The 238293-nt window shown below is 44.9% G+C and overlaps 4 pseudogenes; all 4 read left to right on the forward strand.

Annotated features, from left to right (window-relative positions):
- Window positions 1–43015: 43015 nt before the first annotated feature.
- On the forward strand, window positions 43016–45301 carry LOC133053504 (testis-specific Y-encoded protein 1-like; annotated as a pseudogene).
- Window positions 45302–62362: 17061 nt separating this feature from the next.
- Window positions 62363–115714, forward strand: LOC133053556 (histone-lysine N-methyltransferase PRDM7-like; annotated as a pseudogene).
- Window positions 115715–117644: 1930 nt separating this feature from the next.
- On the forward strand, window positions 117645–131050 carry LOC133053557 (histone-lysine N-methyltransferase PRDM9-like; annotated as a pseudogene).
- A 3687-nt stretch (window positions 131051–134737) lies between these two features.
- Window positions 134738–191874, forward strand: LOC133053591 (histone-lysine N-methyltransferase PRDM9-like; annotated as a pseudogene).
- The last annotated feature ends 46419 nt before the right edge of the window (window positions 191875–238293 follow it).

Raw genomic sequence — 238293 nt, forward strand, 5'->3', positions numbered from 1 at the left:
TAACAGAGGGTAAGCTAAGTCATTGCAAAATTCCAGATGTGCAATGCGGGCTTAGTAGTTTCAGCATGGAGGACATGGGGCATGGTAGTGGTGGATCTCATGGTCTACCAGAAGAGTGAATGAGGGCAGAACAAATGTACCAGGCTTCAAAATGAGTAGTTTCAGCATGGATGCTTTGGGTCATGGACTCAGGAGTGGCAGGATACAAGCTTCAGGATGAAAGTTCAGGAATTGACACACACATGCCTTAGACTGTGGACTCCCTAACAGTGTCATGCCTGCCTAGTATAAAAATTGAGAAGTGATGAGAAGTGTCCTGTAGCACACAGATTCCTGGAGGTGGGATGCATGATCTGCAGTGAAATTCAGTAGTTCACACATGCTAGCTTTAGGAGGATAGGCTCAATAGTGTCAGTACATCTACCCTAGAATGCAAACTCAGACGTGGTGAAGGATGCTTCTGAATAAAATCTCAGTAATGCAAATCCCATGCTCCCCATATGTGCACTCTGCAGTGGTAAGAGCTGTGCTCTCCACTGCAAGTTCAGTTATTGTGATTTGAGACCACAAAAGCATGGAATAACTAAAGACTGGGTACACACCTTTGTACTTGTGCATAGCAGAGGTGACACAGGTGCTCTAGTGTTCAAACTCACTCCCTTCTACATGAATGCATGTTCCTTTGTGGGAAAAGTTAAGTTTCAAAGTCCAAGTTCTATAGTTCTTTCAGCACATGTGATCTAGAGTGCAGGGTCATTAGGGGACTGACGTTAAGACAGCAAGCAAATTACTTGTGGCATACCTTCCTTTTTGGCACAGGTTTTGCAGATTATTCACACTTGCTCTGGAATCAATATAGTAGTGTAAGGATGCAGGATCCCAAGCAATATTGTGAGTTGCATCAGACATGTTTTAGGGTACAGGCTCAGTATTAGTAGGTCATATGCTCAAGAACACAAGTTCAGGAGGGGTGGGAGGTATGGCCCTCTGTGCAATCTCAGTATTTGTAACACACATACCCTGAAGGACATGTTCAATCAAAGTAGAAATGGTGCTATAGAATGGAAGTTCAGTACTTGCAGTACACATACACTTGATGGTGATCACTATAGTAACAAGATTTGTATTCCAGAATACATCCTCAGTAATTGTAGCACACATGTTCTGAAACAAGGGCTTGGTAACAATGAAATTTGTGGGTAATTCATGCTCTGTAGTTTTGGTAAGCCAGCTGACGGGAGGCACAGTCAGTTGTGACACAGATGCCCTCGATTTAGAGCTGACTAGAGTTGCAATGTATGCTTCAGAGTGCAAGTTAATTACTTGCGCTACATGTGCCCTAATTTCGTGTTCAGTAGAAGCAGGATGCATGTTCCAATTTCCTAACTCAGTATTGCAGCATGCATAATCTAGAATGTGGTCTTAGTTGTTGCACGTGAGTTTGGAGAATCACCTCAGAAGAAGAAGGAGAATCACATCAGACACCTGGGGGCTACAGAATGCCAGCTAATTAGTATTGGGGTAAATTCTCCAGAGTGCAAGATCAGCAGTTGTGCAATGTCTACTCAAGAGCATGCACATAGAAGAGCAGGATTTGTGCTTTGAAATACAAGCCTGAAGACATGGGAAGATGCTCCAGACTGGAAACTATGTCATTGTAGCATGATGCTCAGGGCCACAGGCAAAGCCTAAGCAAACCACGTATTCCAGAGTGAAGCTCAGTAGTTGTGGCATCCCTGCTCCAGAGCATAGACTCTGTATGGGCCAGTTACAGGCCCTTCAGCCTGCACTCAGTAGTTGTTGTGAGGCTGTCACGGCTAAGGCTATAGCAGGCAGCCTAGATTAGGAGTAGGCATGGTATCCCGGGGTAACATAATTTTCAGGCCTCCTGGAGCTAGCCAATCAACATATGCCTAGCAAGAAAAGAGGGAACCTATCAGGGGAAAGCTGAAAGCCCCACGTTGGGCCAAAAAAAATTACCTTGCAACTGTGTAACCAACCCGCTTGTGCCAACTACCTGATGCTTTTTTTGACCTAATAAATACCTGAGAGAACTGGGGCTCGGGGCCTTTCCTCCTCACACACTTGGTGAGGGCGGGAGGCCCTGGCTCGAGTCAGTAATAAATTCCCCTATTGCAAGTTGCATTGTTTCGAGGAGTCTTCTTTCCCAACCGGGGACTCGGACTACGGGCAGAACATTTGGGGGCTCATCCGGGATCCCTTGACTGGGGACGAACACTCTTTGGAACAGAGGGGAAAAAGGACAGGTAATAGCACCAGTGCTCAGGCAGGTCTGAAAAAACCCAGAGTAAGTCTGAGGCCCTGCTGTGAAGCAGGAAGGTATCTGGTGCAGAAAGCCCAAAGTAAATCCGAGGCCGTGCTAAAAGGCAGGAAGGTGTCTGGCGTGAATGAAAGCTTTCCATGAGGGAACGGATTGGCCGTTCTGGCTGGCGTGAGGCCGAGGCCAGCGAGCACACTGGAAGGCAGCCAGCTCTGCGGGAAGGAGACCTGCTCTCCTAAGCCTGAATCTGGGGAAGAGTGAACGCCATTCGGTAATGTGACCCTTGTTCCAGAGGATCTGTGTTGTCAGCCGATGTGTGTCTGTCTATGTGTTTTTCTGTATAACTGCCGGGATTGTCTCCTGTCTCGTTGTTCTCTGGTGTGTCAGTGTCTACTTCTTCCTATAAAGCCTTGGAGCCTCATTTCTGTTTCTGGGAGTTTCAGTGAACAGGCAAACAGTTGTTGGGGCAACTGACGAGTCCCAGCCAGGGCTACTGCCTGGCGGATTCTGAAGGCCTCCCAACAAGTCAGCCCCAGTAACGGGAGGCCGAGAGGGTGAAACTCTTTTCTTTTTTCTCGTATTCTAAACCGAGAATCTGGCCAAATAAAAACCCATCTCTGTGGGCACGGGACAGGCACTTAAGAGCTAATAGGGCGCCTGCCACTGGAAGACTCCCGTGAAAGGATAAGGGGGTCAAGGAACGGTCTAGAAACCCTTAGGGTGCCCGCCCCCAGCAAGAAAACTTCCGTGCAATGACTAAGGCACTCAAATAGTTCCACGAAACATACCACAAGCCCAACCTCCTGGCCGCCACCACTCCCAATAGGATTTATTGGTGGTAATTCTCAGTGACTTTCTTCTGACTCTCGCTATGGGGCAAAAAAAATCCACCCCACTCTCTCTCATGACTGATCATTTCTCGGATGTCAGGGCTAAAGCGTATGATCTGTCACTACTGGTTACAAAGAGTAAATTAATAATCTTTTGCTCTGCAGAGTGGCCCGCCTTCCAAGTTGGATGGCCTCCAGAAGGAATTTTAAACCTTCTATTATTCAGGCGGTGAAAAAAAAAAGTTATGGTTCCTGATCCCTGGGGCCACCCGAGCCAAGTCCCATATGTTATGGTCTGGCAAGATCTAGTAAAAGATCCGCCCAAATGGTTAAAACCTTTTGTTCACAAACTCCCTGATTCTCCTAATGTACAGGCCCTGGTTATGGAAACTCCCACTCCCCCAGAGGAAGCCAAGAAGAATAAGGGCCCAAAACCGGTCCTGCAAGAATCCTCATACTGGAACCAGATTGACTTGGAGACGGAAATTAGGCCCTCGCCATATGCCCCTCCTCCGTTGCAGGTTTCCCCCGGGGAGAAGAGCCGCCCCCCCCCCCCCCCCGCCCCCGATGAATCAGAAGGGGTAAGGAAACCCCGACCCTGGAGAAAAAATAGAAAAAATAGGGGTGAGCAGGATCATGGGGACCCAGAGTTACCTTCATCTACTGTACAGGCACTCCCCGTCTGAGTGGGACCAGCTAACATGGACAGAAAGCGAACCTATCAGTACTGGTCCTTTTCCACGAGTGATCTGTATAATTGGAAAACCCAAAATCCTCCTTTTTTGGAGAAATCCCAAGGCCTCATTAACCTCTTAGATTCCATTTTGTTCACTCATTACCCCACCTGAGATGACTGTCAGCAGCTGTTGAAGGTGCTCTTCACCACGGAGGAACGGGAGCGAATCCTGGCAGAGGCGCAGAAACGGGTCCCGGGGGTCAACGGGAGACGAACCGCCCAGCCTCATCTCGTGGACGAGGGGTTTCCTCTGTTGCAGCCTAACTGGGATTTTGAGCGAGTGGAAGGTAGGGAGCGTCTCTGAGTGTACCACCAGACTCTTAATAGCTGGCCTGCGGGCCACAGCTAAGAAGCCGACAAATTTGGCAAAGGTAATTTTAGTAAGGCAAGAGCCCACTGAGAGCCTGTCAGCCTTCCTAGAGAGGCTAATAGAAGCCTTTAGGCAATATACATCTATGGACCCCCAGGCTGAGAAAGCACGCGCTGCAGTTCTACTAGCGTTTGTGAATCAGGCAGACCCAGATATTAGGAAGAAGTTACAAAAGATAGAGGGGTTAGGAAAACAGACAATACAAGACTTACTAAAAGCAGCTGAAAAGGTATTTAATAATAGAGAGACCCCAGAAGAAAGGGAGGAACGACTTCGTCTAGAGAAAAGGGAACTAGCTGAGAAGATCAGGAAAGAAGATAGAGAACATAGGGTGAAAGAAAACCAGAAGAACCAGAGAGAGCTAGCCAAGATTCTTTTTGTGGGGATGAAGGCCGGAACAAAATTGAGAGAGCCTCAAGGCCCCTAGACGGGAAAAAAAGAGAGACCAAAAAGGCAGGCCCTAAAGGAAGATCAGTATGCTTACTGCAAAGAATGGGGGCACTGGAAAAACGAGTGCCCTAAGAGGGACCCGAAGAGAGGAACAACCCAGAGAGAGAGAATTTCCCCTAGAACTCGAGTTCTATATGCGGGGAAAGACAGTGACTAGGGGAGTCAAGACTCGGCACCCCTCCCTGAGTCCTGGGCAACCATATATGTGGAGGGGAAACCCGTTGGCTTCATGGTGGACACTGGCGCCCAACACTGTCTTTTAAATCAAAAACTGGGACCAATGTCTCAAAAAAACCAGCTTGGTGCAGGGAGCCACAGGGGGAAAAAAAAATATTGTTAGACCATGGAACGAAAAGTAAATCTGGGGACCCATCAGGTGTCCCATTCGCTTTTGGTGATACCAGAATGCCCAGCCCCTCTCCTTAGTCTGGACTTGTTGACTAAAGTTAATGCTCAGATCCATTTTGACCCTGGGGGAATGTCAGTCACAGATGGACTTGGACAGCCGATACATGTCTTGCTCTAGCTTTAAGAGATGAATACAGACTTTTTGCGCCTAAGCCCTTAGAGGTTATGGCACCAGATATACAACCGTGGGTCCACAAATACCCGTTGACATGGGCAGAAACAACAGCAATGGGACTGGCTAAACAGAGACATCCAGTCGTCATCAAACTAAAAGCCAAGGCAACTCCTGTGAGGGTGAGACAATACCCTATGAGCCAAGAGGCTCGGCGGGGGATCACTCCCCACATTTGACGGCTCATGGATGCCGGAATTCTCAAGCAGTGCCAATCCCCTTAGAACATCCCCTTACTACCGGTGAAGAAGCCAGGGAGTACAGATTACAGACCTGACCAGGACCTACGAGAAGTCAACAAGTGGGTGAGTGACATACACCCTACTGTCCCCAACCCGTATACCCTTCTGAGCAGTCTGCTGCCTGGGTACACTTGATACACTGTGTTGGACTTGAAAGATGCTTTTTTCAGCCTACCCCTGGTGGCCCAGAGCCAGGAAATATTTGCCTTTGAATGGACTGAGGGAGAAGGCCAACCGGTAGTACAACTAACTTGGACCCGCCTCCCACAAGGGTTCAAAAACTCCCCTAACTTGTTTAATGAGGCTTTGAGTGAGGACCTCTATGAAAATTGGACTCAGCCACCCAGAGGTCATTCTGCTGCAATATGTAGATGACCTTATGTTGGCTGGAACCACAGAGGAGACATGCAGCTGTGCTACCGGTGACCTCTTAAGACTCTAGGCACCTTGGGACATCGTGCAAGTACAAAGAAGGGACAAATATCCTGGCAAGAGGTCACCTATTTGGGGTATAAGATCAGGCAGGGACAAAGGTGTCTAACTCAGGCCATAAAAGAAACAATATTGCAGATACCAGAGCCCAAGACGCCCCGCCAGGTGAGAGGGTTTTTGGGGGCTGTTAGATATTGCAGACTGTGGATCATGGGGTTTGCTGAGAAGGCCCGGCCCTTGTATGAGAAAAGTAAAGAGACCCCAAACTAGACTTGGACTGAGCCAATAAAACAGGCTTTCCAGACACTCAGACGGGCCCTACTAGAAGCGGCCAGCCGGGACTACGCCACCCCCATATTAGCCATGGGACTTCCACCTCCTGGTATGGAGACTCTGCCGCCAGTCCCCGACTATTCCCTCCCTGACCTCGTTTGGATCAACGAGGATACCACCCTCCAGAAGGATGACAAAGATAGATGGTACCGACATCAAAACAACAACCTGATATTGCCTGCAATCCTGGGTTGTCACCTATGTGAACACCTGCACACAACTACACACTTGGGGGGAAAAAAAGACCTTGACACTTCTCCAGACGGCCTGCCTGAGGTTCCCTCGCCAGCTGATGAGGACAGGGAAAAGGCAGCACACTGAAATGAGGTACCGAGGGGAAGAGCCAGGGCAACACTGGGAGACAGATTTCACTGAGATAAGGCCAGGCAAGTGTGGGTATCGCTATCTGTTGGTTCTGGCAGTTACCTTCTCGGGGTGGGTAGAAGCCTTCCCCACTAAGAGAGAGACAGCAACAGTAGTTACTAAAAAGATCTTAGAAGAGATAGTGCCTAGGTACAGGCTGCCAGTGACTATGGGCTCTGATAACAGACCTGCCTTTGTGAGCCAGATTGTACAAGGGCTGGCCCAAGCTCTGGGGACAAAATGGAAGTTACACTGTAAATATAATCCCCAGAGCTCAAGACAGGTTGAGAGAATAAATCGGACCCTAAAAAAAACTTTGACAAAGTTGGCAATAGAGACTGGTGGGGACTGGGTGACCCTCCTTCCCTTCATGCTCTTTCCAGCATGTAACACCCCTTATAAGCTGAAACTTACCCCTTTTGAGATTCTGTATGAAAGATCCCCTCCTATGTGTCCTATATTCGAGAAAAAATGCCTACCACCCCCTACCTTGGGACAATTCCAGCAAACACTGATGGCATTAAGTAAGGTGCATAGCCATGTTTGGACATTAATTCGAGAGTTAGATGAGGGTCCAAGCAAGGGGACCATCCCCTCACGTAATATTGGCCTGGGTGATTGGGTTTGGGTAAAATGACACCAATCTAAAGCATTAGAACCTAGATAAAAAGTCCCTTATGTTGTTCTCCTTACCACTCCTACTGCTGTTAAGGTCGATGAGATCGGGCCCTGGGTTCACTGCAATCACGTGCGACAAGCCACCCCGGAAGGACAAAAAAAGGCACAAGCAAAATGAGAGGCAAGACCTCACCCGTCAAATCCTTTAAAACTGAAACTCGTACGATGGGAGCCCTCTTAACTCTCCTGCTGATAACAGTTTTCATCGGCCCAGGAACAACCAGCCACAACCCCCATCAGCCAGCTAACCTGACTTGGGTAATCTACAATCCTGAGATTGGAGAAGTGCTTAATTCGACCTCCAACGTGGCCCCCAAAGAGACATGGTGGCCAGTACTGACCTTTGATTTGTGTGTGCTGGTGGCTGACGGTAATGTGTTTGGTCCCCACCAACTGACCAAGTTCTTTGCCCATGGCCCTTTTGGTCTGTTCACCCGTAACTGTGAGTGAAAAGGCCCACAGTACTACGAACAGGTGCCTGTCTATGTCTGCCCGGGGGAAAAAATGAGATCGGAATCAAATTGAAAAATATGGGAGAGTTGACTCTTTTTATTGAGCTGCTTGGGGTTGCGAAACCACAGGAACAGTCCATTTCGCACCTCCAAGAATCCTTGAGCTCCTTGGCTAAAGTAGTGTTACAAAATAAGAGAGGTATAGATTTGTTGTTTGTGCAACAAAGAAGATTATGTGCAGCACTAGGAAAAAAATGCTGTTTGTATATCTACTATTCAGGGATGGTACAAAAATCTCTCCAGAAAGTAAGAGAGAGACTAGCCCAGCAGAAGAAAAAACAGAAGCCCAACAAGGCTGGTTTAATTCTTGGTTTCAGCGCTCCCCCTGGTTGACCACTTTGATTTCCACCCTCCTGGGTCCACTCATAATATTAATATTGTTACTGACCTTTGGTCCATCATGCATTTTAAACCATCTGGTCTCATTTATTAAAAAGCGCCTAAATACCATCCAAATTATAGTATTGAGACAACAATATCAGTCAATTTCACAGGGTGAAGAAAAAGATTCCTCTACAAAAGTACAAAGACAGGGGGGAAATGTGAGGCTGTCATGGCTAACGCCATGGCAGGCAGCCTAGATTAGGTGTAGGCCTGGTTTCCCGGGGTAACATAATTTTCAGGCCTCCTGGAGCTAGCCAATCAACATATGCCTAGCAAGAAAAGAGGGAACCTATCAGGGGAAAGCTGAAAGCCCCACGTTGGGCCAAAAAAAAATTACCTTGCAACTGTGTAACCAATCCACTTGCGCCAACTGCCTGCTGCTTTTTTTGACCTAATAAATACCCGAGAGAACTGGGGCTCGGGGCCTTTCCTCCTCACACACTTGGTGAGGGCGGGAGGCCCTGGCTCAAGTCAGTAATAAATTCCCCTATTGCAAGTTGCATTGTTTCGAGGAGTCTTCTTTCCTGACCGGGGACTCGGACTATGGACAAAACAGTTGTGGTTCATGTATCCCACAGTGACAGCTCATTAGTTGCAGCAGAAGTTGGGGGGTGGAGGGAGGATTGCAATACAGTAGAGGAAAAGAAACATTCTTCAGAGTGAAAGGTTGTCACTGAGTTGTGAAAGATTCTGGGGTTCTTGGTCTCCAAAGGAGAGGAATTCAATCTGGGGCCAGTGATGAGACTTGATCACTCAGCATTTTTGTGAAAAAAAGTTTTATTAAAGTATAAAAGAGATAGAGAAAGCTTCTGCCATAGACATCAGAAGGGTGCATAGTGCCTTCCCACCTTGTCTTTAGCTGGATGTTATATAGCTACCAGTAGGCTCCTAATTAGAGAAAGAGAATGTCTCAAAACTCAGTGTGGCACCAGGCCACTCACCCACAACACGCATTTTGTGATAATGTTGACACAAGGTGAGTAATCCCAGGCCATAAAATGATTGACATGAATCATGAAGAAAGGCAGGTTTCCAAACACATATATATTCTCATTTACAGAGATTAGGAGAACAATTGTATGAGTAAAACATATTGATTTGTTGAGCCGTTATCAGTTCAGAGTCTTAAGTGGAACTGACTTGAAGAAAAAGTCTAAGGTGAATACATAGTTTATTAACATAGCTTAAGGAAAGCATTTCCATAAGAAAGATAAATTGGTTAGCTCAAGGTTTGAGAAAGGTTAAGTTCAGGTGGAGACAGGTGTCATCATAGCAACAGAGAAACCGCCTTTTAATTTTTCACAGAGAAGGGAAAAAAAAAGAAAATCTGACACTTGTAGTTTGTTTTCCCCTGCCACTTAAAAGAGAGATAGAAAAAGAAGTCTGACACTTGTAGTCTATTTCGTCTGTTTGGAGACTCCTAGACTTCCTGCCTGTTACCCTCTCAAGAGTGTAAACTCAGTAGATGTGGGACACGTGCTACAGAGAGAAGGTGAGCTCAGTAGTTTCCATGTATGCATGTTTACACTGGGAGCTCAGTAATACTCAGAGGTGCTATAGACAGCAGACATAATATTGACAGGATGCCTGCTTTAGAGAACAACTCAGTAGTACCAGTATGAGAGCCTCAGATGCAAGCTCAGTACTTACAAAATGCCAATTCTTGAGTGCAAATTGAGTATGCGGAACACATGCTCCGAGATTCAGTTCAGTAGTTGCAGCATGGGTTTTCTGGAGATCAGTCTCAGTAGTCATAAAATCCATATCCTTGAGTGAAAGAACAACACTTGCAGATGCTTACTCTGGACATAGGCTCACAAGTGGCAACACATGTGTTTAGAGTGCAGCTTCAGTAGTGATGTGGTAGGTTCTACAGAGTGCAAGGTCAGTAACTTTGTCAGTAGCTTTACACTGCTAGTTCATTGGTAGTGGAAAGTGTGTTCCAAGGTGGAAGCTCAGTAGTTGAAAGACCAGTATCCCAGAGCACAGTTTCATTAGTGGAGGAATGTATGCTTCTGAGTTTAAGAATAGAGGTTGTGAATGCATAATCTGGCAAGTGTGCTGATTAGTTAGATCTGTGCTCAGATTTGGTGTGATTTGTGCTGCATTGTGGCGCTCTCCAGTAGCAACATGCAGACTTAAGAACCAGGGATCAGTAGTGGTGAGACACATTCTCCAGGGTGAAACTCAGTACTTATAGCACTCATAGTTTAGAGTGCAGGCTCACTAATTGTGTCACAATAGTTTTAGAGCACAGAATCCATAGTGGCATCAGGTGTCACGTCAAAGGTCATCGAAAACATCCCAAGGGCAAACTCAGTGACCACAGCACAGCCATCCAAAACATAGGAATCATGCTGGCAAGACACATGCTCCAGAAGGAAAGGAAAGTTCTTGAGTTTATTCAGCTTTAGAGCACATGTTCCATAGTTGTGGAACATTTGCCTTGAAATGCAAGTTCAGTAGTGGAAAGATGCATTCTCCAGAAAGCAACTGAGAAGTTTTAGTCCTCCTGCTGTAGAGCAATGGCACAGTAGGGATGGGAGTGTGTTCTAGAATGCTGTCTCAGTAGTTGGCTGGCTGTAACTTCCCATGTACCAGCTAGTAGTATTAGACAGTCTTCTCTAAATTGCAAGTGCATTAATGGCTGAACACATGCTCCAGAATGTAAACTCAGTAGTTTCAGGCCCCCTACAGTAGAACTCAAATTCGGTAGTTTTGGGACACAGACTCCAAAGCGCCATTGAACTAGTTGTGGTGCGTCTGTGGTAGAGTGGTGTCAGTAGAGTAGTGTCAGTAGTGGTGGGATACATGCTGTAGCATGCAAGCTGTAGAGATGTGCACACGTTCTCTAAAGCACAGAAGAGAGTTGAAACATGCCTTCTCTAGATCATGGGGCTGTGGTAGCAGGCATGTGTTGTAAGGTGTAAGTTCCTTGATGGTGAGGTGCATGCTCTAGAGTGAAAGTGCTGTAGTTTCAGCATGAATCCTCTAAAAATGGGGTGTATTGGCTGACACATTCTGTACAGTGTCATCTCAGTAGCTATGAGGCACTCGCTCAAGAGTGCAGACGCAGTTGTTGGAGCACATGTCCAATTGAATGCTGGATCACTATGTTGGGATGCAGACTTCAGAGAGCAAGCTCAGTAGGTGCAGTATGCCTGGTTTAGAGCATGATCTCTGTAGAGGCAAGACAGGTGGTCAAGAGTAGAAGCTTAAGGGTTGTGGCATGCATGCACTGGATCACAGGATGCAGGATCAGTTGAGGCAGGAAACATGATGCTTTGTACCAGACATGAAGATGTGGCATATCAGCTAGAGATCCCAGGTATACTATTTGCAGCTTGCATGATCTAGAGTATAGAGCATTGGTTGACTAGCAGCCTAATGGGTGCTCTAGAGGGCCACATAATTAGTTGTAGCACACATCCTCTAGAGCACTGGAACACTTAAAGTGAGAGTCCTCCTTCAGTTTCCAGGCACAGTGGTGGCCCCACCCTTCCCTTGATCTAAAGTAATGGCTTACTTGTGGGCAGAATATATGCCAGGGTACACATGACTGTACTACGTTGCAAAGTCAATAGTTGCAGCATGGGTATTTTGGGGCATGGGCTTAGGAGTAGAAGAACACATGCTTCAGTGTGCAAGATCAGTAATTGCAATGCAAGTGTTGTAGAACACAAGGTCACTAACTCTGTTATACCTGCCTAAATATGAGGATTCAGAAGTGGCAAGAAGCATGCTGAGTGCACAGCTTCAAATTGTGGGATGCATGATCTGGAGTGCAATTCCATAGTTTAATTGTGGCAAGAGGTATTCAGAGTGCAAGTCCATCAGTTGCTTTGGTACACCTGATCTAGACTGCAGAATGAGAAGGGGCTGGAATTACATGTAAGACAACAAACTAATACTTGTAGCATGCCTACTTACAGTGAAAGGTCAGGAAGTGAGGCACACTTTATCTAAAATGTACTTTCAATATTGTAGGGATGCCGGATCCAGAGTGTAGTATTGGTAGTTGCAGTAGGCAAGTTTTATGATGCAGGTTTAGTAGTGGCAGGTCATATACTCAACAGAACGAGTTCAATAGTAGTGGACTACCACAGTAGTGGACAATATACTGCATTGTCTTTGCAGCACATGCCTCTAAAGCACAGGCACAATAGTGGCAACAAGGTGCTCCAGAATCTAAGCTCAGTATTGTGGTACTCCTGCTGTGGATGGTGGCCTCAACAGTGAGGAGACACATATTTTGGAGTGCAATCTCAGTATTCGTGTGCTACATGGTTTGAAATGAGGGCTTAGGAGTGGTGAAAGCATGTTGGATAGTGCATGCTCAGTAGTGGTGGCATGCCAGTTCCAAAGCATAGGCAACATCGGTTGTGATACATATGCTTAGGTGTGTGGGCTAACCAGAGTTGTAATATATGCTCTAGAGTGCAAGCTAATTACCTGTGTGTGGTACACATGCTCTAATATCATGCTTATTAGAAGCAGGACATATGCTCCAGGTCCAAGTTCAGTCATTGCCGTAGTCATAATTTAGATTGTGGTCTTTGTAGATATAGCACAGGGGACCATTGATCAGAAGTCATGTACATGTGATAAAAAAAAAAAAATCTGAGTTCATTAATATTGAGGCACACATTTCATAGGGCAAGCTCAGCAGTTTTGACACGTCTACTCAAAAGTTTGGGTTTCCTAACAGGATTTGTGCTTTGGAATCCAAGCCCGATGGAAACTGGAGGAATGCACCAGTCGACATGCTATGTCGTTGTAGCATGATGCTAAATGTCATAGGAAGAGTAGTTGTAAAATATAAGTTCCAGAGTGCAAGCTCAGTAACTGGGACTTGCCTGCTCTGGAACACAGGCTCTGGATTGACTGGATGCATGTACTTCAGCATGTGTTCAGTAGTGGTGGATACTGTGCTCCAGGGTGCCAGCTCACTAGTTGCAGCAAGAGTGAAGTAAAGTGTGGTACAGTAGCAGCAAGAAACGTAGTTCAGATGCAAACTGAGATGTTGTGGGACACATGTTACACGGGGTGATCCAGTAGTTTTGGGACATGCTTGGTGTACACTGTTGGTTCAGTGGTACTCAAAGACATTATAGCAGGCAGGCTCAATATTAGCAGGATGCCTGCCTTGGAGTACATGCTAGTAGTGGCAGAATATGAACCTCATATTTCAAGCTAAGTAGTTACAACATGCCAACTCTAGAGTGCAAGTTGAGTAGTTGTGGGACATGTTCTCCACAGTCCAAGTTCAGGAGATGCTTCATGTGATTTCTAGAACTCAGTCTCAGTAGTGGTGGAATGCATGCCCCACAGTGCAAGAAGAGTAACTGCTAATAGTTACCATACACACAGGGTCACAAGTGGCAGCACATATGCTTAGAGTGCATACTCAGAAATGATGTGGTAAGTTCTCCAGAGTGCAAAGTCAGTAACTTTGGCACACTTACTATAGACTACTATTTCACAATGGTGGGATTTGTGCTCCACAGTGGAAGCTCAGTAGTTGAAGCACCTGTGTTCTGGAGCACAGTCTCACTAGCGATAGAATGTGTGCTCCTGATTGCCTTAAATTTGGTCATCAGTGCATAGTGTGTGGGTTGATTAGTTACAGCACACCTAATTAGGGTGAAGCTCAGTTGTGATGAGTGCTAGAGTGAAGTTCAGTAATTGTAGCATGTGTACTTAAGAGCCAGGCTTCAGCAGAAGTGAGAATCATGCTCCAAGGTGAAAAACAGTACTTGTCACACACATAATCTAGAGTGCAGGCTCATTTGTGGCAGTGCACAGAATCTGTTGTGGCAGTAGGTGTGCTATAGAACATGGCCCCAGACATGCTCCTGAGAACAAACTCAGTAATGGCAGTACAGCTGATCTAAAGTTGGGCTGAGTGATAGTGAGACCCATGCTCTAGAAGTCAAGGACAGCATTTGGCATATGCTAGTTTTAAAGCACAGGCCCAGCAGTTGTGGAATATTTGCTGTAGACTGCAAGTTCAGTAGGAGAAAGACACATGTTCAGAAGGCAATTGAACAGTTTTAGCCATCCTGCTGTAAAGCACATGCTGTGTAGTGATGGCAAGTGTGCTCTAGAATGCAGGTCCAGTAGTGACTGGATTCATCTTTCCACATATCAAGTTAAGTAGTTTCAGACAGACTACTCTAAAATGCAAGCACACTAGTGCCAGGTTATCTGCTCCAGATCACAAGCTCAGTACTCTAGAACTCAGACTCTATAGTGGTGGGATGAAGGCTCTAGAGCGTCACCCCACGCATTGTGTCACATATACCCTGGAGCACTGGCACAGGATTGCTCAAAAGTGTTCTCTAGACTGTAAGCTTAGGAGATGCAGCACATGTTCTCTATAGCATAATTTAGCTCAGTACTTCAAGTATATCTGATCTAGATCATGAATCTATTGTTAATGGCGTATGTACTAAACTGCTGGTTTTGTTACGGTGAGACACATGCTGAAGGGTACTGTAGCGGACACATGTCACAATACACGAACTTGCAATCAGGCAAAAGTGTGTTGGCTAGAGGTTCCAAAACAGAGAAAATAGACGACAAGTGTCATGTTTTTTTTGTTTTTTTGTTTTTTTTTTTCCTTCTCTATTCAAACATTAAAAGGAGCTTTCTTTAAAAATTCTGTGTTGCCATGATGACATCTGGTTCCACCTGAAACTAACTTTTCTCAGATGTGTTTTTCTTATGGAAATGTTTTTCTTAAGCTATGTTGATGAACTGTGTGTTTACTTTAGAATCTGGTTTCTTCAAGTCAGTTCTGCCTAAGACTCAGAACAGATAATGGCTCAGCAAATCAGTATTTTCTACTCATTGATATATTCTCTTAAGCTATGTTAATGAACTCACTATTTGCTTGGAAATCTGTCTTTATTCAAAATTCATGTCAGTTGTGTTATGGTCCAGGATGTCTAACCTTCTGCCAATGCTATCTTAAAATGCATGCTCTGGGTGAGGTGCCTGCTGCCACTCCCTCAGTTTTGAGGCGTTTCCTTTCTCTAATTCAGTTCAGCTCAGTTCAGTCACTCAGTCGTGTCTGACTCTTTGTGACCCCGTGAATCGCAGCACACCAGGCCTCCTTGTCCATCACCAACTCCTGGAGTTTACTCAAACTCAAGTCCATCAAGCCAGTGATGCCATCCAGCCATCACATCTTCTGTTGTCCCCTTCTCCTCCAGCTTGCTAATAGGTATATAATTCCTTGCTAAAAACTAGCAAGGGGACACTCTTTCTGATCCCTTCTGGTGTCTATGTCAGAAACTTTCTATATCTCTTTTATTATTTAATAAAAGCTTATTACACAAAAGTTCTGAGTGATCAAGACTCCTTACTGGGTCAAGATTAAATTCCTTTCTTTCAGAGGCCAAGAACCCAAGCATCATTCCTGGCTCATAGCAACAACCTTTCACTTACACCTCAGAATTCGAGTTGCTAAGTTGTGGGGAAAACATTCCAGAGTGAAAGTTCAGCTGATTTTTCATGTCTACCAAGAGCACAAGTTTAGGAGAGGCAGGACTTGTCCTTTGGAATACAAGCAAATAGACACTGGAGGAATGCTCCAGACAATAATGTTGTAGCACAATGCTTAAGGTCACAGGCATACTAATTGCAGAGCACAGGCTCCAGATTGCAAGTTCAGTAGCAGCAGCATTCCTATTGCACAGGCTTTTTAGGGGCCAGGTGCATGCACATGAGCATGCACTTAGTAGTGGTTGTTCATGTGCTCCAGAATGCCAACTCATTAGTTGCAGTAAAAGTACCATAATGTGAGATACAGTGGCTGTAAGAAACATGATTCAGAGTGCAACTGCATAATTGTGTGGCACATGCTACAGAGGGTGAAATCAGTAGTTTTGATGAATGCATGCTGTACACTTGGGCTCCGTAGTACTCAGAGATGCTATAGAAATCAAACTCAGTATTGGTGTGATGACTGCTAGAGAACCTGTTCAGTAGTGGAAAATGTGAGCCTCATATGCAAGCTCAGGAGTACAAGTTGAGTAGTGGTGGGACATGTGCTCCATACTTCAAGTTCAGAAGTTAGAGAATGTGTTTTGTAGAGCTCAGTCTCAGTAATGGTGGAACACATGCTTCAGAGTGCAAACAGAGTAATTGCAGATGCTTTCCTAGACTCATGGTCCAAAGTGGCAGCACATGTGTTTAGCATTCAGATTTAGTAATGATGTGATAGGTTCTCCAGAGTACAAGGTTAGTAGCTTGGACATATCTGTTCTAGACTGCTATTTCATTAGTGGTGAAATGTGTTGTTCATAGAGGAAGCTAGTAGTTGCAGCATCTGTGCTCCAGAGCACAGTCTCAGTAGTTGTGGAGCATGTGCTCCTGAGTGTACCAATAGTGGTTGTGAATGCATACTCTAGTGCATGGGTTGAGTAGTTGCAGTACACTTGCTTACTGTGAAACTCACTCATGGTGTGACATGTGCTCCAGTGTGTATCTCAGTAACTACAGCCTGTATATTTTAGTGCCAGGATTCAGCACTGGTGAGATGCAGGATCCAGAGTGAAACTCAATACTTGTAGCATATGTAGACTGCAGTCTGGGCTTACTTCCTGTGTCCTCATAGCTTTTAGAGTGCATAAACCATTGTGGCAGTAGGTGTGGTATTTAATGTGGGTTTAGGCATGCTCTGTCAAGCTCAGTGATTGCAGCACAGCTCATCTAAAGCTGTGTTTTAGCATTTACAAGACACACGCTCCAGAAGTCAAGGAAAGTATTTGGGGTATGCCAGTTTTAGTGCACAGACTCCGTACTTGTGGAACATTTGTTGTAGGATGCAAGTTCAATAGTAGAAAGTCCCATGTTCCAGAAGGAAACTGAGGAGTTTTAGCCATTCTGCTGTAGTGCATGGGCTACATACATAGTGGTGGGACTGTGCTCTAGAATGCAGGCTCAGTAGTCGCTGGATATATCTTTCCATGAACCAGTTGGATGTTTTCAGACAACCTGCTCTAAAGTGCAAGCACAATAGTGGCAGGAAGGGTGCGGTGCTACATCTGCAAATTGAGTAGTTTCAGCACTTATACTTGAATTCAGACTCGGGAGTTGTCAGACACAGGTCCAGAGTGCCATCCCACTAGCTTTCCATGTCTGCTCTAGACCACAGGCTTGTTAGTGATGGGAGCTATACTGTAGAATGCAAGCTCAGGAGTTGTGGCACGTGTTCTTAAAAAGCACCAGCTCAGCACTTGAAGCATGTCTGAAGTGGTCTCAAGATTATAGACAAAGAGCACAGGAAGACCAAAAATGCATTAAAAGATCATCTGGATGTGGAACAGCTTCCACAAAACAACTTCTGAATGCTCACTGAGGTCCCTAGATACACAGAAAGGCACACTAATATCTTTCTAATAAAGTAGGATGACAGATAAACACAAAAAGAGACAAAGGATTTACGGATGGAGACTCAGCCTGCAGAGGGAATCATGAAGGAAGAGTAGTCTCCACACCATAGGAAACGCTCTCACAGGTGGGTAAGTGGGGAACTTTGGATTGTCCGAGGGCAGGATAACTGAAGCGGGGGAAAGTCGCCACAGAATTTGCACCAAAGTGCAATTATCAGTGAAGAAACTGCTCACAACTCTTATTTCCCAGCACCAAGTGTGAGATGGATGCAGAAATGTGAGCAGCAGCATCAGTCCTTAAAGTAAGGACCAGGATTAAAAGTCCTGAGTACACTCTGAGGGGACTAATGTGACATAGCAACCCAAACTGTGGGAGCACCAGAGAGACAAAGGAAAACAAAGGACCTTTTTTGAAGGAAAGCTTTAAAGCCACACTGTGACCCCTGGGACAGTGTGAATCAAAGACTTGAATCCTAGTGAATGCCAAAGGAGAGCAAGCCAGGTACTCTTAGGCCCACTGCAGAGGCAGAGAGGCAGATGTGTGGCAGCCAGAGGCAGAAAGTGAGTACCTGTAGTAATCTACACCCCAGAGACTGCATCTACTTCTAAGTGTGAGCTGGCTGCCAGCCACAAATCACTTCTTCCAGAGATCCTGGAGTGTTCATATCTGCCAGGAGTGTCACAGCTTCCAACCAGATCTCCTGAGATGCACGGCCCACCTGGGTCTGTTCCACTCTGGGGAACACCCAGGAACCTAAGTGGCTTTACCTGGGAGGTTGAGGAGACATATGGTCAATCTGGAACTGTGTGCTCCCAGCATCCCTGTGAGACTGAATGACTTGGACCTCGAAAGTGAAGGAGATACTCATATCTGTTAAAACACACTTTAAAATAAAGGCCATTATAAGATACAAAGAAAGAACCTCCATAATGACCAATGGGTCAATCAAGAAAGAAGATGTAACAATTACAAATATATATGGACCCAACATAGAAGCACCTCAGTACATAAGGAAAATGTTAACAAATCATAAAGGGAAAATTGACAGTAACATAATAATAGTGACAGACTTTAATACCCCACTCCCACCTATGGATAGATCATCCATACAAAAAATCAAACAGAACACCTAACTTTACATCCAAAGCAAATAGAAAAAGAATCAACACACACACACACACACACACACACACACACACACACACACACACCAGTGTTGGTAGAAAGAAATGAAGGAGATTACAGAAAAATCAATAAAACTATTTATTTGAGTAGATAAACAAAATAGACAAATCCTGAGCCAGACCCTTCAATAAAAAAAGGGAGAAGAGTCAACTCAATAAAATTAGAAGTGGAAATGGAGAATTCATAACAAACCAACACAGAAATACAATCATAAGAGAACATTATAGGGGTGGTCCTAAGATGGCAGAGGAATAGTATGGAGAGGCTACTTTCTCCCCAAAAATTCACCAAAAGATCTTTTGAATGCTGAGGAACCTCCACATAACAACTTCTAAACACTGGCATAGGACATCAACACCAAGACAGGCAGCCCAATCTCTTCAGGATTAGGTAGGGCAAAATATAAAAGACAAAAAGAGAGACAAATGATTTGTGGTTGGAGACTTTTTCTGGAGAGGGAATCATGAAGGAGAAGTTTTCACACAGTAGGAAACCCTCTCACATGCATGTCTGTGAGAGTTTTGGAATCTCAGAGGTCAATATAACAAGGAGTGGGGTGAAGCTCACAGAATATGCGCTTAACGGTAATGACCAGCAGCGAAGTGGCCAGAATGCTTGTGTCTGCTACCAGTGAGTGGCGGCTGGGCAAGGAGCCATGGGCTGCATTATTGGCCCTTAAGATAAGGACTGGGTTGAATGTCAATCATTTTATTGTTTATTGATTTTATTGTTGAGGACACTCTGAGGGAACTGATGTGAGATAGCAATCCGAACCTTGGGATTGCCAGAGAGACCAAAAAAAAAAAAAAAAGAAGAGGAAGAAGAAAAGAAGAAGAAGACTTTTCCCATTAAAGGCTCTAATCCCTGGCACATTCACAGAACAAAAGGTTGAGGAGATACCAAAGGAGAGCAAGTCAGTGCTGCCTGACATATAGGAACCTCCCTCACCAAAGACAGAGAGGCAGGAGAGTGACAGCAAAAGCTGGAAGGCAAGGGGCTGCTGCACTCTTGACCCCAAAGACTGCATCTTCCACCAAATTGTGAACAGGCTCCCAATTGCTAACCCGTTTTCCCGGGATCCTGGATTGTTTGACATCAGCCAGGAGTATCACAGCCTGAGATCAGCTCCCCAGATGAGACACATGGCACACTTGGGACTGTGCTCTCTCAGTGCACGGGGCCAAGTGAGCAGCTGGACCAGGCATGTGAGTAAGATGCATGACCCACAATGGACAGTGTGCTCAAAGAGCACCCTGTCACCTGAGCGGCTCAAACCTGGGAAGGGCACAAAGTACACAGCCCATCTGGGTCTGTACCCCTGCAGAGCACCTGAGAACCTGATCAAAATAATCCTGGGAACTGCATGAAATGCAGGGCCCACCTGGGATGGTGATCATGCAAAGCACCCTGGAGACTGAGCAGTGCAGATCCAGGAAGCACATTCCACTTGGGTTGTGGCAAACCCAGTGTGGGTTATCCACTGTGAGCACTCCCCACAAATGCAAGTAGTATTTGCTGTGTCCCTTCCTCCCCAAAACACAACTGAACAAGTGAGCCTAAGTTAGTGGCCACCTTTACTGTAAGGTAAGGGAGTTAGAGAAGGTGAGGTTCAGAAAAAGAGAGAGACTGATAGTTTAGAGGAACAGATCACCTTTAATGAGGTGAGAAGGGGCAGCAGTCAGATTAGCAAGCTGCTGCACTTACCCAAGAAAAGAGTAAGTATATATAGGCATGTATGTGAAAAGTTACTGTCTTAAGGAGGCCTGTTCTTCTCCAAGGTTGTTCAGAGTAGTTATCTCTTAAAGGGTCGGGGAAAGGAAGTTTGGAGATCAGTCAGAGGCTGGACCGGCTGGGAGCTGGGCATAATCAACCTTAATGTCCATTTTTTCTTTGGGTGAGAGAGTTCTTTGTTTTGCATAGAACAGTGGGGAGGGCCTGGAGAGGAGTTTTAACTCCAGGCTATTTTGAACCATGTAACTGAGGAGACTTATGAACAGAGGCAGCCAAAACAAGAAATGGAGGAGGAACCGCTCTGGAAGTGACAAGTGCAAGAGATTAAAAGCCTGCATTTAATACGGGAAACTGTGTCTTTTAGAGACACCTATGGAACTTGAGAACAAGCCCAAACCAGAACAAGGAACTATCTGATACTGGACTGACTCCACACTGCCCACTACAGTTACAGAGAAATTACCAGATATATTTTTACTATAATCACTTTTTAGTTTACTAAAAAAGTTAGTTCTTTATTATTCCTTTTTGTAAAATTTATTTTAATTGGAGGCTACTTACTTCACAATATTGTGGTGGCTTTTGCCATATATCTACATGAATTGCCAAGCATGTACACGTCTCCCACCATCCTGAAATAAATAAACTTTGTTTAATGCAAAGTTTGTAGAAGGAAGGAAACCATAAAAGTCCTCGCAGAAATCAATGAAAAAGAAAAGGAGACTATTGCAAAAATCACAAAGACTTAATGTTGGTTTTCTGAGACGATGAATAAAATAGACAAACATTAGCCAGACTCATCAAGAAAGAAATGGGAAAATAGTCAAATCAATAAATCAGAAATGAAAATGGAGAAATCACATCAGACAACACAGAAATACAAAAGATCATAAGAGACCACTGTGAGCAATTATATCCCAATAAAATGGTCAAGTTGAAAACATGGAGACATTCTTGGAAAAGTATAATTTTCCAAAACTGAACCAGGAAGAAATAGAAAATCTTAACAGACCCATCACAGGCATAGAAACAAAGCTGTAAGAAGAAATCTTCCAATTAACAAAAGCCCAAGACCAAATGGCTTCACAGATGAATTCTATCAAAAATCTAAAGAGCTAACTCTTATCCTGTGTATACTCTTCCAGAAAATGGCAGAGAAAGGTTAACTCTCAAACTAATTTTACAATGCCACCATCACTGTAATACCAAAACCAAAGATGCCACAGAAATAGAAAACTACAGGCCAATGTCACTGATGAACATAAATGCTAAAATCATTAATAAAATTCCAGCAAACAGAATCCAACAACATATTTAAATGATCAGACACCATGGCCAAGTGGGATGCAAGGATTCTTCAACGTCACAAATCTATCAATGTGATACACCATATTAACAAATTGAAAGATTAGAAACCATATGATTATCTCAATAGAGGCAGGCAATACTTTGACAAAATCCAACATCCACCTATGATATAAAAATCCTCCAGGAAGCAGGGAGAGAAGGAACATATTCAAACATAATAAAAGCCAAATACAACAAACGCACAGCAAATATTTTCCTCACTGGTGAAAAATTGAAAGTTTTTCCTCTAAAATCAGTAAAAAGACAAGGGTGTCCACTCTCGTCACTGCTATTTATCAGAGTTTTGGAAGTCCTAGTCACAGCCAGCAGAGAAGAAAAATAAATAAAGGAATAAAATGATTCCAGATTGGAAAAGAAGAAATTAAAGTCTCACAATTTACTGCAGACGTGATCCATCACATAGAAAACCCTAAAGACACCACCAGAAAATAACTAAAGCTAGTGATTAATAACTCAATGTTTCAGGATATGAAATTAATCCACAGAAAACCCTTGCATTCATATACACAATCAATGAGAAAACAGAAAAGATTTTTTTTAATTTAATTTATTTATTTTAATTGGAGGCTAATTTAAAATATGTAGTGGTTTTTTTCCATACATTCACATGAATCAACCATGGGTGTACGTGTGTTCCCCATCTTGAGCCCCCCTCCCACTGTCCTCCCCATCCCATCCCTCTGGGTCATCCCAGTGCACCAGTCCTGAGCACCCTGTCTCATGCATCGGACCTGGACTGGTGATTTGTTTCACATATTATAATATACATGTTTCAGTGCTATTCTCTCAAATCATCCCACTCTCTGCTTCTGCTGCAGAGTCCGGAAGACTGTTCTGTACGTCTGTGTCTCTTTTGCTGTCTGACATATAGGGTTATCTTACCATCTTTTGGAATTCCATATGCATCTATTAGTATACTGTATTGGTGTTTTTCTTTCTGGTTTACTTCACTCTGTATAATAGGCTCCAGTTTCATCCATCTCATTAGAACGGATTCAAATGTATTCATTTTAATGGCTGAGTAATATTCCATTATGTCTATGTACCACGGTTTTCTTATCCATTTGTCTGCTGATGGACATCTAGGTTGCTTCCATGTCCTGGCTATTATAAACAGTGCTGCGATGAACATTGGGGCACACCTGTTTGTTTGGGTTCTGGTTTCCTCAATGTATATTCCCAGGAGTGGGATTGCTGGGTCATATGGCAGTTCTATTTCCAGGTATTTTAAGGAATCTCCACACTCTTCCCCATAGTGGCTGTACCAGTTTGCATTCCCACCAACAGTGTAAGAGTGTTCCCTTTTCTCCACACCCTCTCTGACATTTATTGTTTGTAGACTTTTGGATAGCAGCCATTCTGACTGGCGTGAGATGGTATGTCATTGTGGTTTTGACTTGCCTTTCTCTGATAATGTGTAATGTTGAGCACCTTTTCATGTTTGTTAGCCTTTTGTTTGTCTTCTTTGGAGAAATGTGTGTTTATTTCTTTGGCCCATTTTTTGATCGGGTTGCTCATTTTTCTGGAATTGAGCTGCAGAAGTCGCTTGTATCATTTTGAGATTAACTCTTTGTCAATTGCTTCACTTACTATTATTTTCTCCCATTCTGAAGATTGTCTTTTCACCTTGTTTATAGTTTCTTTCGTTGTGCCAAAGCTTTTAAGTTTAATAGGTCTGATTTGATAAATTTTGCTTTTATTTCCATCATTCTGAAGGTGAGCCATAGAGGATCCTCTTGTAATTTATTTCGGTGAGTGTTTTTCCTATGTTCTCCTCTAGGAATTTTATAGTTTCTGGTCTTCAGTGAAAAAAAAAAAAAACAAGAAAATAAATTAAGGAAACAACCCCATTCACCATTGCAATGAAAATAATAAAATACTTAGAAATAAATTTACCTAAAGGGACAAAATATCTATACACAGAAAGCTATAATACACTGATAAAAGAAATCAAAGATAACACAAATAGATGGAGAAATAAACCATGTTCATGGATTGGAAGAATCAATATAGTGAACATGAGTATACTAGTCAAAACAATCTGCAGATGGAACACAACCCCTATCAACGGTATTTTTCACAAAACTAGACTAAATCACTTCACAATTTGAACGGAAACATAGAAAACCTCAAACAGCCAAAGAAATCTTTTTTTTTTTTTTTTTTTTTCCCAAAGAAATCTTAAAGAAGACTAATGGAACTGGAGTACAAACCTTCTTGACTTCACCTTATCTTTAACAAAGAAGGTAAAAGTATACAATGGAGAAAAGACAAACTCTTTAACAAGTGGTGCTTAGAAAACTGGTCAACCACCTGTAAAAAAGTAAAGCTAGAACAGTTTTTAACACAATAAAAAATAAATCCAAATGGATTAAATCAGTTCAGTTCAGTTCAGTCGCTCAGTCATGTCAGAATCTTTGTAACACCATGAATCACAGCACACCAGGCCTCCCTGTCCATCACCAATTCTCGGAGTTTACTCAAACTCATGGGCATCAAGCCTGTGATGCATCCGGCCATCTCATCCTCTCTTGTCCCCTTCACCTCTTGCCCACAATCCCTCTCAGCATCAGGGTATTTTCCAATGAGTCAACACTTCGCATGAGGTGGCCAAAGTATTGGAGTTTCAGCTTCAGTATCAGTCCTTCCAGTGAAAACCCAGGACTGATCTCCTTTAGGATGGACTGGGTGGATCTCCTTGCAGTCCAAGGGACTCTCAAGAGTCTTCTCCAACACCACAGTCCAAAAGCATCCATTTCTCGGTGCCCAGTTTTCCTCACAGTCCAACTCTCACACACATACACAACCACTGGAAAAACAATAACCCTGACTAGATGGACGTTTGTTGGCAAAGTAATGTCGCTGCTTTTTAATATGGTCTCTAGGTTGGTCAAAAATTTCTTTCCAAAGAATAAGAGTCTTTTAATTTCATGCCTGCAATCACCATCTGCAGTCATTTTGGAGCCCCCCAAAATAAAGTCTGACACTGCTTCCACTGTTTCCCCATCTACTTGTCATGAAATGATGGGACCAGATGCCATGTTCTTAGTTTATTGAGTGTTGAGCTTTAAGCCAACTGTTTCACTCTCCTTTTTCACTTTCATCAAGAGACTTTTTAGTTTCTCTTCACTTTCTGCCATAAGGGTGGTGTCATCTACATATTTGAGGTTATTCATATTTCTCTCGGCAATCTTGATTCCAGCTTGTGCTTCTTCCAGCACAGTGTTTCTCGTGATGTACTCTGCATAGAAGTTAAAGAAGCAGGGTGACAATATGCATCGTTGATGTACTCCTTTTCCTATTTGGAACCAGTTTGTGGTTCCATGTCCAGATCTAACTCTTGCTTCCTGACCTGAATGTGGGTTTCTCAAGAGGCAGTTCAGGTGGTCTGGTATTCCCATCTCTTTCAGAATTTTCCACAGTTTATTGTGATCCACACATTCAAAGCCTTTGGCATAGGAAATAAAGCAGAAATATATGTTTTTCTGGAACTCTCTTGCTTTTTCAATCATCCAGCAGATGTTGAAAATCTGATCTCTGGTTCATCTGCCTGATCTAAAACCAACTTGAACATCTGGAAGTCCATGGTTCACGTATTGCTGAAGCCTGGCTTGGAGAATTTTGAGAATTACTTTACTAGTGTGTGAGTTGAGTGCAACTCTGCAGTAGTTGGAGCATTCTTTGGGGTTGCTTTGCTTAGGGATTGGAATGAAAACTGATCTTTTCCACTCCTGTGGCGACTGCTGAGTTTTCCAAATTTGCTGGCATATTGAGTGCAGCACTTTCAAAGCATCATCTTTCAATATTTGAAATAGTTCAACTGGAATTCCATCACCTCCACTAGCTTTGTTCGTAGTGATGCTTACAAGGCCTACCTGATTTCACATTCCAATGCCTGGCTCTAGATGAGTGATCACACCATCGTGATCATCTGTGTCATGAAGATCTTTTTGTACAGTTCTTCTGTGTATTCTTGCCACCTCTTCATAATATCTTCTGCTTCTGTTAGGTCCATACAATTTCTGTCCTTTATCAAACCCATATTTCCATGAGATGTTTCCTTGGTATCTCTAATTTTCTTGCAGAGATCTCTAGTCTTTCCCATTCTGTTGTTTTCCTCTATTTCTTTCACTGATTGTTGTGGAAGCCTGTCTTATCTCTCCTGGCTATTCTTTAGAACTCTGCATTCAAATCAAAATATCTTTCCTTTTCTCCGTTGCTTTTCACTTCTCTACTTTTCACAGCTATTTGTAAGGCCTCCTCAGTCAACCATTTTGCCTTTTTGCATTTCTTCTCCATGGGCATGGTCTTTTTCCCTGTCTCCTGTACAATGTCATGAACCTCCGTCCATAGTTCATCAGCCACTCTATCAGATCTAGTTCCTTAAAGCTATTTCTCACTTCCAGTATATAGTCATAAGGGATTTGATTTAGGCCATACCTGAAAGGTCTAGTGGTTTTCCCAACTTTCTTCAGTTTCAGTCTGAATTTGGCAAATAAAGTTCATGATCTGAGCCACAGTCAGCTCCTCGTCTTGTTTTAGCTGACTGTATAGAGCTTCTCCATCTTTGGCTGCAAAGAATACAATCCATCTGATTTCGGTGTTGACCATCTGGTGATGTCCGTGTGTAGTCTTCTCTTGTGTTGTTGGAAGAGGGTGTTTGCTATGACCAGTGGATTCCCTTGGCAGAACTCTATTAGCCTTTGCCCTGCTTCATTCCATACTCCAAGGCCAAACTTGCCTGTTACTCCAGGTGTTTCTTGACTTCCTACTTTTGCATTCCAGTCCCCTATTATGAAAAGGACTTCTTTTGGGGGTATTAGTTCTAAAACGTCTTATGGATCAGCAGCAGCAGAGAACCGTTCAGCTTCAGCTTCTTCAGCGTGACTGGGGCATAGGATTGATTGTTTTGGAAATGGACTGAGAACATTCTGTCATTTTTGAGATTGCATCCAAGTACTGCCTTTTGGACTCTTTTGTTTACCATGACGGCTACTCCATTTCTTTTAAGGGATTCCTGCCCAAAGTAGTAGATATAACCATCATCTGAGTTAAATTCACACATTCCAGTCCATTTTAGTTCTCTGAATCCTAGAATGTCGACATTTATTCTTGTCATCTCCTGTTTGACCACTTCCAGTTTGCCTTGATTCATGGACCTAACATTCCAGGTTCCTATGCAATATTGCTCTTTACAGCATCAGACTTTGCTTCTATCACCAGTCATATCCACACCTGGGTAATATTTTTGCTTTGGCTCCATCCCTTCATTCTTTCTGGAGTTATTTCTCCACTGATCTCCAGTAGCATTTTGGGCCCCTACCGACCTGGGGAATTCCTCTTTCAGTATCCTATCATTTTGTATTTTCATGCTGTTCTTGGGGTTATCATGGCAAGAATACTGAAGTGGTTTGCCATTCCCTTCTCCAGTGGACCATATTCTGTCAGACCTCTCCACCATGAGCTGTCTGTCTTGGGTGGCCCCACACGGCATGGCTTAGTTTCATTGAGTTAGACAAGACTGTGGTCCATGTGATCAGATTGGCTAGTTTCCTGTGATTATGGTTTCAGTGTGCCTGCCCTTTGATGCCCTCTTGCAACACCTACTGTCTTACTTGGCATTCTCTTACGTTTGACACGGGGTATCTCTTCATGGCTGCTCCTTACCTTGGCCGCCTAAATGTAAATGTAAAACCAGAAACTATAAAACTATTAGAGGAAAATATAGGCAGAACAATGTAACATAAGTCATTGAAAGATCCTCTATGATCCACCTCCCAGAGTCATGGAAATAAAAATAAAATTAAACAAATGGAAATGATTAAATTTAAACTTTCTACACAATGCAGGAAACTATAAGCAGTGTTATAAAGCAGCCTTCCAAATGTGAGGGGGGGAAAAAAACACAGAAACAAAAAGAAAAACAAATGAAGAAACTGACAAAGAATTAATCTCCAATATATACAAGCAGCTCATGCAACTCAATACCAGAACATTAAATGACCCAATTCAAAACAAACTGGGCTAAAGAACTGAGCAGAATTTTCTCCAAAGAAGATATACAGATATCTAACAACCATATAAAGGGATGATCAACATCTCTCTTTATCGAACAACCGCAATCACATTCCATCTTATACTGGTTAGAATGGCTTCCATCAAAAAGTTTACAATCAATAAATGCTTTAGATGGTGTGCAGAAAAGGGAAACCTTTAAACTGTTGTTAAGAATGCAAACTTGTAAAGCCACTGTGGAGAACAGTGTGGAGATCCCTTTGAAAACTGGAAATAGAACTGCCATGTGACCCTGCTGGACTTACACACCTTGGAAATCAGAATTGAAAGAGACACACGTACACTGAAGTTCAGTGCAGCACTGTTTACAATAACTAGGACATGGAAGCATCTTCTATGTTCATCAGCAGATGAATGTATAAAGTTATTGGTACATATGCACAATGGAATACTCAGAAGTCAGAATTCATTTCAGTTGCTCAGTTGTGCCCGACTCTTTGTGACCCCACGGATTGCAATAATATAGGCTTCCTTCTCCATCACCAACTCCCCGAGTTTGCCCAAACTCATGTCCTTTGAGTCAGTGATGCCATCCAACCATCTCATCCTCTGCCATCCACTTCACTTCCTGCCTTCAATCTTTCCCAGCATCAGGGTCTTTTCTAATGAGTCAGTTCTTCCCATCAGGTGGCCAAAATATTGGAGTTTCAGCTTTAGCATCAGTCCTTTCAAAGAATACTTGGGACGGATTTCTTTTAAGATAGACTGATTTTATCACTTTTCAGTCCAAGGGACTCTCAAGGGTTTCTTCAAACACCACAGCTCAAAAACAAATTATTTGGTGCTCAGCTTTCTTTATAGTCCAACCCTCACATCCATAAATGACTACTGGAAAAACCATAGTGTTGATTAGGTGGACCTTTGTTGGAAAAGTAATGACTTTGCTTTTTAATATCCTGTATAGTTTGGTGGTAGCTTGTCTTCCAAAGAGCAAAGTGTCTTTTAATTTTATGGCTGTAGTCACCACCTACAGTGATTTGGAAGCCCAATAAAGTATCTTCCTCTTTCTATCATCCCCCCATCTATTTGCCATGCAGTGATGGGACTGGAGGCCATGGTCTCTGTTTATTGAATGTTGAGATTTAAGCCAGCTTTTTCCACTGTCCTTAACCTTGATCAAGAGGATCTTCAGTTCTTCCTTGCTTTCTGCCATAAGGCTGGTGTCATTTCTATGTCTGATGTTATTGATATTTCTCCTGGCAATCTTGATGCCAGCTTGTACTTCATCCTGCCCAGCATTTTGCATGATGTACTCTGCATATAAGTAAATAAGCAGCTTGACAGTATACAGCCTTGACATACTCCTTTCACAGTCTGGAACCAGTTGTTCCAAGTCTGGTTCTAACCGTTGCTTCTTGACCTGCATACGAATTTCTCAGGAAGCAGGTAATGTGATCTGGTATCCAATCTCATTCAGAATTTCTCACATTTTGTTGTGATCCCACAGTCAAAAGTTTTGGTGTAGTCACTAAAACAGAGGTAGTCAGTAAAACAAAGTTTTTGGGAACCCTCCTGCATTTTCTATGATCCAACTGGTGTTGGCAATTTAATCCCTGATTCCTTTGTATTTTCTAAATCTAGCTTGAACACCTGAGAGTTCCTGGTTCTTGTACTGTTGGAGCCTAGACTGGAGAATTTCGAGCATAACTTTACTGGTGTGTGAGATGAGTATAATTGTCTGGTAGTTTAAATATTTATTGGCATTGTCTTTTCGGGGATATTTGAAAAATACAACCTCCTAAAAGTGCAATAGGAGGAAATAAAGAAATTACGTGATGAATCATGACTGTGGGAATCAAAACTTTGATATAAAGTCTTCCAACAGTAAAAGCCCAGCACCAGAATGCTTAAGAAGTAAATTCTAACAACAACACCAACAGAAAAATATTGGAGAAGAGATAGCATTCATTCTATTCAATCTCTTCCACAAATTTGCAGAAAAAGGAAAACTCTGACACCCATTCTAAGTCACTACCACCACCCTAATAACAAAAGTAGAAGAAGATGCCATAAAAAAAGAAAAAATGAGAAAAATAGGTCAATATCACTTATGAACATATATGTAAAAATCTGCAACAAAATTCTGGCGAATAGAATGCAATAACATATCAGAAACATCTTACATCATGATCAAGTAGGCTTTATCTCAGAGATGCAAGGATTCTTCAATAAATCAATAAATGCGATGCCTCATATCAGTGCTTTTAATTATAAAATCATATGATCATTGACAAAATTCAGCACTGATTTATGGTAAAAACTCTCCAGAAATTATACACAGAAGAAAATTACCTCAACAAAATAAGACCACATATGACAAACCGACAGGAAGCATTATCCTCAAGGCAAAAAAATTGAAAGTGTTTCCTCTAAAATCTGGAAGAAGGAAAGAGCTCTAACTCTCACCACTACTATTCAGCTTAACTTTGGAAGTCCTAGCTGCAGGAATCAGAGTAGAAAAAGAAATAAAAGAAATCCAGAATGAAAAAGAATAATTAAAACTCATACTGTTTGCAGATAACATGAAACTCTACATAGAAAATCCTAAAGACACCATCAGAAAATGACTAGGGCAAATCCATGAATATAGTAAGGTTTCAGGATATAAAACTGTTTCACAGAAATCCCTTGCATTCCTATACACTAACCATGAAAAATCAAGAAGAGAAATTGAGGGAAAGATCCGTCACTGTTGCAATGAAAAGAATAAAATACTAGGAATAAATTTACTTGAAGAGACAAAAGACTTATATAAAGAAAAATATAAAATGATGAAAGAACTCAAAGATGGCATAAACGGTTGGAGAAATATGCTATGTTCTTCGGTTGGAAATGTCAATATAGTGAAAAGGAGTATACTTTCCAAAGCAATCTATAGAGTCATTGTAACCTTTATCAAACTGCCAAAGGTGTTTTTCACAGAAGTAGAACTGGTATTTCCACAATTTGTATAGAAATGCAAAATACCCTGAATAACCAAAGTAATCTCCAGAAAGAAGAATGCAACTGAAGGAATCAACCTTTCTGACTTCAGACTATGCTCCGAAGTTACAGTGATCAAGACAATATAGTCCTGGCACAACAGAAATATCGATTGATGAAGCAAAATAGAAAGCCCAGGGATAAATCCACCTATCCATGGATACCTTATTTTTGACAAAATAGGTGAAAATATACAATAGTGAAAAGACAGTCTCTTCAGGAAGTGGTGCTCAGGAAACTGTTCAACTATTTGTAAATGGATGAAACGAGAATGCTTTCTAATACCATAAACAAAAATAAATTCAAATGGTTTAAAGACATAAATGTAAGACTAGAAACTGTTAAAACTCTTAGAGCAAAGCATAGACAGAACACTCTCCACATAAACCACAGCAAGATCCTCTATTACCCACTCTCCAGAGTAATGGAAACTACAACAATGAGACCTGATTAAACTTTAAAGCTTTTGGAGAATTAAGGAAACTATAAGTAAGGTGAAAAGTCAGCCACCAATATGGGATAAAATTAATAGCAAATGAAACATCTGACAAAGAGTTAATCTCTAAAATATACAAACAGCTGATTCAACTCAATATCAGAAAAGTGAATAGTCTAATTTAAAAGGGGACAAAAGCCCTAAACAGACATTTCTTTAAAGAAGACATACAGCTGGCTTACAAACACATGAAATATGCTTAACATCATTCATTATTAGAGAAATGGAAATCAAAATTGCAATGAGTTGTCATCTCACACTGGTCAGAATAGCCATCATCAGAAATTCTACAAGCAAGAAATCCTGGAGAGGGTGCAGAGAAAAGGTAACCCTATTACACTGTTGGTGGTAACACAAACTGGTACGATCAGTGTGCAGAACAGTTTGGAGATTCCTTGAGAAACTTGGAATAGAACTGTCATATGACCCAGCAACCCCACTTTTTGCCGTATACCCAGAGGGAATTAGAATTAGAAGAGACACAGGTACCCCAATGTTTCTTGCAATACTCTTTACAATAGCTAGGACATGGAAGTAATCTAGATGTACATCAGCAGATGAATAAATAAGGAAGTTGTGATATATACACAAATGGAATCTTGTGTCACTTTTTATGAGGCAGTTCAACCTTCAGCCTATGATTCCGAGTGAAAAAAAGTCAGAAAGGGAAAGGCAAATATTGTTTATTAATGAATATATATAGGATTTAGGAAGACTAGCAATGATTCTACATGGAGGCTAGTAAAGGAGATGCACATATAAAGAATAGACTCTTAGATGCAATGGGACAATTCAAGGATGGGATGATTTGAGAAAATGGCACTGAAACAGGTACATTTCCATATATAAAAGAGATGACCAGTTCAAATTTAAAGCCTGAAAGATGCACTCAACTCTGGTGCTGTGGAAGAACCCAGAAGGAGGGTTAACAAGTAAGGTTTGAGCTGAGTTCAGGATAGAGGGACATATGTATCCATGTGGCTGATTCATGTTGATGTATATGTCAAAAACCACCACAGTAATACATAGTAATAATATTCCAATTAAAATAAATAATTTTTAAAAGGAATATGAAGAAATGAGAGGAAAAAAAAAAAAAAGTGAGTTCAATAATAGCAGGGACATGCTCCAGAATAAAACCTCAACAGTTGTTTCATACCTATTCAAGAAAGGGGGATTAGGAGGGCCAGAATATGTTTGCTGGTATAGAAGCTGAAAGTCAAAGAAGATAAGCTTGAGAATGCAACTATGTAGTAGTAGCATGACCTCAGTATCATAGTCTAAGTAGTGGACAATGAATGTGACAGAATGCAAGCTTAGTAGATCTGCATGGCTACTCTGGAGCATAGGCTCAATAGGAGTTAAATGCACGCACTTGAGCATCCTCTCAGGAGTGACGGTACACATGTTTCAGAGTGACGGTAAATAGGTGCAGCAAAAGTGCTCTAAAATGTTGGCCAAATGCTTGTAAGAAGGAAGGTTCAGAGTGGAAGCTCAGTGTTTGTGGGACTAATGCTATAGACTTAGACTCAAACTTAAGAAAGTAGGGAAAGCCGCTAGATGATTCAGGTATGACCTAAATCAAATCCCTTATGATTATACAGTGGAAGTGACAAAAGATTTAAGGGATTAGATTTGATAGAGTGCCTGAAGAACTATGGATGGAGGTTCATGAAATTGTACAGGAGACGGTGATCAAGACCATCCCTAAGAAAAATTCGGCAAAAAAGTTGTCTGTGGAGGTCTTAAAATAGTTAAGAAAAGATGAGAAGCCAAAGGCAAAGGAGAAAAAGGAAGCTATACCCGTATGAATGTAGAGTACCAAAGAAAAGCAAGGAGAGATAAGAAAGCCTTCCTTGATGATCAATGCAAAGAAATAGAGGAAAACAGTAGAATGGGAAAGACTAGAGATTGCTTCAAGCAAATTAGAGACACCAAGGCAACATTTCATGCAAAGAAGGACACAATAAAGGACAGAAATGGTACAGACCTAATAGAAGCAAAAGAAATTAAGAAGAGGTAGCCAGTATCTATACAGAAAAGATGAAAGAACAATACAGAAAAGATCTTCATGATCCAGATAATTACGATGATGTGATCAGTCACCTAGAGCCAGACATCCTGGAATGTGAAGTCAGTTGGGCCTTAGGAAGCATCAATACAAACAAAACTAGTGGAGATATAGAATTCCAGTTGAGCTATTTCAAATTGTAAAACATAGTGCTGTGAAAGTGCTGAACTCAATATGCCAGCAAATTTGGAAAACTCAGCAGCAGCAACAACACTGGAAAAGGTCAGTTGTTGCAGCACATGTATTTTAGAGCTTGTTCCCTGCAGTGTTGAAATGTGCCCCACAAAGAATTAGACACAACTGAAGCAATCTTGTGCAAATATTTGCAAGATTTTTTTTTTTTTCAGCGCTTGGCAGATTTTCCCCAGTGAGAGTTAACTGTGAAGGTGGAGCAGCTGCTTGGCTTTCAGGGACCCTGGTGGTGCCAAGTGTGCAGGGACACAGACTGACTACACCACAGGAGTTATGGCCCTATCAGAGTCTTTTTCTCGAGCTTGTTGTAGCTGGCAATCAGAAGGCCTCTTTGGCCAGTCTTCCTTTCCCCTTAGTTCCACCCATTCAGGCACGTAGAAGGCTTCCTTGCCTGGGATCCTTCTCTGTTGTTTGATGTGTCAGCACATAGAGAGATGTCCCTGGATGGGGACCTACTCTGTAGATCAGTGCGTCAGGCACCGAAAGGAGCATGCTGAGTGGGATTCTACTCTAGTTTGGTGCATCAGTCACTTAAAGGAGCACCCTGGGTGGTGTCCTACTCTGGATTTCAGTGTGTCAGTCATTTCATGGGCCAGCATCTCTATTGTAGTAACTACGGTTGCTAGCATGTGGGGGGAGAGAGGCCATGGTGATTGCTCCACTCCCTACACGTGACTCAGCGGCATCGCCTTGCTTCCGTGACTGCCTTGCTTACCTCCACAGGCATATCCTAGTGCAGTCTCCTCCCTCACACCCCCTCTCTCCATCTCTCCACAGTCAACAGCAACCCTTGCCCTGGAATTGCTCCAGAATCCATAAATTCCAGCTCCTAGCCACTGTACCTTTCAGGGGACCCATCCATGTTCCTGTCTGGGGTATGTACAGCTGTGGCAAGGACTGTCTGATTCACATTCCATCTAGGTTTCCACAGATCAGCTGCTTCACTCTCAGCTTTAAACATGTATTCTATGATTCAGACAATTGCCCCAATATGGGGATCTGACCCCTGCTTCAGTTTCTTCACCCACCAAGGGCAGTTCCAGTCCTACTAACACTCCTGTTTTCCCCCCTAGTTCTTTCATCCTGCTGAGTGTTGTGGTTCTATCTATTCATTTCCACTGGTCAGGTATTCCTGTCTGCTCTCTCTCAGCTGATGTTCTGATTACTCTTCCGTGTCTGAAGGTGTATGCCTGATGTATCCATGGAAAGATGTACTCCATGTCCACCTACTCCTCCACCATCTTGTTCTCATCTCACAATAGGTTTAAAGCATGGAATCCACAGTGGCAATAGGTGTGCTATAAAATGTGAGTTCAGATATACTCGTGAGGGCAAGCTCAGTGATTGCAGCACAGCTGATCTAAAACATGGATTTAGTGTTGGCCAGACACATGCTTCAGATGCTAAGAAAATTATGGTGTGCTAATTGTAGAGCACAAGATCAGTCGTTGTGTAACATTTGCTGTAGAATGCAAGTTCAGTTGTGGAAAGAGGTATGCTCCACAATGTAACTGAGCAGTTTTAGACATCTTGTGGTAGAGTGCATGCTCAATAGTGGTGGCAACTATGTTCTAGTCTGCATTCAGTAGTGGCAGGATGCATATTCCCATTGCCAATGGAATAGCTTCAGACAACCTATTCTAAAGTGCAAGCACACTAGTGGCAGAATATGTCCTCCAGATTGCAAGCTCAGCAGTTTCAGTACGCCTGTGCTAGAACTCAGACAGAGTAGTGATGCATGCAGGCTCCAAAGTGCCATCCTACTATTTGTGTCACATCTGCTCCAGAGGACAGTCTCAATAGTGGTGGGGAGAATCCTCAAAAGCACAATCTCAGGAGATGAAGCGCGTGTTCTCTAAAGCAAAGGCTCAGAATTTGAAGCACGCCTGTGCCAGATCATGGGTCTGTATTGACAGGGGTATGTCTAAAGTGTGTTTCACTATTGAGATGTATGCTGAAGAGTTAATCTCAGAAAATGCAGCATACCTGCTCTAAGTGTGCTTCAGAGCGTTGTCTCAGGAGTGGCAGTGCACTTGCCCAAGAGGGCAGACTCAGTAATTGAGGGACATGTTGTCTTGAATGCTGGGTTTTTATTTTTGGGTGCATACCCAGAGATCAAATTCAGAAAGTGTGATATGCCCGCTCTGCCACACAAGCTCAGTAGTGGGAAGACAAGTCCTCAGCAAGTTGTGGCATATGTGTGTTGTGGCATATGTGTGTTGTGACACATGACAAATTGAGGCAGGAAATATGAAGTATACACCAGGTCCATACTTGTGGCACATCACCCATAGAACAGCCTGCACAGTCTAGAGTGCTGGATGACTAGCAGCATAACGGCTGGTATAAAATGCCACTGGAGTAGTTGTTGTGCACACCTTCTAGGGCAATACCTCAAGGAAGTGACTTTAATGCTTCAGAACTCAAGATCACTAGTGGGCACACAGTTGATCTAGAATGAGGGTTCACTTGTGGGTAGGATATGTGCTTTACAATGCCGCCTCCATTGCCCTGGAGTAGGTCCTCCAGAGTGGAATCTCAGTAGTTGAAACACCTGCTCTAGAATACAGGAAAAATAGTGGGGGAAAACAAGCAACAGAGGGCAAGCCAAATCATTGATAAATTCCAGCTGCAGAGTGTGAGCTCCCACAGAGTGTGGCCTGTGTTTAAGCACACAGGCCATGGAGCAAGATTAGTAGTAGTTGAACTCATGCTCTACAAGGCAGGTTTAGGAGTGATAAAACAGCATACCAGGGTGCAAAATCAGTAGCTGAAGCATGAGTGTTTTGGGGCCTGGGCTTACAAGTGGCAAGACACATGCTTCTGAGTGCAAGAGTAGTAATGGCCACACATGTGCTCTAGACCACAGCTCACTAGCTGTGCCATGCCTGTTTAGTGTGAGGACTCAGAAGTGACACATGTGCTGTAGTACCAGGATTTATACTCCTGGGATGCATGATTCAGTGTGCAGTTGTGTAGTTCAGGCATTCTTACTCTACAGCATAGTCTCAGTACTGTCAGAACATTGGCTCTAGGAGGCACACACAGCCATGGTGGGAGGTATGCTTCTGAGTAAACCTCAGTAGTGCAAAACCCATGCTAAAATGTGTGCACTCTGTAGTAATGAGATCTGTACTCCCAATTGCAAGTTCGGTTACTGTGGCATGTGTGCAACTAGAGCCTGTTCTCAGCAGAGCCCAGATGTCTGCACTTGAGCTCATGCCCAGTGGAGGTGTACCACGTCCTTCAGTGTTCAAACTCACTGTGTCTACAGGAGTGCTGGCTCAGTTGTGTCCAGAAGTAAACTTCAGAGTGCAAGTTCAGTAATTGTTTAGGCACACCTGAACTACAGTGCAGGTTAAGTGGTGGCCTGATTTACCTATAAGGCAACAAGCTAATTATTGTGATATTTATACTTTAGAGTGCAAGTTCAGTAGCTGAGACACTCTTGTTGTGGAAGGCAATTTCAGTAGTGCAGGGATGCAGGATCCAGAGTGTAATATATCAAAAGTGCAAAGGTACTTACAACAAGCATGTTTTAGGGTACAGGCTCAGTAGTGGCATGCCGTATTCTCTAGATCCCGGGTTCAGGAGTGATGGGGTGTATGCTCTACTGTGCAGTCTCAGTGACAGCAACCCACTTGTTCTAAATCTTGTTCATAATCTCCATAGTGGCAGAAAGGGTGATCCAGATTGGAAACTAAGTAGTTCCAGCGAGTGAGCTCCAGATGGCAGCCTCAGTACTGACAAGCACATATTCTGGAGTGCAAACGCAGTATTCAGAACATTTGTGGTTTGAAATCAGAGAAGGAAATGGCAACCCACTCCACTATTCCTGCCTGGAGAATCCTGTGGACAGGGGAGCCTGGTAGGCTGCTTCTGCAGGTTCGCACAGAGTCAGACAAGACTGAAGCAAGTTAGCATGCCTGCCTGCATTGGAGAAGGAAGTGGCAACCCACTCCAGTATTCTTGCCTGGAGAATCCCAGGAATAGGGGAGTCTGGTGGGCTGCTGTCTATGGGGTCACACAGAGGTGGACACGACTGAAGTGACTTAGCAGCAGCAACACTGTTTGAAATCAGGGGTCAGTAGTTGTGAAAAGCTTCTTCAATAGTCCACTTTCAGTCGTTATGGCATGCCAGGTCCAGAGCACAAGCACACTTGGTTGTGACACTCATGCTCTAGAGTGTGGGCTGATAAAGTTGTATTGTATGCCCCAGAGTGCAAGCTAATTAGTACACCTGTTCTAATTCAGTGCTCAGTAAAAGCAGAATGCAAATTCATGATTCCAACCTTAGTAGCTGCTGCATGCATAATCAGGAGTAGTGGTTCATGCACTCATGAGTGCCAGATCATGAGTTGCAGCATAAGTGCCACAGAGTGGAGGACAACAGTGGTAAGAAGCATACTTCAGAGTGCAAACTAAGTAGTTGCTGGATGCATACTACAGAGGGTGAGCTCAGTAGCTTCACTGCCTGCATGATTTACACTGTGAGCCCAATAGTATTTGACAGTGGCATATTGACAGTATGCCTACTTTAGAGCACTTGCTTAGTAGTGGCAGAATGCATACCTCAGAATATAAACTCAGTAGATTGGTCCTAACATGGCAGTGGAATAAGACAAGGAGTTCAATTTTTCCCCAGTAAATATCTCAAAAGATTGTCAGCATGTGGAGTAACTTCCACAAAACAAGTTCTATATGCTGGCAGAGGACACCAGATACCAAGAAAGGCCAGTCAATTTACTCATAATGAGATATGAGACGAGATAAACCAGAAAAGAGAGGCCAAAGATTTAGGGATAGAGACAGGTTATAGAACCAGACATGAAACAATGGACTGGTTCTGAATTGTAACCCTACTTATTTAAATTAGATGCAGAATACACCATGTGAAATGCCAGACTGGATGAAGCACAAGCTGGAATCAAGATTTCTGGGAGAAATATCAAAAACCTCAGATATACAGATGACAAAACCCAAGTGGCAGAAAGTGAAGAGGAACTAAAGACCATCTTGATGAAAGTGAAACAGGAGAGTGGAAAAGCTGGCTTAAAGTTCAACATTCAAAAATGAAGATCAGGTCATCTGGTCCCATCATTTCATGGAAAGCAGATGGGGAAACAATGGAAACAGTGAGAGATTTTATTTTCTTGGCTCCAAAATCACTGTAGATGGTGGCTACAACACAAAATTAAAAGACACTTGCTTCTTGGAAGAAAAGTTATAATCAACCTAGACAGCATATTTAAAAACAGAGACCTTACTTTGCCAACAAAAGTCTGTCTAGTCCAAGCTATTATTTTTCCAGTAGTCATGTATGGATGTGAGAGTTGGACTATACAGAAAGCTGAGGCCTGTAAAATTGATGCTTTTGAACTGTGGTGTTGAAGAAGACTCTGGAGAGTCCCTTGGACAGCAAGGAGATAAAATCAGTCATTCCTAAAGAAATTCAGTCCTGAATATTTAAAGGGAGGACTGATGCTAGAGCTGAAGCTATGATACTTTGGCTATGTGATGCAAAGAACTGACTCTTGCAAAGGACCCCAATGCTGGGAAAGATTGAAGGCAGGAGGAGAAGTAGACGACAGAGCATGAGATGGTTAGTTAGCATCACCAGCTCAATGCAGATGAGTTTGAGTAAGCTATGGAAATTGGTGATGGACAGGGGAGCCTGGTGTGCTGCAGTCCTTGGGGTTACAAAGAGTTGGACACGACTGAGCAACTGAACTGAACTTGTGTTGGGAAAGAGAGAGTCAATACCTAGGCAGATTGATAAGAATTCTAGGCTCCCCACAGAGGAGAAAGGTGTCTGGGTTCTTGAGGAAGAGATAGGGTTCTGGAATTCTCAAGGAGGAGAAAAGGGCAAACCCTTTTTTAATTTTTATTTGTTTGCTTGTTTGTTTGTTTTTCTGTATTCCTGAGTTTTAATTACATCTTTTTTTTTTTCTTTAAGCCTGGAACTGATGATTACACCACAAACAACTCAGTTTAACTCTGGAATTGGGATTATGTACCAACAATGTATTGTGCTTGAGGACAGTTTCTCCTTCCTGAAAGCCTTATGACCAATCCTAATATTTTAGAAGGTATATTATGGGAGAGGTTCTGGTAGGATCTTTCTATTGTTATTTTTTAATCCTGTTACCCTAAAATGTAAATTGTGGGAGTAGGCCTGGTAAAATTTTTACAACCTTGAGACATTTTTTTTTTTATTTATTGCAATAGCTAGTTTAAAAAGTATGTAACTCCCTTGCTAACACCAGCAAAGGGGTGCATGCTCCATCACCCTTCTGATGTCTGTGTCAGAAGCTTTGTCTGTCCTTTTTCACTTTAATAAAACGCTGCTACACAAAAGCTCTTGAGTTATCAAGCCTGGCCCCTGTTCCCAAGTTAATTCTTATTCTTTGGACATGATTCATCTTAAGCAATTAGGGAAGGAGGAGTTTCCATACCACAGGAAACCCTCTCAGAGGTTGATTCAGTGGACCACTTTGGAATCTCAGCGGGTAGTATAACCAAACCCCCCCCAAAAACCATCTCAGATTTCAAGCCAAAAAGGCAATTACCAGTGGAGAATTGCCTCACACTCTCATGTCCACCAACAATGAGTGGGGACTATGTACAGAGGGGCCCTCTGCATCTTCAGCCCTTAGAATAAAAGATGAGGTTTGAATGCTCTGAGGACACTCTGAGAGGACTAATATGATGTAGCAGCCTGAACCACCAGAATGCCAGACAGACAAGCATAAAAAAAGAAAAGGAATTTTCCCATGGGAAGGCTCTAAGACCACACTGCCACCACTGAGCTGCTCACAGAACAGACTGTGCCCTAGTATTTACCAAAGGAGAGCAAGCCAGCTTCCATTGTGGTGCTCTCAGGGGACAAAGATTCAGGATGTTGACAACGAAAGGCAGAAGGCCATGACCTTTTAGGCCCAGGAGTTTACATCTGTTGCCAAGCTGTGAACAGACGAAACATGAGCAGCTGCTAACCATGTCTTCCTGGGACCTGGGAAAATTTATAGCTGCCAAGAGTGTCAAAACATGAAAGAAACTCCTCTGAGGAGATGCACAGGTCACAATGGACTGGATCCTTCTGGAATACCTGAGAAACGACCAGATTGAATCTGAGCAGTGCATAAAAAGGATGGCCCACCAGTGAATGTGATGGGTGGGTATGACACTTGACAGGGAGTTGGGGGATCATGTTATCCATGGACCTGTGCTGTGAGAATTTGGAGAGGTGTGGTGGAGGCGATAATACTCTCCTGGGAGGCAAGCTGAGGCCCCTCGAAGCTTGCAACTTTTCCCTTCTCCCTGTGCTGGCATGTGCAGGTGCAGAACCATACATGGTCCTGCTGCAAGCTGATCTCCTACTTTTGGGACAACCCCTACTTCTGGAATACAGTGATCATTAAGGAATATTACCTTGGCATCATTGGGAAAGGTGGGTCCCGGGGTGGTGGGTGTGGGTGTGCAAGGCAGACAGGGCGGGGGGGCGGGGGGGGGAATGCTTCAGATGGGGCATCTGCCCCTGTCTCCCCTGACTTTCTTCAGGATATAAGACACGTTATTCCACTCCAGTGGAATGTTTGCCAGCAGAAGCAGTGAAGCCAGGGAATCATGCCCTATGATCTCACTGAGTTAGCAAGTTCTACCTGGAAATAGACGCCTGCAGCCTGGACTCCTGGAAGAAAGGAGAGGCAGGAGGAAACCACCTGGGCGTGATCATTGAGTGCACAGGGGCAGAGACACAGGATGGGCTGCAGTCCCAGGCACAGGAGCTGTGGTGGGTGAGCCAACAGCCCTTTGGACAAACAGCTATGAGGGCCTTGGCATCTTTCTTAAGTGCTGGGCATTCTTTCCATGTCCTGGCCGGGAGCATGAGCACCCCTTGCCTTTTGTGTAAGGTTTCAGAGATACAGCGGCACTGTAGCATAAGCACCTGCTATCTACAGAATCATCGAGTGTGAGACATCTCTCTTTGTACCCTTTGCAGAACACAGATACTGCCTATGAGGACTATAGGAAGGATGGCTTAGGTTGATCGTCTTGCTGGAACCAGCCCTACAGGCTTGGGCCACTTGGTAGGCTGGGATGTGTTCTCACCTGGAGAACAGAACCTCTTTGAAAGGGCCTGGATAGGGTAAACGGGCCATCGTGCAGGCCTCCGGCACTGATGTGTCATGGAACTCAACGCACTGGTGTCCTTAGCCTCTCACTGGTAGGCATTCCAGCAAGGTTCAGGTAGTTCCGTCATGCCAGCAGACCGTGACCCGTTTCTCCCTCTGCGCAAGGTGTGGCCGTATCGCCAGAGTCCTGTGCAGCGTTCATGTCTGCCCAGCGAGGGAGGGAGGGTCGCCCGTCCCCTTCTGCGCTTCAGCAGTGACCACCCACCGTGGGCTTTCCAGTTTGAGAGAGCACTCTCCGAACCTGTGGCCCAGAACAGTCTCATCTGCCATGGGTGCGACTCATTGAGGAGGAGAAGCGCTTGACTTCACTCCATGTTTAAGCATCTCTTCTGAGCACTGGTGTCCGGAGAATGGCAGAGGACCACAGCACCACTTAGAGAGTCGGAGACACACAGGCAGCATTCCCTGGTGCACACACAGCAGGATCGCCAGAATCAATGATAGGCGAGAAGCAGAGACAAAGAGAGAGATCTCTGCCCTATGGCTCTGGTGCCCCTGAAGAGTGGAGGTCAACTGTTGCAAACGTTGGGGTTTGTACACACTCCCCTAGCATCCAGACAGCAGCAGGCTCCTGTTCCAGGAAGGGAAGTATCCAGCCACTTTGCGCCCCTGCCTATCCTTTAGATACTCAGGGAGAGCTCCCAGGGATGGGCGGTCCCATGGGACACAGCAGTGTGCTCTTTGGATTGCAGAGCGAGAACACATGGCTTGAAATTCCAGAGGCCAATTCAATGCCAGCGCCTGCAGGAACGCCAGATGCAATAGCCCTGCCCTCCCTGAAGCCGAGTGTGGCCAGGTGGGGGCGCTGGAGCCCAGGAAGCGGGGAAGCCGCCCTCTGCTCTAGGGGCGTTTCCCTCAGGGTGCCGCCCACTACCCTCTCTGCCATTGGTCTCGATTTGACCCAGCAGCCTGAGCCTGTCTCACAGCCTAGGGGTCCCGCGTGTTGGGCTGATCTCCGAGCACCCTCTCCTGGCCTCTCCGGAACGCCTTTCTTCAGCCTCAGGCCACCCGCCACACAGCAGGCCCCACCTCCTGACCATTCCGCTCTCACCCCGCCCTAAAGAGCTAGCCAGCCACACCCGGTTACCTCAGCCGGGCCGCCATTGCGCACCACTTGCTGTGCTATTATGTCCGGTCCCTTCGCATCTGCCCCAGCTCGGGGTCACAGCCATGTCCCAGAGGAGCGTGAGAGGCGGCCAGAGGAAGGTGGGAGCGTCCCGGGACTCCGGACCTTCTTAGCTGGGAGCCCGGGTGCTCAGGGGGCAGTGGCCAGGGGCCTGCCATCGCGATGCCGTGCACGGCTGGGGCTTTGCAGCCACCAGGTGGCACAGCAGGCGAAGAGGTCACCCTCTACATGGTGGAGGCGGTGGGGCACGGGGGGGGGGGGGGGGCCCTGGTGGACGGAGACGAGGCGGGGATCAGGTGAGTGTGCCAGCTGCTGGTGGAAGGAGTTATGGAGGAGGTGGAGTTTGTGGTGGATGAGGAGCGGGATCGGGGTCCTCCCAGGAGCTGAAGGAGAAGACGCTGGGGGAGCCGGGCCTGGAAAGACCTGGAGGCCCGAGTGAGCGGCCAGCGCCAAATGTGCTACAGGCACTGACCGCCCTGCAGCTGGAAGTGAGCTCCCTGCATGAGGAAAACCGCCGGGCCTCCGTTCGCTTCATGCGCATGAACCATCTGAGGAGGAAGCGTCACTTGGCTCGGAGAAGCGCCATCCTCCAGGGCATCCATGGCTTCTGGGCCAAAGCTGTATCCTTCCTGCTCCTCCTAGGTGTTTGCCTGTCGGGAAGAGGAGGAGGAGGTGGAGCAGAAACAGGAGCATGTGCAGGGGAGGGTGCGGGTGTGTGGCGAGGGCAGAGGTAGGGTGCTGCAGGCCGCTGACAGAAGTGTGGTCCTGGGCATTGGCAGGTTCCAAAGGCACAGCCGAGTAGTATGTGGTCAGAGCCACACCTGTAAGTGTCACAGCCATGACTCGGAGTTTCCCCTTCAGGCCTGCGTCTGAGGAGGATCAGTACCCAGGGCCTCTAGGTCAGGATGACCAGAGATAGTACACTAGAGCAGCAACTGCAGACGTTTATTGTTGTAAATGTGGATGACCCCTGGAAATAGCTGAGACATGGGAGTCTCTCTCTCTCACACACACACACACACACACACACACACTCACACACACACACACACAGAGACCGTAGAGAAATACACACATTCAGACACATATAGAAACACACACACACCCCAGTTTCTTTCAGATAAGGTAGTCACAAGGACTGCAAATCCTAACCATGTTACCAGTGACATGCTACCCAGCAAACACGGCCCAGGAGGCAGGCAGGAGAGTTGAGAAATACCCCTGCTTTTGGGTTACAGACCACCTGAGCTGCAGAACAGCACAGGGAACCCAGAGCCACGAGCAGGTCTGATGGTATGGCAGGGCCTGAAGATGTGAGTCGTGGTCGGCCAAGCATGAGTGCCCAGCATCCTTGCAGATGCCTGTTCCAGTGTCCTTCTCCAGGCCAGACTAGGGCTGTTGCCCCTGGCTCTTCTTGGCCCGGCATATGGCCTGAATGTCTCCTTGACCTAAAGCAGATTATGAACCACCCTCAAGTGTCAATCATAATCATCGCCCAGGATGAAGACTTTCTTGGGTACATGATCGACTTCAAGGTCAGTGAGGGAGGCTGAGGATGGGTGGGTATGGCACTTGACAGGGAGGTGGGGGATGGTGTTATCCATGGGCCTGTACTGTGAGACTTTGCAGAGGCATCACGGAGGCTGTTAAGGCCCGCCTGGGAGGCAAGCAGAGGCCCCTCGATGCTTGCACCTTTTCCCTCCTCCCCGTGCTGGCAGGTGCACGTGCGGAGCCATCCCCGGTCCCACTGCAAGCTGATCTTCTCCTTTCGGGACAACCCGTACTTCTGGAACAAGGTGATTGTTAAGGAATATTACCTTGACATCACTGGTAAACGTGGCTCCCAGGGTGGTGAGTGTGGGTACGCAAGGCAATACCTCTCTGGTGGGGGTGTGGGTGGATGCTTCAGCTGCCGCATCCGCCCCTGTCTCCCCTGTCTTTCTACAGGGTATAAGGCACATCATTCCACACCAGTCCACTGGTTCTGGGACTTTGAACGGGGAGCACCCAGCCGCAGGCTGGACACCAGGAGCCTGAACTTTCTCAATCGGCTGTCAGGCCACAACTGCCCAGAATCGAACAGGATTGCTGAGGTGGGTTTGGTTTGGGCCTGTGCACAGTTGGTGATTGATGTTGGAGCTCTTGGCTTCTCACAGGAGGGTTAGGGGCCTGGTCAGCCCCGGGGAGACCTTGCTTTTATTGCCATCAGATCATTGGCCAGAACGTGTGGGGCGATCCCCTGAAGTACTACCCCAGGGAGGAAATTTGTGCCATGAGGGGCAGCTGACAGAAACACAGGTGGTGAGGGGGTCTGCAGCAGGGCCCTGAGGGGACATCCGTGTAGAGGCTGGGGCACTGTCCTTTCCCAGATGGGGATCCTCAGGCTCATGCAAGCTGGCTGCGGAGCCTGGGTTTGGGTCATGCACGTAGCAGGTGACGTGCTGAGACTGGAGTCTTGGGGACTCGGTGTGGCCGTGAGTGAAGGAAGTCTCCCTCCAAGCAGCTGTGGGTGCAATGCCAGAATCCTCGGTGATTCTGCTCGAGGCAGGGTGAATGCCGTCTGTTTGTCAGAATCATCCTTCGGTCAATCGCGCTATCCCCGGCCTTCTGCTGCTCAGAAAGTTTGAGATTGTCTGGGTCCTTGCTTCCCGCCACTGCTCCTGGGATAGCCTATGACTGGAAGGGCATCCTCTCTGGGATCCCAGTGCACTTAGGTGCTGACTTTGGGGTCATTTGTGAATTTCCACATCCACCACTCGCCGTCTCACTGCCACCACGCAGGCCGCGCTGGGACCGGCTTCAGGCCAGCTTGGGAAAATACGGAAGAGCTGCGGGACGAGGTGGACAGGGGGCCCCAAGGGAAGGACATGGTGCCTACTGACGCCATTTCCCACATTGCTGGGCACGGGCGTCTTCAGCTACTGAGAGAGCTGTGTTCCCTGTTTGCGTTTGTGTCCCCATGCCCAGCATGTGTGTGTATATACACACGTGGTCTTGTGTCACCTGTGTTAATATGGATCTGTGTGTGTGTGTGTGTGTTTCTCGCCCAAGGCAGACACACAGATGAAGGTGTCAGGAGAGGAACTGCCAAGAGACGAGAAGAGGAGGCAGGAGGCCTCCCCAGACTGAGGGTCATTGGTCGACGTATCTCTGCAGTGACCCTGTCCAGGATGGGAAAGAGGAAAGGATCAGTCAGTTCAGTCAGTCAATTCATTTGCTCAGTCGTGTTTGACTCTTTGCCACCCCATGAATCACAGCATGCCAGGCCTCCCTTTCTATTACAAACTCCCGGAGTTTGAGAAAGGATGGCCAGTGATAATTCAGACTGTGGCTCACAAGTCTGCAATTAGACCAAAGACAAAAAACACCACCATTTCTATCATGTTATTTTGTGTGTTTTTAGTAGGTGGAGGATTGGATGGTCGGAGGATTCAACCAGGGCAAATCAGATGGGGTCGGGCTTTGAAACCACTCCTTGTGGACCGCTCAGTCAGTGGCAGTGTGGACCAGTCAATGGATATGTTGGACGTGGCTACGGCAGGGCCTGGGGTTCTGAGGAGACTAAGGTCCTGTGGAGAAGGGCAGAGACCCGAAGGAATAGGAGGCACAGAGTGCCTGCAGCCCTGGAAACTTGTTCCACACACCTGAGAAGGATACACGGGAGAAGTCCTGGACCAGTGCTGCCCAGGTTCAGCCCATCAGGCAGCACGCTCCCTACCGAAGGAGCACACACTGGCACGATATGACACAGAATGTCAGCTGTGCTGAGGTAGGCTGTCCGTGCAAAACTACAGGCATCCTAGCAGAGACAGGGTGTGCGCATGGCATGCCACCGGGCACTTGCAACCTCCCTGGCAGTGCAGAAAGGCAAGGAGAGTTCAGGTGTGTGGTGTACGTGTGTGTCCCTCTGCCGGCGTGTGCCTGAGAAGAGGCAGGGAAGTGTGAGGATGCAAGGATGGTAGGCTGGCTGCTTGTCCCAAGGGATCTTCGGACAGTGGGAGACAGGGAGGTCCCAGGGGTATGTTCAGAGCCTGCTGGTTTTCAGGGTCCCGGGGCTCGACATTAGTGGTTCTGACAAGATATGCCATGGCTCGTGCTGAAAGTCCTGATGTGAATTCCTTCCCTCCTCTGCAGTCTTGTCCCTGGCTGTAAGGCCAGAGTGGCGAAGGTGATGGTCTGACCTTGAGGGTGGATTCTGGCAGTCTTGCTGGTGCAGAATCTCTGATTTTGTCTTAGGGGATCTGAACCAAGCGACACTCCGAGGGACCCTGCATTCCAGGTGACCGTTTTCGATGACCCTGGGCCCAAGCAGGGACTGCCTTCCTTGGCGCGTGTGTTGGGTAGGCAAGCAGGGGTGCCTGGCTTTAGGGAGTCTTGCAGACAGGATTGAAAGGTCAAAGTATTCATCATTCAGACATGTCTGACTGTGACCACATGGACTGTAGCCATCTAGCCTCCTCTATCCATGGGATTCTGCAGGCAAGAATACTGGACTAGGTTACCATTCCCTTCTCCAGGGGATCTTCCCGATCCAGAGATGAACCCAGTTCTCCTGCACTGCATGCAGATTCTTTACCATCTAAGCCACCAGGGAAAATCCCAGACAAGACAGAGAGGTCTAAATCTACAATGCAGACAGAAGTTGGTCAGGTTTAAACTAGCTTAAAGTTGCTCTCCCTGGAAGCACAGGTCATACACAAGCAGGGTCTCTCATCCCTGGACAGGGGCCTCACCCTCATGTGGGAACTAGAAAGTAACTTTCTTAAAGAAAAAATCACCACTGGGTCCCACATGTCACCCACATCAGGAAACCGAAAGAATCTTTGACATTAAACATTTTAACAGGCAAAACCAAACTGTTACCAGTATCTTTTGTCATGTGGTGGTCAGGATCCAGGGAAGATCCAGGGATTTCTTAAAGTTGAGTCCATTGTCTTGTAAAGACAGATAGAAAGTTCCCTGATTCCTTCTTCCATGCTTCTAGCAGGAGGCAGCCACACTAGAGGCCTTCTAGAAAAGGATATTCTTGATCAGAATAAGAATTGTTGAAATGGAAAGCATACTAGTTAGTATTTGCCAACCTAAACTACTCTTAAAAGCTTTGCCCCCAGATCTTTGCAGTCCCCACTGGTTCCTTTGTGTTTAGATTGTCAGGGTAGAAACAATCCATTGTTTCAAATTGGTTTCTTTTAATTCTGTTATTTGCTATTATATGAATGAAAGGTCACACTTGGAAAAATACATAAGAAAATTCTTGCAAAAAAAATTGAGTCAAGGAGCCCATAAGCTGTATGAATTCTGCCTTCTAACAATTTAAATTTCAAAGACTGAGGGACGAAATGCTTGGATAGCACCACCAACACAATAAACATGAGTCTGAGCAAACTCTGGCAGATGGTGAAGGACAGGGAAGCCCAGCATGCTGCAGTCTATGGGCTTGCAGAGAGTTGGACACGACTGAGCAACTGAACCACATCAAGCTTCAATTTTCTGCCTGGAGAAACCTGATAAAATAGGCACCTTGATTTTGTCACTTCTCTGTTTAAACTCTGCTAAAATGAAATTGATATTCATATAACATATAAGAGTTTCTGAGTTTTGAGATGTCACACCAAGGTAACAGGTGCTGGTGAGAATAGAACGCTGCTGGTGGGCAAAATGTTCTTCAAATATAGCTCTGTTTCAAACTGGATTGAAATACAACACTACATGGGTACATGAAGTATGAATCAAGAGCCTAAATATAGCAGACAATATGTAAAAGCAAATTTGGTATCCCATATGTGAGAGTAAAAACTACTGGTTTTTGCAGTAGTCATGTATGGATGTGAGAGTAGGACCACAAAGAAGGCAGAGCACTGAAGAACTAATGCTTTTGACCTGTGGTGCTAGAGAAGACTCTTGAGAGTCCCTGGGTCTGCGAGGAGATCAAACCAGTGAATGCTAAAGGAAATCAGTCCTGAACATTCATAGGAACGACTGACGCTGAAACCAAAGCTCCAATCCTTTGGCCCCATGATGTGAAGAGCTGACCCACTAGAAAACACCCTGATGCTGGGAAAGACTGAAGGCAAATGGAGAAGGGGATGACAGAGGATGAGATGGTTGGATGGCATCACTGATTCAACGAACAGCAGTTTGAACAATCTCCAGGAGTTGGTGATGAGCAGGGATTCCTAGTGTGCTGCAGTCCATGGGGTCACAAAGAGTCAGACACAACTTAGCCACTGAGCAGCAACTACAACAACATGAGAGTGAATGTTTCTTGTCAGACCTGCAGCTGGTACACACACATTGGTTCGGAACACTCCCCAACACAGATTGTCTCTAAGCTGATGAAGTGTGTCACAAGTGCATGAACCAAAAGGTAATGGATTCAGTCCAGGATGGAAAAGAATGTAACTTTGAACAGTCTGTGAAACTTACAGAGCCTGTAATCCACTCAAGATTTCAAATAATAAAACATTCACCTGAAATTTAAAGCCTCTTGGAAAGTTGCATCCTATCTATGAAAACATTCTATAGATTTCTTTTCATAATCATTTTTCACAGTGATAACACTTTAACTCTTCAGTTGCTGATATTATTACCAAGATGAACTTGTCCTCATGGGTGTGGGAGATGAAGTGGATCCATTGTGATTGATCTCTTGTCAAGTGACTCTCGCAATTTCTAATTATGTTCTATATCCACAATGTTTCTTTTTACATCAATCAAAGTCTACTTCTCAGATCTTTATGTACACCAAACAATAGATACCTGGTGAGTTCAGATTATATTAAACACTCTTTCCATAACTTTTCCAATGTCCATTGAATCAGAACAAGGTGAAGCAGGGAGAAGTGTTGAAATTTTAAATGATCTCTAAGGACCCTAAAAAAAACAACAAAAAAACTTTAGACAGAAATCCTAACCATTACTAGTCTATACAAAAGAATCCCAATGTGTCTTTTTCATGAAACTCCAACAATTGACTAACTAGAGTTACAACAATTTGGAGTTATGCTTGATTTGAGTTGAAACAGTTTGGATGTGGGCATATGAGGATATATAGGTGATACATACTTAAGGAGGTAACAAGTATGAATCCAAAAATGTATAAGGTATACTTTGTAAACAAAGGTAAAACATTTAACTAGTTTTCACTATCTCACCCTTCGAGACTTTGCCATCATCTACTGATCCCCTGTGGACTTGTTGGTTTAGTGCCATCAGATTAAAACTAGTCACATGCATCTTGTTTAGCTCTGTTCTCTTTGTTTGAAATGGTTTATGTTTCTCTCTCCTAGTATACTCTTATAAATGCCACTATCTGTATCACTTATTTTGTCTATAACGTAGTCTCCTTCATTGTCTACTGTGTAACTTCTCCGTGTATACAGATATTTACATGTCTATGTATATAAATACCTATGTCTATATGTATCTATAATAGATATTTATATCTCTATATAAATAGTTATGTCTATATGTACATAGTTATTTATATGCCTAGGTATATAGAAATGAGTGTCTCTATGAACATAGGTATTTGTACATCTATGTACCTAGAATGTACATTTCTATGCATATAGACATTTGTATATCTACGTACCTAGGCATTTATATATCTCTCTGTATATTTACATATCTATGTACCTAGATATTTACATTTATGTACACTTATGTATATACAAATAGATGTCTTAACAGTATAAAAGGGCCTGTAGAAAAGGGAACGCTCCTACAAAAAGACCTGACTTCGCAGTTGAACAACAACAAAATAGAAAATACTCTCGGTTCACCAGCCACCAACATCACATGGTATATCAATGTTACTACAATATGAAATAAAGGTTACTTTAAAAAAATAATGCTTCGGGGGACTTCCCTGCAGTCAAGTGATTAAGATTCTGTGCTTCAAATGCAGGGGGCAAGGGTTCGACACTTGGTTGGGGAACTAAAAATCCAACATGCACATGGACCTGCCAGTAAGTTTTTAAAATTATTAAAATAAATAAATAAGAATGTTCAGAAAGAACACACAAGCTTTTCGGTGATTCTTCAGGTACATTCCGTATTAAATTGCAATCTTGAGTTAAAACTTGGAAGTTTTCACTTTCAAGGTAGTCACAACTGGGCATGAAAATTCCTGATGCATTTAGGCCATTGCCTGCAATAGCAACCTTAAAACATGCTTATGAGAAAATTTCATGCAAAGATGGGCTCAGTAAAGGACATCAACGTTATGTACCTAACAGAAGCAGAATATATTAAGAAGGGGTGCCAAGAAAACACAGAAGAACTGTGCAAAAAAGATCTTCATGAACCAGATAATCACGATGGTGTGATCACTCATCTAGAGCCAGACATACTGGAATGTGAAGTCAAGTGGGCCTTAGGAGATATCCCTACAAACAAAGCTAGCAGAGGTGATGGAATTCCAGTTGAGCTATTTCAGATCCTAAATGACGATGCTATGAAAGTGCTGCACTCAATGTGTCAGCAAATTTGGAAAACTCAGCAGTGGCCACAGGACTGGAAAAGGTCAGGTTTCATTCCAATCCCAATGAAAGGCAATGCCAAAGAATGCTCAAACTACTGCACAATTGCACTCATCTCATACACTAGCAAAATAATGCTCAAAATTCTCTAAGCCAGGCTTGACCAATACATGAACTGTGAACTTCCAGATCTTAAAGCTGGTTTTAGAAAAGGCAGAGAAACCAGAGATCAAATTGCCAACATCCACTGGATCATCAAAAAAGCAAGAGAGTTCCAGAAAAAAATATTTATTTCTGCTTTATAGACTATGCCAAAGCCTTTGACTGTGTGGGTCACAATAAACTGTGGAAAATTCCCAAAACATGGGAATACCAGACCACCTGACCTGCCTCTTGAGAAATCTGTATGCAGGTCAAGAAGCAACAGTCAGAACCAGACATGGAACAACAGACTGGTTCCAAATCGGGAAAGGAGAATATCAAGGCTATATATTGTCACCCTGCTTATTTAACTTCTATGCGGAGTACATTATGAGAAATACCGCGCTGGATGAAGCACAAGCTAGATTCAAGATTGCCGGGAGAAATATCAGCAATGCAGATGGCACAACCCTTATTGCAGAAAGTGAAGAAGAACTAACGAGCCTCCTGATGAAAGTGAAAGAGGAGAGTGAAAATGTTGGCTTAAAGCTCAACATTCAGAAAACTAAGATTATGGCATCTGGTCAGATCACTTCATGGCAAATAGACGGGGAAACAGTGGTTGACTTTATTTTGGGGGCTCCAAAATCACTGAAGATGGTGACTGCAGCCATGAAGTTAAAAGACACTTACTCCTTGGAAGATAAGTTATTACCAACCTACACAGTATATTAAAAAGCAGCGACTTACATTGCTAACAATGGTCTGTTTAGTCAAGGCTATGGTTTTCCAGTGGTCAGGTATGGATGGGAGAGTTGGACTGTGAAGATAGCTGAGTGCTGAAGAATAGAAGCTTTTCAACTGCGGTGTTGGAGGAGACTCGAGAGTCCCTTGGACTGCAAGGTGATCCAACCAGTCCATTCTAAATGAGATCAGACCTGAGTGTTCATTGGAAAGACTGATGTTGAAACTGAAACTCCAATGCTTTGGCCACATGATGTGAAGAGCTGACTCATTTGAAAAGACCCTGATGCTGAGAAAGATTAAGGGCACTAGGAGAAGGGGATGACAGAGGATGAGAAGGTTGGATGGCATCACTGACTCAGTGGACACGAGTTTGGGTAAATTCCGGGAGTTACTGATAGATAGGGAGGCCTGGCATGCTACAGTCCATGGGGATGCAAAGAGTGAGACACGACTGAGTACTGAATTGAACTGATAAGGGGAAAGAATATGAAGAGGAATCGATATCTATATCTATATCAGGAATAGATATCTATATGTATACCAGACCAGCTGGAATGTAAGGGATGCTGATGGTGACTGGTTCTGACTCTCAAGTCTTCAACCAACTGAAGCTTGGAGTCTCCCACAGCCCAAGACCCTTAATGAACATACCTGTAAAGTTAAAGTGTTAGTCACTCACTCATGTCTGACTCTTTGCAACCCCATGGACCACCAGCCTCCTCTGTCCATGGGATTCTCCAGGCAAGAATCCTGGAGTGGGCTGCCCCGCCCTCCTCTTGGGATCTTCCTCACTTAGGGGTTGAACCCGGGTCTTCTGCTATGCAGAGACTGTTGACCATCTGAGTCACCACAGAAGCCAGAACATGCCTGTACTCATAGATTAAATCTTACCCAACTTTGTGGTTTACAGAGACACTGCTCTGGAAAGCGCCATGGTGTTCTCCATAGTTCTGCAAGTAATACACTTTTCCTTCCCATGAGCTTTGGCTGGGTTGTACCTTCTGGCTCTACACCCACCAAGAGGTAAACTCACTTTTCTGGTAACATTTCTCCATCCAGTCTCACAACTACCACTTCATACTAATTTTACAGTCAGTCGCTTTGCTTCCAATACATGGAAATCACATTAATTTTCTGTGAGCAAAGCTACCTAAGGGCCAGAAATAGTGTCCCCATTTTATCTTGTGAAGCCAGTAGGTGGCAGGCAAACTCAGCTCAGTGGATCCACAGTCCTCCAGATTGATGCCTCGGCTTACAGAAATCACTTGCAAGGCTTTGAGGTTCTACTTATACCTCATTTCTGAAGGCTTTTCATACCTACATTAAGTATACAGATGGCTCATCAGTGCCACTTCCACTTTCAGGCTAAAAATCCTCCAAGTGTTTTCTAACATCCTTATTCCATGCATTGTGTTTAAATCTTTGACCATATGGTGTTTATCTTGTGTCTCATCCGAATGTAGTTAATTACACCGTTTCCCTTGAATAATGCAGTACTAACCACATAAGAGTTCTTGCCAAAACTGGATTTGATAAGGTAGGGCACAGGTCGGCCTCGGATAAACTCCGGGAGCACGGTTACAGTCTGGTGAAGCCGATATACCAATTGAGGGCACTGGAAAGAAATATTCAGCCTGAGGACAACCCGCCCACTTGAGGATCTAGGCCTAAGAGGCCAGGCCTGAAAACAAAGAAACTAGCCAAGAGGCGCCTGCGCACTGGAGGCTTGACAGACACGCCCACAGAGCAGCCAGTCCCCGAGTGGTGGGGCGGGGCCTCCATCGTGCTCCCACCCTCCGGGCACCTATTGGCCAGACTGCCTCAGTCACAACACCGTTTGATCGCTTGTGCCTGACAGGGTACAGGCAGGCTGGTGGCCCTTCACTTCACCTCAGAGCCGAAGGACTGGACGTCGCAGAACCTCTAGCGCTCCTGGGGACAGGGTGGGCAGCGCGGCAGGACAGCAGGGAGGCTAACAGGAACGCGTCCTGTGCAGTCCTCTTAAACCCTTAGCCTGATGGCTGCAGAGGCCCAAAATCCTGTCAACTTTGAGTAACCTGAGTCCTCATCTGAAGGGGGCTTGCGTCTCGTCAGCTTCAGGGATTAAAAATCCCTTCACCCGCAGAAACACCGAATCCCCTAGTGCTTCGACCCTCAAATACCTAGATTAACCCCAGTTCCCCTCAACCTGAGGCACCCTAAAAATAGAACCCACAGAGAGACCAAATTTCCTCATCCTTGCAGACCCTGAATCCCTCCGCCTGGGAGCTCTTAAAACTTCCTCCTCAAGACCCTAACTGTCCTGCCTGTCGGAGACCTAAAGTCCCTTAATAAGAAACCGCCGATTTCCTCAGCCTCACAGATGCCAAGTTTTCTCACCCTGTGCATTCTACATGAGCCAAAGGATCCCCAGTTCCCTCTGTCTGAGGACCCGAGTTACTTCAGCCCTTGGGACCCAGATCTCCTCCAGCCGAGTGACTTCTCCCTTAGACGTAGAACCTACGTTATGCCCAGATTTTTCTGAGTGTCCAGGAGGAGATCCTCAAAACCCTTCTTGGAGAAACATTCCCTCTGCTGCACTGGAAAAGAGCCCTGATTTCAGCCTGACCCCAGTCCAGCAATTAGGGGTTTCCGGGTCTCATCAAAAATCCCTCCGTCTCCTACAGACACTTCCTTCCCAGTGCCTTCCCTCAGAGGGGCTGAATTGTAGGGGAACCAAAGAAATCAAATCTAGTTCACATTAGGCTGATCTGTCATATCTAGTCAGGATCTGTCCATCCCACCAGTACCCTCACCCCGACTTTCCCCTCACCTTCCTGCCCTGGACACTCCACCCAAGGCAGACAGACCAGGCTCTGGACACTGGTCTGGGCTCTCTCAGCACCTTCTTCTTCCACAGGCACCTTCGCCTTGAGCACTCCAATGGCCATGAGGACCAACAGGTCTCCAGAGGAGAGCACTGAGGGAGATGCCAGGAGAACAGAGTGGAAGCCCACAGTGAGAGGTGGAGGTGCAAAGCTGGGCTCTAAGCCAGCTCTATAGGAAGGACACGGTGCTGGTCCCTGAAGCACCACAGACTGCTTGCCTGGGCAGCTGAGTGAACTTTCCTGTGACTATACATAGGATGGGAATGCCTGGTCCTGTCTGAGATGGTGGGGTGGAGTGGGACAAAACAGGACACTAGCTTCGTCAACTGCTCTGTGTCCAGGGAGAGTTAGGAAAATGTTCAGCGTTTGTTCAGTTAAGCTGGACACAGTCGGGAAGGAAAGTCTTCATCCCTGTCTCACACAGACCATCCAGTAGCTTCAGGCTACTCCCTGCACAAAAGGTGGAGGAGAAGCCTCAGCGCTAAGGTCAGACTTAGATTAGTAAATCACTGATGAAATCTATTATGTTCCTTAGGACAAAGGTGCTTTCAAAGACATCTCCGTATACTTCTCCAAGGAAGAATGGGAAGAGATGGGAAAATGGGAAATAATCCGATATAGGAATGTGAAAAGAAACTACGAAGCACTGATTGCTATAGGTAACAGGAAGTGCTGGGTGCCTGTGAGCCTGGGAAACATGAAGCAGGTCTTCACCCTCAGTGTTCACTTGGCCCGCTCTTAGGTGGCTCCATCTGCTCACAGTTCCCTTTGGTGTGGAGACTAACCTGGAGGAAATGTTTACAGTTTTGCACCAAAGGGAGGTTGACCCTGCAGTGCAGAGCTCACCTCTTGCCTTGTTCTAGACTCCCCCAGCCCATCCCACTGATTCCCTGACGTTGTGACACTTCCCATGGCTTCTGTGCTTTGTTTCTCCTTCTTAGGACAAATGTTTTGCTTCTTTCCAGGGTTCAGAGCCACTCGACCGGATTTCATGCCTCACCGCAGGCAGGTCATCAAGCCCCAGGTAGATGACACTGAGGATTCTGATGAAGAATGGACACCAAGGCAGCAAGGTGAGAGGCCGGGAGGATTTGGAGGTGTCTTCCTGAAACCAGCCTGGGCTTAGGTCTCAACTACATCTCAGCCATTAGCAAGGAAAACATAATTTTCAGCGTTCTGAAGTGGTTGTGGCCAAATATTTACATAAGCCTGAATGAAGATGCATGTATAGGTTTTCCAGTGTAATTCTCAAAAGTTTTATGGTTAAAATTTATCATTCTTTTTAAAAAGAATTATTTTTGCTAAACCTTCTTAGTGAAAGGCAGTTAAAGAAACCTTAGAAATAAATTCACCAAACAGGTTTAATACTAATCTCATTGGTTATTGGATCAAATCTCTTAGAAGAGGAAATGATTAACATATTATGTCAAGATATATTATTTCTGTATGTATATAAAACAAAACCCATGATCTTCTTACCCTAAGGTTAAACTAATTCTTTATTTTGATTCTGGGAAAGGGTTGGAGAGAACTATTTATTCTCCATGATCTTTCCCACATTTCACTGACCAGAGATGGCATCAGGTAAATAAAATGAAGTACACTTATTATAAAATAGAAGTGAGCACTCACTTCCTCTTCACTTGTTCAAAGAGTTAAAAGAGTTAATCTGCCTAGACTGGAGAAAACAATTTAGACAGTTCCATGATTCTCTATCTGTGGATTTCTGTTCTCCCAGATTTTTAAAAAATATTTATTAATATTGACTGCACTTGGTCTTCATTGCTGTCCATGGGCTTTCTCTGATTGCTGTGAGTGTTTTCTTGTTGCAGAGCACGTGCAGGCTCTATAGTTTGTGACACACAAGCTTAGCTGCCCCACAGAAAGTGGAATCTTCCTGGACCAGCCATCAAACCTGTGTCCTCTGCATTGGCAGGCAGATTCTCATCCACTGTGCACCAGGGAAGTCCCTTTCTTCCCTGAGGTTATTAAAAGTAGTGAAATGGACATGAAAAGCAAACATTTGGTTGTCTGCAAAGGTTTTGACATAAGGAGAGATTCATCATAGGGAATACATACGCCTCGGTTCACCATACGCCTGCACGTCTTTATTTACCTTTTTAACAATTTCTGAATGTATCGCATACCATTGCTAACTATGTGCACGTTAGTTTTAGTGGCCATAGTGCTGATCGCTCAGTCATGTCTGACTCTGCGTACCCATAGACTGTAGACCACCAGGCTCCTCTGTCCGTGGGATTCTCTAGGCAGGAATCCTGGTGTGAGTTGCCATCTCCTGCTCCAGGTGATCTTCCCAACCCAGGGACTGAGCCTGCATCTGTTGCATCTCCTGCATTGCAGGTGGATTTTTCACCACTGAGCCACCGGCGATATATATACACATTGTTGTACAATAAATCTGTAGAATGTTACCTCTTGTGTAACTGAAGTCCTAACCCACTGAGTAACAATTCTCCAACCGCTCCTCCTCACAGCCCTTGGCAACCACGATTATATTTTCTGTTTCTATGGATTTGATTAATTTAGATACCTCATCGAAGTGAAATCAGGCAGTATTTGTCTTTTTTGATTGGTTCATTTCACTTACTATACCATCAAGGCCCATACATGATGTAGCATATGACAGAATTCGTTTTTAAGGCTTCAAAACATTCCATTGTGTGCATGTGGATATAAGAGCTATAAGATATATCTTATATATAATCTTTATCTTTTATCCACCAATGAACATTTAGATTGCTTACACATTTTGCTCATTGGGAATAATGCAGCAATGACCATACATGTGCCCACTATTTATTCAATAGCTTGCTTTCAGTTTTTTATGGAAATACACTTTTGAGTGGGATTGCTAGATCATACAGCAGTTCTAATTTTCTGTGGAAACTCCATACTGTTTTCTAGAAAGCTTGCAACATTTTACATTGCCAACAATAGTGTATAAGTGTTCCAATTTCTCCACATCCTTACCAAGCTTGCTATTGTCTTCTTATACATATTGCCCATCACAGAAGGTTTCAGTTTGTATTTCCCTATTGATTAGTAATATTGAGCATCTTTTCATATGTTTGTTGGCCATTTGTGTATTTTCTCTGGAGAAATGTCTATTCAATTCCTTCTCTCACTGTTAGTCAGCTCAAACTGGCATAACAAAACAGACTGCATTCCTTAAACCACAGAAATTTGTTTTCTTACAATGTTGGAGCATGGAAATTTGATATCAAGGTGCCATCATGGTGAATCAGGTTCTCTTCCGGGAATATAGGTAGCCTTCATACTGGTGTATGCTTATTAACTCCTTATCAGAGGCATATTTTACAAATATTTTCTACCATCCTGTAGGTGGCCTTTTCTACTCCGTTCAGTGTCCTTTGCTGCACAGAGGTTTTAAGATTAATCTCTTTTGTCTATTTGTACTTTGTTACTAATACTTGTGCACTTGGTACCATATCTAAGAAATCATTGCTGTTTCAATGTCGTGAAGCTTCACCCTTGTTTTCTTCTAAGAGTCTTATCAAGTCTTGCATTTAGGTCTTTAATCCATTCTGAATTGATTTTTCTTCAAGATGTATGATGTTCATTATTTTGCATATGGTTATTTTGTTTCCCCAGCACCATTCATTACAGGGATTAAACTTTTCCCATTATCTTGACACCCTAGATGAAGATCATTAGACCATGTATCCAAGAGTTTATTTCTGGTTGTCTATTCTGTGCCATTGGTTGTCATATCTGTCTTTATGCCAGCCAGCTTCCTCAGTGGCTCAACAGGTGAAGAATCTGCCTTCAGTGCAGGAGACACAGGATATGTGGGTTCAATCCATGGGTTAAGAAGATCCCCTGAAGAAGGAAATGGCAACCCTGTCCAATGTTCTTGCCTGAGAAATCCCCTGGACAGAGGAGCCTGGTGGGCTACAGTCTAAAAGGTCACAAAAAGTCTCAAGAAGACTGAGCGATTAAGCACACATTTTTTGCCAAATCTACACTCTTTTGGTTCCTGTACCTTTGTAGTATGTTCTGAAATCAGAGGCCTCCAGCTTTGCTGTTCTTTCTAAGATTACTTTGCCTATTTGGTGTGCTCTGAAATTCCGTGTTAACTGTTGGATGGATTTTCTATATCTGAAAAAATTCCATTGGGGTTTCAATAGGAATTGCATTGAATCTTTAAATTGCTTTTGGTAGTATGAACAGCTTAATAATATTAAGCCTCCAAATCCATAAACATGGGATGCCTATCTGTTTATTTATGTCAGATTCCTTTCAGCAATATTTCATAGTTTTCAACATGTAAGTCTTTCATCTCCTTAAGTTTATTCCTAATTACTTCATTCTTTTCAATGCTATTATAAATAAGATTATTTGTCCAGTGGCCAAGACTCCACACATCCAGTGAAGAGAAGTTGGGTTCAGTCCCTAGTCAGGGAACTAGATCACACATGCCACAACAAAGACCTGGTACAAACAAATAAATAAAGATAAATATATATATATATATATATTTTTAATTTAGCTGTTCAGTATAGCTTTAAAAAAATAAATAGGATTGTTTTCTTATTTTCCTTTGTGGAATGGTCATTCTTCATGCATGGAAATATATCAGAATGTTGATTTTGTACCATGAAACTTTCTGTGCAGGATTTTTGTGTGTGTGAATTTAAAGATTTTTCTGCACATTAAACCATGGCTCTTTGAAGAGACATAATTTTACTTCTTTCTTTCCAAATGGAAGCCTTTTGTTTCCATTTCTAACCTAAAGCCCTGGCTAGGAGTTCTAATACTTTGGTGAACAGAAATGTTGATAACGGGCATCCTTGCCTTTTTTTCTTAATTGTTGAAGTTTTCAGCTTTTCACTGATGACTAGGATGTTAGAGGTAGACTTTCAATGTATGACCTTTATTATATTGCAGTAACTTCCTCGTATCTCTACATTGATGAGTACTTTTGTCATGAAAGCTACTAAATTGATTAGATACTTTATGAACATCAGATGAGGCACAGATGACGTTTCTTTTTTTTTTTTTTTTTTTTAATTTTAAGAAAATTATGTAAAGCTCCCAGTGGAAACACAGAAGTTGATGATACAGAAATAATCTTCCATTCCTCCTTTGGTAATCATTGTCCTTGTCACTCTCTGGCTCAGGATTATGCGTCCTTAATTAGAATACTCAGAGTTTGGAAACATTTCCCAACCAAAACACTGATCCTCATCATTTTTTAGGTAAACCTTCTCGATGGCCTTCAGAGTGGAGCACAGTAAACACCAGAAGGTGAGTATTTCCCAAATCCTGTTGCCAAAATATCCGCCTCATGGATCCAGTCACAGGTGAGAATAGGAGAAAACACAGAGATCCTGGAGACGGCTGCCTTCCTGCCCTGAATCTTTAGCACACTGCCTGATGTCATCACCATCTTTACAGTTAGTAAGAACAACAACCATAGTATCCTGTTCTATTGTTACATTATTTTCATAATATTTCAGACTTCAAGCATTTTATGTGAATGAACTTACTTAAACCTTCAATCAGTCCTACAGTACCTATAAGTAGGTATATAGCTATCACCATTATAGATCCAAAAATTAGGTAAAAAACATTTGATTATATGTCTGAGATCACAGTATCACAGGTAGTGCATTCTAAACCAGTGCACATTCTCTAAACCCCTTACACACTGATTAAAACTTCCATAGTTCTATGAAGCTGATTCATACATCTTTATATCATTCATCTGAGTGATGTATTCAACCTCAGCTCTTTTATGCTGTGCTAGGGAGGGATATGCTAAGACATCTGACTAAAGGAAGCTTAAGGACATGTTGGACAGTTTGTATAGTGGACAGTCCAAGATGAAGAAGCTTAAAGACATGCTGGGCAGTTTGTAGAGTGGACAGTCCAAGATGAAGAAGGAGACAGGATCCCGACCTCAGAGCCTCCCACTCCAATAAGATGAAGCAACTCGCCACCCTGAGAAGCCTCAGGTTTATGACTGAAAAGCAACAAATAAGAAAATAACAGAAGGACGTCACATAGATTACCCACTTTTGAGTAGAAACTCATCATCTGGGCATCATTTCAAATGCTCATTCCTGTAGGAGGGAGTAACAGCTCCTCCTCTGAGCTCTAATAGGCAACTCTCCTGTTTGGAATCATTTGTTTAGCCTGCCCCTGGGTTGTGAGCTTTGAGATCCTAGCCCACACCCATTCATTCTCAGAAGTCCAGGCCCACCTCAAAGCCCCTGAGGGCCGCCTGAATGTTTTGTGAATGAGTGACTCCACACTTAAGCATTCATCTAGGAGTAGAAAGGTCAAAGGATGCTGAAGATAACATCTGTGAGCTACACTTGAAATATACTGGCAGTTTAGGGAATAAATTGATACCAGGGATGTACGATCATGTTCTTACTGTATTAAAAAGCTCACAAAACAATTTGTTGAAGGTTATTACATTTCATGTCCCTATAATATTACTAATTAGCCTGTATACCAATGAATGGATCAGGAAACTGAGCAAAACCAGCTAGTCATACAGCCTTGTTCAAGGAGAACTGATGAGACCAGCTACTTTAATTCCAACCATTGTCTCTAGGACATGGCAACCTGCAACTTTCATCTCTTTTTCTTTATTGTCTAAATGTGTTTCTGCCGATCATCTTTTCTCCTCTTAATCTCACTGCTTTGTCACTTTATTTTCCACATGTGGTTTTTCCCCTCTGTAATTTTCCATACTTCCTCGTCCACCAAAGGGCCACAAATTAACAGAAACACCCCGGATCTCTCTACGAGCACTTACCCTCTTCTTTCCCTAACCTCCAGCTATTCTCCCTGCCTTGCTCTCAATTTTATGCAGAAAGTTGAAGGGGAAGAACCTTAAGATATGAATTCTAGTTTTGATTCACTATCCAACTAGGTCCTTTTGTTACACTCCAGTGTTCAGACAACCCCGCCCCCCCCCCCCCAAAAAAAAAAAAAAAAAATCAGGTATTTCCAAGAATTGTCAAAGTATTAACTAAAGTCGTGCATGTCAAAACACTTCATAAAATCCTAAAGAACTAAAGAAATGCATGTTGTCTTTTACTCACATGGAAGAGAATGTCCACGGCACCATTAAGTAAGGAATCTAGTTTGAAGGAATTGCCGGGAGCAGCAAAATCACTGAAGACAAGTGGCTCCAAGCAGGCTCAGAAACCAGTGCCCCATCACAGAAAAGCAAGGACCCCTGGACAGCACCCCAGACAAAAAGTCGGTAAGACAAAATTTGGAGAGTTCCTCTAATTAATTCCTCTAATCCCTGTAGAAAAACTAATAAGTATGACCTAGGTGTGTGGCATGGACTTTGGGTAGGTGGGGGTTTAAGGTGGACTGATCTGAGAGCTGAAGTTAGTACTGGGGCCTTGGGAAAATCTTATACATTTTCTGAGGTCCTGATTGCTATCGGTAAAGTGAAGATAAGGATACATACTCATACAGTGCTTGAAAGCCTTACATTAAATGCAAAAGTCTGACACCTACAAGTAGATTGATAAACCCAGCTGTGATGATGGGGACCATGCTTTGTTAGTGTTTATGCCCAGACCTCTGCTCAGTGCCTTACATGTCATGTGCCCTTATCATATATTTTCTGAGTAGATGTGTCGGTGAACTATTTCCTAAGTAGGAAGGTTGGAAAATTAAACCTACTAATGGGAAGTGCAGTACACTATCACTGAACTGGACACCTGTGGTCATTGGAGCCTCAGTCTCCTGAACCAGTAGTTAAAGGGAGAAGAAACAAAGTATAGAGGAGGGACTTCCTGGGGGTTAAGTGGTTAAGACTCCACGCTTCCACTGCAGGAGCTGTGGGTTCCATTCCTGGTCAGGGAACTAAGATCCCACAAGCCATGCAGCGTGGCCAAGAAATAAATAATGTAACATTAAAACATAATATTACAAAAGTAAAAGTTTGAAAAATACATGTAAGAACGTTTTCACAAAGTGTATAGATGGACAGGTAGGAGATCTCATACTTTGTGATAAAACAGTGACTAACTCCCCAGACCCCGCCAGCCTTGCTGAGTTTCTGTTATCCATCTTAGAACTCAGAAGAAAGGAGATTGGAGTGAGGAGGTACAGTCTACGGGAAAGAAAGGGCCACGTGTACCAAGAGGTCAGCGAGCCCCAGGATGACGACTACCTCTGTGAGTGACCCTGCTGGCCCACTCATGGAGAAGCGGCTAGGAGTCCTTGGCCCACTAACCTCACCCCACCATTTGGCCCCCGGCCATCCCATTCCTCTATGACTTGGGGTGCAGGATCAAGGCCAAATGCCATGAATGCCTCAGTTCTTTCTGAAGGTCGTTACGACCAGCAACATCGCTATACCTCCTCTCATTCCCTGTTCTCACCTCCAGATTGTGAGGAGTGTCAGAACTTCTTCACCGACAGCTTTGCTGCCCATGGGCCCCCAACCTTTGTAAAGGACTGTGCAGTGGAAAAGGGGCATGCCAACCACTCAGCCCTCACTCTGCCCCCTAGGTTAAACATCAGATTGTCGGGCATCCCTGATGCTGGGCTTGGAGTGTGGAAGGAGGCATCAGATCTGCCGTTGGGCCTGCACTTTGGCCCCATGAGGGCAAGATCACAGACAATGAAGAGGTCGCCAACAGTGGATACGCCTGGCTGGTGAGAAGCACCTGTTTCCCTCCCCTCTGGCTTCTAATAACTTGTATGTGGTGGGGGCTACTTCATGTCTACATGCGAGGATGCAGATGGTGATAACACAGTCGGAAATGAAACAGTCAGCCCTGTGTACTGTGTGCCCTGGGCGTGAACACAGGACTTCCATCTAAGGGTCAGAGGAGAGGTAGGAACATAGTCTACAGAAACTCAGGACCTCTATCTAAAGATCAGAGGAGAGGTGGGACCACAGTGTAGAGACACTCAGGACCTCTATCTAACGATCAGGGGAGAGGCGGGACCACAGTGTAGAGACACTCAGGACCTCTATCTAAAGATGAGGGGAGAGGCGGGAACACAGCGTAGAGACACTCAGGATCTCTACCTAAAGGTCAGAGGAGAGGTGGGAACACAGTGTACAGACACTCAGGACCTCTATCTGAAGACCAGAGGAGAGGTGGGACCACAGTGTAGAGACACTCAGGATCTCTATCTAAAGATCAGGGGAAAGGTGGGAACACGGTGTAAAGACACTCAGGACCTCTATCTAAAGGTCCGAGGAGATGTGGGACCACAGTGTACAGGCACTCAGGACCTCTATCTAAAAGTCACAGGAGATGTGGGACCACAATGTACACACACACAGGACCTCTATCTAAAGGTCAGAGGAGAGGTGGGAACACAGTAGTACAGAAACACAGAAGTTACTCCTCCCTTGTGGAGCCCTTGCCTTCAATGAACCAAGAGACTCAGACTTGGAATGATGAGTAAGGGGCTTACCGTGTGGTCCGACTGGCAGGTGAATCCATGCAGGCTGAAAAGCACCAATGACTACAGAGGGAAATAGCTCTTCTATATCTTCCTACCAAGAAAAAATAAAAGAAAGAGGAAAGCTTGTAACTCATTCTCTGACACTCAGATCACCAAAGGGAGAAACCGCTACGAGTATGTGGATGGAAACGACACGTCTTGGGCCAACTGGATGAGGTGAGTGCAGTGAGTCTGCAGTATGTAGATACTGAGACTCCCTCTATCCCACACCCCTTTCCTTCTCAACCCGGCTCCGTCAATAGCATTCACATCTTCTTTCCTCTTTTCCCTCCATATCATGCTCTTTCATTTCAAAAGACACTAGAAAGAAGGAAATAAAAGTATGGCATGTGCCGTCAAGATACAAGTCTATATGCTGAACAAAACTGGTGGACTTGAAAGCAACTTCAGGAGTCTAGATTCACCAGGGACACTTTAACTCATTTAATGGACACTTACCATGCACTTTATGTTTCAGTTTAGACAATGAACTTCGTTACTGAAGCAGATCACACAACCCATGTCCTTTTGGAGAACATACTGCAGACAGACATTAGCCGACTGATTTTAGGAAAAGTAACCTTAGTTTTTCTATCTTTCAGTAACTGCACAGTGCCAGGATAAACTAACACAGGAGACCTTGACACTATGTTGGCAACAACCTCCTCAGGCGTGGTTCCAGTGAGAAGTGGGCCCTGAGGCCTTGGAAGGAATGGGAGGCAGGATGGCCCTGAGTGGGGCCATTGTCTGAGGTCCTCTCCTTTCATCAGGGTAGGCAGACAGTGAACAAACAATTCCTGTTCCGTGTTTCAAGCTATATCAGAGCTGTCTCCAAGTTTCTGTGGGAGGGGGTATGCAAGCGAATAGGACCCTGGATACACGTGGGGAGATGGGAGAAATCCTCAGGAGAGAAGGCAGGCTGGGTTGAGTGCTGAGGGTTGTGTGTTAGACAAGGAGCACCAAGTCCTATGGATGAAATAACTTAATTCAGAGTTTAGAGGAGCTGGATGTCACCAGCCTCAAGGACAGTCCAGGTGGAGATGAGTCTGGAACTGGGCTCTGGAAAAATGGCTAATTAGGAAAGGAGAGAAAAGCATGAGAATTCACATGGCCTGCCCGAAGGTTTGGACAGAAGGTCCACATGAGGGGCGGCCTCAGAGGCGGAAGGCAAGGAGCTGGGCATGGTCGGAGAGTGGAGGGCACTCATCACCTGAGGTTTCTTTCCCTTTCCCATCCTCTACCCCAGGTATGTGAACTGTGCCCGGGACAATGAGGAGCAGAACCTGGTGGCCTTCCAGTATCACGGGCAGATCTTCTACCGAACCTGCCAGGTGGTCAGGTCGGGCTGTGAGCTGCTGGTCTGTTACGGGGACGAGTATGATCAGGACCTTGGCATCAAGAGTAACAGCCAAGGAAAGAGTGAGCTTGTGACCGGGAGAGGTGAGTGTCAGCCCTCTTTCAGCACCGACCCCATCCTGGGAGCCTCCGTGGTCCAATTTTGAAGCAGAGTCCGATCCAGTGTAAAGTCAGTTGAGTTGCCATTAAAATGCCTCAGAATTTGATTCTTTTCATATGATTGTTAGGAGAAATTATTATATTAAAAATGTTATTTCTAATTTTTAATATTTCATGCAAAAAAAAATGTGTAACATCGCCTTCTGCTGAAAGGCTTAGAAGCAAAAAGCAACATTTCTAGCATCTACCAGCTCTTTGCCCCTATCTTTTCTTCCTCATTTCCTCCCATTTCTAAGCGACACATGCACAGTGATGTGCATTCAGTTACTGTTCCAGTTTGTTGTCATGTGAGTTCATGCTCTGTGCTAGACGGGGCTCCACGCACCGAAACAGACAGAACCACTGCTCAGGGGCAGCAGGGGCTTCACATCAGACAGGGGCTGGTACTCTGAGGAAAACCAGCGCAGGGAACGTGCCTCGGATCAGCATGAGCAGAGGGTGGGGTGTGGTGCAGAACGGTGTGGCGGGGTCTGTGCAGAGATAACACCCATGGGGAAGGATTCTGGGCAGGGAAGCTGCCAGTGCAACAGCCCCATGGCTGGGAAGAGAGGCCATGCCAGGGGTCGTAGGAGGAAGCACACACAGAGACAAGGAGGCTGGACGGGACACGGAAGCCTCAGGGCCTGTGTCCACGTGCAGAACCCAGGGGTCCTCCTGGGTGACACAGAACAACCGCGAGGCTTTCAGCTGCAAGCATCATGTTCTCTGTTCTAAGATGAAGCTTTGGGTCATTTTCGGGACGAGACATCAGAGGGGAGTCCCCTCAGAGGTGAGTTCATTGCCAGACATGAGGGGAGAGTGGGCTGGCTAAAGATGCCTGGGAATGTGGATGTGAAGAGTCTGACTGGAGATGTATTTTTAAGTAGGGCTTCCTAGTGCATGTTAAATGGACTAAGACTGAATGAAATAAATGAGGTATTAGTACTGGTGAGGCTGGAGAAAGGATATGCATTTATTTTATGATTTATTGGAAATGGAGAGAGGAGCAATTTGTGAACCTGTTTGGGACACAGGGGCCAGAGACCTGTAGTCAGTGGGATCTGGGCCTCTTGGTCTCATCCAGTCTCAAACCCACTTCCTGCAGCAATCGGCACAAAGGCTGCTATTTGAACAAGGAGCCACAAAGTCAGATTTACCCACACCCGCTGTAACCACCCCCTGTGCTGCCTCCCACATGCAGAGAGCTCCAGGACAGGCGTCCCTAACTTAATAGACCCTTTCCCCTCACAGGGAGCCACGCAGGAGATTCCACCTAAGTCATCAAGTATTATCCCTCAGTAGGGTAAATACCTGTGGCCACTGTGACATGACATTTCAGACACTTAGACGCAGGGAACGTCCCTGCAGATCCGCCTCTATCAGGAGAGGTGCTGCCTCTGATGCTGCTGGAAGGTCCCTAGCTGGGTGATATGTAGAAAAGGCCCCTGACACCAACTTCCTGAATTTCTGTAGATGTAGAGAATAAGAGTGGAGTGGAAATGTGGACAATAAAGAGACATCCAATGGGAGACAAATCATACACTGTCAACACTTAGATAATTAGTGAGGCAGGCCTGACCATGTCAAACCAGCTACCTGACCAAAAGCTTCCTCTTTCAGCAGAACCGAAGCCCAAGATCCACCCATATGCCTCCTGCTCTCTGGCCTTCTCCTGTCAGAAATTCCTCAGCCAACACACCCAATGCAGGCACCCCTCTCAGACTCTCCTTAGACCATCTGAAAGAAAACTCCTCCAACCAGAGGATCCCTGCCCAGGCAATCAAAATCAGCGATTTTCAGATCCACACAGCCCGTGTGACAAACCTGAGGGTCAGGAGGCCAAGAACAGGGCCCAACAATTGCTGAAAAGCATAAGGCTGAAGAGGATTTCAAGGGCCTCTACCTACTCACCCGGAGGACAAATGGGGGGTTCTTGGGTGCATGAGAGAATGAAAGACGAGCCCAGCACAAGCCAGAAACTGAATCCAGAGGAAACAGGCACATTGCTAACGGGGGCAGGGGTCTCGAGGATTATGAGGTTCACGTACGGAGAGTGTGGACAAGTCTCCAAGGACAGGTCAAGTCTCAGCACACACGAGAGGACACACACACAGGGGAGAAGTCCTATGTTTGTGGGGAGTGTGGGCGAAGCTTCAGCGATAAGTCAGTCCTTATCACACATGAGAGGATACACACAGGGGAGAAGCCCTATGTTTGTGGGGATTGTGGGCGAAGCTTCAGTCAGAAGACCCATCTCATTTCACACAAGAGGCCACACACAGGGGAGAAGCCCTACATTTGCGGGGAGTGTGGGCGAAACTTCAGTCAGAAGTCAGCCCTCATCAGACACCAGAAGACACACACAGGGGAGTAGCCCTATGTTTGTAGGGAGTGTGAGTGAGTCATGACCAACAAACCACACCTTAGCCACAGGAGGATTACTGCAGACACCCCATGCCTCAGCTCTAAGGGGGCCTCAGAGGAGGGCTGTAACCCGTTACTGTCACCAAGAGTATGAGGAGAGACTTCCCAGTTAGTCCAGGGGTCAAGACCCCAATGCAGAGACCCACGTTCAATACCTGATTGGGGAACTAGCTCCCACAGGCTGCAACTAAGACACAGCACAGCTGAATAAATAAATATATAATAAATATTTTAAAGAAAGAGTGTGATAAACACAGAATTACTTCTTAAATAGACCTTCCACTTTCGTGACAGGAGAGGAGGTAGATAAACAGCAGAGGGTTTCTTAAGTGTTCTGGAGATGTTCATGCCAATTGCCTTGGTGATTGTTTGTATTCCTAATAAATTTCGTCTCCAAACAAATCTGAAGTCCAGACTATGTACTCATTCCCCCCTTATCACTGACAGGAGTGGAGTCCAGTCATAGCTGAACCCCTGGGAAGGCATCATTCTGGAGCCAACTCAGTTAGGTCACTGGACAGTCAATCCTGGGTCCAGGGAGAGGAATCTCTGTGTCCAGGTTTGAGACAGACTCACCAGGGAAGGGATTCCGCGGCCTCCTGGGAAGTGTGGCTTCTCCTCCTTATAGTCCCTGACTCTCCTTTGGTCTCTCCTGGTGGCCTTCTGGTTCCCTCTGACTTCTGTAGCCGCAAAGGTGAAGGCCACGTGCACATGTGTGTGTGTGAGTGCGTGTCTGGCTCAGCATGGGCCATCTGGTCTCTGCCACTCCCTCAGGGTCATCACAGCATCTGGACTCCAGAGTCGACCACAGGGGTCCAGTTCTCAGCGCTGCCCTCAGCAGCTATGTGAGCTGGGCAAGATGCTCAACCTCTCTGTGTCTCTATTCTCTCTCTATTAATCTGTGATACGAGGTGGGAGCACCAGCCTTTTGGTCTGATGCAGAAGCACAGGCGGAATCTGGCAGAGGCTGGCTGAGAATGCAAGCCAACACCTTTGCTGTCCTTTGTGTTTTTTTCTTAATTTTTTAATTTTTTAATAGACGGATAATTTCTTTACAGAATTTCTTTCCTGCACGTCCTCCAGCCCCCACACCTTCCAGGTCTACAGAGCTAAACGAGGAAGGGGCTGTTTAGGCAGTGGGGTGCCCTGATAGGGGCTGTGAGGTCAGGGGTGCTAAGGGAGGGCGACCTCCCTTCCCAGCCCTGCCGTTCCTGCTGAGCTGGGCAGCTCCAGGGCCCCTCCACAGACAGGCAGTGCCCACAGTCGTCCCCCCTGCCGAGAACAGAGCCTGGAGCCACGTTTGCAGGAAATCCCTGTCCGCCCCCATCCCCCCGCCACACAGAGGGTCCTTGAATCCCACACCGCGGTTTCTCTATGCGTTGGCCTCGTACCTGTGCCCGTACGCTCTGGGCAAGGCTGTCGCGCCTTGATTTTGTTAACCATGGAATAGTTCGTCCTTACACTTCCCTTTCATGAGTGAAGTCTGATGGGCCCTGGGGTGAGCTGTGAGCAGAGCAGATGCACACACAGCACGGGTCCTGGGGTGACCGGGCTGCACGAGGGGACAAGTTGGACACAAAGCCCCCCACCCTGGGTGAGTGAGGGTGGGGACAGCTACAGAAAGCCACGCTTGCTCAGACCCGGAAGTGAGCTCCAACACAGAGTGGGGGCAATGGGGATCTTAAGTTCGACCACACCCTCTCCTCTGTGAATGACCTCTGCCCTGGCCTGATCCTTCCAGAAGGGGTTCAGGAGGCTGAAGTCCGCCTGGCCACCAGAAGACACCAAGGGGAGAGTGGGCCACGGGGCGGGGGACGGAGGGTGCGAAGTCCAGGACTCGGGGCAACAGCCCTCAGTTCCCTCCATGTTCCAGGCTTGTGAAGCGTCTCTACATGAACCGCGTCAGTGATAACCACCCACTATTATTTTCCGGCTTCTATGCTTTCTTAAAGGAACGCGTTTGTCTGTGGCTTGGTTTCCCTACAGTAAGGGAAGCCACATAAACTCCCCATCTTCTGTGGCTTCAGGCCGGGGCCATGGGAGGGAGAGTTAGGGGTGGTGTAGGCAGAGGGGCTTCAACTGAAAAACGGTGGGAATCCAGAAACCTGCAGGGGCGTCTCAACTGCACCTCCCACCAGAGCTGGGCCTGGAATCCCCTGGAACCCTGAGCAGGTCAAACCTTCTCCCTCCCCTCCTCTCCACTCCCCTCCCCCCAAAAAGCTGACTCCGGGGGCCAGCCAACAACACCCCCAAATCCCCCATCACCCACAGCCCCACACAGGCCCTCCCTCACAGAAGTGGGATGTCCTGGATGGTGGCACAGATGATGTGTGACCCCAGAGCTGGGGATCTCAGGTGACCTTGAGAAAGGAGGCTGGTGCTTTACACAGCCTCCCAGCCCAGGGAGCTGCCAGCAGCCACAAGCCATGATCTGAAGCGGAGCTGGGAGATGGGGAGTGGGGTTGCGAGCTATCTGACGTCCCATCCTATCCCCAGGACAGCGGCCAGGCCCCACCTGACACCATGACTGCCCTCCATGGGCACACAGGACGCCAGCAGTCACAGAACGGACAGCCAGCTGCCTCTGCTGCATGCTCCACCCTGACCACGGCGGCCCCATGGCTGTACCAGCCACGCCTGCACGCGGCTCTGCTTGGCTGCCAGGGCTCGGGGACCCTGGGTGAGTCGGTGAGGGCAGAGCTCCAGAGGCCAAGCCTGTCTTCAGACACCAGACCTGCCCTGCTTACTGGACTCATGAGCCCAGCCAGTATCTGAAGCCAAGATGGCTTTGGGAGAATGACACCCAGACGCTGACCTCAGAGCTCAGACTCCTGAAAACTTACTAAACAGATTATTTATAGCCTTTTTTTAAAATGGGATGTTGGCAGGAAGCAGGGAGGGGAATCACTCCCTTGGTGGTGCTGTGGTTAAGAATCCACCTGCCAATGCAGGAGACACGGGTTCAATCTCTGATCTTGGAAGACCCCACGTGCCGTGGAGCAACTAAGTCCGTTCACAACTACTGCAGCCCAGGAGCCTAGAGTCTCTGCTTCCAAAACAGAGCAGCCGCCACAGGGAGAAGTTCAGCACAGAAACGAGAGAGCAGCCCCCACGCCCGACAGCAGGAGACAAGCCCGCACAGAAGCGAAGACCCCGCAAGCTGAAAATAAATAAATAACCTTGCTTTAAGTAGGAGACTGCAGCATTCTCTGCTTATCCAGAGCCTAGGATTATGAGCTCCCAACAAAAGGGGCCACGTTCAATCCCTGGTCAGGGCACTATTTCCCACATGCTGCAACTGAAGGCCCTGCATGCCACAGCTAAGACCTAGCGCAGCCAATTAAATGAATACTTAAAGTAAGAGGCAGTTCATCTGTCACCATAAAAAACTGCAACATTTTAGGAAAAGGAAAATAAAATAAGATCTTATTTTGCAAGTACTCATGGATGATTGCAAAAATTTTCTCATAGTATGCAGCTGTTTAAAAAAAAAAAAAAAAAAGAAAGAAATTTTGAAAATACAGAAACTAAAACCCATCCATAAATGTGTGGGGAACATCAATTACTGCAGCATATGGCCACCACACACGGGAAGACACGTCCATGTTTTTCCTCTACAAAGAAGTTTTCATCCTCCACCAGCCATCTCACCGGCCTCTGCTCTGCTCACCAAGAAGACTGTGCTTTGGCCTCGTGACTGGGGGTTTCTGTTGAACTCAGGGAGGTGGAGGAGTCGGGCTGTGTGGTTGGGGGCACCGTCTGGCCTGCAGCAAGGAGAGAAGCAAGAGTGCTCCGCCTCTGGGCCCAGTAACTCCAGGGGACTCAGGCGATCCGCCTGGGAAGAAGCCTCTCAAACACCTTCCCTGCAGTCTCCACAGTTACAGCACATCCCACGTCTCAGGGTTCAGCTGTGGGTTAACAAGACCTCTCTTGTTGGACAGAAAAGTGTTTCCACAGAGAATCTGCCTGGATCTTGGCCTCGGTTGGTACAGACGTAACAGGCAGTACGTTCAGGGCTCAGGGGAGTTAGTTCTGAAGCTCTCTGGGTTTAGGGATACAGCACCCCCTCACCTCCACCCCTTCCACGGTCATGGAGCCTTCTCTTCCAGAGGAAGGTGTTTGGCAACATCAGCCGCAAAGACACATACTGAAGAGGAGATAACCCACGGCAGGCGGAGTTGGTGTTCCTGGGGGAGCAGAGGGGCCTTGGACACTCCATGCTGGACCCCTGCCCCAACAGGTTCTCCTCCTTCTCGCTGGGCATGCAGCTTTCACCTGCTGGGTGCCCGCCAGTAAGGGGCCCCCAAGACACCAAGCTGGGATTGGCGATGGGTGAGCTGGATGCCAGGGAACCCAAGACCCTGCAGCAGGTCAGTGCACTGTGGACGAGGGCCGGCCTCACTGAACGGTTAGGCCCTGTGCATTCAGGATACCCTCTCTGGACCCCAGGTGGAGGGCTGATGCCCCCAGTGCCCACCTGGGTCTCAGGAGGTGGAAGAGAGACCCTGTTGACCTTCCCACCTCCTGCCCAGAGAATGGCAAAGGCCAGTTCCCAAAAGTCAGAGCAGGGTGTGCAGAGTGAATCTTGGGTCTCACAGGGTCCTGGTGAAGAGGGGTTCACTGCTCCCTGGATCCTTCTTGGCTGGTTCTCCTTTTGTGTTGTCTTCATACCAAATCTCACAAGGATGAGGCAGTCCAGGTGCCCACAGCATCACTTGCCCACTTGCTTACAACCCTCCTTATTTATTACGGGCATGGAGACAGGGTGGCTGATGTGATGCTCCCCTGGACCACAGAGGAGACCCCATAGGTTGTGTTTCTTCTACTCCTGAGACCCAGGAGGGCATTGGGGGCAGAGCACCTCCAGATGGGTTCTGGAGAGGGTGCACTGAATGGACAAGGCCTAACTGTCCAGTGTGGCTTCATGTGGTATGGGCAAGAGGGGTTCTAACTGCTTTCTAAATATTTCAGACAACCACTGAGTTCCTTCTGGTTTTTGGTTTCAGATCTTTTTATATGGTCCATTTTCAGTGTCTTTATTGAATTTGTTACAATATTGCTTCCATTTTATGTTTTGATTTTTTGACTGCAATGCATGTGGGATTGTTACCAAGTCCAAGCTCGCTCTGCTCAGCTCACAAGAGGGTGACAAACCAGAGGTGAGGTGATGAGGAAAGGAATATGCCTTTACTTGGAAAGCTGGCAGACTGAGAAGATAACCAACTAATATCTCCAAGAAACCATCTTGTCAGCGTCTGGATGCCAGTGTCTTTCATAGAACACAGAGCTGGGAGGTGAGGAAATAAAGTAAAAAGTCCACTAATCTGGCAAATATCTGGAATGGCCAGCCTATGAGGGAGATGTGTTACTTTCTCCCTGCTGTAGCCATCCACAGGGGGACAGGTCCTGGACAGAGGCAGAGGGGCGGGGTTTCCTGAGGCAGGCCTTTATGTATGGACAGTATCCCTGTAGCAAACAGGCCAACAGGAAGCTAAGGTTAAAGGAAAACATTCAATATGGAGTCAGATGTTGTTCTTCCCCGTAACAATTCACCAGTGTCAGCGTCCATTCTACAATCTTATGGGAAAAGGGGTGATGAGGTTTCTAATTGCCCCACTAGTTGCATCTTTTGGGGAGTGCCCACCACTGGTGCCAGTGTGCTGAATGTTGAGATTTGTCTTTGATGTCCTTTGGAAAGTCTCTACTTCATATGGATAGACATAGTAATATTATAATACAGGTGTTGAGAGTTGTTTTATACAGTACAAATCTTTTAGGACTTCAAAACCAGGTGGCAGCATCTAAAGTTATGGAACATAGCACTTTTCTATGTGTGGGAAGATGCAGCAGCCATCTCACTGAAATCATCCCCTTTGATACACACCTTACCACCTGGGACCAGTATCCTGACTTCTCCTTCCTGAATTTCCTCGGGGATCATAGTGGGGAGTGGCTGAGTCTGATGGATGCTGGAAAGCAGGTATTCTTTCCTTTCCTGAGGTTCCTCAGAGCTCACCATGAGAAGTGGCTTCAGTTTGATGGCTTCTAGACAGTAGGAGGGGGAACCTGGGTCCCCATTGAGATCATCTCAGCAGAGAGAGCAAGCACATCCTGTGACTCCAGACAACCTTGCAACGTTCAGGGCTCAGCGTTCAGCCTGCAGGATCCACATTCGTCAGCTCAGCCAACATGTTCTGCACTTAGTTGCTATTTAGCCCTGAAACCTACACTGCAGGAGGCCCTCTAAATGTGGAGTCCTGTCTAGCAAACTCTCAGTCACACCCTCCAAGCCTGCCCCAGGTCCAGCTTTGCTGAGAGGGTCTCACTGGGACCCAGGTTCCCCCTCCTGCTCTCCCACATTCTGTACCTGAGTGGGGAGAAGGCAGGGGCTGGGGGCACAGTGCCTCCAAGCAGGTATGACAGACATTCTCCCATCGCCCCTACTGGTCCATCCCTGGGAACACAGTCTAATGTCACTTTTAGCAGTAGAGGACATGTGTCCCCAGATCTGGCCCACTCTCTATGGGGTGTGAGCTGTGAGCATTAACACAGGAAACCCCGAGTGACCTGCTTAGGCTGGAAGGCTAGTTCCTGGGCTGTGAGCTGAAGTCTGAAAGTAGCTTCTTTGGGATTAGCCTTCTCCAGACGTAGCTTGGGGACAGCAAGAGTGCAATAAGTGGCCCGCAGCCGGGGCAGCCACACAGTGCCTCTCGACAGCCCTGTGGAAACTGTGCACCAGAGTGACCAGGAGCCCACATTCACCCAGCAGATGACTTCTGAGAGGTCCGTGACATACTGAAGCAACCACCGGCCTGTACTCACATCAGACAGACTCTAACAGGTCTGTGACAGACCAGAGTGACCACAATCGTACATTCATCCAGCAGATGGTCTCTGATAGATCTGTGACAGGCCAGAGTGACCAGGAGCCCACATTCACCCAGCAGATGGCTTATGAGAGGTCCTTGACAGACTAAAGCAACCACGAGCCTGTACTCACAGCAGACAGCCTCTGAGAGGCCTGTGACAGACAAGAGTGACCACAAGCATTCATTCAGCCAGCGGACAGACTCTGACAGGTCTGTCACAGACCAGAGTGATCACAAGCCTGCACTCACCCAGTGGATGGCCTCTGACAGGTCTGTGTTAGACCAGAGTGACCACAAGCCTGCACTCACCCAGCGGATGGCCTCTGAGAGGTCTGTGACGGGCCATAGTGATTACAAGCCTGAACTCACCCAGCAGATGGCCTCTGGGAGGTCTGTGACACAGTAGAGTGCCCACGAGCCTGCATTTACCCAGCAGATGGCCTCTGATAGGTCTGTGACTGACCAGAGTGACCAGGAGCCCACATTCACGCAGCAGATGTCTTCTGAGAGGTCTGTGACAGACTAAAGCAACCCTGAGCCTGTACTCACAGCATACAGCCTCTGAGAGGTCAGTGACCGACTAGAGTGACCAGGAGCCCACATTCACCCAGCAGATGTCTTCTGAGAGGTCTGTGACAGACTAAAGCAACCATGAGCCTGTGCTCACAGCAGACAGCCTCTGAGAGGTCAGTGACAGACCAGAGTGACCACAAGCATGCATTCACACAGTGGATGGCCTCTGAGAGGTCTGTGACAAACCAGAGTGATGACAAGCATGCATTCACCCAGCGGATGGCCTCTGAGAGGTCTGTGAGAGACCAGAGTGACCACGAGCCTGCACTTACCCAGTGGATGGTTCTGAGAGGTCTGTGACAGGCCATAGTGACCAGAAGCATGCACTCTCCCAGTGGTGAATTCTTGCCTGGAGAATCCCATGGACAGAAGAGCCTAGTGGGCTACACTCCATGGGGTCACAAAGAGTCAGACAAAACTGAACAACTGAGCGCACACTCATGAAACAGAAATAGACTCAGGGACAGAGGGAACAGACTGGTTCTCTCCAAGGAGGAGGGGGCGGTGCAGGGATAGACTGGGAGGCTGGGGTCAGCAGATATAGCTTTTTTAAGTAGAATGGTTAAAGAAGGCCCTGCTGCATAGCAGAGAACCATACTCAGTATCCAATGATAAACTATAAAAAATATTTTTAAAAAGAATGTATATGTGTGTATAAGTGTATCACTGAGCTATGCAGCAGAAATTGACACATGTAAACCAGCTATACTTCCAAAAAAAAAAAAAAAAATACTGATTAAAAAAAAAAAAAAAACAGACCCTAGCCAATTACAATAGACACTCAACCCAGGAGCACCAAGTGCCGAGCAGTCTGAACATGGACCAACCATTCAGAAGAGGGACCAACAGGAGACGGGGTCCCACAGTGGCCCACAGGCTGACTGGGAGCCCTGGGCGCCGTAAGCCACAACTGTCGCTGGAGGAAATGCGAACTATACCCACACGACTCCCCCTCCACCTCAAAACAAAGCAGCTCTGCTTCCCCTGACCCCTTAACTGAAGGGGCCCCGGGACGCCCTGGCTTGGTGCTGGGACCAGGAATGTACTGGTCAGATTCCAATGCAGGGGAGGTCTGTGAGGGCAGCTCTGGAGCGGGTGGGCCAGGATGAGCACAAAAGCTCTGCCCATTCCTCGAAGGTCGGACAAAACAGAGCCCAGGAGGCCAGAAAGTGCCCTAATGGAGGGCAGGCCCCACGTCGGTGCCTCCGCTCTCTGGCTGAGGCCCAGCACTGACCCCCTGTGCCGGTCTGCAGCGCGTTCTGCACACGCCCTGATGGCTCAGCCGCTGAGCCCCAAGGAGAAGGCTTGTGATGGCAGCCATGTCCACAGGCACCAGTAGCACTGACCATCTGGCTCCCGGCCCAACAGCAAGGTCCAGCTGAGACCAGTGGACATGTTGTCAGAGGTGCTCCAGGGTGGGCCATGTGTCACCAGTAAATGACAGTGTCACGATGCAGGCCAGCAGGACTCAGCCTGGCAGATTGCTAGAATCAGTGGGGACACACTGATCCATGAACACTCCCAGCCCTGGATCAGGCAGACACCCGAACAGGCAGACAACTGTGGAGAGCAGAGTCTACGGCACAGACAAGATGTACCCGTCCCCAGGCAGGGAAGGGGCCCCTTCTCAGGGGGCGCCCTTGGGATCCCCCAGCTTAAGCATAAAGAGGCTTCAGGCACAGGTGGTAGGAACAGACTTGGAGCTGCTTTTAAGTCATGCAGGGCAGGACACGCAGGTGAGTGAAGGCCAGAGGGAATGTACCATAAAAAAACAGAGTGTCTTGGGAACAGACGGGCTTGGGTGGAGCTGAGCCCAAGGGGGCTGGGAGTCCAGACTCAGAAACCCTGTATGTCTCTCTCCCATCTCGGCCTCCTAATCTACTTAACCCCCACTCTGCAGCCTGATGCGCCTGTCCTATGCATCTCCACACTCGGACCGTCCACTCATTCACAGATATTTGCTTAGCACCTGCCTCTGTCCATGTCGTGTTCCAGGCACGGGACAGCCGTGAGGAGACAGACAATAACCCCAGTCCTTGGGGGTCAGAAACTCTACCAGAGGCCAGATGCACCGCTTCTGGGGCTGAGCCCCGGCCTTGTCCTCCTCACCCACCGGCCGGCCCGATGGAGCTCCGGGCCCAGATGCAGTTCTGTCTGAGCATCCCCCCTCCTCCAAGAAGGCGCCTCTCTGGACTCGCCGCCCGTCAGCCCCTGCCTCCCCGAGTCCTGTGTCCTTCTCAGCACAGACCACGATCTGAAACATCCTCCCCGCCACCTGTGTGACCTCAGTGTACCTGGCGATGTCATGTCCTCGGTGAAGGAAGGTCCTGGCTGGCCTCCCGGCTTTCTGCTGAGTTCCCACTACAGATTCCTGTCACAGTAGCCTGGAAGGACTCTCCACATGGGTTTGGGGCAGGGGCTCGGTGGGGCCTGAGAGAGTGGGCCCTCTGGGCCGCTCCAGGGGTCAGGGTAGACAGGGCCCTCCCAGCAGTGGCTCGGACTGGCCAGCAGGCCAATCAGCTTCCTTCTCCCTGGGACCACAAAGGGGCGAGGCTCTCATCGCTGCTCAGGGTCGTGGCTGCCAAGGGAGGGCTGTCAGTTCCACAGTCCTGAGCACCCTGTGAGCTGTTACACGTTTTACCTGTGTGATCTCAACTCCTTCAGGCAGAATGCTCTGGGCTACACACTTGGAAGAATCTACTGGAGTGGTTTCAGTTCAGTCCAGTCGCTCAGTCGAGTCCAACTCTTCACGACCCCAAGGACTGCAGCACACCAGGGCTCCCTGTGCATCACCAACTCCCGGAGTTTACTCAAATCCGTGTCCATTGAGTCGGTGAGGCCATCCAACCATCTCATCCTCTGTCATCCCCTTCTCCTCCCGCCTTCAGTCTTTCCTATCATCAGTCAGACATGAATGAGCAACTGAACTGAACTGATGCGACTGTGAATAAATGCAAGAGGAAGAATTCAAAGTCCTATCCCCTTTGTTTATCATACTGCCTCCTGACTGTGAACCCTTCCTTCTATGAGCCCCTAGACTCCTCAAGGGGCCAGGCACAGGTCTTGAGGCATGAGCCTGCTGGGTTCCCCTCCCTGCCGGCTGAGAATTGGAGCCAGCTTTCTATTTCCTCCAGACTCAGTCTCCATGTTCTTTTATTCAGCTTCAGCAGGCACAGAAGGCCAAGATTTTGATCAGCAACAATACCACTGACCTGATCACCAGGTTAATCTGAATTAACACTACCACACAAAACCTACTAATTAGACTTACAAGCCTACTACTCCTTAATCAATGATAACAGCCTCATTTTCTCAATAGTTTTCTCCCACTCCCTATGGACACCACCACTGATTTTAATTACATGGTTATGACCCCTTATGCTAATAGTCAACACCACGTATTAAAAGAATCTCTATCAGAAAAAAAAAAAAAATATTATCACTGCTAGTCATATTATATTTACTTTAATTATAACATTTACTACCATAAAATTAATTCTTTTATATATTCTATTTGGAGCAACACTAGTTTCAACACTCATCATCATTACCCAAAGAGGAAATCAAGCAGAACATGTTAACGCAGGTCTCTATTTATTTTATACCCTAGTTAGTTCTCTCCCCCTCTTAGGAATACTTGTCAACATTCAAAATGCAGTAGGATCTTTAAATATTCTAATGCTGAGCCCAATCACTATCCAACTCTTGATCCAATGGTTTCATATGGCTAGTATGCATAGTTGCCTTAATAGTAAAAATACCATTTTATGGCCTCCACCTTTGACTACCTAAAGCACATGAAGAGGCCCCTATTGCAGGCTTCATAGTTCTGGCTATGCTGCCAGCACTACTAAACTTTGGATGCTATGGTATACTACGAATTACAAATTACAATAATTTGAAACCCACTAACAGACTTCATAGGGTATCCACACATTCTATTGTCCTTATGAGGCATAATTATAACCAGCTCAATTTGCTTATGCCAGACAGACCTAAAATCACTCACTGCATACTCTTCTGTCAGCCACATAGCATTTTGCTATCCTTACCCGAACACCTTGAACTTGTATAGGAGCCACAGCCCTAATAATTGCCCATAGTCTTACGTCCTCTGTATCATTCTGCCTGGCAAATTCAAATTACCAGGTCCATCACCAAACAATAATCCTAGCCTAAAGCCTACAAATGTTCCTCCTACTAATAGCAACCTGATGATTACCAGCAAGTTAAACAAACCTAGCCCTAACTCCAACTATTAACTTGATTGGAGAGCTATTTGTAGTAATATGCTTCTCGTGATCAAATATTGCAATTATTTTAATAGGAATTCAAATAGTAATTGCTGCCCTATACTCTTTATATATACTCATTACAACACAGTGAGGCAAATACACACACCACATAAACTGTATCTCTCCATCTTTTACATGAGAAAATGCTCTCATATCATTACCCTTCCTACCTCTTCTACTCTTATGCTTAAACCCAAAAATCATTCTAGGCCCCCTATACTGTATATCTAGTTTAGAAATGAAACACTTGATTGTGAATCTAGTAAGAGAAGACAATACCTTCTTATTTACCACAGAAGTATATAAGAATTGCTGATTCCACACTCCCATGACGAACAGCATGGCTTTTTCAAACTCTTCATTGGTGTTAGGAACCAAATAATTGGTGCAACTCCAAATAAAAGTAATAAATTAAATTAACCTCTTTCACTCTAGCCTCACTATTTATATCATCGATCATAATAACAAGCACTAACATTTATAAAACCACCACATACCCTCTATATGTAAGATTATCTCATATGCCTTCACCATTAGCTTAGCTCCAACAATAATGGTCATGTATACAGACCAAGAGATAATTATCTCAAACTGGCACTGAATCACACTACAAACCCTTAAGCTATCATTCAGTTCTAAAATAGATTATTTCTCAATAATCTGTACTGGTGGCCCTATTTGTCATATTATCAATTATAGACTTCTCAATATGATTCATTCACTCAGACCCCAACATTAACTGATTCTTCAAACACTCCTTTTCCTTGTTACAATACTAATTCTTGTTACCACTAATAATCTCTTCCAGTTACTTACTGGCTGAGAAGGATTGGGACTATATCCTTCCTGCTCATTGGATGATGGTGTGGACGGTAAATGCAAACACGGCAGCACTACAGGCAATTTTGTTTAACTCCTCAGTCGCTCAGCTGTGTCCGACTCTTTGCGACCCCATGGACTGTAGCCCACCAGGCCCCTCAGTCCATGGGATGTTCCAGGCAAGAATCCTGGAGTGGGTTGCCATTTCCTTCTCCAATGCGTGAAAGTGTAAAGTGAAAGTGAAGTCACTCCGTCGTGTCTGATTCTTCACGACCCCATGGAACACAGCCTACCAGGCTCCTCCATTCATGGGATTTTCCAGGCAAGAGTCCTAGAGTGGGGTGCCATTGCCTTCTCCACACCCTATGTTTATACAGGTTTTATTAAAACAACAGCATGATTCTTACTTAACTTAAATGCATGACACTTACAACAAATTTTTATCCTCAGCTCAGTTCAGTTGCTCAGTCGTCTCCAACTTTTTGTGACCCCATGAACCTCAGCACGCCAGGACTCCTCATCCATCACCAATTCCCGGAGTTTACCCAAACTCATGTCCATTCAGTCGGTGATGCCATCCAACCATCTCATCCTTTGCATCCCCTTCTCCTTCTGCCCCCAATCCCTCCCAGCATCAGGGTCTTTTCCAATGAGTCAGCTCTTCGCAGCAGGTGGCCAAAGTATTGGAGTTTCAGCTTCAACATCAGTCCTTCCAACGAACATCCAGGACTGATCTCCTTTAAGATGGACTGGTTGGATCTCCTTGCAGTCCAAGGGAGTCTTCAAGAGTCTTCTCCAAAACCACAGGTCAAAAGGATCAATTCTCCGGCACTTAGCTTTCTTTACAGTCCAACTCTCACATCCACATGACTACTGAGAAAACCATAGCCTTGACTAGACGGAGCTTTGTTGGCAAAGTGATGTCACTGCTTTTTAATATGCTGTCTTCGTTGCGCATAACTTTCCTTCCAAGGGGCAAGCGTCTTTTAATGTCATGGCTGCAATCACCATCTGCTGTAATTTTGGAGCCCTGTTTCCACTGTTTCCCCAACTATTTGCCATGAAGTCATAGGACCAGATGCCATGATCTTAGTCTCCTGAATGTTGAGTTTCAAGCCAACTTTTTCACTCTCCTCTTTCAATTTCATCAAGAGGCTCTTTAGTTCTACTCACTTTCTGCCATAAGGGTGGTGTCATCTGCATATCTGAGGTTATTGATATGTCTCCTGGTAATCTTGATTTCAGTTTGTATTTCCTCGAGCCCAGCATTTCTCATGATGTACTCTGCATATAAGTTAAATAAGCAGGCTGAAAATATACAGCCTTGACATACTTCTTTTCCTATTTGGAACCAGTGTGTTGCTCCATATCCAGTTCGAACAGTTGATTCCTGACCTGCATACAGGTTTCTAAAGAGGCAGGTCAGGTGGTCTGGTATTCCCATGTCTTTCAGAATTTTTCACAGTTTATTGTGATCCACACAGTCAAAGGCTTTGGTATAGTCAATAAAGCAGGAATAGATGTTATTCTGGAACTCTCTTGCTCAACTTAATTCAAATTTACCTATATTAGATTTAGTGTTAGCTGCAACGGGAAAATTTGCCAATTTGGGGTACACCCATAATTATCCTCAGCAATAGAGGGCCCACATCAGTCTCAGCCCTACTCCACTCAAGCACAATAGTAGGAGAAGATATGTTCCTACTCATCCACTTCTAGCCTCTGACAGAAAGCTATAAATATACCCTATCAGTTACATTATGCCTAGGGGTTATCACAACCTTTATAGCAATATGTGCCATTATCCAGAACAATATAAAAAAAAAAAAAAAATCATTGCTTTCTTCACCTCCAACCAATTAGGCCTCATGATAGTAATAATTGGCATCAACCAACTCTACCCAGCATTCCTCTTTCTCTGAAAAAATGCTCTTGCTTTTTTCAAAGCCATTCTATTTATGTAATCCAGATGCTTCACAACCTAAATGATGAACAAGATATTCAAAAAAGAGGAGGTCTGTTTAAAGCTATGCCTTTTACTACAACCGCCCTTGTCATTGGCAGCTTAGCATTGACAGGAATGACTTTCCTTACTGGATTCTACTCTAAAGACCTAAATATTGAAACTGTGAATATGCCTTATACCAATGCCTGATCCCCTCCACAAACTGCCACCTCACTCACAGCCGTCTACCGCATCCTCACTATCTTCTTCATGCTACTAGGACGGCCTCAATTTTCTACTCTAATTATCATTAACAAGAACAACACCCTCCTAATCAATTAAATGCCGATTAGATGGAAGTATTTTGCTGGCTTTATTATCTCCAACCATATTCCCCAACAGCAGTTCCACAAATAATCATACCTTACTACCTCCAAATAACTGCCCTGGCCCTGAATATCCTAGGCTTCTTCTTGGCACTCAAAACTAGCAGTAACACAAAACCTGAAGTACAGCTATTCAAACGTATTCAAGGATACTTTTCCACTATCGTACACCGCCTGACCCCTTATTTAAACTTAACCAGCCAAATGTCAGCATCCCCCTTCTAGACTGATTCTGGCGAGAGGATATTTTGCCGAAAACAACCTCCCTTATTCAAATAAAAAGTCTATATTGGTATCAGATCAAAAGGGGCTAATCACACTGTATTTCCTCTTTCCTTATCACCTTACTCATCAGGATAATGTAAATTTCCACAAGTAACTTCTGTAATAACCATAAATTATGACCAGCTGGTAACATGGTTGGTCCCCCTTCTCTACAAGCTCATTTATTGCAGCACTTACCATAGTCTACTACTATCTCTCCATGAAACAGAATCAAATAACTCAGTAGGAATTTCATCTGATATAGACAAGATCCCATTTCAGCTATATTATACATTGAAAGACATCTTGGGTGCCTTGCTACTAGTTCTGGGGTTAAAAATACTAGTCCTATTTTCACCTGACCTACTAGGAGACCCAGACACCCCGGCAAACCTCTCAGCACACCTTCACACATCAAGCCAGAATGATACTTCTTATTCACATATGCAGTCCTACGATCAAGCCCTGACAAACTAGGCATAATTTTAGCCCAAATCTTTTCTATACTAATCTTAGTATTAATGCCATTGCTTCATACATGCAAACAACAAAGCATGACATTCTGACCATTCAGCCAGTGCCTATTCTGAATTCTAGTAGTGAACCTCTTAACACTGGCATGAATTGGAAGGCAACCAGTAAAACATCCCTTTATCATCACTGGACAACTAGTATCTATTATATGTTTTTCCTTATCCTACTATCAATGCCAGTAACTAGCATTACCTAAAATAATCTAAAATGAAGTGAAGGCTTCATAGTATATCCATGCTTCTGGTCTTATAAACCTGAGAAGGAAAACAATAAAACTCCCTAAGACTCCTTGCATAAGTTTGTGTCAGCAAATAGTATTACTCCTTGATGGTGAACAGTAAATAAAAATAATCTACTATTAGATTAATAATTGCAGTGTTAACCCATTTTCTTCTCCATTCGATGAAAGTGAAAAGTGAAAGTGAAGTCGCTCAGTCATGTCCGGCTCTTCGCGACCCCATGGACTGCAGCCTACCAGGATACTCAATGCATGGGATTTTCCAGGCAAGAATGCTGGAGTGCGGTGCCATTGCCTTCTCCTCTAAATATTGAGCTTTAAGCAAACTTTTTCACTCTCCTCTTTCAGTTTCAACAAGGGGCTCTTTAGTTCTACTTCACTTTCTGCCATAAGGGTGGTGTCATCCGCATCTCTGAGGTTATTGATAATGCTCCCAGCAATCTCTATCCCAGCTTGTGCTTCCTCCAGCCCAGAGTTTCTCATGATGTATTCTGCATATAAATTAAATAAGCAGGCTGACAATATACAGCTTTGACATACTCCTTTTGAATTTGGAACCAGTCTGTTATTCTATGTCCAGTTCTAACAGTTGTATCCTGACCTGCATACAGGTTTCTCAAGAGGCAGATCAGGTGGTCTGGCATTCCCATCTCTTTCAGTAATTTCCACAATTTATTGTGATCCACAGTCAAAGGCTTTGGCATAGTCTATACAGCAGAAATAGGTATTTTTCTGGAACTCTCTTGCTTTTTCAATGATCGAGTGAATGTTGCAAATCTGATCTCTGGTTCCTCTGCCTTTTCTAAAACCAGCTTGAATATCTCAGTGTTCACAGTTGACATATTATTGAAACCATTATATCTACTACTGTGGGCAAGAATCCCTCAGAAGAAATGGAGTAGCCATCATAGTCAACAAGAGAGTCTGAAATGCAGTACTTGGATACAGTCTCAACAATGACAGAAGGATTTCTGTTCATTTCCAGGGCAAACCATTCAATATCACAGTAATCAAAGGCTATGCCCTGACCAGTATTGCTGAAGAAGCTGAAGTTGAACAGTTCTATGAAGACCTGCAAGACTGGAATGCAAAAGAAGGAAGTCAAGAAACACCTGGAGTACCAGGCAAATTTGGCCTTGGAGTACAGAATGAAGCAAGGCAAAGGCTAATAGAGTTCTGGCAAGTGAATGCACTGGTAGAAGCAAACACCCTCTTTGGAAAAAAGTGTACTTAAAACTCAACAATCAGAAAACTAAGGTTGTGGCATCTAGTCCCACCATTTCATTGCAAATAGATGGGAAAACAATGGAAACAGTGACAGAATTTTTTTGGAGGGGAGGGGGTCCACCAGGCTTCAGCAATACATAAACTGTGAACTTCCAGATGGTCAAGCTGGATTTAGAAAAGACAGAGGAACCAGAGATCCAATTGCCAAAATCCGCTGGATCATCAAAAAAGAAAGAGAGTTTCAGAAAAACATCTATTTTTGTTTTATTAACTATGCCAAAGCCTTTGACAGTGTGGATCACAATAAACTATGGAAAATTCTGAAAGAGATGGGAATACCAGGCCACCTGATCTGCCTCCTGAGAAACCTGTATGCAGGTCAGGAGGCAACAGTTAAAACTGGACATAGAACAACAGCCTGGTTCCAAACACGAAATGGAGTATGTAAAGGCTGTATATTATCACCCTGCTTATTTAACTTACATGCAGAGTACATCATGAGAAACGCTGGGCTGGAGGAAGCACAAGCTGGAATCGAGATTGCCAGGAGCAATATCAATAACCTCAGATATGCAGATGACACCACCCTTATGGCAGAAAGTGAAGTAGAACTAAAGAGCCTCTTGATGAAAGTGAAAGAGGAGAGTGAAAAAGTTGACTTGAAACTCAACATTCAGAAAACTAAGATCATGGCATCTGGTCCCATCACTTCATGGCAAATAGATGGGGAAACAATGGAAACAGTGACAGACTATTTTTGGGGGGCTCCAAAATCACTACAGATGGTGACTGCAGCCATGAAATTAAAAGATGCTTACTATTTTGAAAAAAAAAAAAAAAAAAACCTATGACACATCTAGACAGCATATTAAAAAGCAGTGACATTACATTGCTAACAAAGGTCTGTCTAGACAAAGCTATGGTTTTTCCAGTAGTCATGTATGGATGTGAGAGTTGGATTATAAAGAACGCTGAGTACCAAAGAATGGATGATTTTGAAGTGTGGTGTTGGAGAAGACTCTTGAGAGTCCCTTGGACTGCAAGGGGATCCAACCAGTCCATCCTAAAGGAGATCAGCCCTGAATGTTCATTGGAAGGACTGATGATGAAGCTGTAACTCCAATACTTTGGCCACCTGATGTGAAGAGCTGACTCATTGGAAAAGACCCTGATGCTGGGAAAGACTGAGGGCAGGAGGAAAAGCGGATGACAGATTATGAGATGGTTGGATGGCATCACCAACTCGATGGACATGGGTTTGGGTAAACTCCGGGAGTTGGTGGCAGACAGGGAGGCCTGGTGTGCTGCGGTTCATGAGGTTGCAAAGAGTCAGACAGGACTGAGCAACTGAACTGAACTGAACTGAAAATCACTGCAGATGGGGGCTGCTGTCATGATATTAAAATAGGCTTGCTCCTTGGAAGAAAAGTTATGACTAACCTAGACAGCATATTAAAAAGCATTCATTACTTTGTTGACAAAGATCTGTCACGTTAAAGCTATGATTTTTCCAGGAGTCACGTATAGATGTGAAAGTTGGACTATAAAGAAAACTGAGCCCCAAAGAATGGATGCTTTTGAACTGCGGTGTTGGAGAAGACTCTTGAGAGTCCCTTGGACTTCAAGGAGATCCAACCAGTCCATCCTAAAGGAGTTCAGCCCTGGATGTTCATTGGAAGGACTGATGCTAAAGCTGAAACTCCAATAATTTGGCCACCTGATTCGAAGAGCTGACTTATTTGAAAAGACCCTGATGCTGGGACAGATTGAAGGCGGGAGGAGAAGGGGATGACAGAGGATGAGATGGTGAGATGGCATCACCGACTCAATGGACATGGTTGTGGGTCGACTCCAGGAGTTGGTGATGGACAGGGAGGCCTGGAATGCTGCAGTCCATGGGGTCACAAAGAGTCGGACAGGACTGAGCAACTGAACTGAACCAAGTCACTGGTATTAACAATCTCCTTCCTATCAATTTGAGCATTAGACCCCTGATTACAATATGACCAATGAATACATTTACTCTCCAATATTTTCTATCCCTAACACTAAGCCCTATGTATATGACACATATCCTTATCCATTCTTATCAAGTACTCTTCCACAGGCATAAGAAATGTGTCTGACGAGACTTACTTTGAGAGAGTAAATAATAGAGATTTAAATCCTCTTATATCTAGAATTATAGGAATTGAACACACCCCTAAGAATCCAAAGTTCTTTGTGCTACCAAATTACACCACATTCTATAAGTAAGGTCAGCTAATTAAACTATTGGGCCTGTACCCCAAAAATGTTCATTGATACCCTTTCTGTACTAATAAGTCCCATCATCTTTGTCATTATCCTATCAACTATTTTCTCAGGATTTATTGTCACTATAATTATCTCCATTGATTACTTATCTGATTTGGCTTTTAAATAAATATATCAGGCATGATCCCCATCATAATAAATAAATTCAACCCAGGAGCAACAGAAGCATCAACTAAATACTTGACACAATCCACCACATCAATATGACTCATGATAACTGTCATTATCTATTATTCTCAGGCCAATGGACTGTCACAAAACTATTTAATCCAACAGTATCCATATTACTAACAATAGCCTTATGAATAAAACTGGAAATACCTGCAACTCACATTGGAGTACCAGAAGGTATACAAGACATTTTACTAACATCTGGCTTCATCCTATGACCATGACAAAAACTTGCACCCATGTCTGTGCTATACCAAACTTCACCATCAATTAATTTAATAGTGTACTGTGTGCTGGGCTTAGTCGCTTAGTCATGTCTGACTCTTTTTGACTCCAGGGACTGTATCCCACCAGGCTCTTCTGCTGTGGGCATTCTCCAGGCAGGAATACTGGAGTTGGTTGCCATGCTCTCCTCCAGGGGGTCTTCCCCAGCCAGGGATCAAACCCAGGTCTTCCACATTTCAGGCAGATTCTCTATCATCTGAAACACCATGGAAGCCCAAGTTGATACAAGCTATATCCACATTATCCACTATAATTGGAGGCTGAGGATGGTGAAATCAGATGCAGTATGAAAGATCACAGCCTAGTCATCAACGGCCCAAATAGGATGTATAAACGCCATCCTATTATGTAATCCCACTCTGACAGCACTAAACCTGGTTGCTGCTGCTGCTGCTAAGTCGCTTCAGTCGTGTCCGACTCTGCAGTCCCATACACGGAAGCCCACCAAGCTCTGCCGACTCTGGGATTCTCCAGGCAAGAACACTGGAGTGGGTTGTCATTTCTTCTCCAATGAATGAAAGTGAAAAGTGAAAGTGAAGTCGCTTAGTCATATCCGACTCTTAGCAACCCCATGGACTGCAGCCTACCAGGCTCCTCCGTCCATGGGATTTTCCAGGCAAGAGTACTGGAGTGGGTTGCCATTGCCTTCTCCATTAAACCTGGTTATATTATCTTAACTTCCACCATATTCAGAATGTTCATAAGCAACTCCACCACCACCACATTATCACTATCACATGCAACAAAATACCAATCATGACAACCCTTATCCTCATCATTCTATTATCAATAGGGGCCTTCCACCACTATTAGGATTCAGACCCAAGTGAATAATTATTGAAAAAATAACTACAACCAAAAAGAACATCGTTTTACCAACAGTAATAGCAATCATGGCACTACTGTACTTCAACATATGACTCACACACTCCACGGCATTAAATTTATTCCTCTCCACAAATAACAGAGAAAACATGACGATTCTACTCTATGAAACAAATAACACTCCTATCCACAATAACTGCAATAGCCACAACATTTCCACCCATAACACCAATTCTCTCAGTGCTGGCATAGGAATTTAGGTTAAATAGACCAAGAGCCTTATGAAACAAATAACACTCCTATCCACAATAACTGCAATAGCCACAACATTTCTACCCATAACACCAATTCCCTCAGTACTGGAATAAGAATTTAGGTTAACTACACCAAGAGCCTTCAATGCCCTGTGTGCTGTGGGCTTAGTCACTCAGTCATGTCGACTGAGTATGTTGACTCTTTGCGATCCCATAGACTGTAGCCCACCAGGCTCCTCTGCCCATGGGATTCTCCAGGCAAGAATCCTGGAATGGATTGCCATTCCCTTCTCCAGAGGATCTTCCCTATCCACGGATGGAAGCCAGGTCTCCTGCATTGTAAGCAGATTCTTCATTGTATGAACTACAGGAAAATTCATTTAGTACAGGGATGTTCCTTATACTTCAAAGCCCTAAACAAGTATAATTTACTTAATTCCTGTTCATAAGGTTTGCAAGATTATATCTTACATCAATTGAATGTAAACTAGCCACTTCAAGCTAAACCCTCTCTAGATTGGTGGGCTGATAACACCATGAACATTTAGTTAACAGCTAAATATCCTGGTCAACTGATTTCAACCTCCTTCTATTGCAAAAGGAAAAAAGAAAAAAAAAAAAAAAGCCGTGTAAGTCCCAGCAAATTGAACCAGCTTCTTTGAATTTGCAATTCAATGTGAAATGTTCATACAGGACTTAGTAAAAAGAAAAAGTGGATTAAACCCCTCTCTTTAGATTTATGGTCGAAACCTTACTCAGCCATTCTGCCTATATTCATTAACTGTCTATAATTTTCAACTAACCGTAAAGATATCGGTACTATATACTTACGATTTGGTGCTTGAGCCGGGAAGGCAGTGTTGCAGTGAAAAGGAAAAAAGGAGGAATGAGTTTTCATGCTTTCTTTTCTGACAACAAAGAAGATAAAGAGAAGAGTGAGCAGGCCTGAACATTCCTAACTTTTCTTTTTATTGTAACTGCTCCTCACGCTGAATGTCTGTGACTTAGTTTGCTTTTCTGTCCCTAAACTCTCCAGAAGTTACACTTGTCACCTATTTTCCTTTGACTCTGTGCTAAATATATACCCTATCTGGTGTTTACCCTCAGAACACTCTTCCCATTGTAGTTACGTATCAGAAAGAAGGCCACAGGGTCACCGAATGCCAGACTCAATTACTGGGTTATTGCCGTCAGTCTCCTTCTGTCTTTGAAACAATGCAAAAGGAAGAAATCAAGATCCTATCCCCTTTGCTCCTCATCACTGATTCCTGACTGTGAGCTCTTGTCTTCTATAAGCCCCTAGATTCCTCATGATGGGGCAGGGCACATCTCACGAGGCATAAGCCTACTGCGTTTCTCCTCTCTGCCAGCTAAGAATAAAAGCCACCTGTCTATTTCCTCAAAGCCCGGTCTCCATACTTTCCGTTCAGCGTCAGTGGGCAAAGAAGGCCAAGATTTTGGCTGGCAACAGTAGGCACAGCCCCAAGGTTCTTAATCTGTGCTGGGTTGGGCCAACCTGGAACTCGACTTGGAGATGACCAAATTTAAAATGTAATTGTAACAGCTCATGCATTTGTAATAATTTTCATTATAGTACTCCTTATGATGATTGGAGGCTTTGGTAACTGATTAGTTTCCCTGATAGCTGGAGCTAATGACATAGTTTTCCCTGAATAAATAAGCTTCTGACTTCTCCCTCCCTCTTTCCTCTTACTGTTTGCATCACCAATAGCTGAAGCAGGCACTGGCACAGGCTGAGCTATCTACACCTTTAGCCAGAAATCTAGCTCATGCTGGAGCTTCCGTAGACTTTACTATTTTTTCTCTACACCTAACAGGAGTTTCTTCTGTCTTAGGTGTTACCAATTTTATTACTACAACTATTAATATAAACCCCTGACATATCTCAATATCAAACACTGTTATTCATGTGGTTAGTCCTAATCACAGCCATATTACTATCACTACCTCTATTGGCAGCTGGTATTTTTACTATGCTATTAACAGACTGAAATGTAAATACAGCTTTCTTTGATCCTGAAGGAGGAGGGGACCCAATACTGTATCAAAATTGATCTGATTTTTCAGGCACTCTGAGGTATATCTTTTGATTTTGCCAGGATTTAGGATGATTTCACATATTGTCACCCATTATTTAGGGGAAAAGAAACTTTCAGGTACATGGGAATGGTCTGAGCTATAGTGTCAACTGGATTCTTAGTGTTTATTGTATGAGAACATCAGATATTCAAAGTAAGGATGTATGTTGACACACAAGCCTATTTCACATCAGCCACTATAATTATCACCAGGCCAACAAGAGTAAAAATGTTCAGTTGATTAGCAATGCCTCATGACAGTAACATTAAATGACCCCCAGCTATAATGTGAATTCTAGCTCTTGTATTTCTTTTCACAGTCAGAGGGTTAACAGGAGTTTTCCTGGCTAATTTATCTTCAGATATTTTATTCATGATATATACTATGTAGTTACATAGTTGCATTATGTACTTTCAGTGGGAGATTTGCTATTATAGGGGCTTTCTGCCCTGAATCTCATTATTTTCAGGCTATACTCAACTTGACATGAGCAAAACTTCACTTCATAAATGTATTTGTAGATGTTAACATAACATTGCTCAAAACCACTTTCTAGGCCTGTTTGGAATACCACAACAATATTCTGACTACCCAGATGCATACAAAGTGTGAAATACTATTTCATCTATAGGCCCATTCACTTCTTTAACCACAGTAATACCAATAATTCCTATTACCTAAGAAGCATTTGCATTAAGACGAGGTCTTAACAGTAGACCAACCATATCAAACACTCAAAGAACCTATGCACATCATTTGAAAATAAACCAGGAAGGAATCGAACCCCCAACGACTGATTTCAATCCAAAATCATAACCATGATTTCTTTCTCTATTTAGGAGATATTAGTAAAATATTATATCACTTTGTTGAAGTTAAGTTATAGGTGAAAAATCTGTATATATCAATGGCATATCCTTTACAACTAGACTTTCATGATGCAACACCAGCCATCATCGAAGAATTCTTACACTTGATGATAACACATTAGTAATTGTTTTCTTAATCAGCTCACTAGTAGTTTACATTATCTCACTTATTCAGACAACAAAACTCACACACACTAGCACTATAGACCCACAAGAAGCAGACTATCCAAACAATCTTAGCAGCTATTATTTTCATCTTAATTGGTTTTCTATCCCTATAAATTTTATACATAAAAGACAAAATTAACACTCCATGCCTTATGGTATAAACTATCAAGTCACCTAATATATGGAAGCTATTAATATACAGATTATGAAGACTTGAATTTTGACTCCTATATAATTCCAACATCAGAGTTAAAGCCAGGGTATTTGGAAGTAGATGATTGGGTTGTTTTACCTATAGTGATAGTTAAACAAATGTTAATTTCCACAGAAGATGTGCTACAGTCATGAGCTGTGCCTTCTATAAGACTAAAATCAGATGCGATCCCAGGGCACCTATATCAAACAAATTTTCTAACACTAATTAAGTTCAGTTCAGTCACTCAGTCATGTCTGACTCTGCGACCCTGTGAACCACAGCACACCACGCCTCCCAGTCCAACACCAACTCCCGGAGTCCACCCAAACCCATGTCCATCAAGTCAGTGATGCCATCCAACCATGTCATCCTCTGTCCTCCCCTTACCTTCCTGCCCTCAATCACTCCCAGCATCAGGGTCTTTTCAAATAAGTCAGCTCTTTGCATCAGGTGGCCAAAGCATTGGAGTTTCAGCTTCAACATCAGTCGTTCCAATGAACATCCAGGACTCATCTCCATTAGGATGGACTGGTTGGATCTCCTTGTGGTCCAAGGGACTCTCAAGCATCTTCTCCAACACCACAGTTCGAAAGCATCAATTCTTCTATGCTCAGTTTGCTTTATAGTCCAATACTCACATCCATACATGACCATTGGAAAAAGAATACACTTGACTAGACAGACCTTTGTTGGCAAAGTAATGTCTCTACTTTTGAATATGCTGTCTAGATTGCTCATAACGTTCCTTCGAAGGAGCAAGTGTCTTTTAATTTCGTGGCTGCAATCACCATTTGCAGTGATTTTGGAGCCAAGAAAAATAAAGTCAACCACTGTTTTCACTCTTTCCCCATCTATTTAACATGAAGTGATGGGCCTGGATGCCATGATCTTAGTTTTCTGAATGTTAAGCTTTAAGCCAATATTTTCACTCTCCTCTTTCACTTTCATCAAGAGGCTCTTTAGTGCTTCTTCTTATTCTGCCATAAGAGTGGTGTCATCTGCATATCTGAGGTTATTGATATTGCTCCCAGCAATCTTGATTCCAGCTTGTGCTTCCTCCAACCCAGCGTTTCTTATGATGTACTCTGCATATAAGTTAAATAAGCAGGGTGATAATATACAGCCTTGACGTACTACTTTTTCTATTTGGAACATGTCTGTTCTATGTCCACTTCTAACTCTTGCTTTCAGACCTGCATACAGATTTCTCAAGGGACAGGTCAGGTGGCCTGGTACTCCCATCTCTTTCAGAATTTTCCTCAGTTTATTGTGATCCACACAGGCAAAGGCTTTGGCATAGTCAATAAAACAGAAATAGATCTTTCTCTGGAACTCTTTTGCTTTTTTGATGATCTAGCGGATGTTGGCAATTGGATCTCTGGTGCCTCTGCCTTTGCTAAATCAGCTTGAAGATCTGGAAGTTCACAGTTCACGTCTTGCTGAAGCCTGGCTTGGAGAATTTTAAGCATCACTTTACTAGCGTGTGAGATGAGTGCAATTGTGGGGTAGTTTGAGCATTCTTTGGCATTGCCTTTCTTTGGGGTTGGAATGAAAACTGACCTTTCCAGTCCTGTGGCCACTGCTGAGTTTTCCAAATTTGCTGGCATACTGAGTTCAACACTTTCACAGCATCATCCTTTAGGATTTGAAATAGATCAACTGGAATTCCATCACCTCCACAGTCTTTGCTCATAGTGATGTTTCCTAAGGCCCACTTGGTTTCATATTCCAGAATGTTTGGCTCTAGGTGAGTGATCGCACTATCATGATTATCTGGGTCATGAAGATCTTTTTTGTACAGTTCTTCTGTGTATTCTTGCCACCTCTTCTTAATATCTTCTGCTTCTGTTAGGTCCCTACTATTTTTGTCCTTTATTGAGCCCAGCTTTGCATAAAGTGTTCCCTTGGTATCTCTGATTTTCTTGAAGAGATCTCTAGTCTTTCCCAATCTATTGTTTTCCTCCATTTCTTTGCACTGATCACTGAGGAAGGCATTCTTCTCTATCCTTGCTCTTCTTTGGAACTCTGCATTCAAATGGGTATATCTTTCGTTTTCTCCTTTGCTTTCCAGTTCCCTCTTTTCACAGCTCTTTGTAAGGCCTCCTCAGACAGCCATTTTGATTTTTTGTATTTCTTTTATTTTTCTGTATTTTGGGGGATGGTCTTGATTTCTGTCTCCTTTACAATGCCATGAACCTCCATGCATAGTTCATCAGGCACTCTGTCTATCAGATCTAGTCCCTTAAATCTATTTCTCTCTTCCACTGTGTAATCATAAGGGACTTGATTTAGGTCATACCTGAATGATCTAGTGGTGTTCCCTATTTTCTTGCATTTCACTCTGAATTTGACAATAAGGAGTTCATGATCTGAGCCACAGTTGGTTCCTGGTCTTGTTTTTGCTGACTGTATAGAGCTTCTGCATTTTTGGCTGCAAAGAATATAATCAACCTGATTTCGGGGTCGTCCATCTGTTGATGTCCATGTGTAGAGTCTTCTCTTGTCTTGTTGGAAGATGGTGTTTGCTATGACGAGTGCATTTTCCTGGCAGTACTCTATTAGTCTTTGTCCTTCTTCATTCTGTATTCCAAGGTCAAATTTGCCTATTACTTCAGGTGTTCCTTGATTTCCTACTTTTGCATTCCAGTCCCCTTTAATGAAAAGGACATCTTTTTGGGGGTGTTAGTTCTAGAAGGTCTTATAGGGCTTCATAGAACTGTTCAACCTCAGCTTCTTCAGCATTACTGGTTAGGCCATAGGCTTGGATTACTGTGACATTGAATGGTTTGCCTTGGAAACTAACAGAGATCATTCTGTTTTTGAGATTGTACCCAATTACTGCATTTCAGACTCGTTTGTTGACTATGGTGGCTACTCCACTTCTTCTAAGGGACCCCTGCCCACAGCAGTAGATATAGTGGTCATCTGTGTTAAATTCACCCATTCCAGGCCACCTTTGTTTGCTGATTCCTAGCATGTCGATGTTCACTCTTGTCATCTCCTGTTTGACCAATTCCAATTTGCCTTGATTCATGGACTTAACATTCCAGGTTCTTATGCAATATTGCTCTTGATAGCATCAAACCTTGCTTCTATCACCAGTCCCATCCACCACTGGGTGTTGTTTTTGCTTTGGCTCCATCCCTTCATTCTTTCTGGAGTTATTTCTCCACTGATCTCCAGTAACATATTGGGCACCTACCCACCTGGGGAGTTCATCTTTCAGTGTCTTATCTTTTAGCCTTTGCATACTGTTTATGGGGTTCTAAAGGCAAGAATGCTGAAGTGGTTTGCCGTTCCCTTCTCCAGTGGACCACATTGTAACCCTAACCCACACATCTTAGTTCACTTATTCCACAAATGTCAATGTTCACTCTTGCTATCTTCTTCTTGACCACTTCTAAATTACCTGGATTCATAGACCTAACTTTCCACGTTCCTATGCAATATGGCTCTTTACAGCATCATACTTTACTTATACCACCATACACACCCACAACTGTTTCCATTTTGACTTAGCCTTTTCATTCCTTCTGGATTTATTTCTTCACTCTTCTCCGGTAGCATATGGGGCACCTACCGAACAGGGGAATTCATCTTTCAGTGTTATATATTTTTGTCTTTTCATACTGTACAACTGAATATTAAATGCCAGCTGAATTGCTAGGCAGTTAATATTCAGGAGGATTCAGGTTTTTGTAGTTATTCAGTTGGTAAGTCTTGTCTGACTCTTTGTGACCCCATGGACTGCAGCACGCCAGGCCTCTCTGTCCCTCATTATCTCTGGAAGTTTGGTCAAACTCATGTCTGTTGAGTGGATAAAGCCATCCAAACATCTCATCCTCTGCTGCCCACTTCTCCTCCTGTCGTCAATCTTTCCCAGCATAAGGGTCTTTTCCAATGAATCAACTCTTTGCATCAGGTGGCAAAAATTTGGAGCTTCAGTCCTTCCAATGAATATTCAGGGTTGATTTCACAAGAAATTTCTCTTCAACACATACAAATTATTAGTACAACTCAATTAAAAAAAAAAAAAAAAAAAAAAAACTCAACACCAACAACGTCAGCCAAAGGACTAAATGCATGTTTCTCTAAAGAGGTCATAGAGATGGTGATCACGAAAAGATGCTCAGCATCACTAATTCTTTGAGAAAGGCAAATCAAATGTATCATGAGGTATCACCTCACATTGGTCAGAATGGCCACATCAGAAACCTACAACAATAAATTCTGCAGAAGTTGTGGAAAGAAAGAAAGCCTCCTACACTGTTTGTGGGAATGTAAATTGGTACACCCATTTGGTAGAACATTATGGAGGGTCTTTTAAAAACTAAACACAGAAATACCTGGTGACCCAGAAATCCAATACCTAGCAGTAGATCCAGAATAAAAAGCAAAATTTTAAAAGGCACCGACACTCCAAAAATCATGGCAGCACTAGGTACAATAACCAAGACAGGGGAGCAACTTAAGTGTACAACAACAGACAAATGGATACAGAAAATGAGGTACATATACACAATGAAATATTGCTCAGACATAAAGAAGGATGAAATAATGCCATTTCCAGTTACAGGGAAGAAACTAGAGGTGATCAAACTAAGTGAAATAACTGAGAAAGGGAAAGACAGATGATAGAGAGTATCACTTCTGTAGAATCTAAAAATGGATAGAAATGAGCGTCATTACGAAATGCAAACAAATTCACAGACTCAGAAACTTACGCTTACCAAAATGGAAAGGTGGCAGGTGGTGGGGGGAGTAATTAGCTGTACAGATCAATATTTACATGTCAAAACTGGTGCGGTTTTTGTTGTTTAGTTGCTCAGTCATGCCTGACTCTTTACAGCTCCATGAACTGTAGCCTGCCAGGACAAAGGATGTCCATGGGATTCTCCAGGCAAGAATACTGGAATCGTTTGCCATTTCCTTCTTCAGGGAATCTTCCCAACCCAGGGATCGAGCCCAGGTCTCCTGAAAGTCTCCTGCATTGCAGGTGGATTCTTTTACCACTGAATGAGCAGAGAAGCCATAAAATAGGTGCTGAAGGACTCTAAATAGTCAAAAGTTTGACAGGGCTTTAAATGACATCTGCCCTCAAGAAATGTCCTGGGGTATTTCATCAGAAAATAATTTCAAACAGGGCCAAGTTTCAAGAGACCTGTTTCAAGAGATAAATTGTACTCACAGAGTATAAAATAATAAAGCACATGGATAGATAGTCCACACCGATAATTATTAAATCACTGCCAATCAAAACTGCAATAAGGTATCCCCTCATGCTGGTCACGGAGGCCATCATCAAAATGATCTGCAAAGAATAAAGATAAATAAATAAATAAAATGAAACATCTGCGAAGAATATACAGAAAATGAAATCCTCCTACAATCTTTTTGGGAATGTAAATGTTGAAGGCGCTATGGAAAACAGCATGGAGCTTCCAAGAAATACAAGACATAGAGGTATCATTTGACCCTGCAATCCCACTCATGGGCCTAAGTCCAGAGACTGTGAAGTGACAGTCACTCAGTCATGTTCAACACTTTGCAACACTATGGACTATTCGGTCCCTGGAATTCTCTAGGCCAGAACACTGGAGTGAGTAGACTTTCCCTTCTCCAAGGGATCTTCCCAACCCAGGGATCAAGCCTAGGTCTCCCACATTGCAGGCAGATTCTTTACCAGCTGAGCCACAAAGGAAGCCCAAGAATACTGGAGTGGGTAGCCCACCCCTTCTCCAGCGGATCTTCCTGTTCCAGGAATCGAACTGGGGTCTCCTGCATTGCAGGTGGATTCTTTACCAACTGAGCTATAAAGGGAAGCGTGGTCCACAGAAAATGACCATTCAAAATGACACCTGCACCTTGATTTTCAGGGCAGCACTCTTTCAATAGGCAAGACATGGAATCCACCAAAATGTCCAGTGGAAGAAAAGTGAAGACAAGGTGTACATCTACAACTGGAACACCACACAACCGTAAAAGAAACAAGGATGCTGTCAGCAGCATGGGTGTGCTAAGAAATAATCACCCCAGGTGAGGGAACTCAGAGACAGAAAGACAAATATCATGAGATATCACTTACGGGCACAATCTATAAATTCATACCAGTGACCTAATGTACAAAACGGATTTCACAGCCTGCGAAATTCAAATTATGAGTATCAAAAGAAAGAAAGAAGGGATAAAGAGTTTAGGATTTATATACACACTAAGATCTAACAAATTGATAAGCAAACAGGACCTACTGAAAAGAACAGGGAACTCTACTAAAGAGACTGTAATAATCTATATGAGGAAAAAAATGGAATAAAGACTAGATTCACTTCAATGTTAAATCAAATTAAGTTCCTGTAGAGCTAAAACTAACAAGACAATGGAAAGCCACCTGACTCCAATAGAAAATAAAAATTAGATTACAGAAAATCCATTTAGGGGACCCCAGACAGTGGTGACCCTACAGATTAGGTCTGTGATACACTATGAGATTAATATGACACCGCCAAAGGTTTTCACCCAGCAGAACACAGAGCAGCAACCCATTCAAAGGTGCCTGACCTCATGTGAATGTCACAAGATTAAAAGACGAAAGACCACAGGTTAATCAGGGCAACACCCTCAATTCAGATGTTGGGGATGTCCAAGGGGCAAGACACACAGAGGTGAAGAGCAGACACGGGGCCTCTGGGCACAGGACTTGGACCCGTGTGGACGGGGTGAGAGCCACACGGTCCCCAAACCCTGCCTCTGGGTCCGCATGACTCTTGGTTAGGACACCAGGTCCTGATGGCTGGGCCCAAGGTGGAAACGATTGGGTTCCTGGAACCCCCTGGGTTTGCGGAAGCTTCTCTCATCCCAGAGAAGTCCTCCTCTCCTGCCCTTTGGTTCTGCCTGATACTAACTGTTTTGACAGCTGTCACAATAATGTTGAACACACTGCCTTGGTACCAGCAGGCTCCGTTCTTTGTTTTCCCACTGAGGTGTTGAGAAAACACACCAGACGCGGGGCTAGAAGACGAGGGGCAGGTCTGGTGTCTGCCTAGCAGAGACGGCCGACGGGAAGGCGATCACATAGCAACCTCACCTGCTGCCCGTTGTTTTTTTGCCTGATCCTTGTACCCTGGAATCAATGAGCCAGGTGAACCTGCCTCCCTACTCAAACTGAATGCTCTGAAAAACTGGAATAATTACCAAGTAGCCCACCTGAGGAGTCTCCATGAGCCTCAGGCCAGGTGACCATGGCAGGAGGAAAGACCAAGAGCCCTACTGCAGCACTGACCCCTGGGAAGCATATGGAACCCCACTTAGAGGAGGTCACGTTACCCAGAGAAGCCCACCTCAGCTCCAGACCCCAGACCTCTGAGCACTGACATTCAGACACAGGCACGGAGTTTTCCAGGATGGAGGCCAGGCCCAGTCCGCACCCAGGTCTCCATATCCTCGTGCACACAGAACATGGTCGGTGTCAATATTCTCACTGCAGAAACCAAGCAGTCTTGTCTAAACATAGTCAGTGCAGACAGGATTGAAAGGTCAAAGTATTCATCATTCAGTCATGTCTGACTGTTTCTGACCACATGGATTGTAGCCCAGCAGCCTCCTCTGTCCATAGGATTCTGCAGGCAAGAATACTGGATTCAGTTGCCACTCCCTTCTCCAGGGGATCCTCCCGATCCAGAGATGAACCCAGTTCTCCTGTACTGCATGCACATTCTTTACCATCTAAGCACCAAGGAAGCCTGTAGACAAGACAGAGAGGTCTAAATCTACCATGTAGACAGAACTTGGCCAGGTTTAAGCTAGCATAAAGTTGCTCTCCTGTAGGCACAGGTCATACACGTGCAGGGTCTCTCATCCCTGGACAGGGGTCTCACCCTCATGTCGGAACTAGCAAGTAAGTTTCTTAAAGAAAAACTCATCACTGGCCCCCACATGTCACCCACATCGGGAAACCAAAGAATCTGTGAAATGTGAAACCCCCTTCTGAGGAGAGAAAACAAAACTTTAACACAAAGAAACCCAATGAGCCAATCAGGGGAGGACAGGAAGTCCCTCACCCCCTTACTCTAACAAGACATCCTTATTAAAGAATTAACAAATCCCCTTAAGCTTCCCGTTTTCCCCACTATATGGTATAAAAATAGATCGCCGCATCACTCTGGGCTCTCTCCGCATGGCCATTAGGTTGTGTGGAGGGAGTCCCTGTTCGAGCTTGTAATAACGTTCCTCACTGCTTTTGCATCAATCCGTGGCTCCTGTGGTGTTTGGTGGGATTCCGCAATCCGGATACAACATTTTGGGGGCTCGTCCGGGATCCCCCAAGCCCTTCTGGACCCGCACTTCGGAGGACGAATGGCCAGTAAGCAGTAGCAGCACCTGCAGCTGTATCTGTAGAGGGGCCCCAATCTGTATCTGTAGATGGAATTAAACCTAGGCGGACGCGCTCATAATGGTCTCCAGCAGGGATCTGGAAGAGACGTCTTCCAGCTCCCACTCTGTAGTCCCGTGTATATATATATATATACATATATATACACATATATATACCTGTGCAGGGACTACTCTGTACTTTTTTTCTCGGGATTGCGTGCTCTATTATTTTTCTTCTGTGTCGTCTTGTTTGTTCATTGTGTGACTGACTGACGAGGGGACAGGCCCAATCTGGATGCTCTCCGCTTACCTTAATAACTGGATTCAGAGTCCAGAGTACTCAGGGGCCAGCTTGCCTGCCAATGAACCAGACCCAGCAGCCGCAATGGGACCGTTTTGTCCCTTGTCTCCTCCTGATGCAGACAACTGGTCAGAGTGCCCCGACCGGTAAGAAACAAAAGACTTTATTGACCTCTCTCCTCTTCCCTCTCTCTTTCCTCTCCTTAGCCCTTCCTATCCTTCCCGTTTTTCTAGTCCCCTGGTCCTGGACACAGGAATCTGGTGGAAGGGCCTCAGCTTGAGCTGAGGATTGGAGACGGATCACCTCCTCTTGGCAGAAAACTCGAATTTTTTGGTCTGGTTTCTGGTAGGGCCAAGTTCCAGTCCTCCCTTTTCTGGAAGCCTAGGGAAAAGTCCCGTAATGCCTGGGTGTCTGCAGGTGGCAGGAGACGTCTGTAAGGCCACCCCTTTTGCCCCCCTTTCCCACCTCCTCCTCCTTCTTCTTTCAACCTGGCTTCCTCTCCTCCTTTTGAAAACTTTGACGACATCTGAAATTTTGTGTCTCTATAGAAGGTTTTCTGAGAGACTGTATTCTTGTCTTTAAGGGAGTGTCTGATGAGGACTGCCAGGTTTATATGTGTGTGTTTTAACTCTGTTCTGTGTTGTGATTTGTGATGGCCATTTTGCTTTGTCTGGCCACCATTTAGACCTGCCGCCATTTTGTTAGAACTTGATTTTCTTTCCCTGTGCCTTGAGACCAGGGATCTCAGGAACATTAATCTAGACCATCTCTAACTCCTGAGATTGAGATAAAAAGGAAAAAAGCCTTTAAAAATATTATTTATTTAAATTTTATATTGTAAAATCTAATTCATGACCTAACTTAGAAAATGAAGCTAGGTCTTGCACTGTGTCTGTCTAAATATGTTTTGGTATGTCTTTGTCTCTGGCCAAATATTTTTTTTTTTTTAGGTTAATTTGTAAATGAGCTCTATTTAATTGGCTTTTAAAAAGGGTAAGCACTTACAAATCAAATAATTCTAAATTAAACAATAAATTCCAGGTTTAGGTGAACTGGGAAATATTCAGTACTAAATACCTGATATTAATGTTTGTTTGTTGACCTATCTAATATAGACATGTCTTAGAGTAATTAACATCAAGTAAAATATTTTCATTGTACCTAGGTTTAATATAAGTTAAATATTATACCTGTTACAAGTTTGTCAACAAGGAAATTACCTCGCGTGAAAAAACTTCTAAAAAGTGTAAATGAGGTGTGAGTTTGTATATAAACTCTATTAAGAATAATTATTCTTTAAGAATATCTGTTTAAAATAGTCTCTCCAGATTGGTGTAACTTAAATTTCTAAGGGTTGTGCTAAACTAAGTATTGGAAGTCTATTAAATAATTAGGTCATTTCCAAATGAAATAAGATTTTGAAACATTTACTACTAAACACTGATTTCCTTTTACAGAAAAACTAAAGAGATTTGGGACTATAAATGAATAATGTTTGATGTCATCCTAAAATGGTTTAAGAAAGCAAGGGTTTTAGAAATTATCACTGGTATTTATGCTCACCAATCTATAAAATGCTAATATGAAAGTTAGCTCTTGGTTGCTAACGGAAAGCAGGAAGTGTGCTTTCAGTAAAAAAAAAAAAAAAAGAAAGAAAAAGAAAAAAATACTAAAAAGAGTTAAGCATGATCAGGATTTTCGAAAATTGGATTACAATTAGTTAGATAAATGGATTTTGTTAAGAATGACACAGTCATAAGAAAACTGGTTACAGCCACTTAAGTTCAAGATGGCGGAGCTGACATTCACTAGACCTTTAGCCTTGGTATTTATACCCATTGTGACATATCAACAAGCTAAATGATACACCCATCAACATTGACTAAATCTGACCAAATGTTCTAAAGCTTTTAATTGATCTTTTCAATAAAACTTCCTAAATCGAATTCTTTTGAAGTTCCTTTGACATCTAGCTAACTTTGGGGTGTTTCAGAGAGCCCCTGAAACATCCCAAAGAGAGATATTAAGCTGTGTTTATTTGGTTGGTTAAATTACATGAAAAAGATTATCAAATGAGTAATAAATCCACTCATGTTATAATGTATGGAAAATTATTAACATAGATATCCTAGAAATTATATGGAGTTCTTAACATTTTGCTATGTCTTGGTATTCTAATGAAAAACCTAATGACTTCACAAAAGTTAACAAAGGACTGAATGAACCAGCGAATATGCTTATAACTTTTATGGTTTCTATCTGAGAAATTACAGGTTTAAATATAGTGTTTTCCGGGAGTAAGGAAAACCTTCCTCTCAAGCTAATTATAAAGGTAATTTGGTAAAATTACATGTTATAAACCAAACAATTATATTTTCTCTCTATCTGACTCCTGAAGAAATTTGAAACTCTTAAGTTTCCAGTAAGTTTATCAAATGAGCTAAGGTTATCTCACTAACAGGTACAAAAATCTCAAGGAATTTTTGAGCCCTTAAAAAAAAAAAGAGGTCACCTAGATTTGTTATGCAAAATCTGTGATAAGCCTTTGGTGTGAGTTTCCCAGCCCTGTTTTATATTAAAAGTTCAGTCTGAGATCCTATAAGTGTTTCAGCAAAATAAAAAGTCTATGATCAATTATGGTTATATAAATCATCAGACCAAAATTAGTGAGAACAAACCTATTTTGCAACCAAACTAGCCTTAATTTGGTTGTATTTGATAAATATTAGGGTAATTTAGGGAGAAAAAGATATTTCAAAAAATGTTAAATCCCAGTTTGTTAATGGAGGTCTGCATGTAGTAAGACTCATTTCTCAGATAGTTCTTTGCTGTTATGTGATCTTAATGCAAAATTTAATTGAATTCTTAAAGAACACCCTAAGTTTGTTTCTGAAGCTTATCTCAGTAATCTATCTTTGGATGAAGATCAGATGCCTCATGACCTGCAAGCAGGACTGGAAAAAGACATAATTTAAGGGACTGTCTCCAACCTGGATGGGAGGACTTTTTATCAGGTACTCTTAACTATCTCATGCACAATGAAACTGAAGGGAAATTAACTCTTAGATTAATTCCCACTTCCAAAGGCCCCTACACTGGATTGGTCTATAGAGAAGACAGCTAACCTGATCTCACCTTAAAATGATGCTCAAACAAGAGAAACTACACTACACCAGGATGAGAAGACAACGACATCAGAGGTAGACAGCTTGCCCAAGATGCTGGACCTGATTCCTATGATCATTTATAATGTTCTCTTGACTTCTTAGACCTTTGTATATAAATCAAATGCTTTTCTATCATAGGCCTGATACTATGCTAGTTTTAGAAATCAATCCAATTGTTCGGTTTGTGGCCAATTATTTGTGTCTAACTCTGGGTTACCTTGGTAAATTTCTCTACTATAAGACTCTAACTGGTTGGTCCTGAGGAAATCTACTTGAAAAAATTATAGTCATATTCAGGTCACTGTGGTACTACCAGACGGGATCCCCTCACTGGGCCAATTAAGAATGCCTACTCTGACCCTTGCCATAAATTTGAGCCTTTTTCTATTCCTCAAGCTCAATCAGAGCAACAAGAAAAGTTTTAGCAAAGGAAAAAGAAATATCCCACAATTATGAGATGGATTTATATAGATAACACCAGGCTATGGTAATTTAGGTTTATCTCCTCTGTGTTGGAAACAATTAAATCATACTAAGGATAACCAGTCTAGTAACACTAGAAAACTGGGCTCTGTGCCTTATAGACGGTGGTGCCAATGTATAATTTCCCTGAAAGATAAAGATTTGTACAGACTAGACTAAGTCAGACGACCTGGGATATACTGGGCTACATCTAATGGAAGCTCTTAAGTCTTTCTTGTGACTTTACTAATACTGTTGGCTATGTTCTTTGCACCTCACCTGTTTTACAAAATTGCTATTTCTTACACTGCCAAATGCGTAACTGAGGCCTCTGATGGAATAACATAACAGTTCCCTATGAGATTGATGATGATAACATTGTAACTCTAGATATGAGAAAAAGCAACAAGAGGGAATGTTTTCCTGGACCAAGAGGCTAGTAAGATAGGTGGTCCAGAGAATTTGGGGTACTGTTTTATGGCCTAGTCCAGCAACAGCACATTTAGTGGCCAGTCAACAAAGTCTTTGCCAAACCTGAGAATGGACATTCTCAGCACCATGGGATAAAATGGTCATGAAATGCCCCCCTCAAAGTGGTGGACAAGTTTATGAGCAAAAAGGGGCTCTGCCAACTGAAGAGTGACACTTGCCATCTACATGTATAGATATTAAATCATGGCCTGTGCAACTGCTGACTTTCAACAGCCCTGAAAGGAGTTCAGGGTGAAGATCAGGAATGAGACACTCCGTGCTCTGGGAAAAACTGGCAGAACACACCTTCAGATAGTTAGATCTTTTCAGGAGATTTTATGAGTCCCAATTCTTGCATCTTCTCATACCTAGAGAAACATTGACATCATTAATGGTGACATCTGCTTTGGCTATTAAGGAAAAATTTTACAATTAAAAGTCAAAATAGAGTATTCAGCTATGGTTCAGACATCCTGGGAAATAACCAGGTGTTACCATGGATGTAATTTCAGATTAGACATTGTACTGCTAAACATTTGAGTTTTCTGAGTCGTGTCAGGCTTAGATGCCACCATTCTCAAAACAATATCTGCTGGAAGGTAGTAACTTCTACCTTACTTTTTATAAAACTAGGCAACTGGCCACCTGGCTACAAGTATCCCTAAAGTGCCAGGTCCAGACTGGTTTTCAGGCCTATTCTTCTAAAAGAAAGAGATTTATTTTGTCTATTAAAACTTCAGTTACCCCTCCTTCAGCTACTACTAACTGGGTATGTTACAACAAAATGGCAGACCAAGGGATTGAGATTTTAATCATACAAGGCTCAGATCTAGGACTTAGAACTCAGGAATACTTCCAATTCAGTGTCTCTTCTCCAAGCTGACGCAGTCCTATGCCCCATTTTGACAGGAAGTTATCACAGTCATAGTTGCCCTGTTCCCTAAGTTAAAACTGAGCAGGACTCTGTGGGTGGTGACTCTGGAGTACAGATCTGCTGTGTGTTCTCCATTTCTTATCTGTAGGATATAGGCTTCATTCAGCCTCCTTGACCTTCCCTGAGTTCCAAAGGGTGGATTCAAACAATTGCTCATCAGGGAAGGGAGGAAATACAGAAACAGAGGGGAAACAATCAAATGGTGGCACAGCCTTGAGGCAGGGTCCTAGTTCCTACTCAAAGAAATATGCATAACAATGTCTTTTGAGTTCTTCTACAGAACTGGAGCCCCCACCCAGGTGGAGGATGGTAACTTCAGACTAAACACAAGATTCCTGGAGCACAGCTCTGTTGATTCACCACCAGCCAATTAAAAAAAAAAAAAAAAAAAGTTACCAACCCTGCAGCCCTCACTCCAAATGTTGCCTCCTGTTTCTGGGGACCAGTGATGACCATCCTGTTAGGTCTCCTGTTTGCCCACTGTCTATTTTATCTCTGAGAGGTGCCAACAGTTTCAAACTAAGTTGCTGTTATTACAAGAGTAAAAGCTGGTTTCAGATGTAGAACACCTCATCTTAGGTCAGGTGTAGAGAGACTTCTGCTCTGCTCAGCAGGCCTACACCCAGGCACAGCAGGAAGAAGTTATAGAAGAAAGAGACCTCCGCCCCAATTCCCAGAAAGCATCTTGAGTATGAAGTCTCTCAGTGGGGAGTTGTTAGGGGAAGCACACTGATTGAAATCGCCCGCCCTGGCCAGGCACCATAGTAACCATTTGCATGAGTTGTTTTATGACAGGAGAGCCTGATGAGGAATACGGAACTAATAAGCCACCACCACCCAGAAGGGTTCGGGAAAGGTCGAGAAGAGACACTGCCTGTCCGTCCACCTAATGTTACTAAGATCTCAATATTTGACTGTCTCCACAGATGATATATTGACTCTGTAGAAGACACATGATTGGGCCTTCCATAGGAACTAGAAGAGGGGGAAATGTGAAATGTGAAACCCCCTCCCGAGGAGAGAAAACAAAACTTTAAGACAAAGAAACTCAACGAGCCAATCAGGGGAGGACAGGAATTCCCTCACCCCCTTACCCTAACACACCAATCAGTAGCTAACAAGACACCCTTAGTTAAAGAATTAACCAATCCCCTTAAGCTTCCCATTTTCCCCCTCTATACGGTGTAAAAATAGATCGCCGTATTACTCGGGGCTCTCTCCGCATGGCCATTATGTTGTGTGGAGGGAGTCCCTGCTCGAGCTTGTAATAAAGTTCCTCACTGCTTTTGCATCGGTCCATGGCTCCTGTGGTGTTTGGTGGGATTCCGCGATCCGGGTACAACAAATATTTGTCATTAAACACTTTAACAGGCAAAACAAAACTGTTACCAGTATCTTTGGCCAAGTGGTGGTCAGGATCCAGGGAAGATCCAGGGATTTCTTAGAGTTGAGTCCAGTGTCTTGTAAAGACAGACAGACAGTGCCCTGATTCCTTCCCCAATGCTTCCAGCAGGAGGCAGCCACACTGGAAGCCTTCTAGAAAAGGATATTCTGTATCAGAATAAATATTGGTGAAATGGAAAGCATACTAGTTAGTATTTGCCAACCTAAAATATTCTTAAAAACTTGGCCCCCAGATCTTTGTGGTTCCCACTGGTCCCTTTGGGTTCAGATTGTCAGGGAAGAAACAATCCATTGTTCCAAATTGGTTTCTTCTAATTATGTTATTTGCTGTTATATGAATGAAAGGTCACACTTGAAAAAATACATAAGAAAATTCTTCAAAAAAAAAAAAAAAAAATTGAGTCAAGGAGCCCATAAGTTGTATGAACTCTGCCTTTCTGCCTTCTAAGAATTTCAGTTTCAAAGACTGAGGGCAGGAGGATAAGGGGATGACATAGGATGAGATGGTTGGATAGCATCACCAACATAATGAACATGAGTTTAAGCAAACTCTGGTAGATGGTGAAGGACAGGGAAGCCCAGCATGCTGCAATCTATGGGGTTGCAAAGAGTTGGACACGACTGAGCAACTGAACCACATCAAGCTTCACATCAAGATTTTCTGCCTGGAGAAACCTGATAAAATAGGCACCCTGATTTTGTCACTTCTCTGTTTAAACTCTGCTAAAATGAAATTGATATTCATATCAACATGTAAGAGTTTCTGAGTTTTGAGATGTCACACCAAGGTAAGAGGTGCTGGTGAGAATAGAACGCTGCTGGTGGGCAAAACGTTCTTCAAACAAAGCTCTGTTTCAAACTGGATTGAAATACAACACTACATGGGTACATGAAGTATGAACCAAGAGCCTAAATATAGCAGGCAATATGTAAAAGCAAATTTGGTATCCCATATGTGAGAGTAAAAGCTACTGGTTTTTGCAGTAGTCATGTACGGATGTGAGAGTAGGACCACAAAGAAGTCAGAACACTGAAGAACTAATGCTTTTGACCTGTGGTGCTAGAGAAGACTCTTGAGAGTCCCTGGGTCTGCGAGGAGATCAAACCAGTGAATGCTAAAGGAAATCAGTCCTGAATATTCATAGGAAGGACTGACGATGAAACCAAAGCTCCAAACCTTTGGCCCTCTGATGTGAAGAGCCGACCCACTGGAAAACACCCTGATGCTGGGAAAGACTGAAGGCAAAAGGAGAAGGGGATGACAGAGGAAGAGATGGTTGGATGGCATCACTGATTCAATGGACAGCAGTTTGAACAATCTCCAGGAGTTGGTGATGGGCAGGGATTCCTGGCGTGCTGCAGTCCATGGGGTCACAAAGAGTCAGACACAACTTAGCAACTGAACAGCAACTACAACAACATGAGAGTGAATGTTTCTTTTCAGACCTGCAGCTGGTATGCACACATTGGTTTAGAACACTCTCCAACACAGATTGTCTCTAAGCTGATGAAGTGTGTCACAAGTGCATGAACCAAAAGGCAATGGATTCATTCCAGGATGGAATAGAATGTAACTTTGAACAGTCTGTAAAACTTACAGAGTCTGTAATCCACTCAAGATTTCAAATAATAAAACATTCACCTGAAATTTAAAGCCTCTTGGAAAGCTGCATCCTATCTATGAAAACATTCTATAGATTTCTTTTCATAATCATTTTTTGCAGTGATAACACTGAGAGGGTAACAGGCAGGAAGGCCAGGGGTCTCCAAATGGAGGAAAGAGGCTGCAAGTGCCAGACATTTTTATCTCTCTTAAGTGGCAGGAGGAAGAAAACCAGTGATATTTTCCTTCTCTATAGAAATTTAAAAGGAGGTTTCTCTTAAAATGCTGTGTTACCATGACACCTGGTTTCACCTGAGGCTAACTACTCTCAAACCTTGAGTTAACAAATACATTTCTTTTTCTTATGGAAATGTTCTTTTAAGCTATGTTAATGAACCCCAGACTCTATCTTCAAGTTGGTTCCTCCAAATGGCCCAACCTACTTACTCAGGTATTCTTCCCCTAATCTATGTAAATGAAACTATTTGTTGGTATTCTGCCCTTGTACAAGATTCAAGTCAATCGTTTATGGCCAGGGATGAATTATCTGGTGCCATTCTAAATTTTATGACACTCCTTTCTTTTCATTAACAGACTGTGAGTTACTATATAACATACAGCTAAAGAGAAGAAGGGGGGGTACTCTTTTGCCCCCTTCTGATGCCTATGTTAGAAGCTTTCTCTATCTTCTTTATACTTTAATAAAACTTTATTTCACAAAAGCTCTGAGCTATCCAGCCTAGTCTCTGGCCCTGGATTGAATTCGTCTCCTCTGGAGGCAAAGAATTCTGGCGTTTTATCCTTCAGCAACAACCTTTCAACATTTTAACTCTTCAGTTGCTGATATTATTACCAAGATGAACTTGTCCTCACGGGTGTGGGAAATGAAGTGCATCCATTGTGATTGCTCTCTGGTCAAATGATTCTCGCAATTTCTAATTATGTTCTATATCCACAATATTTATTTTTACATCCATCGAAGTCTACCTCTCAGATCTTTATGTACACCAAACAATAGATACCTAGTGTGTTCAGATTATATTAAACACTCTTTCCATAACTTTTCCAATGTCAATTAAATCAGAACAAGGTGAAGCAGGGAGAAGTGTTGAAATTTTAAATGATCTCTAAGGACCCTAAAAAAAAAAAAAAAAATTAGACAGAAATCCTAACCATTGCTGGCCTATACAAAAGAATCCCAATGTGTCTTTTTCATGAAATTGGAACAATTGACTAACTAGAGTTGCAACAAGTTGGAGTTATGCTTGCTTTGAGTTGAAACGACTTGGATGTGGGCATAGGAGAATATATAGGTGATACATACTTAAGGAGGTAACAAGTATGAATCCAAAAATGTATAAGGTATACTTTGTAAACAAAGGTGAAACATTTAACTTGTTTTCACTACCTCACCCTTCCAGACTTTGCCATCATCTACTTACCCACTGTGGACTTGTTGGTTTAGTGCCATCACATTAAAACTAGTCACATGCATCTTGCTTAGCTGTGTTCTCCTTGTTTGACATTGCTTATGTTTCTATCTCCTAGTATGCTCTTATAAATGCCACTATCTGTATCACTTATTTTGTCTATAACATGGTCTCCTTCATTTTCCACTGTGTAACCATCCGTGTATACAGATATTTACATGTCTATGTATATAGATATCTGTGTCTATATCTATCTATAATAGATGTTTATATCTGTATATACATAGATAGTTATGTCTATATGTACATATATATTTACATGTCTATGTGTATAGATATTAATGTCTCTATGAAGCTAGGTATTTATACATCTATGTACCTATAATGTATATTTCTTTCTTTTTTCCATTTAGTTTTATTAGTTGGGGGCTAATTACTTTACAATATTGTAGTGGTTTTTGTCATACCTTGACATGAATCAGCCATGGATTTACATGTGTTCCCCATCCCGATCCCCTCTCCCACCTCCCACTCTACCTGCTCCCTCTGGGTCTTCCCAGTGCACCAGGCCCGAGCACTTGTCTCATGTATCCAACCTGGTCTGGTGATCTGTTTCACCCTAGATAATATACATGTTTTGAAGCTGTTCTCTCGAAACATCCCACACTCGCCTTCTCCCATGGAGTCCAAAAGTCTGTTCTGTACATCTGTGTCTCTTTTTCTGTTTTGCATAGATAGCTATGTCTATATGTACATATATATTTATATGTTTATGTATATAGACATTTATGTCTCTATGAATGTAACTATTAATACATCTATATACCTAGAATGTATATTTCTATGCATATAGACATTTGTATATCCAAGTACCTAGACATTTATATCTCTATTTGAACATTTACATATCTATGTACCTAGATATTTACATTTATGTACACTTATGTAAATACAAATAGATGTCTTACCAGTATAACAGGGCCTGTAGAAAAGGGAACGGTCCTACAAAAAGACCTGACTTGGCAATTGAACAACAACAAAATAGAAAATATACTTGGTTCACCTGCCACAAACAACACATGGTATATCAATGTTACTACAATATGAAATAAAGGTTACTTAAAAAAAATAATGCTTAGGGGGACTTCCCTGCAGCCCAGTGGTGAAGATTCTGTGCTTCAAATGCAGGGGGTGAGGGTTCGACACTTGGTCACAGAACTAAAAAGTCCACATGCAACATGGCACTGCCAGTAAATTAAAAAAATAAATAAATAAATAAAATAAAATAAATAAATCAGAATGTTCAGAAAGAACAGAAAAGCTTTGGGTCTTTCTTCAGGTACATTCCATACTAAATTACAGTCTTGAGTTAAAACTTGAAAATTTTCACTTCCAAGGTAATCACAACTGGGCATGAAAAAGTCCTGACGCCTTGTGGCCATTCCCTGCAATAGCAACCTTAAAACTTATGATTATGAGAACATTTAATACTAAGATGGGGTCAGTAAAACACATAAATGGTATGGACCTAACAGAAGCAGAAGATATTAAGAAGGGGTGGCAAGAAAACACAGAAGAACTGTGCAAAAAAGATCTTCATGAACCAGATAATCACGATGGTGTGATCACTCATCTAGAGCCAGACATCCTGGAATGTGAAGTCAAGTGAGCCTTAGGAGACATCACTACAAACAAAGCCGGTAGAGGTGATGGAATTCCAGTTGAGCTATTTCAGATCCTAAAAGATGATGCTGTGAAAGTGTTGCACTCAATCTGTGAGCAAATGTGGAAAACTCAGCAGTGGCCACAGGACTGGAAAAGATCAGGTTTCATTCCAATCCCGAAGAAAGGCAATGCCAAAGAATGCACTAACTACTGCACAATTGCACTCATCTCATACACTAGCAAAATGATGCTCAAAATTCTCCAAGCCAGGCTTGAAAAATACGTGAACTGTGAACTTCCAGATCTTAAAGCTGGTTTTAGAAAAGGTAGAGAAACCAGAGATCAAATTGCCAACATCAACTGGATCATTGAAAAAGCAAGAGAGTTCCAGAAAAAATCTATTTCTGCTTTATAGGCTATGCCAAAGCCTTTGACTGTGTGGGTCACAATAAACTGTGGAAAATTCCCAAAACATGGGAATACCAGACCACCTGACCTGTCTCTTGAGAAATCTGTATGCAGGGCAAGAAGCAACAGTCAGAACCAGACATGGAATAACAGACTGGTTCCAAATCGGGAAAGGAGAATATCAAGGCTATATATTGTCACCCTGCTTATTTAACTTCTATGCAGAATACATCATGAGAAATACCGGGCTGGATGAAGAACAAGCTAAATTCAAGATTGCCGGGAGAAATATCAGCAATGCAGATGGCACAACCCTTATTGCAGAAAGTGAAGAAGAACTAAAGAGCCTCCTGATGAAAGTCAAAGAAGAAAATGAAAATGCTGACTTAAAGCTCAACATTCAGAAAACTAAGATCATGGCATCTGGTCCCATCACTTCATGGCTAATAGATGGGGAAACAGTGGCTGACTTTATTTCGGGGGGCTCCAAAATCACTGCAGATGGTGACTGCAGCCATGAAATTAAAAGACACTTACTGCTTGGAAGAAAAATTATTACCAACCTAGACAGTATATTAAAAAGCAGAGATGTTACTTTGCTAACAAAGGTCTGCCTAGTCAAGGCTATGGTTTTTCCAGTGGTCATGTATGGATGGGAGAGTTGGACTATAAAGAAAGCTGACTGCTGAAGAATGGATGCTTTTGAACTGTGGTGTTGGAGAAGACTTGAGAGTCCCTTGGACTGCAAGGGGATCCAACCAGTCCATTCTAAACGAGATCAGACTGGAGTGTTCATTGGAAAGACTGATGTTGAAGCTGAAACTCCAATGCTTTGGCCACATGATGTGAAGAGCTGACTCATTTCAAAGTATCCTGATGCTGACAAAGATTGAGGCCAAGAGGAGAAGGGGACGACAGAGGATGAGAGGGTTGCATGGCATCACCGACTCAATGGACATGAGTTTTGGTAAACTCTGGGAGTTACAATTAGACAGGTAGGCCTGGCATGCTACAGTCCATGGGGCTGCAAAGATTTGGACACGACTGAGTGACTGAATTGAACTCATAAGGGGAAAGAATATGAAGAAGAATAGATATATATATCTATATCAGGAATATATATACCAGACCAGCTGGAATATAAGGGATGCTGATGGTGACTGGTTCTGACTCTCAAGACTTCAATCGACTGAAGCTTGGAGTCTCCCACAGCCCAAGACCCTTAATGAACATGCCTGTAAAGTTAAAGTGTTAGTCACTCACTCATATCTGACTCTTTGCAACACCATGGACCACCAGCCTCCTCTGTCCATGGGATTCTCCAGGCAAGAATCCTGGAGTGGACTGCCCCGCCCTCCATTTGGGATCTTCCTCACTTAGGGGTTGAACCTGGGTCTTCTGCTATGCAGAGATTGTTGACCATCTGAGTCACCACAGAAGCCGGAATATGCCTGTACTCATAGATTAAAGCTTACCCAACTTTGTGGTTTACAGAGACACTGCTCTGGAAAGTGCCATGGTGTTCTCCATAGTTCTGCAAGTAATACACTTTTCCTTCCCATGAGCTTTGGCTGGGTTGTACCTTCTGGCTCTACACCCACCAAGATGTAAACTCACTTTTCTGGTAACATTTCTCCATCCAGACTCCCAACCACCACTTGACACTAATTCTACAGTCAGTCACTTTGCTTCCAATACATGGAAATCACATTAATTTTCTGTGAGCAAAGCTACCTAAGGGCCAGAAACAGTGTCCCTATTTTATCTTGTGAATCCAGTAAGTGTCAGGCAAGCTCAGCTCTGTGGATCGACAGTACTCCAGATCGATGTCTTGGCTTACAGAAAACACTTGCAAGGCTTTGAGGTTTTATTTATACCTCATTTCTGAAGGCTTTTCATACCCACATTACATATACAAATGGCTCATCAGTGACACTTCTACTTTCAGGTTAAAAATCCTCCAAGTGTTTTCTAACATCCTTTTTCCATGTGTTGTGTTTATATCTTTGACCACACGGTGTTTATCTTGTGTCTCATCAAAATGCAGTTAATTCCACCGTTTCCCTTGAACAATGCAGCAGTCAACACATAAGAGTTCTTGACAAAACTGGATTTGACAAGGTAGGGTACAGGTGGGCCTAGGATAAACTCCGGGAGCACGGTTACAGTCTGGTGGAGCCGATATACCAGTTGAGGGCAATGGAAAGAAATATTCAGCCTGAGGACGACCAGCGCACTTGAGGTTCCAGGCCTAAGAGGCCATGCATGAAAACAAAGAAACTAGGCAATCTGTGCCTGCGCACTGGAGGCTTGACAGACAAGCCCACAGAGCAGCCAATCCCCGAGCGGAGGGGCGGGGCCTCCATCGCGCTCCCCACCCTCCGGGCGCCTATTGGCGAGACTGGTTCAGTCACAATGCCGATTGGTCGCTTGTGCCTGACAGGGTACAGGCAGGATGCTCGCCCTTCACTTCACCTCAGCGCAGAAGGACTGGACGTCGCTGAACCTCTAGCGCTCCTGGGGACAGGGTGGGCAGCGCGGCAGGACAAGGGGGAGGCTGACGGGAACGCACTCTGTGCAGCCCTCATAAACCCTTAGCCTGATGGCTTCAAATTCCAGGGTGGGAAGCCCGAAATCCTGTCAACTTTGAGTAACCTGAGTCCTAATCTGAAGGGGGCTTGCGTCTCCTCAGCTTCAGGGATTACAAGTCCCTTCACCCACAGAAAAACCAAACCCCTTAGTGCTGCGACCCTCAAATACCTAGATTAACCCCAGTTCCCCTCAGCCTGAGGCACCCTAAAAATAGCACCCGCAGAGACACCAAATTTCCTCAGCCTCGGAGATCCAGAATCCCTCCATCTGTGAGCTCTTAAAACTCTTCCTCCTCAAGACCCTAACTGTCCTTCCTGCCTGTCGGAGACCTAAAGTCCCTTAATAAGAAACCCCCGATTTCCTCAGCCTCACAGATCCCAAATTTTCTCAACCTGCGCATTCTATTTCAGCCAAAAGATCCCCAGTCCTTTCTGTCTGAGGACCCCAGTTACTTCAGTCCTTGGGACCCAGATCTGCTCAAGCTGAGCGACTTGTCCCTTAGACGTAGAACCTACGTTATGCCCAGATTTTTCTGAGTGTCCAGGAAGAGATCCTCAAAACCCTTCTTGGAGAAACATTCCCTCTGCTGCACTGGAACAGAGTCCTGATTTCAGCCTGACCCCAGTCCAGCGATTAGGGGTTTCCAGGTCTCCTCAAGATTCCCTCCGTCACCCACAGACACTTCCCTCCCACTGCCTTCGCTCAGAGGGCCTGAATTGTAGGGGAACCAAAGAAACCAAACCTAGTTCACATTAGGCTGATATGTCATATCCAGTCAGGATCCGTCCATCCCACCAGTACCCTCACCCTGACTTTCCCCTCACCTTCTTGCCCTGGATACTCTACCCAAGGAAGACAGACCAGGCTCTGGACACTGGTCTGGGCTCTCTCAGCACCTTCTTCTTCCACAGGCACCTTGGCCTTGAGCACTCCAATGGCCATGAGGCCGAACAGGTCTACAGAGGAGAGCACTGAGGGAGATGCCGGGAGAACAGAGTGGAAGCCCACGGTGAGAGGTGGAGGCGGCAAACCTGAGCTCTAAGCCAGCTCTATAGGAAGGACATGGTGCTCGTACCTGAAGCACCACAGACTGCTTGCCTGGGCAGCTGAATGAAATTCCCTGTGACTATACACAGGATGGGAATGCCTGGTCCTGTCTGAGATGGTGGGGGTGGAGTTGGACAAAATAGGACACTAGCTTCGTCAACTGCTCTGTGTCCAGGGAGAGTTAGGAAAATGCTCAGTGTTTGTTCAGGTAAGCAGGACACAGTCGGGAAGGAAAGTCTCCATCCTTGTCTCACACAGACCATCCTGCAGCTTCATGCTACTCCCTGCACAAAAGGTGGAGGAGAAGCTTCAGCTCTAACGTCTGACTTAGATTAGTAAATCACTGAAATCTATTATGTTCCTTAGGCCAAAGATGCTTTCAAAGACATCTCCGTATACTTCTCCAAGGAAGAATGGGAAGAGATGGGAGAATGGGAAAAAATCCGATATAGGAATGTGAAATGATACTACGAAGCGCTGATTGCTATAGGTACCAGGAAGTGCTGGGTGCCTGAGCCTGGGAAACATGAAACAGGTCTTCACCCTCAGTGTTCACTTGGCCCGCTCTTAGGTGGCTTCATCTGCTCACAGGTCCCTTTTGTGTGGAGACTAAACTGGAGGAAATGTTTACAGTTCTGTACCAGTGGGAGGTTGACCCTCTTGCATTATTCTAGATTCCCCCAGCCCATCCTACTGATTTCCTTGACTTTCTGACACTTTCCATTGCTTCTGTGCTTTCTTTCTCCTTCTTAGGACAAATGTTTTGCTTCTTTCCAGGTTTCAGAGCCACTCGACCGGATTTCATGCATCACCACAGGCAGGTCATCGAGCCCCAGGTAGATGACACTGAAGATTCTGATGAAGAATGGACACCAAGGCAGGAAGGTGAGGGGCCAGGAGAATGTGGAAGTGTCTTCCTGAAACCAGTCTGGGCTTAGGTCTCAACTTCATCTCAGCCATTAGCAAGGAAAACATAATTTTCAGCATTCTGAAGTGGTTGTGGCCAAATATTTACATAAGCCTGAATGAAGATGAATGTATAGGTTTTCCAGTGTAATTCTCAAAAGTTTTATGGTTAAAATTTATCATTCTTTTTAAAAAAGAATTATTTTTGCTAAACATTCTTAGTGAAAGGCAGTTAAAGAAACATTAGAAATAAATTCACCCAACAGATTTAACACTAATCTCATTGGTTATTGGATCAAATCTCTTCGAAAAGGAAATAATTAACATATTATGTCAAGATACATTATTTATGTATGTATATAAAACAAAACCCATGGTCTTCTTACCCTAAGTTTAAACTAATTCTATATTTTTATTCTGGGAAAGGGTCGGAGAGAACTGTTTATTCTCCATGATCTTTCCCACATTTCAGTGACCAGAGATGGCATCAGGTAGATTAAATGAAGTACACTTATTATACAATAGAAGTGAGCAGCTCACTTCCTCTCTGCTGCTCAAACAGTTTAGAAGAGTTAATCTGCCTAGACTGGAGAAAACAATTTAGATAGTTCTATGATTCTCCATCTGTGGATTTCTGTTCTCCCAGATTTTTAAAAATTATTTATTTACTTTTGGCTGCACTGGGTCTTTGCTGCTGTCCATGGGTTTCTCTGATTGCAGTGAGTGTCTTATCATTGCAGAGCATGTGCAGGCTCTGTAGTTTGTGACACACAGGCTTAGCTGCCCCGAAGAAAGTGGAATCTTCCTGGACCAGCCATCAAACCTGTGTCCTCTGCATTGGCAGGCAGATTCTCATCCACTGTGCACCAGGGAAGTCCCTCTGTTCCCTGAGGTTATTAAAAGTAGTGAAACAGACATGAAAACCAAACATTTAGTTGTCTGCAAAGGTTTTGGCATAAGGAGAGATTCTTTACAGGGAGTACATACGCCTCGGTTCACCATACGCCTGCACGTCTTTATTTACCTTTTTAACAATTTCTGAGTGTATGACACACTGTTGCTAACTATGTGCACGTTAGTGTTTGTGGCCATAGTGCTAATCGCTCAGTCATATCTGACTCTGCGTACCCATAGACTGTAGCCTACCAGGCTCCTCTGTCCGTGGGAATCTCTAGGCAAGGATACTGGAGTGGGTTGCCATCTCCTGCTCCAGGTGATCTTCCCAACCCAGGAACTGGGCCTGCATCTGTGGCGTCTCCTGCATTGCAGGTGGATTTTTTACCACTGAGCCACCGGGGATATATATACACATTGATGTACAACAAATCTGTAGAAATGTTACACCTTGCGTGACTGAAGCCCTAACCCACTGAGTGACAATTCTCCAATCCTTCCTCCTCACAGACCTTGGCACCCACGATTTTATTCTCTGTTTCCATGGATTTGATTAATTTATATACCTCATAGAAGTGGAATCGAGCAATATTTCTCATTTTTGATTGGTTCATTTCACATAGTAAAATATCATCAAGACCCATCCATGATGTAGCATGTGACAGAATTCTTTTTTAAGGCCTCAAAACATTCAGTTGTGTGCATGTGGATATAAGAGCTATAACATATATCTTATATATAATCTTTATCTTTTATCCACCAATGAACATTTAGGTTGCTTACACATCTCGCCCATTGGGAAAAAATGCGGCAGTGACTATACATGTGCCCACTATTTATTGAATATCTTGCTTTCAATTTTTTTATGGAAACACACTCTTGAGTGGGGTTGCTAGATCATACAGCAGTTCTAATTTTCTGTGGAAACTCCATACTGTTTTCTAGAAAGCTTGCAACATTTTACATTGCCAACAATAGCGTATAAGGGTTCCAATTTATCCATATCCTTACCAAACTTGCTATTGTCTTCTTAGACATATTGCCCATGACAGAAGGTTTCAGTTTGTATCTCCCTATTGATTAGTAATATTGAGCATCTTTTCATATGTTTGTTGGCCATTTGTGTATTTTCTCTGGAGAAATGTCTATTCAATTCCTTCTCTCACTGTTAGTCAGCTCAGACTGCCATAACAAAACAGACTGCATTCCTCAAACCACAGAAATTTGTTCTCTTGCAATGCTGGAACATGGAAATTTGATATCAAGGTGCCATCATGGTGAATCAGGGTCTCTTCCGGGAATATAGGTAGCCTTCATACTGGTGTATGCTTATTAACCTCTTATCAGAGGCATATTTTACAAATATTTTCTACCACCTATAGGTGGCCTTTTCAACTCTGTTCAGTGTCCTTTGCTGCACAGAGATTTTAAGATTAATCTCATTTGTCTATTTTTACTTTGTTACTAATACTTGTGCACTTGGTACCATATCTAAGAAATCATTGCTGTTTCAGTGTCGTGAAGCTTCACACTTGGAAGAGTCTTAGCAAGTCTTGCATTTAGGTCTTTAATCCATTCTGAATTGATTTTTTTTTTTCAAGATATAAAATATTCACTATTTTGCATATGATTATTTTGTTTCCCCAGCACCATTCATTACAGTGATTAAACTTTCCCCACTATCTTGACACCCTAGATGAAGATCATTAGACCATGTATCCAAGAGTTTATTTCTGGTTGTCTATTCTGTTCCATTGATTGACATGTCTGTCTTTATGCCAGCCAGCTTCCTCAGTGGCTCAGCAGGTGCAGAATCTGCCTTCAGTGCAGGGGACACCGGAGATGCGGGTTCAATCCATGGGTTAAGACGACCCCCTGGAGAAGGATATTCCAACCCTGTCCAGTATTCTTGCCTGAGAAATCCCCTGGACAGAGGAGCCTGGTGGGCTACAGTCCAAAAGGTCACAAAAAGTCAGGAAGACTGAGTGACTAAGCACACATTTTTTGCCAAATCTACACTCGTTTGGTTCCTATACCTTTGTAGTATGTTGAGAAATCAGAGGCTTCCAGCTTTGCTGTTCTTTCTAAGATTTCTTTGCCTATTTGGGGTGCTCTGAGATTCCGTGTTAACTGTTGAATGGATTTTCTATATCTGAAAAAAAATTTCATTGGGATTTTGATAGGAAATGCATTGAATCTTTAAATTGCTTTGGGTAGTAAGAACAGCTTAATAATATTAAGCCTCCAGATCCATAAACATGAGACAGCTATCTATTTATTTATGTCAGATTCCTTTCAGCAATATTTTGTAGTTTTCAACATATAAGTCTTTCATCTACTTAAGTTTACTCCTAATTACTTCATTCTTCATCTACTTAAGTTTACTCCTAATTACTTCATTCTTTTCAATGCTATTATGAATAAGATTATTTGTCCAGTGGCTAAGAATCCACACTACCAGTGCAGAGAACTTGGGTTCAGTCCCTAGTCAGGGAACTAGATCACACATGCCACAACAAAGACCTGGCACAAAAAATAATAAATATATATATATATATATATATATATATATATATATATATATATATATATATATTAATTTAGCTCTTGACTATAGCTTTAAAAAAATAAAAAATAAACAGGATTGTTTTCTTACTTTCCTTTCTGGAATGGTCATTCTTCATGCACGGAAAGATATTTGAATGTTGATTTTGTACCGTGCAACTTTCTGTGCAGGATTTTTGTGTGTGTGGATTTAAAGATTTTTCTGCACATAAAACCATGGCCCTGTGAACAGACATAATTTTACTTCTTTATTTCCAAATGGAAGCCTTTTGTTGCCATTTCTAACATAAAGCCCTGGCTAGGAGTTCTAATATTATGGTGAACAGAAATGTTGATAACGGGCATCCTTGCCTTTTTTTGTTGATCGTAGAAGTTTTCAGCTTTTCACTGATGATTAGGATGTTAGAGGTAGACTTTCAATATATAACCTATATTATATTGCAGTAACTTCCTCATATTTCTACATTGATGAGTGCTTTGACATGAAAGGCTAATAATTGATTAGATACTTTATGAACATCAGATGAGGCACAGATGAAGTTTCTTTCTTTCTTTCTTTCTTTTAATTTTAAGAAAATTATGTAATGCTCCCAGTGGAACCATGGGAGTTGATGATACAGAAATCATCTTCCATTCCTCCTTTGGTAATCATTGTCTTTGTCACTCTCTGGCTTAGAATGATGTGTCCTTAATTAGAATACCCAGAGTTTGGAAACATTTCCGAACCAAAACACTGATTCTCATCACTTTTTAGGTAAACCTTCTTCGATGGCCTTCAGAGTGGAGCACAGTAAACACCAGAAGGTGAGTATTTCCCAAATCCTGTTGCCAAAATGTCCTCCTGATGGATCCAGGCACAGGTGAGAATAGGAGGAAACACAGAGATCCTGGAGACGGCTGCCTTCCTGCCCTGAATCTTTAGCACACTGCCTGATATCATCACCATCTTTACAGTTAGTAAGAAAAACAGCAGTAGTAGGCGGTTCTGTTGTTACATTATTTTCATTATTTTCATAATATTTCAGACTTCAAGCATTTTATGTGAATAAACTTACTTAAACCTTAAATCAATCCTACAGTACCTATAAGTAGGTATATAGCTATCACCATTATAGATCCCATAAATGAGGTAAAAAACATTTGATTATATGCCTGAGATCACAGTATCACTGGTAGTGCAATCTAAACCAATGCACTTTCTCTAAACTGCTTACAAACAGATTAAAACTTCCATAGTTCTATGAAGCTGATTCATACATCTTTATATCATTCATCTGAGTGATGTTTTCAACCTCAGTTCTTTTGTGCTGTGCTAGGGAGGGATATGCTAAGACATCTGACTAAGGGAAGCTTAAGGACATGCTGGACAGTTTGTAGAGTGGACAGTCCAAGATGAAGACGCTAAAGACATGATGGGCAGTTTGTAGAGTGGATGGTCGAAGGTGAAGAAGGAGACAGTATCCCTACCTGAGAGCCTCCCACTCCAATAAGAGGAAGCAACTCGCCACCCTGAGAAGCCTCAGGTTTATGACTGAAAAGCAACAAATAGAAAATAACAGAAGGACGTCACATAGATTACCCACTTTTGAGTAGAAACTCATCATCTGGGCATCATTTCAAATGCTCATTCCTGTAGGAGGGAGTAACAGCTCCTCCTCTGAGCTCTAATAGGCAACTCTCCTGTTTGGAATCATTTGTTTAGCCTGCCCCTGTGTTGTGAGCTTTGAGATCCTAGCCCACAACCATTCATTCTCAGAAGTCCAGGCCCAGCTCAAAGCCCCTGAGGGCCCCCTGAATGTTTTGTGAATGAGTGACTCCACATTTAAGCATTCATCTAGGAGTAGACAGGTCAAAGGATGCTGAAGATAACATCTGTCAGCTACACTTGAAATATACTGGCAGTTTAGGGAATAAATTGATACCAGGGATGTATGCTCACGTTCTTACTGTATTAAGTAGTTCACACAACAATTTGTTGTAAGTTATTAAATTTCATGTCCACTATAATATTAAGAATTAGCCTGTATACCAATGAATGGATCAGCAAACTGAGTAGAACTAGCTCGTGATACAGTCTTGTTCAAGGAGAACTGATGAGACCAGCTACTTTAATTCCAAACATTGTCTCTAGGACATGGCAACATGCAACTTTCATCTCATTTTCTTTATTGTCTAAATGTGTTTCTGCCGGTCGTCTTTTCTCTTCTTAATCTCACTGCTTTGTCACCTTATTTTCCAGATGTGTTTTGCCTCCTCTGTAATTTTCCATACTTCCTCATCCATCAAAGGGCCACTAATGAACAGAAACTCTCTGGATCTCTCTATGAGCCCTTACCCTCTTCTTTCCCTGATCTCCAGCTATTCGCCCTGCTTTGCTCTCACTTTTATGCAGAAAGTTGAAGGGGAAGAACCTTAAGATATGAATTCTAGTTTTGATTCACTATCGACCTAGGTTCTTTTATTACTCTCCAGTGTTCAGACCCTCCCCCCATATCAGGTATTTCCAAAAATTGTCAAAGTATCAACTAAAGTCATGCATGTGAAAACACTTCATAAAGTCCTAAGGAACTAAACAAATGCATGTTGTCTTTTACTCACATGGAAGAGAATGTCCAGGGCACCATTAAATAAGGAATCTAGTTTGAAGGAATTGCCAGGAGCAGCAAAACTACTGAAGACAAGTGGCTTCAAGCAGGCTCAGAAACCAGTGCCCCATCACAGGAAAGCAAGGACCCCTGGACAGCTCCCCAGACAAAAAGCCGGTAAGAGAAAATTTGGGAAGTTCCCCTAATTAGTTCCTCTAATCCCTGTAGAAAAACTAATAAGTATGGCCTAGGTGTGTGGCATGGACTGGGTAGGCTGGGGTTCAAGCTGGACTGATCTGAGACATGAAGTTAACACTGGGGCCTTGGGAAAATGTTATATATTTTCTTATATCATGATTACTATATATAAAGTGAGGATAAGGATACATAACTCATACAGTGCTTGAAAGGCTTACATTATATGCAAAAGTCTGACACCTACAAGTAGTTTAATAAATCCAGCTGTGATAATGGGAACCGTGCTTTGTTAGTGTTTATGCCCAGAACTCTGCTCATGTGCCCTTAACGTGTCATGTGCCCTTATCATATATTTCCTGAGTAGATGTGTCAGTGAACTATTTCCTAAGTAAGAAGGTTTAGGGTTAAAGCTACTAATGGGAACTGCAGGATGCTATCACTCAACTGGGCATCTGTGGTCAGTGAAGCCTCAGTCTCCTGAACCAGTAGTTAAAGGGAGCAGAAACAAAGTATAGAGGAGGGACTTCCTGGGGGTGAAGTGGTTAAGACTCCACGATTCCACTGCAGGAGCTGTGGGTTCCATTCCTGGTCAGGCAACTAAGATCCCACAAGCCATGCAGCGTGGCCAAGAAATAAATAATGTAACATGAAAACATAAAATTACAAAAGTAAAAGTTTGAAAAATACATGTAAGAAAGTTTTCACAAAGTGTATAGATGGACAGGTAGGAGATCTCACACTTTGTGGTAAAACAGGGACTAACTCCCCAGACCCCACCAGCCTTGCAGAGCTTCTGTTCTCCATCTTAGAACTCAGAAGAAAGGAGACTGGAGTGAAGAGGTACAGTCTACCAGAAAGAAAGGGCCACGTGTACCAAGAGGTCAGCAATCCCCAGGATGATGACTACCTCTGTGAGTGACCCTGGTGGCCCACTCATGGGGAAGGGGCTACGGCGACTTGGTCCACGAATCTAACCTCACCATTTGGTCCCCCGGCCATCCCCTTCCTCTATGACTTGGGGTGCAGGATCAAGGCCAAATGCCATGAGTGTCCCTATTCTTTCGGAAGGGCTTTACGACCAGCAACATCACTATACCTCCTCTCATCCCTGTTCTCACCTCCAGATTGTGAGGAGTGTCAGAACTTCTTCATCGACAGCTGTGCTGCCCATGGGCCCCCAACCTTTGTAAAGGACTGTGCAGTGGAAAAGGGGCATGCCAACCACTCAGCCCTCACGCTGCCCCCTGGGTTGAGCATCAGACTGTCGGGCATCCCTGACGCTGGGCTTGGAGTGTGGAACGAGGCGTCCGATCTGCCCTGGGCCTGCACTTTCGGCCCTATTAGGGCCAGATCACAGATGATGAAGAGGCCGCCAAGAGTGGATATGCCTGGCTGGTGAGAAGTGCTCGTTTCCCTGTCCTCTGGCCTCTAACCGCTTGTATGTGGTGGGGGATACTTCATGTCTACATGCGAGAACGCAGATGGTGATAACACAGTCAACAATGACACAGTCAGGCCTGTGTACTGTGTGCCCTGGGCGTGAACACAGGACTTCCATCTAAGGGTCAGAGGAGAAGTGGGACCACAGTATACAGACACTCAGGACCTCTATCCAAAGGTCAGAGGAGAGGTAGGATCACAGTGTACAGACACTCAGGATTTCTATCCAAAGGTCAAAGGGGAGGTGGGACCACTGTGTACAGACACTCAGGACCTCTATCTAAAAGTCAGAGGTGAAGTGGGACCACAGTGTACAGACACTTAGGACCTCTATCTAAAGAGCAGAAGAGAGGTGGGACCACAGTGTACAGACACTCAGGACCTCTATCGACAGGTCAGAGGAGAGTTGGGAACACCTTGGTACACCCTCACAGGACTTCTATCTAAAGATCAGAGGAGAGGTGGGAACACAGTGTAGAGACACTCAGGACCTCTATCTAAAGATCAGAGGAGAGATGGGAACACAGAGTACAGACACTCAGACCTCTATCTAAAGGTCAGAAGAGAGGTGGGAACACCTTGGTACACACTCACAGGATTTCTATCTAAAGGTCAGAGCAGAGGTGGGAACACAGTGTACAGACACACAGAGGTGACTCCTCCCTTGTGGAGCCTTTGCCTTCAATGAACCAAGAGACTCAGACTTGGAATAATGAGTAAGGGGCTTACCGTGTGGCCCAACTGGCAAGTGAATCCATGCAGGCTGAAAAGCACCAATGACTACAGAAGGAAATAGCTCTTCTATATCTTCCTACCAAGAAAAAATAAAAGAAAGAGGAAAGCTTGTAACTCTTTCTCTGACACTCAGATCACCAAAGGGAGGAACTGCTACGAGTATGTGGATGGAAAGGACACGTCTTGGGCCAACTGGATGAGGTGAGTGCAGTGAGTCTGCAGTGTGTAGACATTGAGACTCCCTCCATCCCACGCCCCTTTCCTTCTCAACCCGGCTCCCTCAACAGCTTTCACATCTTCCTCCTCTTTTCCCTCCATATCATGCTCTTTCATTTCAAAAGACATAAGAAAGAAGGAAATAAAAATATGGCATGTGCCATCAAGATACAAGTCTATATGCTGAACAAAACTGGTGGACTTGAAAACAACTTGAGGAGTCTAGATTCACCAGGGACCCTTTAACTCACTTAATGGACACTTTCCATGCACTTTATGTTTCAGTTTAGACAGTGCACTTCGTTACTGAAGCAGATCACACAACCAATGTCCTTTTGGAGATCATACTGCAGATAGACATAAGCCAATTGATTTTAGGAACAGTAACCTTATCTTTTCTATCTTTGAGTAACTGCACAGTGCCAGGATAACCTAACACAGGAGACCTTGACTCTATGTGGGCAACAACCTCCTCAGTCTTGGTTCCAGTGAGAAGTGGGCCCTGAGGCCTCAGAAGGAATGGGGGTCAGCATGGCCCTGAGCAGGGCCATTCTCTGAGGGCCTCTCCTTTCATCAGGGCAGGCAGACAGTGAACAAAGTATTACTGTTCTGTGTCTCAAGCTAAATCAGAGCTCTCTCCAAGTTTCCGTGGGAGGGGGTGGGCAAGCGAATAGAATTCTGGATACACGTGGGGAGATGGGAGAAAGACTCAGGAGAGAAGGCAGGCTGGGGTGAGTGCTGAGGGCTGTGTGTTAGCCAAGGAGCACCAAGTCCTGTGGATGGAAGAGAACTTAATTCAGAATTTAGAGGAGCTGGAGGTCACCAGCCTCACGGACAGTCCAGGTGGAGATGAGTCTTGAACTGGGATCCGGAAAATGGCTAATTAGGTAAGGAGAGAAAAGCATGGGAATTCACATGGCCTACCCGAAGGTGTGAACAGAAGGTCCACATGAGGGGCGGCCTCGGAGGCGGAAGGCAAGGAGCTGGGCATGGTTGCATAGTGGAGGGCACTCATTACCTGAGGTTTCTTTCTCTTTCCTGGCCTCGCCCCCAGGTATGTGAACTGTGCCCGGGACGACGAGGAGCAGAACCTGGTGGCCTTCCAGGATCACGGACAGATCTTCTACCGAACCTGCCAGGTGGTCAGGCTGGGCTGTGAGCTGCTGGTCTGTTACGGGGACGACTATGGTCAGGACCTTGGCAACAAGCAGAACAGCTGGGGGAAGCGTGAGCTTGCGGCCGGGAGAGGTGAGTGTCAGCCCTCTTCCAGCACCCCACCCCATCCTGGTAGCCTCCATGGTCTGATTTCGGAGCAGAGTACAATCCAGTCCAAAGTCAGTTGAGTTGCAGTTAAAATGCCTCAGAATTTGATTCTTTTAATATTATTGTTAGGAAAAATTTTTATAGTAAAAATGTTAGTTTTAATTTTTAATATTTCATGCAAAAAAATATGTAACATCACCTTCTGCTGAAAGGCTTAGAAGCAAAAAGCAAGTTTTCTAGCACCTACCAGCTCTCTGCCCTTTACCTCTTTCTTCCTTATTCCCTCCCATTTCTTTTTTTTTTTTCCCACTAAAATAAAGACATTTTATTTTAAAATATTTATAGGACAAAGATATTTAAAGAGTCACACCAGGAAATTTACGATTGACATCTGCCAATTTAAAGAAAGTAAATGGAATTCCTTAGTCAGCAGTATTTTTTACATTTATTTATTTATTTCATTTACTTATATTAGTTGGAGGCTAATTAGTTTACAAAATTGTAGTGGTTTTTATCATACATTGACATGAATAAGCCATGGATTTACATGTATTCCCCATCTCGATCCTCCCTCCCCCCTCACTCTCTACCCGTTCCCTCTGGGTCTTCCTAGTGCACCTGGCCCGAGAACTTGTCTCATGTATCCAACCTGGGCTGGTGATCTGTTTCACCCTAGATAATATACATGTTTCGATGGTGTTCTCTCAAAACATCGCACCCTCGCCTTCTCTCACAGAGTCCAAAATTCTGTTCTGTACATCTGTGTCTCTTTTTCTGCTTTGCATATAGGGTTATCATTACCATCTTTCTAAATTCCATATATAGGTGTTAGCATGCTCTAATGGTCTTTATATTTCTGGTTTACTTCATTCTGTATAATGGGTGCAGTTTCATCCATCTGATTAGAACTGATTCAAATGAATTCCTTTTAATGGCTGAGTAACATTCCATGGTATATATGTACCACAGCTTCCTTATCCATTCGTCTGCTGATGGGCATCTAGGTTGCTTCCATGTCCTGGCTATTATAAACAGTGCTGCAATGAACATTGGGGTGCACACATGTACAGTGATGTGCATTCAGTTACTGTTCCAGTTTGTTGTCATGTGAGTTCATACTCTGTGCCAGATGGGGCTCCACGCACCGAAACAGACAGAACCACTGCCCAGGGGCAGCAGGGGCTTCACATCAGACAGGGGCTGGTGCTCTGAGGAAAACCAGCGCAGGGAACATGTCTCGGGTCAGTGTGAGCAGAGGGTGGGGTGTGGTGCAGGACAGTGTGGCAGGGTCTGTGCAGAGATAACACCCGTGGGGAAGGATTCTGGGCAGGGAAGCAGCCAGTGCTACAGCCCCAGGGCCGGGAAGAGAGGCCATGCCAGGGTTCATGGGAGGAAGCACAGAGTGCGAGAAGGAGGCTTGATGGGACACAGAAGCCTCAGGGCCTGTGTCCACGTGCAGACCCCAGGGGTCCTCCTGGGCGACACAGAACAACCGTGTCGTTTGTGCTGCAAGCAGCATGTTCTCTGTGCCAAGATGATGCTTTGGTTCATTTTGGGGACAAGACATCAGCGGGGAGCCCCCTCAGAGGTCAGTTCATTGCCAGACATGAGGGAGAGTGGGCTGTCTGAAGATGCTTTCGAGTGAGGATGTGAAGAGTCTGGCTGGAGATGCATTTTTAAACAGGGCTTCCTAGTGCACGTTAAATGGACTAAGACTGAATGTAATAAATGAGGTATGAGTACTGGTGAGGCGTGAGAAAGGATATGCCTTTATTTTATGATTTATGGGAAACTGAGACAGGAGCAATTTGTAAAACTGTTTGGGCAGCAGGGGCCAGAGACCTGTAGTCACTGAGACCTGGGCCGCTTGGTCCTGTCCAGTCTCAAACCCATTTCCTGCATAGATCAGCACAAAGGCTGCTCTTTGAACAAGGAGCCACAAAGTCAGATTTACCCACACCTGCTGTCACCACCCCCTGTGCTGCCTCCCATATTCAGAGAGCTCCAGGACAGGCACGACTAACTTAACAGACCCTGTCCCCTCACAGGGAGCCTCTCAGGAGATTCCACCTGAGTCATCAAGTCTTATCTCTCAGTAGGGTAAATACCTGTGGCCACGGTGACATGACATTTCAGACACTTACCCGCAGGGAAAGTCCCTGCACATCCACCTCTATCAGGAGAGATGCTGCCTCTGATGCTGCTGGAATGTCCCTATCTGGGTGATATGTAGAAAAGGCCCGACACCAACTTCCTGGATTTCTGTAGATGTAGACAATAAGAGTGGTGTGGGAAAGTGAACTATAAAGACACACTCGATGGGAGACAAATCGTGCACTGTCAACACTTAGATGATTAGGAGGGAGGGCATGACCATGGCAAACCAGCTACCTGACCAAAAGCTTTCTCTTTCACCAGAACCAAAGCCCAAGATCCACCCATGTGCTTCCTTCTCTCTGGCCTTCTCCAGTCAGAAATTCCTCAGCCAACACACCCAACGCAGTCACCCCTCTCAGACCCTCCTGAGACCATCTGAAAGAGACCTCCTCCAACCCGAGGATCTCTGCCCAGGCAATCAAAATCAGCGATATTCAGATCCACACAGCCCGAGCGACAAACCTGAGGGTCAGGAGGCCAAGGAAGGCCTCAACAATTGCTGAAAAGCGTAAGGCTGAAGACGATTTCAAGGGCCTCTTCCTACTCACCTGGAGGACAAATGGGGAGTTCTGGGGTGCATGAGAGAATGAAAGACGAGCCCAGCACAAGCCAGAAACTGAATCCAGAGGACACAGGCACACTGCTCACGGGGGCAGGGGTCTCGGGGATTATGAGAGTCACGTACGGAGAGTGTGGACAAGGCTCCAAGGACAGGTCAAGTCTCAGCACACACGAGAGGACACACACAGGGGAGAAGCCCTATGTTTGCGGGGAGTGTGAGCGAAGCTTCAGTCAGAAGTCAGCCCTCATCAGACACCAGAGGACACACACAGGGGAGAAGCCCTATGTTGCGGGGAGTGTGGGCGAAGCTTCAGTCAGAAGTCAGACTTCATCAGACACCAGATGACACATACAGGTGAGAAGCCCTATGTTTGCGGGGAGTGTGAGCGAAGCTTCAGTCAGAAGTCATCCCTCATCAGACACGAGAGGACACACACAGGGAGAAGCCCTATGTTTGCACGGAGTGTGGGCGAAGCTTCAGTCACAAGTCCGTGCTCATCACCGAAAAGAGGACACACACAGGGGAGAAGCCCTATGTTTTCGGGGAGTGTGAGCATAGCTTCCATCACGGGTCAAATCTCATCTCACACAAGCGGACACACACAGGGGAGAAGCCCTATGTTTGTGGGGAGTGTGGGCGAAGCTTCAGTCACAAGTCCGTCCTCATCAGACACCAGAGGACACACACAGGGGAGAAGCCCTATGTTTGCGGGGAGTGTGGGTGAAGCTTCAGTCACAAGTCCGTCCTCATCACCCACAAGAGGACACACACACGGGAGAAGCCCTATGTTTGCGGGGAGTGTGGGCGAAGCTTCAGTCACAAGTCCGTCCTCATCAGATACCAGAGGACACACACGGGGGAGAAGCCCTACATTTGCAGGGAGTGTGGGCGAAACTTCAGTCAGAAGGCCGTCCTCATCAGACACCAGTGGACACACACAGGGGAGAAGCCCCATGTTTGCGTGGAGTGTTCCGCATCAGACACCAGAGGACACACACAGGGGAGTAGCCCTATGTTTGCAGGGAGTGTGAGTGAGTCATGACCAACAGACTACACCTTAGTCACAGGAGGATTACTGCAGCCACCCCATGCCTCAGCTCTAAGGAGGCCTCAGAGGAGTTCTGTGACCCGTTACTGTCCACGAGAGTAAGAGAAGAGACTTCCCATGTGGTCCAGTTGCCAAGACTCCAATGCAGAGTCCCACGTTCAATACCTGATTGGGGAACTAGCTCCCACAGGCTGCAACTAAGACAGAGCACAGCTGAATTAATAAATATATAATACATATTTTAAAGAAAGAGTGTGGTAAGCACAGAATTACTTGTTAAATAGACCTTCCAATTTTGTGACAGGAGAGGAGGTAGATAAACAGCAGAGGGTTTCTTAAGTGTTCTGGAGATGTTCATGTCAATTGCCTTCGTGGTATTGTAGGTCTCCTTTTCTAGTAAATTTTGTCTCCAAACAAATCTGAAGCCCAGACTAGGTACTCATTCCCCGCTTATCACTGACAGTAGTGGAGTCCAGTCATAGCTGAACCCCTGGGAAGGCATCATTCTGGAGCCAACTCAGTTAAGTCACGGGACAGTCAATCCTGGGTCCAGGGAGAGAAATCTAGGGGTTGAGACAGACTCACCAGGAAAGGGATTCCCCCGCCTCCTGGGAAGTGTGGCTTCTCCTCCTTATAGACCCCGACTCTCCTTTGGTCTCTCCTGGTGGCCCTCTGGTTCCCTCTGACTTCTGTAGCTGCAAAGGTGAAGGCCACGTGCACATGTGTGTGTGTGCGCGCCTGTCTCAGCATGGGCCATCTGGTCTCTGCCGCTCCCTCAGGGTCATCACAGCTTCTGGACTCCAGATGCGACCACAGGGGTCCAGTTCTCAGCCCTGCCCCCAGCAGCTCTGTGAGCTGGGGCAAGATGCTCAACCTCTCTGTGTCTCTATTCTCATCTGTGATGCGGGGTGGGAGCACCAGCCTTTTGGTCTGATGCGTAAGTGCAGGCGGAATCTGGCAGAGGCTGGCGAGAACGCAAGCCCCACCTTGCTGTCCTTTGTGCTCTTTCTTTAATCTTCTTTTTTAATTTTTAATAGAAGGATAATTGCTTTACAGAATTTTGTTTTCTGCATGTCCCTCAGCCCCCACAACTTCCAGGTCTTCAGAGCTAGATGAGGAAGGGGCTGTTTAGGTACTGGGCTGCCCTGATGAGGGGCTGTGAGGTCAGGGGTGCTAAGGGAGGCCGACCTCCCTTCCCATCCCTGACGTTCCTGCTGAGCTGGGCAGCCCCAGGGCCGCTCCACAGACAGGCAGTGCCCACAGTCGTCACCCTGCCGAGAACAGAGCGTGGAGCCGCATTTGCAGGAAATCCCTGTCCGGCCCCCATTCATCCGCAACATGGAGGGTCCTTGAAGCCCACACCGCGGCTTCCCTCTGCATGGGCCTCGTACCTGTGCCCGTGCGCTCTGGTCAATGCTGTCACGACCTTGAAATTCTTAACCATGGAAATGTTCATCCTCACACGTCCCTTTCATGAGTGAAGTCTGATGGGCCCCGGGGTGAGCTGTGAGCAGAGCAGATGCACACACAGCACAGGTCCTGGGATGACCAGGCTCCACCAGGGGACAAGTTGGACACAAAACCCCCCACCCTGGGTGAGTGAGGGTGGGGACAGCACCAGGAAGCCACGCTTGCTCAGACCCGGAACTGAGTTCCAACACAGAGTGGGGGCAATGGCGTTCTTAAGGTCGACCACACCCTCCCCTCTGTGAGTGACCTCTGCCCTGGCCTGAGCCTTCCAGAAGGGGCTCAAGGCTGAAGTCTGCCCGGCGACCAGAAGACACCAAGGGGAGAGTGTGACACGGGGAGCGGGGCGGAGGGTGCAAAGTTCAGGACAAAGGTGCCTGTGGGAGAATGACACCACAGACGCTGATCTCAGAGCTCAGACTCCTGAAAACTTACTAAGCTGATTATTTTTAGGCTTTTCTTTTTGCAGGGGGATGTTGCCAGGAAGCGGGTAGGGGAATGAATACCTTGGTGGTGCTGTGGTTAAGCATCCACCTGCCAATGCAGGAGACAAGGGTTCAGTCCCTGATCTGGGAAGACCCCACATGCCGTGGAACAACTAAGTCCGTTCACAACTCCCGCAGCCCAAGAGCCTAGAGTCTCTGCTTTCCCACCAGAGCAGCCGCCACAGGGAGAAGTTCCACGCAGAAACGAAAGAGCAGCCCCCACACCCGACAGCCAGAGAAAAGCCCGCACAGCAGCGAAGAGCCAGCAAGCCGAAAATAAATAAATAACCTTGCTTTAAGTAGGAGATCAGAGCATTCTCTGCTCATCCAGAGGCTGGGACCCAGCTCCCAACAAAGGGGGCCACGTTCAATCCCTGGTCAGGCACAATTTCCCACATGCTGCAACTGAAGGCCCTGCATGCCACAGCTAAGACCCAGCACAGCCAATTAAATGAATACTTAAAAGTAGGAGGCTGTTCATCTGTCACCATAGAAAACTGCAACATTTTAGAAAAAGGAAAAAAAATAAGAGCTTATTTTGCAAGTTCTCATGGTTGATTGCAAAAATTTTCTCATAATATGCAGCTGTTTAAAAAGCAAGAAATTTAGAAAATACAGAAACTGAAACCCATCCATAAATGTGTGGGGAACACCAATTACTGCACCATGCGGCCACCACACACGGGAACACACGTCCGTGTTTTCTTCTACAATGAAGCTTTCAGTCTCCACTCCCCTTCCCACCAGCCTCTGCTCTGCTCACCAAGAATACTGTGCTTTGGGCTCAAGACCGGGGGGTTTCTGTTGAACTCAGAGAGGCAGAGGAGCAGGGCTGTGTGGTTGGGGGCACCGTCTGGCCTGCAGTGAGGAGAGAAGCGCGAGTGCTCCACCTCTGGGTCCAGTAACTCCAGGGGCCTCAGGGGAGCCGCCCAGGAAGAAGCCTCTCAGACACCTTCCCTGCAGTCTCCACAGTTACAGCACGTCCCACGTCTCGGGGTTCAACTGTGGGTTAACAAATCCTCTCTTGTTGGACAGAAAAGTGTTTACACAGAGAATCTGCCCAGATCTTGGCCTCGGTTGGTTCTCTTAATGGACATGGAAAGTGTTTCCACAGAGAATCTGCCTGGATCTTGGCCTCGGTTGGTACAGATGTAACAGGCAGTAAGTTTAGGGCACAGGAAAGTTAGTTCTCAAGCTCTCTGTGTTTAGGGGTACAGCACCTCCTCACCTCCACCCCTTCCATGGTCATGGAGCCTTCTCTTCCAGGGGAAGGTGTTTGGCAACATCAGCCACAAAGACACAAACTGAAAAGGAGAAAGGCCACAGCAGGCGGGGCGGGGTGTTCCTGGGGGAGGAGAGGGGCCTGGGACACTGCATGCTGGACCCCTGCCCCACCGTCTTCTCCTTCTTCTCGCTGGGCATGCAGCTTTCACCTGCTGCGTGCCCGCCAGTGAGGGGCTCCCAAGACGCCAAGCTGGGGTTGTCAATGGGGGAGCTGGATGCCAGGGAACCCGAGACCCTGCAGGAGGTCAGTGCACTGTGGACGAGGGCCGGCCTCACTGACCGGTTAGGCCCTGTGAGTTCAGGGCACCCTCTCTGGACCCCAGGTGGAGGTGCTTGTGCCCCCACTGCCCACCTGGGTCTCAGGAGGTGGAAGAGAGACCAGGTTGTCCTTCCCATGTCCTGCCCAGAGAATGACAAAGGCCAGTTCCCCAAAGTCAGAACAGGGTGGGCAGAGTGAGTCTTGGGTCTCACAGGATCCCTGGGAAGAGGGGTTCACTGCTCCCTGGAACCTTCTTTGCTGGTTCTCCTTCTGTGTGGTCTTCATACCAAATCTCGCAAGGACAAGGCATTCCAGGTGCCGACAGCATCACTCACCCAGGTGCTGACAACCCTCCTCATTTATTATGGGCAGATAGACAGGGTGGCTGGTGTGATGCTCCCCTGGACCAGAAAGGAGACCCCATAGGTTGTGTTTCTTCTACTCCTGAGACCCAGGTGAGCACTGGGGGCAGAGCACCTCCAGCTGGGCTCTGGAGAGGGTGTCCTGAATGGACAGGGCCTAACTGTCTACTGTGATTTCAGGGGATATGGGCAAGAGGGGTACTAAATGCTTTCTAAATATTTCAGACAAACACTGAGTTCCTTTTGGTTTCAGATCTTTTTATATGGTCCATTTTCAGAGTCTTTATTGAATCTCTTACAATATTGCTTCCATTATATGTTTTGATTTTTTGACTGCAAGGTATGTGGGGTTGTTACCAAGTCCAAGCTCACTCTGCGTGTCTCACATCAGGGTGATAAATCAGAGGCGAGTTGCTGAGGCAAGGAATATGACTTTACTTGGAAAGCCAGAAGACTGAGAAGATAGCAGACTAATATCTCGAAGAAACCATCTTGTCAAGTTCTGGATGCCAGTGTCTTTTATAGAACACAGAGTTGGGAGGTGAGGAAATAAAGTAAAAAGGCCATTAATCTGGCAAACCTCTCCTGGAATGGCCAGTCTCGGGAGGTGATGTGTTACTTTCTCCCTCCGGTAGCCATCCACAGGGGGACAGGTCCTGGACAGAGGCAGAGGGGCGGGGTTTCCTGGGGCAGGCCATTATGTATGGACAGCATCCCTGTAGCAAACAGACCAACAGGAAGCTAAGGTTAAAGGAAGACATTCAACATGAAGTCAGATTTTGTTCTTCCCCGTAACAATTCCCCAGTGTCAGCGTCCATTCCACAATCTTATGGGAAAAGGGGTGATGAGTGTTCTAATTGCTCCACTAGTTGCACATTTTGGGGAGTGCCCACCACTGGTGCCAGTGTGCTGAATGTTGAGATTTGTCTTTGTTGTCCTTTGGAAAGTCTCTACTTCATATGGATAGACATAGTAATATTATAATACAGGTGTTGAGAGGTTTATTCAGTACAAATCTTCTCGGACTTCAAAACCAGGCGGCAACATCTAAAGTTAAGGAACTTAGCACTTTTCTATGTGTGGGACGATGCACCAGCCATCTCACTGAAATCATCCCCTTTGATACACACCTTACCACCTGGGACCAGCATCCTGTCTTCTCCTTCCTGAATTTCCAAGGTTTCACAGTGGGGAGTGGCTGAGTCTGATGGCTCCTGGAAAGCAGGTATTCTTTCCTTTCCTGAGGTTCCTCAGGGTTCACCATGAGGAGTGGCTTCAGTTTGATAGCCTCTAGAGAGTAGGAGGGGGAACCTGGGTCCCCATTGAGATCATCTCAGCAGAGAGAGCAAGCACATCCTGTGACTCCAGACAACCTTGCAACTTTCAGGGCTCAGCGTTCAGCCTGCAGGTTCCACATTCGTCAGCTCAGCCACCATGCTCTGCACTTAGCTACTATGTAGCCCTGAAACCTGCACTGTAGGAGGCCCTGTAAATGTGGTGCCCTGTCCAGCAAACACTCAGTCACACCCTCCAAGCCTGCCCTAGGCCCAGCTCTGCTGAGAGGGTCTCACTGGGGACCCAGGTTCCCCCTCCTGCTTTCCCACATTCTGTACCTGAGTGGGGAGAAGGCAGGGGGTGGGGGCACAGTGCCTCCCAGCAGGTAGGGCAGACGTTCTTCCATCACCCCTTGTGGTCCATCCCTGGGAACACAGTCTAATGTCACTTTCAGCAGCAGAGGACATGTGTCCCCAGATCCGGCCCACCCTCTCGGGGTATGAGCTGTGAGCACTAACACAAGAAACCCTGAGTGACCTGCTTAGGCTGGAAGACTCGTTCCTGGGATGTGAGCTGAAGTCTGAAAGTAGCTTCTCATTGGGATTAGCCTTCTCCAGACGTAGCTTAGGGGCAGCAAGACTGCAATAAGTGGCCCCCAGCTGGGGAAGCCACATGGTGCCTCTCGATAGCCCTGTGGAAACTGTGCACCAGAGTGACCCGGAGCCCACATTCACCCAGCAGATGGCTTCTGAGATGTCTGTGAAAGACTAAAGCAACCATGAGCCTGCACTCACAGCAGACAGACTCTGACAGGTCTGTGACAGACCAGAGTGACCACAAGCATGCATTCACCCAGCGGACAGACTCTGATAAGTCTGTGACAGACCAGAGTGACCACGAGCCTGCACTCACCCAGTGGATGGCCTCTGAGAGGTCTGTGACAGAGCAGAGTGACCACAAGCATGCATTCACCCAGCAGACAACCCCTGACAGGTCTGTGACAGGCCAGAGTGACCACAAGCATGTATTCACACAGCGGATCGAATCTGATAAGTCTGTGACAGACCAGAGTGACCACGAGCCTGCACTCACCCAGTGGATGGCCTCTGAGAGGTCTGTGACAGAGCAGAGTGACCACAAGCATGCATTCACCCAGCAGACAACCCCTGACAGGTCTGTGACAGGCCAGAGTGACCACAAGCATGCATTCACCCAGCGGATGGACTCTGAGAGGTCTGTGACAGACGAGAGTGACCACAAGCCTGCATTCACAGAGAGAACAGCCTCTGAGAGGTCAGAGACAGGTCAGAGTGACCAAGCCTGCACTCACCCAGCGGTGAATTCTTGCCTGGAGAATCCCATAGACAGAAGAGCCTGGTGGGCTACAGTCCATGGGCTCACAAAGAGTCAGACACAACTGAACACCTGAGCACACACACACATGAAGCAGAAATGGACTCAAGGACAGAGGGAACAGACTGGCGCTCTCCAAGGAGGAGGGGGTGGTGGAGGGCCAGAGTGGGAGGCTGGGTCAGCAGATGTAGCTTTTGTAAGTAGAATGGTTAAAGAAGGCCCTGCTGCATAGCAGAGAACAATATTCAGTATCCAATGATAAACTGTAAAAGAATATTTTTAAAAAGAATGTATATGTGTGTATAAGTGTATCTCTGAGCTATGAGCAGAAATTAACACATTGTAAACCAGATATACTTCAAAAAAAAAAAAAAAATACTGATTTAAAAAAAAAAAAAAAAAAAAAAAACAGACCCTAGCCAATTACAATAGACACTCAACCCAGGAGCACCAAGTGTCGAGCAGTCAGAACATGGACCAACCAGTCAGAAGAGGGGCCGACAGGAGACGGAGTCCCACGGCGGCCCACAGGCTGGCTGGGAGCCCTCGGCACCGTAAGCCTCAAGTGTCGCTGGAGGAAATGAGAACTTTACCCAAACGACTCCCCCTCCAGCTCAAAACAAAGTGGCTCTGCTTCCCCTGACCCCTTAACTGAAGGGGCCCCAGGACGCCCTGGCTGGGTGCTGGGACCAGGAATGTACTGGTGAGATCCCAATGCAGGGGAGGTCTGTGAGGGCAGCTCTGGAGCGGGCGGGCCAGGATGAGCACAGCAGCTCTGCCCATTCCTCAAAGGTCGGACAAAACAAAGCCCAGGAGGCCGGAAAGTGCCCTAATGGAGGGCAGGCCCCACGTCGGTGCCTCCGCTCTCTGGCTGAGGCCCAGCACTGACCGCCTGTGCCGGTCTGCAGATGTTCTGTACACGAACTGCCGGCTCAGCTGTTGAGCCCCAAGGAGAAGGCTTGTGATGGCAGCCATGCCCACAGGCACCAGTAGCACTGGCCATCTGGCTCCCGGCCCAGCAGCGAGGTCCAGCTGAGACCAGTGGGTACCTTGTCAGTGGTGCTCCAGGGTGGGCCCCGAGTCACCAGCAAGTGGCAGTGTCGCAATGCAGGCCAGCAGGACTCAGCCTGGTGGATTGCTAGAATCAGTGGGGATACACCGACCCATGAACAATCCTGGCCCTGTGTCAGGCAGAGACCCGAACAGGCAGACAACTGCAGAGAGCAGAGCCCACGGCACAGACAAGGAGCACCCGTCCCCGGTCAGGGAAGGGGCACCATCTCAGGAGGCGCACTTGGGATCCCCCAGCTTAAGCATAAAGAGGCTTCAGGCACAGGTGGGAGGAGCAGACTTGGAGCCGCTTTTAAGTCATGCAAGGCAGGACACGCAGGTGAGTGAAGGCCAGAGGGAATGTGCCGGAGAAAACAGTGTGTCTGGGGAGCAGACGGGCTTGGGTGGAGCTGAGCCCATGGGGGCTGGGAGTCCGGACTCAGAAACCCTGAAAGCCTCTCTCCTGGCTCAGCCTCCTACTCTACTTAACCCCCACTCTGCACTTGACGCCGCCTGTCCTGTGCATCTCCACACTCGGACCGTCCACTCATTCACAGATATTTGCGTAGCACCTACCTCTGGCCAGGTCGTGTTCCAGGCACGGGACAGCCGTGAGGAGACAGACAATAACCCCAGTCCTTGGGGGGCAGAAACTCTAACAGAGGCCAGATGCACCGCTCCTGGGGCTGAGCCCCGGCCTTGCCCTCCTCACCCGCCGGCCAGCCCTGCTGGAGCTCCGGGGCCTGATGCAGTTCTGTCTGAGCATGCCCCCTCCTCCAAGAAGGCGCCTCTCTGGACTCGCCGCCCGTCAGCCCCTGCCTCCCCGAGTCCTGTGTCCTTCTCAGCACAGACCACCATCGGAAACGGCATCCCCACCATGCGTGACCTCAGTGTACCTGGTGATGTCACGTCCTCGGTGAAGGAAGGTTTCAGCTGCCCTCACGCCCTTTCTGCTGAGTTCCCAGCACAGATTCCCGTCACGACGGCCTGGAAGGACACTCCAGATGGGTGTGGGGCAGGGGCTCGGTGGGGCCTGAGAGAGTGGCCCCTGGCCGCTCCAGTGGTCAGGGTAGGCAGGGACCTCCCAGTAGTGGCTCGGACCGGCCAGCAGGCCGATCAGCTTCCTTCTCCCTGGGACCACGAGGGGGCGAGCCTCTCATCACTGCTCAGGGTCGTGGCTGCCCAGGAAGGGCTGTCAGTTCCACTGTCCTGAGCAACCTGTGAGCTGTTACACGTTTTACCTGTGTGATCTCATCTCCCTCAGGCAGAACGCTCTGGGCTACACACTTGGAAGAATCTAGTGGAGTGGTTTCAGTTCAGTTCAGTCGCTCAGTCGTGTCCAACTCTTTGCGACCCCATGGACTGCAGCACACCAGGCCTCCCTGTCCATCACCAACTCGCGGAGTTTACTCAAACCCATGTCCATTGAGTCAGTGAGGCCATCCAACCATCTCATCCTCTGTCGTCGCCTTCTCCTCCCGCCTTCAGTCTTTCCCATTATCAGTCAGGCATGACTGAGCAACTGAACTGAACTGATGCGACTGTGAATAAATGCAAGAGGAAGAATTCAAAGTCCTATCCCCTTTGTTTATCACACTGCCTCCTGACTGTGAACCCTTCTTTCTATGAGACCCTAGACTCCTCCAAGGGTCCGGCACAGGTCTTGAGGCATGAGCCTGCTGGGTTCTCCTCTCTGTCAGCTAAGAATTGGAGCCAGCTTTCTATTTCCTCCAGAGTCTGTCTCCAAGTCCTTTTATTTAGCTTCAGCAGGCAGAGAAGGCCAAGATTATGGTCAGCAACAATACCACTAAACTGATCACCAGGTTAATCTGAATTAACACCACCATGCACAGCCTCCTAATTAGACTCACAAGCCTACTCCTCCTTAATAAATGATAACAGCCTCAATTTCTCACTAGGTTTCTCCCGCTCCCTATGGACGCCACCACTGATTTTAACTACATGATTATGACACCTTATACTAATAGTCAACACCACGTATTAAAAGAATCTCTACCAGAAAAAAAATATTATCACTGCTAGTCATACTATAATTACTTTAATTATATCATTTACTGCCATAAAATTCATTCTTTTATATATTCTATTTGGAGCAACACTAGTTTCAACACTCATTATCATTACCCAAAGAGGAAATCAAGCAGAACACGTTAAGGCAGGTCTCTAATCATTCTATACCCTAGTAAGGTCTCTCCCCCTCTTAGGAATACTTGTCTATATTCAAAATACAGTAGCACCTTTAAATATTCTATTGCTGAGCCCAATCAGTATCCAACTCTTGATCCAACGGTTTCATATGGTTAGTATGCATAGTTGCCTTTATAGTAAAAATACCATTTTATGGCCTCCACCTTTGACTACCTAAAGCACATGAAGAGCCCCTATTGCAGGTGCAGAGCTATTCATAGCTCTGGCTATGCTGCCAGCACTACTAAAATTTGGATGCTATGGTATACTACGAAATACGAATTACAATAGTTTGAAACACACCAACAGACTTCGTAGGGTATCCACTCATTCTATTGTCCTTATGAGGCATAATTATAACCAGCTCAATTTGCTTATGCCAGACAGACCTAAAATCACTCACTGCATACTCTTCTGTCAGCCACATAGCACTTTGCTATCCTTACCCAAACACCTTGAAGTTGTATAGGAGCCACAGCCCTAATAACTGCCCATAGTCTTACGTCCTCTGTATTGTTCTGCCTGGCAAATTCAAATTACCAGGTCCATTGCCAAACAATAATCCTAGCCTAAAGCCTACAAATGTTCCTCCTACTAATGGCAAACTGGTGATTACCAGCAAGTTAAACAAACCTAGCTCTACCCCCAACTATTAACTTGGTGGGAGAGTTATTTGTAGTAATATCCTTCTCGTGATCAAACATTGCAATTATTTTAATAGGAATTCATATAGTAATTGCTGCCCTATACTCTTTATATATATAGTCATTGCAACACAGTGAGGAAAATACACACACCACATAAACTGTATCTCTCCATCTTTTACAGGAGAAAATGCTCTCATATCATTACCCATCCTACCTCTTCTACTCCTATCCTTAAACCCAAAAATCATTCTAGGCCCCCTATACTGTATATATAGTTTAGAGAAAAACACTCGATTGTGAATCTAGTAAGAGAAGATAATACCTTCTTATTTACCACAGAAGTAGATAAGAATTACTGAATCTATGCTCCCATGACTAACAGCACGGCTTTTTCAAACTTTTATCCATTGGTGTTAGGAACCAAATAATTGGTGCAACTGCAAATAAAAGTGATAAATTAAATTTCCTCTTTCACTCTAGCCTCACTATGTATATCATCGATCATAATAACAAGCACTAACATTTATAAAACCACCACGTACCCTCTATATGTAAGATTATCTCATATGCCTTCACCATTAGCTTAGTTCCAACAATAATATTCATGTATACAGGTCAAGAGATAATTATCTCAGACTGGCACTGAATCACACTACAAACCCTTAAGCTATCATTCAGTTCTAAAATAGATTATTTCTCAATAACGTGTGCTGGTGGCCCTATTTGTCATATGATCAATTATAGACTTCTCTATATGATCCATTCCCTCAGACCGCCACATTAACTGATTCTTCAAACACTCCTTTTCCTTGTTACAATACTAATTCTTGTTACCACTAATAATGTCTTCCAATGACTTACTGGCTGAGACGGAGCAGGGATTATGTCCTTCCTGCTCATTGGATGATGGTGTGGACGGCAGATGCAAACACGGCAGCACTACAGGCAATTTTGAATAACACATCCGTTGCTCAGCTGTGTCCGACTCTTTGCGACCCCATGGACTGTAGCCCACCAGGCCCCTCAGTCCATGGGGTGTTCCAGGCAAGAATCCTGGAGTGGGTTGCCATTTCCTTCCCCAGGGCCAAAACACCTCAGTGAAGCCCAAAGACTGACTGGAAAGAGGAGGCAGAGTGCTGGCTTGTGCTGCGTGGATGTGGGGATGCAGGGCACGGGGGCGTGGATGTGAGAAAGCGGGGCCAGGGGCGTGTGGACCTGTTTTGTATAACCCCGTGCTGCTGCTGCTAAGTCGCTTCAGTCGTGTCCGACTCTGTGCAACCCCATAGACGGCAGCCCACCAGGCTCCTCCGTCCCTGGGATTCTTCAGGCAACAACACTGGAGTGGGTTGCCATTTCCTTCTCCAATGCATGAAAGTGAAAAGTGAAAGTGAAGTCACTCCGTCGTGTCTGATTCTTTGTGACCCCATGGACGACAGCCTTCCAGGCTCCTCCATTCATGGGATTTTCCAGGCAAGAGTACTAGAGTGGGATGCCATTGCCTTCTTCGAACCCAACGCTGATACCGGTTATAAAACAATAGCGTGATTCTTACTTAACTTCAACGCATGCCACTTAAAACAAATTTTTATCCTCAGTTCAGTTCAGTTGCTCACTCAGGTCCGACTCTGTGCAACCCCATAGACGGCAGCCCACCAGGCTCCTCCGTCCCCGGGATTCTTCGGGCAGCAACACTGGAGTGGGTTGCCTTTTCCTTCTCCAATGCATGAAAGTGAAAAGTTAAAGGGAAGTCACTCCGTCGTGTCTGACTCTTTGCGACCCCATGGACTGCAGCCTAGCAGGCTCCTCCGTCCATGGGATTTTCCAGGCAAGAGTACTGGAGTGGGGTGCCATTGCCTTCTCCGAACCCTATACTGATACCGGTTTTATTAAAACAATAGCATGATTCTTACTTAACTTCAACGCATGACACTTACAACAAATTTTTATCCTCAGTTCAGTTCAGTCGCTCAGTCATGGCCGACTTTTTGCAACCCCATGAACCGCAGCACGTCAGGCCTCCCTGTCCATCGCCAATTCCTGGAGTTTACCCAAACTCATTTCCATTGAGCTGGTGATGCTATCCAACCATCTTATCCTTTGCCTTCCCCTTCTTCTCCTGCCTTCAATCTTTCCCAGCATCAGGGTCTTTTCAAATGAGCCAGTTTTTCCCAACAGGTGGCCAAAGTATTGGAGTTTCAGCATTAACAGCAATCCTTCCAATGAACACCCAGGACTGATCTCTTTTAAGATGGACTGGTTGGATCTCCTTGCAGTCCAAGGGACTCTTCAAGAGTCTTCTCCAACACCACAGTTCAAAAGCATCAATTCTGTTGTGCTCAGCTTTTTTTATAGTCCAACTCTCACATCCATATATGGCTACTGAAAAAACCACAGCCTTGACTAGATAAACCTTTATTGGCAAAGTAATGTCTCTGCCTTTTAATATGCTGTCTAGGTAGCTCATAACTTTCCTTCCAAGGATCAAGTGTCTTTTAACTCCTTGGCTGGAATCACTGTCTGCGGTGATTTTGCAACCCAAAAAAATAAAGTCAGCCACTGTGTCCACTGTTTTTCCATCTATTTGCCATGAAGTGATGGGACCAGATGCCATGATCTTAGTTTTCTGAATGTTGAGTTTTAAGCCAACTTTTTCACTCTCCTCTTTCACTTTCTTCAAGAGGCTCTTCAGTTCTTCTTCACTTTCTACCATAAGGGTGATGTCATCTGCATATCTGAGGTTATTGATATTTCTCCTGGCAATCTTGATTCCAGTTTGTGCTTCATCCAGCCCAGGGTTTCTCATGATGTACCCTGCATATAAGTTAAATAAGCAGGGTGACAATATACAGCCTTGACGTACTCCTTATCCTATTTGGAACCAGTCTATTGTTCCATGTCCAGTTCTAACTGTTGCTTCCTAACCTGCATACATATTTCTCAGGAGGCAGGTCAGGTGGTCTGGTATTCCTATCTCTTGAAGAATTTTCCATACTTTGTTGTAATCCACACAGTCAAAAGTTTTGGCATAGTCAATAAAGCAGAAGTAAATGTTTTTCTGGAATTCTCTTGCTTTTTCAATGATCCAGTGGTTCTTGGCAATTTCATCTCTCGTTCCTCTGCCTTTTCTAAATCTAGCTTGAACATCTGGAAGTTCATGGTTCATGCTCTGTTGAAGCCTGGCTTGGGGAATTTTGAGCATTGCTTTGCAAGCATGTGAGATGAGTGCAATTGTGCAGTAGTTTGAGCATTCTTTGGAATTCTCTTTCTTTGGGACTGGAATGAAAACTGACCTTTTCTGGTCCTGTGGCCACTGGTAAGGTTTCCAAATTGGCTGGTATATTGAGTGAGCACTTTCAAAAAATCATCTTTTAGGATTTGGAATAGCTCAACTGGAATTTCATCACCTTCACTAGCATTGTTCATAGTGATGTTTCCTAAGGCCCACTTGATTTCACATTCCAGGATGTCTGGCTCTAGGTGAGTGATCACACCATCATGATTATCTGGGTCTGGAAGATCTTTTCTGTCCAGTTCTTCTGTGTATTCTTGCCACCTCTTCTTAATATCATCTGCTTCTCTTAGGTTCCTTCCATTTCTGTTCTTTATTGTGCCCATCTTTGCATGAACTGTTCCCTTGGTATCTCTAATTTTCTTAAAGAGAACTCTAGTCTTTCCCATTCTATTGTTTTCCTCTATTTGTTTGCACTAATCACTGAGAAAGGCTTTCTTATCTCTTCTTGCTCTTCTTTGGAACTCTGTATTCAAATGGGTATATCTTTCTTTTTCACCTTTGCCTTTTGCTTCTCTTCTTTTCAGAGCTATTTGTAAGACTTCCTCAGACAACCATTTTGCCTTTTTGCATTTCTTTTCCTGGGAGATGGTCTTGATCACTGCCTCCTGTACAATGTCATGAAGCTCCATCCATAGTTATTCAGGCACTCTGTCTAGCAGATATAACCCCTTGAATCTATTTGTCACTTCCACAATAGAGTCATAAGGGTTTTGATTTAGGTCATACCTGAACAGTCTAGTGGTTTTCCCTATTTTCTTCAATTTAAGTCTAGAAGGTCTTGTTGGTCTTCATAGAACCGTGCAATATCAGCTTCTTCAGCATTACTGGTCTGTGCATTGACTTGGATTACTGTGATATTGAATGGTGTGCCTTGAAAACAAACAGAGATCATTCTGTCATTTTTGAGATTACATCCAAGTACTGCATCAGACTTTTTTGTTGACAATCAGGGCTACTCCATTTCTTCTAAGGGATTCTTGCCCAAACGACAAAATGGTCATCTGAGTTAAATTCACCCATTCTAGTACATTTTATTTCACTAATTCTTGAAATGTCAATGTTCACTCTTGCCATCTCCTGTTTGACCACTTCTAATTCGCCTTGATTCACGGACTTAACATTCCAGGTTCCTATGCAATATTGCCCTTTACAGCATCAGACTTTACTTCCATCACCAGTCACATCCACAACTGGGTGTTGCTTTTGCTTTGGCTCTGTCTCTTCATTCTTTCTGGAGTTAGTTCTCCACTGATCTCCAGGAGCATATTGGGTACGTACCGACCTGGGGAGATTATGTTTCAGTGTCCTATCTTTTTGCTTTTCATACTGCTCATGGGGTTCTCAAAGCAAGAATACTGAAGTAGTTTGTCATTCCCTTCTCCAGTGGCCCATGTTTGTCAGAAATCTCCACCAGGACCCGTTCGTCTTGGCTGGCTCTACACAGCATGGTTCATAGTTTCATTGAATTAGACAAGGCTGTGGCCCATGTGATCAGATTGGTTAGTTTTCTGTGATTGTGGTTTTCAGTCTGTCTGCCCTCTGATGGAAAAACAATTTTCTGTTGAAGGCCGAGGTTGTGTTCCCTCTCTGTTTTTTGACCTGAGGCCAAACTATTGTGGAGGTGATGAAGATAATGGCGACCTCCTTCAAAAGATGCCATGCGGGCCCTGCTACAGTCAGTGTCCCCAACCCTGCAGCCGGCCGTCGCCAACCCACGCCTCCAGCAGAGACTCCTGGACACTCATGGGCACGTCTTGGTCAGTCTCCTGTGGGTCACTGCTCCTTTCCCCTGGGTCCTGGTGTGCACTAGGTTCTGTTGTGCCCTCCCAAGAGTCTGTTTCCCCAGTCCTGTGGACGTCCTGGCAGCTCTGTGGTGGGTTAATGGTGAACTTCTCCAAGAGGGCTTCTGCCATACCCAGGTCTATTGCACCCAGAGTCCCTGGCCCTGCGGCAGTCCACTGCTGACCCGTATCTCCACAGGACACACCCAGACACAGTTCTATCTCAGTCTCTGTGTGGCTGAGGTCCTGGTGTGCACAGGGTGCGTTTGAGCCCTCTGAGTGTCTCTGGCAGGTGTGGGGTTTGATTCTGAATGTGACTGTGCCACTCGTACCATCTTTCTGGGGCTTTGCCTTTGCCCCTGGACGTGGGGTATCTCCTCAGAGTCACTCGAGTGTGACACAATTGCTGCTCCAGCATATGATAGAAACATCAGTCAGTCAGTTCCGTTGCTCATTCGTGTCCGACTCTGTCAAACCCGTAGATGGATACCCACCAGGCTCCCCCAACCCTGGGACTCTCCAGGCAAGAACACTGGAGTGGGTTGCCATTTCCTTCTCCAATCAATGAATGTGAAAAGTGAAACTGAAGTTGCTCAGTCGTGTCCGAATCTTCGCGCCCCCACGGACTGCAGCCTACCAGGCTCCTCCAACCATGGGATTTTCCAGGCAAGAGTACTGGAGTGGGGTGCCATTGCCTTCGCCTCTAAATATTGAGCATTGAGCAAACTTTTTCATTCTCCTCTTTCAGTTTCATCAAGAGGCTCTTTAGTTCTTCTTCACTTTCTGCCATAAGGGTGGTGTCATCCGCATTTCTGAGGTTATTGACATTGCTCCCAGTAATCTCGATTCCAGCTTGTGCTTCCTCCAGCCCAGCGTTTCTCATGATGTATTCTGCATATAAGTTAAATAAGCAGGCTGACAATATACAGCCTTGGCATGCTTCTTTCAAATTTGGAACCAGTCTGCTGTTCCATGTCCAGTTCTAACAGTTGTATCCTGACCTGCATACAGGTTTCTCAAGTGGCAGGTCAGGTGGTCTGGCATTCCCATCTCTTTCAGAAATTTCCACAATTTATTGTGATCCACAGTCAAAGGCTTTGGCATAGTCAATACAGCAGAAATAAACATTTTTCTGGAACTTTCTTATTTTCAATGGTCCAGTGGATGTTGGAAATCTGGTCTCTGGTTCCTCTGCCTTTTCTAAAACCAGCTGGAACATCTTGATGTTCACAGTTCACGTATTATTGAAACTATTATATCTACTACTGTGGGCAAGAATCCCTTAGAAGAAATGGAGTAGCCATCATAGTCAACAAGAGAGTCTGAAATGCAGTACTTGGATGCAGTCTCAACAATGACAGAAGGATTTCTGTTCATTTCTAAGGCAAACCAGTCAATATTACAGTAATCCAAGGCTATGCCCTGAGCAGTATTGCTGAAGAAGCTGAAGTTGAACAGTTCTATGAAGACCTGCAAGACTAGAATGCAAAAGAAGCAAGTCAAGAAACTCCTGGAGTAACAGGCAAATTTGGCTTTGGAGTACAGAATGAAGCAAGGCAAAGGCTAATAGAGTTCTGGCAAGTGAATGCACTGGTAAAAGCAAACACCCTCTTTGGAAAAAAAGTGTACTAAAAACTCAACAATCAGAAAACTAAGGTCATGGCAAATAGTCCCATCACTTCATGGCAAATAGATGGGAAAACAACGGAAACAGTGACAGAATTTATTTGGGGCCGGGGGGTGGAGGGTGGCTCTGCCAGGCTTCAGCAATACATAAACTGTGAACTTCCAGATGGTCAAGCTGGTTTTAGAAAAGACAGAGGAACCAGAGATCCAATTGCCAACATCTGCTGGATCATCAAAAAAGCAAGAGAGTTCCAGAAAAACATCTATTTCTGTTTTATTGACTATGTCAAAGCCTTTGACTGTGTGGATCACAATAAACTATTGAAAATTTTGAAAGAGATGGGAATACCAGACCACTTGACCTGCCTCCTGAGAAACCTGTATGCAGGTCAGGAAGCAACAGTTAGAACTGGACATAGAACAACAGCCTGGTTCCAAACATGAAATGCAGTACGTCAAGGCTGTATATTATCACCCTGCTTATTTAATTTATATGCAGAGTACATCATGAGAAACCCTGGGCTGGAGGAAGCACAAGTTGGAATTGAGATTGCCAGGAGTAATAACTATAACCTCAGATATGCAGATGACATCACCCTTATGGCAGAAAGTGAAGTAGAACGAAAGAGCCTCTTGATGAAACTGAAAGAGGAGAGTGAAAAAGTTGGCTTAAATCTTAACATTCAGAAAACCAAGATCATGGCATCTGGTCCCATCACTTCTTGTCAAATAGATGGGGAAAGATTGGAAACAGTGACAGGCTATTTTGGGGGACTCCAAAATCACTACAGATGGTGACTGCAGCCATGAAATTAAAAGATGCTTACTATTTGGGGAAAAAAAAAAAAAAAAAACTATGACACATTTAGACAGCATATTAAAAAGCAGTGACATTACTTTGCCAACAAAGGTCCGTCTAGTCAAGACTGTGGTTTTTCCAGTGGTCATATATGGATGCGAGAGTTGGACTATAAAGAATGCTGAGGGCTGAAGAACAGATGCTTTTGAACTGTGGTGTTGGAGAAGACTCTTGAAGAGTTCTGTGGACTGCAAGGAGATCCAACCAGTCCATCCTAAAAGAGATCAGCCCTGCATGTTCATTGGAAGGACTGATGCTAAAGCTGAAACTCCAGTACTTTGGCCTCCTGATGTGTAGAGCTGACTTACTTGAAAAGACCCTGATGCTGGGTCAGATGAAGGTGGGAGGAGAGGGGGAAGACAGAGGATGAGATGGTGAGATGGCATCACTAACTCAATGGACCATGGGTTTGGATTGACTCCAGGAGTTGGTGATGGACAGGGAGGCCTGGTGTGCTGTAGTGTATCAGGTCACAAAGAGTCGGATGGGACTGAGCAACTGAACTGAACCAAATCACTGTTATTAACAGTCTCCTTCCTATCAATTTGAGCATTAGACCCCTGATTCCAATGTGACCAATGAATACATTTACTCTCAAATATTTTCAATCCCTAACAATAAGCCCTATGCATATGACACATATCCTATCCACCCTATTATCAAGTGCTCTTCCACAAGCATAAGAAATGCGTCTGACTAGAGTTACTTTGAGAGAGTAAATAATAGGGATTTAAATCCTCTTGTATCTAGAGTCATAGAAATTGAACAGACCCCAAAGAATCCAAAGTTCTTTGTGCTACCAAATTACACCACATTCTATAAGTAAGGTCAGCTAATTAAACTATTGGGCCTGTACCCCAAAAATGTTCATTTATACCCTTTCTGTACTAATAACTCCCATCATCTTTATCAATATCCTATCAACTATTTTCTCAGGATTTATTGTCATATAATTATCTCCATTGATTACTTATCTGTTTGGCTTTGAAATAAATATATTAGGCATCATCCCCATCATAATAAATAAATTTTACCCAGGAGCAACAGAAGCATCAACTAAATACTTGACACAATCCACCACATCAGTATTACTCATGATAACTGTCATTGTTTATTATTCTCAGGCCAATGGACTGTCACAAAACTATTTAATCCAACAGCATCCATATTACTAACAATAGCCTTGTGAAAACTGGAAATATCTGCATTTCACATTGGAGTACCAGAAGGTATACTAGAAATTTTACTAACATCTGGCTTCATTCTATGACCATGACAAAAACTTGTACCCATGTCTGTGCTATACCAAACTTAACCATCAATTAATTTAATAGTGTACTGTGTGCTGGGCTTAGTTGCTCAGCCGTGTCTGACTCTTTTTGTCCCCAGGGACTGTATCCCACCAGGCTCTTCTGCTGTGGGCATTCTCCAGGCAGGAATACTGGAGTTGGTTGCCATGCTCTCCTCCAGGGGATCTTCCCAAGCCAGGGATCAAACCCAGGTCTTCCACATTGCAGGCAGATTCTCTATCATCTGAAACACCAGGGAAGCCCAAGTTGATACAAGCTATATCCACATTATCCACTATAATTGGAGGCTGAGGATGGTGAAATCAGATGCAGTATGCAAAATCACAGCCTATTCATCAACGGCCCACATAGGATGTATAAACACCATCGTATTATGTAATCCCACTCTGACAGCACTAAACAGGTTTAAGTTGCTGCTAAGTTGCTTCAGTCGTGTCCGACTCTGCAATCCCATAGATGGCAACCCACCAGGCTCTGCCGTCTCTGGGATTCTCCAGGCAAGAACGCTGGAGTGGGTTGCCATTTCCTTCTCCAATGCATGAAAGTGAAAAGTAAAAGTGAAGTCACTCCATCGTGTCTGATTCTTCGCGACCCCATAGACCACAGCCTACTAGGCTCCTCCATCCATGGGATTTTCCAGGCAACAGCACTGGAGTAGGTTGCCATCGCCTTCTCCACTAAACCTGGTTATATTATCTCAACTTCCACCATATTCAGAATGTCCATAACCAACTCCACCACCACCACGTTATCACTATCACATACATGCAACAAGATATCAATCATAACAATCCTTATCCTCATCATTCTATTATCAATAGGAGACCTTCCACCACTATTAGGATACAAACACAAGTGAATAATTATTGAAAAGAATACAACGACCAAAAAAAGCATCATTTTACCAACAGTAATAGCAATCATAGCACTACTGTACTTCAACATATGACTCACACACTCCACGGCATTAAATTTATTCCTCTCCACAAATAACAGAGAAAACATGACGATTCTACTCTATGAAACAAATAACACTCCTATCCACAATAACTGCAATAGCCACAATATTTCCACCCATAACACCAATTCTCTCAGCGCTGGAATAGGAATTTAGGTTAACTAGACCAAGAGCCTTCAATGCCCTGTGTGCTGTATGCTTAGTCGCTCAGTCATGTCCAACTCTTAGCGATCGCATAGACTGTAGCGCACCAGAATCCTCTGTCCATGGGATTCTCCAGGTAAGAATCCTGGAGTGGATTGCCATTCCCTTCTCCAGGGGATCTTCCCGATCCATGGATGGAACCCAGGTCTCCTGCATTGCAAGCAGGTTCTTTATTGTATGAAATACAGGAAAATTCCTGTACTACAAGGATGTTCCTTATACTTCAGAGCCCTGAGCAAGTATAATTTACTTAATTCCTGTTCATAAGGTTTGCAAGATTATATCTTACATCAGTTGAATGCAAACAAGCCACCTCAAGCTGCACCCTCTCTAGATTGGTGGGCTATAACCCCATGAACTTTTAGTTAACAGCTAATTATCCTGGTCAACTGATTTCAACCTACTTCTATTGCAAAAGGAAAATAGGGAAAAAAAAAAAAAAAAGTGGTATAAGTCCCAGCAAATTGAACTGGCTTCTTTGAATTTGCAATTCAAAGTGAAATATTCATACAGGACTTAGTAAAAAGAAAAAGTGGATTAAACACCTGTCTTTAGATTTACGGTCTAAACCTTACTCAGCCATTCTGCCTATGTTCATTAACTGCTTATCATTTTCAACTAACCATAAAGATATCAGTACTATATACTTACTATTTGGTGCTTGAGCCGGGAGGCAGGTTTGCAGTGAAAGAGAAAAAGGAGGAGTGAGTTTTTCTCATTTCTTTTCTGACAACAAAGAAGATAAAGAGAAGAGTGAGCAGGCCTGAACATTCCTAACTTTTGTTTTTCCTGTAACTGCTCCTCACGCTGAATGTCTGGGACTAAGTTTGCTTTTCTGTCCCTAAACTCTGCAGAAGGTACACTTGGCACCTATGTTCCTTTGACTCTGTGCTAAATATATCCCATCTCTGCTGTTTACCCTCAGAACACTCTTCCCCTTGTAGTTACATATCAGAAAGAAGGCCACAGGGTCACCGAATGCCAGACTGAATTACTGGGTTATTGACATCAGGTTCCTACTGTCTTTGAAACAATGCAAAAGGAAGAAATCAAGATCCTATCCCCTTTGCTCCTCATCACTGATTCCTGACTGTGAGCTCTTGCCTTCTATAAGCCCCTAGATTCCTCACGGGGGGCAGGGCACAGCTCTCGAGGCATAAGCCTACTGTGTTTCTCCTCTCTTCCAGCTAAGAATAAAAGCCACCTTTCTATTTCCTCCAAACCCGGTCTCCATATTTTTCGATCAGCATCAGTGGGCAAAGAAGGCCAAGATTTTGGCTGGCAATAGTAGGCACAGCCCCAAGGTTCTTAATCTGTGCTGGGTTGGGCTAACCTGGAACTCGACTTGGAGATGACCAAATTTATAATGCAATTGTAACAGCTCATGCATTTGTAATAATTTTCATTATAGTACTCCCTATGATGATTGGAGGCTTTGGTAATTGATTAGTTTCCCTAATAGCTGGAGCTAATGACATAGTTTTCTTTGAATAAATAAGCTTCTGACTTCTCCCTCCCTCTTTCCTCTTACTGCTTGCATCACCAATAGCTGAAGCAGGCACTGGCACAGGCTGAGCTATCTACACCTTTAGCCAGAAATCTAGCTCTTGCTGGAGCTTAAGTAGACTTTACTACTTTTTCTCTACACCTAACAGGTGTTTCTTCTATCTTAGTTGTTATCAATTTTATTACTACAACTATTAATATAAACCCCTGCCATATCCCAATGTCAAACGCTGTTATTCATTTGATTAGTCCTAGTCACAGCCATATTACTATCACTACCTGTATTGGCAGCTGGTATGTTTACTATGCTATTAACAGACTGAAATCTAAATCCTGAAGGAGGAGAGGACCCAATACTGTATCAACATTGATCTGATTTTTCCGACACTCTGAAGTATATCTTTTGATTTTGCCAGGATTTAGGATGATTTCACATATTGTAACCTATTACTTAGGGGAAAAGAAACTTTCAGGTGCATGGCAATGGCCTGAGCTATAGTGTCAACTGGATTCTTAGCATTTATTGTATGAGAACATCATATATTCACAGTAGGGATATATGTTGACACACAAGCCTATTTCACATCAGCCACTATAATTATCACCAGGCCAACAAGAGTAAAAATGTTCAGTTGATTAGCAATGCCTCATGACAGTAACATTAAATGACCCCCAGCTATAATGTGAATTCTAGCTCTTGTATTTCTTTTCACAGTCAGAGGGTTAACAGGAATTTTCCTGGCTAATTCATCTTCAGATATTTTCTTCATGAGATACACTATGTAGTTACATAGTTGCATTATGTACTTTCAGTGGGAGATTTGCTATTATAGAGGGCTTTCTGCACTGAATCTCATTATTCTCAGGCTATACCCAACTTGACTTGAGTAAAAACTCACTTCATAAATGTATTTGTAGATGTTAACATAACCTTTTCCAAAAACACTTGCTAGGCCTGTTTGGAATACCACAACAATATTCTGACCACCCAGATGCATACACAGTATGAAATACTATTTCATCTATAGGCCCATTCATTTCTTTAACCACAGTAATACCAATAATTCTCATTACCTGAGAAGCATTTACATCAAGACGAAGTCTTAACAGTAGACCAACCATATCACACACCCAAAGAACCTATGCACATCATTTGAAAATAAATAAGGAAGGAATCGAACCACCGACTACTGATTTCAAGCCAAAACCATAACCATGATTTCTTTCTCTATTTATGAGATATTAGTAAAATATTATATCACTTTGTTGAAGTTAAGTTATAGGTGAAAAATCTGTATATATCAATGGCATATCCTCTACAACTAGACTTTCAAGATGCAACACCAGCCATCACCGAAGAATTCTTACACTTGTTGATAACACATTAGTAATTGTTTTCTTAATCAGCTCACTAGTAGTTTATATTATCTCACTTATTCTGACAACAAACTCACACACTGGCACTATAGACACACAAGAAGTAGACTATCTGAAAAATCTTAGCAGCTATTATTTTCATCTTAATTGCCTTTTATACATAATAGACAAAATTAACACTCCATGCCTTATGGCATAAACTATCAGTCACCAAAGATATTGAAGCTACGAATATACAGATTATGAAGACTTGAATTTTGACTCCTATATAATTCCAATATCAGAGTTATAGCCAGGGTATTCGGAAGTAGATGATTGAGTTGTTTTACCTATAGCGATAGTTAAATGTTAATTTCCACAGAAGATGTGCTACACTCGTGAGCCGTGCCTTCTCTAGGATGAAAATCAGATGCGCTCCCAGGGCACCTATATCAAACAATTTTTCGACAACACTATTTCAGTTCAGTTCAGTCACTCAGTCATGCCTGACTCTTTGCAACCCCGTGGACCGCAGCACACCACGCCTCCCTGTCCATCACCAACTGCCAGAGTTCACCCAAACCCATGTCCATCAAGTTGGTGATGCCATCCAACCATCTCATTCTCTGTCGTCCCCTTATTCTCCTGCCCTCAATCCCTCCCAGCATCAGGGTCTTTTCAAATAAGTCAGCTCTTTGCATCAGGTGGCCAAAGTATAGGAGTTTCAGCTTCAACATCAGTCCTTCCAACGAACATCCAGGACTCATCTCCATTAGGATGGACTGTTGGATCTCCTTGTGGTCCAAGGGACTCTCAGGCATCTTCTACAAAACCGCAGTTCAAAAGCATCAATGCTTATGTGCTCGGTTTTCTTTATAATCCAATACTCACATCCATACATGACCACTGGAAAAAGAATACACTTGACTAGACAGACCTTTGTTGGCAAAGTAACATCTATGCTTTTTAATATGCTGTCTAGATTGTTCATAACGTTCCTTCCCAGGAGCAAGTGTGTTTTAATTTCATGGCTGCAATCACCATCTGCAGTGATTTTGGAGCCCAGAAAAATAAAGTCAACCACTGTTTTCACTCTTTCCCCATCTATTTAACATGAAGTGATGGGCCTGGATGCCATGATCTTAGTTTTCTGAATGTTAAGCTTTAAGCCAACTTTTGCACTCTCTTCTTTCACTTTCAATAAGAGGCTCTTTGCTTCTTCTTCTCATTCTCCCATAAGGGTGGTGTCATCTGCATATCTGAGGTTATTGATATTGCTCCCGGCAATCTTGATTCCAGCTTGTGCTTCCTCCAGCCCAGCGTTTCTTATGATGTACTCTGCATATAAGTTAAATAAGCAGGGTGATAATATACAGCCTTAAAGTACTCCTTTTTCTATTTGGAACCAGTCTGTTGTTCTATGTCCACTTCTAACTCTTGCTTCCTGACCTGCATGCAGGTTTCTCAAGAGACAGGTCAGGTGGCCTGGTATTCCCATCTCTTTCAGAATTTTCCACAGTTTATTGTGACCCACACAGGCAAAGGCTTTGGCATACTCAATAAAACAGAAATAGATCTTCTCTGGAACTCTCTTGCTTTTTTGATGATCCAGCGGACGTTGGCAATTGGATCTCTGGTTCCTCTGCCTTTTCTAAATCCAGCTTGAACATCTGGAAATTGACGGTTCATGTCTTGCTGAAGCCTGGTTGGAGAATTTTAAGCATCACTTTACTAGTGTGTGAGATGAGTGCAATCGTGGGGTACTTTGAGCATTCTTTGGCATTGCCTTTCTTTGGGATTGGAATGAAAACTGACCTTTCCAGTCCTGTGGCTACTGCTGAGTTTTCCAAATTTGCTGGCATACTGAGTGCAACACTTTCACAGCATCATTTTCTAGGATTTGAAATAGCTCAAATGGAATTCCATAACTCCACTAGCTTTGTTCATAGTGATGCTTCCTAAGGCCCACTTGATTTCACATTCCTGGATGTCTGGATCTAGGTGAGTGATCACACTATCATGATTATTTGGGTCATGAAGATCTTTTCTATACAGTTCTTCTGTATACTCTTGCCACCTCTTCTTAATATCTTCTGCTTCTGTTAGGTCCCTACCATTTCTGCCCTTTATTGAGCCCATCTTTCCAAAAAGTGTTCCCTTGGTATCTCTGATTTTCTTGAAGTGATCTCTAGTCTTTCCCATTCTATTGTTTTCCTCCATTTCTTTGCAATGATCACCGACAAAGGCTTTCTTATCTCTCCTTGCTCTTCTTTGGAACTCTGCATTCAGATGGGTATATCTTTCCTTTTCTCTTTTGCTTTTCACTTCCCTCTTTTCACAGCTATTTGTAAGGCCTACTCAGATAGCCATTTTGATATTTTGTATTTCTTTTATTTTTCTGTATTTTGGGGGATGGTCTTGATTTCTGTCTCCTCTACAATGCCATGAACCTTCATCCATAGTTCATCAGGCACTCTGTCTATCAGATCTAGTTCCTTAAATATATTTCTCTCTTCCACTGTATAGTCATAAGGGATTTGATTTAGGTCATACCTGAATGATCTAGCGGTTTCCCTATTTTCTTCCATTTCACTCTGAATTTGGCAATAAGGAGTTCATGATGTGAGCCATAAATGGCTCCTGGTCTTGATTTTGCTGACTGTATAGAGCTTCTCCATCTTTGGCTGCAAAGAATATAATCAACCTGATTTCGGTGCTGTCCATCTGTTGATGTCCATGTGTAGAGTCTTCTCTTGTGTTGTTGGAAGAGGGTGTTTGCTATGACCAGTTCATTTTATTGGCAGAACTCTATTAACCTTTGCCCTGCTTCATTCTGTACTCCAAGGCCAAATTTGCCTGTTGCTCCAGGCATTTCTTGAATTCATACTTTTGCATTCCAGTCCCCTTTAATGAAAAGGACATCTTTTTGGGTGTGTTAGTTCTAGAAGGCCTTGTATGTCTTCATAGAACCATTCAACTTCAGCTTCATCAGCATTACTGGTTGGGCCATAGACTTGGATTACTGTGACACTGAATGGTTTCCCTTGGAAACTAACAGGGATCATTCTGTTGTTTTTGAGATTGCATCCAATTACTGCATCTCAGACTCGTTTGTTGTCTATGATGGCTACTCCACTTCTTCTAAGGGATTCCTGCCCACAGTAATATATATAATGGTCATCTGTGTTTAATTCACCCATTCCAGTCCACCTGAGTTTGCTGATTCCTAAAATTTTGATGTTTACTCTTGTCATCTCCTGTTTCCAATTTGCCTTGATTCATGGACTTAACATTCCAGGTTCCTATGCAATATTGCTCTTGAGAGCATCGAACCTTGCTTTGATCACCAGACCCATCCACAACTGGGTGTTGTTTTGGCTTTGGCTCCATCCCTTCATTCTTTCTGGAGGTATTTCTCCACTGATCTCCAGTAACACATTGGGCACCTACCCACCTGGGAATTTCATCTTTCAGTGTCTTAACATTTTTTTTCCTTTTCACACTGCTTATGGGGTTCTCAAGGCAAGAATACTGAAGTGGTTTGCCATTCCTTTCTCCAGTGGACCACATTCTAATCCTAACCCTAACCCACTCATCGTAGTTCACTTATTCCACAAATGTCAATGTTCACCCTTGCTATCTTCTTCTTGACAACTTCTAATTCACCTGGATTCATACACCTAACATTCCACGTTCCTATGCAATATTGCTCTTTACAGCATCAGACTTTACTTACACCACCATACACACCCAACAACTGTTTCCATTTTGACTTAGCATTTCCATTCCTTCTGGATTTATTTCTTCACTCTTCTCCGGTAGCATATTGGGCAACTACCAACCAGGGGAATTCATTTTTCAGTGTCATAACTTTTTGTCTTTTCATACTGGACAACTGAATATTAAATGCCAGCTGAATTGCTAGGCAATTAATATTCAGGAGGATTCAGGTTTTTGTAGTTGCTCAGTTGCTAAGTCTTGTCTGACTCTTTGTGACCCCATGGACTGCAGCATGCCAGGCCTCCCTGGCCCTGACTATCTCTGGGAGTTTGCTCAAACTCATGTCTGTTGAGTGGGTAAAGCCGTCTCTTCCCGGCCTCAATCTTTCCCAGCATCAGGGTCTTTTCCAATAAGTCAACTCTTTGCATCAGGTGGCCAAAAGATTGGAGTTTAGTCCGTCCAGTGAATATTCAGGATTGATTTCACAAGAACTTTCTCTTTAACACATACAAATTTTTAGTACAGCTTATTAAAAAAAAAAAAAAAAAAAACTCAATAAAAAAATCAGCCAAAGGTCTAAATGCATGTTTCTCTAAAGAGGTCATAGAGCTGGTGATAAAAGCACATGAAAAGATGCTCAGCATCACTAGTTCTTTGAGAAAGGCAAATCAAATCTACCATGAGGTATCACCCCACATTAGTCAGAATGGCAACATCAAAAACCTACAACAATAAAGTCTGCAGAGGGTGTGGAAAGAAAGAAAGCCTCCTACACTGTTGGTGGGAATGTAAATTGGTACACCTATTAGATAGAACATTATGGAGGTTCTTTTAAAACTAAGCACAGAAGTACCCAGTGACCCAGAAATCCAATGCCTAAGAGTAGATTCAGAAAAAAAGTACAATTTTAAAGACACCTGCACTACAAAGATCATGGCAGCACTAGGTACGACAGCCACGACAAGGGAGGAACTTAATTGTACAAGGACAGACGAACTGACACAGAAAATGAGGTACATATACACAATGAAATATTGCTCAGACATAAAGAAGGATGAAATAATGCCATTTCCAGGTACAGGGAAGAAACTAGAGGTGATCAAACTAAGTGAAATAACTGAGAAAGGGAAAGACAGATAATAGAGAGTATCACTTCTGTGGAATCTAAAAATGGATACAAATGAGCGTCATTACAAAATGCAAACAGATTCACAGACTCAGAAACTTACCCTTAACAAAATGGAAAGGTGGCAGGTGGTGGGGGGAATAATTAGCTGGTCAGATCAATATTTACATGTCAAAACTGGTGCGGTTTTTGTTGTTTAGTTGCTCAGTCATGTCCGACTCTTTGCAACCCCATGGACTGTAGCCTGCCAGGACAAAGGATATCCATGGGATTCTCCAGGCAAGAATACTGGAATGGTTTGCCATTTCCATCGTCAGGGAATCTTCCCAACCCAGGGATCGAGCCCAGGTCTCCTGAAAGTCTCCTGCATTGCAGGTGGATTCTTTTACCACCAAGTGAGCTGGGAAGCCATAAAACAGGTGCTGAAGGGCTCTAAATAGTCACAAGTTTGACAGGGCTTTAAATGACATCTGCCCTCAAGAAATGTCCTGGGGTATTTCATCAGAAAAGAATTCCAAACAGGGCCAAGTTTCAAGAGGCAAGTTTCAAGAGATAAATTGAACTCACAAAGTATAAAATAATAAAGCACATGGATAGATAGTCCACCCCAATAATTATTAAATCACTGCCAATCAAAACTGCAATAAGGTATCACCTCACGCTGGTCACGGAGGCCATCATAAAAATGATCTACAAAGAAAAAAGATAAATAAATAAAATAAAACATCTGCAAAGAATATAAGGAAAATTAAATCCTCCTACAATCTTTTTGGGAATGTAAATGGTGAAGGCACTATGGAAAACAGCGTGGAGCTTCCAAGAAATACAAGACATAGAGGTATCCTATGACCCTGCAATCCCACTCCTGGGCCTAGGTCCAGATAATGTGAAGTGAAAGTCACTCAGTCGTGTTCAACACTTTGCAACACTATGGACTATACAGTCCATGGAATTCTCTAGGCTAGAACACTGGAGTGGGTAAACTTTCCCTTCTCCAGAGGATCTTCCCAACCCAGGGATCAAGTCCAGGTCTCCCGCATTGCACGCAGATTCTTTACCTGCTGAGCCACAAAGGAAGCCCGAGAATACTGGAGTGGGTAGCCCATCCCTTCTCCAGCGGATCTTCCTGTCCCAGGAATTGAACTGGGGTCTCCTGCATTGCAGGCGGATTCTTTACCAACTGAGCTATCAGGGAAGCATGGTCCACTGAAAATCACCATTCAAAATGACACGTGCACCTTGATTTTCAGGGCAGCACTATTTCAATAGGCAAGACATGGAAGCCACCAAAAGGTCCAGTGGAAGAAAAGTGAAGACAAGGCGTACATCTACAACTGGAACACCACTCAACCATAAAACAGAGTGAAACAGGGATGCTGTCAGCAGCCTGGGTGTGCTAAGAAGTCATCACACCAGGTGAGGGAACTCAGACACAGAAGGACAAACATCATGAGATATCACTTAAGGGCGCAGTCTATAAATTCATAACAATGACTAATGTACAAAACAGACTTCACAGCCTGCGAAAATCAAATTATGAGTATCAAAAGAAAGAAAGAAAGAATGGATAAAGGGTTTAGGATCAATATACACACTAAGATCTAACAAATAGATAAGCAAATAGGACCTAGTGAACAGAAGAAGGAACTCTACTAGAGAGACTGTAATAATCTATATGAGGAAAAAATGGAAAAACAATAGATTCCCTTCTATGTAAAATCAAATTAAGTTACTGTACAGGTAAAACTAATAAAACAATGGAAATCAGCCTGACTCCAATAGAAAATAAAAATTAAATTACAGAAGATTCATCTAGGGGTCCCCAGACAGTGGCGACCCTACAGATTAGGTCTGTGATACACTATGAGATTAATATGACACCGCCAAAGGATTTCACCCAGCAGAACAAAGAGCAGCAACCCATTCAAAGGTGCCAGGCCTCATGTGAATGTCCCAAGATAAAGAGAAGAAAGACCACAGGTTAATCAGGGCAACACCCTCAATTCAGATGTTGGGGATCTCCAAGGGGCAAGACACACAGAGGTGAAGAGCAGACACGGGGTCTCTGGGCACAGGATCCAGACCTGTGTGGATGGGGTGAGACCCACACAGTCCCCAAACCCTGCCTCTTGGGCCGCATGACTCTTGGTTAGGACAGCAGGTCCCTGATGGCTGGGCCCCAAAGGCAGAAACGAGTGGGTTCCTGGAACCCCCTGGGTTCCTGGAAGCTTCTCTCATCCCAGAGAAGTCGCCCTCTCCTACCTTTTGGTTCTGCCTGATACTAACTGTTTTCACAGCTGTCACGATAATGCTGAACACACTGCCTTGGTTCCAGCAGGCTCCGTTCTTTATTTTCCCACTGAGGTGTTGAGAAAACACACCAGGCGTGGGGCTAGAAGAACAGGGTCTGGTCTGGTGTCTGCTGAGCAGGGATGGCTGATGGGAAGGCGATCACATAGCAACCTCACCTGCTGCCCGTTGGTTTTTTTTTGCCTGATCCTTGTACCCTGGAATCAATGAGCCAGGTGATCCTGCCTCGCTACTCAAACTGAATATGCTAGAAAACTGGAATAATTACGAAGTAGCTCACCCGAGGAGTCTCCATGAGCCTCAGGGCAGGTGACCCTGCCAGGAGGAAAGACCAAGAGCCCTACTGCAGCACTGACCCTGGGAGGGCCATGGAACCCCTCTCAGAGCAGGGCACATTACCCAGAGAGGCCCACCTCAGCTCCAGACCCCAGACCTCTGAGCACTGACATTCTGACACAGGCACGGAGTCTCCACATCCTCGTGCACACAGAACATGGTCAGGTGTCAATATTCTCATTGCAGAAATCAAGATGTCCTGTCTAAACATAATCATGCAGACAGGATTGAAAAGTCAAAGTATTCATCCTTCAGACATGTCTGACTGTTTGTGACCACATGGATTGTAGCCCTCCAGCCTCCTCTGTCCATGCAATTCTGAAGGCAAGAATACTGGATTCAGTTGCCTTTCCCTTCTCCAGGGGATCTTCCCAATCCAGAGATGAACCCAGTTCTCCTGCACTGCATGCATATTCTTTACTATCTAAGCCACCAAGGAAGCCCCTAGACAAGACAGAGAGGTCTAAATCTACCATGCAGACAGAAGTTGGTCAGGTTTAAAGTAACATAAAGTTGCTCTCCTGGAGGCACAAGTCTCTCATCATTGGACAGGGGCATCACCCTCAGGTGGGAACTGGCAAGTAACTTTCTTAAAGAAAAAATCATCACTGGGCCCCACATGTCACCCACATCAGGAAACTGAGAGAATCTTTGTCATTAAACACTTTAACAGGCAAAACAAAACTGTTACCAGTATCTTTGGCCATGTGGTGGTCAGGATCCAGGGAAGATCCAGGGATTTCTTAGAGTTGAGTCCATTGTCTTGTAAAGACAGACAGAAAGTTCCCTGATTCCTTCTTCCATGCTTCCAGCAGGAGGCAGCCACACTGGAAGCCTTCTAGAAAAGGATATTCTTGATCAGAATAAGAATTGTTGAAATGGAAAGCATACTAGTTAGTATTTGCCAATCTAAAATATTCTTAAAAACTTGGCGCCCAGATCTTTGTGGTTCCCACTGGTTCCTTTGTGTTCAGAGTGTCAGGAGAGAAACGATCTGTTGTTTCAAATTGGTTTCTTCTAATTCTGTTTTTTTGCTATTATATTAATGAAAGGTCACACTTGAAAAATACCTAAGAAAATTCTTGGAAGAAAAAATTGAGTCAAGGAGCCCATAAGCTGTATGAACTCTGCCTTCTAACAATTTCAATTTCAAAGACTGAGGGCAGGAGGAGAAGGGGATGACAGAGGACGAAATGCTTGGAGAGCATCACCGACATAATGAACATGAGTTTGAGCAAACTCTGGTAGATGGTGAGGGATGGGAAGCCAGCATGCTGCAGTCTATGGGGTTGCAGAGAGTTGGACACGACTGAGCAACTGAACCACATCAAGCTTCAATTTTCTGCCTGGAGAAACCTGATAAAATAGGCACCCTGATTTTGTCACTTCTCTGTTTAAACTCTGCTAAAATGAAATTGATATTCATATCAACATGTAAGAGTTTCTGAGTTTTGAGATGTCACACCAAGGTAAGAGGTGCTGGTGAGAATAGAACGCTGCTGGTGGGCAAAACGTTCTTCAAACAAAGCTCTGTTTCAAACTGGATTGAAATACAACACTACATGGGTACATGAAGTATGAACCAAGAGCCTAAATATAGCAGGCAATATGTAAAAACAAATTTGGTATCCCATATGTGAGAGTAAAAGCTACTGGTTTTTGCAGTAGTCATGTATGGATGTGAGAGTAGGACCACAAAGAAGTCAGAGCACTGAAGAACGAATGCTTTTGAACTGTGGTGCTAGAGAAGACTTTTGAGAGTCCCTGGGTCTGCGAGGAGAGCAAACCAGCAACCCTAAAGGAACTCAGTCCTCAACATTCATAGGAAGGACTGACGATGAAACCAAAGCTCCAATCCTTTGGCCCCCTGATGTGAAGAGCTGACCCACTGGAAAACACCCTGATGCTGGGAAAGGTTGAAGGCAAACGGAAAAGGGGATGGCAGAGGAAGAGATGGTTGGATGGCATCACTGATTCAATGGACAGCAGTTTGAACAATCTCCAGGAGTTGGTGATGGGCAGGGATTCCTGGTGTGCTGCAGCCCATGTGGTCACAAAGAGTCAGACACAACTTAGCCACTGAGCAGCAACTACAACAACATGAGAGTGAATGTTTCTTGTCAGACCTGCAGCTGGTAGGCACACATTGGTTTAGAACACTCCCCAACACAGATTGTCTCTAAGCTGATGAAGTGTGTCACAAGTGCATGAACCAAAAGGTAATGGATTCAGTCCAGGATGGAAGAGAATGAACAGTCTGTGAAACTTACAGAGTCTGTAATCCACTCAAGATTTCAAATAATAAAACATTCACCTGAAATTTAAAGCCTCTTGTAAAGTTGCATCCTATCTACGAAAACATTCCATAGATTTCTTTTCATAATCATTTTTCACAGTGATAACACTTTAACTCTTCAGTTGCTGATATTATTACCAAGATAAACTTGTCCTCATGGGTGTGGGAGATGAAGTGGATGCATTGTGATTGATCTCTGGTCAAGTGACTCTCGCAATTTCTAATTATGTTCTATATCCACAATATTTATTTTTACATCCATCGAAGCCTACTTCTCAGATCTTTATGTGCACCAAACAATAGATACCTGGTGAGTTCAGATTATATTAAACACACTTTCCATAACTTTTACAATGTCCATTGAATCAGAACAAGGTGAAGCAGGGAGAAGTGTTGAAATTTTAAATGATCTCTAAGGACCCTAAAAAAAAAAAAAAAAAACATTAGACAGAAATCCTAACCATTACTGGTCTATACAAAAGAATCCCAATGTGTCTTTTTCATGAAATTGCAACAGTTGACTAACTAGAGTTGCAACAAGTTGGAGTTATGCTTGATTTGAGTTGAAACAGTTTGGATGTGGGCATATGAGGTTATATAGGTAATACATACTTAAGGAGGTAACAAGTATGAATCCAAAAATTTATAAGGTATAGTTTGTAAACGAAGATGAAACATTTAACTTGTTTTCACTATCTCACCCTTCCAGAATTTGCCTTCATCTACTGATCCCCTGCGGACTTGTTGGTTTAGTGCCATCACATTAAAACTAGTCACATGCATCTTGCTTAGCTGTGTTCTCTTTGTTTGAAATTGTTCATGTTTCTCTCTCCTAGTATGCTCTTATAAATGCTACTGTCTGTATCACTTATTTTGTCTATAAGGTGGTCTCCTTCATTGTCCACTGTGTAACCATCCTCTGTGTATACAGATATTTACATGTCTATGTATATAGATGCCTGTGTCTATATGTATCTATAATAGATATTTATATCTGTATATACAAAGTCATGTCTATATGTACATAAGTATTTATATGTCTATGTATATAAATATCTATGCCTCTATGAACCTAGGTATTTATATATCTATGTACCTAGAATGTATGTTTCTTTTTTTGTCCATTTATTTTTATTACTTGGAGGCTAATTACTTTATAATATAGTAATGGTTTTTGTCATATATTGACATGAATCAGCCATGGATTTACATCTTTTCCCTATCCTGATTCCCGCTCCCACCTCCCTCCCTCCTCACCCAATTGCTCTGGGTCTTCCCAGTGCACCAGGCCCGAGCACTTGTCTCATGCATCCAGCCTGGGCTACTGATCTCTTTCACCCTAGATAATATACATGTTTCGATGCTATTCTCTTGAAATATCCCACCCTCGCCTTCTCCCACAGAGTCCAAATGTCTGTTCTGTACATCTGTGTCTGTTTTTCTGTTTTGCATATAGGGTTATCGTTACCATCTTTCTAAATTCCATATATATGTGTTAGTATACTATATTGGTCTTTGTCTTTCTGGCTTACTTCACTCTGTATGATGGGCTCCAGTTTCATCCATCTCATTAGAACTGATTCAAATGAATTGTTTTTAATGGCTGAGTAATATTCCATGGTGTATATGTACCACAGCTTCCTTATCCATTCGTCTGCTGATGGGCATCTACATTGCTTCCATGTCCTGGCTATTATAAACAGTTCTGTGATGAACAATGGGGTGTATGTGTCACTTTCAGATCTGGTTTCCACAGTGTATATGCCCAGAAGTGGGATTCCTGGGTCATATGGCAGTTCTAATTCCAGTTTCTTAAGAAATCTCCACACTGTTCTCCATAGCGGCTATACTAGTTTGCTTTCCCACCAACAGTGTAAGAGGGTTCCATTTCCAAGGGGATTTTAAAAAACAGCCACTGAGGTTCCCAAATTTCATGTGCATCACCATCAACTGAAAATCTTGCTTAGAAAACATGAATTGCAGGGCCCCAATTCAAAATTTTCTGATTAATTGGGTTTGGGTGGGGCCCATGGTTTACAACAAATTGAATTCTTTTTTTTTTTTTTTTTTCATTTATTTTTATTAGTGGAGGCTATAACTTTACAATATTGTAATGGTTTTTGTCATACATTGACATGAATCAGCCATGGATTTACATGTATTCCCCATCCCGATCCCCCCTCCCGCCTCCCACTCTACCCGATCCCTCTGGGTCTTCCCAGTGCAGCAGGCCCGAGCACTTGTCTCATGCATCCAACCTGGTCTGGTGATCTGTTTCACCCTAGATTATATACATGTTTCGATGCTGTTCTCTCAAAACATCCCACCCTCGCCTTCTCCCACAGAGTCCAAAAGTCTGTTCTGTACATCTGTGTCTCTTTTTCTGTTTTGCATAGTTAGTTATGTCTATAGGTATATATATATATTTATATGTTTAAGTATATAGATATTTATGTCTCTATGAACCTAGGTATTTATATATCTATGTATCTAGAATGTATATTTCTATGCACATAAACATTTGTATGTCTACATACCTAGACATTTATATCTCTAACTGGACATTTACATATCTATGTACCTAGATATTTACATTTATGTACACTTATGTATATACAAATAGATGTCTTGCCAGTATAACAGGGCCTGTAGAAAAGGGAACGCTCCTACAAAAAGACCTGACTCTGCAACTGAACAGCAACCAAAAAGAAAATACATTCGTTTCGCCTGCCACCAACAATACATGGTATATCAATGTTACTACAATATGAAATAAAGGTTACTTTAAAAAAAATAATGCTTAGGGGGACTTCCCTGCAGTTCAGTGGTGAAGGTTCTGTGCTTCAAATGCAGGGGCCAATGGTTCGACACTTGGTCGGGGAACTAAAAATCCCACATGCCACATGGCACCGCCAGTAAATGAAAAAAAATATTAAAATAAAAAAATAATTATGTTCAGAAAGAGCACACAAGCTTTTGGGTGTTTCTCAGCTACATTCCATATTGAATTACAGTGTTGAGTTAAAACTTGAAAGTTTTGACTTTCAACGTAGTCACAACTGGGCATGAAAAAGTCCTGACGCCTTGTGGCCATTCCCTGCAATAGCGACCTTAAAACTTATGCTTATGAGAACATTTCACGCAAAGATGGGCTCAGCAAAGGACATAAATGGTATGGACCTAACAGAAGCAGAAGATATTAAGAAGGGGTGCCAAGAAAACACAGAAGAACTGTACAAAAAAGATCTTCATCAACCAGATAATCACAATGGTATGATCACTCATCTAGAGCCAGACATCCTGGAATGTGAAGTCAAGTGAGCCTTAGGAGACATCACTACAAACAAAGGTAGTAGAGGAGATGGAATTCCAGTTGAGCTATTTCATATCCTAAAAGATGATGCTGTGAAAGTGCTGCACTCAATCTGTCAGCAAATTTGGAAAACTCAGCAGTGGCCACAGGACTGGAAAAGGTCAGGTTTCATTCCAATCCCGAAGAAAGGCAATGTCAAAGAATGCTCAAACTACTGCATGATTGCACTCATCTCATACACTAGCAAAATGATGCTCAAAATTCTCCAAGCCAGGCTTGAACAATACGTGAGCTGTGAACGTGAAGATCTTCAAGCTGGTTTTAGAAAAGGCAGAGAAACCAGAGATCAAATTGCCAACATCCACTGGATCATTGAAAAAGCAAGAGAGTTCCAGAAAAAAATATATTACTGCTTCATAGTCTATGTCAAAGGCTTTGACTGTGTGGTTCACAATAAACTGTGGAAAATTCCCAAAAAATGGGAATACCAGACCACCTGACCTGTCTCTTGAGAAATCTGTATGCAGGTCAAGAAGCAACAGTCAGAACCAGACATGGAATAACAGACTGGTTCCAAATTGGGAAAGGAGCATATCAAGGCTATATATTGTCACCCTGCTTATTTAACTTCTATGCAGAGTACATCATGAGAAATACTGGGCTGGATGAAGCACAAGCTAAATTCAAGATTGCCGGGAGAAATATCAGCAATGCAGATGGCACAACCCTTATTGCAGAAAGTGAAGAAGAACTAAAGAGCCTCTTGAAGAAGGTGGAAGAAGAGAATGAAAATGTTGACTTAAAGCTCAAGATTCTTAAAACTAAGATCATGGCATCTGGTCCCATCACTTCATGGCAAATAGATGGGGAAACAGTGGCTGACTTTATTTCGGGGGGCTCCAAAATCACTGCAGATCATGACTGCAGCCATGAAATTAAAAGACACTTACTCCTTGGAAGAAAAGTTATTACCAACCTAGACAGTATATTAAAAAGCAGAGATGTTACTTCGCTAACAAAGGTATGTCTCGTCTAGGCTATGGTTTTTCCAGTGGTCATGTATGGATGGCATAGTTGGACTATAAAGAAAACTGAGTGCTGAAGAATGGATGCTTTTGAACTGTGGTGTTGGAGAAGACTCGAGAGTCCCTTGGACTGCAAGGGGATCCAACCAGTCCATTCTAAACGAGATCAGACCTGAGTGTTCATTGGAAAGACTGATGTTGAAGCTGAAACTCCAATGCTTTGGCCACATGATGTGAAGTGCTTACTCATTTCAAAGTACCCTGATGCTGACAAAGATTGAGGCCAGGAGGAGAAAGGGACAACAGAGGATGAGATGGTTGGATGGCATCACCGACTCAATGGACATGAGTTTCGGTAAACTCCGGGAGTTACCGATAGACAGGTAGGCCTGGCGTGCTACAGTCCATGGGGCTGCAAAGAGTCAGACACGACTGAGTGACTGAATTGAACTGATAAGGGGAAAGAATATGAAGAAGAATAGATATATATATCTATATCAGGAATAGCTATCTATATGTATACCAGACCAGCTGGAATGTAAGGGATGCTGATGGTGACTGGTTCTGACTCTCAAGACTTCAATCGACTGAAGCTTGGAGTCTCCCACAGCCCAAGACCCTTAATGAAGATGCCTGTAAGTTAAAGTGTTAGTCACTCACTCATGTCTGACTCTTTGCAACCCCATGGATCATCAGCCTCCTCTCTCCATGGGATTCTCTAGGCAAGAATCCTGGAGTGGACTGCCCCGCCCTCCTCTTGGGATCTTCCACACTTAGGGGTTGAACCTGGGTCTTCTGCTATGCAGAGACTGTTGACCATCTGAGTCACCACAGAAGCCAGAACATGCCTGTACTCATAGATTAAAGCTTACCTAACTTTGTGGTTTACAGAGACACTGCCTTGGAAAGCACCATGGTGTTCTCCATAGTTCTGCAAGTAATACACTTTTCCTTCCCATGAGCTTTGGCTGGGTTGCACCTTCTGGCTCTACACCCACCAAGAGGTAAACTCGCTTTTCTGGTAACATTTCTCCATCCAGACTCCCAACCACCACTTGACACTAATTCTACAGTCAGTCGCTTTGCTTCCAATACATGGAAATCACATTAATTTTCTGTGAGCAAAGCTACCTAAGGGCCAGAAACAGTGTCCCCATTTTACCTTGTGAAGCCAGTAGGTGGCAGGCAAACTCAGCTCAGTGGATCCACAGTCCTCCAGACTGATGCCTTGGCTTACAGAAAACACTTGCAAGGCTTTGAGGTTTTATTTATACCTCATTTCTGAAGGCTTTTCATACCCACATTAAATATACAGATGGCTCATCAGTGCCACTTCTACTTTCAGGTTAAAAACCCTCCAAGTTTTTTCTAACATCCTTATTCCACGCGTTGTGTTTATATCTTCGACCACACGGTGTTTATCTTGTGTCTCATCAGAATGCAGTTAATTACACCGTTTCCCTTGAATAATGCAGTACTCACCACAAAGAGTTCTTGACAAAACTGGATTTGATAAGGTAGGGCACAGGTGGGCCTAGGATAAACTCCGGGAGCACGGTTACAGTCTGGTGGAGCCGATATACGAGTTGAGGGCACTGGAAAGAAACATTCAGCCTGAGGACCACCCGCCCACTTGAGGATCCAGGCCTACGAGGCCAGGCATGAAAACAAAGAAACCAGCCAAACTGCGCCTGCGCACTGGAGGATTGACAGACACGCCCACAGAGCGGCCAATCCCCGAGCGGTGGGGCGGGGCCTCCATCACGCTCTGCACACCTCCAGGCGCCTATTGGCCAGACTGTCTCAGTCACATCGCCGATTGGTCACTTGTGCCTGACAGGGTACAGGCAGGCTGCTGGCCCTTCACTCCACCTCAGCGCGGCAGGACTGGACTTCGCTTAACCTCTAGCTCTCCTGGGGACAGGGTGGGCAATGCGGCAGGACAGCTGGGAGGCTGACAGGAAAGCGCCCTGTGCAGCCCTCATAAACCGTTAGCCTAATGGCTTCAAATTCCAGGGTGGGAGGTCCGAAATCCTGTCAACTTTGAGTAACCTGAGTCCTATTCTGAAGGGGGCTTGCGTCTCGTCAGCTTAGGGATTACAAGTCCCTTCACCAACAGAAACACCAAACCCCTTAGTGCTGCGACCCTCAAATACCTAGATTAACCCCAGTTCCCCTCAGCCTGAGGCACCCTAAAAATACCACCCGCAGAGATACCAAATTTCCTCAACCTCACAGACCCTGAATCCCTCCACCTGCGAGCTCTTGAAACTTCCTCCTCAAGACCCTAACTGTCCTGCCTGTCAGAGACTTAAAGTCCCTTAATAAGAAACCCCCGATTTCCTCAGCCTCACAGATCCCAAGGTTTATCACCCTGCACATTCTACATTAGCCAGAAGATCCCCAGTCGCCTCTGTCTGAGGACCCCAGTTACTTCAGCCCTTGGGACCCAGATCTCCTCAAGCCGAGTGACTTCTCCCTTAGACGTAGAACCTACGTTATGCCCAGATTTTTCTGAATGTCCAGGAGGAGATCCTCAAAATCCTTACTGGAGAAACATTCCCTCTGCTGCACTGGAACAGAGCCCTGATTTCAGCCTGACCCCAGTCCAGTGATTAGGGGTTTCCGGGTCTCCTCAAGAATCCCTCCATCACCCACAGACACTTCCCTCCCAGTGCCTTCCCTCAGAAGGCCTGAATTGTAGGGGAACCAAAGAAACCAAATCTAGTTCACATTACGCTGATCTGTCATATCTAGTCAGGATCCGTGCATCCCACCAGTACCCTCACCCTGACTTTCCCCTCACCTTCCTGCCCTGGACACTCCAAGGCAGACAGACCAGGCACTGGACACTGGTCTGGGCTCTCTCAGCACCTTCTTCTTCCACAGGCACCTTGGCCTTGAGCACTCCAATGGCCTTGAGGACGAACAGGTCTCCAGAGGAGAGCACTGAGGGAGATGCCGGGAGAACAGAGTGGACGCCCACGGTGAGAGGTGGAGGCGGGAAAGCTGGGCTCTAAGCCAGCTCTATAGGAAAGACATGGTGCTGGTCCCTGAAGCACCACAGACTGCTTGCCTGGGCAGCTGAGTGAACTTCCCTGTGACTGTACACAGAATGGGAATGCCTGGTCCTGTCTGAGATGGTGGTGGTGGAGTGGGACAAAACAGGACACTAGCTTCATCAACTGCTCTGTGTCCAGGGAGAGTTAGGAAAATGCTCAGTGTTTGTTCAGGTAAGCAGGACACAGTCGGGAAGGAAAGTCTTCATCCCTGTCTCACTCAGACCATCCAGTAGCTTCAGGCTACTCCCTGCACAAAAGGTGGAGGAGAAGCCTCAGCGCTAAGGTCTGACTTAGATTAGTAAATCACTGACGAAATCTATTATGTTCCTTAGGACAAAGATGCTTTCAAAGACATCTCCGTATACTTCTCCAAGGAAGAATGGGAAGAGATGGGAGAATGGGAAAAAATCCGATATAGGAATGTGAAAAGAAACTACGAAGCGCTGATTGCTATAGGTACCAGGAAGTGCTGGGTGCCTGAGCCTGGGAAACATGAAACAGGTCTTCACCCTCAGTGTTCACTTGGCCCGCTCTTAGGTGGCTTCATCTGCTCACAGGTCCCTTTTGTGTGGAGACTAAACTGGAGGAAATGTTTACAGTTCTGTACCACCGGGAGGTTGACCCTCTTGCATTATTCTAGATTCCCCCAGCCCATCCCACTTATTCCCTGACTTTGTGATACTTTCCATTGATTCTGTGCTTTGTTTCTCCTTCTTAGAACAAATATTTTGCTTCTTTCCAGGTTTCAGAGCCACTCGACCGGATTTCATGCATCACCGCAGGCAGGTCATCAAACCTCAGGTAGATGACACTGAAGATTCTGATGAAGAATGGACACCAAGGCAGGAAGGTGAGAGGCCAGGAGGATGTGGCAGTGTCTTCCTGAAACCAGCCTGGGCTTAGGTCTCAACTTCATCTCAGCCATTAGCAAGGAAAACATAATTTTCAGCATTCTGAAGTGGTTGTGGCCAAATATTTACATAAGCCTGAATGAAGATGAATGTATAAGTTTTCCCTTGTAATTCTCAAAAGTTTTATGGTTAAAATGTATGATTCTTTTTAAAAAAGAATTATTTTTGCTAAGCATTCTTAGGGAAAGGCAGTTAAAGAAACCTTAGAAATAAATTCACCAAACAGATTTAATACTAATCTCATTGGTTATTGGATCAAATCTCTTCAAAAAGGAAATAATTAACATATTATGTCAAGATACATTATTTATGTATGTATATAAAACAAAACCCATGATCTTCTTACCCTAAGGTTAAACTAATTCTATATTTTGATTCTGGGAAAGAATGGGAGAGAACTGTTTATTCTCCATGATCTTTCCCACATTTCACTGACCAGAGATGGCATCAGGTAAATAAAATGAAGTACACTTATTGTAAAATAGAAGTGAGCACTCACTTCCTCTTCAGCTGCTCAAAGAGTTTAGAAGAGTTAATCTGCCTAGACTGGAGAAAACAATTTAGATAGTTCTATGATTCTCCATCTGTGGATTTCTGTTCTCCCAGATTTTTAAAAATTATTCATTTAGTTTTGGCTGCACTGGGTCTTTGCTGCTGTCCATGGGTTTCTCTGGTTGCAGTAAGTGTCTTCTCATTGCAGAGCATATACAGGCTCTGTAGTTTGTGACACACAGGCTTAGTTGCCCCGCAGAAAGTGGAATCTTCCTGGACCAGCCATCAAACCTGTGTCCTCTTCATGGGCAGGCAGATTCTCATCCACTGTGCACCAGGGAAGTCCCTCTGTTCCCTGAGGCTATTAAAACTAGGGAATTGGACATGAAAACCAAACATTTGGTTGTCTGCAAAGGTGTTGACATAAGGAGAGATTCTTTACAGGGAATACATACGCCTCGGTTCACCATACACCTGCACGTCTTTATTTACCTTTTTAACAATTTCTGAGTGTATGACACACTGTTGCTAACTATGTGCACGTTAGTGTTAGTGGCCATAGTGTTAATTGCTCAGTCATGTCTGACTCTGCGTACCCATAGACTGTAGCCCACCCGGCCTCTCTCTCCATGGGATTCTCTAGGCAAGAATCCTGGAGTGGGTTGCCATCTCCTCCTCCAGGTGATCTTCCCAACCCAGGGATTGGGCTTGCATCTGTTGCATCTCCTGCATTGCAGGTGGATTTTTTACCGCTGAGCCACCGGGGATATATCCACATTGCTGTATAACAAATCTGTAGAAATGTTACATCTTGCGTGACTGAAGCCCTAACCCACTGAGTGACAATTCTCCAATCCTTCCTCCTCACAGCCCTTGGCAACCACGGTTATATTTTCTGTTTCCATGGATTTGATTAATTTAGATACCTCCTAGACGTGGAATTGGGCAATATTTGTCTTTTTTGATTGGTTCATTTCACTTAGTATAATATCATCAAGGCCCATCCATGACGGAGCATATGACAGAATTCTTTTCTAAGGCCTCAAAACATTCCGTTGTGTGCATGTGGATGTAATAGCTATAAAATATATCTAATATATAATCTTTATCTTTTATCCAGAAATGAACATTTAGATTGCTTACACATCGTGCCCATTGGGAATAATGCGGCAGTGACTATACATGTGCCCACTATTTAGTCAATATCTTGCTTTCAATTCGTTATGGAAACACACTCTTGAGTGAGATTGCTAGATCATACAGCAGTTCTAATTTTCTGTCGAAACTCCATACTATTTCCTAGAAAGCTTGCAACATTTTACATTGCCAACTGTAGTGTATAAGGGTTCCAATTTATCCATATCCTTACCAAACTTGCTATTGTCTTCTTATACATATTACCCATCACAGAAGGTTTCAGTTTGTATTTCCCTATTGATTAGTAATATTGAGCGTCTTTTCATATGTTTGTTGGCCATTTGTGTATTTTCTCTGGACGAAGGTCTATTCAATTCCTTCTCTCACAGTTAGTCAGCTCAGACTGCCATAACAAAACAGACTGCATTCCTTAAACCAGAGAAATTTGTTTTCTTACAGTGCTGGAACATGGAAATTTGATATCAAGGTGCCATCATGGTCAGTCAGTTTCTCTTCCTGGCTTATCGGTAACCTTCACACTGGTGTATGCTTATTAACCCCTTATCAGATGCACATTTTACAAATATGTTTTACCATCCTGGAGGTGGAATTTTCAACACTGTTCAGTGTCCTTTTGCTGCACAGAGATTTCAAGAATAATCTCATTTGTCTATTTGTACTTTGTTACTAATACTTGTGCACCTGGTACCATATCTAAGAAATCACTGCTGATTCAATGTCATGAAGCTTTACCCTTGTTTTCTTCTAAGAGTCTTATCAAGTCTTGCATTTAGGTCTTCAATCCATTGTGAATTAATTTTTCTTCAAGATGTGAGATGTTCATTATTTTGCATATGGTTATTTTGTTTCCCCAGCACCGTTCATTACAGGGATTAAACTTTCCCCATTATCTTGACACCATAGATGAAGATCATTAGACCATGTATCCAAGAGTTTATTTCTGGCTGTCTATTCTGTGCCATTGATTGTCATATCTGTCTTTATGCCAGCCAGTTTCCTCAGTGGCTCAGCAGGTGAAGAATCTGCCTTCAGTGCAGGAGACACAGGAGATACAGATTCAATCCATGGGTTAAGACGACCCCCTGGAGAAGGAAATTGCAACCCTGTCCAGTATTCTTGCCTGAGAAATCCCCTGGACAGAGGAGCCTGGTGGGCTACAGTCCAAAAGGTCACAAAAAGTCAAGAAGACTGAGTGACTAAGCACACATGTTTTGCCATATCTACACTCTTTTGGTTCCTGTACCTTTGTACTATGTTCTGAAATCAGAGGCCTCCAGCTTTGCTGTTCTTTCTAAGATTACTTTGCCTATTTGGGGTGCTCTGAGATTCCGTGTTAACTGTTGGATGGATTTTCTATATCTGAAAAAATTTCCATTCGGATTTTATTAGGAATTGCTTTGAATCTTTAAATTGCTTTGGGTAGTATGAACAGCTTAATAATATTAAGCCTCCAAATCCATAAACACGAGACACCTATCTATTTATTTATGTCAGATTCCTTTCTGCAATACTTTGTAGTTTTCAACATGTAAGTCTTTCATCTCCTTAAGTTTATTCCTAATTACTTCATTTTTTTCAATGCTATTACAAACAAGATTCTTTGTCCAGTGTCTAAGATTCCACACTCCCAGTGCAGAGAACTTGGGTTCAGTCCCTAGTCAGGGAACTAGATCCCACATGCCACAACAAAGCCCTGGCACAAACAAATAAATAAATATATATATATATATATATATTTTTTAATTTAGCTCTTGACTGTAGCTTTAAAAAAATAAAAAATAAATAGGATTGTTTTCTTATTTCCTTTGTGGAATGATCATTCTTCATGCATGGAAAGATATTTGAATGTTGATTTTGTACCATGCAACTTTCTGTGCAGGATTTTTGTGTGTGTGGATTTAAAGATTTTTCTGCACATAAAACCATGCCCCTGTGAGTAGACATAATTTTACTTCTTTCTTTCCAAACGGAAGACTTTTGTTTCCATTTCTAACCTAAAACCCTGGCTAGGACTTCTATATATTATGGTGAACAGAAATGTTGATAACAGGCATCCTTGCCTTTTTTTCTTGATCTTTTTCACTGATGACTATGATGTTAGAGGTAGATTTTCAATATATGACATTTATTATATTGCAGTCACTTCCTCCTATTTCTACATTGTTGAGTACTATTGTCATGAACGATTAGTAAATTTATTAGATACTCTACGGAACATCAGATGAGGCACAGATGAAGTTTCTTTTTTTTTTTTTTTTAATTTTAAGAAAATTATGTAATGCTCCCAGTAGAAGCACAGAAGTTGATGATACAGAAATCATCTTCCATTCCTTCTTTGGTAATCATTGTCTTTGTAACTCTCTGGCTTAGAATTATGTATCCTTAGTTAGAATACCCAGAGTTTGGAAACATTTCCCAACCAGAACACTGATTCTCATCATTTTTTACGTAAACCTTGCTCAATGGCCTTCAGAATGGAGCACAGTAAACACCAGAAGGTGAGTATTTCCCAAATCCTGTTGCCAAAATATCCTCCTCATCGATCCAGTCACAGGTGAGAATAGGAGGAAACACAGAGATACTGGAGACGGCTGCCTTCCTATCCTGGATCTTTAGCACACTGTCTGATATCATCACCACCTTTACAGTTAGTAAGAACAAAAGCAGTAGTAGGCGGTTCTGTTGTTACATTATTTTCATAATATTTCAGACTTTAAGCATTATAGTAAGTTTAACTTACTTAAACCTTAAATCAACCCTACAGTACCTATAAGTAGGTATAGCTATCACCATTATAGATTCAAGAAATGAGGTAAAAAACGTTTGATTATATGCCTGAGATCACAGTATCACTGGTAGTGCAATCTAAACCAATGCACGTTCTCTAAACTGCTTACAAACTGATTAAAACTTCCATAGTTCTATGAAGCTTATTCATATATCTTTATATCATTCATCTGAGAGATGTTTTCAACCTCAGTTTTTTTGTGCTGTGCTAGGGAGGGATATGCTAAGACATCTGACTAAGGGAAGCTTAAGGACATGCTGGGCAGTTAGTAGAGTGGACAGTCCAAGATGAAGAAGGAGACAGGATCCCTACCTCAGAGCCTCACACTCCAATAAGAGGAAGCAACTCACAACCCTGAGAAGCCCCAGGTTTATGAGTGAAAAGCAACAAATAAGAAAATAACAGAAGGACGTCACATAGATTACGCACTTTTGAGTAGAAACGCATCATCTGGGCATCATTTCAAATGCTCATTCTTGCAGGAGCGAGGAACAGCTCCTCCTCTGAGCTCTAATAGGCAACTCTCCTGTTTGGAATCATTTGTTTAGCCTGCCCCTGTGTTGTGAGCTTTGGGAGGCTAGCCCGCACCCATTCATTCTCAGAAGTCCAGGCCCACCTCAAAGCCCCTGAGGGCCACCTGAATGTTTTGTGAATGAGTGACTCCACATTTAAGCATTCATCTAGGAGTAGAAAGGTCAAAGGATGCTGAAGATAGTATCTGTGAGGTAGACTTCAAATATAGATGCAGTTTAGGGTATAAATTGATACCAGGGATGTTCGCTCATGTTCTAACTGTATTAAATAGCTCACACAACAATTTGGAGAAGGTTATTAAATTTCATGTCCACTATAATATGAAGAATTAGCCTGTATACCAATTAATGGATCAGGAAACTGAGGAGAACCAGCTAGTCATACAGCCTTGTTCAAGGAGAACTGATGAGACCAGCTACTTTAATTCCAAACATTGTCTCTAGGACATGGCAACCTGCAACTTTCATCTCTTTTCCTTTATTGTCTAAATGCGTTTCTTCCGATTGTCTTTTCTCTTCTTAATCTCACTGCATTGTCACCTTATTTTCCAGATGTGTTTTGTCCCCTCTGTAATTTTCCATACTTCCTCGTCCATCAAAGGACCAGTAATTAATAGAAACCCCCCAGATCTCTCTACGAGCCCTTACCTTCTTCTTTCCCTGGCCTCCAGCTATTCTCTCTGCCTTGCTCTCACTTTTATGCAGAAAGTTGCAGGGGAAGAACCTTAAGATATGAACTCTAGTTTTGATTCACTATCCACCTAGGTCCTTTTGTTACACTCCAGTGTTCAGACCACCCCCCTCCCAAAAAAAAAAAAAAAAAAAATCAGGTATTTCCAAGAATTGTCAAAGTATTAACTAAAGTCATGCATGTGAAAACACTTCATAAAGTCCTAAAAAACTAAAGAAATGAATGTTGTCTTTTACTCACATGGAAGAGAATGTCCAGGGCACCATTAAGTAAGGAATCTAGTTTGATGGAATTGCCGGGAGCAGCAAAATTGCTGAAAAAAAGTGGCTCCAAGCAGGCTCAGAAACCAGTGCCCCATCACAGAAAAGCAAGGACCCCTGGACAGCACCCCAGAGAAAAAGTCGGTAAGAAAAACTTTGGGGAGTTCCTCTAATTAGTTCCTCTAATCCCTGAGGAAAAACTAATAAGTATGGCCTAGGTGTGTGGCATGGACTTTGGGTAGGTGGGGTTTAAGCTGGACTGGTCTGAGACATGAAGTTAGCACTGGGGCCTTGGGAAAATCTTATACATTTTCTGAGGTCCTGATTGTTGTCTTTAAAGTGAGGATAAGGATACATAACTCATACAGTGCTTGAAAGCCTTACATTAAATGCAAAAGTCTGACACCTAAAAGTAGTTCAATAAATCCAGCTGTGATAATGGGAACCGTGCTTTGTCAGTGTTTATGCCCAGACCTCTGTTCAGTGCCTTACGTGTCGTGTGCCCTTAACATATATTTTCTGAGTAGATGTGTTGGTGAACTATTTCCTAAGTTAGAAGGTTCGGAAGTTAAACCTACTAACGGGAAGTGCAGAACGCTATCACTGAACTGGGCATCTGTGGTCATTGGAGCCTCAGTCTCCTGAACCAGTAGTTAAACGGAAATTAAAAAAAGTATAGAGAAGGGACTTCCTGGGGGTGAAGTGGTTAAGACTCCACGCTTCCACTGCAGGAGGTGTGGGTTCCATTCCTGATCGGGGGACTAACATCCCACAAGCCAAGAAATAAATAATGGAAGAATAAAGCATAAAATTACAAAAGTAAAAGTTTGAAAAATACATGTAAGAAAGTTTTAACAAAGTGTATAGATGGACAGGTAGGAGATCTCACACTTTCTGATAAAACAGAGACTAATTCTCCAGACCCCACCAGCCTTGCTTAGCTTCTGTTCTCCATCTTAGAACTCAGAAGAAAGGAGACTGGAGTGAAGAGGTACAGTCTACGAGAAAGAAAGGGCCATGTGTACCAAGAGGTCAGCGAGCCCCAGGATGACGACTACCTCTGTGAGTGACCCTGCCGGCCCACTCATGGAGAAGGGGCTACGAGGCCTTGGTCCACTAACCTCACCTCACCATCTGGTCCCCCGGTCATCCCCTTACTCTATGACTTGAGGTGCAGGATCGAGGCCAAATGCCATTGTTGCAAGAAGGGGGACCCCTTCCAGGGCCCGAAACTGGGCTCTTGTCTAACACTCGGAACTGAATTGTCCAAGGAGACACATGCTGACAAAGCAAGAGATTTTATTGGGAAGGGCACCCAAGTGGAGAGCAGTAGGTAAGAGAACCCAGGAGAACTGCTCTGCCTCGTGGCTCACAGTCTCAGGTTTTATGGTGATGGGATTAGTTTCCGGGTGGTCTTTGGCGAATCATTTTAATTCAGAGTCTTTCCTGGTGGTGCACGAATCTCTCAGCCAGGATGGATGCTAGCGAGAGGGATTCTGGGAAGTGGACATACATGCGGTGTCTCCTTTTGATCTTTCCCGAACTCTTCCGGTTGGTGGTGGCTTATTAGTTCCATATTCCTTATCAGGATCTCCTGTCATAAAACAACTCATGCAAATGTTTACTATGGTGCCTGACCAGGGTGGGTGGTTTCAATCAGTGTGCTTCCCCTAACAACTCCCCCCTGAGAGACTTTATACTCAAGATGCTTCTTGGGAATTGGGGCGGAGGTCTCTTTCTTCTGTAAATTTTTCCTGCTGTGCCTGGGCATGGGCCTGCCTAGCAGAGCAGAAGTCTCTCTCTACCTGATCTAAGTTGGGGTGTTCTACATCTGAAACCAGCTTTTACTCTTGTAATAACAGCAATTTAGTTTGAAACTGTTGGTGCCTCTCAGAGATGAAATAGACAGGGGCCAAACAGGAGACCTTCCAGGATGGTCATCACTGGTCCCCAGAAATAGGAGGCAACATTTGGAGTGAGGGCTGCAGGGTTTGTGACTTTTTTTTTTTTTTTTTTTTTTGCTTGGCTGGTGGTGAAGGAACAGAGCTGTGCTCCAGGAATCGGGTTTAGTCTAAAGTTACCATCTTCCACCTGGATGGTGGCTCCAGGTCTGTAGAAGAATTCAAAAGACATTGTTATGCATATTTCTTTGAGTAGGAACCAGGACCCTGTCTCAAGGCTGCACCACCATATGATTGTTTCTCCTGTTTCAGTATTCTCTCCCTTCCCTGATTTGCAATCGTTTGAATCCCCCTTTGGAACTCAGGGAAGGTCAAGGAAGCTGAAAGAAGCCTATATCTTACAGATGAGAAATGGGGAACATACAGCAGATCTGTACTCCAGAGTCACCACCCACAGAGTCCTGCTCAGTTTTAATTTAGGGAACAGGGCAACTATGACTGTGATAAGTTTTTGTCAAAATGGGGCATAGGACCGCCTCAGCTTGGAGAAGAGACACTGAATTGGAAGTATTCCTGAGTTCTAAGTCCTAGATCTGAGCCTTGTATGATTAAAATCTCAATCTTTTGGTCTGCCATTTTGTTGTAACAGACCCAATTAGTAGTAGCTGCAGGAGGGATAACTGGAATTTTAATAGACAAAATAAATCTCTTCTTTTTAAAAATAGGCCTGAAAAAAAAAAATAAATAAAAAAAAATAAATAAAAATAAAAATAGGCCTGAAACCCAGTCTAGTCCTGGCACTTCAGGGAGACTTTTAGCCAGGTGGCCAGTTGTCTAGTTTTATACAAAGTAAGGTAGAAGTTATTAGCATCCAGCAGACATTGTTTTGAGAATGGTGGCATCTAAGCCTGACACGACTCAGAAAACTCAAGTGTTTAGCAATATAACGTCTAATCTGAAATTACACCCATAGCAACACCTGGTTATTTTCCAGGATGTCTGAACCATAGCTGAGTACTCTATTTTGATTTGTAGTCGTAAAAGTTTCCTTAATAGCCAAAGCAGATGTCACCACTACTGACGTCGGTGTTTCTCTAGGTATGAGAAGATGCAAGAATTGGGACTCATAAAATCTCTTGAAAAGATCTAACTATCTGAAGGCCTGTTCTGCCAGTTTTTTTCAGAGCACCGAGGGCCTCATTCCTGATTTTCACCCTGAACTCCTTTCAGGGCTGTTTAAAGTCAGCAGTTGCACAGGCCTTGATTTAATCTCTGTAGATGTAGATGGCAAGTGTCAATCTTTAATTGGCAGAGCCCCTTTTTGCTCATAAACTTGACCATGATTTTGAGGGGGGCATTTCATGACCATTTTATCCCATGGTGCTGAGAATGTCCATTTTCAGGTTGGCAAAGATTTTGTTGACAGGCCACTCAATGTGCTGTTACTGGACTAGGCCATTAAACAGTATCCAAAATTCTCTGGACCACCTGTCTTACTAGCCTCTTGGTCCAGGAAGACATTCCCTCTTGTTGCTTTTTTTCATATCTAGAGTTACACTGTTATCATCATCGATCTCATAGGGAACTATATATTATTTTATCAGAGGCCTCAGTCACACATTTGGTGGTGTAAAAAACAGCAGTTTTGTAAAACAGGTGAAATACAAAGAGCATAGCCAGCAGTATTAGTAAAGTCACAAGTAAGACTTAAGAGCTTCCATTAGATGTAGCCCAGTATATCCCAGGTCATCTGACTTAGTCTACTCTGCATGAATCTTTATCTTGCATGGAAATTATACATTGGCACCACCATCTATAAGGCACATAGCCCAGTTTTTTAGTGTTACTAGACTGATTATCCTTAGTATGATTTAATTGTTTCCAACACAGAGGAGACTTTAAACCTAAATTACCATAGCCTGGTGTTATCTGTATAAATCATTCTCATAATTGTGGGAGATTTTTTTTTTGATAAAACTTTTCTTGTTGCTCTGATTAAGCCTGAGTAATAGAAAAAAGCTCAAATTTACGGCCAGAGTCAGAGCAGGCATTATTAATTGGCCCAGTGAGGGGATCCCATCTAGTAGCATCACAGTGACCTGAATATGACTATAATTTTTTTTTTTTAAGTAAATTTTTTCAGGGCCAACCAGTTAGAATCTTATATTAGAGAAATTTACCAAGGTAACCCAGAATTGGATACAGGTAATTGGCCACAAGCCCAACAATTGGATTGATTAATAAAACTAGCATAGGATCAGGCCTATGATAGGAAAGCATTTGATTTATATGCAAAGGTCTAAGAAGTCAAGAAAACATTATAAATGATCATACGAAGCAGATCCTGCATCTTGGGCAAGCTGCCTACCTCTGATGTAGTGGTCTTTTCATCCTGGTGTAGTGTAGTTTTTCCTGTTTAGCATCACTTTAAGGTGAGATCAGGTCGGCTGTCTTTTCTATAGACCAATCCAGTGTAGGGGCCTTTGGAAGTGGGAATTAATCTAAGAGTTAATTTTCCTTCACTTTCATTGTGCATGAGCTAGTTAAGAGTACCTGATAAAAAGCCCTTCTATCCAGGTTGGAGACAGTCTCCTAAATTATGTCTTTTTCTAGTCCTGGTTGCAGGTCATGAGGCATCTGATCTTCATCCAAAGACAGATTACTGAGATAATCTTCAGAAACAAGCTTAGGGTGCTCTTTAAGAATTCAATTAAATTTTACATTAATATCACATAACAGCAAAGAACTATCTAAGAAATGAGTCTTACTACATGCAGACCTCCATTAACTGAGATTTAACATTTTTTGAAATATCTTTTTTTTTTTCCTAAAGTTACCCTCATTTTTATCAAATATAACCAAATTAAGGCTAGTTTGTTTGCAAAACAGGTCTGTTCTCACTAATTTTGCTCTAATGATTTATATAACCATAATTGATCATAGACTTTTTATTTTGCTGAAACATTTATAGAATCTCAGACTGAACTTTTAATATAAAACAGGGCTGGGAAACTCACACCAAAGGCTTATCACAGATTTTGTCTAACAAATCTAGGTGAACTCTTTTCTTTTTAAGGGCTCAAAAATTCCTTGAGATTTTTCTACCTGTTAGTGAGATAACCTTCCTAGCTCATTTGATAAACTTACTGGAAACCTAAGAGTTCCAAATTTCTGGAGGAGTCAGATAGAGAGAAAATATAATTGTTTTGTTCATAACGTATAATTTTACCAAATTATTTGCATAATCAGTTTGAGAGGAAGGTTTTCCTTACTCCCGGAAAACACAAGATTCAAACCTGTATTTTTTTTAGATAGAAACCATAAGTTATAAGCATATTCGCTGGTTCATTCAGTCCTTTGTTAACTTTTGTGAAGTCATCAGGTTTCTAATTAGAACACAAAGACATATCAAAATGTTAAGAACTCCATATAATTTCTAGGATATCTGTATTAGTAATTTTATCATACATTATAACATGAGCAGATTTATTACTCATTTGATAATCTTTTTCATGTAATTTAACCAACCAAATAAATACAGTTTAATATCTCTCTTTGGGATGTTTCAGGGGCCCTCTGAAGCACCCCAAAGTTAGCTAGAGGTCAAAGGAACTTCAAAAGTATTCGATTTAGGAAGTTTTATTGAAAAGATCAATTAAAAGCGTTTAGAACATTTGGTCAGATTTAGTCAATGTTGATGGGTGTATCATTTAGCTTGTTGATATGTCACAATGGGCGTAAATACCAAGACTCAAGGTCTAGTAAAAGTCAGCTCCGCCATCTTGGACCTAAGAGGCTCTAACCAGTTTTCTTACGACCCTGTCATTCCTAACAAAATCCATTTATCTAACTAATTGCAATCCAATTTTGGAAAATCCTGATCATGCATAACTCTTTTTAGTAGTTTTTCATACTTTTTTGCTGAAAGCACACTTCCTGCTTTCCTTTAGCAACCAAGAGCTAACTTTTATTTTAGCATTTTATAGATTGGTGAGCATAAATACCAGTGATAATTTCTAAAACCCTTGCTTTCTTAAAACATTTTAGGATGGCATCAAACATTATTCATTTATAGTCCCAAATCTCTTTAGTTTTTCTGTAAAAGGAAATCAGTGTTTAGTAGTAAATGTTTCAAAATCTTATTTCATTTGGAAATGACCTAATTATTTAATAGACTTCCAATACTTAGTTTAGCACAACCCTTAGAAATTCAAGTTATGCCTATCTGGGGAGACTGTTTTAGACAGATATTTTTAAAGAATAATTATTCTTAATAGAGTTTATATACAAACGCATACCTCATTTACATTTTTTAGAAGTTTTTTCACTCGAGGTAATTTCCTTGTTGACAAACTTGTAATAGGTATAATATTTAACTTATATTAAACCTAGGTACAATGAAAATATTCTACTTGATGTTAATTACTCTAAGACATGTCTATATTAGATAGGTCAACAAACAAACATTAATATCAGGTATTTAGTACTGAATATTTCCCAGTTCACCTAAACCTGGGATTTATTGTTTAATTTAGAATTATTTGATTTGTAAGCACTTATCTTTTTTTAAGCCAATTAAATAGAGCTAATTTACAAATTAACCTAAAAAATATTACCCAGAGACAAAGACATACCAAAACGTATTTAGACAGACACAGTGCAAGATCTAGCTTCATTTTCTAAGTTAGGTCATGAATTAGATAGTACAATATAAAATTTACTAGTTTATAAAAAAGTTGAAATAAATAACATTTTTAAAGGCTTTTTTCCTTTTTCTCTCAATCTCAGGAGTTAGAGATGGTCTATATAAGTGTTCCTGAGAGCCCTGGTCTCAAGGCACAGGGAAAGAAAATCAAGTTCTAACAAAATGGCAGCAGGTCTAAATGGTGGCCAGACAAAGCAAAATGGCCATCACAAATCACAACACAGAACAGAGTTAAAACACACACATATAAACCTGGCAGTCCTCATCAGACACTCCCTTAAATACAAGAATACAGTCTCTCAGAAAGCCTTCCATAGAGACACAAAACTTCAGATGTCTTCAAAGATTTCACAAGGAGGAAAGGAAGCCAGGTTGAAAGAAGAAGGAGGAGGAGGCGGCAAAGGGGGACAAAAGGGGTGGCCTTACAGACGTCTCCTGCCACTTACAGACACCCAGGCGTTACGGGACTTTTCCCTGGGCCTCCAGAAAAGGGAGGATTGGAACCCGGCCCTACCAGAAACCAGACCAGAAAATTCGAGTTATCTGCCAAGAGGAGGTGATAGGTCTCCAATCCTCAGCTCAAGCTGAGGCCCTTCCACCAGATTCCTGCGTCCAGGACCAGGGGACTAGAAAAATGGGAAGGATAGGAAGGGCTAGGGAGAGGAAAGAGAGAGGGAAGGGGAGAGGTCAACAAAGTCTCTTGTTCCTTACCGGTCAGGGCACTCTGGCCAATTGTCCACATTAGGAGAAGACCAGGGACAAAAAAGTCCCAGTTGCAGCCACTGGGTCTGGCCCATTGGCAGGCAAGCTGGGCCCTGAGTACCCCGAGTGGTCAGGATATCAGTCTCAGCAAAGAAGAGTCCCACCAGAGTCGCCATTTGTTGCAAGAAGGGGGACCCCTTCCGGGACCCAAAACTGGGCTCTTGTCTAACACTCGGAAATGAATTGTCCGAGGAGACACATGCTGACAAAGCAAGAGATTTTGTTGGGAAAGGGCACCTGGGCAGGAAGCAGGAGGTAAGGGAACCCAGGAGAACTGCTCTTCCTCGTGGCTCACAGTCTAAAGTTTTATGGTGATGGATTAGTTTCTGGGTGGTCTTTGGCGAATCATTTTAATTCAGAGTCTTTCCTGGTGGCTGACACATCCCTCAGCCAAGGTGAATGCTAGCGAGAGGGATTCTGGGATGTGGACAGACATGCGGTGTCTCCTTTTGATCTTTCCCAAACTCTTCCGGTTGGTGGTGGCTTATTAGTTCCGTATTCCTTATCAGGATCTCCTGCCATAAAACAACTCATGTAAATGGTTACTATGGTGCCTGAACAGGGTGGGCGATCTCAAACAGTGTGCTTCCACTAACACCATGTGTGCCCCAGTTCTTTCGAGGAGGTCGTTACGACCAGCAACTTCACTATACTTCCTCTCATCCCTGTTCTCACCTCCAGATTGTGAGGAGTGTCAGAACTTCTTCATCGACAGCTGTGCTGCCCATGGGCCCCCAACCTTTGTAAAGGACTGTGCAGTGGAAAAGGGGCATGCCAACCGCTCAGCCCTCACTCTGCCCCCTGGATTAAGCATCAGACTGTCGGGCATATCTGATGCTGGGCTTGGAGTGTGGAACGAGGCGTCCGATCTGCCGCTGGGCCTACACTTTGGCCCCTATGAGGGCCAGATCACAGACGATGAAGAGGCCGCCAAGACTGGATACGCCTGGCAGGTGAGAAGCACCCGTTTCCCTGTCCTCTGACCTCTTACCGCTTGTGTGTGGTGGGGGGTACTTCATGTCTACCTGCGAGGACGCACATGTTGATAACATGGTCAGCAATGACACAGTCAGCCCTGGGTACTGTGTGCCCTGGGCGTCAACAGAAGACTTCCATCTAAAGATCAGAGGAGAGGTGGGACCACAGTGTAGAGACACTCAGGACCTCTATCTAAAGGTCAGAGGAGAGGTGGGACCACAGTGTAGAGACACTCAGGACCTCTATCTAAAGGTCAGAGGAGAGGTGGGACCATTGTGTACACACTCAGGACCTCTATCTAAAGGTCAGAGGAGAGGTGGGAACACAGTAGTACAGAAACACAGAACTGACTCCTCCTTGTGGAGCCCTTGCCTTCAATGAACCAAGAGACTCAGACTTGGAATGATGAGTAAGGGGCTTACTGTGTGGTCCGACTGGCAGGTGAATCCATGCAGGCTGAAAAGCACCAATGATTACAGAGGGAAATAGGTCTTCTATATCTTCCTACCAAGAAAAAATAAAAGAAAGAGGAAAGCTTGTAACTCTTTCTCTGACACTCAGATCACCAAAGCAAGGAACTGCTACGAATATGTGGATGGAAAGGACACGTCTTGGGCCAACTGGATGAGGTGAGTGCAGTGAGTCAGCAGTGTGTAGACATTGAGACTCTCTCCATCCCACGCCCCTATCCTTCTCAACCCGGCTCCCTCAACAGCATTCACATCTTCTTTCCTCTTTTCCCTCCATATCATGCTCTTTCATTTCAAAAGACACTGGAAAGAAGCAAATAAAAATATGGCATGTGCCGTCAAGATACAAGTCTATATGCTGAACAAAACTGGTGGACCTGAAAACAACTTGAGGAGTCTAGATTCACCAGGGACCCTTTAACTCTCTTAATGGACACTTACCATGCACTTTATGTTTCAGTTTAGACAATGAACTTCGTTACTGAAGCAGATCACACAACCAATGTCCTTTTGGAGAACATACTGCAGACAGACATTTGCCAATTGATTTTAGGAACAGTAACCTTATCTTTTCTATCTTTGAGTAACTACACAGTGCCAGGATAAGCCAATACAGGAGACCTTGACTCTATGTTGGCAACAACCTCCTCAGTCTTGGTTCCAGTGAGAAGTGGGCCCTGAGGCCTCGGAAGGAATGGGGGGCAGCATGGCCCTGAGCAGGGCCATTCTCTGAGGGCCTCTCCTTTCATCAGGGCAGGGAGACAGTGAACAAACAATTACTGTTCTGTGTCTCAAGCTATATCAGAGTTCTCTCCAAGTTTCCGTGGGAGGGGGTGGGCAAGCAAATAGAACCCTGGATACACGTGGGGAGATGGGAGATAGTCTTGGGAGAGAAGGCAGGCTGGAGTGAGTGCTGAGGGCTGTGTGTTAGCCAAGGAGCCCCAAGTCCTATGGATGAAAGAGAGCTTAATTCAAAGTTTAGAGGAGTTGGAGGTCACCAGCCTCAAGGACAGTCCAGGTGGAGATGAGTCTGGAACTGGGCTCTGGAAAAATGGCTAATTAGGTACGGAGAGAAAAGCATGGGAATTCACATGGCCTACCCGAAGGTGTGAACAGAAGGTCCACATGAGGGGCAGCCTCAGAGGCGGAAGGCACGGAGCTGGGCATGGTCAGAGAGTGGAGGGCACTCATCACCTGAGGTTTCTTTCCCTTTCCCGGCCTCTACCCCAGGTATGTGAACTGTGCCCGGGACGATGAGGAGCAGAACCTGGTGGCCTTCCAGGATCATGGGCAGATCTTCTACCGAGCCTGCCAGGTGGTCAGGCCGGGCTGTGAGCTGCTGGTCTGGTATGGGGATGAGTATGGTCAGGACCTTGGCATCAAGAGGAACAGCAGGGGGAAGAGTGAGCTCGCGACCGGGAGAGGTGAGTGTCAGCCCTCTTCCAGCACCGACCCCATCCTGGGAGCCTCCGTGGTCCGATTTCGAAGCAGAGTATGATCCAGTGTAAAGTCAGTTGAGTTGCCATTAAAATGCCTCAGAATTTGATTCCTGTCATATGATTGTTAGGAAAAATTATTATATTAAAAATGCTAGTTCTAATTTTTAATATTTCATGCAAAAAAATGAGTAACATTACCTTCTGCTGAAAGGCTTAGAAGCAAAAAGCAACATTTCTAGCACCTACGAGCTTTCTGCCCTTTACCTATTTCTTCCTCATTTCCTCCCATTTCTAAGCAACACATGTACAGTGACGTGCATTCACTTACTGGTCCAGTTTACTGTCATGTGTGTTCATACTCTGTGCCAGAGGGTGCTCCACGCACCGAAACAGACAGAACCACTGCCCAGGGGCAGCAGGGGCTTCACACCAGACAGGGGCTGGTGCTCTGAGGAAAACCAGCTCAGGGAACATGCCTCGGGTCAGCGTGAGCAGAGGGTGGGGTGTGGTGCAGGACGGTGCGGCGGGGTCTGTGCAGAGATAACACCCGTGGGGAAGGATTCCGGGCAGGGAAGCAGCCAGTGCTACAGCCCCAGGACCGGGAAGAGAGGCCATGCCAGGGGTCGTGGGAGGAAGCACAGAGGGAGAGTAAGGAGGCTGGACGGGACACGGAAGCCTCAGGGCCTGTGTCCACGTGCAGGCACCAGGGGTCCTCCTGGGTGACACAAAACAACCACGTGTCTTTCACCTGCAAGCATCATGTTCTCTGTGCTAAGACGATGCTTTGGATCATTTTTGGGAAGAGACAGCAGGGGGGAGTCCACTCAAAGGTCAGTTCATTGCCAGACATGAGGGGAGATTGGGCTAGTTTAATATGTTTGGGAGTGAGGGTGTAAAGAGTCTGGCTGGAGATGTATTTTTAAATAGGGCTTCCTAGTGCACGTTAAATGGACTAAGACTGAATGAAATAAATGAGGTATGAGTACTGCTGAGGCTGGAGAAAGGATATGCCTTTATTTTATGACTTATGGGAAACAGAGAGAGGAGCAATTTGTGAACCAGTTTGGGCCACAGGGGCCAGAGACCTTTAGTCAGTGGGACCTGGGCCGCTCGGTCTCGTCCAGTCTCAAACCCACTTCCTGCAGCGATCGGCACAAAGGCTGCTCTTTGAACAAAGAGCCACAAAGTCAGATTTACCCACACCTGCTGTAACCACCCCCTGTGCTGCCTCCCATATGCAGAGAGCTCCAGGCCAGGCGCCCCTAACTTAATAGACCCTTTCCCCTCACAGGACACTTCACCTAAGTCATCAAGTCTTATCCCTCAGTAGGGTAAATACCTGTGGCCACTGTGACATGACATTTCAGACACTTAGACGCAGGGAAATTCCCTACAGATCCACCTCTATCAGGAGAGATGCTGCCTCTGATGGTGCTCGAAGGTCTCTATCTGGGTGATATGTAGAAAAGGCCCCTGACACCAACTTCCTGGATTTCTGTAGATATAGAGAATAAGAGTGGAGTGGAAACATGGACAGTAAAGAAACATCCAATGGGAGACAAATCGTGCACTGTCAACACTTAGATAATTAGTGAGGCAGGCCTGACCATGACAAACCAGCTACCTGACCAAAAGCTTCCTCTTTCAGCAGAACCGAAGCCCAAGATCCACCCATGTGCCTCCTGCTCTCTGGCCTTCTCCAGTCAGAAATTTCTCAGCCAACACACCCAACACAGTCACCCCTCTAAGAATCTCCTGAGACCATCTGAAAGAGACCTCCTCCAACTAGAGGATCCCTGCCCAGGCAATCAAAATCAGCGATACGCAGACCCACACTGCCCTAGCGACAAACCTGAGGGTCAGGAGGTCAAGGAGACGCCCCAACAATTGCTGAAAAGCATAAGGATGAAGAGGATTTCAAGGACTTCTGCCTACTCACCCGGAGGACAAATGGGGGGTTCTGGGGTGCATGAGAGAATGAAAGACGAGCCCAGCACAAGCCAGAAACTGAATCCAGAGGACACAGGCACATTGCTCACGGGGGCAGGGGTCTCGAGGATTATGAGGTTCACGTACGGAGAGTGTGGGCAAGTCTCCAAGGACAGGTCAAGTCTCAGCACACACGAGAGGACACACACAGGGGAGAAGCCCTATGTTTGCGGGGAGTGTGGGCGAAGCTTCAGTCAGAAGTCCACCCTCATCAGACACCAGAGAACACACATAGGGGAAAAGCCTTATGTTTGCGGAGAGTGTGGGCGATGCTACTGTCAGAAGTCAGATTTCGTCAGACACCAGAGGACACACACAGGGGTGAAGCCCTATGTTTGCAGGGAGTGTGGGCGAAGCTTCCATCGGAAGTACACCCTCATCAGACACCAGAGAACACACACAGGGGAGAAGCCCTATGTTTGCGGAGAGTGTGGGCGATGCTACTGTCAGAAGTCAGCCCTCATCAGGCACCAGAAGACACACACAGGGGAGAAGCCCTATGTTTGTAGGGAGTGTGGGCGAAGCTTCAGTCAGAAGTCAGATTTCGTCAGACACCAGAGGACACACACAGGGGAGAAGCCCTATGTTTGTGGGGAGTGTGGGCGAAGCTTCAGTCAGAAGTTCCATCTTATCTCACACCAGAGGACACACACAGGGGAGAAGCCCTATGTTTGTGGGGAGTGTGGGCAAAGCTTCATTAAGAAATTCAACCTTATCAGACACCAGAAGACACACACAGGGGAGAAGCGCCATGTTTGCAGGGAGTGTGGGAGAAGCTTCATTCATAAGTCAAATCTCATCTCACACCAGAGGACACACACACAGGGGAGAAGCCCTATGTTTGCGGGGATGTGGGCGAAGCTTCAGTCGGAAGTCATTCCTCATCAGACACCAGAGGACACACACAGGGGAGTAGCCCTATGTTTGTAAGGAGTGTGAGTGAGTCATGACCAACAAACCACACCTTAGCCACAGGAGGATACTGCAGACACCCCGTGCCTCAGCTCTAAGGGGGCCTCAGAGGAGGCCTGTGACCCATTACTGTCACCAAGAGTATGAGGAGAGACTTCCCAGGTCGTCCAGGGGTCAAGACTCCAATGCAGAGACCTAAGTTCAATACCTGATTGGGGAACTAGCTCCCACAGGCTGCAACTAAGACACAGCACAGCCGAATAAATAAATATATGATAAATATTTTAAAGAAAGAGTGTGATAAGCAAGAATTACTTGTTAAATAGACCTTCCACTTTTGTGACAGGAGAGGAGGTAGATAAACAGCAGAGAGTTTCTTAAGTGTTCTGGAGATGTTCATGCCAATTGCCTTCGTGGTTTTTTAGTACTCCTCTTCTAATAAATTTTGTCTCCAAACAAATCTGAAGCCCAGACTATGTACTCATTCCCCCCGTATGACTGACAGTAGTGGAGTCCAGTTGTAGCTGTACCCCCGGGAAGGCATAACTCTCGAGCCACGTCAGTTAGGTCACTGGACAGTCAATCCTGGTCCAGGGAGAGGAATGCAGAGTGGAGTCAGACTCACCAGGGAAGGGAATTCCTTGGCCTTCTGGGAATTGGGACCTCTCCTCCTTATAGACTCCGACTCTCCTTTGGCCTCTCCTGGTGGCGCTCTGTTTCCCTCTGACTTCTGTAGCCGCAAAGGTGAAGGCCATGAGCACGTGTGTGTGTGTGTGTGTGCACGCGCCTGGCTCAGCATGGGCAATCTTGTCTCTGCTGCTCCCTCAGGGTCATCACAGCATCTGAACTCCAGATGCGACCACAGGAGTCCAGTTCTCAGCCCTGCCCCCAGCAGCTGTGTGAGCTGGGGAAAGATGCTCAAACTCTCTGTGTCTCTATTCTCATCTGTGATATGAGGTGGGAGCACCAGCATTTTGGTCTGATTGGTAAGCACAGGCATAATCTGGCAGAGGCTGGCTGAGAATGCAAGCCACACCTTTGCTTTCCTTTCTGTTTTTTTATTCAATCGTTTTTTTTTTTAATAGAAGGATAATTTCTTTACAGAATTTGTTTCCTGCATGTCCAGCCCCCACACTTTCCAGGTCTTCAGAGCTAGACGAGGAAGGGGCTGTTTAGGTACTGGGCTGCCCTGATGAGGGAGTGTGAGGTCACGGGTGCTAAGGGAGGCCGTCCTCCCTTCCCACCCCTGCCGTTCCTGCTGAGCTGGGCAGCCCTACGTCTCCTCCACAGACAGGCAGTGCCCACAGTCATCCCCCTGCAGAAAACAGAGCCTGGAGCCAGGTTTGCAAGAAATCCCTGTCCGCCCCCATCCCACCCCCAACGGAGGGTCCTTGAATCCCACACCGCGGCTTCTCTCTGCATGGGCCTCCTACCTGTGCCCGTGCGCTCTGGGCAACGCTGTCGTGACCTTGAAATTCTTAACCATGGAATACTTCGTCCTTACATTTCCCTTTCAGGAGTGAAGTCTGATGGGCCCCGGGTTGAGCTGTGAGCAGAGCAGATGCACACACAGAATGGGTCCTGGGGTGACCAGGCTGCACGAGGGGAGAAGGTGGACACAAAGGCCCCCCACCCTGGGTGAGTGAGGGTGGGGACAGCACCAGGAAGCCACGCTTGCTGAGACCCGGAACAGAGCTCCAACACAGAGTGGGGGCAATGGCGTTCTTAAGGTCGAACACACCCTCCCCTCTGTGAATGACCTCTGCCCCGGCCTGATCCTTCCAGGCCACCAGAAGACACCAAGGGGAGAGTGGGCCACGGGGCGGGGAGTGGAGGGTGCGAAGTCCAGGACTCGGGGCAACGGCCCTCAGTCCCCTCCATGTGCCAGGCTTGTGAAGCGTCTCTACATGAACCGCATCAGTGATAACCACCCACTACTATTTTCCGGTTTCTATGCTTTCTTAAAGGAAAGTGTTTGTCTGTGGCTTGGTTTCCCTACAGGAAGGGAAGCCACATAAACTCCCCATCTTCTGTGGCTTCAGGCCGGGGCCACGGGACGGAGAGTTAGGGGTGGTGTAGGCAGAGGGTCTTCAACTGAAAAACGGTGGGAATCCAGAAACCTGCAGGGGCGTCTCACCTGCACCTCCCACCAGAGCTGGGCCTGGAATCCCCTGGAACCCTGAGCAGGTCAAACCTTCTCCATCCTCTCCCCTCTGCTCCCCTGCCCCCAAAAAGCTGACTCCTGGGGCCAGCCCACAACACCCCCAAATCCCCCATCACCCACAGCCCCACAAAGGCCCTCCCTCACAGAAGTGGGATGGCCTGGGTGGTGGCACAGATGGTGTGTGACCGCAGAGCTGGGGTCTCAGCTGACCTTGAGCAAGGGGGTTGGTATTTTACACAGCCTCCCAGCCCAAGGAGCTGCCAGTAGGCACAAGCCAGGATCTGAATCAGAGCTGGGAGATGGGGAGTGGGGATGCGAGCTCTCTGATGTCCCATCCTGTCCCCAGGAGAGCGGCCAGGCCCCACCTGACACCATGACTGCCCTGCACGGGCACACAGGACACCAGCAATCATGGGACGGACAGCCAGCTGCCTCCGCTGCACACTCCACCCTGACCACGGTGGCCCCGTGGCTATACCAGCCCCGCCGTCGCGCGGCTCTGCTTGGCTGCCAGGGCTCGGGGACCCTGGGTGAGTCGGTGAGGGCAGAGCTCCAGAGGCCAAGCCTGTCTTCAGCCACCAGACCTGCCCTGCTTACTGGACTCATGAGCCCAGCCAGTATCTGAAGCCAAGATGCCTTTGGGAGACTGACACCCAGACGCTGACCTCAGAGCTCAGACTTCTGAAAACTTACTAAGCTGATTATTTTTAGGCTTTTTTTACAGGGGGATGTTGCCAGGAAGCGGGAAGGGGAATGACTCCCTTGGTGGTGCTGTGGTTAAAAATCCACCTGCCAATGCAGGAGACACGGGTTCAATCCCTGATCTGGGAAGACCCCACGTGCCGTGGAGCAACTAAGTCCATTCACAACTACTGCAGCCCAAGAGCCTAGAGTCTCTGCTTCCCACCCAGAGCAGCCCCGCAGGGAGAAGTTCAGCACAGAAACGAGAGAGCAACCCCCACGCCTGACAGCCAGAGACAAGCCCGCACAGCAGCGAAGACCCAGCAAGCCGAAAATAAATATATAACCTTGCTTTAAGTAGGAGATCGCAGCATTCTCTGCTCATCCAGAACCTAGGACTCTGAACTCCCAGCACAGGGGGCCACGTTCAATCCCTGGTCAGGGCATTATTTCCCACATGCTGCAACTGAAGGCCCTGCATGTCACAGCTAAGACCCAGCACAGCCAATTAAATGAATACTTAAAAGTAGGAGGCTGTTCATCTGTCACCATAGAAAACTGCAACATTTTAGAAAAAGGAAAAAAAAATAAGAGCTTATTTTGCAAGTGCTCATGGTTGATTGCAAAATCTTCTCATAATATGAAGCTGTTTAAAAAAGAAGAAACTTAGAAAATACATAAACTAAAACCCACCCATAAATGTGTGGGGAACACCAATTACTGCAGCATGCAGCCACCACACACGGGAACACACGTCCGTGTTTTTCTTCTACAAAGAAGCTTTCAGCCTCCACCCCTTTTCCCACTGGCCTCTGCTCTGCTCACCAAGAAGACTGTGCTTTGGACTCGTGACTGGGGGGTTTCTGTTGAACTCAGGGAGGTGGAGGAGTCGGGCTGTGTGGTTGGGGGCACCGTTTGGCCTGCAGTGAGGAGAGAAGCACGAGTGCTCCATTTCTGGGTTCAGTAACTCCAGGGGCCTCGGGGAGCTGCCCGGGAAGAAGCCTCTCAAACACCTTCCCTGCTGCATCTACAGTTACAGCACGTCCCACGTCTCGGGGTTCAGCTGTGGGTTAACAAGACCTCTCTTGTTGGACAGAAAAGTGTTTCCACAGAGAATCTGCCTGGATCTTGGCCTCGGTTGGTACAGACGTAACAGGCAGTACGTTCAGGGCTCAGGGAAATCAGTTCTGAAGCTCTCTGGGTTTAGGGATACAGCACCTCCTCACCTCCACCCCTTCCACCGTCATGGAGCCTTCTCTTCCAGAGGAAGGGGTTTGGCAACATCAACCACAAAGACACATACTGAAGAGGAGAAAGGCCACGGCAGGCGGGGCTGGGTGGTCCTGGGGGAGCAGAGGGGCCTTGAAAACTGCATGCTGGACCCCTGCCCCACCGGCTTCTCCTCCTTCTTGCTGGGCATGCAGCTTTCACCTGCTGCGTGCCCGCCAGTGAGGGGCCCCCAAGACACCAAGCTGGGGTTGGCGATGGGCGAGCTGGATGCCAGGGAACCCGAGACCCTGCAGCAGGTCAGTGCACTGTGGACGAGGGCCGCCCTCACTGACCGGTTAGGTCCTGTACATTCAGGACACCCTCTCTGGAACCCAGGTGGAGGGCTGATGCCCCCAGTGCCCACCTGGGTCTCAGGAGGTGGAAGAGAGACCCTGTTGACCTTCCCACCTCCTGCCCAGAGAATGACAAAGGCCAGTTCCCAAAAGTCAGAGCAGGGTGTGCAGAGTGAGTCTTGGGTCTCACAGGGTCCCTGTGAAGAAGGGTTCACTGCTCCCTGGATCCCTCTTGGCTGGTCTTCCTTCTGTGTTGTCTAAACACCAAATCTCACAAGGACGAGGCAGTCCAGGTGCCCACAGCTTCACTTGCCCAGGTGTTGACAACCCTCCTTATTTATTATGGGCAGGTAGACAGGGTGGCTGGTGTGACGCTCCCCTCCACCAGAGAGGAGACCCCCCAGGCTGTGTCTCTTCTACTCCTGAGACCCAGGTGGCACTGAGGGCAGAGCACCTCCACCGGGGTCTGGAGAGGGTGTTCTGAATGGACAGGGCCTGACTGTCCAGTGTGGCTTCAGGGAATACAGGCAAGAAGGGCACTAACACCTTTCTAAATATTTCAGACAACCACTGAGTTCCTTTTGGTTTTTGGTTTCAGATCTTTTTATATGGTCCATTTTCAGAGCCTTTATTGAATCTGTTACAATATAGCTTCCATTTTATGTTTCAATTTTTTTACTGCAATGCATGTGGGATTGTTACCAAGTCCAAGCTTGTTCTGCACGCCTCACAACAGGCCGATTAATCAGAGCCGAGATGCTGAGGCAAAGAATATGACTTTACTTGGAAAGCCAGCAGATTGAGAAGATAGCAGACTAATATCTCGAAGAAACCATCTTGTCAGGGTCTGGATGCCAGTGTCTTTTATAGAACACAGTGCTGGGAGGTAAGGAAATAAAGTAAAAAGGCCATTAATCTGGCAAATATCTCCTGGAATGGCCAGCCTTGGAGGGATATGTGTTACTTTCTCCCTCCTATAGCCATCCACAGGTAGACAGGTCCCGGACAGAGGCAGAGGGGCGGGGTTTTCTGAGGCACGCCATGATGTATGGACAGCATCCCTGTAGCAAACAGACCAACAGGAAGCAAAGGTTAGAGTAAAGCATTCAACATGGAGTCAGATTTTGTTCTTCCCCATAACAATTCCCCAGTGTCAGGGTCCACTCCACAATCTTATGGGAAAGGGGTGATGACTGTTCTAATTGCCCCACTAGTTGCATCTTTTGGGGAGTGCCCACCACTGGTGCCACTGTTCTAAATGTTGATATTTGACTTTTGTTGTTCTTTGGAAGGTCTCTACTTCATATGTATAGACATAATAATATTATAATACAGGTGTTGAGAGTTGTTTTATTCAGTACAAAACTTTTAGGACTTCAAAACTAGGTGGCAGCATCTAAAGTTAAGGAACTTATCACTTGTCTGTGTGTGGGAAGAGGCAGCAGCCATCTCACTGAAATCATCCCCTTTGATACATACATTACCACCTGGAACGAGCGTCCTGATTTCTCCTTCCTGAATTTTCTCCGGGATCACAGTGGGGAGTGGCTGCAGTCTGATGGCTGTTGGAAAGCAGGTATTCTTCTCTTTCCTGAGATTCCTCAGAACTCACCATGAGGAGTGGCTTCAGTTTGATAGCTTCTAGAGAGTAGGAGGGGGAACCTGGGTCCCCATTGAGATCATCTCAGCAGAGAGAGCAAGCACATCCTGTGACTCCAGACAACCTTCAAACGTTCACGGTTCAGCGTTCAGGATGCAGGATCCACAGCCGTCAGCTCAGCCACCATGCTCTGCACTTAGTTGCTATTTAGCCCTGAAACCTACACTGCAGGAGGCCCACTAAATGTGGCATCCTGTTCAGCAACCTCTCGACCACACCCACCAAGCCTGCCGCAGGCCCAGCTCTGCTGAGAGGGTCTCACTGGGACCCAGGTTCCCCCTCCTGCTCTCCCACATTCTGTACCTGAGTGGGGAGAAGGCAGGGGCTGAGGCACAGTGCCTCCAAGCAGGTAGGGCAGACGTTCTCCAATCACCCCTTGTGGTCCATCCCTGGGAACACAGTCTAATATCAGTTTTAGCAGCAGAGGACATGTGTCCCCAGACATGGCCCACTCTCTAGGGGATGTGAGCACTAACACAGGAAACCGCAAGTGACCTGCTTAGGCTGGAAGACTAGTTCCTGGGATGTGAGCTAAAGTCTGAAAGTAGCTTCTCATTGGGATTAGCCTTCTCCAGACGTAGCTTAGGGGCAGCAAGAGCACAACAAGTGGGCCCAGCTGGGGCAGCCACAGGGTGCCTCTCGACAGCCCTGTGGAAACTGTGCACCAGAGTGACCAGGAGCCCACATTCACCCAGCAGATGGCTTCTGAGAGCTCAGTGACAGAATAAAGCAACCGCGAGCCTGCACTCACCGAGCGGATGGCCTCTGAAAGGTCTGTGAGAGGCCAGAGTGACCACGAGCCTGGACTCATCGGTGGACGGCCTCTGAGATGTCTGTGACAGACCAGAGTGACCACAAGCATGCATTCACCCAGCAGATGGCCTCTGAGAGGTCTGTGACAGACCAGAGTGATCACAAGCATGCATTCACCCAGCAGATGGCCTCTGAAAGGTCTGTGACAGACCAGAGTGACCACGAGAATGCACTCACCCAGGGGATGGCCTCTGAGAGGTCTGTGACAGGTCATAGTGACTACAAGCTTGCACTCACACGGCGGACAGCCTCTGAGAGGTCTGTGACAGACCAGAGTAACCACGAGTCTGCTCTCACCCAGCAGATGGCTTTTGAGGGGTCTGTGACAGAGCAGGGTGACCACAAGCGTGTATTCACCCAGCAGACAGTCTCTGAGAGGTCTGTGACAGGCCAGAGTGACCACGAGCCTGCACTCACCCAGGGGATGGCTTTTGAGAGGTCTGGGACAGACCAGAGTGACCATAAGCATGCATTCACCCAGCAGATGGCCTCTGAGAGGTCTGTGACAGACCAGAGTGACCACAAGCATGCCTTCACCCAGCCGATGGCCTCTGAGACGTCTGTGACTGATCAGAGTGACTATAAGACTACACTCCTCCAGTGGATGGCCTTTGATAGGTCTGTGACAGGTCAGAATGACTAAAGCCTGCACTCACATGGCAGACAGCCTCTGAGAGGTCTGTGACAGACCAGAGTGATCACAAGCCTGCACTTACCCAGTGGATGGCCTCTGACAGGTCTGTGACTGACAGAGTGACCACAAGCATGCACTTACCCAGCGGATGGCCTCTGACAGGTCTGTGACTGACCAGAGTGACAACAAGACTACACTCACCCAGTGGATGGCCTCTGAGAGGGTTGTGACAGACCAGAGTGACCACAAGCCTGCACTCACCCAGCGGATGGCCTCTGATAGGTCAGTGACACACCAGAGTGACCACAAGAATGCATTCACCCAGCAGATGGTCTCTGAGAGATCTGACACAGGTCAGAGTGACCACGAGCCTGGACTCACCCAGTGGATGGCCTCTGAGAGGGTTGTGACAGACCAGAGTGACCACAAGCCTGCACTCACCCAGCGGATGGCCTCTGATAGGTCTGTGACAGACCAGAGTTACCACAAGCATGTTTTCACCGAGAAGATGGCCTCTGAGAGGTATGTGCCAGGCCAGAGTTTCCTGAAGCATGAATTCACCCAGTGGATGGCCTCTGAGAGGTCTGTGACAGGCCATAGTGACCACAAGCCTGCACTCACAGGGCGGACAGCCTCTGAGAGGTCTGAGACAGGTCAGAGTGACCACGAGCCTGCATTCACCCAGCGGTGAATTCTTGCCTGGAAAATCCCATGGACAGAAGAGCCTAGTGGACTACAGTCCATGGGGTTGCAAAGAATCAGACACAACTGAACACCTGAGCACACACACATATGAAACAGAAATGGACTCAGGGACAGAGGGAACAGACTGGTGCTCTCCAAGCAGGAGGGGACGGTGGAGGGCCAGAGTGGGAGGCTGGGTCAGCAGATGTAGCTTTTGTAAGTAGAATGGTTAAAGAAGGCCCTGCTGCATAGCAGAGAACAATATTCAGTATCCAATGATAAACTGTAAAAGAATATTTTTAAAAAGAATGTATATATCTGTATAAGTGTATCCCTGAGCTGCACAGCAGAAATTAACACATTGTAAGCCAGCCATAATTCAAAGAAAAAAGAACAAATACTGATTTAAAAAAAAAAAAAAAAAAAAAATAGACCCTAGCCAATTACAATAGACACTCAACCCAGGAACGCCAAGTGCCAAGCAGTCAGAACATGGACCAACCATTCAGAAGAGGGGCCGACAGGAGACGGGGTCCCACGGCGGCCCACAGGCTGGCTGGGAGTCCTGGGCACCATAAGTCACAAGTGTCACTGGAGGAAATGAGAACTCTACCCAAACGACTCCCACTCCACCTCAAAACAAAATAGCTCTGCTTCCCCTGACCCCTTAACTGAAGGGGCCCCAGGACGCCCTGGCTTGGTGCTGGGACCAGGAATATACTGGTCAGACCCCACTGCAGCGGAGGTCTGTGAGGGCAGCTCTGGAGTAGGTGGGCCAGGATAAGCGCAGCAGCTCCGCCCATTCTTCGAAAGTCTGACAAAACAGAGCCCAGGAGGCCGGAAAGTGTCCTAAAGGAGGGCAGGCCCATGTCGGTGCCTCCGCTCTCTGGCTGAGGCCCAGTGCTGACCTCCTGTGCTGGTCTGCAGCGCGTTCTGCACACGCCCTGATGGCTCAGCTGCTGAGCCCCAAGGTGAAGGCTTGTGATGGCAGCCAGGCCCACAGGCACCAGCAGCACTGACCATCTGGCTCCCAGCCCAACAGCGAGGTCCAGCTGAGACCAGTGGGCACGTTGTTAGCGGTGCTCCAGGGTGGGCCATGTGTCACCAGTAAATGGCGGTGTTGTGATGTAGGCCAGCAGGACTCAGCCTGGCGGATGGCTAGAATCAGCAGGGACACACCGACCCATGAACACTCCCGGCCCTGGGTCAGGCAGAGACCCGAACAGGCAGACAACTGCAGAGAGCAGAGTCTACGGCACAGACAAGGTGCACCCTTCCCCGGGCAGGGAAGGGGCCCCATCTAAGGGGACGCCCTTGGGATCCCCCAGCTTAAGCATAAAGAGGCTTCAGGCAAAGGTGGTAGGAGCAGACTTGGAGCCGCTTTTAAGTCATGCAGGGCAGGACACGCAGGTGAGTGAAGGCCAGAGGGAATGTGCCGGAGAAAACAGAGGGTCTGGGGAACAGACGGGCTTGGGTGGAGCTGAGCCAAATGGGGCTGGGAGTCCAGACTCAGAAACCCTGTATGCCTCTCTCCCGGCTCGGCCTCCTAATCTACTTAACCCCCACTCTGCAGCCTGACGCCGCCTGTCCTGTGCATCTCCACACTCGGACCGTCCACTCATTCACAGATATTTGCTTAGCACCTGCCTCTGGCCAGGTCGTGTTCCAGGCACGGGACAGCCGTGAGGAGACAGACAATAACCTCAGTCCTTGGGGAGCAGAAACTCTACCAGAGGCCAGATGCACCACTTCTGGGGCTGAGCCCCGGCCTTGCCCTCCTCACCCACCGGCCAACCCTGCTGGAACTCCGGGCCCAGACGCAGTTCTGTCTGAGCATCCCCCCTCCTCCAAGAAGGCGCCTCTCTGGACTCGCCGCCCATCAGCCCCTGCCTCCCCGAGTCCTGTGTCCTTCTCAGCACAGACCACCATCGGAAACGGCCTCCCTACCATGCGTGACCTCAGTGTACCTGACGATGTCACGTCCTCGGTGAAGGAAGGTCCCGGCTGCCCTCACGCCCTTTCTGCTGAGTTCCCAGCACAGATTCCCGTCACGACGGCCTGGAAGGACACTCCAGACGGGTGTGGGGCAGGGGCTCGGTGGGGCCTGAGAGAGTGGCCCCCTGGGCCGCTCCAGTGGTCAGGATAGACAGGGACCTCCCAGCAGTGACTCGGACTGGCCGGCAGGCCGATCAGCTTCCTTCTCCCTGGGACTACGAAGGGGCAGGGTCTCATCACTGCTCAGATTCCTGGCTGCCAAGGAAGGGCTGTCATTTCCACAGTCCTGAGCACCCTGTGAGATGTTACGTGTTTTACCTGTGTGATCTCAACTCCCTCAGGCAGAACGCTCTGGGCTACACACTTGGAAGAATCTACTGGAGTGGTTTCAGTTCAGTTCAGTCAGTCAGTCGTGTCCAACACTTTGCGACCCCATAGACTGCAGCACACCAGGCCTCCCTGTCCATCACCAACTCCCGGAGTTGACTCAAACCCAGGCCCATTGAGTCGGCGATGTCATCCAACAATCTCGTCCTCTGTCATCCCCTTCTCCTCTCGCCTTCAGTCTTTCCCATCATCAGTTAGACATGACTGAGCAAATGAACTGAACTGATGCGACTGTGAATAAATGCAAGAGGAAGAAATCAAAGTCCTATCCCCTTTGTTTATCACACTGCCTCCTGACTGTGAACCCTTCCTTCTATGAGCCCCTAGACTCCTCAAGGGGGGCAGGCAAAGGTCTTGAGGCATGAGCCTGCTGGGTTCCCCTCTCTGCCAGCTGAGAAGTGAAGCCAGCTTTCCATTTCCTCCAGACTCAGTCTCCATGTTCTTTTATTCAGCTTCAGCAGGCAGAGAAGGCCAAGATTTTGGTCAGCAACAATACCACTGACCTGATCACCAGGTTAATCTGAATTAACACCACCACGCATGACCTACTAATTAGACTCACAAGCCTACTCCTCCTTATTCAATGATAACAGCCTCAATTCCTCGTTAGTTTTCTCCCACTCCCTATGGACACCACCACTGATTTTAACTACATCATTATGACCCCTTATATAATTGTCAACACCACGTATTAAAAGAATCTCTACCAGAAAAAAAAATATTATCACTGCTAGTCATACTATAATTACTTTAATTATAACATTTACTGTCATAATATTAATTCTTTTATATATTCTATTTGGAGCAACACTAGTTTCAACACTCATTATCATTACCCAAAGAGGAAATCAAGCAGAACACCTTAATGCAGGTCTCTATTTATATTGTACCGTAGTAAGTTCTCTCGCCCTCTTAGGAATACTTGTCTATATTCAAAATACAGTAGGACCTTTAAATATTCTAAGGCTGAGCCCAATCAGTATCCAACTCTTGATCCAATGGTTTCATATGGTTAGTATGCATAATTGCCTTTATAGTAAAAATACCATTTTATGGCCTCCACCTTTGACTACCTAAAGCACATGAAGAGGCCCCTATTGCAGGCTTCATAGTTCTGGCTATGCTGCCAGCACTACTAAACCTTGGATGCTACGGTATACTACGAAATACAAATTACAATAATTTGAAACCCACTAACAGACTTCATAGGGTATCCACTCATTCTATTGTCCTTATGAGGCATAATTATAACCAGCTCCATTTGCTTATGCCAGACAGACCTAAAATCACTCACTGCATACTCTTCTGTCAGCCACATAGCCCTTTGCTATCCTTACCCGAACACCTTCAAGTGGTATAGGAGCCACAGCCCTAATAATTGCCCATCCTCTGTTTTGTTCTGCCCGGCAAATTCAAATTACCAGGTCCATTGCCAAACAATAATCCTAGCCTAAAGCCTACAAATGTTCCTCCTACTAATCATCAGCAACCTGATGATTACAGCAAGTTAAACAAACCTAGCTCTACCCCCAACTATTAACTTGATTGGAGAGCTATTTGTAGTAATATCCTTCTCGTGATCAAACATTGCAATTATTTCAATAGGAATTCATATAGTAATTGCTGCCCTATACGCTTTATATATACTCATTACAACACAGTGAGGCAAATACACACAGCACATAAACAGTATCTCTCCATCTTTTACATGAGAAAATGCTCTCATATCTTTCCCCATCCTACCTCTTCCACTCCTATCCTTAAACCCAAAAATCATCCTAGGCCCCCTATACTGTGTATATAGTTTAGAGAAAAACACTTGATTGTGAATCTAGGAAGAAAAGACAATACCTTCTTATTTACCACAGAAGTAGATAAGAATGGCTGATTCTATACTCCCTTGACTAACAGCATGGCTTTTTCAAACTTTTATCCATTGGTGTTAGGAACCAAATAATTGGTGCAACTGCAAATAAAAGTGATAAATTAAATTTCCTCTTTCACTCTAGACTCACTATTTATATCATCGATCATAATAACAAGCACTAACATTTATAAAAGCACCACATACACTCTATATGTAAGATTATCTCATATGCCTTCACCATTAGCTTAGTTCCAACAATAATATTCATGTATACGGGCCAAGACATAATTATCTCAGACTGGCACTGAATCACACTACAAACCCTTAAGCTATCATTCAGTTCTAAAATAGATTATTTCTCAATAACGTGTGCCGGTGGCCCTATTTGTCATATGATCAATTATAGACTTCTCAACATGATCCGTTCACTCAGACCCCAACATTAACTGATTCTTCAAACACTTCTTTTCTTTGTTACAATACTAATTCTTGTTACCTCTAATAATGTCTTCCAATGACTTACTGGCTGAGAAGGAGCAGGGATTATGTCCTTCCTGCTCATTGGATGACGGTGTGGACGGCAGATGCAAACACAGCGGCACCACAGGCAATTTTGTATAATACCTCAGTCGCTCAGCTGTGTCCGACTCTTTGTGACCCCATGGACTGTAGCCCACCAGGCCCCTCAGTCCATGGGATGTTCCAGGCAAGATTCCTGGAGTGGGTTGCCATTTCCTTCCCCAGGGTCAAAACACTTCAGCGAAGCCCAACGACTGACTGGAAAGAGGAGGCAGACTGCTGGCTTGTGCTGCGTGGATGTGGGGATGCAGGGCACGGGGGCGTGGATGTGAGAAAGCGGGGCCAGGGGCGTGTGGACCTGTTTTGTATAACTCCGTGCTGCTGCTGCTGCTGCTGCTAAGTCGCTTCAGTCGTGTCCGACTCTGTGCAACCCCATAGACGGCAGCCCACCAGGCTCCTCCGTCCCTGGGATGCTTCGGGAAACAACTCTGGAGTGGGTTGTCATTTCCTTCTCCAATGCATGAAAGTGAACAGTGAAAGTGAAGTCATTCCGTTGTGCCTGATTCTTCGCGACCCCATGGACCACAGCCTACCAGGATCCTCCTTTCATGGGATTTTCCAGGCAAGAATACTAGAGTGGGATGCCATTGCCTTCTCCAAACCCTATGCTGACACAGGTTTTATTAAAATAACAGCACAATTCTTACTTAACTTCAATGCATGACACTTACAACAAATTTTTATCCTCAGCTCAGTTCAGTTGCTCAGTTGTGTCCAATTTTTTGCGACCCCATGAACCTCAGCACGCCAGGCCTCCTCACCCATCACCAGCTCCTGGAATTTACCCAAACTCATGTCCATTGAGCCGGTGATGCCATCCAACCATCTCATCCTTTGCCGTCCCCTTCTCCTCCTGCCCCCAACCCCTCCCAGCATCAGGGTCTTTACCAATGAGTCAGCTCTTTGCAGCAGGTGGCCAAAGTTGTGGAGTTTCAGCTTCAACATCAGTCCTTCCAATGAACACTCAGGACTGATCTCCTTTAAGACTGACTCGTTGGATCTCCTTGCAGTCCAAGGGACTCTTCAAGAGTCTTCTGCAAATCACAGTTCAAAAGCATCAATTCTTCAGCGCTCAGCTTTCTTTATAATCCAACTCTCACATCCATACATGACGACTGAAAAAAAATTGCCTTGAGTAGATGGACCTTTTTTGGCAAAGTGATGTCTCTGCTTTGTAATATGCTGCCTTGGTTGTGCATAACTTTCCTTCCAAGGGGCAAGCGTCTTTTAATTTCCTGGCTGCAATCACCATCTGCAGTGATTTTGGAGCCCTGTTTCCACTGTTTCCCCAACTATTTGCCATGAAGTGATAGGACCAGATGCCATGATCTTAGTTTTCTGAATGTTAACCTTTAAGCCAATATTTTTACTCTCCTCTATCACTTTCATCAAGAGGATCTTCAGTTCTTCTTCTCATTCTGCCATAAGGGTGGTGTCATCTGCATATCTCAGGCTATTGATATTGCTCCCAGCAATCTTGATTCCAGCTTGTGCTTCCTCCAACCAGCGTTCCTTATTATGTACTCTACATATAAGTTAAATAAGCAGGGTGATAATATACAGCCTTGACGTACTCCTTTTTCTATTTGGAACCAGTCTGTTGTTCTATGTCCAGTTCTAACTCTTGCTTCCTGACCTGCATACAGATTTCTCAAGGGACAGGTCAGGTGGCCTGGTACTCCCATCTCTTTCAGAGTTTTCGACAGTTTATTGTGACCCACACAGGCAAAGGCTTTGGCGTAGTCAATAAAACAGAAATAGATTTTTTTTTCTGGAAGTTTTTGCTTTTTTGATGATCCAGTGGATGTTGGCAATTGGAACTCTGGTTCCTCTGCCTTTTCTAAATCAGCTTAAACATCTGGAAGTTCACGGTTCGCGTATTGCTGAAGCCTGGCTTGGAGAATTTTAAGCATCACTTTACAAGCATGTGAGATGAGTGCAATCATGGGGTAGTTTGAGCACTCTTTGGCATTGCCTTTCTTTGGGATTGGAATGAAAACTGACATTTCCAGTCCTGTGGCCACTGCTGAGTTTTCCAAATTTGCTGGCATACTGAGTGCAGCACTTTCACAGCATCATCATTCAGGATTTGAAATAGCTCAAATGGAATTCCATATCTCCACTAGCTTTGTTCATAGTGATGCTTCCTAAAGGCCACTTGATTTCACCTTCCTGGATGTCTGGCTCTAGGTGAGTGATCACAATATCATGATTATCTGGGTCATGAAGATCTTTTTTGCACAATTCTTCTGTGTACTCTTGCCACCTCTTCTTAATGTCTTCTGCTTCTGTTAGGTCCCTACCATTTCTGTCCTTTATTGAGCCCATCTTTGCATAAAGTGTTCCCTTGGTATCTCTGATTTTCTTGAAGAGATCTCTAGTCTTTCCCATTCTATTGTTTTCCTCCACTTCTTTGCACTGATCACCGAGAAAGGCTTTCTTCTCTCTCCTTGCTCTTCTTTGGAACTCTGCATTCAAATGGGTATATGTTTCCTTTTCTCCTTGCTTTTCACTTCCCTCTTTTCACAGCTATTTGTAAGGCCTCCTCAGACAGCCATTTTGATTTTTTTTGTATTTCTTTTATTTTTCTGTATTTTGGGGGATGGTCTTGATTTCTGTCTCCTTTACAATGCCATGAACCTCCATCCATAGTTTATCAGGCACTCTGTCCAACAGATCTAGTCCCTTAAATCTATTTCTCTCTTCCACTGTATAGTCACAAGGGATTTGATTCAGGTCATACCTGAATGATCTAGTGGTGTTCCCTATTTTCTTCCATTTCACTCTGAGTTTGGCAATAAGGAGTTCATGATCTGAGCCATAGTTGGCTCCTGGTCTTGATTTTGCTGACTGTATAGAGCTTCTCCATCTTTGGCTGCAAAGAATATAATCAACCTGATTTTGGTGTTGTCCATCTATTGATGTCCATGTGTAGAGACTTCTCTTGTGTTGTTGGAAGACAGTGTTTGCTATGACCAGTGCATTTTCTTGGCAGAACTCTATTAGCCTTTGAGGAATAGGCAGTACATCTACTACTGGAACACCACTCAACCATAAAACAGAGTGAAACAGGGATGCTGTCAGCAGCATGGGTGTGCTAAGAAATCATCACACCAGGTGAGGGAACTCAGAGACAGAAAGACAAATCTCATGAGAGATCACTTATGGGCACAATCTATAAATTCATACCAGTGACCTAATGTACAAAACGGACTTCACAGCCTGCAAAAATCAAACTATGAGTATCAAAAGAAAGAAAGAAGGGATAAAGAGTTTAGGATTTATATACACACTAAGATCTAACAAACTGATAAGCAAATAGGACCTAGTGAAAAGAACAGGGAACTCTACTAAAGAGACTGTAATCATCTATATGAGGGGAAAAAATGGAAAAAGAATAGATTCCCTTCTATATAAAATCAAATTAAGTTACTGTACAGCTAAAACTAATAAAACAATGGAACTGAACCTGACTCCAATAGAAAATCAAAATTAAATTACAGAAAATCCATCTAGGGGTCCCCAAACAGTGACGAGCCTACAGATTAGGTCTGTGATACACTATGATGTTAATATGACACCGCCAAAAGTTTTCACCCAGCAGAACACAGAGCAGCATCCCATTCAAAGTTGCCTGACCTCATGTGAAAGTCTCAAGATTAAGAGAAAAAAGACCACAGGTTAATCAGGGCAACAGCCTCAATTCAGAAGTTGGGAATCTCCAAGGGGCAAGACACACAGAGGTGAAGAGCAGACACGGGGTCTCTGGGCACAGGATCCAGACCCGTGTGGACGGGGTGAGACCCACACGGTACCCAAACCCTGCCTCTGGGGCCGCATGACTCTTGGTTAGGACACCAAGTCCCTGATGGCTGGGCCCCAAAGGCAGAAATGAGTGGGTTCCTGGAACGATCTCTCGTCCCAGAGAAGTCCCCCCTCTCCTGCCCTTCGGTTCTGTCTGATACTGTTTTGACAGCTGTCACGATAATGCTGAACACACTGCCTTGGTTCCAGTGGGCTCCATTCTTTGTTTTCCCACTGAGGTATTGAGAAAACACACCAAGCGTGGGTCTAGAAGATGGGGGGCAGGTCTGGTGTCTGCTGAGCGGGGACGGCCAACTGGAAGGCGATCACATAGCAACTTCACCTGCTGCCCAATTTTTTTTTTTTTTGCCTGATCCTTGTACCCTGGAATCAATTAGCCAGGTGAACCTGCCTCCCTACTCAAACTGAATCTGCTGAAAACCTGGAATAATTACCAAGTAGCCCACCTGAGGTGTCTCCATGACCTTCAGGGCAGGTGAGCCTGGAAGGAGGAAAGACTAAGAGCCCTAAGTCAGCACTGACCCCTGGGAGGGCCATGGAACCCCACTCAGAGGAGGGCACATTACCCAGAGAAGCCCACCTCAGCTCCAGACCCCAGACCTCTGAGCACTGACATTCAGACACAGGCATGGAGTTTTCCAGGACGGAGGCCAGGCCCAGTCCACACCCAGGTCTCCACATCCTCGTGCACACAGAACATGGTCAGGTGTCAATATTCTCATTGCAGAAAGCAAGCAGTCTTGTCTAAACATAATCAGTGCAGACAGGATTGAAAAGTCAAAGTATTCATCATTCAGACATGTCTGACTGTGACCACATGGACTGTTGCCATCTAGCCTCCTCTATCCATGGGATTCTGCAGGCAAGAATACTGGACTAGGTTACCATTCCCTTCTCCAGGGGATCTTCCCGATCCAGAGATGAACCCAGTTCTCCTGCACTGCATGCAGATTCTTTACCATCTAAGCCACCAGGGAAAATCCCAGACAAGACAGAGAGGTCTAAATCTACCATGCAGACAGAAGTTGGTCAGGTTTAAACTAGCTTAAAATTGCTCTCCCTGGAAGCACAGGTCATACACAAGCAGGGTCTCTCATCCCTGGACAGGGGCCTCACCCTCATGTGGGAACTAGCAAGTAACTTTTTTAAAGAAAAAATCACCACTGGGCCCCACATGTCACCCACATCAGGAAACCGAAAGAATCTTTGACATTAAACACTTTAACAGGCAAAACAAAACTGTTACCAGTATCTTTGGCCATGTGGTGGTCAGGATCCAGGGAAGATCCAGGGATTTCTTATAGCTGAGTCCATTGTCTTGTAAAGACAGATAGAAAGTTCCCTGATTGCTTCTTCCATGCTTCTAGCAGGAGGCAGCCACACTAGAGGCCTTCTAGAAAAGGATATTCTTGATCAGAATAAGAATTGTTGAAATGGAAAGCATACTAGTTAGTATTTGCCAACCTAAACTACTCTTAAAAGCTTTACCCCCAGATCTTTGCAGTTCCCACTGGTTCCTTTGTGTTCAGATTGTCAGGGTAGAAACAATCCATTGTTTCAAATTGGTTTCTTTTACTTCTGTTATTTGCTATTACATGACTGAAAGGTCACACTTGGAAAAATACATAAGAAAATTCTTGCAAAAAAAATTGAGTCAAGGAGCCCATAAGCTGTATGAATTCTGCCTTCTAACAATTTAAATTTCAAAGACTGAGGGCAGGAGGAGAAGGGGATGACAGAGGACGAAATGCTTGGATAGCACCACCAACACAATATACATGAGTCTGAGCAAACTCTGGCAGATGGTGAAGGACAGGGAAGCCCAGCATGCTGCAGTCTATGGGCTTGCAGAGAGTTGGACACGACTGAGCAACTGAACCACATCAAGCTTCAATTTTCTGCCTGGAGAAACCTGATAAAACAGGCACCCTGATTTTCTCACTTCTCTGTTTAAACTCTGCTAAAATGAAATTGATATTCATATAGCATATAAGAGTTTCTGAGTTTTGAGATGTCACACCAAGGTAAAAGGTGCTGGTGAGAATAGAACGCTGCTGGTGGGCAAAACGTTCTTCAAATATAGCTCTGTTTCAAACTGGATTGAAATACAGCACTACATGGGTACATGAAGTATGAACCAAGAGCCTAAATATAGCAGGCAATATGTAAAAACAAATTTGGTATCCCATATGTGAGAGTAAAAGCTACTGGTTTTTGCAGTAGTCATGTATGGATGTTAGAGTAGGACCACAAAGAAGGCAGAGCACTGAAGAACTAATGCTTTTGAACTGTGGTGCTACAGAAGACTCTTGAGAGTCCCTGGGTCTGTGAGGAGATCAAACCAGTCAATCCTAAAGGAAATCAGTCCTGAACATTCATAAGAAAGACTGACGCTGAAACCAAAGCTCCAATCCTTTGGCCCCCTGATGTGAAGAGCTGACCCACTGGAAAACACCCTGATGCTGGGAAAGACTGAAGGCAAATGGAGAAGGGGATGGCAGAGGAAGAGATGGTTGGATGGCATCACTGATTCAACGGACAGCAGTTTGAACAATCTCCAGGAGTTGGTGATGGGCAGGGATTCCTGGTGTGCTGCAGTCCATGTGGTCACAAAGAGTCAGACACAACTTAGCCACTGAGCAGCAACTACAACAACATGAGAGTGAATGTTTCTTGTCAGACCTGCAGCTGGTATGCACACATTGGTTCGGAACACTCCCCAACACAGATTGTCTCTAAGCTGATGAAGTGTGTCACAAGTGCATGAACCAAAAGGTAATGGATTCAGTCCAGGATGGAAGAGAATGTAACTTTGAACAGTCTGTGAAACTTACAGAGTCTGTAATCCACTCAAGATTTCAAATAATAAAACATTCACCTGAAGTTTAAAGCCTCTTGGAAAGTTGCATCCTATCTATGAAAACATTCTATAGATTTCTTTTCATAATCATTTTTCACAGTGATAACACTTTAACTCTTCAGTTGCTGATATTATTACCAAGATAAACTTGTCCTCATGGGTGTGGGAGATGAAGTGGATCCATTGTGATTGCTCTCTGGTCAAGTGACTCTCGCAATTTCTAATTATGTTCTATATCCACAATGTTTATTTTTACATCCATCGAAGCCTACTTCTCAGATCTTTATGTGCACCAAACAATAGATACCTGGTGAGTTCAGATTATATTAAACACTCTTTCCATAACTTTTCCAATGTCCATTGAATCAGAACAAGGTGAAGCAGGGAGAAGTGTTGAAATTTTAAATGATCTCTAAGGACCCTAAAAAAAACAACAAAAAAACTTTAGACAGAAATCCTAACCATTACTAGTCTATACAAAAGAATCCCAATGTGTCTTTTCCATGAAACTCCAACAATTGACTAACTAGAGTTGCAACAAGTTGGAGTTATGCTTGATTTGAGTTGAAACACTATGGATGTGGGCATAGGAGGATATATAGGTGATACATACTTAAGGAGGTAACAAGTATGAATCCAAAAATGTATAAGGTATACTTTGTAAACAAAGGTAAAACATTTAACTAGTTTTCACTACCTCACCCTTCCAGACTTTGTCATCATCTACTGACCCCCTGTGGACTTGTTGGTTTAGTGCCATCAGATTAAAACTAGTCACATGCATCTTGCTTAGCTCTGTTCTCTTTGTTTGAAATTGTTTATGTTTCTCTCTCCTAGTATGCTCTTATATATGCCACTATCTGTATCACTTATTTTGTCTATAACGTGGTCTCCTTCATTGTCCACTGTGTAACCATCCTCCGTGTATACAGATATTTGCATGTCTATGTATATAAATACCTATGTCTATATGTACTTATAATAGATATTTATATCTCTATATAAATAGTTATGTCTATATGTACATAGTTATTTATACGCCTATGTATATAGAAATGCGTGTCTCTATGAACGTAGGTATTTGTACATCTATGTACCTAGAATGTACATTTATATGCATATAGACATTTGTATATCTACGTACCTAGGCATTTATATCTCTCTCTGTATATTTACATATTTATGTACCTAGATATTTACATTTATGTACACTTATGTATATACAAATAGATGTCTTACCAGTATAAAAGGGCCTGTAGAAAAGGGAACGCTCCTACAAAACGACCTGACTTGGCAGCTGAACAACAACAAAATAGAAAATACTTTCGGTTCACCGGCCACCAACATCACATGGTATATCAATGTTACTACAATATGAAATAAAGGTTACTTTAAAAAAATAATGCTTCGGGGGACTTCCCTGCAGTCCAGTGATTAAGATTCTGTGCTTCAAATGCAGGGGGCGAGGGTTCGACACTTGGTTGGGGAACTAAAAATCCAACATGCACATGGACCTGCCAGTAAGTTTTTAAAATTATTAAAATAAATAAATAAGAATGTTCAGAAAGAACACACAAGCTTTTCGGTGATTCTTCAGGTACATTCCGTATTAAATTACAGTCTTGAGTTAAAACTTGGAAGTTTTCACTTTCAAGGTAATCACAACTGGGCATGAAATGTCCTGACACCTTGTGGCCATTCCCTGCAATAGCAACCTTAAAACTTATGCTTATGAGAACATTTCATGCAAAGATGGGCTCAGTAAAGGACATCAATGGTATGGACCTAACAGAAGCAGAAGATATTAAGAAGGGGTGCCAAGAAAACACAGAAGAACTGTGCAAAAAAGATCTTCATGAACCAGATAATCACGATGGTGTGATCACTCATCTAGAGCCAGACATCCTGGAATGTGAAGTCAAGTGGGCCTTAGGAGACATCACTACAAACAAAGCTAGTAGAGGTGATGGAATTCCAGTTGAGCTATTTCAGATCCTAAATGATGATGCTGTGAAAGTGCTGCACTCAATCTGTCAGCAAATTTGGAAAACTCAGCAGGGGCCACAGGACTGGAAAAGGTCAGGTTTCATTCCAATCCCAAAGAAAGGCAAGGCCAAAGAATGCTAAAACTACTGCACAATTGCACTCATCTCATACACTAGCAAAATAATGCTCAAAATTCTCCAAGCCAGGCTTGACCAATACATGAACTGTGAACTTCCATATCTTAAAGCTGGTTTTAGAAAAGGCAGAGAAACCAGAGATCAAATTGCCAACATCAACTGGATCATCGAAAAAGCAAGAGAGTTCCAGAAAAAAATATCTATTTCTGCTTAATAGACTATGCCAAAGCCTTTGACTGTGTGGGTCACAATAAACTGTGGAAAATTCCCAAAACATGGGAATACCAGACCACCTGACCTGCCTCTTGAGAAATCTGTATGCAGGTCAAGAAGCAATTGTCAGAACCAGACATGGAACAACAGACTGGTTCCAAATCGGGAAATGAGCATATCAAGGCTATATATTGTCACCCTGCTTATTTAACTTCTATGCAGAGTACATTATGAGAAATACCGCACTGGATGAAGCACAAGCTAGATTCAAGATTGCCGGGAGAAATATCAGCAATGCAGATGGCACAACCCTTATTGCAGAAAGTGAAGAAGAACTAACGAGCCTCCTGATGAAAGTGAAAGAGGAGAGTGAAAATGTTGGCTTAAAGCTCAGCATTCAGAAAACTAAGATCATGGCATCTGGTCAGATCACTTCATGGCAAATAGACGGGGAAACAGTGGTTGACTTTATTTTGGGGGCTCCAAAATCACTGAAGATGGTGACTGCAGCCATGAAGTTAAAAGACACTTACTCCTTGGAAGATAAGTTATTACCAACCTACACAGTATATTAAAAAGCAGAGACTTACTTTGCTAACAATGGTCTGTCTAGTCAAGGCTATCGTTTTCCAGTGGTCAGGTATGGATGGGAGAGTTGGACTGTGAAGATAGCTGAGTGCTGAAGAATAGAAGCTTTTCAACTGCAGTGTTGGAGGAGCTAGAGAGTCCCTTGGACTGCAAGGGGATCCAACCAGTCCATTCTAAATGAGATCAGACCTGAGTGTTCATTGGAAAGACTGATGTTGAAGCTGAAACTCCAATGCTTTGGCCACATGATGTGAAGAGCTGACTCACTTGAAAAGACCCTGATGCTGAGAAAGATTAAGGGCAGGAGGAGAAGGGGATGACAGAGGATGAGAAGGTTGGATGGCATTACCGACTCAGTGGACACGAGTTTGGGTAAATTCCGGGAGTTACTGATAGACAGGGAGGCCTGGCATGCTACAGTCCATGGGGATGCAAAGAGTGAGACACGACTGAGTACTGAATTGAACTGATAAGGGGAAAGAATATGAAGAGGAATCGATATCTATATCTATATCAGGAATAGCTATCTATATGTATACCAGACCAGCTATAATGTAAGGGATGCTGATTGTGACTGGTTCTGACTTTCAAGTCTTCAACCAACTGAAGCTTGGAGTCTCCCACAGCGCAAGACCCTTAATGAACATGCCTGTAAAGTTAAAGTGTTAGTCACTCACTCATGTCTGACTCTTTGCAACCCATGGACCACCAGCCTCCTCTGTCCATGGGATTCTCCAGGCAAGAATCCTGGAGTGGACTGCCCCGCCCTCCTCTTGGGATCTTCCTCACTTAGGGGTTGAAACCAGGTCTTCTGCTATGCAGAGACTGTTGACCATCTGAGTCACCACAGAAGCCAGAACATGCCTGTACTCATAGATTAAAGCTTACCCAACTTTGTGGTTTACAGAGACACTGCTCTGGAAAGCGCCATGGTGTTCTCCATAGTTCTGCAAGTAATACACTTTTCCTTCCCATGAGCTTTGGCTGGGTTGCACCTTCTGGCTCTACACCCACCAAGAGGTAAACTCACTTTTCTGGTAACATTTCTCCATCCAGTCTCACAACTACCACTTCATACTAATTTTACAGTCAGTCGCTTTGCTTCCAATACATGGAAATCACATTAATTTTCTGTGTGCAAAGCTACCTAAGGGCCAGAAATAGTGTCCCCATTTTATCTTGTGAAGCCAGTAGGTGTCAAGTAAACTCAGCTCAGTGGATCCACAGTCCTCCAGATTGATGCCTCGGCTTACAGAAAACACTTGCAAGGCTTTGAGGTTCTACTTATACCTCATTTCTGAAGGCTTTTCATACCTACATAAAGTATACAGATGGCTCATCAGTGCCACTTCCACTTTCAGGCTAAAAATCCTCCAAGTTTTTTCTAACATCCTTATTCCATGCGTTGTGTTTAAATCTTTGACCATATGGTGTTTATCTTGTATCTCATCAGAATGTAGTTAATTACACCGTTTCCCTTGAATAATGCAGTACTAACCACATAAGAGTTCTTGCCAAAACTGGATTTGATAAGGTAGGGCACAGGTCGGCCTCGGATAAACTCCGGGAGCATGGTTACAGTCTGGTGAAGCCGATATACCAATTGAGGGCACTGGAAAGAAATATTCAGCCTGAGGACAACCCGCCCACTTGAGGATCTAGGCCTAAGAGGCCAGGCCTGAAAACAAAGAAACTAGCCAAGAGGAGCCTGCGCACTGGAGGCTTGACAGAGACGCCCACAGAGCAGCCAGTCCCAGAGTGGTGGGGTGGGGCCTCCATCGTGCTCCCACCCTCCGGGCACCTATTGGCCAGACTGCCTCAGTCACAACGCCGATTGGTCGCTTGTGCCTGACAGGGTACAGGCAGGCTGCTGGCCCTTCACTTCACCTCAGAGCCGAAGGACTGGACGTCGCTTAACCTCTAGCGCTCCTGGGGACAGGGTGGGCAGCGCGGCAGGACAGCAGGGAGGCTGACAGGAACGCGTCCTGTGCAGTCCTCTTAAACCCTTAGCCTGATGGCTTCAGAGGCCCAAAATCCTGTCAACTTTGAGTAACCTGAGTCCTCATCTGAAGGGGGCTTGCGTCTCGTCAGCTTCAGGGATTAAAAATCCCTTCACCCGCAGAAACACCGAATCCCCTAGTGCTTCGACCCTCAAATACCTAGATTAACCCCAGTTCCCCTCAGCCTGAGGCACCCTAACAATAGAACCCGCAGAGAGACCAAATTTCCTCAACCTTGCAGACCCTGAATCCCTCCGCCTGGGAGCTCTTAAAACTTCCTCCTCAAGACCCTAACTGTCCTGCCTGTCGGAGACCTAAAGTCCCTTAATAAGAAACCGCCGATTTCCTCAGCCTCACAGATGCCAAGTTTTCTCACCCTGCACATTCTACATTAGCCAAAAGATCCCCAGTCCCCTCTGTCTGAGGACCCGAGTTACTTCAGGCCTTGGGACCCAGATCTCCTCCAGCCGAGTGACTTCTCCCTTAGACGTAGAACCTACGTTATGCCCAGATTTTTCTGAGTGTCCAGGAGGAGATCCTCAAAACCCTTCTTGGAGAAACATTCCCTCTGTTGCACTGGAAAAGAGCCCTGATTTCAGCCTGACCCAAGTCCAGCAATTAGGGGTTTCTGGGTCTCATCAAAAATCCCTCCGTCTCCTACAGACACTTCCCTCCCAGTGCCTTCCCTCAGAGGGGCTGAATTGTAGGGGAACCAAAGAAATCAAATCTAGTTCACATTAGGCTGATCTGTCATATCCAGTCAGGATCCGTCCATCCCACCAGTACCCTCACCCCGACTTTCCCCTCACCTTCCTGCCCTGGACACTCCACCCAAGGCAGACAGACCAGGCTCTGGACACTGGTCTGGGCTCTCTCAGCACCTTCTTCTTCCACAGGCACCTTCGCCTTGAGCACTCCAATGGCCATGAGGACCAACAGGTCTCCAGAGGAGAGCACTGAGGGAGATGCCAGGAGAACAGAGTGGAAGCCCACAGTGAGAGGTGGAGGTGCAAAGCTGGGCTCTAAGCCAGCTCTATAGGAAGGACACGGTGCTGGTCCCTGAAGCACCACAGACTGCTTGCCTGGGCAGCTGAGTGAACTTTCCTGTGACTATACATAGGATGGGAATGCCTGGTCCTGTCTGAGATGGTGGGGTGGAGATCGGCAAAATAGGACACTAGCTTCGTCAACTGCTCTGTGTCCAGGGAGAGTTAGGAAAATGTTCAGCGTTTGTTCAGGTAAGCAGGACACAGTCGGGAAGGAAAATCTTCATCCCTGTCTCACTCAGACCATCCAGTAGCTTCAGGCTACTCCCTGCACAAAAGGTGGAGGAGAAGCCTCAGCTCTAAGGTCAGACTTAGATTAGTAAATCACTGATGAAATCTATTATGTTCCTTAGGCCAAAGATGCTTTCAAAGACATCTCCGTATACTTCTCCAATGAAGAATGGGAAGAGATGGGAAAATGGGAAATAATCTGATATAGGAATGTGAAAAGAAACTACGAAGTGCTGATTGCTATAGGTAATAGGAAGTGCTGGGTGCCTGTGAGCCTGGGAAACATGAAGCAGGTCTTCACCCTCAGTGTTCACTTGGCCCGCTCTTAGGTGGCTCCATCTGCTCACAGTTCCCTTTGGTGTGGAGACTAACCTGGAGGAAATGTTTACAGTTTTGCACCAAAGGGAGGTTGACCCTGCAGGGCAGAGCTCACCTCTTGCCTTGTTCTAGACTCCCCCAGCCCATCCCACTGATTCCCTGACGTTGTGACACTTCCCATGGCTTCTGTGCTTTGTTTCTCCTTCTTAGGACAAATGTTTTGCTTCTTTCCAGGTTTCGGAGCCACTCGACCGGATTTCATGCCTCACCGCAGGCAGGTCATCAAGCCCCAGGTAGATGACACTGAGGATTCTGATGAAGAATGGACACCAAGGCAGCAAGGTGAGAGGCCGGGAGGATGTGGAGGTGTCTTCCTGAAACCAGCCTGGGCTTAGGTCTCAACTACATCTCAGCCATTAGCAAGGAAAACATAATTTTCAGCGTTCTGAAGTGGTTGTGGCCAAATATTTACATAAGCATGAATGAAGATGAATGTATAGGTTTTCCAGTGTAATTCTCAAAAGTTTTATGGTTAAAATTTATCATTCTTTTTAAAAAGAATTATTTTTGCTAAACATTCTTAGTGAAAGGCAGTTAAAGAAACCTTAGAAATAAATTCACCAAACAGGTTTAATACTAATCTCATTGGTTATTAGATTAAATCTCTTAGAAGAGGAAATGATTAACATATTATATCAAGATATATTATTTCTGTATGTATATAAAACAAAACCCATGATCTTCTTACCCTAAGGTTAAACTAATTCTTTATTTTGATTCTGGGAAAGGGTTGGAGAGAACTATTTATTCTCCATGATCTTTTCCACATTTCACTGATCAGAGATGGCATCAGGTAAATAAAATGAAGTACACTTATTATAAAATAGAAGTGAGCACTCACTTCCTCTTCAGCTGCTCAAAGAGTTTAGAAGAGTTAATCTGCTTAGACTGGAGAAAACAATTTAGATAGTTCTATGATTCTCCATCTGTGGATTTCTGTTCTCCCAGATTTTTAAAAATTATTTATTAATTTTGACTGCACTGGGTCTTCATTGCTGTCCATGGGCTTTCTCTGATTGCTGTGAGTGTTTTCTTGTTGCAGAGCATGTGCAGGCTCTATAGTTTGTGATACACAAGCTTAGCTGCCCCACAGAAAGTGGAATCTTCCTGGATCAGCCATCAAACCTGTGTCCTCTTCATTGGCAGGCAGATTCTCATCCACTGTGCACCAGGGAAGTCCCTCTCTTCCCTGAGGTTATTAAAAGTAGTGAAATGGACATGAAAAGCAAACATTTGGTTGTCTGCAAAGGTTTTGACATAAGGAGAGATTCATCATAGGGAATACATACGCCTCGGTTCACCATACGCCTGCACATCTTTATTTACCTTTTTAACAATTTCTTAATGTATGGCATACTGTTGCTAACTATGTGCACGTTAGTTTTAGTGGCCATAGTGCTGATCGCTCAGTCATGTCTGACTCTGCGTACCCATAGACTGGAGCCCACCAGGCTCCTTTGTCCGTGGGATTCTCTAGGTAAGAATCCTGGAGTGGGTTGCCATCTCCTGCTCCAGGTGATCTTCCCAACCCAGGGACTGAGCCTGCATCTGTTGCATCTCCTGCATTGCAGGTGGATTTTTTACCGCTGAGCCACCGGTGATATATATACACATTGTTGTACAATAAATCTGTAGAAATGTTACATCTTGTGTAACTGAAGTCCTAACCCACTGAGTAACAATTCTCCAACCACTCCTCCTCACAGCCCTTGGCAACCACGATTATATTTTCTGTTTCTATGGATTTGATTAATTTAGATACCTCATCGAAGTGAAATCAGGCAATATTTGTCTTTTTTGATTGGTTCATTTCACTTAGTATACCATCAAGGCCCATACATGATGTAGCATATGACAGAATTCGTTTTTAAGGCTTCAAAACATTCCATTGTGTGCATGTGGATATAAGAGCTATAAGATATATCTTATATATAATCTTTATCTTTTATCCACCAATGAACATTTAGATTGCTTATACATCTTGCTCATTGGGAATAATGCAGCAATGACCATACATGTGCCCACTATTTATTCAATAGCTTGCTTTCAGTTTTTTATGGAAATACACTTTTGAGTGGGATTGCTAGATCATACAGCAGTTCTAATTTTCTGTGGAAACTCCATACTGTTTTCTAGAAAGCTTGCAACATTTTACATTGCCAACAATAGTGTATAAGTGTTCCAATTTCTCCACATCCTTACCAAGCTTGCTATTGTCTTCTTATACATATTGCCCATCACAGAAGGTTTCAATTTGTATTTCCCTATTGATTAGTAATATTGAGCATCTTTTCATATGTTTGTTGGCCATTTGTGTATTTTCTCTGGAGAAATGTCTATTCAATTCCTTCTCTCACTGTTAGTCAGCTCAAACTGGCATAACAAAACAGACTGCATTCCTTAAACCACAGAAATTTGTTTTCTTACAATGTTGGATCATGGAAATTTGATATCAAGGTGCCATCATGGTGAATTAGGTTCTCTTCCAGGCATATAGGTAGCCTTCATACTGGTGTATGCTTATTAACTCCTTATCAGAGGCATATTTTACAAATATTTTCTACCATCCTGTAGGTGGCCTTCTCAACTCCGTTCAGTGTCCTTTGCTGCACAGAGGTTTTAAGATTAATCTCATTTGTCTATTTGTACTTTGTTACTAATACTTGTGCACTTGGTACCATATCTAAGAAATCATTGCTGTTTCAGTGTCGTGAAGCTTCACCCTTGTTTTCTTCTAAGAGTCTTATCAAGTCTTGCATTTAGGTCTTTAATCCATTCTGAATTGATTTTTCTTCAAGATGTATGATGTTCATTATTTTGCATATGGTTATTTTGTTTCCCCAGCACCATTCATTACAGGGATTAAACTTTCCCCATTATCTTGACACCATAGATGAAGATCATTAGACCATGTATCCAAGAGTTTATTTCTGGCTGTCTATTCTGTGCCATTGATTGACATATCTGTCTTTATGCCAGCCAGCTTCCTCAGTGGCTCAGCAGGTGAAGAATCTGCCTTCAGTGCAGGAGACACAGGAGATGCGGGTTCAATCCATGGGTTAAGAAGATCTCCTGAAGAAGGAAATGGCAACCCTGTCCAGTGTTCTTGCCTGAGAAATCCCCTGGACAGAGGAGCCTGGTGGGCTACAGTCCAAAAGGTCACAAAAAGTCAAGAAGACTGAGCGATTAAGCACACATTTTTTGCCAAATCTACACTCTTTTGGTTCCTGTACCTTTGTAGTATGTTCTGAAATCAGAGGCCTCCAGCTTTGCTGTTCTTTCTAGGATTACTTTGCCTATTTGGGTTGCTCTGAGATTCCGTGTTAACTGTTGGATGGATTTTCTATATCTGAAAAAATTCCATTGGGGTTTTAATAGGAATTGCATTGAATCTTTAAATTGCTTTGGGTAGTATGAACAGCTTAATAATATTAAGCCTCCAAATCCATAAACATGGGATGCCTATCTGTTTATTTATGTCAGATTCCTTTCAGCAATATTTCATAGTTTTCAACATATAAGTCTCTCATCTCCTTAAGTTTATTCCTAATTACTTCATTCTTTTCAATGCTATTATAAATAAGATTATTTGTCCAGTGGCTAAGACTCCACACTCCCAGTGTAGAGAAGTTGGGTTCAGTCCCTAGTCAGGGAACTAGATCACACATGCCACAACAAAGACCTGGTACAAACAAATAAATAAAGATATATATATATATATATATATATATATATATATATATATATATATATATATATATATTTTTTTTTTTTTTAAATTTAGCTGTTCAGTATAGCTTTAAAAGAATAAATAGGATTGTTTTCTTATTTTCCTTTGTGGAATGGTCATTCTTCATGCATGGAAATATATCTGAATATTGATTTTGTACCATGCAACTTTCTGTGCAGGATTTTTGTGTGTGTGGATTTAAAGATTTTTCTGCACATTAAACCATGGCCCTGTGAACAGACATAATTTTACTTCTTTCTTTCCAAATGGAAGCCTTTTGTTTCCATTTCTAACCTAAAGCCCTGGCTAGGAGTTCTAATACTTTGGTGAACAGAAATGTTGATAACGGGCATCCTTGCCTTTTTTTCTTAATTGGTGAAGTTTTCAGCTTTTCACTGATGACTAGGATGTTAGAGGTAGACTTTCAATATATGACCTTTATTATATTGCAGTAACTTCCTCGTATCTCTACATTGATGAGTACTTTTGTCATGAAAGCTACTAGTTTGATTAGATACTTTATGAACATCAGATGAGGCACAGATGAAGTTTCATAATTTTTTTTAATTTTAAGAAAATTATGTAAAGCTCCCAGTGGAAGCACAGAAGTTGATGATACAGAAATCATTTTCCATTCCTCCTTTGGTAATCATTGTCCTTGTCACTCTCTGGCTCAGGATTATGCGTCCTTAATTAGAATACTCAGAGTTTGGAAACATTTCCCAACCAAAACACTGATCCTCATCATTTTTTAGGTAAACCTTCTCGATGGCCTTCAGAGTGGAGCACAGTAAACACCAGAAGGTGAGTATTTCCCAAATCCTGTTGCCAAAATATCCTCCTCATGGATCCAGTCACAGGTGAGAATAGGAGAAAACACAGAGATCCTGGAGACTGCTGCCTTCCTGCCCTGAATCTTTAGCACACTGCCTGATGTCATCACCATCTTTACAGTTAGTAAGAACAACAACCATAGTATCCTGCTCTATTGTTACATTATTTTCATAATATTTCAGACTTCAAGCATTTTATGTGAATGAACTTACTTAAACCTTCAATCAGTCCTACAGTACCTATAAGTAGGTATATAGCTATCACCATTATAGATCCAAAAATTAGGTAAAAAACATTTGATTATATGTCTGAGATCACAGTATCACAGGTAGTGCATTCTAAGCCAGTGCACATTCTCTAAACCCCTTACACACTGATTAAAACTTCCATAGTTCTATGAAGCTTATTCATACATCTTTATATCATTCATCTGAGTGATGTTTTCAACCTCAGCTCTTTTATGCTGTGCTAGGGAGGGATATGCTAAGACATCTGACTAAGGGAAGCTTAAGGACATGTTGGGCAGTTTGTAGAGTGGACAGTCCAAGATGAAGAAGCTTAAAGACATGCTGGGCAGTTTATAGAGTGGACAGTCCAAGATGAAGAAGGAGACAGGATCCCTACCTCAGAGCCTCCCACTCCAATAAGATGAAGCAACTCGCCACCCTGAGAAGCCTCAGGTTTATGACTGAAAAGCAACAAATAAGAAAATAACAGAAGGACGTCACATAGATTACCCACTTTTGAGTAGAAACTCATCATCTGGGCATCATTTCAAATGCTCATTCCTGTAGGAGGGAGTAACAGCTCCTCCTCTGAGCTCTAATAGGCAACTCTCCTGTTTGGAATCATTTGTTTAGCCTGCCCCTGTGTTGTGAGCTTTGAGATCCTAGCCCACACCCATTCATTCTCAGAAGTCCAGGCCCACCTCAAAGCCCCTGAGGGCCACCTGAATGTTTTGTGAATGAGTGACTCCACACTTAAGCATTCATCTAGGAGTAGAAAGGTCAAAGGATGCTGAAGATAGTATCTGTGAGGTAGACTTCAAATATAGATGCAGTTTAGGGTATAAATTGATACCAGGGATGTACGCTCACGTTCTTACTGTATTAAAAAGCTCACAAAACAATTTGTTGAAGGTTATTACATTTCATGTCCCTATAATATTATGAATTAGCCTGTATACCAATGAATGGATCAGGAAACTGAGCAAAACCAGCTAGTCATACAGCCTTGTTCAAGGAGAACTGATGAGACCAGCTACTTTAATTCCAACCATTGTCTCTAGGACATGGCAACCTGCAACTTTCATCTCTTTTTCTTTATTGTCTAAATGTGTTTCTGCCGATCATCTTTTCTCCTCTTAATCTCACTGCTTTGTCACTTTATTTTCCACATGTGGTTTTTCCCCTCTGTAATTTTCCATACTTCCTCGTCCACCAAAGGGCCACAAATTAACAGAAACCCCCCGAATCTCTCTACGAGCACTTACCCTCTTCTTTCCCTGACCTCCAGCTATTCTCCCTGCCTTGCTCTCAATTTTATGCAGAAAGTTGAAGGGGAAGAACCTTAAGATATGAATTCTAGTTTTGATTCACTCTCCACCTAGTTCCATTTGTTACACTCCAGTGTTCAGACAACCCCCCCCCCAAAAAAAATCAGGTATTTCCAAGAATTGTCAAAGTATTAACTAAAGTCATGCATGTCAAAACACTTCATAAAATCCTAAAGAACTAAAGAAATGCATGTTGTCTTTTACTCACATGGAAGAGAATGTTCAGGGCACCATTAAGTAAGGAATCTAGTTTGAAGGAATTGCCGGGAGCAGCAAAATCACTGAAGACAAGTGGCTCCAAGCAGGCTCAGAAACCAGTGCCCCATCACAGAAAAGCAAGGACCCCTGGACAGCACCCCAGACAAAAAGTCAGTAAGACAAAATTTGGAGAGTTCCTCTAATTAGTTCCTCTAATCCCTGTAGAAAAACTAATAAGTATGACCTAGGTGTGTGGCATGGACTTTGGGTAGGTGGGGGTTTAAGGTGGACTGATCTGAGACCTGAAGTTAGCACTGGGGCCTTGGGAAAATCTTATACATTTTCTGAGGTCCTGATTGCTACTGGTAAAGTGAAGATAAGGATACATACTCATACAGTGCTTGAAAGCCTTACATTAAATGCAAAAGTCTGACACCTACAAGTAGATTGATAAACCCAGCTGTGATGATGGGGACCAAGCTTTGTTAGTGTTTATGCCCAGACCTCTGCTCAGTGCCTTACATGTCATGTGCCCTTATCATATATTTTCTGAGTAGATGTGTCGGTGAACTATTTCCTAAGTAGGAAGGTTGGAAAATTAAACCTACTAATGGGAAGTGCAGTACACTATCACTGAACTGGACACCTGTGGTCATTGGAGCCTCAGTCTCCTGAACCAGTAGTTAAAGGGAGAAGAAACAAAGTATAGAGGAGGGACTTCCTGGGGGTTAAGTGGTTAAGACTCCACGCTTCCACTGCAGGAGCTGTGGGTTCCATTCCTGGTCAGGGAACTAAGATCCCACAAGCCATGCAGCGTGGCCAAGAAATAAATAATGTAACATTAAAACATAATATTACAAAAGTAAAAGTTTGAAAAATACATGTAAGAAAGTTTTCACAAAGTGTATAGATGGACAGGTAGGAGATCTCACACTTTGTGATAAAACAGTGACTAACTCCCCAGACCCCACCAGCCTTGCTGAGCTTCTGTTCTCCATCTTAGAACTCAGAAGAAAGGAGACTGGAGTGAGGAGGTACAGTCTACGGGAAAGAAAGGGCCACGTGTACCAAGAGGTCAGTGAGCCCCAGGATGACGACTACCTCTGTGAGTGACCCTGCTGGCCCACCCATGGAGAAGCGGCTAGAAGTCCTGGGCCCACTAACCTCACCCCACCATTTGGCCCCCGGCCATCCCCTTCCTCTATGACTTGGGGTGCAGGATCAAGGCCAAATGCCATGAATGCCCCAGTTCTTTCTGAAGGGTGTTATGACCAGCAACATCACTATACCTCCTCTCATCCCTGTTCTCACCTCCAGATTGTGAGGAGTGTCAGAACTTCTTCACCGACAGCTGTGCTCCCCATGGGCCCCCAACCTTTGTAAAGGACTGTGCAGTGGAAAAGCGGCATGCCAATTGCTCAGCCCTCACTCTGCCCTCTGGGTTAAGCATCAGACTGTTGGGCATCCCTGATGCTGGGCTTGGAGTGTGGAAGGAGGCATCAGATCTGCCGCTGGGCCTGCACTTTGGCCCCTATGAGGGCAAGATCACAGACGATGAAGAGGTCGCCAACAGTGGATACGCCTGGCTGGTGAGAAGCACCTGTTTCCCTATCCTCTGGCTTCTAATCACTTGTATGTGGTGGGGGCTACTTCATGTCTACATGCAAGGATGCAGATGTTGATAACACGTTCGGAAATGATACAGTCAGCCCTGTGTACTGTGTGCCCTGGGCGTGAACACAGGACTTCCATCTAAGGGTCAGAGGAGAGGTAGGACCAGAGTCTACAGAAACTCAGGACTTCTATCTAAAGATCAGAGGAGAGGTGGGACTACAGTGTAGAGACACTCAGGACCTCTATCTGAAGATCAGGAGAGAGGCGGGACCACAGTGTAGAGACACTCAGGACCTCTATCTGAAGATCAGAGGAGAGGTGGGACCACAGTGTAGAGACACTCAGGACCTCTATCTAAAGATCAGGGGAGAGGCGGGACCACAGCGTAGAGATACTCAGGACCTCTACCTAAAGGTCAGAGGAGAGGTGGGAACACAGTGTACAGACACTCAGGACCTCTATCTGAAGACCAGAGGAGAGGTGGGACCACAGTGTAGAGACACTCAGGATCTCTATCTAAAGATCAGGGGAAAGGTGGGAACACGGTGTAAAGACACTCAGGACCTCTATCTGAAGGTCAGTGGAGATGTGGGACCACAATGTACACACACACAGGACCTCTATCTAAAGGTCAGAGGAGAGGTGGGAACACAGTAGTACAGAAACACAGAAGTTACTCCTCCCTTGTGGAGCCCTTGCCTTCAATGAACCAAGAGACTCAGACTTGGAATGATGAGTAAGGGGCTTACCGTGTGGTCCGACTGGCAGGTGAATCCATGCAGGCTGAAAAGCACCAATGACTACAGAGGGAAATAGCTCTTCTATATCTTCCTACCAAGAAAAAATAAAAGAAAGAGGAAAGCTTGTAACTCATTCTCTGACACTCAGATCACCAAAGGGAGAAACCGCTACGAGTATGTGGATGGAAACGACATGTCTTGGGCCAACTGGATGAGGTGAGTGCAGTGAGTTGGCACTGTGTAGACACTGAGACTCCCTCTATCCCACGCCCCTTTCCTTCTCAACCCGGCTCCCTCAACAGCTTTCACATCTTCTTTCCTCTTTTCCCTCCATATCATGCTATTTCATTTCAAAAGACACTAGAAAGAAGGAAATAAAAGTATGGCATGTGCCGTCAAGATACAAGTCTATATGCTGAACAAAACTGGTGGACTTGAAAGCAACTTCAGGAGTCTAGATTCACCAGGGACACTTTAACTCATTTAATGGACACTTACCATGCACTTTATGTTTCAGTTTAGACAATGAACTTCGTTACTGAAGCAGATCACACAACCCATGTCCTTTTGGAGAACATACTGCAGACAGACATTAGCCGATTGATTTTAGGAAAAGTAACCTTAGTTTTTCTATCTTTGAGTAACTGAACAATGCCAGGATAAACTAACACAGGAGACCTTGACTCTATGTTGGCAACAACCTCCTCAGGCGTGGTTCCAGTGAGAAGTGGGCCCTGAGGCCTTGGAAGGAATGGGAGGCAGGATGGCCCTGAGTGGGGCCATTGTCTGAGGGCCTCTCCTTTCATCAGGGTAGGCAGACAGTGAACAAACAATTACTGTTCCGTGTTTCAAGCTATATCAGAGCTCTCTCCAGGTTTTTGTGGGAGGGGGTGGGCAAGCGAATAGGACCCTGGATACACGTGGGGAGATGGGAGAAATCCTCAGGAGAGAAGGCAGGCTGGGGTGAGTGCTGAGGGTTGTGTGTTAACCAAGGAGCCCCAAGTCCTATGGATGAAAGAGAGCTTAATTCAGAGTTTAGAGGAGCTGGATATCACCAGCGTCAAGGACAGTCCACGTGGAGATGAGTCTGGAACTGGGCTCTGGAAAAATGGTGAATTAGGTAAGGAGAGAAAAGCATGAGAATTCACATGGCCTGCCCGAAGGTGTGGACAGAAGGTCCACATGAGGGGCGGCCTCAGAGGCGGAAGGCAAGGAGCTGGGCATGGTCAGAGAGTGGAGGGCACGCATCACCTGAGGTTTCTTTCCCTTTCCCGGCCTCTACCCCAGGTATGTGAACTGTGCCCGGGACGATGAGGAGCAGAACCTGGTGGCCTTCCAGGATCATGGGCAGATCTTCTACCGAACCTGCCAGGTGGTCAGACCGGGCTGTGAGCTGCTGGTCTGGTATGGGGACGAGTATGGTCAGGACCTTGGCATCAAGAGGAACAGCAGGGGGAAGAGTGAGCTCGCGACCGGGAGAGGTGAGTGTCAGCCCTCTTCCAGCACCGACCCCATCCTGGGAGCCTCCGTGGTCCGATTTTGAAGCAGAGTCCGATCCAGTGTAAAGTCAGTTGAGTTGCCATTAAAATGTCTCAGAATTTGATTCTTTTCATATGATTGTTAGGAGAAATTTTTATATTAAAAATGTTAGTTCTAATTTTTAATATTTCATGCAAAAAAAAAAAGTGTAACATTACCTTCTGCTGAAAGGCTTAGAAGCAAAAAGCAACATTTCTAGCACCTAACAGCTCTTTGCCCTTATCTTTTTCTTCCTCATTTCCTCCCATTTCTAAGTGACACATGCACAGTGATGTGCATTCAGTTACTGTTCCAGTTTGTTGTCATGTGAGTTCATGCTCTGTGCCAGATGGGGCTCCACGCACTGAAACAGACAGAACCACTGCCCTGGGGCAGCAGGGGCTTCACAGCAGACAGGGGCTGGTGCTCTGAGCAAACCCAGCGCAGGAAACATGCCTCGGGTCAGCGTGAGCAGAGGGTGGGGTGTGGTGCAGGACGGTGCGGCGGGGTCTGTGCAGAGATAACACCCGTGGGGAAGGATTCTGGGCAGGGAAGCTGCCAGTGCAACAGCTTCATGGCTGGGAAGAGAGGCCATGCCAGGGGTCGTAGGAGGAAGCACACAGAGAGAGAAGGAGGCTGGACGGGACACGGAAGCCTCAGGGCCTGTGTCCACGTGCAGACCCCAGGGGTCCTCCTGGGTGACACAGAACAACCGCGAGGCTTTCAGCTGCAAGCATCATGTTCTCTGTTCTAAGATGAAGCTTTGGGTCATTTTGGGGACGAGACATCAGAGGGGAGTCCCCTCAGAAGTCAGTTCATTGCCAGACATGAGGGGAGAGTGGGCTGGCTAAAGATGCCTGGGAATGTGGATGTGAAGAGTCTGACTGGAGATGTATTTTTAAGTAGGGCTTCCTAGTGCATGTTAAATGGACTAAGACTGAATCAAATAAATGAGGTATGAGTACTGGTGAGGCTGGAGAAAGGATATGCCTTTATTTTATGATTTATTGGAAACGGAGTGAGGAGCAATTTGTGAACCTGTTTGGGCCACAGGGGCCAGAGACCTTTAGTCAGTGAGACCTGGGCCTCTTGGTCTCATCCAGTCTCAAACCCACTTCCTGCAGAGATCAGCACAAAGGCTGCTATTTGAACAAAGAGCCACAAAGTCAGATTTACCCCCACCCGCTGTAACCACCGCCTGTGCTGCCTCCCATATGCAGAGAGCTCCAGGACAAGCGCCCCTAACTTAATAGACCCTTTCCCCTCACAGGGAGCCACTCAGGAGATTCCACCTAAGTCATCAAGTCTTATCCCTCAGTAGGGTAAATACCTGTGGCCACTGTGACATGACATTTCAGACACTTAGACGCAGGGAAAGTCCCTACAGATCCAAATCTATCAGGAGAGATGCTGCCTCTGATGCTGCTGGTATGTCCCTATCTGGGTGATATGTAGAAAAGGCCCCTGACACCAACTTCCTGGATTTCTGTAGATGTAGAGAATAAGAGTGGAGTGAAAACATGGACAGTAAAGAAACATCCAATGGGAGACAAATCGTGCACTGTCAACACTTAGATAATTAGTGAGGCAGGCCTGACCATGGCAAACCAGCTACCTGACCAAAAGCTTCCTCTTTCAGCAGAACCGAAGCCCAAGATCCACCCATATGCCTCCTGCTCTCTGGCCTTCTCCTGTCAGAAATTCCTCAGCCAACACACCCAACGCAGGCACCCCTCTCAGACTCTCCTTAGACCATCTGAAAGAGACCTCCTCCAACCCGAGGATCCCTGCCCAGGCAATCAAAATCATCAATACGCAGACCCACACAGCCCTAGCGACAAACCTGAGGGTCAGGAGGCCAAGAACAGGGCCCAACAATTGCTGAAAAGCATAAGGCTGAAGAGGATTTCAAGGGCCTCTGCCTACTCACCCGGAGGACAAATGGGGGGTTCTTGGGTGCATGAGAGAATGAAAGACAAGCCCAGCACAAGCCAGAAACTGAATCCAGAGGACACAGGCACATTGCTCACGGGGGCAGGGGTCTCGAGGATTATGAGGTTCACGTACAGAGAGTGTGGGCAAGTCTCCTAGGACAGGTCAAGTCTCAGCACACACGAGAGGACACACACAGGGGAGAAGCCCTATGTTTGCGGGGAGTGTGGGCGAAGCTTCAGTCAGAAGTCCACCCTCATCAGACACCAGAGGACACACACAGGGGAGAAGCCCTATGTTTGTGGGGAGTGTGGGTGAAGCTTCAGCGATAAGTCAGTCCTTATCACACATGAGAGGATACATACAGGGTAGAAGCCCTATGTTTGTGGGGAGTGTGGGCGAAGCTTCAGTCAGAAGACCCATCTCATTTCACACAAGAGGCCACACACAGTGGAGAAGCCCTACATTTGCGGGAGTGTGGGCGAAACTTCAGTCAGAAGTCAGCCCTCATCAGACACCAGAAGACACACACAGGGGAGTAGCCCTATGTTTGTAGGGAGTGTGAGTGAGTCATGACCAACAAACCACACCTTAGCCACAGGAGGATTACTGCAGCCATCCCATGCCTCAGCTCTAAGGGGGCCTCAGAGGAGGGCTGTAACCCATTACTGTCACCAAGAGTATGAGGAGAGACTTCCCAGTTAGTCCAGGGGTCAAGACCCCAATGCAGAGACCCACGTTCAATACCTGATTGGGGAACTAGCTCCCACAGGCTGCAACTAAGACACAGCACAGCCGAATAAATAAATATATAATAAACATTTTAAAGAAAGAGTGTGATAAGCACAGAATTACTTGTTAAATAGACCTTCCACTTTCATGACAGGAGAGGAGGTGGATAAACAGCAGAGGGTTTCTGAAGTGTTCTGGAGATGTTCATGCCAATTGCCTTGGTGATTGTTTGTATTCCTAATAAATTTCGTCTCCAAACAAATCTGAAGTCCAGACTATGTACTCATTCCCCCCTTATCACTGACAGGAGTGGAGTCCAGTCATAGCTGAACCCCTGGGAAGGCATCATTCTGGAGCCAACTCAGTTAGGTCACTGGACAGTCAATCCTGGGTCCAGGGAGAGGAATCTCTGGGTCCAGGTTTGAGACAGACTCACCAGGGAAGGGATTCCCCGGCCTCCTGGGAAGTGTGGCTTCTCCTCCTTATAGTCCCTGACTCTCCTTTGGCCTCTCCTGGTGGCCCTCTGGTTCCCTCTGACTTCTGTAGCCGCAAAGGTGAAGGCCACGTGCACGTGTGTATGTCTGCGTGCGTGTCTGGCTCAGCATGGGCCATCTGGTCTCTGCCGCTCCCTCAGGGTCATCACTGCATCTGAACACCAGAGTCGACCACAGGGGTCCAGTTCTCAGCGCTGCCCTCAGCAGCTATGTGAGCTGGGGCAAGATGCTCAACCTCTCTGTGTCTCTATTCTCTCTCTATTCATCTGTGATACGAGGTGGGAGCACCAGCCGTTTGGTCTGATGCAGAGGCATAGGCGGAATCTGGCAGAGGCTGGCTGAGAATGCAAGCCAACACCTTTGCTGTCCTTTGTGTTTTTTTCTTAATTTTTTAATAGACGGATAATTGCTTTACAGAATTTCTTTCCTGCACGTCCTCCAGCCCCCACACCTTCCAGGTCTACAGAGCTAAACGAGGAAGGGGCTGTTTAGGCAGTGGGGTGCCCTGATAGGGGCTGTGAGGTCAGGGGTGCTAAGGGAGGGCGACCTCCCTTCCCAGCCCTGCCGATCCTGCTGAGCTGGGCAGCTTCAGGGCCCCTCCACAGACAGGCAGTGCCCACAGTCGTCCCCCCTGCCGAGAACAGAGCCTGGAGCCACGTTTGCAGGAAATCCCTTTCCGCCCCCATGCCCCCGCCACACAGAGGGTCCTTGAATCCCACACCGTGGCTTCTCTATGCGTGGGCCTCGTACCTGTGCCCGTACGCTCTGGGCAACGCTGTCGCGCCTTGATTTTGTTAACCATGGAATAGTTCGTCCTTACACTTCCCTTTTATGAGTGAAGTCTGATGGGCCCCGGGTTGAGCTGTGAGCAGAGCAGATGCACGCACAGCACGGGTCCTGGGGTGACCGAGCGGCACGAGAGGACAAGTTGGACACAAAGCCCCCCACCCTGGGTGAGTGAGGGTGGGGACAGCACCAGAAAGCCACGTTTGCTCAGACCCGGAAGTGAGCACCGACACAGAGTGGGGGCAATGGGGTTCTTAAGGTCGACCACAGCCTCCCCTCTGTGAATGACGTCTGCCCTGGCCTGATCCTTCCAGAAGGGGTTCAGAAGGCTGAAGTCTGCACGGCCACCAGAAGACACCAAGGGGAGAGTGGGCCACAGGGCGGGCGGTGAAGGATGCGAAGTCCAGGACTCGGGGCAACGGCCCTCAGTCCCCTCCATGTGCCAGGCTTGTGAAGCGTCTCTACATGAACCACATCAGTGATAACCACCCACTATTATTTTCCGGTTTCTATGCTCTCTTAAAGGAACGTGTTTGTCTGTGACTTGGTTTCCCTACAGGAAGGGAAGCCATGTAAACTCCCCATCTTCTTTGCCTTCAGGCCGGGGCCATGGGAGGGAGAGTTAGGGGTGGTGTAGGCAGAGGGGCTTCAACTGAAAAACGGTGGGGATCCAGAAACCTGCAGGGGCGTCTCACCTGCACCTCCCAACAGAGCTGGGCCTGGAATCCCCTGGAACCCTGAGCAGGTCAAACCTTCTCCCTCCTCTCCTCTCCACTTCACTCCCCCCAAAAAGCTGACTCCGGGGGCCAGCCCACAACACCCCCAAATCCCCCATCACCCACAGCCCCACACAGGCCCTCCCTCACAGAAGTGGGATGACCTGGATGGTGGCCTGGATGACCTGGCCCCAGAGCTGGGGATCTCACCTGACCTTGAGCAAGGAGGCTGGTGCTTTACACAGCCTCCCAGCCCAGGGAGCTGCCAGCAGCCACAAGCCATGATCTGAAGCGGAGCTGGGAGATGGGGAGTGGGGTTGCGAGCGATCTGAGGTCCCATCCTATCCCCAGGACAGCGGCCAGGCCCCACCTGACACCGTGACTGCCCTCCATGGGCACACAGGACGCCAGCAGTCACAGAACGGACAGCCAGCTCCCTCCACTGCACGCTCCACCCTGACCATGGCAGCCCCGTGGCTGTACCAGCCCCGCTTGTGCGCGGCTCTGCTTGGCTGCCAGGGCTCAGGAACCCTGGGTGAGTCGGTGAGGGCAGAGCTCCAGAGGCCAAGCCTGTCTTCAGCCACCAGACCTGCCCTGCTTACTGGACTCATGAGCCCAGCCAGTATCTGAAGCCAAGATGGCTTTGGGAGAATGACACCCAGACGCTGACCTCAGAGCTCAGACTCCTGAAAACTTACTAAACAGATTATTTATAGCCTTTTTTTAAAATGGGATGTTGGCAGGAAGCAGGGAGGGGAATAACTCCCTTGGTGTTGCTGTGGTTTAGAATCCACCTGCCAATTCAGGAGACACGGGTTCAATCCCTGATCTGGGAAGACCCCACGTGCCGTGGAGCAACTAAGTCCGTTCACAACTACTGCAGCCCAAGAGCCTAGGGTCTCTGCTTCCAAAACAGAGCAGCCGCCACAGGGAGAAGTTCAGCGCAGAAACGAGAGAGCAGCCCCCACGCCCGACAGCAGGAGACAAGCCCACACAGAAGCGAAGACCCCGCAAGTTGAAAATAAATAAATAATCTTGCTTTAAGTAAGAGACCGCAGCATTCTCTGCTCATCCAGAGCCTAGGACTATGAGCTCCCAACAAAAGGGGCCACGTTCAATCCCTGGTCAGGGCACTATTTCCCACATGCTGCAACTGAAGGCCCTTCATGCCACAGATAAGACCCAGCGCAGCCAATTAAATGAATACTTAAAGAAAGAGGCGGTTCATCTGTCACCATAAAAAACTGCGACATTTTAGGAAAAGGAAAATAAAATAAGATCTTATTTTGCAAGTGCTCATGGTTGATTGCAAAAATTTTCTCATAATATGCAGCTGTTTAAAAAAAAAAAAAAAAAAAAAGAAATTTTGAAACTAAAACCCACCCATAAATGTGTGGGGAAGATCAATTACTGCAGCATACGGCCACCACACACGGGAAGACACGTTCATGTTTTTCCTCTACAAAGAAGTTTTCATCCTCCACCCGCCTTCCCACCGGCCTCTGCTCTGCTCACCAAGAAGACTGTGCTTTGGCCTCGTGACCGGGGGGTTTCTGTTGAACTCAGGGAGGTGGAGGAGTCGGGCTGTGTGGTTGGGGGCACCGTCTGGCCTGCAGCGAGGAGAGAAGCGCGAGTGCTCCGCCTCTGGGCCCAGTAACTCCAGGGGCCTCAGGCGAGCCGCCTGGGAAGAAGCCTCTCAAACGCCTTCCCTGCAGTCTCCACAGTTACAGCACATCCCACGTCTCAGGGTTCAGCAGTGGGTTAACAAGACCTCTCTTGTTGGACAGAAAAGTGTTTCCACAGAGAATCTGCCTGGATCTTGGCCTCGGTTGGTACAGACGTAACAGGCAGTACGTTCAGGGCTCAGGAGAGTTAGTTCTGAAGCTCTCTGGGTTTAAGGATACAGCACCTCCTCACCTCCACCCCTTCCACGGTCATGGAGCCTTCTCTTCCAGAGGAAGGTGTTTGGCAACATCAGCCACAAAGACACACACTGAAGAGGAGATATCCCACGGCAGGCGGGGTTGGTGTTCCTGGGGGAGCAGAGGGGCCTTGGACACTCCATGCTGGACCCCTGCCCCAACAGGTTCTCCTCCTTCTCGCTGGGCATGCAGCTTTGACCTGCTGCGTGCCCGCCAGTGAGGGGCCCCCAAGACACCAAGCTGGAGTTGGCGATGGGCAAGCTGGATGCCAGGGAACCCGAGACCCTGCAGCAGGTCAGTGCACTGTGGACGAGGGCTGGCCTCACTGAACGGTTAGGCCCTGTGCACTCAGGACACCCTCTCTGGACCCCAGGTAGAGGGCTGATGCCCCCAGTGCCCACCTGGGTCTCAGGAGGTGGAAGAGAGACCCTGTTGACCTTCCCACCTCCTGCCCAGAGAAAGGCAAAGGCCAGTTCCCAAAAGTCAGAGCAGGGTGTGCAGAGTGAATCTTGGGTCTCACAGGGTCCCGGTGAAGAGGGGTTCACTGCTCCCTGGATCCCTCTTGGCTGGTTCTCCTTTTGTGTTGTCTTCATGCTAATTCTCACAAGGATGAGGCAGTCCAGGTGCCCACAGCATCACTTGCCCAGGTGCTGACAACCCTCCTTATTTATTATGAGCATGGAGACAAGGTGGCTGATGTGATGCTCCCCTGGACCACAGAGGAGACCCCATAGGTTGTGTTTCTTCTACTCCTGAGACCCAGGAGGGCATTGGGGGCAGAGCACCTCCAGATGGGGTCTGGAGAGGGTGCACTGAATGGACAGGGCCTAACTGTCCAGTGTGGCTTCATGTGGTATGGGCAAGAGGGGTTCTAACTGCTTTCTAAATATTTCAGACAACCACTGAGTTCCTTCTGGTTTTTGGTTTCAGATCTTTTTATATGGTCCATTTTCAGTGTCTTTATTGAATTTGTTACAATATTGCTTCCATTTTATGTTTTGATTTTTTGACTGCAATGCATGTGGGATTGTTACCAAGTCCAAGCTCGCTCTGCACAACTCAAAACAGGGCGATAAATCAGAGGTGAGGTGATGAGGAAAGGAATGTGCCTTTACTTGGAAAGCTGGCAGACTGAGAAGATAACCAACTCATATCTCCAAGAAAGCATCTTGTCAGCGTCTGGGTGCCAGTGTCTTTCATAGAAACAGAGCTGGGAGGTGAGGAAATAAAGTAAAATGTCCACTAATCTGGCAAATATCTGGAATGGCCAGCCTATGAGGGAGATGTGTTACTTTCTCCCTGCTGTAGCCATCCACAGGTGGACAGGTCCTGGACAGAGGCAGAGGGGCGGGGTTTCCTGAGGCAGGCCTTTATGTATGGACAGTATCCCTGTAGCAAACAGGCCAACAGGAAGCTAAGGTTAAAGGAAAACATTCAACATGGAGTCAGATGTTGTTCTTCCCCGTAACAATTCACCAGTGTCAGCGTCCATTCTACAATCTTATGGGAAAAGGGGTGATGAGGTTTCTAATTGCCCCACTAGTTGCATCTTTTGGGGAGTGCCCACCACTGGTGCCAGTGTGCTGAATGTTGAGATTTGTCTTTGATGTCCTTTGGAAAGTCTCTACTTCATATGGATAGACATAGTAATATTATAATACAGGTGTTGAGAGATGTTTTATACAGTACAAATCTTTTAGGACTTCAAAACCAGGTGGCAGCATCTAAAGTTATGGAACTTAGCACTTTTCTATGTGTGGGAAGATGCAGCAGCCATCTCACTGAAATCATCCCCTTTGATACACACCTTACCGCCTGGGACCAGCATCCTGACTTCTCCTTCCTGAATTTCCTCGGGGATCATAGTGGGGAGTGGCTGAGTCTGATGGCTGCTGGAAAGCAGGTATTCTTTCCTTTCCTGAGGTTCCTCAGAGCTCACCGTGAGAAGTGGCTTCAGTTTGATGGCTTCTAGACAGTAGGAGGGGGAATCTGGGTCCCCATTGAGATCATCTCAGCAGAGAGAGCAAGCACATCCTGTGACTCCAGACAACCTTGCAACGTTCAGGGCTCAGCGTTCAGTCTGCAGGATCCACATTCGTCAGCTCAGCCAACATGCTCTGCACTTAGTTGCTATTTAGCCCTGAAACCTACACTGCAGGAGGCCCTCTAAATGTGGAGTCCTGTCTAGCAAACTCTCAGTCACACCCTCCAAGCCTGCCCCAGGTCCAGCTTTGCTGAGAGGGTCTCACTGGGACCCAGGTTCCCCCTCCTGCTCTCCCACATTCTGTACCTGAGTGGGGAGAAGGCAGGGGCTGGGGGCACAGTGCCTCCAAGCAGGTATGGCAGACATTCTCCCATCGCCCCTACTGGTCCATCCCTGGGAACACAGTCTAATGTCACTTTTAGCAGCAGAGGACATGTGTCCCCAGATCTGGCCCACTCTCTATGGGGTGTGAGCTGTGAGCATTAACACAGGAAACCCCGAGTGACCTGCTTAGGCTGGAAGGCTAGTTCCTGGGATGTGAGCTGAAGTCTGAAAGTAGCTTCTTTGGGATTAGTCTTCTCCAGACGTAGCTTGGGGGCAGTAAGAGTGCAATAAGTGGCCGCACAGTGCCTCACGACAGCCCTGTGGAAACTGTGCACAAGAGTGACCAGGAGCCCACATTCACCCAGCAGATGGCTTCTGAGAGGTCCGTGACATAATAAAGCAACCATGGGCCTGTACTCACAGCAGAGAGACTCTAACAGGTCTGTGACAGACCAGAGTGACCACAAGCATGCATTCACCCAGCGGACAGATTCTGATAAGTCTGTGACAGACCAGAGTGACCACGAGCCTGCACTCACCCAGTGGATGGCCTCTGAGAGGTCTGTGACAGAGCAGAGTGACCACAAGCATGCATTCACCCAGCAGACAAACCCTGACAGGTCTGTGACAGGCCAGAGTGACCACAAGCATGCATTCACCCAGCGGATGAACTCTGAGAGGTCTGTGACAGACGAGAGTGACCACAAGCCTGCATTCACAGAAAGAACAGCCTCTGAGAGGTCAGAGACAGGTCAGAGTGACCAAGCCTGCACTCACCCAGCAGTGAATTCTTGCCTGGAGAATCCCATGGACAGAAGAGCCTGGTGGGCTACAGTCCATGGGCTCACAAAGAGTCAGACACAACTGAACACCTGAGCACACACACACATGAAACAGAAATGGACTCAAGGACAGAGGGAACAGACTGGCGCTCTCCAAGTAGGAGGGGGCGGTGCAGGGCCAGAGTGGGAGGCTGGGTCAGCAGATGTAGCCTTTGTAAGCAGAATGGTTAAAGAAGGCCCTGCTGCATAGCAGAGAACAATATTCAGTATCC

Source organism: Dama dama, chromosome Y (assembly GCF_033118175.1).
Source record: "Dama dama isolate Ldn47 chromosome Y, ASM3311817v1, whole genome shotgun sequence".
Classification (NCBI taxonomy): domain Eukaryota; kingdom Metazoa; phylum Chordata; class Mammalia; order Artiodactyla; family Cervidae; genus Dama; species Dama dama.